At 52.1% G+C, this 281488-nt stretch overlaps 9 protein-coding genes and 1 pseudogene across 18 annotated transcripts in view; 3 read left to right on the top strand and 7 right to left on the bottom strand.

Annotated features, from left to right (window-relative positions):
* The window catches only part of SMARCA4 (SWI/SNF related, matrix associated, actin dependent regulator of chromatin, subfamily a, member 4), an 89945-nt gene extending 28036 nt beyond the window's left edge, over positions 1–61909 (bottom strand). For all 3 annotated transcript variants that reach the window (XM_052643971.1, XM_052643972.1, XM_052643973.1), the window contains exons 1-25: positions 61765–61909; positions 45500–45752; positions 43487–43619; positions 42206–42586; positions 41801–41899; positions 40655–40913; positions 38549–38675; positions 37495–37668; positions 36087–36260; positions 34606–34773; positions 34463–34513; positions 28246–28376; positions 27865–27922; positions 21051–21172; positions 19563–19713; positions 18031–18194; positions 13814–13880; positions 12610–12720; positions 10380–10622; positions 8910–9023; positions 8234–8341; positions 6927–7013; positions 5876–5922; positions 4109–4275; positions 1177–1340 (exon numbers count right to left, since the gene is read on the bottom strand). In XM_052643971.1, coding sequence (XP_052499931.1) covers positions 1177–1340; positions 4109–4275; positions 5876–5922; positions 6927–7013; positions 8234–8341; positions 8910–9023; positions 10380–10622; positions 12610–12720; positions 13814–13880; positions 18031–18194; positions 19563–19713; positions 21051–21172; positions 27865–27922; positions 28246–28376; positions 34463–34513; positions 34606–34773; positions 36087–36260; positions 37495–37668; positions 38549–38675; positions 40655–40913; positions 41801–41899; positions 42206–42586; positions 43487–43619; positions 45500–45721 — 3522 coding nt within the window. In that variant the 5' untranslated portion in view covers positions 45722–45752; positions 61765–61909. The remainder of the gene's footprint in view (positions 1–1176; positions 1341–4108; positions 4276–5875; positions 5923–6926; positions 7014–8233; positions 8342–8909; positions 9024–10379; positions 10623–12609; positions 12721–13813; positions 13881–18030; positions 18195–19562; positions 19714–21050; positions 21173–27864; positions 27923–28245; positions 28377–34462; positions 34514–34605; positions 34774–36086; positions 36261–37494; positions 37669–38548; positions 38676–40654; positions 40914–41800; positions 41900–42205; positions 42587–43486; positions 43620–45499; positions 45753–61764) is intronic.
* Positions 61756–78556, top strand: LOC128051402 (myosin-2-like). 2 transcript variants are annotated; one of them, XR_008199712.1, is made up of 3 exons: positions 61756–61891; positions 68445–68570; positions 77164–78556. XR_008199712.1 is itself a non-coding variant. In XM_052643974.1 (3 exons), exons 1-3 carry the CDS (start codon positions 61832–61834, stop codon positions 77531–77533), a joined length of 459 nt encoding a protein of 152 aa, XP_052499934.1. In that variant the 5' UTR covers positions 61762–61831; the 3' UTR covers positions 77534–78556. The 2 variants fall into 2 exon arrangements, 1 of the variants encoding a protein (XP_052499934.1); XM_052643974.1 differs by having other exon boundaries at positions 61762–61891; positions 77261–78556.
* An 18893-nt stretch (positions 78557–97449) lies between these two features.
* LOC128050532 (GTPase HRas-like) lies at positions 97450–99394 on the bottom strand (annotated as a pseudogene).
* Positions 99395–107045: 7651 nt separating this feature from the next.
* On the bottom strand, positions 107046–108700 carry TIMM29 (translocase of inner mitochondrial membrane 29). Its single transcript, XM_052643700.1, has 2 exons — positions 108599–108700; positions 107046–108522 (listed from the first exon to the last, which is right to left on the bottom strand). Exons 1-2 carry the CDS (start codon positions 108690–108692, stop codon positions 107834–107836), a joined length of 783 nt encoding a protein of 260 aa, XP_052499660.1. The 5' UTR covers positions 108693–108700; the 3' UTR covers positions 107046–107833.
* A 157-nt stretch (positions 108701–108857) lies between these two features.
* Positions 108858–114445, top strand: YIPF2 (Yip1 domain family member 2). 2 transcript variants are annotated; one of them, XM_052642609.1, is made up of 10 exons: positions 108858–108930; positions 109085–109143; positions 109780–109934; positions 110050–110130; positions 111045–111132; positions 112563–112679; positions 112763–112929; positions 113009–113191; positions 113278–113408; positions 113524–114445. In XM_052642609.1, exons 2-9 carry the CDS (start codon positions 109113–109115, stop codon positions 113389–113391), a joined length of 936 nt encoding a protein of 311 aa, XP_052498569.1. In that variant the 5' UTR covers positions 108858–108930; positions 109085–109112; the 3' UTR covers positions 113392–113408; positions 113524–114445. The 2 variants fall into 2 exon arrangements, with proteins under 2 accessions (XP_052498569.1, XP_052498571.1); XM_052642611.1 differs by lacking the exon at positions 108858–108930 and having other exon boundaries at positions 108973–109143.
* Positions 113624–155727, bottom strand: CARM1 (coactivator associated arginine methyltransferase 1). 2 transcript variants are annotated; one of them, XM_052642607.1, is made up of 16 exons: positions 155508–155727; positions 130228–130353; positions 128233–128339; positions 127216–127320; positions 124569–124679; positions 123305–123482; positions 121415–121505; positions 121154–121235; positions 116972–117057; positions 116677–116766; positions 116123–116260; positions 115951–116040; positions 115757–115869; positions 115565–115642; positions 115255–115323; positions 113624–115100 (listed from the first exon to the last, which is right to left on the bottom strand). In XM_052642607.1, exons 1-16 carry the CDS (start codon positions 155725–155727, stop codon positions 114958–114960), a joined length of 1827 nt encoding a protein of 608 aa, XP_052498567.1. In that variant the 3' UTR covers positions 113624–114957. The 2 variants fall into 2 exon arrangements, with proteins under 2 accessions (XP_052498567.1, XP_052498568.1); XM_052642608.1 differs by lacking the exon at positions 115255–115323.
* Positions 155728–157202: 1475 nt separating this feature from the next.
* Positions 157203–175757, bottom strand: C7H19orf38 (chromosome 7 C19orf38 homolog). Its single transcript, XM_052643767.1, has 8 exons — positions 175684–175757; positions 167268–167368; positions 165678–165986; positions 163400–163492; positions 162495–162522; positions 161726–161763; positions 160460–160494; positions 157203–157550 (listed from the first exon to the last, which is right to left on the bottom strand). The coding sequence occupies exons 2-8, from the start codon at positions 167296–167298 to the stop codon at positions 157413–157415; spliced, it is 672 nt and encodes a 223-aa protein (XP_052499727.1). The 5' UTR covers positions 167299–167368; positions 175684–175757; the 3' UTR covers positions 157203–157412.
* On the top strand, positions 174777–178042 carry TMED1 (transmembrane p24 trafficking protein 1). Its single transcript, XM_052643766.1, has 4 exons — positions 174777–175025; positions 175696–175793; positions 175929–176112; positions 177103–178042. Exons 1-4 carry the CDS (start codon positions 174843–174845, stop codon positions 177319–177321), a joined length of 684 nt encoding a protein of 227 aa, XP_052499726.1. The 5' UTR covers positions 174777–174842; the 3' UTR covers positions 177322–178042.
* On the bottom strand, positions 177886–266144 carry DNM2 (dynamin 2). 5 transcript variants are annotated; one of them, XM_052643765.1, is made up of 21 exons: positions 265919–266144; positions 234759–234832; positions 222968–223117; positions 220883–221086; positions 218175–218273; positions 214822–214982; positions 211131–211273; positions 208503–208638; positions 207407–207474; positions 206650–206788; positions 204219–204305; positions 201931–202001; positions 200534–200563; positions 199260–199311; positions 194361–194474; positions 189134–189243; positions 186275–186386; positions 185420–185584; positions 181838–182070; positions 180545–180796; positions 177886–178266 (listed from the first exon to the last, which is right to left on the bottom strand). In XM_052643765.1, exons 1-21 carry the CDS (start codon positions 266077–266079, stop codon positions 178227–178229), a joined length of 2601 nt encoding a protein of 866 aa, XP_052499725.1. In that variant the 5' UTR covers positions 266080–266144; the 3' UTR covers positions 177886–178226. The 5 variants fall into 5 exon arrangements, with proteins under 5 accessions (XP_052499725.1, XP_052499722.1, XP_052499721.1 ...); XM_052643762.1 differs by lacking the exons at positions 177886–178266; positions 206650–206788 and adding exons at positions 178958–179853; positions 205367–205505; XM_052643761.1 differs by lacking the exon at positions 177886–178266 and adding an exon at positions 178958–179853 and having other exon boundaries at positions 265919–266143.
* Positions 266145–277043: 10899 nt separating this feature from the next.
* The window catches only part of QTRT1 (queuine tRNA-ribosyltransferase catalytic subunit 1), an 8381-nt gene continuing 3936 nt past the window's right edge, over positions 277044–281488 (bottom strand). The window contains exons 4-10 of the mRNA XM_052643922.1: positions 280243–280321; positions 280027–280142; positions 278085–278223; positions 277762–277837; positions 277528–277637; positions 277342–277429; positions 277044–277238 (exon numbers count right to left, since the gene is read on the bottom strand). Coding sequence (XP_052499882.1) covers positions 277086–277238; positions 277342–277429; positions 277528–277637; positions 277762–277837; positions 278085–278223; positions 280027–280142; positions 280243–280321 — 761 coding nt within the window. The 3' untranslated portion in view covers positions 277044–277085. The remainder of the gene's footprint in view (positions 277239–277341; positions 277430–277527; positions 277638–277761; positions 277838–278084; positions 278224–280026; positions 280143–280242; positions 280322–281488) is intronic.

The raw sequence follows: 281488 nt of genomic DNA, 5'->3' as shown, positions 1-281488 counted from the left end.
ATTCACACCATCAACAGGAGCGAGAGCTGGGCAGCCTGATGGAGGCCAGTTTGGCAGAACCAACAAGAACATGACAGGGACAGGCCAGTGGGCCGAGATACCCCAGCTCTTGGTCAGCCTGGGCCTGGCCGGTGCTCCGAGGGAGGGACAAGAGGGCTCCATGAGAGGATACCGGTCAGGCTGAGAAACAGGAACCTGGACTCCTGCCAACTGGGGTTTGAGCTACAAGGCCTGGGGCCGCCATACACCAGGAAGGCTGGCCGCTGAGGATGCGCTGGGGAGAGGCCTGGTGCACTGGCATGGAAATGTGAACACGCCAGCTGTGGCAGGAAGAGACGCGCGCTGGAGCACGGCAGGCTCCTGCCAAAGCCAGAGCGGCTGTGTGTACAGAGGCAGAGGCTGGCGTGTGCTCAGAGTAGACGCGAGCGGCAGGGAGGGGAAACGCGCTTCCATTTGTTACTCCCAGTAACTGGTAGCGGCAGGGGAGGGGAAACGCACACTTCCATTTGTTACTCCCAGTAACTGGTAGCGGCAGGGAGGGGAAACGCACTTCCATTTGTTACTCCCAGTAACTGGTAGCGGCAGGGAGGGGAAACGCACACTTCCATTTGTTACTCCCAGTAACTGGTACTTGCGTTTGAAAGAACTACCGGCATGGAGCCCCGCGCAGGCGCGCGGACAAGACATCAGGGCAGCAGCGCGTGGAGCACACAAAGGAGCCCCCGTGAAGGGGGCCGGCGTGAGGGCTGGGCCAGGACACAGCCAGAAAGGGCCCCAGGACTAACGGGACCCTTACTACCAGCCCAGAGGACTGGGCCATTTTCCATTTTCTGTGCACATCTACGGGATGCCAGGATTGTTTTTTTCCCCCTTCTTTTGGAAGGTGCCACGTAGCTTGTGACAGCTCAGTCCCCAGACCAGGGACTGAACCCAGGCCGTCAGTAGTGGAAGCGTGGAGTCCTAACCACTGGACAGCCGGGGAATTTTCAGAAAAAAATTTTAAACTAACAGCGGAACATGTATTTTTTCATAATCAGAGCAAAGAATTAGTTTACTTTTGAGAAACTGCCCTCTGCACCTCTCTCCAGGCACTGCCAGGGCTCTCGGAAAAGGTCAGGAGGCCGCTGGACACTCACACCAGGGGCATGGTCACTGCCAGAGGGTGCGCGCTGTTACCTGGTGGGGGTTCCAGTCACTGTCAAATATGATCACAGTGTCAGCCGACTGGAGGTTCAGACCCAGGCCCCCGGCCCGGGTGCTGAGCAGGAAGATGAAGTACTCGGAGCCGGGCTCGTTGAAGGTTTTCAGCAGCATCCCCCGGTCCTCCGCTTTCGTGGTTCCTGCCGGGCGGGTAGACCAGACTTAGCAGGGCAACCGAGGGAGGAGACACAGAGGGACACCTGCATCAGGGAGCGGTGCTCACGCCCACCGCCTTCCAACCAATGGCTGTGGACCGTGACTGACGAGCAACTCAGATCCGGCTGACACTGCTGACCGCCAGTCTGCCCACCCAAGGAGAAAATGAGCCCCGCCGCGTGAACGGGGGTTGCTGCAGGCACTAGACAGGCAGGCGCTGCAGCACAGGGCTGGGACCCAGCAGACAGCCAGGCAACAGGCTGGCCCGAGCGCTGCTGTAACCAGCTGTCCAGGTGACGCTGCAGCGGCGCTGTTCCAGTGCGCCTCTCCGAACCCACGAGGGGCCTCTGGGTAGACACACGGTGCTGCCAGGGTAACGAGCGACTGGTCAGAGGCTGGAGCCTGCCTCCATGACCCTGTGGTGGGTTTTCTCCATTCACAAAGGGAACCGTCTATACAGGCAAGCACATGGGACTGTACAATGGGGATATGTCTCGCTGGGCAGGATGGCTCCCCGCTTCATGAAGCCACAGCAACTCGAATGTGAGGGCCCCGAGCATGATCCTCAGAGGGGCATCTAAGCTCCTCAGGCTCCTATCAACTCAAAGCAGAGGTGCCTCTGGTGAAACCAGGAGTCATTTTCGGTGCTGCTTCGAGCAACTCGCCTACACATCAGGATGAGCAGCACAGAGGCCCAAGGGCCACAGCGCCTGGGCTGTCCTGGCTCCTAGGAGGGGCTGAGGCCTCAGGCATGGCTGGGCAGGGCCGGGTCAGGGGTCTGCTCCGGTACCCCTGGCTGTACCCTCACTCTCAGCACTCTGACAGCAGAAGGTTCCGCTCCCCATGTCACTGAGCTCCCCAACCCTTTGCCACTCCTTCTGGGGGGCGGGGGGCAGAGAGGCCTGTGGGATCTTAGTTCCCTGACCAGGTATTGAACCCATGCCTCCGGCAGCAGGAAGATAAGAGTCCTAACCACTGGACCACCAGGAATTTCTTTCCGTTTCCACCCATGTGGCAGTGACCACATGAAATGCTAGAGACGCAACCATGGTCCAGCAAACGGAAGTCCTCACTTACACAGAGAACTCTTGTCATGGAGAGAAAAAGGGGTTGGGGGGCAAGTGGACAGATACTTGGGTGGGTGGGAACATGCTCTCAGCCTGTCCACTAGGGGGCGGTGTCACCATTGTGAAAGCTCAGACCCTACAGAGGCCAGCACTTGGGGCCACACGGGCCTTGACAGGGATGCAGCTTTCAGCCTCAGGACACGTGAGCACCTGACCAAAGCTGTGTTTGTAAAGGTTACCCTGGATGGAATTCTAAGAACAGCTGAAAGAAGGCAAGACGGAGATGCAGCAAAGGTTCTGGGCGGGAGTGGGAAGGGCCAATTCTGATGGACAGGTCCACCCAGCGATCACAAGTTAATGGTCTGAAAACCCACAGTACCACTAGAGGCACCGAGAAACACACAGCAGGGGCAGAGAGGTTTGGGGTGTCCAGCCATGGATGGATGCAGCTGGTACCGAGCTTAGACAAAGTCTTGCAGAAATGTGGTCTACCCCACGCTTCTTACCTGTGTTTACCCCAGTGGGTCTCAAGTCTCTTTTTCCAAATGTTATTTTTTGATGTGAATTAGTTTTTTAAAAGTCCTTACTGAATCTGTTACAGTGTTGCTTCTGTTTTATGTTTAGTTTTGGGGGTCCCAAAGCACATGGGAATCTTAGCTTCCGACCAGGGATTGAACCTGCACCCCCTGCACCACCTTGCGTTGTAAGGTGAAGTCTTAGCCACTGGACCACCAGGGAAGTTCCCCCAAGTCCATTTTTTCTTGAGAGCCCCATTCACTCCATCTTAGGGAGAGCAAGGGGCTCCCTCTAGGGCCGTCCTGGTCAGCTGACACGTGTCGGATCAGGAGTCCTACACACTGTCAGCGCTGTGCTCAGCCGGACTCCCTTGTGCTGGCAAGGCAGGAACCGGGCTTCTGATGGTCACAGGCCAGTGTGGTTCCCAATGGACAGGCCCCTATCACCCCTGCAACATCTGGATCCCTCCATCCCGCCCTTTCCTGCTTCTCTCAGTGCTTGTGGTTCCGGCATGGATAGGTCCAATTTCAGCTCCAGAGCCACTAGGGCAGTGGAGAGGGGGGCATGTCACTCACAGCAGTCGAATGAAAGCTCACTCCAGACCCCTGGGGGAAAAGACAAGCTGCTTCTCTGCGGGGACACTGTGTCTGCCCAGTGTTGGGGACACCCCAATTTCTGTGGGTGGAAGAAAAGCCTGGAAGGGATGCCTGACAATGATGCCAACGTGGAGGACAAAGGAGCCGAGAGCCCCAGAAAAGCTCCTCTAACACCAACTGGGTACCTGGATCCGGCTGTGCCTGAGGCAAGCTTACCCTTAAAGTTCAGTTATGTGAGCCCATTAAGGCTTTCTTCTCTGCGCCCACAGGATATAAGTTTCTGTCACTTCCCACTAAAATTAGTCTATGGGGTAGGCGTTAGCCACTGGACCCAGTGTTACGGCTCAAGGACTTTAAGCCTTGTGTCCAGGAGACCAGCACAATATCCCCAGGACCCCTCCCAGTGCCACAAGCCTACGTCACTGAGCATGCCACTGTGTCCACTCCCAACATTAGACCTGGAATCTCTGGGCCTTGCCCTGCCTCACGGGGGAGGGCAAACCCACCAGAAGTTTCAGCAGCAGCGAATAACAAGGCCCTTTCAAACACATCTCTCTCCCCAGCCACACTCACCATCGAGCCTGAGGTATTTAAAGCCGCGATATGCAAAATAGTCTTCCATGATGGTCATGAGGGAGGTCATCTGACAGAAGAGCAGCACTTTGTGGTTGGTGGCCCGGAGTTTGGGAAGAATTCTATCGAGCAGCTCGAATTTCCCTGAGGCTCGGTACAGGTCCAGCCTGGGGAGGGTTGGGGCGGGGAAGGACACACAGGACGTGAACCACAGTGCCCTGAAGGCGGGCAGAGGACATGTGTTCCCACCCACTACCTGACCAGTCCTGGGTGGGCTGGCCACCAGGTCCAGGGGCACGTGAATGTCTCCCTTGGCAGACTACCCAGCCCCCAAAGTTTCAGCAGAGCCATTCCAATTCAACTAAAACAAACTCAGGCCACCGTAAGTCAAGTGAGAGTGTTAATCGCTCAGTTATGTCCAACTTTCTGACTCCATGGACTATAACCCACCAGGCTCCTCTGTTCTTGGGATTCTCCAGGCAAGAATACTTGCCATTTCTTTCTCCAGGGGATTTTCCTGACCGGAGATCAAACCCCAGTCTCCTGCATTGCAGGCAGATTCTTTACCATCTGAGCCACCAGCGAAGCCCCCCCGGGTTAAGGGTGACTGTGGAATTACGGAGCAACTAGGATCTTCGTAAGAGTGAGAAGAAGGGCTTAGGGCCACATGGCTTTGGTCATTCATTCTCCGTTTACAGTTATGGAAACTGAGGCTGGGGGCAGTGTGACATGGCTGCTGACCTGCCAGGGCCCAGACTCAAGGCCAGGTCTGTGGGACCCCATTATGTAATTTGATACAAAAAAACGACACAGCAAAAGGACCTTTGCTCTTTCATTCAGGGTTCCTGCTCTAAGAAATAGTTTACTATCCCAGAGAAGTGATGGTGGCTTTTGCGCTGAGAATGTTTTAAGAGTGAAACCTTGAGGCTACATCCGAGCCCGATGCTAAGGCCGAACCATGCTGGGGCTGCACTTTACAAACAATACTGGGGAAAACACCTCCACAGCAAGCTGGGTGGCACATTGTATAAAAAGTGTCTTTCTCCTGGTGGGCAGAGTTTAGGCTCAAGAGTGTTGAGGGAAGCTGTCATGGGTCACAAAGCCCAGAAGTGGAAGAGTGGGACCTGGAAGCCATGTCTGGTCAACTCTCAAATTGCAGATTTTTTTTAAATTTGGCTGCACTGAATCTCAGAGAAGGCAATGGCACCCCACTCCAGTACTCATGCCTGGAAAATCCCATGGACGGAAGAGCCTGGTGGGCTGCACTCCATGGGGTCGCGAAGAGTTGGGCATGACTAAGCGACTTCACTTTCACTTTCATGCACTGGAGAAGGAAATGGCAACCCACTCCAGTGTTCTTGTCTGGAGAATCCCAGGGACGGGGGAGCCTGGTGGGCTGCCGTCTAAGGGGTCACAGAGAGTCGGACACAACTGAAGAGACTTAGCAGCAGCAGCAGCAGCAGCACCGAGTCTTAGCTGCAGCATGCAGGATCTTTAATTGTAGCAGGTGCAATGTAGCTTCCTGAACAGCGATCGAACACAGGCCCTCCGTATGTGGAGCACAGTCTTCACCACTGAACCACCATGTAAGTCCCTCAAAGTGCAGAATTTTTATTCTCTTCTTTGGGCTCATCTATGTTATTTAAGTTTTTTACCAGGAATATACTGCCTTCGAAAGCAGACAACTATGACAACAGAAACAAGTCAGCCGCAGAGAGAAACACAGCGGACCATCCATCCACCCCGTTAAGTGAGGGAGAGTCTCACCCTTGGACGATGCCGCCAGTAAACCCCAAGTGCTCGGAAAAGGACTCCTGTAATGGAACGAGATGCGGGTCAGTGAGGGCAGGAACAGGTTTCCCAGCCCCATGCCTCCGAGCCCACCCACAGCAGCTTAAGACCACACAGAAGTGCTGACGACAGCTTTTCTACCCCACCGACATGCCTTCCCATAGGGTCTTAACCACCGAAGGTGCACACAAGGCACCTGACATCTTCTTTGGAGCACCGAGACGGAATTGTCAGGGGATTTGCGATGACCCTGAAACTTTATGCCAGAATGTGCAGACATATATGTGCTTTTCATTTAAATTTATTTGACTTTTTTGGTCGCAACATGTGGCATGTGGGATCTTAGTTCCCGGACCAGGGATTGAACCTGCACCCCCTGCAGTGAAAGCATGGAGCCTTATCCACTGGACCATCAGGGAGGTCGTTGTGTGTGCTTTTCAGAAGTAAGAATCCAGATTCTCAAGTGTTCTGAGGCCCAGAAAGGTCATGGCTGGAGCTGTCATGAAGAAGGACACTGCTCTCCACACGCTGACCTGGGATGGCCCCACACACCGCCGAGTGCGAAAGGCTAGTAGCCAATCAGCAGGGGCGGTATGACCGCTCCCACCCTGGGTGGGAAGCAATTCCAGAGAACAGCCTGGAAGGCTTCGTGGTCATCCGAGGTGGGACTTTCATTTCTCTCACATACTTCTTTTCTCTTTCCTTTATAAAAAAAATTTATGTGCTCTTTCTGGCTACCACAGGGCATGCAGGATCTTAGTACCCTGACCAAGAATCAACCCCATGCCCCTGGAGTGGAAGCACAGAGTCTTAACCATTGAGCCACCAGGAGAGTCCCTCTCATATTTTCCTACACTGTTTGGATTCTTCACAATAAGGACTTGCAGAGAGAATCTCAGTAAGAAGGCAAATGTACGTGCATCATCTAGTTACAAACTCTTCATCTTTAAAGCTGCAGAGAGAAGCACCCCGGCTCTGCTGGGGAAGCAGGGCCTCGCGTGGGCTGAGGCCCACCCCTGGGCCTCACCTCGATGTGCTGGAACATGTACGGGTGGTTGCAGATCTTCCTCAGCTGCATGATGGTGTTCATCAGGGTCTTGGTACCACCTTTGCCCTGAGGAGGCACAAGTGAAAGGGAGAGTCGCTCTGTGGTGTCCGACTCTTTGTGACCCCAAAAACTATACAGTCCATGGAATTCTCTAGGCCAGAATATTGGAGTGGGTAGCCTTTCCCTTCTCCAGAGGATCTTCCCAACCCAGGGACCAAACCCAGGTCTCCCGCATTGTAGGCGGATTCTGGACCAGCTGAGCCATAAGAAGCTCCCAAATTGGTCTTGTCTAGGGTGGGGTGTGGGTGGGTGTGGAAGGAGGACGTAGGGGGAGGCAGGGCTTGTGGAGCTGGCTCCTCCTGGGGCTCAGAAGCCAGCACGAAGTCAGCGCTTGGGGAAGCAGAGACCCCTGGGCACCCTGGAGGGTGGAGAGTGAGGGGGGGCCAGGCCAGCAAGACGGAAGGGACTGGCAAAGCGCTGAGGCCAGATCACAAACACTCTGTGATTCATAAGGCCAGCTGCGCAGGCACTGGGACAGTCCCTGGGGCCTGCAGCCAGATGGGCCGTGACGGCTGAGGAAGACCTCTGGCTTCGGGATGAAGGAAGGATGCAGGGGCGGGTGCGTGGGCAGAAAAGTAAACCGGGAAATGGGCTGTCACAATAGCCCAGGTGAAGAGCCCAAACCAAACATGTGGGGGAGGAAACGGGGAGGCCAGGAGAGGCTTGAGGCACAGAGATGAGGGACCTGAAAGGATGATTTCAGTCCCGGTGAGAAGAGGGCTGTTAGGGGAGGCCCGGGGCCTCAGAGAGGCCCAGGAGGTAGCAGCCCACCTGGCCCCCACTCCTCTCCATTATAAATGAACATCACCCCAAGTTCACGTAAGGAGGGGGCCAGTGGCTGTGGCTTGTCGGGAAGATGGGACGCGCCTGAATGTTCTAACTGCTATGGTCCATGCTGGATCCTCACTGCTAACAGATGCACCCACAGGAGCCAGCATTTCATGAACAGAGGACCCTAGACTGCTGACTGGGAGGCTCAGGCCCCCCTGAAAAGAGGCCCTCAGCCCCTGCTCCCTTAGCCTTATGGACCGGACCGAACCACTTCAGCTATGATCTAAACCAGGGCCGGTCAACGCCCTCAGGATCACAACCAGACGGGGCCTTGGTCACAAAAATCACCTCCCAGGAGGAGAAAGCCTGCTGGTTCCCACGCACCCAGCTGCTCCCAGGCCGCCCACTTGCCCGCCCGCCATGGACACCCAGGTGGGACAGGGGCCCGGGCCCACCTTCTTGTCCTTCTCGGAGCCGTCGGTCAGCAGCACCCCCTTGGCCTGCATGTGCCGATAGAGCACGCGCTGCAGGGCTGACATGTCGCACTTGATGACGTACTCCACCTGCGGGCACACGCCGCCGTCAGCTGAGCCCAGGCCCCAGGGCCCAGCCTGGGCCCGACTCTGAGCTCCCAGCCTCTCGGGCACCCTGGGCCCTGGCCTCTGATCACGGCACACGAGGGTGATGGTGAAGAGCCCCCACACCCAGGGCATGAGGGAAGCTGTGCTGCAGTATATGCACGGGGCTACAAATGTGGGGGCTTCCTGGGCCAGAGGGGCAACACAGCTTTCTCTCAAAGGCTGCCCCTCAGCCGGCCCAGGAACAAACAGCAAGAGTGACATGAGGGGTGACTGGTGCGGACCCAAAGCCCCCTCAGGGGAGACGGGAGGGGCCACTACAGGCCAGCAGGTGGGACTTAGCTGGCCCGCAGCACACCTGCCTTGCACTTTCAGAGACCCGTGGAGGTGAGCAGCCATCCCCAGGTGAGACTGACTCCTGAATGCTGAGCAAGATAGGGCCAGGCTGGGGGACTCTAGAGAGCTGCCCAACTGGGACCGCCCCCTTGGGGTGACCCCCACACAATGCTGAATGCTGCATTAGAGCTCCCTCCACTCAAAGTAAACACAGCACCTTTTCAGGCAACTGAGCCTCCACCTCCTTCTTGAGCCGCCGGAGCAGGAAGGGCCGCAGCACTTTGTGGAGACGACGGATGATGAGGATGGTTTCCTCCTCGTTCAGGTCCACCTGGCACCCCAACGAGACATGCAAGCCAAGTGTTACCTCCAGGGGAGCAGCGACGCGTGGGCAGGGCCACCTGGTGTCGCCCTGCACTTGGCGCCCCCTTTCGAGGCGGCTCTATGCTTTATGAGACCTCAGCGGGGCACCCTCTTCCTGTGGAAAACTGCAAGGACCTGAGACCTTCCATGGAAGTCCTGGGACACGGAGGCGAAGCCCCCAGGGCACCGAGAAACACGGCAGCACGCTGAGCGGCCTCCCCAAGAGTGACACAAACTCACGTGTCTGGATCCTGAGAACATGTCCAAAGGGAGCCTGGCCAGCACTGTGGGGGTAACATGGACAGAGCGCATGGTGTAAACTGGGGGTGCTCTACTGGGAGCCCCAATACCCTCTCATTTCAGTCTCCATTGGAGATGGATAGAAAGGCTGCTCTCCTGTGGACCTGCTACTCTGATCAAAATCTGAATTAAAACAATTTTTAAGTGAATAAGATGACATTTGAATTTTTTTCTTTAGGACCCTTTAGAAGAGCTTTTACTCAACTTGAAAATAGGTGAAACCATGGCATTTGTTCCCTTGCTCTTTGGGTGGGGATCCTAGAAGTCTGAAAACTGGCGGTTTAATTATGAGACCCTTGAAAGGGCCTCAGTTTCTCCTCTAAGAGGGCTTCTGCCTCAGCCAGTGCCAAGGAGGGGGGATCCCAGGGACGATGCAGAGGTCCCCCCGTAAGAGCATGGTGGTCCCAACTGTCCCAGACCTGAGGAGAATCTCCTAACTAGGGACCAGTGGGCTGGGCGTTGCCTGCCGGGCGAGGGGGCTCTTCGTCCACCCTGCGGTTGAGCCCACCTCCTCAGTACAAGGCTCAGGCCACCAACCTCCTTCAACAGAAAACAGCTGGCCCACAAGCAGACTACCAATTCCACCCACAGCCAGACAGATGTGAGGGATACGAGCCACAGCCCACAGCCTTTTATTTTCTTTAAAAGGGGCAGGATCTGACCACTCTCTTCACTGAAACAACCAGAGGTGCCCATTGCCCTCAGGGTGAGAATTAAACTCCCCTCAAGCCCTCCAGCTGCACCTTCACACCTCAGGCCCTGCTGTGCCATGTCCCTGCTCTGTGCCTGAGGCACAGGGTCAGGGAAGCCCCAAGGATCTCCTGAGATTTCTCTGCCCCTCTCTGGTGGCAGGGTTGCCATGTATGTGGCCAGGCCGTTTGTGGTGCGCACTCCGTCCACAACCACCTGGGGAAGCCAGCTGGGCCAGGACCGTCAGCTCGGACAGTCCTTGGAGCTGCTTGTGGCCGAAGACCACAGCTCCCCGCCCCGCCCCCTTCCACCACGTGGCCAGCAGCTTGCCCACCTTCTCCCCGGTCATGGCGAAGGGCGCGTTGAACCACTGCTCGAAGGTGCTGCAACTCTTGAAGATGGTGGGCAGCAGGAAGTTGAGCAGTGCCCAGAGCTCGGGCAGCTTGTTCTGCAGCGGTGTGCCTGTCAGCAGCAGGCGGCGGGGCGCCACGTAGTGCGTGTTGAGGACCTGCGTCAGCTTGCAGTGGTGGTTCTTCATGCGGTGGCCTTCGTCCACGATCATGTACTTCCAGCGGATCTGAGGGCCGAGAGCGGGTGGTCAGGAGAGGACAGGCGGCGGGGCTGTCCCCTGGGTGAGCAGCTCAGTGCCACCAGGCATGAAGGCTCCGGGCAGCACGGCCCAGCAGGGTGGGGAACGTGAGCACGATAGCATCAGAGGAAGGGCCAGCGCCCCGAGGGGCAGACGCATACTGCAGCTCCGTGGCGTGTGGGAGGGTGGACAGGTGGACAGGGAGACGGCTGGGAGCTGCTGTCAGGTAAACAGAGCTGGTGAACAGAGCTAAGTCCAGAGGAGAACTTTGGTTTTCCAGGAAAATTACATAAGCCAAGTATCTGGCATAGAGAAAAAAAATCCTAAATAATACACAGCCTGATGATCATAGGTCCTTGGGGTAGGATCGAGAGGGGACATGGTTTGGTAACAGGTATGTTTCAATCTGGCTTTCCTGGTGGCTCAGAAGGTAAAGAATCTGCCTGTAATGCAGGAGACACAGGTTCGATCCTGGGTTGGGAAGATCCCCTGGAGAAGGAATTGGCAATCCACTCCAGGGTTCTTGCCTGGGACATCCCATGGACAGAGGAGCCTGGCGGGCTACAGCCCATGGGCATTGGACATGACTGAGCAACTAAATGTTTCCAGTCAGCAGGTCGTGGCTCGGAGGCAGGGAGGCACAGCTGGGGGCAGACTGTGCTGTGGGGGCACCGCCTCTACTGCAGAGCCTAGCAGTGGTCGCTAGCCAATGGACACGGGCTAGACGCCAACTCTAACTGCGAGTTAGGTTGGTTAGGCAGGGGCTGCAGGTATAAACCCGTTTACATGCGACTGTGATGCCCTTCAGAGCCACTCGGGCCTTGGCATCTAGCTCCCGGGGACCAAGCACGGCCCAGCTGAGGCCCTGCACATCAGGTGTCCCAGAGGAAAAAGGCAGGACTGACTAGGGCAGGGGGTAGCAGCCCTTTCCCACAAGTAACCCCCATGGTGCGGGGTTTACACTGATTAAAGCCACTGTCAGACGCACAGGATATTCAGAGCCCTGTTCTCGTGTCTGGGATGGGCCTGGGTCTGTCCTGGGTCAGAAGGGTGACCCACAGCACAAGCCCTAGGATAAGCAGGCTGGATGCCAGCTCCCTGGGTCTCTCAGTTTCCTTACCTGTAGCTCAGAGATGCATATCAAGCACTGAATGTCGTCAGTATGAACATGCCCCACAGGTGGGGGTTAATGTGTAAAACGCTCTAGCCCTGGACTTCCTCCCCTATGCGGTCAGCGAGGCCAGATGCGGCAGCTCAACCCCTCCCCACCCCAGGAAAAGAGCTTTCTGGAGGCAAAGGACTGTGCCTGACTTACAGCTGGGTCATAGTATATTCTTAGTCACTCACTGGTGGCCCAACTAGAGCCACCTTCACAACCGAGTCAGCCAAGAGGCTGACCAGCCGCACAGCACCCACTAAACACACCAGCTCAGTGGCTCAAGGCTGATGGGACACACAGGACCTCAGAGCACGCGGCCCTGAAGGCCGGACCCCACCTGCTTCGCAGGCTGCTTTCCTGTAGGCTGGGGTGGGAAGACACAGCCACCAGGGAGGCAGGTCCGAGGCCTCTAGAGACAGGTGGAGATGGGGGAGGGGCTCAACATGGCCCTGTGAGGGACACGGCAGGCCGGACGGGACGGCTGGGAGGCATCGCAGATGACCAGTCTCTTTGGGCAGGAGCCCCGAGAAGCTGGTCCACGTGCTGTGTAGATGGTGCCAGTCTCTGGACGTGATCCAGGGCAAGCCTGGGAACGCACAGTCAGAGAAGCAAACCCCAAGCCACCTTGACTGAGGCCTTTCATACCCACAGAGCAGCTGTCCTTACACATATGCAGGGGATCACTAACCAATGACTTGTGGGGGGTCTAAGAAGATGAGAAGCGTGACCCATGAATGACCAGCCTGGGCAGGACCACAGGTGCCTGGACAGCACGTGATGGGCTGAGCTGCCTTGTTTTACAGGCGAACACGCTACCTTTGCAAGGATGTGCTTGTCCTTAATGATGTACTCATATGTCGTCAGCAAGACGTTGAACTTGCCGCTGCGGAGCTGGGGGACGAAAGCACGTCTGGCTGCTGGGGAGCCCTGTGAGGGACAGAAGACGCACACGCCTCAGCCCCCAAGTCCTGGGGCCCTGGTAAGGCCGAGAACTGGCAAAGGCTGCTGGCCCTCTCCTGACTCCACCCCAGACCGCTACCCTCCCCAACTTGGCCCTCAAGCAGCTGTCCCTCCCTCGACTCCACCCCCAGACTGCTCCCCCTCCCTGACTCCACCGTCCACGCAGAGGGCCTCACGCAGGGAGCAGAGAGGCATGCAGGCCCTGGGTGGCTTGCAGCCTGCACCTCCACCTGCCCCACTCCTGGTGGGCAACCAGCTCCGCTTCCCGTGCCTGCCTCCTCCTGGGTCCCCACTCAGGCCACTGTGTCTCCCACACAGGTGCAGTCCACGGTGACCATTCCCTAAGGGCAACTCCGGCTTCTCCCTGGTTAGCAAATCTGTCTGGTTCCCTGTTTTAAGCTCACTGCTCCTGACAGACTGAGTTGTACTCATTCCCAGAAGCTCTTTTTCCTTAAAAAAATTTTTTTAAACTAGAGTATAAGTTGCTTCGTTCCCAAAAGCTCTTGGCAGCAGGACAACATTTAGTTTCTCAAATGCACCAATTTCTCCCCGCACATGCTGTCGTCTCTGCCAGGACCCGCTTCTTCCCATCACAGGGCTGAGAGCTCCACAGCAGAGTGGCGAGCCTGGAGCCGGGAGCCCTGCGGCCAAGGGCATGACTGAGCTCTGCCAGCGAGTGGCTGCGTGAGGCACCCCGCGCCCCCGCACAAGGACAGGAGGCACTATCAGCCCCCGTGCATAGGTGAACTGGTCTAGAGATGGTGAGGACAGTGAGCAGCCCATCACACAGCAACAGCTGTGTGACACTCACTGAGTCTGCCTATGTGGACAGGTCCAGAGCTCAGTAGGTGTAACAAACATCAGGCGAGGGCATTCACACCAGCACAGTCCACACTGAGTCCAGAACTTGGCAAAAGCATCCCTCCTCGAAATGAAATGACCCAAGCCCCCACGTGGACGACCTAAGAAGGTACGCACACGTGCGTCCTGTCATTAATGCAGGTCAACATCCCTCTATACCCACCCCCACCCACGCCCACCTCCTCAGGTGGCAACGTACCTTGTAGGACACCTTCACCACGGAGGGGGCCCACTTGTCAAACTCGTAGGCCCAGTTGGAGAGGGTTCTGGGGGAAACACGGAAGGGGCAGTCAGGTACTAGTTCTGGCATCAGCCTCTCGCTGTCCACACTGACGTCCGTGAGGATGCGAAGGCTGATGTGGCCGTGATCCTGGCAGGGTAAACTTCCAATAATTTGCATAATGATTTCCCCTTTAAGGAGGTAGCACTTAACTGCCCACCTATTACGTGTGGGCTAAATTGAGTATCTTTTCCCAGAATACAGTATGGAAAGGGGAAGAAACAGTACTTCACAGTGGAGATGCCTGCCACACACACTACCCCAGCCACGTAATCAAGGTCAACCACCAGCGTGAAGCGTCACGTTGACACCAACTGCCCCCATGATGAGTTCAGAGGCGGGCTTCAATTCTGATCTTTGAACCCGAAATCCATCATCCCATCTAAGGATGAGAAAATCACCAAACAGACCCAGGTTGAAGTACCTCCTATAAAACACCTGACCAATCTCCGCAAAATCATCAAGGTCACTAAAGTTATGCAAAGTCTGAGGAACAGTCACAGACCAGAAGAGGCCTGAGGAGATGTGAAGGGTAAATGCCACATGGGCTCCTGAGACTGAAAACAGAAATCAGGGCGAGACTAGCAAAATCTTCATAAAGTTTACGTAAGGTACCGTGTTCAGTTACACTCTCACTATATATCTAACGGGCCAGTGGGGATTCCTCATTTGTGACAAACGTAACAGGGTCACGTAAGATGTGATCAACCACAGCCACTTCCTCAGTGGTGCACTGATTAAGACTGCGCTTCCAGTGCAGAAGGGCACGGGTTCAATGCCCAGTCAGGGAACTAGATCCCACGGGGAGGCCAAAAACAAACACACAAGCAAAAGAGATGTGATCAGCCACAGGGGGAACCAGAGGAAGGTACCAGGAGCTCTGGGTACCATCTTTCCAACTTTTCTATAAAGCTGACGCTATTCGACAGTAAGCAAACCATCACAAGGCAACAGCGGGGACGTGCTGAAAGGACATAGTAGTCTTCCCTGGAAAATCCCATGGACAGAAGAGCCTGGTAGGCTGCAGTCCATGGGGTCACAAAGAGATGGACATGACTGAGCGACTTTACTTTCACTTTCTTTCTTCAGCAAAATCCTTAATGAGCCTACGCTGCTATGAAGAACTAAACCATTAAACTATTACACGGGGGAGAAGAGACAGCTTTCCCTTGCAGTGGATTCCAAGACTGCGGAAGGAACACTGGAAAGAGAAAACCTTGCCTGGGCACTTTCCAGGCGATCATCATTTCAGGCAAGTTTCTGATAGATGTCGAAATTACAGAGAAGAGTATGATGAGAAATGGGATAGTCACAGAGTTTCTCAGTATCTTCCCATGGGATACTTATAAATCACAAAGGAAAACGCTTACGTTTGCACGGGAAAACCAGCAGGCACCACAAAAGGAGAACAAACCGGGGACTTCCCTGGTGGTCCAGCGGTTATGACGCCATGCTTCCACTGCAGGGGGCAAGGGTTCGAGCCTTGGTCGGGGAACTAAGATCCCTCGTGCTGCACCATCCGGCCAAAAGATAAAAGGACAGACCAAAGTGACGCTCTCCTGTTGTGGAGCCCTGGACTTGTGGCCTCTGATGTGAAGCCTCAGGAAGGGCACAAGAGCGCCTCCTGGAGGTTCTTGCCAGAATTCCAGAAAGAAGGACACATCATATGAGCCCTAAGGAGGGACCGTCTACCAAACACCTGCCCGGGATTCAGGCTCACGAAGGTCAAGAAGAACAAAGCCGAGCTGGGCAGCTGTCACAGAGACATCACAACACACGACAACAAAAGGCAGGGGAGGGACCCTGGACAAGAAAAAGGTCTTCAATGGGGCAACTGACAACATCTGAACCGTGTCTCCGGAGTCACTAACAGTTAGTGATGATTTATCACCGCGCTGTTACTAGCCTGGTGTTAAAACTGTCCTAAGGCGATGTGAGCTCTGGGAGGCCAGGTAGAAGGTGTGCAGGAACTTTTTAAGCTGCTTTTGCAGTTGTTTGTAAGTCTTAAAAAATTTTCAAAATGAAAATTAACAACTGGTATCTCATTGTAGTTTTGACGTGCATTTCTCTAGCTATTAGAGATGCTGAACAGTTTGTCATGTGCTCAGCGCCTTTGCTGTCTACCTGAAACCGTCACAACATTGCTAATCGGCTATACTCCCATACAAAATAAAGTTTAAAGAAACATATGCCAAAAAAGAGATAAACCATGGGACCTCCCTGGCAGTCCAGTGGTTAGGATTCCATGCTCTCATTGCTGAGGGTATTGAGAAGCTCTATGACTATCCACTTTCTCATCTATGATCCCAAAAACAGCAAGGTGCAGCCAAGAAAAAACAAACCCAGTCTGTAGCATAGCACGCTAGACACGGAGCTATTCTGGTGGAGATGAAGTCCCACCTAAACAGAAGGGAGGGGACAGGGCCCTTGGAGAGCTGTGGACAGTACACAGGTGAGGGCCACGGGCACTGACAAGAAGATTTACACCACCATGAGCAAGAGAAAGCAAAGGGGGAAATCAACTTCTCCCAGTAAACTGTGGAGGCTCCTGAGGCCCCTCAGCCATGGGTGCATGGCGTCTGGAGGCCTGGCCGTCTTCCTGGCAGGAAAGTATGTTCCCATGGGCTGGGGGATGAGGACATGGTTTCCCATCACCCGCCTCGACAGCTGACGTGGCCCCTACTGCACACTGGGCCAAAGGCAAGGGCTTCCCTGCACACACTCAGGCCTGGCCACATCAGAGCAGACCATCCCCTGGGCCCGCAGCTGGACTGCCGCCTAACATGTGACTGGAACCAGGTCAAGGACAGCCAGTCCCAGGACTTCTGGAAAAACCCTACAGGCAGAAGAACCATCGTGTGTCATACGCAGAGCTAGGAAGAGGCAGCCCCGGAGTGGCTAAGGAATCTCAGCTCCAGAAGCATATCTGTGGGGAGGAAGAGGCTGGTACCACCAAGAGACTGCAAGTGAGCGCTTCCACAGGATGCCATTCAGGTACCAGACACCACAGCTGAGCATCTGTGGTGCCTGGACTGGGCTGGAATGCAACCGGTAGAGCTCAGAGCCCTAGCAGGATGCGGAAACAGCACCTGAACAAACACCAAAACTCCATGCTTTTAGTGGGGGGTTATCTGACTCCCGTGACAACCTGGAGTGGAACCTGCTGGTTGAAGGACTTGAAGAGGACACCAAGGACAGCCTATGAGAGTTGCCCCAACAGGGATCATATGGGCAGGCACCCCAGAACCTGCCCTTCCTCTACCCTGTGCCTTGAACCCAGAAGCAGGCAGCCGTGCGCTGGGTGTGTCCCCCTAGAATTCACATGCAGACATCTTCATACCCAGAGCCCAACTATGTTTGGAAATAAGATCTTTAAAGAAGTCATCAAGGGACTTCCCTGTGGTCCAGTGGTTAAGAATTCACCTTTTGAGGCAGGGAATGTGGGTTTGATCCCTGGTCCGGGAACTAAGATCCCACATGCTGCAGGGCAACTAAGCCCGTGCTCCACAACTACTGAGCCAGCCGCAACTACAACCCGATGCAGGGCTTCCCTGCTGGGTCAGTGGCAAGGAGTCCGTCGGCCAATGCAGGAGACACAGGTTCAATCCTTGATCCAGGAGAATCCCACACGCCGCGGAACAGCTAGACCTGTGCGCCGCAACTATTAAGCCTGTGCTCTAGCGCCTGGGAGCACTAGAGAGAAGCCCGTGTGCCCCAACTACTGGGGGTGTGAACCACAGCAAAAAGCCCGCACGCTGCAACAAAGATCCTGCATGCCGCAACTAAGACCTCACTCAGCCAAGTAAATAAATATTAGAAAACAAAAAAAAAAGGTAATGAATAAAAATGAGGTCCTTAGGGTGAGCGCTAATCCAAGACTATATGACTTCCTTATAAGAACAGGAAATGAGGGTGCAGACACACAGAGGGAAGGCGAAGTAAAGACAAGGGGAGAAGACCCCGTCTGCAAGGTCAGGAGAGAGGCCTCAGGGGAAACCAGGCCTGCGGACACCCTGGACCCAAACTCGGGCTTCCAGGGAAGTAGGGCCTGTGGTGAGGCCACCCAGGCTGTGGTCCTTTACGAGGGTGGCCCGGACAAACTAATACATGGGTGTCTGAGTTCAGGCGGCACTCACGAGAGGGGCACTATGATGAGGAAGGGCCCGTTGATGCGCTTGTGCTCCATGAGGTACGTGATGAGCGCGATGGTCTGGATGGTCTTGCCCAGGCCCATCTCGTCAGCCAGGATGCCGTTCAGGTTGTTGTTGTACAGGGACACCAGCCACTCCAAGCCTTTGATCTGCAAGGACAAGCGGCCAGAGCTGAGGCCCAGGTGGGGCGTGGGAGGGCTCCCTGCGCTTCGGAGACTCCCGAGCTCCAGCCCAGCCAGGGACCACCCGCCGCCATGCTCACTCGGCATCGTGCTCTGGGCACACTCTCTTGTATCCCACTCGGCCCCATCTCACACTCCTCTCTCTGGAATCACAGGGCTGCTGTGCTCATGAGAGACATGTATGAAACATCCTTTCCAGGCACATGTTTAAACTGTTAAATCTCTGTCACTGCCAGATACCAAGCCACACAGCCCACTGGGACCAGCCTGCCCTCAATGTGTGACTCTGGATTCAGGGGAGCCTTGGGGCATCAGGGTAACGAGTGCACCACACGACTAACTGCCTCGACAGCATCTCAAGATGAAGTGAAAGGTTTCCAAAGCTTGCAAAGCTTTCTGCCACAGGCAGTTAGAAGACTGTCCTCAAGGAAAATCTAGAAAGTTTCCTAACAGATTAAGTAAGTCGTGGCCATGTTCTGATTTCTGTGATTACATAGGCCTCTCTGGAAACTTCTACTGGTCACAGGATTTACCTTTGGAACCTGATGTCAGCAGAGGTGCTGAGAGTGCTTGTAAGGAAAGGTGGGGTTCAGGGGTTACCAGCACACCGAGCAGCAGAGAGCGAACGTGTTCTTTGGTTGGAGGTATGCTAGCTCTCTCCTGGGAGCTGAGATGAGCTGAGGGTAAGGGGCCACAGTCACAGAAAAAGAAATTTCTATGATGAGCAGTTTCCTTTCTTGGCTGCTCCAGGCCAGGCCCTGACACAGAGCTTTAGAGTCATGATCACGTGACCCTCACAGGCCTGCATTTCTGAGAAGGACGGACTACGTCTAGAGCTGCCAGGCTCTCCCCACTCGCTGCCTCACATCGCACAGAGCCCCCATGGCCCCACACCTGGGTCCCATTCTGGCTCAGCCATTCCCAAACCATGTGATTTTTTTTTTCTTTATTACTATTTTGTGTTGGTTTTTGCTGTACAATATGAATCAGTCATAAGTATATACATATTCCCTCCCTCTTGAACCTCTTTCCCACCCCCCCATCCCACCCTCTAGGTTATCACAGAGCACTGAGCTGAGCTCCCTCTGAACCATCTGATTTTGAGAAATTGCTTTATCTATCTGCTCCTCACTTATCCCTCAAACTCCCCATGAAACCTGGAGGATCACAGTGCCTACTGCAAAGCTGTCGGGGGAATTCAGATGCTAAAAGCCTGTCAGTGCCCCTGTTCTGCCAGGCACGCATCAAGCACACAGGAGAAACTGACTGACTGCACCATTTCATTTCAATCCCTTTGTCAGGACTGCCGTGTAGACTCGGCCCCATCCAGCCTACCTGGTACTGCTTGAGCACGCCATTGACCATAAGCGCCGACTGCTTGTCCACCCTCTCGGTAACGGCGTGGGCCACAGCATAATAGGACTGCAGGCCACGAGCGAGGGCCTGAGACACGCCGTACTCGTCGTCCACATCTTGCTTGGCATTCCTGGGAGGAAAATGGAAGGGCCATGTGAAGACAAACACTCTTACTTGGGACAACATGCTTCTGACACAAGCCTCTGCGGAGCAGCTTTTCCAGCCTGAGCCGCAAGGTGAGCCCAAGAGCAGCCACACAGTCTGAGGGCGGGCAAGCCGGCAGACACTAGCCTAGGGGGTCAATACTGGACTTCTGGGTGCCAAGGGGGCGCCTGGGAAGGAGTGTTACTTTATGCTGGAGGCTGGTTGCATGGTCCACCCTCTCTACTGAGAGTTCAAGGGAAAATGTACACTTGACAGCCTTGCAAACCTGAATCATTTATACACTGGCGGTTTTGTGATCCAATCTGGAATTCTTTAAAAAAATGACATTAAATTACTCACATTTTATTAATGTAACAGATACAGGTGACCCAATTTCCATCATACTGCTTTATGCTATGTTTCTGTCCTTATACCACCCTACCCATCTTGCCCAGTTAAGCTGGGTTTTCTTAGCTTAGAGCAGTGGTTTCCAAACTTTTTGGCACCAGGGACTAGTTTCATGGAAGATAGTTTTTCCACAGGCCAGGGAGTGCAGGGTGGGGTGGTTTCACCACGATTCAAGTAGTTTACCTATTATTGAGCACTTTATTGCTAATATAATGCTGCCGCTGATCTGACAGAGGTACCAGTCTGGGTACCTTGGCTTAGAGGGTTTTGCTAATAGATTAAAAAAGATTGTATGTTTGTTCTAGTGGTTCCCCTTCATGCCTGAAGCTTATATAATACATATCACTCTCAATCCGCTAAGAATATCTGCTAACTCTGTACTGTAAGCCACCAGGAAATCGGTATAATAATTTTAACAGCTTTCAAGGGCAAAGGATGAAAAATAACCTAAATGACCACTGCTAGACAAAGGCCACAGTACAAGACCATGGCAGGGACACCACGCAGCCAGATGTGGAAGAGAGTGAGACACTGTGTGTACACAGACATGGGAGCAAGAGGCGGAAGAGTGTCCCAGAAATGAAAAGAAAAAAAAAAAGCACAGGGTATGTGTGGAAGACGCACGCTGAGGAATCAATTTCTCCCAGGGAGGAGAGGGGGAGGGCTGAGCTGGAGCACAGGCGTGGTAACCACCACCATCTCCTACACACAAGACGAACCACGTGAACGGACGGACTGTCTATGCACCCTATGAAAATCAGAGACATCTGAAGTTAAGTCCATCTGACCTATGTGGTCCAGCAATGGCTGCCAGCTGGACAGGCTATTCAAGGAGGAGCTGGGACTCTGATGGCTCCTGCTGGTGCTCCCATGCAGGGAGCTGGCAGAGTGGGAGCGGGCGGAGAGAACCCTTACTCAATGATGTGCCGGGCATCCACCTCGGAGACATCGTCGCTGTCGGGATCCGGAATCTTCTTCTTCTCCTCCACAGGCAGGGTGGGGGGCTGTGTGGGCTGCGGCTGCTCCTCCTCCTCCTCCTGCCAAGAGACAGGCCCGTGTCTCCCCAGGTCACCACAGGGATGGGCCCGGGGCGCCCGAGGGAGGAGCCCAGAAACTAGGGATGGTTTTACAACCCGCACGCCCTCTTTCTGCCCATCCCAAAACATGTCACGCTTTTCACATGCATCTTCTTTTAGCTGCTCAGTACATGATTTTTAGTTTTCGTAGCAGAGTCCAGACACTTCTTTTTAAGGATATCTCAGGGTATTTCTGTACTTCAGTTGCTGCTAGTAGATTCTATTTGCACCCAGCTCTTCTTACATAATGTATGCTACTAAAACAGCTTTTCAACTCTCTTGGATATTCTAGGTATTAAACATTCATAAGCAACCTTCAATATTTGCTGGTCTTGATTTACTTCTGGTTTTACTGACATGGCCCAAATGTCTAAAACATGTCAAACAAGACTCGTGGTAACAGGCACCATAGTTTACTAAGACGTTTTCTATAAATCTGAGTACCGTAAGTCCCCTACATATGAACCTTCAAGTTGAGAACTTTCAAAGACGTGAACGTGCACTCCATCAACGTCAGGTGTGAGTGACAAGCAGCCTGCCCTCCGTCTCATTGCTGATGATCCTCCAGCTCTGCCATCTCCTACCTCCTGTCTCCTCCAGTCAGTACCTCTTCTTACCTGTTCACTAGATGCCCAGCCCTGAGTGGCAGCTATTGGTCTGTACTGTTATACTTTTCAAGGTACCGTACTACAACAGCAAAAATGTTTTCTTCGTAGTTCATGCTTGTTTTATGTATTCTTTGTGTGAAAAGCATTATAAACCTGTTACCGTATGGTACTATACAGGTAAACTGTGTTAGCTGGCTACCTATGCAAAGTGTTGGACTTATGAACGTACTCTCGAAATGGAACTCATTTGTATGTAGGGGACTTACTATCTAAGTATTGTTTCATTAAAAGGCTATTTCAATGTTAACGTAGCAGATAATAAAGGGGATTCTGTATGACATATTGATAAAGTACACACAAATGCATTCCTTAACATTAAACTATCCTTGTATTCCTGTTTAAATCACACAAATGTGTGTGTACAATGGAACTGCTATAAAACTAAGAAAAAAAAAAAAGAAGAAAAATATCTGTTAATTAACCTGTTAAATTATTCCAATCAAACTCCAGTGAAATTTGCCATGGAGAAAGCAAAATAATTTTATAGATTACTGGGAATAATGAACACGTGATGATAGCACAAACACTTTGGCCCCTAAAAATCATAACTGTAAGACTTTCCAAGCTGACATCACCATGTCAGGAATTAAATAGGAATGGGAAGCCTGGCTAATTCCAATTAAAGGGGATCAGCACATTTTACCTTAAAAAGTGACATGACAGCTGGACCAAAGTAGCACCAGGAACCATTCCAGAGAACTGGAGTCTGAGAGGCACTAATGCTTAAAAAAAACTGCTGAGCTTTGAGTAAGTAGAGGGTGGGAGTTTGTAGAGATCTTACTTGTGGGTGTTTTCCCCTCTCCCATCCTGACGTGTAAGCTGTCAGGGTGGGCGGGCCCTGAGGCCTGGCAACCGAGGCTGATGGGGGATTCAGCTGTCTTATAGCAGTAGGCGATGCTCGGGCCGGCAGCAGTCAGTGGAGGTGAGGACCTCAGCCACGGGTAGGGAGAGCAGATTGCTGGCTGAGGGCTCTGCACATGCAGAGCAAATGAAACAGGGCCCAGCCGAAAGTAAAAGCCAGGGTAGGCTTGAAAATGGCCCAGACCCGGAAAACGCTCTTCTGCATTCACAGATCTACTGGCAGGAGACACAGTCTTTACTGGCTCAAGGTGCTGGAGGTGACTGCTAAGTTATGAAGAAATACAACCCATTCCTAGAGGGCCAGGATTAAAAATGAAAATGAGAAGAAAACAAAGCAAAACAATAAACGGAGCAGACACCACAGACAGCACATTCCCTGGGGAAACATTCCACAGATTCAGCCTAGATAATTTACTAAACAAATAAAAACACAAAAACGAACCCACAAGGGTGGAAGTCAGAACCCAGAGTGGCTAATACAACCTTCCACTAAACATTCACCAGGCTTCCCTGGGGGCTCAGCGGCAAAGGACCCGCCTATAATGCAGGAGACCCAGGTTCCATCCCTGGGTTGGGAAGATCCCCTGGAGAAGGAAACAGCAACCCACTCCAGCATTTTTGCCTGGGAAATCCCATGGACAGAGGAGCCTGGCAGGCTACCGTTTATGGGGCGCAAAAGAGTCAGACATGACTTAGCGACTAAGCAACAACAACATTCACTATAAGATAAGCAAAAAAGGAGGAGAGTGTGATGCGAGCATGATTTACTCAGCTTGTTAAGAGACATCCACGAAAAATTTATAGCTAACACTAAACACTGATAGAGTATCTGCCTCAGACTTAACATCAAAAACAAGCCAATGATATCTGCTCTGGATGCGTCTATTCAACATTTTACTGGAGGATCTAGCCAGTGAAACAAGGCAAGAAAAAGAGATTAAAAATTAAGGCACACAGATGGGAAAGGAAGACGTTAAGTCATGGTTATTTATGGATGACACGATCTTGTTTGTGAAAATCCTAAGGAATCAGACAAACAAAAAAGCCTTACTGGAATTATCAATATGAGTTTAGCAAGTTCCCAGACCTAAGATCAACATAAAAAAAATTTTTTCCATGTTATTTCCACAGAAGAGCTACAGAATATTCAAAAATAAAATTACGAAAACAATTCTATTTATAGTAGCATAAAAGGGATAAAATCATTAAGAAAAATTTAACAACAAAAAAACAAAAACTGTACTCTGAACTACGAAACAATACTAGGAGAAATTAAAGATTATCAAAATAAATGGAGAAACAGTTCATGTTCATGGATTGGAAGACTAAGTATTATTAAATGTGATTATCCCAAAACTGATCTAGACTCAACACAACCCCCCCAAAAAATCCCAGCAAGCCTTTCTGTAGTAATTGATGAGCTGATCCGAATGCGTACATGGGGATGTAAAGGCTCCGGAATAGTCAATACAGCAAAAAAGTTGAAGGACTAACACTACCTGATTTTAAAACTTATTATAAGCTGCAATAATCAAGATAGTGTGGCAGTGACACAAAGATAAACATAATCAGATCAACAGAAAAACACTGAGTCAGAAACACACCCTTATTCTAACTAATTTCCCACAAAGCTGCCAAGGCTATTCAAGAGGGAAAAATAGCCTATTCATCAAATGGTGCTGGGTAAGGTGGATATCCATATACAAAGAAACCCTTAGACCTTCAGATCACACAGAAGTCAACTCTACTATGACCCTAAATGTAAGAGCTTAAATATAAAACTTCCAAAAGAAAACATAAGAGAAAAACCTTCATGACTTCAAACAGTTCTCAGTATACCACCAAATGCACAATTCATAAAAGAAAAAAAATCAATAAAAAGATTCCATCAAAATGAAACATTTTCACATTTCAAGACAACACTGAGGGGAAAAAAGGCAAACAGACTGGGAGAAGATATCTGCAAGTTATATATCTGATTAAGGACAGGTATCAGGAACATATAAAGAATTCCTACAACTCGATGATGAAATGACAAACAACCCAGTTAAAAATCGGCAAAAGATTTCAACAGATTTTCACCAAAGAAGATATCTGAATGGTGCATGAACATTTGAAAAGATGTTCAACATCACTACTTACTAGGAAAATGCAAAGTAAAACCAGAGATATCGTTACCTACCCACTAGGATGCCTATAACGTAAAGAACAGATAATACCAAGTATTGATAAGGACATGGAGAAACTGGGGACCTGTGAAAAGGTACAATCACTTCAGGCAATGGTTTGCTAATTGCTTAAAAAGTTAAACATAAACTTACCATATGACCCGGCAATGCCATTCCTAACTATTTACCCGAGAGAAATGAAAATGGAAAACACACAAATGCCCACAATTTGGTGAACTGATAAACAAAACGTGGTATATCCATACAAAGGAACACGACTCAGGAATAAAAAAAGTTTTTTAAGATCTTAACTTTTATTAATGGCTTCTCCACATTATTTCTTCTTAATATTTTTTAAACTGAGGTATAAATTACTTAGTTGAGTTTGTTAAGTTTGGAAATATGGATATAAGGGTTAAATCTACACCCTCAAAGCAGAGAATATCTTCCTTTTTCTTTTCCATTATGCTTTATTACAGGGTATTAAATATAGTTCTCTGTGTGTGGGACCTTGCTGTTTACCCATTCCATAAATAACAGCTTGTATCTGCTGTCCCATCCCCCCAGTCCTTCCTCCTCCCTTGCCCCCCGGCAGCCACAAGTCTGTTTTCTATGTCTGTTTCTATTATCCATAAGTTCATTCACATCACATTTTGGATTTAATGTATCAATGGTGTCATGTAGTATCTGTCATTCTCTGACTCACTCTGCCTAGTATGACAATCTCTAGGTCCATCCATGTTGCTGCGAATGTTATTATTTCCTTCTTCTTTATGACTAACACCTCACTGTGTATATGTATCTTTAACATCTTCTTGAACCATTCACCTCTCAATGGGCATTCAGGCTGTTTCCATATCCTGGCTATTATAAATAATGCTGCTATAAACACAGAGGTGCATGTATCTTTTTGAATTATAGTTTTATCTGAATATATGCCCAGGAGTAGGATTTCTGATCACATGGCAACTCTATTTTTAGTTTTCTGAAGAACCTCCATAATGTTCTCCATAGTGACTGCACCACCTCACATTTCCACCAGTACTGCAGCATTCTACCGATTCTGCAAATATTTTCTTCACACTTTTTCCAGCATTTGTTATTTGTAGACTTTTTAATGATGGCCATTCTGACCAGTGTGAGGCGGTATCTTATTGTAGTTTTGGTTTGCATTTCTCTAATAATTAGCAATGTAGAACAAACTTTTGACATACAGACAACATAGGTGAAACTTAAAAACATGCCACGTAAAAGAAGCCAGACAAAAAATACTACATGTTGTATAATTCCATTTATGTGAAACTCTGGAAAAGGCAAATCTGTAGAGCACAGCAGACCAGTGATTTCCTGGGGCTGGAGGAAGTAGCCAGAACAAACTGTAAATCAGGGAGAGGAAGCTTTTTGGGGTGATGAAAACATATTCAAGTTGATGTAGTGTGATGACTATGCGATTTTGTAACTTGACTAAAATCACTGAAGAGTAATCTTATTATGGGTGCATTTTCCAGTATGCAAATTATATCTCCAAAAAATTGTTTAAAAAATTACAATGAACATTGTTAGTCTAAAAATCATTAGAATTTTAAAAGGAATTTAAAATACTATATCAACTTTGTATCTATGCCTCAATATTTTAAAATAAATCAAACAAAATGAGAAAAGTAAATTCTTAAAAAAAAAGAAACTGGTGGATACAAAAACCCAATGTATTCACTTTTTTGAGTATCACAGGACAGTGGGGAAGGGGTAAACAGTATACCCACTGTCTTAATACTGCTTTGCTGTTGGTTAGTCATTAAGTCATGCCCTACTCTTTGCGACCCACAGACTGCAGTCTGCCAGGCTCCTCTGTCTGTGGGACTTAATACTACTAGAAGTCGGGGGGAAAGGGACTCCATCTGAAGTCCTACACAAAATAAATTCCAGGTGACCTGAAGAGGTAAGAAGGAGGAGTGAAGACAGGACAAATCAAAACAAAGATATAGATAAACACCAAGCTGATTGCAGGCTGAGGTAAATACATAAAGAACACTTAAAGTTTCAGCTAAAATACACAACTGATCTGAAATGGGCAAGTGAAACAACTCATTCAAAGGAGAAATCTAAGTGGTCAATAAAACCTAAAAAAAATGCTTAACCTTAATAAGCAAAGATATGCCTGTTAAAATTCTCTCTAACCTCATGGAGGGGGCAAAAGCTTTTTAAAAGCCTTGTAAGCCACCATCACCCCAGTTGATGGGGGAGTGCAAGGAGTACCCTTCTTGGGGGCAACCGTGCAGAAGGAACCCTCCCTACAGACACTGCATCCCCAGGCTTCCTCCCAGTCACCCGAGGAGGCCGGCCTGGACAGAGGGACAAGACTCTCATCTGAGATCTGACAACCAGGGCAACTCTAAAAACCACCTTACAGGGCATAATTCAACGACGTAGAGAATACGCACAATAAATACAATCATGTATAAGGTTTTCAATGGAGAAGGAAATGGCAACCCACTCCAGTATCCTTGCCTGGAGAATCCTACAGACAGAAGAGCCTTGCAGGCTATAGTCCACGGGGTCTTAAGAGTCGGACACGACTTAGCGAATAAACCATAAGGTTTTCAAAGAACAGATGATAAAGGGCAAACATCGCATGCTCACAACTTCATACCGGCATTTTTTGGAGGGTAGAGTTGCTGGGTGCCTGGCATAGGGCTACTGTGACTGAGGACATATGAGTGAGGACATCTATATTTTACTTAATGAAGTTAGAGTGGAAACAGTTACGTGTGACGAGAGGCTACCACATTGAAACAATGTGGCTCTCAAAACAGAACTTTCAGCCTCGGTGGCCCCCTGCCCATCTCTTACCCCACTCGATGCCTGGCCTGGGTGGAAGAGAAACTTAGCATCCACTGTGGTCGAGGTCACACCACAGAGCCCCGAGGGCCTGGATGGCCAGGAAACGAACTCTTACCTCCTCCTCTTCTTCTGAGCCACTCTCTTCACTATCAGATCTTGGAGCTACTTCATACCTGGGGAGGGAAAAAAAAAAAATGTGTTGTTGTAATATAAATCTCCCCAGGAAAACTTGCCTTGAGGTACAGTGGTTAAGACTCCAAGCTTCCAAAGCAGGGGATATGAGTTCAATCCCCGGTGGGGGAACTAAGATCCCATATGTCATGCAGCACGGATTAAAAAAAAAAACAACTCCCCAGAACCAGCACGATTCACTTTCTTTAGCAAATTGTCCTGTGCCCAATGCAACCAGGGTCACCCCTGGCGGCTAGCTCCCATGGAACGAGGTGGCCTTCAACTTAGGATGCTGGCTGCCACTGGTCTGCAAGACCCCACTCACCCCGGGTTCATCTCCAGCCAGGCCTCCAGCTGCCCAGCCTTGGGTGCATCTGTGCCTGTCAGGATCTTCCCACTCTCCACGTGGATCACTTTCACCGGCAGGTCGCTCATTTGGCTGGTCTCGTCTAGAGGCTGAAAGAGAGTTACACGCAGGACATGAGGTTCTGCAGAGTTCATACTCTGGGCATCCATCCTCACACCAGGGCCATCTGGGAACTGCCCCCCACCCACCCCAACTCCAGCCCAGAAAAATGGCACACAAGCTGGGTTAACTGAATGTTAATAACTCAGTAAAAATACATGTAACCAATTGATAACAGCTGTGTCTGGGAAATAACTGATATAAATGTTTTTGATTTTCAAATAGATATTGGGTTGGCCAAAACATTGGTTCAGGTTTCCCCATAAGATGGGACTGAAAAACCCAAACCAATGTTTTGGCCAACCCCAATACCTATTTATTTGGCCAACTCAATAACATAATCATACAGTCCAAGATTCAAGAAGATGGAGTGCGGACTCTCCACATCCCTACCCTCAAACGAAACAGTTTCTCTCTTCACAGGTGCCCATCACTATCAGTTTCTGGGTGTGTTCTAGATCAATTCCACACAGAAGAAACAAGGTCTTCCTTTTTGACCCAAGTGACTACACTACTCCCATTCTTCTGGCCCTTGATTGCTTCCATTCATACTGGATTTGTAGACTTCATCAAAGGTCTTCATTCTTTTCTGTTAAACAGCTAATCAGAATCTTTGAAAAATCAAACAACTTCCTTGTAGCAACAAATATGTAATTCCTTGATTTCCTGAGATACTGACTTCAAATGAAGTTTTCCTCTTCAACAGATCCTTCACATTTCCTGGCAAGACCTTCAGGATGAGGATGAAGATGGAAACCTTTGTCTGCACCCACTAGGAACCTACTATCTCCCAAACCTCCCTGCAGGCCATGCTCACCACCTACAATGATCCTCAGCAGAGACTACTGTTGCTGTTTAGTCGCTCAGTCGTGTCCAGCTCTTACAACCCCATGGACTGCAAACCCACCTAACTGCCACCCCACAAACAAGCTCCGCATGCTGCCTCAGTCAGCCACTGTCACCCCTGCATCTTTCCTGGGAGCAATCAGGGTGCTGATGGTAGGACCTCTCCACCCCCAGAATCCTGACTCAACTGCCCTGGGGTCCTCACCCCAGGCCTCTCTGATTTTCAGAAGCTCCCCAGGTGACAATGATGTCCAGCCAAGGCTGTGGACCACTGAGCGAGAACAAAGACCAAGGCCACCAGCAGACACCATGGAGCAGTGCTTCCTATCACTGTAACAGGATGAGCAGCTGCAGTGGCAATCCTCCAGAGTTCCCTGGGCCACAGCTTCCTGTCATACGAATGCCCCAAATGGCCTCGGGAAGGCTTTGTGCTGTGGTCAAATGCCAGCCCACCTCTCTTCTTAAAAAATTCAGCATTTCAAATAAAACCCTGTGGAATAAGTATCAATACATTATGTGAGTTAATCACTATAGTCATTCATTTCTGGGAATCAGGCCAAGAGACAAAAGTGTGCCAACTGTTATGGGCCTGTTTGTGTCCCCTCTGGAGCTCAAAAGCTCAAGCCCCAACTCTCCAATGTGACTATATTTAGAGACCGGGCCCTGTGGGAGTGAGGGGGTGGGGTAATCCAGGTTAAGGTCATAAGGTCATAATTAGGTCATAAAGGCGGGGCCCTCATGATGGGATTAGTGACTGTAGAAGAAACCCCAGAGCCTGCTCTCTCTCCAGCCAAAAGGCAGAGGCTACAAACCAGGAGGGGAGTCCTCACCAGGAACTAACCTTGCCGAACCTTGAATTTCCAGCTTCCATAACCGTAAAAACACGTATTTCTGATGTTTAAGCCATACCAGCTAAGACAGTATCAAAAGGTACGTACAAGGAGGCTCATTACCACAATGTGCATGTAAAAAAGAAAGCAAAAAGGGGGAAGAGCTACTAACAAGGGAGGAGATACACAGTGGTCCATCAGAGTTGCTTGGTGCAGGATGTCTGCTATATCTATTGATGGGTAGTAACTTAAACAGCTATCAATCTGAACAGTGAAAGAGATTCTAAGTATGTCAATACAAAAAAGTAAGAGGAGAACTAATGGCTTGATATGGAAAGTGGTCCAAGATACTCTGCCAAGCAGAAGTCTTACTATGTGTCTGTCTGTGAAGTCGCTCAGTCGTGTCCAACTCTTTGCGACCCCATGGACTGTAGCCTACCTCCGTCCGTGGGATTTTCCAGGCAACAGTACTGGAGTGGATTGCCAGAGACTAACCCAAATGGTCCCCAAACAAAACAAAGAGAATGCAAGCATGAAGATTCTGGGAAAGGTGTAGAGAGAGATGTCAACCAGAAACCAACACGCACGCTCACGAGAGAACAAGCACCGCGGGGGCTTCTCCCTCTCAAGTCGTCACTACATTCACATCACATGCGACCATTTTTCCACCAAGGAGAAGTACTGCATTTATGATTCAAAGAAGCAAGCAATAGCAACGTCCCTAACACGGTGACATTAAAAAGAGTCAGGTGGGACTTCCCTGGCCATCCAGTGGTTGAGAATCTACACTTCCAATGCAAAGGGTATGGGTTCAATTCCTGGTTGGGTAACTAAGATCCCACATGCCTCTTGTCCAAAAACCAAAAGATGAAACAGAAGTACTGTAACAAATTCAATAAACACTTCAAAAATGACCCACATTAAAAAGAATAAATAAATCTCACAAGTAAATAACTAAAAAGAGTATGGTGAGAGTAATAAATAAATAAATAGAGTGAGGCTGGAAAAACTAAGATACAGCACCAGGCAGGGAAAAGAAAACCTCCAGGAGGCATGTGTACAGGAGATATCCCAGAGCAAACACACCCATGATTACTCAAGGCTTCCCTCTGGGAAGGGGCCTGGAGGAGGGGTAAAGGGGGAAGGTAAAAGATACACCTTTTATTTGCACATCTCACATCTTTCTTTCACATGAGTGTGTCAGGTGAGAATGGCTGCCTTCAGGAGGCAGAGAGGAATGTTCTGGAAGAGATGGATGTGTGGGGATAGTAGCCTCTCTCTAGGGGCCTCTCTGCATGGTTCTGACTTTGGGACCACGCTAATATTTCACATACTAAATAAATAAGTGAGGAGTAAATAAGTGGCCCAGTAGTAAAGAATCCCCTGACAGTGCAGGAGACATAGAGACATAGGTTCAATCCCTGGGTCGGGAAGATCACCTAGAGAAGAAAATGGCAACCCACTCCAATATTCTTGCCTGGGAAACACCATGGACAGAGGAGCCTGGTGTGCTACATACAGTCCATGGGGTTGCAAAGACTCAGACACAACCGAGGGACTGACCATACATGCACACAAACAAATAAAACCAACAAGGACTGGGGGGACCTCACAACTGGGAGGACCAAGGGGAGGACCAATCTTCTGAAGAAAGGATCTGAGGCATATGCTTAAAAAATAATAATTTATTTACTTGGGCGTGCCAAGTCTTGGCTGTGGCATGTGTGGTCTAGTTACCTGACCAGGGATCAAACTCAGGCCCCCTGCATTGGGAGCACGGAGCCTTAGCCACGGGAAGTCCCTGGAGCATATATTTTAAATTGAAAACAAACAATGACCGCACGTTAGGCACTCTGAACGTACTTCCTGCGCCTTCTAGGACTGTGTGAATAAGGGATTATATTGTGGCAGACAGAGTCAGTTTGGGGCTATCATAACATGGGCATGGAGAAGGAGAGAAAGAAGCCAGGGTATTGGATTAGAATTGGAGGTTATCAATGCAACTGCAACATTTTTAGTTTATATAACTAGTTAATATATGTAACTAGCAAAGTGGATGTGCACGCATACAGACATCTATTTCCTAGATCTGTCCGCTAAGAGGGCCCCGAAACAATGAAACCTCAGTAGCAATGAACACACGTAGATCATGGTTTCCAAATATTCTTTTCTGATGAAAGGAGTCTGGGCTCCTTGGAGACATGGCCGAGTTCAGGAGGGAAAGCAGATGAACTCAGGGCCGTTCTGGTGTGTGAGGAAGTCACGCCCTCAGAGAACAATGGGGCACAGGGACACAGGAGTTAAGGTGAACGGGTTCCCACTGGCCCAAACTGGAACAGTCTTGAGCATCAAAATATATAATGACAGTCCAAGATTAAACCAAGTAAATCCATTAGACTAAATAAGAGCCCATGAGTCAGTACCAGGGGTTGGCAAACTATGCCCCATGAGCCAGATAAAAAAGAACAGAAGGCTACGTGGTCAGCAGAGGATGGATAAAGAAAATGTGGGGCAGGACTTCCCTTGTGGTCTAGTGGCTAAGAATCCACTTGCCAACGCAGGATACACAGGTTCGATCCCCAGTCCAGGAAGATACCACATGTCATGGGGTAACTAAGCCTGTGCACCTCAGCTACTGAGCCCCGGCTCTAGAGCCCGTGCTCTGCAACGAAAGAAGCCACTGCAATGAGACGCCTGTGCATTGCAACTGGAGAATAGGCCCTGCTCGCCACAACTGAAGAAAGCCCCAGTACGTCAATTAAGATCCAGTGCAGCCAAAAATAAAATAAAGCTTTAAAAAACAGACAATAAAACAGACAAAGGTGTGGAGAAACCGGAACCCTTGCAATAACACAATACTGATACAGGAATAAAAAGACATAGTACCTGTATGTAACAGAATACTATGCAGCCATAAAAAGGAATGAAATTGTGCCATTCACACAGACATGGACGGACATAGAGATTGTCATAGAGAGTGAAGTAAGTCAGAAAGGAAAATCCCACACATTAATGCATATATGTGGAATCTAGAAAAAATAGTACTGGTGAATTTATTTGCAAAGTAGAAACAGAGACACAGATGTAAACACAAATGTATAGCTACCAATGAGGGAAGAGAGGGTTCGGGATGGATTAGGAGATTGAGGTTGACACATATACACTGCTATGTATAAAATGGACTTCCTAGGTGGTAAAGAACCTGCCTGCCAATGCAGGAAATTTAAGAGGCGTGGGTTCGATCCCAGGGTCAGGAAGATCCCCTGGAGAAGGAAATGGCAACCACTCCAGTATTCTTGCCTGGAGAATCCCATGGACAGAAGAGTTTGGTGGGCTACCGTCCATGTGGTCACAAAGAGTCAGACATGATTGAAGTGACTTAGCACAGCACACAGGTATAAAATAACTAATAAGAACCTGCTATCTGACACAGGGAGCTCTACTAAATGCTCTGAGCTGACCTAAATGGGATACAGCAGGAACTAACACAACACTGGTAAGCAACACTCCAATTTAAAAAGGGAAAAGGAGGACTTTCCCTTCTTGCAGAAAGCCAGCTAATAAACACAGACGGAATACTGACTGCAGAAATCACCATCTTGCAACCGTTACGGCAAAAACTGATTCAGGCAAACAGTGGACGCTGAAACAGTGGGTGGAGGTTTCAGGCATTACAGTATCTTCACATAGTCTGAGGATCTCCCCAGAAGGTACTTCCAATCACTGCAGTTGGAGACGCCTAGGCTGACACCAAGGGATCAAGGTCAACATCACCAGTGAGGGAAGAAATCTACGCCACACACTCCCCATGTGATGCACGGAGAAAGACCCTGAGTCACGCCAGGGTTTCCTGCTGCTGTGAAGGACACCGGGGGGTCAACTGTGAGTCTGTACAAGGGCTGTGGATCAGATGACAGTACTGCGTCAATGTTCATTTCCTGGTTTTGACTGCTGTACACTTACGGAAAAGAACAGCTTTGTTTTTAGGATGTACACATGAAACATACAGAGCAGCAGACTGCCATCATGTTGGCATCTGACTCTCAAATGGCTTATAAAAAATGAGTATGAACAGTGGGAATGAGGGTGATGAACACACAAAGGCTCTCTGTACTGTTCTTACACCTCTCCTGGGAGTCTAAAATTTTAAAGAAAGAACTGAGAAATAAATAACAACCCGTGAACAGAAAAAGCCCCAGAAGGAAACACACCCACATGTGAACGATGAGCTGTCTGGGGAGTGGGGGCAAGGAAGGGTGGGGGGTGTCAGGGGACCGAGGGGGACTCTTACCAGCACCATATATCTCATAATTTCAGAAGGAAAAACTTTAAGGGTGAAATTGACCTAACCTCTGGGGATGGGCTGGCATGTCCACAAGAAGAAACCCCTGGTTCCTCACCTCGCCATCAGGTCCGATCGCAGGCGTCTGTCCTTCAGCATTTTCTGCCTTCTGGAAGGGAAGAGCGACACAGTCAGCCCCTGACAGAGAAGGCCAAGGTGCATGCCCACACAGAGCCATTCTAGCCCCACTAAGGGGCGCACCTTCTTCTTCTTCTTCTTTTTCTTCTCCTTGGCCACCTGGGCAGCCTTGTGCTGCCGCACCAGCTCCGTGAGGTTAGCTACGTATTCATCTGTCTGCTGCAGGAGGTAGGCCAGGCGCTTGTCCTTCTTCTGGTCAATGAGTTTTCGGTAGCCCTCCTCGTCCTCGGCCTGCGGAAGCGGGTGGTTATGACAGAAGCTTGTGACTCACCTGTCCACCAGCACCCAGGGCAGCCAACAGACTCAGAAGCCTGTGGGGTGTTGCTAACCAGTGGCCAGACCCACGTTTAGGAAGCACTGAGCTCATGGCCTACACTGTGCTCTATTCAACCCTCTCACTGATGTGATCTATGAACTCCCCTGCAGAACGTCCCCAATCCCCAACCCTACCAGGCCCCACAGAGTCCTGCTGGACAGACATGGTCCTGCAGGAGCCATTTAAAAGGCCCATCCTGGGACTTCACTGGTGGTCCAGTGGTTAAGACTCCGCTCTTCTACTGTAGGGAGTGTGAGTTCGATCCTTGGTTGGGGAACTACGATCCCACATGCCATGAAGTGTGGCCAAACTAAGATTGGGGAGAAAAAAGCCCCATCCCCTCTGTTCACAAAGACACCCAAATTCCAACCTTTCTCTCCACCTTTTCCGAACCACTACTCTCCCACGTGGCTTTCTGAGAAGACATCAGACAACACTGCCCTCCTCTAGCTCACAGCCTCCCCTTCAGGGTCAGAATTAAAGCCAAAGCCCTCTATGGCCTGCCAGGCCCCCATGACTGCTGCTGGGACTCCAACCTCACTGCCTTGAACCACGCTGTTCCAGGGGCTACTGACTGAGCCCCACACACGGCTTCCTCCCGCGTCGAGTCTATGCTCTCGGCTCCCCTCTGTGCTGAGAGGCACACCCCCGCCCCAGGAGCTCTGCAGTCGTGGGTCAGGCCCACCCTGCCTGGAACACCCAGTTAATCCCCACTCCCTGGTTCTGCTTCGTTCTCCTCTGTGCACTTCTCACCCCCCAAAACCACCTTGTCTGTCTCTGTGGGCACCTGTCTCTCTAGGGCCAGCATGACCCCACCAGGGAAGGGACCATGTCCTCCTTATTACTGTGGTCCCTGTCCACGCAACAGGACTGTTGATACTGGCCCAATCAGAGAACCCTCCGTGAATAATACGTGGTTACGTGCAAAGGGGGGGCGAGGTTGGGCACATAATAGGTGGCTGTCCCACTAGGGGGCAGTGCCACCTCCAGCCTTCAGAGACCACAGAGCAGCTGGCTAACTGGTTGAGGTCAAGAGGTCACTGACAGTCAGGGTGACCAGGCAAAGACCTGGGGCCAGGTCTTTCAGACTCCCAAATCCTTTCTTCCTCTGTCCCACCTCTAACACTAAGCAGCAAAATGCCCTAGCGTAACCCTGGGTGATTGATCCCCAGGCTCCCAACACCCATCACCCTCCTGAAGGGACCCAGGTCACCACAGCCGACTGTACCATGAGCCTCCGCATTCTCTCCTTCTCGATTCTTTCATTCTCCTTCTTCTGTTCCCGCTCGGTGTTGGCGTGGTACGTGGCCACCGCCTTTGTGAGCTTCTGGATTTTGCCTGTGACCGACCTGTGATATTCCTTGAAATCCTTGGCATGCTGAAGAATGCTGTTGAGGTATTCCTGCAGGGAGCACAGAGAAGAGCCGACTGACTACGGGATGTTGCCCCGAGGGAGACGAAACGCCAAAGCGGGCTTGGTGAAAACCAAGGGGATGCGATCAAACTGGTCCTGCGACACTGCCTGCTGACAAGGTCCACCATTCTCTATGGGGACCGTGTGGTGAGAAGGGCCCCCCTCCAACCCCGCCTCAGCAGCCAGGGCAATTGCCCTGGCTGGGACAACCTGGCAGGGCCTACTGACCACTGCAAAATGCGCCCCCATCCCCTCCCCCATCCAAACCATCACTGCAAGGGATTTAAGAAAAATGGCAGAGACAGGTGCCAAAATTCAAGTCCAAGAATGCCTAGCCCAGCGTCACTTTTAACAGTGGGAAGTGGAGAATACGCTGTGTGTCCCAAGACAGGGAAATGGTTTCATAAACCACTAAATGTTGAGCACTCGGAGATGGAAGACAACGTAGACATTAAAAATCAGGCTTTAGTAATACTTTCAACAGGTCAACATGTCTATATATTTTTAAAAGACAGCTATTTAACTTTTGACTACTGTGTATACATAGGGGGGAAAAAAGTTTTTTGGAGAAAAACTTTAGAAAATACAAATATTTTTATATTAAGTAAAACTAAAAACATAAATATAAATGTAAACAGACCAAATGATCCCAAACCCTGCTTGAATGGAGAATCTAGTCTCCCTCACAGACCCTGTAACAACCTCAGTCAGATACTGCCTCTGCTCAGACACCTCACTCCAAGCACAAGCCCGAGTGGTCCCCTCTGCACAAGGCCCCACACGCCCGTCCCATCACCTCCCTGTCCTCACCGCCTCCCTCCCTCACCCACGCTCCCCCAACTCTGACCACACGGAACACCGGCGTGCCTTCCAACCCCAAAGCCCTGTCATCTGCACATCCGTGTGGCTCCTCCCTCGGGTCTCTGCTCAGACACCACCTTCTCGAGGAGGCCCTCTCTGAAGGACCACCCTGTGTGAACGGCTCCTCCATCTCTGTCTATCCCCACGTCCTGTCTCCTGACACCCTATTAACTCCCCAAACGTCATATGTGCGTTTGAATACAGCCCAACTCCCCGACTGTCTTTACTGGTTTTGTTCACTGAAGTACTCTCGGCGCCTAGAATACTGTTATGATGAACAGAGACACACGCAGACCGCGTGTGCAGACAAAAACCGGGACCCCACAGCGCGGGGCTGACGAGCTGCCCCCCGGGGCTGCACCTGGTGCTTCTGCCGGCGCTTGCGCTCCTGCTCGATCTTCTGCTGCTTCTCCAGCTTCTCGGTGATGCGGGCCTCGCGCAGGGACTGCCGCTTGCTGCGCTTATAGGCCTTGGCGTTGAGGGCCGTCTCCAGGGCTGTGTCCCTCCTCATGCACACCACCACCTCCTGCCGCAGCTTCGGGAAGGAAGGGGAGAAATTGGCGACTGGTGTAACTCGGTGATGCCCACGTGCCTCCACAATGCAAACCAGGCAGTAGGCTGCCACACCCAGGAGGACCCAAGAGTGCAAACACACGCGTGGAGAGGACCTGGGGCAGGGAGCCGGGCGCCGCTAGCAGGCACCCACAGTGCAGGAGACGGCTGCCCCTGGACACCCAGAGAGCGCCTCTCACATCTTCAGGTCTCCAGCTTTGCACTCTCTCAACCACACACAAAAGTTCTTACTGGTCATTCAAAAGCAGAGGACTCTCAGAAATAGACCCATCCAAGCCTCCTGCTGCAAGCTGGCCACGGCCACCTTAAGGAAGGCCCACACTTGCTCATTCCAATGGCAGGACATGGAGAGGGAGGAGGGACAGTGGGTAAGTGAGTGTGAGGGGGAGCACTGTGGCTTAAGGGTCAGGGTATACTTCATAACTGTCCCAGGGACTTCCCCGATGGTCTGCTGGTCGTGTATCTGCCGTGCAATGCAAGATACACAAGCTTGATCCCTGGTCAGGGAACTAAGATTCTACGTGCCTTGTGAAAACTAGGCCTGCAGCCACAACTATCAGGCTCTCAAACCACACCTAGAGACCTCACAAGCCACAACTACTGAGCCGGCACACTCTGGAGCCCATATGCCACAACTACTGAGCTTGTGCCTAACAATGAAGATCCCAAGTGATGCAATGATGATCCTGCATGCCACACTAAGACCCTACGCAGAGAGAGACAGCGAGAAAGAAAGATTAACAACAAAAAAAAAACTGCCCAGTAAGCATCTCTCTGAATCTGAGCATCAGTATTGGCAAGAAGGGTCTCTTCTTAACCCCAGAGCCCACGTCTGTGCCCACCTGCCTCTGGAAGTTCAGCAGTCTGAGGGCCTTGAGCTCGATAGTAGCTTTGGTTCGCAAATCCCCGGCCAGGGACCCGGGAAGGTTTTCAAGTTCCTGAATTCGGTGTGCGATGCGAGCCTGCAGCCTAGGATGTGAAGATGGAAAAAATGACCCATGACGTGAGATCTCACCAGTTTACAGGGAACCCCCCTGGTTCCCTTTCTTTAAAGCCAGATCCTCAGAAGAATCCAGTGGAGTCCACACTAGTTCTGAGACAGGAGAAGGCAGAGAAAGGATGCACACAAGACTGCATACAGGAGGGCAGCCACAGAGGCCCCAGGAGCCGCAGCAAACAGGAACTCTCAAAGTGCACAGCTGGCTTCTGGCATTTCAGCAGTGGGAGCGAATCTCTGGAGTCAGGTGGGCTGGGGCCTCCATCCCGGCCCTGGAAAGCTACTCAGCTATGAAGTGGGGAGACCCCTCAGAGTAACCCTACAGGTTTGGTCTCAGGTTCAAACAGGGAACTTCCCTGCAGGTGCAGTTGTTAAGACTCCGTGCTTCCACTGCAGGAGGCACAGATTCGATCCCTGGTTGGGGAACTGAGTTCTCACATGCTGCATAGCACGGCCAAAAAAAAAAAAGAAAAAAGGCGGGGTAGAGCATAAAGTTCAAACGAAATAATCCCCATTTTTCACACACTTGCTTATCAAGCACCTACTGTATGCCAGGGACCACTTGAGCTGTGGGGCTTCAGCACTAAACAAGACTAACCAGGGCTCCTGGTTGCTCTCACTGAGTTCATAAGTTTATCAGGAGGAAAAGCCATAAAGAAATTAAAAAATTAAGTATCTACGGCTATTCCAGAGAAGTACTTTGAAGAAGGGGCTGGAGATGAGGGGTGTGGGAGTCAGAGTCTCCACCACATGGAGGCCTTGGCAATAAAGTTTAAATAAACACCAAGTAGTCATGCACAGGATGTGCAAAGTCCCTGGGGTAGGAATGAGTCTAACCTGTTAAATACAAAGAGGAACCAGGAGAGTCAAGGAGGTGAGGACAGAGCACTGGGCAGGGACTAAAGAGAAAAGGGCTGCAAAATTGATCATGGAAAGCCAGTTTTAACCCAAGAAATAGATATAATGTAAGTTAAGCGTGGGAAAACAGACTGCACAGGCAAGGCGGAGAGCAAGGAGGCTGGGGAGCAGGTGCAGACCAGCTGGCACGGTGAACAGTGCTGGGGGAAAAGAAGTTGAGAGTTCACCAAGGGGACACTGCAAGCAAGGATCAAGGTCCCATGGTCCATTTGGTGCTGGACGGTAGGTACATGGGAACAGGGACAGAAAGGAGACAGGGGAAATCTGGGCAGGCCATCTTTAAGCCATTCCGATGGAGCAGGAGGGGAGGCACCTGGGCCCAGGGGCTGGAGCTCCAGGGCTCATCACAGCTGGAGAGGCACTCTGAAGACTGTCATTAAGCTGAGTCACTGATGTATCTGGGGATTTGAGGTGAATGAGGCAAGGCCCCCTCCCTGGACAGAGCTGCCGTTACTCAGGGAGGCCAGCCCTGAAGAGGTTATAAACACAATGGAGAAACAGTGGGAGCACGAGGTGTTCAGGCAGTGAATCTCAGGCTCCCCCAGCACTATTGGACAGGGGGACACACATCTGTGTGCCAGGCCCCTCACAGTGTCCAGTGCCCAGCAGGCCTGGGCAGGGCAGGCAACAGTGAGTGATGGTTCAGAAATGTCCACCACAAGGCTCGCCCGGAGACTTTTTGAATGCAGATGAGCCAAAAGTTGGATAGGAAAGGAGAACCAGGCATGTTCATTCCAACATATGTCTATCTGTACAACCTCCGTGGAGGGAGGTATTGCAAAATCTATGAAATTTCCACGTGCACATAAATCCTCTGTACCCAAACTAAGCCGTGTGCACACATTTATTCTGACACACATGGGGTTTCTCTGCAAGGATGCACACACACCAGAGAACTAGAAGGCTGGGGGCCAAGGCAGGAGAGGGACCTCTGGCTACATCCCCCACTGGTCTTTAGAACTGAGCACCACCATCAATGCGTGTCAGAGCTGACAGGGTTGGGGGGCACCCCTGGCTGGCGGCAGGACCTCACCTGTATTCCCGCTCCTGCAGGATCTCCACGGGGTCCAGGCCCCGCGGCTTCTGGATCGGGGTGATGCGGCTCTGCTTCTGGTGGAGCGGCACCATGGGAGCAGGCTGGGCTGGCTGCCCCGGTGACTGCGTCTGGGGCGGCATCACAGGGGAGGCAGCGGGCGGGACAGCAGGGGGTGCAGGCGACGGGCGGCCTGTCGGCTGTGGGGGTATCAGCTTCTGAGGTGTGCTCGTGGGGGCAGCAGCATTCGCCATGGGTCCTGGGGGGAGACAGGAAGCGGGCCACCACGTTGAGTCCCAGGTCAGCCTCGGGAGAAAGTGAAGAGCCTGTGGGGCGCTGACTGCCCCGGGGACAAGCTCGTTCAGAGGCTGACACGGGCTGGGCAGCTTCCCAGGACCCCCACCCCTCACTGCCCCATGGCTCCTCACTTCCTAGAGGTCTGGCTCCCTCTTCTTCCTCGAGGTCTCAGCCTGCACATCCCTTCTCCAAAGCCCCTACTGGTCCAGGTGCCGACCCGGGGTGGGTATGGGGTTAGCCTGCCTTCCACCCACCCCAGCTGCAGCAGAATTCGATTTACAGGACTGGCTCTTTAATGCCCATTACTGATCCTCAGGCCCCAAGACGACAGGAATGAATCTGTTTTATCCACAGCTTTGACCTCACAGATGTGACCCTGAAATAAGTACTAACTACATTTTACACCAAACACAGGGGTGACAAAACCTCGAGTTTCCCTGCCCTCCAGCCTGTCTCCCACAGCACTGGGGGCATTTTCGGGAGGGAAAGGGGTTGGCCGTGACCTCTGGGCTCAGGGCACCACATCCTGAAGGATGGTGTCTGCTCCACAGCCTCTCACTTGAGTCACACAGTGGACTCATGCCTTACTGTCCCTCTCTTCCTGCTACTGGCTCAGAGATCCCAGGGTCATTGTGATCCAAAAGACAAGGGTGGGTAGGTAGAGAGGAATGGGACCAAACCCAAGGCTCTGGGGGCCAAGCAAGGCCAGGTGAGACCCAAAGACGATGGCAGAAGCAGCAGACGTGTCCCTGACCCACTCTCTGACCGGGCTCATCTCAGGGTCTGCACGGTATGAACTCGACGTGGGAGTCAGGGCACAGACACGTCAGTAGGACAGAGGGAGCTCACCTTCAGGCCAGGGCTTGGGAGGCCCTCCGGGGGGCTGGCCGGGCATCCCAGGAGGCACGCCTGAGGGTCCTGGAGGGGGCATATTGGGCCCTCCCATACCTACACGCAAGGAGAAACAGACCAGAGGATAAAACATGTCCTGTATTTATACCTGCACCCGGCCCCGCACCCTGCCCCCACCACGGGCAGCCCTGGCTCCAGGAGACACATCCAACAAGGAGCCCCTTGGTGTGGGCACCGGAGCAGACAAGGGAGCTAGAGAAACACCATTTATCACCAACAGCCCCAGTGCCAGGGAAGCCAACGGACGGCAGAGCCCAGACCTGCCAATGCACATGTCCACATTCCTGTCGGTTGGCTCTGAGACCCCTCCCCATCCCAAGGGTCAGGGGCGGTGGGCCCTACCATGAGGCCTGCTGTAATTTGGAGGTGCTGGTCCAGGGCTGGGCCCGGGCCCTGTTGCAGACACGGAGGGCGGAGGTAGAGCTGGCATCTGTGGCTGCATCCCGGGCATCGGCCGCTTGCCCTGCACGGCCATCTGCAGGTGGTCGGGAAGGGGCTGCCCCCGGGCCAGCATCTTGTAGGCCATGATCTGTGCTCTGAGCTGGTGCAGCTGGTTCTGGTTGAAGGGTGTTGGGCCTCGGTTCTGCTGCCCCAAAGCCTGCGGATCAGCACCATCTAGCGGGGCCCCCCCGGGCCCAGACGACATCTGTGGGCCCGAGGATGGGCCACTGGCTGGAACCGGGCTGGAGGCGTGCTCAGAGCCGCCCAGGGGTGAGGGGTAACCTGTGGGGAGACACGGGTCTGGGTGGTCACTTGCCAGCACATATCCAGTGATTTTTAAGGAAAAGATGGGGCCCAGCTTACACTGGCCCCTACCCTGAGACAAGGACGGCCAAATGACTATACTCATGATTCAAACAAGAGACGCCCAGAGGGCACACACTTACAGCCTGGTTGGCAGCCTGCATAGCGCTTGGTTCGGCCTACTTAGTAACTTGCCAACGATTAAATTAGAGGTGACACAAAAATCCAGGCCTTCTCTGGGCCCGCCCCACTGCCCCTCGCCTTGGGCAGGTCCACTCCCCCTACTTCCCTTACCTGCAGAGCCCCTGAGCTTCCAGCCCCATTGACAGGAAGCCACCCACATTCAGCTAAGATAAAGCCCAGCCCTGCCCCCTCCTGAGATTCTGACTCAGCAGGTCTGAAGCAGGGAGCAGGCGTCTGCTTTCTCTTTCCTTTTTTTTCTAGCTGTGTCACACGACTTGCGGGATCTTAGTTCTCCAGATCAAGAACTAAGGATTGAACCCAGGGCCCCTGCAGTGGAAGTCCTAACCACAGGGAATTCCCAACAGGGAATTCTCAGAGTCTACATTTCCCATCCGCTCCTGGGTGCCACCAGAGCCACTATCCTAAGGACCCTGTCCTGCCCAGCCCTTGTCTAACACCTGGCGTGGAACACGGTTCCATCCTACCAGTATCCACTCTCCTGGGGCTGCTCTGGGACTAAATGGCCTGAACAGGGTGCCAGCTAAGCCCAAGCTCAACAGCCCTCCATGGCAGGGTATACCACAAGGCTCAACTGTCCTGGGTCCTCGGAATCCATCTATGGATGACTCCTTTAGGAAAGTGACCTTGGGACTTCCAGAGGGCAACAAACATGAGGGAAGAGAAGGGAAACCATACCTTGGGAGTGCTGGTCCATGGGGCTTGGCGGGGGCCCCATGCCTGCATGGCCCCCTGACCGCATCCCCATCCCCTTCATCTGGGTGTAGCGGGGGTCATCCGACATGCCCTTCTCATGCATGGACTCCATTGGCTGCGAGAGTGGACGACAAGGCAGGATCAGCAAGGGGGCATGCGAAGAGACAGCACAGAAATGCACCGCACGAGAGAAGTTCAAGATCACTGAAAATGTGCAACCAAAGTCACCAGGCACTTATTGAGCCGCCATGGCCAAGCTTAGGTCCAAGACGTGGTCCTGATGCCTACTCAGGTGTCAAGGCATGTGCGTGAAATAACACCAGTCAGGGGACCCGCAGACTGGTGATCTGGGGGCAAGGGCACAGCTGGACGAGGACACCAGGGAAGGTGGGGACAGTTTCTGATGGCCCAAGTCTCACAAGGGAAGCACACACAGAGCTCCAGGCCAGGAGCGGTTCTAGTAGTCACAAGAAGACCCTGCGACCACAGGGACCCTCTAGCCCAGGAGACTGTAAATCAGAGACAGGCAGTAACTCCTGCCCATGAGGTACGGCAGCAACAGTCAAATGTCCTCACTGATCCCAGATCGGCCTCCTGCCTGCTAGCGGGGAGGGGGCCGCTTGTAACATCGTTCTGCCCCTCCTAGGAGACACCGTCAGATCTTGGTGGGACAGAAACACACAGCCTCCCTCCTGATGTTCAGCACTAAGCACTCCCCCCACGGAATGGCTGGCAAAGTGGACATCTTCCAAGACCCTCCCAGGCTCGGATGCCAATGTCCAGCTCTCTGGTCTAAGAGGTGGCCCAGCAAAGTCAGCCACAGCTCAACATGTACCGTGAAAGGAGGAAGAGGAAAAGGCGTGGGCCAAGAGCAGAGGGGCAGCTTCCCAACCAGAAGCAGTGTGGGGCCCTTGGGATGCTGAGCAGACCCCTGGGTGGGGCCTGCCCTCTGCTCCTTCTCCCCTGGGCTCGGGGAGCTGAGAGACAGGCTCGCCTCCCCCAGGGCAGGAGCTCTCTACAGACAGGGGAAGGGGTGGGGACCACCAGACCTCAATTCTTGGGCCAGCCAGACACATGGCAGGTGTCTGAGAGACGTGTCAGGTGGACAGGAAGAAACAAAACAGACGGGGAAACGGAGGAGAAACAGGCCTAAGTCAGCACTGGGGGCAGCGGTCAGAGAATCATCAACAGCTTTCTAAGAAGAAATGACCAGTCAGATACTGAACCCAAGTTGACAGGAATATATTGGTGATGGGTAGGGTGGAGGGGTGTCACCTCACTGTGCTGGAGGTCAGGGGCGGGTGGCACCTGCCTGAGGTCAGGGAGAACCAAAGGGATGAGATAGCTCTGCTGAGTGACCATCCCGCTGAGACCCTACTTCCTCATCTGCAAAATGGGCACAATACATACCTGCACCTGATGGGCTGGCAGGAAGGGATTAAGTGAACTGGGGTATGAACACATGGACAGCCTGGCAGGGAAGCCAGAGGGGCAGGCAGAGACCCCTCATCCCCAGGCCTTGTATCTTCTACTGTGATGGACACCTGTGATCCCAGATGCTTGAAAAAGGCACCTTTTCCTTTAGATGCTTTTTATCCATAAGAGAGTACTTCCTCCAACCACCTCCCAGGAATACAAAGAAAGAGGAAAGTTATATGTGTGAAAAGCGGCTTTTCTCATCTCACTGGCTACAGCATCCTTGATGCACTCAGGTCAGTGGGCAGGACAATGATGCCCAAGTAGAGGATCAAGCGGGGACAGAGGGCACTGGCTGCTGTGCTCAGTGAGTCACTCAGGTAAGCCAAGCATGTAACCACGGGCTGGAGGCCCTCTTTCAGGATTTGGACACTTCTATTCATTAATAAAACAACAGGCGTGAGAGACCCAGGGTTAGGACGGCTGCCAGCTCGCAGTGGGGCTCAGGACACACTGCGCACCCCCCGCCCCTGCGCATGTGGACCCAGCTGGCGGGGCTGAGGGCCCGGGGCGCCCTACCTTGTGCATCTGGTGCATGTTGTCCTGAGGGTACCCTCCAGGGCCCTGGGTCGGGATGGGGTGTCCTGCCGAGGGAGGCCCTGGGCTGGGTCCCATGATGCTGTGGGCGGAGCCAGGGGAGGGGCCCGGGCTGGGGCCCAACATGGCTCCAGGGGAGGGGCCCGGGCCGGGAGAAGGGCCTGGCCGAGGAGTTCCTCCCAGGGCTGGGTCTGGTGTGGACATCTTCACAGGAGCTGCGGACGGTGGTCTCCTGCTGGGAAAAAAGTCCTGGTCAGTGTGGGGGTCACAGCCCCTGGCTGGGTGGGTCACAGCAGGTCAAGGACAATCACACACGATCAGGTCAGATCCTCTGACAGGCACCCCCAGCCACCCAGGCCTTTCTCCTCCATTCCTCTTAGGGCAGATGATACGTCAGACACCCAAAAAACCCAAGTGCCCTGAGGAAGGGGTGGGACCCAGGAGGTGGGGCACCAGGTGACAGACACTGCCTGGCTGCCCTGGCAGCTTTCTAGTTATAACACAGGGCGCGTCTCAGGGAAGTGCTGACACAGCCTTCACGCCCTCTGAATGCCTGCTCATCTTCCCATTCAAGAAAAAAGAGCGGCGTGACTGAGGCTCAAAGCCTTTGCCGGCAGCAGCATCTGACTGGACCTTCATCAATTCAACTAACAAATATTCATGGCAAGGAATGCTGGTTTCAACTTAATGCAGTGAGACCAAGTTTCCTTTAAAATAAATGAATCTAAGTTTTAAAAGTAGGCGCCTTTAAAGAACCTACATAACTAAGGGCATAGTTACATAACTAACTATATAACTAATGACAAATTACATAACTAATGGCACTCTGGTATCTCCAATACCTCAAGAGTGATATTCAGGACTTCCCTGGTAGTCCAGTGGCTAAGACTCCATGCTTCCAGTGCACAGGGCCTGGGTTCAATCCCTGGTCAGGGAACTAGATCCCACATGCCACAACTAAAACCCAGTGCAGTCAAATAAAAAAAAATTCTTTTTAATTTAAAGTGATACTCAAGGGCTGTAAACTAAAATCTGACACCCAAAATTATGACCAAGAACCTCCACAAGATCCAAATATCAGCCCCAAAATTCCTAATGTGAGCTGAGTCATGATTCCTTTGACTGGCCTGTGGGCTGATTTATAAGGGCTTTCTATCGTAAGGGTTCAATTTTCAATCTGCTGTGCAGTTATATGTCCTTAAGTAAGATACTCTTTAATGTAATAACCCCTTTCCTGATGACAGAGTAAGGCATTCTCACTGCTGAAATCTGGAAAATACAGAAAGAATACAGAAAAATCACCAATCAACCCACCAGACTCAGAGGCTACGTGTCTGCTGGCCCTGCAGACAGCAAGAAACAGTCCTGCCCTCTTACCCTCCCAGGAAGGTGGGCTGAGGGGTATCTGTGGGGAGGGAGGGCTACAGCTCCTCAGAGCCCCCCAGAGCTGTGACAACAGAGCCCTCAAAAGGAGGGCTGACTGGTGCTACCGCCAGGACCCCGCCATACTCCGGGGCTTGTCCTTCGAGACTACTCCACACACAGGCAGACGCTCACTCTACAGGACTACTCAGCACATCCCAGGCATGGTTTCCCTTCAGAGAATCATACTTAGGACCTTTTCATCATTTAGTAGTCTTCAAGCTGCAAATTCTAGCGGTTCAACCAAGTTTCCTGGGCCTGATGCATCCTGTTATTTTAAAGTCCCCCTCTTGCTTTTTATTTTTTTAAATTGCAATATAGTTAATTCAGTGTTCGGAGAAGGCAATGGCACCCCACTCCAGTACTCTTGCCTGGAAAATCCCATAGGTGGAGGAGCCTGGTGGGCTGCAGTCCATGGGGTCGCAAAGAGTCAGGCACGACTGAGCAACTTCACTTTCACTTTTCACTATCATGCACTGGAGAAGCAAATGGCACCCCACTCCAGTATTCTTGCCTGGAGAATCCCAGGGACGGGGGAGCCTGGTGGGCTGCCGTCTATGGGGTCGCGCAGAGTCGGACACGACTGAAGCGACTTAGCAGCAGCAGCAGCACTAATTCAGTGTTGTGTTCCTTTCTGCTGTGCAGAATCACTTTGCTGTACAGCAGAATGAACTGGCAAAGTGAATCAGTGGACATATACATATATCCACATTTTTCTAGATTCTTTTCCCATGAAGGTCAGGTTTCCCTGGTGGCTCAGTGGTAAGGTAAAGAATCCGCCTGACAAAGTAGGAGACTCCGGTTTGATCCCTGGGTCGGGAAGGTTCCCTGGAGAAGGGAAAGGGTACCCACTCCAGTATTCTGGCCTGGAGAATGCCATGGACTGTATAGTCCATGGGGTCGCAAAGAGTCAGACACGACTGAGTGCCTTTCACTTTCACTTAAATTTTACTAGGCTCTCCTGATTTCAAGGATAAATCTTGAAAAAGTACAGGAACATTTTGGGGGATACTTTAAACATGCTTTATTTTACTTTCTAATATTTTGGCCACAACACATGGCACGGCATGTGGGATCTTAGTTCTCTGACCAGGGATCGAACCCGTGCCCCCTCCTTCTGGGAAGTATGGAGTCTTAACCACTAGACCACCAGGGAAGTCCCAGTACGGGAACATTTTTAATTTTCCTGATTTAAAAAAGAAAAGGTCTTCCTGTGACAGGTGGGGTATATCATCCTGGATAATAGATCAAAAGCCCATACTTCTTCACTCCAGTTTCATGACTAAATAACGGGAACAAAGAGGATGAGAAATCTCGGCAGGGCCAAATACTCCCCCCGGCCTGTGAACACACCCAACCAAACGAGCAAACATTTCTCCATTCTGCCTGCATCCCTGGTCTCCTCCAGAGCTCCAGGAGCCTTGGAGATGAACTTTAAATATACCCAACAGGAGTGTGAGAGAATGTGCTCACAATCCCTTCACCACACATCCCAAACCCAATGTGCTCAAGGAAAAATCAAACTTAAAAAAAAAACAAAAACAAAAACAAATTCGAGACCAATTCATCTGGAAGCAAAATCTGATATGCTTTAAAAAGACCTGTACTCAGAAAACTCTAAGACACTAATGAAAGAAAATGAAGAACTTTCCTGGGAGTCCAGGGATTAAGAATCTGCCTCCCAGTGCACAGGACACAGGTTCAATCCCTGCTCCGGGAAGATTTCACATGCTACTGTAAGCCCGTGCGTCACGACTACTGAAGCCCATGCACCCTAAAATCTGCCTGTGCTCCAAAATGAGAAGCTGCTGCAGTGAGAAGCCCGCATACTGAGAACTAGAGCAAGCCCGTGCAGCAGTGAAGACCCAGCACAGCCAAAATAAACAAACAGGAATCTCGCACGCACACACACACACACAAGAACGAGTGAAACTGAAGATGACACAAACAGAAGACACACTGTGTTCGTGGACTGAAAGATAATAACCAAACCTCTCAAGGCAATCTACAGATTCAGTGCAATCGCTATCACAATATCCATGGCATTTTTTTTTTTACAGAACTAGAACAAATAATTCTAAAATCTGTACGGAAATACGAAAGACCCCGAATTACCACAGCAATCCTGAAAGAAGAACAGGGCTAGAGGTACCATGCTCCCTGACTTGAGACTGCTCTACAAAGCCAGAGTAATCAAGAGTATGGCGCTGGCGCAGAAACACAGAGATCGATGGAACAGAATAGAGAGGCCAAAAGCAAACCATGCAACAATGGTCAGTTAATCTACAACAAAGCAGGCAAGAATACATGCAGAAAAAAAAAACACGCACCCAAATGCTCACAGCAGCATTGTTTACAGCAGCCAAGACATGGGAGCAACCTAAGTGTCCACCAGCAGATGGATGGAGGAGTAGTCTAGACAGTGGAATATTACCCCACCTCAGAAAAGAACGGAACTCTGCCATTTGCAACAGGGATGGACCTGGCGGGTACTCTGCTTAGTCAATTAGGAGAAAGACAAATACTCTATGTTATCACCTACATATGGAACCTAAAAATAAACCATATGAATATAACAAAACAGAAAGAGGCTCACAAATACAGAGAACAAACTGGTGGTTACCAGTGGGGAGAGATGAAGGAGGAGGGGCAAGATGCAGGTAGAGGATGAGGAGGTACAAACCAGCACGTATAAAATGAACTACGAGGCTATAGTGTAGAGCACAGAGACTAACAGCCAATATTGTATGATAACTTTAAACGGAGTACAATGTAGAAAAGCGTTTGAATCACAATGTTGTATATCTGAAACTAATGTAATATTGTAAATATCTTGGGCTTCCCTGGTGGCACAGACAGTAAAGAATCCACCTGCAATGAAAGAGACCTGGGTTCAATCCCTGGGTTGGGAAGATCCCCTGCAAAAGGGAATGGCTACCCACTCCACTATTCTTGCCTAGAGAATCTCATGGATAGAGGAGCCTGGCAGGGTACAGTCCATGGGGTCACAAAGAGTTGTACGTGACTGAGCAACTAAGCATGCATGCGTGCACACACACACACACACACACACACACACACACAACTATACCTCAATTAAAAAAAAAAAAGTGGGACTTCCCCGGTGGCCTAGTGGTTAAGAATCCACCTTGCAATGCACAGGACGGAAGTTCGAGCCCTGGTCGGGGAACAAAGATTCCACACGCCAAGGAGCAACCAAGCTCGCACACCACAACTACTGAGCCTGTGTGACACAACTGGAGAGTCTGTGCACCTCAACGAAAGATCCCACACACTGCAACAAAGATCACCCATGCTGTAACTAAGACCCAAAATAAACACTAAGAAAAAAAAGCAACCCATCAGGCACTGCTCGTACCTCCCATGGAAACAGGAGGGCAGACCTATAGCATCGCGTGGGTGTGGAGTACAGGCAAAGGGAAGCAGGGAGCAGCCCTCCAGCCCTCGATGTAGCCTCTCAGGTGGTGGCATCCTTGAAGTGTCGGGATCCTAGGTGTACAGCTACACGAGTCCTAGACCAGATACGGCAGCGCCTGGTTCCAGCCGTGCCCATCACCCTCCCAGCAGAAACTCTGTTCCAATTCTCTCACTGTAGGTTAGTTTCACCTGCTACTGAACTCCATCTGAAAGGAGGGTCACACAGTTTACTTCTGCACAACGTCAGCTCTGAGAGGAGCATCCATGCTGTAGGGACACCCATCAATTCTCCTATTCCCAGACCCCGAGCTCCCAGGTTTTGGCCAGCAGATGTAAAGCCGATGTGAACAATGTCAGTAGGTGGATGTGGGTGCACATTTTCCTTGTGCGTGTGTCCAGGAGGGGAACTGCTGGTCATAAGGGAGGCATAATAACGTTAGCTTGGCAGATACTGCCAGTTTTCCAAATTAGCAAAATAATCACATTCACTGCCCTCCCTGCAGCAGCAGAGTAAGCATTCCAGTTCCTCTAATTCAACACTTGGTGCTGTGGGTCTTTTTAATTTGTAACCGTTCTGGTGAGGGTATAATCGAACCTCATTACAGTTTTAGTTTCTATTCCCTTGTGATTAACGGTGTTGTGCCTTCTCACAGGCTCAATGGCCACTGAAAGATCCACTTTTACACAGGCTCTAAGCTTTCACTACATTTTATTGAGGATAAGTGATTACAATTACTGTCTCTCAGTGATGAAAACAAGTTCTTAATTAACAATTTTAATGATGTCCAATATATCAAGTGAAAGTCACTCAGTCATGTCTGACTCTTTGTAACCCCATGGACTATACAGTCCATGGAATTCTCCAGACCAGAATACTGGAGTGGGTACCCTTTCCCTTCTCCAGGGGTTCTTCCCAACCCAGGGATCAAACGCAGGTCTCCCACATTACAGGTGATTCCTTTACCAGCTGAGTCACTAGGGAAGCCCAAGCTGGAATAAAGATTGCTGGGAGAAATATCAATAACCTCAGATATGCAGATGACACCACCCTTATGGCAGAAAGCAAAAGAACTAAAGAGCCTCTTGATGAAAGTGAAAGAAGAGATTGAAAAAGTTGGCTTAAAACTCAACATTCAAAAAACGAAGATCATGGCATTCAGTCCCATCACTTCATGGCAAATAGATGGAGAAACAATGGAAACAGTGACAGACTTTATTTTCTTGGGCTCCAAAATCACTGCAGATGGTGACTGCAGCCATGAAACTAAAAGACGCTTGCTCCTTGGAAGAAAGGATATGACAAACCTAGACAGCATATTCAAAAGCAGAGACATTACTTTGCAGACAAACATCCATCCAGTCAAAGCTATGGTTCTTCCAGGAGTCATGTATGAATGTTAGAGTTGGACTATAAAGAAGGCTGGGTGCCAAAGAATTGATGCTTTTGAACTGTGGTGTTGGAGAAGACTCTTAAGAGTCCTTGGACTGCAAGATCAAACCAGTCAATCCTGAAGGAAGTCAATCCCGAATATTCACTGGAAGAACTGATGCTAAAGCTGAAACTCCAATACTTTGGCCACTGGAAAAGACCCTGATACTCGGAAAGACTGAAGGCAGGAGAAGCAGACAAGAGAGGATGACATGGTTGGATGGCATCACCAACTCAATGGCCATGAGTCTGAGCAAGCTCCAGTAGTTAAGTGATCGACAGGGAAGCCTGGCATGCTACAGTCCATGGGGCCGCAAAGAGTCAGACATGACTGAGCAACTGAACTGAACTATCAAGTCTGTTATTTTACAATTAATGCTTCTGGGGTTCTGTTTAAGAAATCTATGTCTATCTGTGACAATGAGAAATAATGTATTTGTGGTCTCTACCTTCAGTTCTTGACAGAGTTCTTAAAACCCATGCAATTTCCTAAGTGATAAGGGTGATAAGAGTATCTTACACAGAGCTCCAAAATCCCTTAGAATTCCCTCAGAAACAGGACAGTCTTTGGTTCTAATGAGGCTACTCCTGGTGGACTCCTGAATAACTTTAGGATGGGAGCTGGTGAGAAGAAAGACGTTAATAGTTTAGAAACTTCAGCTCCATCCTCCAGGGAGGGGAGAGGAGCTGGAGACTGAGTTCATAGATCATGCTTATGTGACAAACCACCAAAAACCCTAAACTACAGGGTTCACAGAGCTTCAGGGTTGGTGAACACATTCATGTGCCAAAACGGTGTTGTACCCCAACTGCATGGGGACAGACACTTCTGCACTCAGAACTTTTCTGGACCTCACTTTACCTCTCTCTTCTGCTGGCTCTTCTTCTGTAGCCTTTATAAACCAGTAAACATAAGTAAGATTCCCTGCAGAAGGAAACGGCGACCCACTGCAATATTCTTGCCTGGGAAATCCTGTGGACAGAGGAGCCTGGGGGCTACAGGCCATGGGGTCACAAAGAATTGGACACTACTTAGCGACTAAACAGCAGCAGCAGCAGCAGCGCAAATTACCAAACCTGCCAAGGGCATCATGGGAATCCCTGTTTGTAACCAAGCTGCACAGGAGTGTCGATAACCTGGAAACCCACCCACTACTTGCAGCTGGCATCTGAAGGGGCATCAGTCTCGTGGGACTGAACCCCTAACCGGTGAGGTCTCCACTAACTCTGGGTGGTTAGTGTCAGAATTCAAATGAACTCCTGGGCACCCAAATGGTGTCCTTACAAACCTGGAGAACTGGAGAACTGTTTGGTGTGGAGGGAAAAAAAAACATGTTTGGTGTCAAAAGTACTGTGACAAGAGAAAGCAGGTTTTCCTTAACTGCTTCAAGGTCATGGAAGAAAGAAAGGAATATTTCAAAATTCAGGGGGATTATGTTTTGCTTCTGCGTGACTATTACTGAGGACACATCAGTCACAAAGAACTCACGGGGAGGCTCCTTCCCTTGGCTGACTGCAGAACTTCCCTGGAGGGCCACCTGCCTGCCAGTGGAAGGCAATGGGCTCAATCCCTGGCCAGGGAACCAAGACCCCACCTGCCAGGGGGCTATGAAGCCCAAGTGCTGCAACCACTGAAGCCCATGTGCCTGGAGCCTGTGTTTCGCAACAAGAGAGGCCACTGCAATGGGAAGCCTGGGAAACAGCTTCTGCCTGCAACTGGAGAAAGGGTGCGAGAAGCAATCAAAACCCAGCAAATCAAACCAGGCAATCAAAACCAAAACTGGTAAATAAATGAGCAAGTTAAAAAAAAAAAAAGACTGAGGGACCACTGTACATATGTATATGGAGATGGTCCAAAATGAAGCGGGGGAAGAAGGTACCATCAAAGTTAGGGGTGTAGGTCTGAGCACTGTTTTGCTAAGAGTAACAATTTCCTCCTGTTAATCCAAGCATAGAAGCTAGCCCCAAGAAAACATGTACCAAACTGCCAGTGGCTCGCTATGGAGGCGTGTGATGGGGAGCTTAACATGTTCCACATCACAGACTTCTAGAGTTTTTTCTTTGTGTGTGTTTGTTTTAACCATCTATTACTTCTGTAAACAGCATTTAAACACACACACACACACACACACACACACACACACACACACACACTTTTTAAGGGGAAAAAAAAAAGCCTAGGTCAGACAAAATACCTGGGAAGTCAACACCCAGAAAAGATGACCAGGAAGTGTCTCTGGGGAAATAAACAAGGACAATGAAAGCGTTTGGAGACTGTGTTATTTTCCATCTACTTTCAACTTCACCAAAATTGCTGTGCTGATGTTCAGATGTGGAGCCAGACTGCTTCAGTATCAGAGGTCTCACTTCTTCTTTCATACCGGCCTTAGTGCTTCTCTTCCAAGGACCACGATTTCTCTTAAAAGGATCATGGTGGCTGATCACCGCAGCAGGACAGGCTGCTAACGGGTGATGGGGAGCCTCTGATATCTGCTTACTGAGATGATCAGTTAAGGGTTTTTTTTCCATTTTGCCTAAAAACCAGCTGTATATTTAAGTTTGCTCCCAGGATAGCTGCTGCTTTGTCTCTGGGGCGTGGAGAAATTTGTTTGAAGACACATTTCAGCAGCAGCTCCACAGCAGTCAAGTCATGACTTGGAGCTCAGAAAGAGTTCAAGGCAGCTTGGCCAGGTGGCTTCAGCAAATCCAGCCTCATTCGTCACATTTAAACTACAAAATGAGATTCTCCCTAGATATTCCACAACTAATAAAACCCTCCACGCTTGACCTGAGGCTGTGGGGTGCAGCAGTCCTCAAACCAGCAAGGACGTGTGGGTCGGGGCACCTGTGGTTTCAGGGACCACATCAAAATAGCACATTCCTGAGCCCATAGCTGCCCCGAAGCGGGCTGTTCTGGGGCAAACATTTTCCCTGCAACATACAGCAAAAACTTGCCCTGCATTTAAAAGAGAATAAATTTCAGAAACTAAAACCCATGTCCTGATGATGATAAATTACAATGTCTTCTCAGGTCTGCCTAAGAGGTAGACATGCCAAACTGTTAGCGAGTATTATTTTTAGCATTGGGAATTATACATCATTTGATGCATTGGAACCCTCCCCCTCCCACTCCGCCCTTAAGTATTTCATTCATTTGAAAACCACTGAAGAGCACCTCCCCACTTATAACATGGCAGGAGACACGCAGGCAACCAGGCCCACAGGGAATTCAAGCTCTAATCTGGCAAGGAGATAAAACTGTCTACCCTCCAGAACACAAACACTGCCTATCTACAACCAACTCTTTTTACTATGATCCAGACTCCATGTGCCCTGGAGGAGGAAACAGCAACCCACTCCAGTATTCTAGCCTGGAAAATTCCATGGACAGAGGAGCCTGGCGGGTTCCAGTCCATGGGGTTGCAAAGAGTTAGACACAACTTAGCAACTGAGCACAGCAGACTCCAGGTGACCCAACATAAACACACAGCAAGTAACCATAACAAGTTTTACAGTTCTGTCCTGACCCTTGTTCAGTCACTCAGTCATCTCCGACTCTTTTCGACCCCATGGACTACAGCACGCGAGGCTTCCCTGTCCTTCATTATCTCCCGGAATTTGCTCAGATTCACGTCCACTGAGTTGATGATGCCACCCAACCATCTCATCCTCTATCACCCTCTTCTCCTCCTGCCCCCAATCCCTCCCAGCATCAGTGTCTTTTCCAATGGTCAGCTCTTTGCATCAGGTGGCCGAAGTACTGGAGCTTCAGCTTCAGTCCTGACCCTGCTCTGCCTCTGAAACCTGGGCAGACTCTCCTCCTCTCCTCTGCTAAGGCTGCCCGAGCCCCACTGGATGTACAGCAAGACCACCACGGAGCGTGCTGTGAGGCCTGCTCTGTACTCACACTGAGCATTAGCTGCGACTCCTGGAGATGCTGGAGAGAAATTCCCCTACAACAGGGACGCACAAAGTGCAAGTGTGGCAGTGCTGTGACAGGCCCTCCAGCCACCTCCAAACACCTGGGGAGAACAAACTCGCCCTGAGCTGGGTTCCAGGGACCGGGCATGCAGCAGAGAATGAAGTCTCTGCCTGGTGGAACTGACGACTGAGTGACACAGATGAACAGGACACATTGCTAGTGGCTGGAGGAGCTATGCACAATCAAGTAGGGTTAACAGTCAAGCTGATGGGAGGTGTGCTTCCAATCATGGTGGCCTGGGAGTCTCAGTGACGGGACACATCTGAGCAGAAATCTGGAGTGCGATGGGAGCCGGTGGCCGTGGGCAGGCACAGGATCAGTAAGTACAAAGGCCCTGGGGTGGGACCCTGAAGGAGACAAGCAGGCGAGAAGGGAGAGGCCGCAGATGAAATCAGAGATGGGTGAAGAGCACAGATCACAGGCCTCGAGGGCAGTAGTGAGGAAGCAGAAGTCCACCCAAGGTGCAATGGGAAACCACTGGTATACTCCAGGTAAGGCAGTGACATGGTCTGACGGTGGTTTTAGAAGATTTTTCTGAACCGGCAGATGGAATGGATGTGAGAGTGAGAGAAAAAGAGGAGACAGGGATGACCAAAGTGACCGGAAGGGCCTCAGCTAGCACGTGCCATGCCATTTGAAATACAAGGGGCTTTCCTGGTGGCTCAAGAATCCACCTGCCAATGCAGGAGACATGGGTTCCATCCCTGGTCTGAGAAGATCCCACATGCCACAGAGGAACTAACCCTGTGCGCCACAACCCCTGAGCCAGTGCGCTAGAGCCCATCGTGCTGCAACTACTTAACCCCACACACCTGAAGCCTGTGCTCCGCAACAAGGGACGCCATGGCAAAGAGAAGTCCGTGCACTGCAACTAAAGAGTCGCCCCTGCTTATTGCAACTGGAGAAATAAGATGAGAAGCAATGAAGACTCAGCACAGCCATAAATAAATAAATAGAATTATCAAAAAAAGAAATACAAAAAGTATCCCTTCCCTGGGGGCAACCAGCCCTGGAACCAGGCTTAGCAAAGCCCAGCCAGGCTGCATTCTGGTCTCAACTCACATCCGCTTGGGGTGAAACAGGGGGTTTATGCTCCAAGAGGCTGTTCGCCCAAAGTCACGTGGGAAGAGAGTCCTGCCTGCCTCAAGCCTGTCTGACTCTGATGCCGACTGAGGAACAGAAGACACAGGAGGAGGAGAGTCCAGAGGAGCACAAAGTGCAGCAGAGGGAGCACTCCCGAGGCAAGAGCCTCCAGGGGCTATTCCAAGGAGGCGCCAGGAGTCCTGGCTGCGGTCCAACGCGTGCTCGGAGTTCATCAGGGGCAGAAGCAGCTCCCACGGCGCACGGAGGAGCCCCCTGCGCATCAGTGTAGCCATGGGCACTAGAGACACCCTCCCTCCAACTATCCTGAGGCTTTTGGGGCAAACCCTGCCCCCTCCCGTCTCGCACGGTACCAGGTGAGGCAGCAACTGCCACATAGCCACCTGCTTCCTGAACCAGCGAGGCGCAACTCGCCAGTGAAAGGAGAACTTACCCCACCCCAGGGAGCCATTTTAAAGCCCATCCTCTCTTTTTTTAAATTGCAGTCTAGTTGACTGACCATGTGTTAGCTTCACGTGTACAACCCAGTGATATTTGTACATAACCCTTTTCAGATTCTTTTCCCCTACAGGCTATGCCAAAATATTGAGTACAATCCCCCGGGCTCTGGAGCAGGTCCTCACTGGGAAAGCCTTTCCTCTTTATCACACTCTAGGAGCTGGCAGACTTCACAGTAAGCGAAACTCAAGACTGCTCCCGGGTTACAAGTGTCCACACACAAAAATGAATACACGGCCCTTAGGCAAAGTAACAGAGACCCAAAACCAAGCTCTGGAAACCAGTCTTGGCTTTCAGGAAGGGGCCAGGACAACAAAGCCCATTCCCTGAGGGGAACTGACTACAACCCTTCCCTTCCCTCTGCTGTGGGAAACGGAATCCCCCAAGAAACCCAGCTTTGCCTGGAGGCAGCTCCAGGCCCCTTCCCACTCAGGAAGATGAGCAGAGGCCCACTTTCTCATGCCCATCAAATCCATATCCTGAAAAACTTCCCCAATGGCTCAGCAAGGAAAGAATCTGCCTGCAATTCAGGAGACACAGGAGATGGGGGTTCGATCCCTGGGTTGGAAAGATCCCCTGGAGTAGGAAATGGCAACCTACTCCAGTATTCTTGCCTGGGAAATTCCATGGACAGAGGCGCCTGGCAGGCTATAGTCTATGAGGGTCACAAAGCGTTGGACACAACTGATGACTAAGCACACAAGAGCAAACACGAAGATATCACTGATCACACCCATGAGCTTCCTGCTTCTTAGGGATGACACCTGGAAGATAAGAGCTCACATGATCTCAACTCAGTTCTCACAGATTCACCCTCAGACGTCTCCCCTCACCAATATTCGAGTGCTGTTACTTCCCTTTTAGAGTAGGTTTTGTGCATTCTTTAAAAAAAAAAAACTTCGATTCTCCAGTGTTCAAATCCAGTTACGAGGAGACATGTGAAAGGGAAAACGAACTTTTACGTTTTTCAAAATCCAAGCCACCTAACACACTTCCCTCTTTCCAGTGCCGTACGGTGAAACTGCAAAGCACAGCATTTTTAAATTATTAAGGACAGAATGGAGGCACCAATTCCTTACCTACCACTTTGAAAACATATGGAACTACTGCAATGGGGCAAAAATCTATTCTGTATCTTAACCCGCTAGGATGTTGTTGGGATCCTAATAAATAACAACAGTGACAAACTGTCTACTCTTGTGTGTCAGGCTCTTTCCTAAGCACTTAACATTGGTCATCCATCATTTTGCTGTTGTTTGGTCCTTGCAACAATCGTAGAAGTTGGGTACTATTACTGGACCAGCCCTTTTCGCAAGTAAGGAGATGGGTACGAGTGAATGAGGACAGGGTCCTTGTCTGCCTGTTCCTGGCTGAGCCCCCAGCCCCCGGCAGCACCAGGTTCATAGCAGGTGCATGCCTGTTCCCTATGTGAACGGGGAATGCAGGGGTGGGCCACTTCCCGCACAACTCAAGGGGGCGCCATGGACGTTGTGTTCTGTCTAGGGTCAATCTGAATGCCCTCCGAGCCACGGCAGCCCTGATGAGCCGGCCAAAACCAGTCGCCATGTCTGAGGACTCACCCCATTTCTCGGAGGCACCAAAAGGGAAACTGGCCAACCCAGGAGTCAGACTTGGATGTTCAACCCCAGAGGCCCTGGTGAAACATGCCTGGACCTCAGTTTCTTCACTGGCAGAACGTTCTCAAGGGATATTCACCCATACACAGAGTCCCTCCCACTCTCCCACATCTGATAAACAGTGAGGACGGACAGCTGGTCTACGGTTACCTCCCAATGTTTTGAGGACCTACAAGAGAGGTAAAGGTGTATAAATAAATTATGTGTTTTAAAAAAATAAACACGTGTTTATGTTGGAGTGCTTTTCACTGACAGCAAGTCTGGAACCACTGCACTGCCCTGCACCAAAGCTATGATGAGGTCACCCCAAGATGAACACCCCCCCAAAAAACACCTGCAAAATCAACATCTCCTGAAGGGCTGGCGTGTGTGCTCAATCACATCCGACTCTGTGACCCCATGGACTATAGCCCACCAGGCTCCTCTGTCAATGGGATTCTCCAAGCAAGAATACTGGAGTGGGCTGCCAAGCCCTCCTCCAGGTCCCGAATCCATGTCTCCTAGGTCTCTTGCATTGGCAGGGGGATTCTTTACCACTGCTCCACCTGGGAAGCCCCCTGAAGGGTTGGGCACAAATGATTTCAAGTGGCATGAGGAGGAACACTTATTATTTTCATAATCGTATATGTATTGAGTTTAAAGAAAATTAGGAAAATGTATATAACCAGCACATCAAACCTGGGGTTTCTGGGATACAGAATGACTCATGTTTTCAGTTTTCTGAACAGTTAATTTACAAATACATACGTATAAACAAAACCACCTCTGAAAAATTGAGAGCTCATTACATGCCAGACTCTAGAGAGTGTTAAACCACTTCCCATACTATCTTTTCAACCCTCACAACAATTCTTTGAGCTGGCACCACTGTCTTATCTGTTTCTCAAGTTGGGGGACCTACTGGTAAGTGTCTTGCTTGAGGTCAAACTAGAATTTAGAGCTGACTGTGAATCCAGGAGGTCTAATTTCAGAACTAGCACTCCATAACACCACCTCCTATTAACTACTACTCACTACTACTATTAACTATTCCCTCACTGTTGAGGGAATGAGGTTTGGGGAAAATGGCCTGGAAAGCTTTAGAAAAAAATTCAAAAAGAAAGCAAAACACAGCACCAGCAACTAATATTTATTGTCTGCAACTCGCCCTCAAGTCCTGGGCCAAGCACTTCACACACAGGGCTACTCAATCCTCAAGAGTACCCTCCTCCTTCATCCACAAATGTTCCCTAAGGGCCTACTACACACTGGGCCAGGGTACACTAAAAGAGATTACACAGACACAGCTCTGATGGCCCTTGGAGAAGAGATGTGTAATTACAAACTGGAGTAACTCCTAACACAAGAAAGGATCAAGATGACCATGTGCAAAAGCAGCAGAGGGGAGCAATGACTGGTCCCAAGTGGTCCAACACAACCTGGGGGTCCTCCCTAACCCTGAGGAAAAGCCCCCTCTTCCACGCAGCTACCTGATCTCTGGTTCCCACCACTCGCACCAATCTGCTGTGCTCCTCACACATGACAGGCCTCCAGTTGTTCCCACACTTACCACCTGTTCCCCTACAAGACTGAACAGGCTGCTCTGGGCACCCAACCTCCAACTACCAAACACCCAGCTGGGGCTCAACAAGTATGTGTTGAACAAGAATGGAAGAGATTGGACTGAACAACAACGATAGTGCTTCCCTCTTGACAGGAACCATTTTACAGGCTTTCACCAGCTCCATCTGTGCCATTATTCTCATTTCACATATGAGGACACTGAGAAGTTCCAAAAGATTAAGCTATTTGCCTCCTGTCACACAGCGAAGTGACCAGCAACAGCCAGGAGTCAAACTTGAATCAGGCCTGTCATTTAAAAGTGAAAACTTGTTTCAAATTCTTAGGAAGCGGCTCTCACTGCTTATTCCCTACTTTCCCCAATGATTCACTGGGGGGGGGGGGGGAGAAATATCAAGACTAGTGTCTTCAAGACCTTCACAAAATACCTTCTCCTGAAAGATTCGCGTTTTAAATAAAAACCTTAATCTGGAAAATCGATTGGCAGAAAGGGGTAAGGATGCAAAACTAAAACAATGCTTTTAACGGCGAACAGTTCTCTCCGTCCTTCCCCACTGCTGCCGACCCCCGGCTTCAGGGCAAACGTTCTCAAGTCACTACTTGCAAGGGGTTAGCAGAGTTATTTACCTTTCCTTGAAAATCTAAAACGACGTGACTTTTTAAAAAATAAACATTCAGGTCGGCTAACCCAGGGGGGTTGCTAATGTTCGTGTCCGGGCGACGCTGGACACACCTGGGGTTTTTCCTATTGAGCTCCGACTGCAGGCTCGCCAAAAGGCAACATTCGAGTCGGACCCGTTAGAACGTAACCAGAAAAGCCCGGACGTCTGGCTATTGTTGCAGCCCCGGCGGACACCGGGATGTGGGCCCCCTGGACCGCCGACGGGGCGACGCGCTTTGTCCAGCGACCCCGGCGAGAGCGCGCGCGGGGGGCGCGCGGCCTCCACGCGGCCCGGGCCCCCACCCCGCCGTCCCGCGGATACTGTAGTCGCCGAGGCCTCGCTGCCTGTGGCCTTCCCCGCGCGCGCGGTGCCGGTCAGGCTTCTTGACCCTCGGGCGCCGCCGTACCCCGGCCCCGCTCCGGGCGCCGGCAGCCCCCTCCCCCCTCGGCGCCCCGGCTCCATTCAAACCGTCCTCCCAAGCCCCGCGCCGCGCTCCCCCCGCGACCCGCGTTCCTTACCGGGAGTCGCCGGCGCCGTCGCCTTCCCGGCGCCGCCCCCGCCCCTCCACGCGGGGCCGGGGGCAGAATGGGCTTCTCGCTTCTCCTCACGAAACAAAGAAGCAGCCGCCGCAGCCGCCGAGCGAGGGTAAGCCTCGCGCGCGCGCCCGCCTGCCTCAGCCGCCCCCCCACGCTGCCCGCGCCCCCGCTGCGCGCGCACTCGCCACCTCCCCTCCCCCCACCACGAACTCCCACTCTCGCTTCCGCTGCTGGCCCGTCCTCGTGCGCGTGCCCGCCCGCCCTTCCGCTGCTAGGGCGCGTGCGCGTCTCGCCGGGGTTGTCTGGGAGAGGTGGGTGGGGCCAGAGAAAGCTAGAGCGCCCGACGCGCCTCCCCACTCTGTGTGGGACGGTCATGCGCCTGCGCGCGGTGGTCTCCGTGCCCGCACGCCGCGCGTCTCAAAGCCGCCGAGCATGCGCAGAGCAGGCGGCACTGCGGCGGTGGTGGAGGTGGAGGTGGAGGTGGAGGTGGAGGTGGAGGTGGAGGTGGAGGTGGAGGTGGAGGTGGAGGTGGCCGCGGGAGGTTGGGGGATGGGGTGGGTGGTGGAGAGGTCTGCGGGGAAAGCGTGGCCGAGGGCCCCTGAGACTCAGAAGTGAGGTTTCCAAGGTCGTGCATGAAGGCAGGAGGCAGACAGGCTGGGCCGGGGATGAGCAGAGCCGGCCCCTGGGCCAAGTGCACGTCGATGTTCGGATGATGGCGGTGCCCGTTCGGCAAAGCCTGTTACGCAAAGACCGTGGCTATCTTTTCCGCAAAAACTTACCTAGGGCTATTAGTTTAGCAGATATCTATTGACCTGCCCCACACTGAGGTACTGTAGTACCAAAGAGAAATCTCAGCCTCTGTGGCGCTCATGGTTTAGTGGGAGAGGCAGGCGCGAGGCAAGAAAACTTAAGTAAAATACGCTGTGTTGAAATGGACACGTGAAGGGTCGCGGAAGTTTTAAATGGGGCAGCTAGGGAAAGCCTCACTGCGAAGACATTTGAGTCAAGACATAAAAGCAGTGAGAGAGAGAGAGAGCTTTGTTCCAAGTGTGAAGGCCCAGAGACTGTAGGAGGCTTCCATCTCTTAAATTTTGAGAGTATCTCTTGAGTCTGTATTCGTTGTTTCTAGCCCCACAACTGGACAAACGGTTCCCAGGGCCAAGTCCCGGAGCCTCTGACTCCCTACCCCTGCTTCTCTCAGGCCTTCCCCCTCATTTTTCAGGTCTCAGCTGACTCATCACCTCCCCTGGCCTTGCCTCCTCTTTGATCACCACCTCCTTTTCTTTCCTTTCACATTTCTTGGGTAACCCCTTTAGTATCTGTCTCCCTAACCTCAATTTAAATGGCACAGTGTTGTCAATTTTAGTCCCTAGTGAAGAATACCCAATATCTAGTGTGGGGCCACCCTCTGCAACGCACTAGACACCTTAAAAATATTCTTTTTTAATTGAAAATATATTAGCTTCTATGGAGTGTGTATCACCAGCACTTTGGGCCTTTCTAAGCCCAAGGTGAGGCCCTTAGAGCATAAAGCAGCAACTAATATCTTGGCCTGAAGCCAAAAAGACCTGCATTGAAAACCTGACTCTCCTTAGTACCTGGGGGATGCCAGGCAAGTTTACAGAAGTTTACACTTCTGTTTCTTTACCTGTAAAGTGAAAACAGTGACACCACTCACCTCCACAGGGTTGGTTATGAGGCATCCATGAAAACAGGCCACAGAGAGGCTCTCGGTGACTTAGCTTGTGACGTTGGGTAACGGACAGGAAATGGGCAAGTGAGGTCTGGACTTCAGCCTGTCTCATTCATTCAAGCAATATTTCTAAAGTGCCTTCAACATCTTAAACGCTGAGCAGAAGACTTCCCTGGTGATCAAGTGGTTAAGAATCCGCCTTGCACAAAAGATAATACAACATTGTAAAGCAATTATCCTCCAATTAAAAATAAATTTAAAAAAGAAAAAATCTGCCTTGCAATGCAGGGGACGCAGGCAGGTTTGATCCCTGGTTGGGCAAATAAGATCCCACATGCTGCAGAGCAAACAAGCCCAAGAGCCACAACTAGAGATTCCGTGCCCTGCAACAAAAGATCTTGCATGCTGCAACTAAGACCTGACCCGGCCAAAATACCCAGAAACGCTGAGCTGGTCTTAGTCGTGCAGTGATGCACTGAGCAGGCAGGGTTCTGGCCCTTGGAGCAGACAGTCCATGAGTTCAGCTAACGATCTCCCCCACCAATCACACTAGTAATACTTGACAGGAAAATCTGAGTGCATTGGAAGAACAGCCCCGGGGTTGGTGAGATCATAATATGGGGTCTTCCTGGGAATGAGAAGTCAGGTCAAACTCTCCATATGCCAAGACCCAAAGGAGGAGTGCACTCAGCGGAGGAAACAGGATGTGAAGAGACCCTGAAGAAGGAAAGGAGCGTGGGAACAGAGGACAGCTCTTGTGGCTCTGGGGGGAGGTCTGCAGTAGCCAGGGAGGGCAGGGCTTTGTTGGCAATTCTTAATATTCTTCAAACCTGGCACATTCCTGCCCCAGGGCCTTTGCGCATGTGCGTCTGACCCCTGCATAGCTGTGTCTCCCAGAGAATCTCTGTAATGTTACAGATGCAACCTCCTACATCCCCAGGTGATTTTTCTCCATTGCACTCACCCTGCACGCTGGAACATAAGCTTTGTGTCTGTCTTCAGCACCTAGCACAGCGCCTAGTGACTGGTGCATGGAAAAGAGGCTGAAGGAGCACTCTCCGGTGGCCCACGCTGCCTCTCACACAAAATCAGAGTTTATGGGATGCTTGTTGAGGCCTCAGTATCACACCCGTGGCATCTCAAATGCCACTAGGGAGATGCCTAACGTGAAGTCAGAGCTTTAGGCTCCAGCCCTCATCTCCTGTGTCCAGGTCTCGGTCAGTCTTCCCATATGCTGCCTATTACAATGATAGCTGCCCCTCCCGCCTTCCCCAGTGGGCAGGACAGGGCCAGATAGGGGCATGAGGAAGCTGTGCTGTGCAAGGATGCAGAGAGGAGTGTAGCAGTCCAGATGTTTGCAGCATCACTCCCCACATGGCAACAATACAATTCCCAGTTGGTCTTAGCAGTCTCAGAGTCTGCATTCACATCTACACCCTCTGGTATCTGTGGCTCCATTAGGTAGGAGCTTCCCACGTGGCTCACAGGATGTGTCAGAGTTCTCTAGAGACGCAGAATCAATAGGATGTTGGATATACATATACATTCACACATGCTCAGTCACTCAGTCATGTCTGACTGCGACCCCATGGACTGTAGCTCACCAGGCTCCTCTGTGCATGGGATTCTCCAGGCAAAAATACTGGAGTGGGTTGTCATTTCCTTCTCCAGGGGATCTTCCCGACCCAGGAATCAAACCTGCATCTCCTGCACTGGCAGGTGAGTTCTTTACCACTTGAGCCGCCTGGGAAATCCCAGATATACACACACACACATACATACATCCTATTGATTCTGTTGCACTGGAGAAATGAAGTATATATACGTATGGAGAGAAAGAGAACATGCACACATATATATTAATATATATTTATATAGATAAATGAGAAAGATGTTTATTTTAAGGAACTGGCTCACATGACTGTTGTTGTTGATCAGTCGCTCAGTCATGTCTGACTCCTTGTGACTCCATGGAATGTAGCACAGCAGGCTTCCCTGTCCTTCACTGTCTAACAGAGTTTGCACTGTTAGAGTGCTCTCAATGGACTCATGTCCATTGAGTCGATGATGCCTTCCAACCATCTCAGTCTCTGCCGCCCCCTTCTCATTTGACTTTCAATCTTTCCCAGCATCCAGGGCTTGTAGGATCTGACAAGTCTGAAGTTTGATCTGTAGGGCAGGCCAATGGCTAGGAATTCAGGGACGAGAGGATGCTGCAGGGTTGAGCCTGAGTCCCACAGGGCAGTAGGCTGGAAACTCGGGCAAGGTTTCTGTGCCACAGCCTTGAGACCTTCCTCTCTGGGAATCCTCAGTTTTTGCCTTATATATGATTGGATGAGGCCCATCCACATGATGGAAGGTCCACGGTTTGACTCAACATCGTGGCTCCAATTTAAACATGAATCACATTTTGATAAAAGTCTCCACAGCAACATAGAAACTGGTGTTTAACCAAATGGCTGGGTGCCATGACCCAGCCAAACAGATCCACAAGATGAACCGTTACAGAGAAAATGGACTAATCTCTTTTGACTCAACATCAAGGTCTTGAAATAAAATGCTCACCGCATCCAGTGGGTGAAAATGTGAAATGCGTACTCTTCAGCTGCCGCAGTAAAGTGAGTGCTGCTGCTGTTCATGCTCAGTCGTGTCTGACTCTGCAGCATCATGGGCTGCAGCGCCCCAGGCTCGCCTGTCCTGACTGTCCCCCAGAGTTTGCTAACATTCATGTTGAGTTGGTGATGCTATCTAACTGTCTCATCCTCTGTCGCCCCCTTCTTTTCCTGCCCTCAACCTTTCCCAGCATCGAGGTCTTTTCCAATCAGTCTGTTGTTTGCGTCAGGTGGCCAGAGTATTGAAACTTCAGCTTCAGCATCAGTCCTTCCAGTGACTATCCAGGGTTGACTCCCTTTAGGAAATACTCTTTTGAATATCTCTTCAGATCTTACTTATGCATAAAACTGCTAATTTATTAACCAAACATATGTTTATTCCTCAAACATGGCCTACTGCCCTGAAAAATGGGCATCACAAGAAAACTGTTTCCCCAAATCAAGCAATGAGATGTGCTGTGCAGAAAACAAGAAGCCATCCTTCCACATTACAAACCCAGGGCAATAGATTTCTTTTAGCTGGAAGCCCAAGTTTTAAATCAGCTCAGCAGATGATCAAGAATATCGTGTTACCCTTGCAGCAAACTATGTCACTTTCTGCAACTACAGGTGGAAACTACCCACATTTTTCATAGTTTTATAGGTGTTTTATAGGTATGTCTTATTTGGGGGGCTTCCCTGGTGGCTCAGTGGTAAAGAATCTGCCCCTAATGTAGGAGACGCAGGTTCGATCCCTGGGTCAGTCAGGAAGATCCTTTGGAGAAGGAAATGGCAACCCACTCCAGTATTCATGCCTGGAGAATTCCATGGACAGAAGAGCCTGGTGGGCTACTGTCCATGGGGTCGCAAAGAATCAGAATAACTGAGCAACTTAAGGACTAAATAACAAATGAAGCAAAGCTGCAGATCACTTGCATTTTCTCAGATGTGTTGAAACTTCTATCCAGAGGAGGAAAGGAGAAGCTTAGGATAACATTTACTAGGGAAATAGGCTCCATCCATACATAGTCACAGGTGTAGAAAACACACTTACGATCACCAAGCGGGAAAGGGGAGGGAAAGGATAAATTAGGAGATTGGAATTGACATATCTCCAGTACTATAAGATAGGTAACTAATAAGAGCCTACTCTATAGCACAGGAAATTCTGTAATACTCTATACTCATACTCTATACTCATACTCTATAATGACCTACATAGGAAAAGAATTAAAAAAGAGTGGATCTTTGTATATGTACAGTTGAAAATTCATTATACACCTGAAACTAACACAACATTGTAAATCAACTATAATCCAATAAAAATTAATTTTTAAAAAGATTCTTGTGTAGTGGCTTGGGTAGAAATTGTTATGCAGTGAACTGAGCAAAAGAAATTACTTTGTTGTTGCTTGAAAAATGTAAAGGAAAAAAAAAAAAGACCTCCGTGGCCTGCCATATTTGTTTGGGTTGTTTGGTCTCTCCTGCTCTTGTGTGAGTGTGTGTGTAATTGCACTCTCTGTGGCCTTCCTGGGTATTTACCCTGCAGAGTCAACAGGAGCCGCTGTGAGATCTGGTCAGTGCACTCAGTAATTGCAGCTTCCCCTCCTTCCCAGTGCAATCAGTAAGAGGGGACAGCCTAACTCTAACGGCATCACCCTCCGTCAGCATCTGGAGAAACAATCCACCATATTCTGCAGTCTGCAGAACTCTCTGCCCTCAGCTTTATGCCACGAACTGTGTATCACATCCACTTATTTACCTTCATCTGACTTCTGGTACTTCTGCAAATCTGGGCAAATGAACAGATGAGCAAGTTGAAGAAGATATATCTTGTAATATTTTGGATCCCTTCTCTGTGGTAATCATACCTTAGTTGCTGGAGGAAAATTTGAAGGAGGGGACTTCCCTGGTGGTCCAGTGGTTAGGACTCTGAGCTCCCAATGCAGGAGGCCCAGGTTTGATCCCTGGTCAGAGGACTAGATCCCACATGCTGCAACTAAGGCCTGGTGCAGCTAAATAAATTTTAAAAAACAAAAGGAAGGCAGTCTTGCCTTCTGGGAGCTACAGTCTTGTTGGAGGTGTTTGTGTGTGCATGCATGCTGTCGTATCTGACTCTTTGTGACCCTATGGACTGTAGCTCCCCACGCTCCTCTGTCAGTGGAATCTTTCAGGCAAAAATACTGGACTGGGCTGCCATTTCCTTCTCTAGAACATCTTCCCGACCCAGAGATTGAACCCAAGTCTCTTGCATCTCCTGCATCGGCAGGCAGTTTGTTCACCACTGGGCCAGCTGGGAAGGAGTTCAATGTAAGTGATTTTTGTTTAGGAGACAATTCAGTAAAAGTGATTTAACCCATTGCTTGATTTATTTTCAGGTACTGTGCAACTCCTCTGCCCCCATGGAGGTTTCTATTCTAAAAAAAACAGACAAAGAAACATTAACCTGTGTGATGAATCGCCAAGAGGAGATTAGTTCAAAACACAAGCCTGGAGAATTTTCTGTAAGTTCTGAGACCCTATCTGGTGGAGCTCTAGAAATTTTTTTCGTAGAACATGTCCAGGGGGCTTCCCTGGTGATCCAATGGTTAAGCATCTGCCTGCCAGTGCAGGGCACATAGATTCAGTCCCTGTTCTGGGAAGATCGCACATGCCTCAGGACAACTAAGCCTGTGCGCTCTAGAGCCCATGAGCCCCAACAACAGAAGCCACTGCAATGAGAAGCCTGTGCACCGCAACTAGAGAAAACCCGCACGCAGCAACAAAGCCCTCGCCCAGTCAAAGATAAATAAAAAGTGCCCAAGGAATGAAAATTCCCTAGTGGTCCAGTGGTTAGGATACCACGCTTCCATTGCTGAGGGCACGAGTTCAGTCCCTAGTCAGGGAACTATGATTTTGCAAGTCTTTCAGTGCAGCCAAAAAAAGAAAGTGCCCTAGGTGAGCCTCGCCATCTGTATGGTCTGTGAACAGGTGACGGAGCAATCATTTCAGTGGCAAGTATCCACAGACTCAGATACTTATCCCACCTGCCTACCAATAGGAAAGGCAAGGATGAGTCTGGTGAGTAATTTACAACTAGTGTAGCCATGTGATTAATTCAACGTGACCATATTTTAAAACTGTAGATGTAAACGTGTACTGGAGGACACACTACTAGTGTGTCTATCAGGATCTTAAGGGCCTATGAACAGGCAGGGGGCCCCCACCCACAGAGCATCTGCTCAGCAGACCTGGGGCCAGGACCTGAGAACTGGCATTGCAAGCATGTCCCCTGCTTTGGAAGGTGGATTCTTAACCACTGGACCACCAGGGAAGTCCGCACCTGCTTACTTTAAATAAGCCCTGAATGGCCCTGGCTTTGTGAAGTAGCAGGCCCACAAGGCTCCGCCCTCTCCTGCCCACCCCAGTCCCCACTGCAGATCTTCCTCTACCTGCTTGGGAACGCAGCCCTGCACACCTAATGCAGGTCCCCTTTTGTCCTGTTCTAGTCTCTAAGAGCAGGAGGAGAAGGGGGCGACAGAGGATGAGATGGTTGGATGACATCATCAACTCAATGAACATGAGTTTGAGCAAACTCCAGGAGACAGTGAGCAGGGAAGCCTGGTGTGCTGCAGTCCATGGGGTCACAAAGGGTCAGACACAACTGAGTGACTGAGCAACAACCCCAGCTTGAACACCATCTCTCTGCCTCCCTCCCTGGCATCTTACGGGAGGACTTGGCTTAGATTTAGCTTCATCCCCATCCCAGACTGGTTAGATACCCTTCCTCTGCTGGGAAAAATAGAGACACAGGAGGGAATCCTTTTTCAAAGGTGTTAAAATGATGAGCTTAGCAAGCCAAGCCGCCGTTGAAGGACCAGAAATTAATATGAGCAACAACAGCTAACACTTGCATAGCATTTCCTGGGTGCCAGCTGCTATTCTAAGCTGGGAATCTGTAAATTTAAATGTAGTGGGAATTCAAGTTGGTACCACCACCTTGGAAGACTTTCGCAATTTCCTACAAAACCAAACATATCCTTGGACTTGCCTGGAGCACAAGTGGTTATGAATCCTCCTGCCAATGCAGGGTACACGGGATCGATCCCTGGTCCAGGAAGATTCTACACACTGCAGAGCAACTAAGCCTGAGTGCCACAACTACTGAAGCCCGCAAACCCTAGAGCCTCTGCTCCTCAGTGCCGCCGCAATGAGAGGCCCGCACACCACAATTAGAGAGTAGCCCCCACCTGCTGCAACTAGAAAATGCCCATGCAGCAACAAAGACCCAGCACAGCCAAAAATTAAGTAAATAAAAGGAAAAGCTAAATATACTCTTCATCAGCTCGCAATCCTGCTCCAAGGTATTTACCCAAATGTATTAAAAACTTAGGTCCACACAGAAACCTACACACGAGTGTTTCTAGCTGCTTCATTCATAATTGCCAAAATTTGTAGGCAGCCAAGATGCCCCTCAATAAATGAATGGATAAACAAACCATGATAAATCCAGACAATGGAATGTTAGCACTACAGAGAAATAAGATCAAACCAGGCAGCCTACTTCCCACTTCCCACAACCATACTTCCACTGCAGGGGGCATGGTTTCGATCCCTGGTCTGGAAACTAAGATTCTGCATGCCTTGCAGCATGGCCAAAAAATAGTGGGGGGGGGGGAGATATGGAGGAACCTGAATTGCGTATTTCTGAGTGAAAGAAGCCAGTCTGTAATAGCTATATACTGTGTGATTCTAATTCGATGACAATTCTGGAAGAGGCAAAACCAGAGAATGTCAAAGAAGACCCTTCCCCTGGGGTTGGGGGTGAGAGAGAGGTAGTGAAACCATTCTACATGATACAGTCAGGGATGGGTACATGTCATTTGCCCAAACCCATAATATGTACAACACAGGGTTTTCCCTAATATAAACTGTGGGTGATGGTGGTGTGTCAAGGCAGGTATAGCAGTTGCAGCAAATGTACCACTCGGGTGGGGGCTGTTGACAGTGGGGGAGGCTGTGCATGTGAGGGGGGCAGGGGCTATAAGGAACTTGTACTCTTCTTTCTGCACTTTCTGCTCAGTTTAGCTGTGAACCTAAAACTGCCCTAACAATTAAAGCCTATTTTTAAAAAATGGAATATGCAGCAATACGCGTGAGCCCTACTGTGAACCATGGACTTTAGCCAGTAGTAGTGGACCCATATTGATTCAGTTGTAACCAGCTTCAGTTGTAGCAAGTGTTTCACATTAATGCAAGATGTTAATAATAAGGGAAACTGGAAACTATGGGATAGAGGGTTGATGGGGAGAGCAGATACATGGGAACTGTATACTATTTGCTCAATTTTTTGTCAACCTAAAACTGCTCTAAAAAATAAAGTCTGGGGACTTCCCTGGTGGTCCAGTGGTTGAGAATCCCCCTTGCAGTGCAGGGGATGTGAGTTCGATCCCTGGTGCTTGCGCCCCAGCTACTAGAGTCAAGGCACCACAGTGAAGGATCCCATGTGATGTAGCTAAGACCTGACATAGCCAAATAAATCTTTGAAAACTAAAGTCTGTTCATCTAAAACCTATACATCCATATCCATATATGTACATGACCCTCGCTGCATGTCCTACCATTGCCCCTACGTTACAGTGGGAACTGAGGCAGGGAAAAGGTTAATAATCTACCCAAGGTCAACACTGTCCTTACAGGCTGGCCTGGTCACAGCCAGGTAGATGGACTCTGGTAGCCATGCCCTTAACCACTGCTGCCAGTGATGGGAGCAAAAGCAAATGCAGACTAGCGGTGGGGCAGGAGCCAGCTGCCTGCAGGTGACACACAGAGCCAGAGAGGGAAGGGGCGCCCTAGAGGCCAGCATCACCTGTGCTCAGTGGTCTGTGATGGAGAGAGCTTGGGTTGGTTTATTTAGATGATCTCATCTCACCTCTGTAGTCCAGGTTCCCCAGAGAAACAGAGCCAACAGGCTGTGTACATGGACGGAAAGAGATTTGATGTGAACTGAATTGTGTTCCCCAAAATCCACATGGTGAAGCTGTTACTCCTACTGTGACTATATTTGGAGGAGGGCCTAGAAGGAAGTGATTAAGGTTAAATGAGGTTATGAGAGTGGGGCTCTGATGTGATAGGATTAGTGTGCATGCAAGAGCAGACACCAGACAACAATCTTATTCTTTCTGTCTCAGGTGGCTCAGTGGTAAAGAATCTACCTGCCAGTTCAGAAAATGCAAGAGACAGAGGTTCAATTCCTGGGTCAGGAAGATTCCCCTGGAGAAGGAAATAGCAACCCACTCCAGTATTCTTGCCTGGAGGATTCCATGGACAGAGGAGCCTGGCGGGCTACAGTCCACGGAGTCGCAATGAGTTGGACACAACTTAGCAGCTGAACGTGCACACACAGAAGAAAAGACACCAGGGAACAATCTTATTCTCTGTCTCTCCCCTCTCCCTGCATCTCCATCTCTATGTCTGCCATGTGAGCATACAGCAAGAAGGTGGCCATCTACAAGCCAGGAGGGGAGCCCTCTCTAGAAACGGAACTTGCTGGCACCTTGATCTTGGGATGTCTCAGCATCTAGAACTGTGAACAAAAATGTTTTCTGTTTTTGAGGCCACCTAGTTTATGTTGGTACGGCAGCCTGAGCGGACTAATACAAGACTGGCTCAGGTGATCAAGGAGAAGGAGCATGCACGCTCAGTCATGTCTGACTCTTTTGCAACCCCATGGACTATAACCCACTATTCTCCTCAGTCCATGGGATTTCCCAGGCAAGAGAGATTGGAGCGGGTTGCCATTTCTTCCTCCAGGGGATCTTCCTGACCCAGGATGGAAACCCACCTCTCCTGCAATGACAGGCGGATTCTTAACCACTGAGCCACTGCGAAGCCCAGATGATTAAGGAAACTGGCAAATCCAGCATCTGCAAGATGGGTCGTCAGTCCGGAGACCCAGAAAGAGCTGATGCTGCAGTCCCACCCCCGAGGCCATCTGCCAGCAGAATCCCCTTTTGCTTGGGGGAGTGTCTTTTGTTGTAATCATACCTTCAACTGATTATGCAAGACCCACCTGCATTATGAAGGGCAGTCTGCTTTGCTCAGGGTCTATTGATTTAAATGTGACTCTCATCCAAAAACACCCTCCCACGAACATCCAGGTTACCGTTTGACCACATGACTGGGCACCACAGCCCAATCAAGTTGACACATAACATTAGCCATCAGGCACCAAAACAGAGTAGAAACAGGTGAACACCAGGACATACACATACACTTGCTCCTTGGAAGAAAAGCTATGGCCAACCTAGACAGCGCATTAAAAGGCAGAGACATTATAAAGCTGGCCTAGGTGTGACAGAACCAGGTGGCCCTCTCACCTGGCCCCCCTCCATCTGCCTCCTCTTTGCCTCTCCCACGCCATCTTCTTGCTTTCTTTCACTGACCTCATTCTGCATTGCAAATTATGCCGGGGCGTGGCATCCGCCAGACTGTGGTAGAACAGGTTGTCCGACACTGAACTGGAGAGACAAAGCCCATCTCTGCTCTGCCCAAGCCGGGCCTCCTCCAACATGACCTGTGCATCAGCAGCTGTCAGCAGGGGGCCCCTGGGAAAGGCATGGCGGGGTGGGGCGTCAGCCGAGCTGCTTCTCCTTGGGAAGGGCTTCACTATCTTGGGTTCCTCTGGATTTTCTCCTTGGGACTTCTCACTAGGTCCTTTTTTTTTTTTTTTTCAACTTTCTATTTTGTATTGGAGTATAGCCGATCAACAGTGTTGTGATAGTTTCAGGTTGGGTTTCAGCAGAGGGACTCAGCCATGCATATACACGCATCCATTCTCCCCCAGCCTCCGTTCCCACCCAGGCTACCACAGGACACAGAGCAGAGCCGTGTGCGGTACAGTAGGTTCTTGTTGGTTTTCCGTTTTGAATATAGCACTGTGTACATGCCCATCCCAGACTCCCTAATTATCCCTTCCCCCCATTCTTTGCCCTGCCCCCCACAACTATAAGTTCATTCTCTGAAGTCTGTGAGTCTCTTTCTGTAAATAAGCTCATTTGTGTCACTTCTCTTTCGACTCCATGTATAACGCGTGCCATGGATACTTCTCCTCTGACTTGCTTCACTCAGTAGGACAAACTCTAGGTCCATCTGTACATTGTTTGCCATCCAGTCATCTCACCCTCTGTTGCCTCCTGCTGCTTCTGCCCACAATCTTTCCCAGCATCAGGGTCTTTTCCAATGAGTTGGCTCTTCTCATCAGGTGGCCAAAGTATTGGAGCTTGAGCTCCAGCATCAGTCTTTCCAATGAATATTCAGGACTGATCTCCTTTAAGGCTGACTGGTTTGATCTCCTTGCTATTCAAGGGACTCTCAAGAGTCTTCTCCAGCACCACAACTAGGGCAAGGTAAAAACAACATTTCTTAAATGGCATTGATGAACCTATTTGCAAGGCAGGAATAGAGATGCAGACGTAGAGAACAGACTTGTGGGCACAGCAGGGGAAGGAGAGGCGGGGACGAATTAAGGGAGTAGTATTGAAACACATACATTACCATGTGTGAAACAGATAGCTAGTGAGAAGTTGATTTATGGGCACAGGGAGCTCAACTGGGTGCTCTGTGACAACCTAGAGAAGTGGAGTGGGGTAGGGGGAAGATTCAGGAGGAAGGGGATATATGTGTACTTATGGCTGACTCGTGTTGCTGTATGGCAGAAGCCAACACAACATTGTAAAGCAAAATTATCCTCCACGTTTGTGTTTTTGTTTTTGTTTTTTAAAAAAAGAGCATTTCTTGCAATCAGAGCCCCTGGAATCTACTTAGACTAGAAGGATTAGCCTCAGTTGCTACACTGACCTCAGCTGAAGTCCCGACAGTGGCCCACAAGACCCTGTACCCTCAACTCCACCAGTCCCCACCACTCATGCTCTCCAGGCTCACTGGCCTCCTCACCATCTCTCCAGCCTGCTGGGCACGGTCCTGCCAGAGGGTCTTTGCACCTGCTGTCTGTCTGCCTGGAACAGTCTCTCCAGAAATCATTGTTCTTCCCTCAGTTCCTGTATTGATTTTTTTAATTTTTATTTTTAGCTGCTGTGTGCTGCACGATGGGTCTTAGTTCCCCAGGGACTGAACCTTCACCCCCTGCAGTGGAAGCAGGGCATCTTAACCACTGGACTGCCAGGGAAGTCCCTCCCTCAGTTCCGTTAGACTTTTACTCCAGTCTCAGCATCTCCGATCACCCTTTTGGGCATTTATTTCAGCCCCTCTGTCATCACTTAGCTCTCCCAGCCCCACTTCTCAATAGCACTTACCACTTTCTAACACACTCTCTGATTTCCTTATTTACTGTGTCAGTAGTAAATTTAGGGACTTCCCTAGTGGTGCAGTGACTGAGACTCCACACTCCCGATGCAGGGGGACTGGGTTTGATCCCTTGTCGGGAAACTATATCCCACATGCTGCAACAAAGATCCAGTGCAGCCAAATAGATAAATTTTTTAATAAATAAAAAAAATTTTAATAGTATATTAACTATGCCAACTGTCGTCTCCTCTGTCCTTTGTGCTCCCCCACCCCTCCCACTATCATTTGAGCTCCATGAGAGCAAGGGCCTTCGAACTGTTCACTGACTTGTCCCATGTGTCTGTAATATTAATAGTTGCTGGTTTGTAGTAGGTGCTTAGCAAACCTTAAATAAATTAATTCATCTGAGCTACCAATGGGCTTCCCCGGCGGCTCAGTGGTAAAGAATCTCCCTGCCAATGGAGGACATACATGTTCAATCCCTGGGTCGGGAAGATCCCCTGGAGGAGGAAATGGCAACCAGTCCAGTATCCTTGCCTGGAGAATCCCGTGGACAGAGGAGCCTGGTGGGCTACAGTCCATGGGTTTGGCACGAGCCATGGATAGGACCCTTTGCTTTAGAATTTGAAAGGTGTTTCCTGAATAAGAAGAAAGACCAAAATATGAACGATTTTTAATTATTTTTAAGGTAGTACTTTACATTTTAAAAACAGTAATAGGGATTTCCCTGGCAGTCCAGTGGTTAGAATTTCACACTTTCACTGCCGAGAGCCCAGGTTCAATCCCTGGTCCAGGCACAAGGATCCCACAATTCACACAATGTGGCACAAAAAAAAGTGCAAAATTAAATTGAAACACAACAATAACAGCTTTGTTTGTCCATCCACAGCAGCTCCACCCCTCCAGGTATTCAAACCAAACATCTCAGTGTCTTCCTCACCACCTCACTTTCTCTCACCCTCACATCCTGTTCATCTGGAATTGCTTATTAGTTCTACATTCAAATTGTGTTCCGTGATATTGTGACTAATAGTAAGAGCAATATATTTGGTCTTCATCCCCATTGCTGGCACAGAGCTCCTAAAACCCTCAGCACTTCCTAGACGGTAAAAACAATAAAGATGTCTTGACAGTGGTAACAAGTGCCTTTCTACACACCTGAGTTTATGTTAATGAGAACTTTTGGAAAGTATCCGAGCATGGGAGCTGGTTGTCCGGGGAAGCAAGCCTGTGATGAGAAAGTTGGAACTTTTGGTGCCTAACCCCACCACCAGCCTCCAGGGAAGGGAGAAGCTCTGGAGTTTGAATCCATCACCATCTACCAGTGATTTCTTCCATCCTGCATATGTGATGCTAAGTCACTTCAGTCGTGTCCGACTCTGTGCAACCCCATAGCTGGCAGCCCACCAGGCTCCCCCGTCCCTGGGATTCTCCAGGCAAGAACACTGGAGTGGGTTGCCATTTCCTTCTCCAGTGCGTGAAAGTGAAGTGTCTCAGTCGTGTCTGACTCAGCAACCCCATGGACTCCAGCCTACTAGGCTCCCCCGTCCCTGGGATTTTCCAGGCAAGAGTACTGGAGTGGGGTGCCATTGCCTTCTCTGTCTCCTTGCTTAGTGCTCTACAAGTAAATGCTGTATTCACCTTCTCCACAAGCTGGGGTCAGTAGATTCACTTTGTTGCATGTCAGGCATTGGACCCAGTTCAGTTTGGTAGTAAGTTCAGTATGGCAAGTTCTCAGCTGATCCAAGCACCATCTGCCATGTCTGTCTCTTCTGTAGTCTGGGGATGATTTGTGACTTTCCCTCTCTCCAGGTTTTCTTCAAAGCTGGCCTGCTGGTTCTTCGTGCAGAGACTGCCATCCATCTAAGCTGCTCCACTGCAGAGGTCACTTCTCTTTTAACTCTTCTAGGTTAAAAACCTCACAGAAGAGATGGCCGGCCTGGATGAAGTCATAGCTAAGCTGACCAAGGAGAAGAAGGCCCTCCAGGAGGCCCATCAGCAGACCCTGGATGACCAGCCAAGCTCCACCACAGGTTCCAGGCTGGTTCCAACAATGGCGGCATTTCTTCGGCCTTTCCAGAAGACGTCATGGAATGTGAAGTCAAGTGGACCTGAGGAAGCATCGCTACGAACAAAACTAGAGGAGGTGATGGAATTCCAGTTGAGCTATTTCAAATCCTAAAAGATGGTTGGATGGCGTCACCAACTCAATGGACATGAGTTTGAGTAAACTCCGGGAGTTGGTGATGGACAGACAGGCCTGGCGTGCTGCAGTCCATGGGGTCGCAAAGAGTCAGACACAAATGAGCAACTGTACTGAACTTCATATGTGATGAAACCTCCATAAAAACCCAAAAGGATGCGGTTCCGAGAGCTTCCAGATTGCCACATCCCCAACTCAGAAGCTCCTGTGTTCAGGACCTCGCCTTGTTCATCTGTTCATCCAACTGTTGATTCAGATCCTTTCATAACCTTTGTAGTGAGCCAGTAATCTAGGAAGTAACATATTCCTCTGAGTTCTGTGAGCCGCTCTAGAAAAATAATTGAACTCAAAGGGGTCGTAGGTACCTCTGATTTACAGCCAGTCTGTCAGAAGCACAGAGGACAGCCTGAACTTGCAATTGGTCTCAAAGGGACTGGGAGGCAGTCCATTGGCCAGAGACCTTGACCTGTGGGTCTCATGCTGCCCCCAGGTGGCCAGTGGGGAGCAATGTGGATGTTCTCAAAACACACGGTTGTGCCTTTGACCTGCTCTCAGTCCCGCTCCCCCCAGGGACTAGTACAGAGGCGTAATTCTGTTTCACCCCCGTCAAAGCACTGCCAGGGCTGGGGCAATTTCCTGGTGGCATCTGTCAAAAGCTTTAAAGACATCGAGGGAATTCCCTGGTAGTTCAGTGGCTAAGACTTCTGAGCTCCCAATGGAGGGGGCCCAAGTTCAATCCCTGGCCAGGGAACTACATCTCACATGCCTCAGGAGTTCCCGTGCCACAGCTAAAGATCCTGCATCTCGGGAATTCCCTGGCAGTTCAGTGGTTAAGAATCCACCTTGCAATGCAGGGGACTTGAGTTCAGTCCCAAGACTCTCTGCTTCCACTGCAGAGGGGACAGATTCAATCCCTAGGGAATTATGATCCCACATGCCACGGAGCAACTAAGCCCACGGGCCACGACTGCAGAGTCTGTGCACTAAGACTCTAAGCTAAGACCTGACAGCCAAATAAATGTTAAAAATTAAAAATATATTTTAAAAAAATCCTGCATGCTGCAACAAAGATCCTGTGTGCCACAGCTAAGATCCAGTGTAGTCGAATAAATAAATAAATATTTTTTAAAAGGACATCTCGGGCAAGAGACGGCAGAAAGGGCGAGCAACAGACCGAAGGCAATATGGAATGAAAATGGCCCACTAGGAAAAAAAAAAATCCATCAAACACCAAAGAAGACAGTAATGAAAAAATTAAGATAACAATAAAAAAAATATAGGTCATATAGAAAAACATGGCAAATATTTCTCCAGCATTGACAATGGCAATGACCCTGGAGAGTTAACATCGAGAGGTTTCTGATGTCCTCAGGGATTCATTTATCCTCCAGACACACCCATCCGCAATATTCACAGAGATTATTGCCAACCTAGAAGGCACACTCAGGTTTCAGTGTTCAGAGTTTTTCGGGGGTTTCATTAGGTAGGAATCACTGAATCCTTACATGATCGGATCATTGCCCAAGTGGCTCAGTCTCCTGCCCCCGTCCCCACCTACCCTCCTTGGAAGTCAGGCTAATATCCTGTGACTCCAGGCCCAACTATCTAATTACGTGTTTGGTCTTTCTGGCTTGAACAGCACCCACCCTGAGTCATCGAGTTAGCACAAACAATCCAGGGCTCCACCATGAGTCACTAAGTTAGCATAAACTATCAAGTGTGTTCTGTCTAACATCAAAAATAAACTTGCAATGAATTAAAGACCTGAATATAAGGCCAGATACTATAAAACTCCTAAGAGGAAAACCTAGGCAGAACACTCTGACATAAATCTCAGCAATATTTTTTTGGATCCATCTCCTAGATGAATGGAAATAAAAACAAAAATGAACAAATGGGACCTAGTTAAAAGCTTTTGCACAGCAAAGGAAACCATAAACAAAATGAAAAGACAGTCTACAGCATGGGAGAAAATATTTGCAAATGATGCTACTAGCAAGGGATTAATTTCCAAAATAAACAAATAGTTCATGCAGCTCTACATCAAAAAGGCAACTCAATCAAAATGTGGGCAGACGATCTAAATGGATGTTTCTCCAAAGAAGTCAGACGGATGGCCAACAGGCACATGAAAAGATGTTCAATATCACTAATTATTTAGAGGAATGCAAATCAAAACTATAATGAGATATTACCTCACATGTGTCAGAATGGCCATCGTCAAAAATTCTACAAATAATAAATGCTGGAGTGGATGCAGAGAAAAATGAACCCTCCTGGTGGGAGGAATGGTGGGAATGTAGGTTGGTTACAGCCACTATGGAGAACAGTATGGATGTTCCTTAAAAAAATTAAAAATAGAGTTCCTATGCAATCCTGCAATCCTGGGCATATATCCAGAGCAAACTAATTCAAAAAGATAATTGCACCCCACTGTTCATAGCAGCACTGTTCACAATAGCCAAGACATGGAAGCAACGTAAATGTCCATCAAAAGATGAATAAATAAACGTGGTATATATATACACAAAGGAATACTACTCAGTAACTATAAAAATGAAATAATATCATTTGAAGCAACATAGATGGTCCTGGATATTATCATATTAAGTGAACTAAGACAAAGACAAATATCTGATATCACTTATTGTGGAATCTTAAACAATGATACAGATGAACTTATTTTCATAAAAGAAACAGACTCATGGGTATAGAAAACAAATGTAAAATTGTTAATGTTATTCAGTCGCTAAGTCATGTCTGATTCTTTGCAGCCCCATGGACTCAGCAAGCCAGGCTTCCCTATCCTTCACTATCTCCTGGAGCTTGCTCAAATTCATGTCCACTGAGTCAGTGATGATATCCAACCATCTCATCCTCTGCCAGCCCCCTTCTCATTTTGCCTTTAATCTTACCCAGCATCAGGATCTTTTCCAATGAGTTGACTCTTCCCATCAGGTGGCCAAAGTATTGGAGCTTCAGCTTTAGCATCAATCCTTCCAGTGAATTTTCAGGATTAATTTCCTTTAGGATTGACTGGTTTGATCTCCTTGCAGTCCAAGAGACTCTCAAGAGTCTTCTCCAGCACCATAGTTTGAAAGCATCAATTTTTTGGCACTCAGCTTCTTTATGGTCCAACTCTCACATCCACACATGACTGCTGAAAAAACCATAGCTTTGACCAGACAGATCTTTGTTGGCAAAGTGATGTCTCTGTTTTTCAATATGCTTTCTAGGTTTGTCATAGCTTTCCTTCCAAGAAGCAAGTGTCTTTTAATTTCATGGCTGCAGTCACCGTCCACAGTGATTTGGGAGCCCAGGAAAATAAAATTTGTCACTGCTTCCACTTTTTCCCCTTCTACTTGCCATGAAGTGATGGGACTGGATGCCATAATCTTAGTTTTTTTTTTTTTAATGTTGAATTTCAAGCCAGCTTTTTCACCCTCCTCTTTCACTTTCATCAAGAGGCTTTTTAATTCCTCTTTACTTTCTGCCATTAGAGTGGTATAATTTGTATATCTGAGGTTGTTGATATTTCTCCAGGCAATCTTGGTTCCAACTTGTGATTCATCTAGCCCAACATTTCACATGATATACTCTGCATATAAGTTAAATAAGCAGGGTGACAATATACAGCCTTGTTGTACTCCTTTCCCAATTTTGAACCAGTCCGTTGTTCCATATCTTGTTTTAACCGTTGCTTCTTGACCTGCATACAGATTTCTCAGGAGGCAGGTAAGGTGGTTTGGTATTCCCATGTCTTTAAGAATTTTCCACAGTTCGTTGTGAGCCACACTGACAAAGGCTTTTGAATAGTCAGTAAAGCAAAATTAGATGTTTTTCTGGAATTCCCTTGTTTTCTCTATGATCCAAGGAATGTAGGCAATTTGACCTCTGGTTCTTCTGCTTTTTCTAAACTCAGTTTATACATCTGGAAATTCTCAGTTCAAGTACTACTGAAGCCTAACTTGAAGAATTTTGATCATTACCTTGCTAGCATGTGAAATAAGCACAATTGTAGGGTAGTCTGAACATTCTTTGGCATTGTCCTTCTTTGAGAATGAAATGAAAACTGACCTTTTCCAGTCCTGTGGCCCCTGCTGAGTTTTCCAAATTTCTTGGCATTTTGAGTGCAGCACTTTAACAGCATCATCTTTTAGGATTTTATATAATTGTGAATAAATCTAAATGCATGTTGAGGGAACTTCCCTGGTGATCCAGTGCACTTCCACTGCAGGGGCGCAGGTTTGGTCCCTGGTTGGAGAACTAAGATCTCACGTGCCATGCTGCACAGCCAAATGGTCAAAAGACAATTAAAAAACAATAATAAACTAAAAAGAAGAATTTTTAAAGAAAAGTTTAAAAATAATAAAAAAGAATGACAAGAAAATAATATAAAAATTTAAAGTAAAGATTAAAAAAGGAAAAATAATAAATGTATGTTGAATTTTTTGAAACACTAGTAATAATGCAATGTATTTCTGAAGTTGAAAATTAAAAGTCTAGAACTTTTTTTTTAATTAGTATGGTGGCTGGAGTTGAGCGGATATCTCCCCAGTATAGAAGACCGACCAGGTAGGTCCGTGATATCTGTGTGTCAGGCTGGGGACGTGACATGAGAAAGCTGAATGAACACACCGCTCTGCAACCTCCCCTCTGCAGCACATGCTCTGAAGGCAGGGTGTATAGCAAGGAGCTGGAAACTGGGAAGGTGTCCTTGGCTAGAAAGATGCTACAGGTGACGCCCGAAGAAGGAGCTGGCCTTAACGCAAAGAGTGGGATCTGTGGGGACTGGAGAGACAGAGCCAGTGTGTGAGCACAGCTGGCTTCTGCATAAATAAGATTTTGAGCTTCCAGGGGATCGTGTTTCAGAAGTGGTTTTGCAGCTGCCATCTGGCGTCCCCAACAGCTGAACCTGTGTGCCCAGGTGCACTGGGCCCAGTCCAAGTGTGTGAAAGGCTGCTAGTCTTTTTTTTTTTTTTTCGGCTGCATCATGGAAATCTTAGTTCCCTGAACAGAGGTTGAATCCACACCCACGGTAGTGGAAGCGTAGAGTCTTAACCCCTGGACCACCAGGGGAGTCCATATTTTTGTTTTTTGTGTCTTTTTAAAATATTTGTTCATTTATTTATCTCACTTGACTGCGTTGGGTCTTAGTTGCGTCATGTGGGATCTTTAGTTGTGGCACAGGGACTCCCTAGTTGTGGCGTGTGGGCTCAGGAGTCACAACATCTGGGACCTTAGTTCCAAACCAGGGAGGGAGCCCAGGCCCCCTGTAGTGGACGTGCAGAGCCTTACCCCCTGGACCACTGGGGAAGTCCCAATTTTTTAAAAATATTGTTTGAATTTATCTGTAGATATTATTTGTGGCTGTCCTGGATCTTCGTTCTTCCTTGGCCGTTTTTCTGGTTGCGGAGAGCAGAAGCTTCTCTCCAGCTGCAGGGCTCGGGCCTCTCGTTGCCGTGGCTTTGTTATGGAGCACAGGCCCTAGGGCACATGGGCTCCGGTAGTTGTGGCTTCCAGGCTCTAGACCGCAGGCTCGGTAGTGGTGGTGCATGGGTTTAGTTGCTCAGCAGCATGTGCACACCCACATTCTAAGCAGCGTTACTCACAATGGCGCAGCCAAATAAATAAAAAAATTTTTAAAGAAAATGATCAATTCCATGAGAGCAGGACTGGAACTCTTTGCTGCCTCCCAGTGCCAGAGATTTTATTGGATGCAGAGTAGAGAATATTTTTTTCATAACGATCTTCTTCCAGTATTGAGACACTTGGCATATTGTCAAGGATCAGGCTGTGAATGCCTCTGTTGACAGCTTGGGTCCGCAGCATGAATCGGCTGGCTGCTAACATAGCTGCTGTCCGTAGTGAAGTCTCTTCCTCTGAAGATGATGAACCACTGCAATGGACAGAATGCATCCCCCTAGATTCATATGTTAAGATGCTAACACCCAAGATGCTGGTATTAGGAGGTGGGGCCTTTGGGAAGTGGTTAAGTCAGGAGAGTGGATCCCCCATGAATGGAATTAGTGCCTTTGTAAAAGAGACCCCAAAGAATTGATGCTGTCAAACTGTGGTGCTGGAGAAGACTCTTGAGAGTCCCTTGGACTGCAAGGAGATCAAACCACTCAATCCTAAAGGAAATTGAAAAAAAGAAAAAAATATATATAAAGGAAATGGACCCTGAACCATTAGAAAGATTGATGCTGAAGCTGAAGCTCCGATACTTTGGCCACCTGGTGAGAAGAGCCAACTCACTGGAAAAGACCCTGATGCTGGGAAAGATTGAAGGCAGGAGGAGAAGTGGGTGGCAGAGGATGAGATAGTTGGATGGCATCACTGACTCAATGGACGAGAGTTTGAGCAAACTCCAGGAGATGGTGAAGGACAGGGAAGCCTGGCGTGCTGCAGTCCCTGGGGTTACAAAGAGTCAGACACGACTGAGCAAGACTGGAGCCCTGAACAACACAGGGCCACTGAACAACAGCAGTGGAGCCCTCCCATCTTCTTTCCACCATGTGAGGATTGAATGAGAAGCAGGCCACCCACAACCCAGAAGAGGGCCTTCACGTGAATGATGCTACTATGAACACACGTGTGTGGGAGACCCTGCTGTCAGTTCTTCCGGGTCCATGCCCTGAAGTGGAATTGCGGGATCTTATGGGAGAGCTACTTTTAACTGTTCAAAGGACTGCCATGCCAATTTCCATAGTGGTTGTCATCATAACTGTTTCTACTCTTATCGTCTAATCGAGCAAGTGATAACTAGCTGCCATGTATGCTAACGATATAAAGTTTACTTTGAGAAATATCAGTAGATGAAACAGTGAGCCCACTGAGATATAACTAAAATTTTGCTCAGAAATCTGGGCGTAAAAGCACATAGAGACTAATCCCCAGCTGCTCTGATTTTTCTTCAGGTTGACTTGTGGAATGAATATAAACTTTCTCTTTGAATTATTTATTTAGTTATTTATGGGCTGCCGTGGGTCTTCATTGCTGTGTGCCGGCTTTCTCTAGATGTGGTGAGCAGGGGCTACTGTCTAATTACGGGGTGCAAGCTTCTAGCTGCAGTGGCTTCTCTTGTTGGAGAGCACAGGCTCTAGGCGAGTGAGCTCCAGCAGTTGCGGCCCATAGTAGGTAGGATCTTCCCAGACCGGGATTCAAACCAGTGTCCCCTGCAGTGTCAGGTGGATTCTTGATCAGGGGACCACTAGGGAAGCCCCCAGTATGAACTTCTGAGGTGAACTTTTTGTTCTTTTTCTTTCTTCTTTTGTGTTTGTGCTTTAAGACAAAGGGCACAAACATCTCTGCTCTATCAGGCTGTGGATCTGTAACAAACCTTCCACAGAGGGTGAACTGGGAGATTTTCCTGATAGCCTCTCTGGCGATTTTGGAGATTGCATCTTCACAGTGGTCTCAGGAGATATTCACGGACCATAGAAATGCAGACTAGCACAGAATTTGTAGCAGTCACGTGTCCTTAGAGCTGCTGGCATATTAATTTCTTCACACTCTTTTTGCCAGGTTAATAGCTAGAATGATTGCTGCTCAGAGGACCAGGCCCAGCTATCTCCATGGTAACATTATACCTTCCAATGTCACTTGCATTGCTCCAAGAACACGGTTCATAGGATAAGTCCCAGTCATCTCTATGGTAACGTTGTACCCTACCAGCATCACCTTCCTCTCCCCAGGAACGTGGTTGCACAGGAACCAAGGCAGGCCTGCGAGGGAAAAAGGTACCTGCACAGTTTTAATCTCCATTTAAACAATCTCCGTCTCTGTAGATCAAGTTTACTATGTTTTAAGAGCAGAAAGTTTCTTAATAGGTCTTAACTGTTTTGCAAGCTGGCATTTCAAAGCAGAGCTTCGCAGAAGAATGGCCTGAAATCCTACAGGTGAAAGTATCTTCCAGCGACCACATGCTGGAGTAGAACAGCCTCCAAGCTCTGGTCTCAAGAGTAGAGACAATCAGGAATCTTGCTTTTTGAAAAAGATGTAGCATTTTGATGGCAGAAAACCTAAATATAATCTATGGCCATTGGGACCTAGGGCTCCCCTGGTGGCTCAGTGATAAAGAGTATGCCTGCCAATGCAGGAGATGCAGGTTCGATCCCTGGGTCGGGAAGATCCCCTAGAGAAAATGGCAACCTACTCCCATACTCTTGCCTGGGAAATCCCATGGACAGAAGAGCCTCGCGGATGCAGTCGCAAGGAGTCGGACACGAATGACGGCTGCCCTGGGTCTTAGTTGAAGTATGAGGGCTTCTAACTGTGATAGCTTCTCTTGTTGTAGAGTACAGGGTCTAAGTGCATGGGCTTCGCTACTTGCAGCTTGCGAGCTCAGTAGTACTGGCACGGACTTAGTTGCTTCATGTCATGTAGGATCTTCCTGGACCAGGGATGGAACTCATGTCCTCTACATTGCAAGGTGATTCTTAACCACTGGACCACCAGGGAAGCCTTGAGGCTAATGTATTGTAACATATATTGGTTGATGTTTTTGGATGCATAACATCTGAAGATGCAATTCTGTGACACCAACAACTGGAAAACAGTGGGATGGAGCCGTGAAGAGGTGGTTTTGTGTGTTATTGACATTAAGCTGGCATGAATCCAAATTTGAGTATTATAACTTTAGGATGTTGAATGCAATCCCCATGGTAACCCCAAACAAAATGGCTGTAGAATATACACAAAAGGAAATAGAAGCATTTAAATGTTTCACTAAAAAAAACATGAAAACGTAATGCAGGAAATGAAAGACAAAAGAGCTGTAAGTTATATAGAAAACAATTATCAGTGTGACAGAAGTAAGTCCTTCTTTATCAGTAGTTGTTAAGAATAAAGGAATTTCTAGGACTTCCCTGGTGGTCCAGAGGCTAAGACTCCTCACTCCCAATGCAGGGGGCCCCAGGTTGATCCCTGGTTGGGGAACTAAATCAGCAACTAAGAGTTCGAATGTCACAGCTAAAAAGATTCCACATGCCCCAGCTAAGATCAAAGACCCAGCATGGCACAACTGAGACCCGCAACAGCCAAATATATGAATAATAAAAAAAAATTTTAATGAATGATGAAACTTCTGACATTTGCTATGACATGAACAAACCTAGAGGACGTAATACTCGGTGAAATAAGCCAGACGTGAAAGGACAAATACTGTAGGATTTCTCTTATGGGAGGTCCCTAGATTCATAGAGACAGACAGCAGGTGGGTGGGGGCCAGTGACTGGGGGAGGAGGATGGGGAGTGAATGTTTAAAGGGGACAGAGCTTCACTTTGGGAAGGCGAAAAGAGTTCTGGGGATGGATGGTGGGGAGGGTTGCACAATGTGAATGTACTTAATGTCACTGAACTATACACTTAAAAATGGTTAACACAGTAGATTTTATGTTATGTATATTTTGCTGCAAGGTCAAACCAGTCAATCCTAAAGGAAATCAACCCTGAATATCCGTTGAAATGACTGATGCTGAAGCTGAAGCTCCAATATTTTGTCCACCTGATGCGGACAGCCGATTGATTAGAAAAGACCCTGATACTGGGAAAGATTGAGGGCTAAAGGAGAAGGCTGTGGCAGAGGATGAGATGGTTAGATTCCATCACCGACTCAATGGGCATGAGTTTGAGCAAGCTCTGGGAGACAGCAGAGGACAGGGGAGCCTGGCGTGCTGCAGTCCATGGAGTCGCAAAGAGTCAGACCCAGTTTAGTAACTGAACAACAACAAAAGTTTTACCATAATAAAATTTTTAAATAAAAGAAGAAATGAGCTATTTATCTTTAATGAAGACAGAGTTTCAGTTTCACAAGATAAGAGTTCTGGAGATGGATAGTTGACTATGGCCACACACAATGTGGCTGTGTTTACACTATGACCACCACTGAACTGGACGCTTAAAAATGATTACAGTGGTAAACGTTATGGATGCGTGAGTGTGTGCTCAGTTGCTTCAGTCGTGTCTGCCTCTTTGCGACGCTGTGGACTACAGCCCGCCAGACTCCTCTGTCCATGGGATTCTCCAGGCAAGGATTCTGGAGTGGGTTGCCACACCCTTCTCCAGGGGATCTTCTTGACCCAGGGATCAAACCCATGTCTCCTGTGTCTCCTGCGCTTGCAGATGGATTCTTTACTCACTGAGCCACCTGGGAAGCCCAAATGTTATGTATATTTCACCACAATTAACAAAAGAGCATATTGAAAAATGAAAAGAAGAAAAAGAGCTATCAAACCGTGAAAAGACATGAAGGTACCTTAACTGTACATTTGCTTCATAAAAGAAGCCAGTCAGAAAACACTGTATACCATATGACTCCAACCACAGGACATTCTGATACCAGGCTCCTCTGTCCATGGGATTTCCCAGGGAAGAATACTGAGTTGCCATTTCCTTCTCCAACAGAGACGGTAAAATCTCAGTAGTTGCCAGGAGGTTGGACAGAGGGAGAAACAGGTGGAGCCCAGGGGATTTTTAGGGCAATGAAACTCTTCTGTACAATACTGGGTGGATGTCATCATTATTTTCCAAAAATCATAGAACTGCACAACACCAAGCGTGAGACCCACTCTGAATTATGGGCTTTAACTAATAATGCATCAATCTCGTTGTTCAATAGCTCAGCTGTGGTCTGACTCTGTGACCCCATGGACTACAGCACACCAGGCTTCCCTGTTCTCTACTATCTCCCGGAGTTTGCTCAAACTCACGTCCAGTGAAGATCAGTCTTACTTCATTCTTTAACACAGCTGCACCACACTCCTACAAGATGTTAATAATTGAGGAAACTGGAGGAGAGGAGTAGGGGAATTGGGCAGGTATATGGAAACTCTGTATTCATTTCTCAGTATGTCTGTAAACCTAGAACTATAAAACAAAGGGTTATTAATTTTTAGAAAATGCATAGGCCACCCCAGCTACCAACGACTAAGTCCAGCTTGGTACCAGGGCCCAAGACCACGTAACCTGGTGGTCTTAGCCCACCCACACTATGTCCTCTGCCTGGGACGCCCCTACCTACCCCTGAGGTCTCCTCCATCCTAGGCTGGACTCCCCAGCAATCTTCTTGACCTCTGGCCCCTGGAGGCGGGTGCGTATTTAAGTAAGATTTTTGTTTGTATGTTTTGTACCCTTTTTTCTTTCCTTAAGCCACACTGCATACCCTGTGGGATCTGTCCAGGAGTTGAACCTGGGTCCCTGGCAGTGGAAGCCTGGAGTCCTAACAAGTGGACCTCCAGGAAATGCTTTGGTTTTTTTTAATTTTTATTTTATTTTATTGATGTATTTCTTTTTGCCTACACTGTGTCTTCATTGCTGCAGTGAGCAGGGGCTACTCTCCAGCTGGGTGAATGGGCTTCTCACTGTGGTGGCTTCTTTGTTTCTGAGCACAGGCTCGAGGGTGCGTGGGCTTCAGCGTGCAGGCTCAGCAGCCGTGGCTCATGGGCCCTGGAGGGTGGGCTCGATAGCTGTGGCACATGGGCTTAGTTGCACCGACATGAGGACCCGGGATCAAACCCATGTCCACTGCATTTGCAGGCAGATTGCTATCTACTACGCCACCAAGGAAGTCCCCCAGGTTTATTTTATATATATGTATTACAGTTGTATAATATTATATGTTACAGGTGTACAATATAGTGATTCATGATTTTTAAATGTTATACTTCATTATTGTTATAAATTATTGGCTTTATTTCCCATGCGTGTGAGTTCAGTCACTCAGTCATGTCCAACACTTTGCGACTCGTAGACTGCAGCCCGCCACGCTCCTTTGTCCACGGAATTTTCCAGGCAAGAATACTGGAGTGGGTTCCCATTTCCTACTCGAAGGGATCTTCCTGACCCAGGGAGTGAACCCATGTCCCCTGCATCTCAGGCATTGGCAGCTGGATTCTTAGCTTTCACTTTCATGTATTGGAGAAGGAAGTGGCAACCCACTCCAGCGTTCTTTTCTGGAGAATCCCAGGGAAGGGGGAGCCTGGTGGGCTGCCATCTATGGCGTCGCACAGAGTCGGACACGACTGAAGTGACTTAGCAGCAGCTTCAGCAGCAGAATTTCAGTACAGTTTTCAATCTTTTCTTGTTGGATTCATTATGCCGTCCTCCAGGCGGCGGTGGCTCTTGACCTGGTGAACGTTGAGCGCGGGGCTGTTGGGCAGGATCTCGCTGCAGCTGCGCACATGCACAGGATGTTGGTCCTCACGGCCCAGGACAGCTTGCTCACTGGTGGCTGGATGAACTCCAGGGCCGGCGACACTGACCCCGTGGGCTGCTGCCTCGCCACCGTGGGTCTGGGCTGGCTGCCCCTCAGCTGCCTAGGGGGACCCCAAGGACCCGAGGCAGCGGCGGCACCCTTTGCGGCTGCCTGGACAGCCGGGGCACCTGAGGCGAGAGCCGCGGGATCCACCTCCACTGCCTCAGAGGCCGCCACGACTCGCACCGCAGCCGGACCTGTTTTTAAATTTTGAGCTTTTGAAGCTTATATGCTTTTGCTGGTTAGGACCTGCACTTGCTGGTGCCGAGTGACACCTGTCCCTGGTCACCTTCCCCTGCCTGGTGACGAGACGCTCCTCTTCCACGCCTGGCCTTCAGGTGTATGGGCTCAGTGCTGCCCCTGACTTCTGACCTGTCCCCATTGTGGAGTGAAAAGGCAGCGACCCCTCAGTTCTGCCTGCGGCTCACACCCACTGTTTCATGTCTGTAGGTGTTCATTCGGAGGCCCCTGTGTCTCTGACCTGCTCTGACCCTCTCCTGCCCTGTTCCATCTCTTCTGCCCTGTCCCTGGGTGCATTTCCATCAAGGGGACATGGCTCAAGCAGCAAGAGGTCCGATGGGTGAAAGCATTGCCTCATCTCTTGTAGATTCTTTGGGGACAGAGGCCCCCGGGTGGGTGACTCCATCCTTCCTGGAAGAGGTGATGCTGAGCCCCCAGTACTGAACAACAGCCAGGACTTGCAGTCCCCTCCTGGCTCCAAGGAGGGAGTGGGCTGCAGCCAGAGGTGCCGTGTCCCTGTGAGGAGTCTCAGCTTCCACGCCTGGCCCAGAGGAGAGCACGAAGGAGGGGAGAGAGGATGCAGGAGGAGGTAGAAGAGATGGATGGAAGATGGAAGCACAGGGCAAGAGTACAGGAGGATGGATCTAGAGGGAGGAGGCGGGAACGGGACAGAGGGCGTGAGACAGGAAGAGGAGGAAGTGCAGGAAACAGGAGTGGGAGGAGGAAGGGTGGCTGAGGTGGATGGGGAGGTGAAGGTCTGGGGGTGCGGGACTTGTGGAGAATGGAGGAGGAGGAAGGGTGAAGCGAGGGGCTGGCCGAGGACTGGATAGCAGCTGATGGAGGGGTAGGGAGGATGGAGAAGTGATGGAAGCTGAGGGGAAGAGGTGGGGGGATGCAGGGGTGGAGTGTGGATGGAGGAGGATGAGGGGAGAAGGGCAGAGCTTTGGCATCTCCAGAGCCTGGTGGTCCCAAGCCTGTGTTCGTGTCCTGGATCCCAGAGGCATCCTGTCTGTCCTGCCCCAGACCAGGCAAGCTGGCCACGTGAGTTCGTTTGGCCTGTGGGCTGGGGGGGTGGGGACACAGGGCCTCACGCTGTGCAGTGCAGGGCCCCTCGTGCTCTCCAGGTGTCACCAGCCCTACGCTCTCCAGCCACGTTCTTGATGGTTTTCTGTGCGAGTCCAGGAACCGAGGCCCTTCCCTCTTGGCCTTGTTCAGACCTGTGGACTGAAGGGTGGTCTCAGCAGCACAGAGAAGCTGCCTGAGGTTGTCATTCTTTTCCCAAACTAACACCCTTCTGATCGGCTGGTGTGTTGCCTGAGCCGATTCACCAGCCAGAATCAGTGAGTTAGGTCCATTATGAGAACGTGTGTCTCTTCCTAACGCCCTTGGTCCCCAGTCCTTGCTCTGCCTCCCGAGAGGGGCCATCCTGGGGTGGGGGGGGCAGTGAGGGGGCGTGGTCCCAGGAAGAGCCCCGTGGGCAGGAGCTCAGGGCTGCTGCCCTCGAACATGAGAGCCCCTGGTTGTGTTTTAATCTAAGTGAAATCTCTCACTGCTCCTTTCAGGGCTCCTGGGGCGAATCCAGCTCAAAGAGCTTTCTCTGAAATTCACACAGCATCCACTTTAGCTCAAGTAGACTATTCAGAGGTCTTTATTTTACAGACTCCTGCTACCATCACCACTGCACCCACCTGTCACCACCTCGTAAAAGCCTCTTATCCAGCAGCAGATACCCACCCCTCGCCCATCCCCCAGCCCAGGGGACCCCCAATCCAGTTTCTGTCTCTATGGACCTGGTGATGCTGGACACTTCAGATCAATGGAATCATACAATATACGGTCTCTTGTGCCCAATTTCGTTCACCCATCCGCAGTGTAGGGACACCATTTCCTGCCTGCAGTACAGGAGAGTTGCAATCTCTCCACATCCTGTTATTGGGAATAAAGTTTCCATGGGTGAGAAGTGGTGTGCCCTGTGGTCTTGATTTGCATCTCCCTGATGGCTGATGAGGTTGGGAAGCTCCCCCTGAGCCTGTTGGCCTTGTTTTCTAAAGCTGGGTGGACTTTGGAGAAAGGTCTACCCCATCCTGAAATCTCGAAGTGGAAGTATTAGGTGTGGATGCAAGCCATGATTGCCAAAGGGGATCCCACGCACTAAGGGGGCACTAATGTCTGGTTTCTCCCTCTATGACCAGGAAGCTGCCAACAGGGAGCCAACTTCCACTTGCTGGGTCCCTGAAGCTCTTTAGGGCACTGGAATGCATGGATTTTGTCTTGCAGCATCCAACATGGAGAAGCTGGAGACCCTACTAGCCTTGGAACGAGAAGAAATTATAACAAAATATGAGCAGGTGAGACCCCAACAGGGATCATAGACAAGAGCAGGTGCACCCAAGCAGGGATCTGAGCCAAGGACAGGCAGCTGAGACCCGGCAGGGATCCTAGCCAGGTAGAACTGGTATCATCACCCATCAGAAAAGGTACATTTCCCAAGTGGGAATCACTGCAGCCCAGGTGAGCATCCTAGCCCACAGAATCAGGTATGTCCCAGGAGGAATCAGCGCCAAGGATAAGCAAGGGAGGCCAGGCCGAGATCATCCCCAGGTAGACCATGGAACGCCACGTAAGGATGGTTACCAGTAGGAACAGGTACAGCCCAGGCGGGGAGCACAGTCAGCACACAGCAGGTGAGGCCCAGGTGGGCCATGCCAGCCCACATGGCCAGCAGGAGCAGGGATGCACTCACATTCCAGGTAGGAGTCACAGCGAAAGCTGAGCAGAGCAAGCCTGAGTGGACATCCTCCTCCCCAGGATGAGCGGGTATGGCTCAGGTGGGGGTCACCACAAATGGGACCAGGTGGCCCAGGCATGATCCTAGCCAGGTACGAGGTGAGGCCCAGGCAGATCCCACTGAGTCAGGCAGGCCTGGTGCTGTGCCCCTGGGATGCAGGGTGGGGAGTGGTCCTGCCCTGCCTTTCCTGGCATCTTTCAGCCCCCTCTGGCTTTTGGGCCATACAAGGAGGATGCGGGAACCAGGGAAGGATACGGATCTCTCACTGTACAGTGTCGCCAACAGGCTAGGTTCCTTGCTGTGAGTCACTGGGATGCCCCTCTTTCCCATCCTGGGGGTGGGTTTCCATAAGAAGAAACATCCCAGAGGTGTCAAGAACAGGAGTGACTGCTGGTGGCCATGGCAGGCCATGGGCTGATGAATCCAAGAGCAGAGGTGGGCTCCGGGGGGTCCTCCACGCACATCTGGCTCTTGCAGGAGGTGGGCTACTTCCAGGGCATGAGTGAGGTCGTGGCCGTCCTACTGATGTTCCTGAACGAGGACGACACCTTCTGGAGGTTGTTCCAGCTGATGACTGATGAGAAGCACATCATGCGCAGTAGGTGCCTGCTGAGGACAGCTGGGCAAGCCTGAGGATCCAGGGTCTCTTTGCAGGGGGGCTGGTGGGGACCCTGGCCCAGGACAGCTCCCCATCAGCAAAGGGCACTGGTTCCCCACGCTGCCCTTTGGGTTCTGGAACCTCAGCCCTCAGTCCCAGCCTCATGCAGACCACTCTCCCTTCCTTCCCTGCTGGTCCTTCTGCCTCAAGCCTGCCATCCACCAGGCACCCCGCAAGCCCATGGCCACATGAAGCCCAGGCAGCAACACCACCTCCTCTGCCCCCAGCCTGGTTGCAGAGGCCAGGAGATGGCCAGGCACACACCCCCATCTCCCCTGGGGGCCACACTCGCTGCCCCTCCATACCAGGCCTGCCATCCCCCACTGTGCCTGCTGTGGGGACAGCATGCCGGGGCCAGATGCCTCCCCACCCCTCTGCCCAGGGCACCAGCTGAGCTGGGCATCCAGGAGCAGGGCCTCTGCCCTGGCCTCACAGGCTGTCCTCCCTGGGAAGAGCATGTCCAGCCAGGGCTCAAGAGGGCCCCACAGGCAGGGGTCACCACTGGGGCTCCTGTGGTACTCCACTCCCCTCTGGGCAAGGCTCTGACTTGTGGGGGTCTGGGGGCTCCTCAGGCTTCATCCCTGGATTCCTGACATTGCTAAGATTCCAGGCCCATCACAGGCACATTCTCGGCAGAGCCCTCCCCAAGTTGAAGGGACATGTGGTGAGTACAGCTGTTGCCCCGCCCAGAGGTGCTGTCCCATGGCCACTGCAGGGACTTGGCTTCCTGCAGGCTTCACTCACCTTCTCCTGGGGGCGGCCAGGGGTGAGCTCGGGCTGAGCAGGCCCATGGACCTGCTCAGCATGTCCACCACCCCTGAGGGTGGCTGTACAGGGCCCTCAAGTAGGGAGGTTTCCGGCAGAGCAGGCAGGCCCTGAGCACCCCCTGCCCTGCTTTAGAGCAGATGTCTGTGGGGATTTACACATCCACGTGGTTCATGCAGTGCTTCATCAACCAGGTAAGGCTGCCCAGGGACGCTGAGTTCCAAGGCCTCCCTGTCCCCCACTCCTGATGCCCAGGGAGGGACAAACCCCACCCTCAGATATGCCAAGACCCTCTTGAGGAGCCCTGAAGGGCAGCCCAGAGCCCTCCTGGTGGGCCCAGGGCACCTTGAAGTCCCAGGGACCCGCCATTTCTGCCTGGCTCCCTTCGGGAAGGGTGGGTCAACCTGGGGTGCAGCCGAGCCACCATCGTGATCTGCTGAGGTGTCCCCACCAAGAGGGTTAGCTGGTGTGCTGTCAGGCCCTAAGGACCCTGAGAGACCTGGTGGGAGCACCTTTGTCCAGCCAGATGAGCAGCTCTGGGACCTTGTCTGATGAACGGTGGGACTGCAGGGACCAGAGGCAGATGGGGCTTCTAACCCTGTGCTGGGACTCCCTTGCCCTGCTCAAATGGCTCCTCCCATGCCCACGGTCCCCAAGAGCCCCCTTTCCGCTGACCCTGAGGCTCTGGGATGCCTCCGTCCTGGAGGGTGGGCACACGCTCACAGCCATGGTCTCCACCGTCCTCAAGGTGCACAGGAGGAAGCGGGCCTTAGCGTGGAGCACAGGCCATGGAGGAGGGAGTGCCAGCCGCATGAAGGCGGTCTGGGTGCCCTGTGGTGAGCGCCCCTGGCTGGGGCACTCCCTGGGGCTCTGTCAGGACAGATGGACCCCCAGGGGTGGCGCACATCGGAACACAGCCACCCCTCCCCCATGGGAGGACCCCCAGGGTGAGGGGTTGAGCCTTCCCTGTGGGTCCCCCAATGGCCTGATGGCACCACCACCCCTAGAGCGCCTCCTGATGCTGTCCCTGGAAGGCTGCAGGAGTTCCTGCAGGACGTGCTGTCCCAGGCCGGGGCCCTGGAGGACGGCGCAGTGTGCATGCAGCTGCAGACCTCCATGGCTGAGCTACCTAGGATGAAGTATGAGCTGCCCCTGCCCAAGTGGGCTCAGCCCTGGTCTCCCCATGAGTCACCCTCTCAGGCAGTAAGGGGTGGGCGAGTCCCGGGCTTTCCCCTTACCCCCGGCCATTTACTCTTCTGGGTGGCCACCACAGAGCCCAGAGATTGGCGGCCTAGAGGGCTGTTCTCACAGCTGGGCCACCTCTGCCATGCCTGGCCCCACGGGCCCACCTTGTGCAGACCACAGCGATACAATTCCCTCCCAAACTTCCCAGTAATCTGTGAGGCCCCAGGCAGGTGGCCCCCAGACCTCGGCTTTGAGCCGGAATGCTGAGTCCCTTCCTCTGCAGTCCCTGCCTGGGCCACCCCCAGGGCCACACGACAGGCCTGATTCCGTGACCCCGCTGAGGCCCCGGCAACCAGCTCCACCCAGCCTGCTGAAGACGGCGCCACTGGGCCCAGGACACCCCTCCTGCCCTGAGGCAGCTGAAGCCAGCATCCCTCCCATGAGTGACCAGCACAGCCATGATGGAGCCAGGACAGCACCCCAAGAGCTGCGTCAAGACCCCACACAACCGCATGACCCCCTGAGCTCTGTGTCCATAGGGAGCCTGGACATTCAGGGGCCTCCAGAGGATGAGGTGACTGTGAGCACAGGGACCCCGAGGCTCCCAGGGACCCCGAGGTCCCCAGAAGCCAGCAGCATGCCCTGCTTTTTCACACTGAGCTTCTTGGAGGATGGACCCTACCCCTACCCCCATATAACACAAGTCCCTGACTCCAAAGGGCCTGAATTTGGGTTCCAGGAGGGCAGAGGCTGTGTGAGCACCCCCCAGCCTGGACTGTGACTAAAGGGGCTGCCCCAGCCAGTCAGGAACGCTGGCTCAAGGCAAGGCGAGCCCTCTCGGAGCTGTGTGTGGTCTCCTACAGCCTGAGCATGCCCCACAAGGTCCCTTCGGTGACCTGAGGAGCCTCTGGGAGCAACAGGCCACCTCCACCCTCACACGCATAAGGAGGTGGGGCTAGAGCAGAGGGTGCTGCTGTTTGGGCCGATACAACACACTGTGTCCAAGTCAGTGACTGCCTTTTGGGGCCCCTAAATCTCAGCAAATACAGCCCCACCTGGGGTCCAACTGGGTTCCCTGCCCCCCCAGCCATTCGCTATGAAGGTCTCCCTCCAGGGGACAGGCAGACTTTGGTTTCAGTTTCCCCCCTTGCTGGTTAAAGGTTAATACATTTTCGTGCATTAAGTACTAGACTGGCTGGTTCTTGTAGCACCTAGACGTCTCCGAAGGATGCTCTCAGGGCCCCCAGAGGCAAAGGGGGCACCAGCTGGACAAAACTGAGGTTCCCAGCTGCCTTGTGGGAGGCTACAGGCACTGCAGACTCTGAGCTTCAGCCAAACCCCAGGATCAAGACCATCGGATGATTGACTGTGACTCAGCCTGTGCCCGGTGGGCCAGGGCTGGGCTCCAGGAGAGCAACAGCTGGCGGGCAGGGAGCATCAGTTCAGTCACTCTGTCCACCAACCTGGGCTGGCCAGGCTCCAGTGGCATTTCCTTTCTTCCCTGCCTCCTCCTCCCCACACCCACCTCACACACCCCCTCCCACATCACACTGGACATCTCCGTGCCCCCTCCACACCTGTCAGGAGCAGCACCTGAGCTCAGGCAGCCTAGGGCCCCCTCCTCGGGCGGCGTGCTGCCGGATCTTGCGCACCAGTGGAAGGAAGAGGGCACCGGCTCAAGGGGAACACTGCCTCCGCCTTGAGCAGAATCCCAGATCCTTCCCCATTCACCCCACAAATGGGAAGCTGGGTCCTGCTTGTATCAGGCTCCAGGGGCACCCTACTGGAATACATGTCCTCAGCAGCCCTCCCACTGCCCACTGTGGGGTCAGAGCTGACGGGGACCTTGGGGCGCTCTGGGGGCACATGGGCCAGGGCCAAAGGGTCACCGCTCCTGCTTGGCTCAGGGCAGCTCTCTCTGGGGACCTCCACCTCCCCCGGGAGCTGTGCCGGCCCAGACCCGGGTCCTGGACTCCCTCGCTGCCCCTGCCTCCTGGGGAGACTCACAGCTTGAGGGGCTGCTGGTTCACGGGAATCGCAGTGGGTTCCAGGGGTTCCCTTAGCTGGAGCCAGAGGTCGAGCAGCTGCCCTGGATGGAGGGAGAAGGGGCCCTGAGTGTGTTCCCAGGTAGTGGGGGTGGCACAGGGCCCTGGCTGGATGGGGGGCAGGGAGGGGGGCTTCCACCTGGTGCATCTGGGCCAACACATCACTGCAGGGGACACTGCAGTTTGGGGTGAGGTTCTGGCCTGCTGAGGCTCCACGGTACCATGACCAGGTCACACTTGTTACCACCAGCACCACAGGTATGCCATCTGAGTCCTTCACCCACTTGATCTGCTCCCTACAAGGGGGAAGGCGTGATCCAGTGGGCAGGCTGTGGGCTGGGCTGCACGTGGGGCCACAGAGAGAGGACAGGAAGCCCCTGAAGGCCAGTGGTCAGCTCGCCAGGGCTGGTGGATGCCCTTGAAGGACTCGGTATCGCTGATGCAAGCACCCAGGGGAAAGCCCTCCCTGGTGCTCATGTACTGGTCTCCATGACGCTGACTCTCCTGGCCTGCTGTGTCCAGTAGGCAGGTCTCCCCATCAGTGACCACTTGCTTCCAGTAGGAGCTTAGAGGCAGCCAGCCTTCGTAGGAGGGGACCTTCCCTCGCTCCTCTTGTGCCCCCAGGACCTAGACAAGGGGACCCCTCCTGCAAAGCGAGTGGAGGACAAGCCCCTGTCAGGAGCCAGGCTGTGGACGAAAGTCGGCTCACCTGCATGGTGGCGTTGTCGTCCACAGGGTGGTTCTCGATGAGCTGGATGGTCAGGGCGCTCTTCCTCATACCATGGTGCCCACCACCACGAGCTTATCCCCTGTCACCACTCCTCAAGGGGCCCCAACACCAGGCACTGCAGGGGCTTCCTGTCCCACTGACCGAGGAAACCCTACTCGCACGCCCACTGAGCTCCTGGGGCCAGGCTGCTCGGCCCAGGCCTGTCTTCTGAACCAGGCATAGCAGCAAGAATGGCGGCCCAGGGGCTTCCCTGGTGGTCTAGTGGTTAAGAATCTGCCTTGCAATGCAGGGGACAAGGGTTTGCTCTGGAGAAACTAAGCCCCACGCCACAACTACTGAGCCGATAAGCCTCGAGGGAAGATCCAACATAATGCGATGAAGACGCAACATGCCGCAGCTGAGACTCAACGCAGCCAAAGAAATAAATATGCTGAGGCAGTCTGAGCATGGATTGGAAAAGTTTCCAGGTACAGAGCATTTCATAAGGGAGGGTGTTGATTAAGAACCAAGAGCAGAGCTGAAGAGGGCGCAGCAGGCCAAACTCCTGACAGCAGGGAGAGTCAAGAGTTTTCATGCGTTAACAGCCAATTTTTATAGCCTCAGGACAAAATTGCTATGGAAGGTTGGCATTAGGTGATTGGTTGGGGCACTGTAGGGTGTTTGCTAGAGTGGGCCTTTTTGTCTAACTGGGAGTCGGGAAGCTTGTTCGTGATGATCGGGGGGCTTTTGGCAAGGGTTACAAAGGGGCTCAGTTAGTTTCGGAGGTGACCTTGGTTCTGGGCTCTGCTTCTGTGGCCTAGGGGCAGAACTCAACAAAATATTTTTTAACAAAATGAGGGGAAAAAATGAATGGTGACCCAGCCGCTCACCTGCAGCACCTCCAGCCCAGAGGTGTGAGGGGACTCCTACCTCCAGCTACACTTAATGAGAGGAGCCAGCCCCTCAAAGGCAGGGCTGACAGTTGAGAATATTCCCCCAAGCATGCACCTGAATTAGAAGCTGCTGGGGAGGCAAAGAACTGAAACTGGAGGCACTGTGGGCCCAAGGTTATCAGCACCCTCTGGAGAACAGGCCTTGCCACAGTGGCAGGCACAGCAGTGTGTCTGGACAGGATTGACAGCTGACAACCGGCTCCAGGCCCCCCCCCCCGCCCCCGCTCCCACCCCTGGGCATGTTGGTGCATTTGGAAAGTGTTCACTGAGCACCTACTGGTGCCAGGGGTTGTTCCAGGCACAGGGTGACAGTCAGACAGAAAGAACCCCTGCCTTGGCAGACTTGGGCTAGCTCCAAGGAAAACAAATCCACGTAAAAGAAAATAAAGGGAAACCTGTGAGGCCCCCTTGCCAGAAGAACTTTGGAGAATGTGAGGCAGGTGAGGAGGCAGACAGGTGGGGGCCAGGGCTCCAGGAAGCAGAAACTTATCACAGGAAAAGACCCAAAGGAGGTGTGGGAGCCAGGGCAGAGAAGAGAAAGAAAAGGCCCCTATCTGGGGTGTCCCCAGTTTTTGGTGCTTAAAGAAGGGATGCCCTTGTGGGGACAGTGGGCAGTGACACTCTGAACCCCAGGTTCTCCTGGTGTGGGTGACGGCCACCAGATGTCCAAGCTTTTTGGAGGGATCCTTGGGGATCTGGTGTGTGGGAGATCCTGCCTATCACCATGATCACGCGAGGGCCTGCACTTGGGGGCACCTAGCGCACTTGTGCAACCCGAGAAGATAGCACCTGGGACCTGGAGCCTTGAGGAGGTGGCCCACGCGAGGCACGCGGATCCGCCGCCTACGGCTCACCAGCGCCACCTTGTGCTCGCGTAGTAGAGGAGCTAAGATTCCACATGCCTCTCCAGGGGAAAAAAGCGAAACATAAAACAGAAGCAAATGTACCAAATTCAATAAAGACTTTTACAAGGGCCCACACCCAGAGAAATTTTAAGAGACTTCCCCTGTGGCCTGTGGCCTTCGCAAGTGGCACAGTGGTAAAGAATCCCCCTGCCAATGCAGGAGATGTAAGAGACACAGGTTCAATCCCTGAGTTGGGAAGATCTGGAGGAGGAAATGGCAACCCACTCCAGTATTCTTGCCTGGAAAATTCCATGGACAGAGGAGCCTGGTGGCCTACAGACCATGCGGTCGCAAACAGTCAGACACGATTGAGCACACACACACCTAGTGGTCCACAGGCTGGAACTCCGAGCTCCCAGTGCGGAGTTTCTGGGTTCTATCCCTGGTCAGGGAACTAGATCCCACATGCCACAGTTAAAAGTTCAAAGGCCGAAACCAAGACCCTGTGCAGCTAAATAAAATTTTTAAATACTTTTTAAAAATTAATAAATAAATCTTAAGAAAAGAGAGGACTGGAAAATGTTCCTATATCAGCCGTGTTTCTTTGGATCCTAGAGACAAGCACACACAGGCTCCAGGCTCTGTACATGCCAAGTCACTTCAGTCGTGTCCAGCTCTTTGTGATCCTGAAGACTGTAGCCGGCCAGGCTCCTCTGTCCATGAGATTCTCCAGGCAAAAATACTAGTGGGTTGCCATGCCCTCCTCCAGGGGATCTTTCCATCCCAGAGATGGACCTGGGTCTCCTGCATTGCAGGAAGATTCTTTACCTTCTGAGCCACCGGGGAAGCCCAGGCTCTGTGGGCCTCCACTAACCGAGCACCTCCCCGGGCAGCCCTGTGTGTGGGGCTGCAGGTGAGGCAGGGAGCTGTGGTCTCTTCCTGGCCTGGGCAGACAGAGGGTGGGTTCCGAGCCTCCCTCCTCCACACTGAGCCCAACTGTGCGCAGTAATGGCCTACTAGGTACCAAGTGCTTTCTGATGTTGCTAACAACCTCGAGTAGGTTGTGCTCCTGTTTACAGAGAAAGAATCTGAGGGGTGGAGAAGGCACTTCACCTATCTCAGGTCAGTCCCAGATTCCCTGAGTGTAAAAGCTGAAATTCAAATACTTCTTTATTATTAGTCACCATGCTGTACATTACATTCCCATGACAGCTTTTTTAAAAATTGTTTTTATTATTTTTAGCTGCGCTGAGTCCTTGCTGCTGCAAGGGCTTTTATTTGTAGCAAGCAGGGCTTACTCTTAATTGCAGAGCACAGGCTTCTCATTGGGTCGGCTTCTCTTGTGAACTGGTCCTAGGGTGGGCTTCAGTAGGGGCTGCATGTGGGGTCAATAGTTGTGGTGTATGAGCTTAACTGCCCTGGGTCATGTGGAATCTTCCCAATATGTGATTAGTCACACAGTCATGTCTGACTCTTTGTGGCCCTTTCGACAATTCCCGCCAGACTCCTCCATCCTTGGAATTTTTCAGGCAAGAATACTGGAGTGGGTGGCCATTTCCTCCTCCATGGATCTTCCAGACCGAGGGATGGAATCCAGATCTCCTGTTTCCTGCATTGCAGGCGGATTCTGAACCACTGGACCACCAGGGAAGCCCCCATGACTGCTTTTATAACATGAAGATTGTACAGTTTAGCCCACTTCACTCATGTTTGTGCAACCCCCCAACCCCTTCCCCCTGGCAACCACTAACCTGTTCTCTGTACCAACACGCTAGATACTTTTTCCTTTATTTTCAAAGATTCCACATTTAAGTGAGATCGTATATTTGCCTCTTTCCTGACATTTCACTTAGCATAATACCTTCGAGCTCCGTCCATGTTGTTGCAGATGACAAGATTTCCTGTTTTAATGGCTAATATTCCTATCTATCTATATATATAATGTAATATATGGCATATCATCTTTATCTATTCTTCTACGGATGAGCACTATGAGCTTCCATACCTTGACTATTTTAAATAATGTTACCTTGAACATAAGGGCACATACATCTTTTCAATTGTTTTCCTTTTCTTTCTGTAAATACCTAGAAGTGGAATTTCTGGATCATATAGTAGTTCTATTTCTAATTTCTTAAAGAAACTTCATACTGTTTTCCTTAGTGACCACACCGATTTACACTCCCACCAACAGTGCCTTCAGATCCCTTTTCTCCACATTCTGGACAACACGTGCTATTTCTTTTTGACCATAGCCATTCTATAGGCGTGAGGTGTCATCTCCTTGAGGTTTAAAATACCATGTCCCTGATTAGCATACACCTTTTCATGTACCTATTGTTCTGTATGTGCTTATTGTTTCATGTACCATGTACTGTATGTCTAAGGAAAAACTTTCAGATTTTTCCGCCCATTTTTTAACGAGATTCGTTTTTGCTATTAAGTTATATGAGTTCTTTGCGTAGTTTAGATATTAAAGTGAAAGTGTTAGTCGTTCAGTCGTGTCCAACTCTGTGACCCCACGGACTGTAGCCCACCGGGTTCTTCCGTCCATGGGATTTTCCAGGCAAGAATACTGGAGTAGGGTGCCACTTCCTTCTCCAGGGGATCTTCCTGACCCAGAGATGGAACCTGGGTCCCTTAGCTTTGCAGGTGGAGCCTTTACTGTCTGAGCCACCATTAATTCCTCAGCAGATACATGATTTGCAAATATTTTCTCTCATTTCATAGATTGTCTTTTCATTTTGTTGATGTTTTCCTTTTCTGAGCACAAGTTTTTAGTTTGATATAGTCTCACTTGTTATTTCTTGTTGCCTTTGTTTGGTGCCAATTCAAAAATATTATCCCCAAGACTGATGTTAAAGAGCTGGCTATTGCCCATGTTCTCTTCTAGTTGTATGGTTTCAGGACTTATGTTTCAGTCTTTAATCCATTTTGAGTTAATTTTTGTGGATGGTGTAAGATAGTGTCCAGTCTTCCCAACACCATTTATTGAAGAGACTGTCCTTTCCCTATTGTATATTCTTGGCTCCTTTGTGGTAAATTAATTGACCATTTGTAAATAAACCTGTGGGTTTATTTCTGGGCTCTGTATTCTGTTCCATTGATCTGTTTCTGTACTGTTTTTGATTACAATAGCTTTGTAGTATGCAGTATTAAATCCAGGTTAAATCATGCAGTATGATAAATTCAGCTTTGTTCTTTCTCAAAATTACTTTGGCTATTTGGGATCTTATGTGGTTCTATGTAAGTTTCAGGACTGTTTGTTCTAGTTCTGTGAAAAATGTCATTCAAATTTTGGTAGGGATTACAGTTTTAACAATATTAATTCTTCTGTTGCTGAACCAAATGTAGAGTCACTCGCCCACACAAAGTAATGCCAACCTACTGATGCATCTTTGTGGTGAAGGAAAGTGCAGTGATTACTGCAGGGTCCCAAGCAAGGAGTTCAGGAAGCCAAATGTTTATCTTATTATTTACTTATTTGTTTGGTCATACTGCTGTGCCCCTTGCAGGATCTTAGTTCCCTGACTAGGGATTGAACCCAGGCCTAACGGAAGCTCAGAGTCCTAACCACCAGATCACCAGGGGATTACCCCAGGCAGCTAATGTTTAGAAGGCCTAAACACCAAGAAGGCTTTCAGGGAAAGATTTTTAAAGGTTAGGTGTATTGAACATTCTTCTGACTGATTAATTGGGAGTTGACATCATCAACCTTCTTACTAACTTCTTTCCCCTAGTGCACGTTTCAGCATCTGCAAAACAGCTCAAAGGACAGGCCTCAGAATATTATCTATAGCCCTTGAGGAGGAACTAAAGGTCCTCGACTTTAATGGTGAAACTATTATTTTGAATTGCTTGGCTCTTTCCCTGTGTTTCTGTATGTTTGCACTTCTCTAATAGAATTTATTCTTTGAAACTTGGGGAAAGCCAAGGAGGCTAAAGTTTTTCTACAGACAAGGCAGGCAAAGGATATGGTGGGATCTGTCCTAGGAAGGCCCTGTAGGGTCCTGCTCAGTTATACTTCCAATCCATGAGCATGGACTATCTTTGCATTTATTTGTATCTTCAATTTCTTTCCTCCAGGACTTCCCTGGTGGCCTAGGGGTTAAGAATCCATCTTCAAGTAAAGAACAGACTTTTGGACTCAGTGGAAGGAGAGGGAGATAATTTGAGAGAGCAGCACTGAAACATACACATCACCATGTGTAAAGCAGATAGCCAGCGCAAGCTTGATATATGACGCAGGGCACCCAAAGCCAGTGCTCTGTGACAGCCTGGAGGGATGGGGTGGGGAGGGAGGCAGAGGGGGCATTCAGGATGCAGGTGACGCATGCGTATCTGTGGCCAATTCATATTCAGTTCAGTCGCTCAGTCGTGTCTGACTCTTTACGACCCCATGGACTGCAGCATGCCAGGTCTCCCTGTCCATCACCAACTCCAGGAGCTTACTCAAAACTCATGTCCATCGAGTCAGTGATGCCATCCATCTCATCCTCTGTTGTCTTCTTCTCCTCCCGCCTTCAACCTTTCCCAGCATCAGGGGCTTTGCCAATGAATCTGTTCTTCACATCAGGTAGCCAAAGTATTGGAGTTTCAGCTTCAGCATCAGTCCTTCCAATAAATATTCAGGACTGATTTCCTTTAGGATGGACTGGTTTGATCTCCTGGCAATCCAAGGGACTCTTAAAGTCTTCTCCAACACCACAGTTCAAAAGCATCAAGGCGTTCAGCTTTCTTTATAGTCCAACTCTCACATCTATACACGACCACTGGAAAAACCATAGCTTTGACTAGACTGACCTTTGTCGGCAAAGTAATGTCTGCTTTTATTTCTATTATTTTGACTGTGCTGAGTCTTCACTGCTGTGTGCAAACTCTCTGCAGTTATGGCATTCAGGCTTCTCATTGCTGAGCACAGACTCCAGCGCACGTGGGCTCAGTAGCATGCCCCATAGCATGTGGGATCTTAGTTTACCCCACCAGGGATTGGACCTGTGTCCCCAGCTTCGGAAGGTGGATTCTTAACCACTGCACCACCAGGCAAGTACCCTCTCTGCTTTTTAATATGCTGTCTAGGTTTGTCATAGCTTTTCTTCCAAGGAGCAAGTGTCTTTTAATTTCATGGCTGCAGTCACCATCAGCAGTGATTTTGGAGCCCCCCAAAATAGTCTCGGTTTCCACTGTTTCCCCATCTATTTGCCATGCAGTGATGGGACCGGATGCCATGATCTTAGTTTTCTGAATGTTGAGTTTTAAGCCAACTTTTTCACTCTCCTCTTTCACCTTCATCTAGAGGCTTAGTTGCAGGGAATGCAGATTGGATCCCTCATCAGGGAACAAAGATTCCACATGCCTGGGGCAACTAAGCCCTCAACCTGCAATTTTTGAGCCCCTGCACTCTAGAGCCCACAACTATAGAAGCCCAAGGGCCACAGTGAAGACCCAGCGCAGCCAAAAAAAAAATTTCTTTCTTCAATGTCTTATATAGGTCTTTCACCTCCTTGGTTGAACGCATTCCTGTCATTCTTTTTGTTGCAATCGTAAACTGTTTTAATTTCTCCAAGACACATCTTTCTATATCCTGCAACTTTAATGAATTTATTCAGTTTATTTGGCAACTTTTCTATATACACCATCATGTCACCTGTAAATACTTACTTTTCTTTCCAACTTAGTTAACTTTTACTTCTTGCCTAATTGCTTTGGCCCGTCAACCACACAGCTGGTTAGGTGTAAAAGCTGAGATTCAAACCTATTTTTTTTGGCTGCACTGTGTGGCTTTTAAGATTTTAGTTCCCTGGGCAGAGACTGAACCTATGCCCTCTGCAGTGAAAGCTCTAAGTCCTAACCATTGGATCAACAGGAATTGCCTCAAAACCCACTTCCTCCTCAGATTCTACAGCCCTTATGCAAAGAGAGACACTCTGTCTACCTTGCTATTTAGGCCCTGGGCAGGGTTGAGATCTGAAGGTCTCTTACACTGGACTGAGCAAAGGATGGGGAGCCAAGTCCCTGGTCTGCTTCCCCTTCCCTGGTAGGATCACATCAACTCCGACCTATAACGGGCATGTCTAGTATAAACATTTGCTGGGGTCCACACTGGGCTGAGCACTAAGGGATACTGGAAGCTCAACAGTGAACAGTTAATGAAGCTTAAGCTGGACCGTCCTCTGGAGGTTTGTGTATACTCTAAGGTGCTGAGCATGAGCATTCAGGCCCCTGTCAAACCTAACCACTCCAGTCCACACGCCTCATAGCAAACTCAGGACACCAGAGCTACTGGAGCAGGGAGCAAACATGGTAGGGCTCCCTGACTTTGAGTGTCATTTAATAACCAACTCAATGATGATGTGCAATCCTCTTAATACTTTTAAAAAACTTTTATAATTTTGGCCATGCCTTGAGGTACATGGATGGGATCTTAGTTCCCTGACCAGGGTTGGAACCTGTGCCCCTGCAGTGGAAACTTGGAGTCTTGACCACTGGACCACCAGGAAAGTCTGTCTCTTTTTTCTAAATACTTCATTATTGTGGTAAAGAGCAAGTCTCATTTCGATACCAGTGCATCTCAAACCTTTCCCTGCTGTTGGTTAATTTCTCTGAACAAAGACAACAGGATTCAGGTCCAGAGCCTTCAGCAGGTAATGGTATAGGATTACAAATTATAATATCATTCCTCTTTTGTTTTCATTGCTTTTTGTTTATATTCACTTATTTCTGTATTTAGGTTTTATTTATGGCTAGTGGTAACAGTATTCAGTAGTTTCTGGTAGCACGTTATTAGGGTCAAAGATAATACCACGAGTTTGAGGATTAAGTCACAGGGTTAGGAGTTAGTTTCAATCATGAAGTCTGCCACAGCTCTGGAAAAATAACAAAATTTTTCCTTTGTAAAATGGACATGCTGGCTTAAAGATGCTCCTCTGCCCCCAAATAAGGACATAAACATTACCATGTGTCCAATGCACCCTATAGTATGAAAGAAAGGTCCAAGTACCAAAACTTAACAGCAAAACAGATTAACACAATGTAACAACAAAAATGGTTGTTTCATCTCCCGATTTATTAACTAGTCATAGACCCCATCAGTGACAGAGGCAGTCTCACGCTTGTAACATTAGTTTCAAAAGTATGATTTTAACCCAGCTATAGACATTAACATACTCCTTTCCAAATGATTCTGTATTTTCAAGGTTACTGAAAGGAAATGGCAACCCACTCCAGTATTCTTGCCTGAGAAATCCCACAGACAGAGGCGGCTTGTGGGCTCCAATCCTTGGAGTTGCAAGAGAGTCTCACTCCAGTTAGCAATGGAACAATAAGGACAGTATGAAATGTTATCAGTTGCGGGAAGCCGAGTGAACCTTTACACAGAATGTCTCGATTATTGTTCCTAATTCCTCTGAGACTACAATTACTTAAAACTGAATTAAAAAATACATGTCCCTCATGGAAATAAAGAATAAACCTTTTAGGTCAAATTTTAAAACGAAAATCTGCAAGTTACCCTAGTCAGGAGAACCGTGAAGCCCAGTGAAAAAGCCTTATTTCCGCCTAAAGTTTCTTACCAACTGTGGCAGTAATAAAGACAACATGGCACGTCTCTCTGCTCTCCCCAACTCCTAGACCAGGGAGGCTCTCAATGAGCCGTCTGCTCACAGCGAACAGGTGAGAGGGAGGCCCCCGATTTTGTGAAAACCCAGGGAGAGAACGCTGCAAATAATTTACTTCCACCACTCTGCGTCTGAGGCTCACACGCACCAACTGCACATTCCCGGGCCAGCATTCTGCGGGGGCCGGGAGCCCGGTCGGGACCCGGGGGGGTCTGAGGTTCATCTCGCGACCTCCGAAGACAGCAGAGAGTCAGCCTGGCTCAGGGCGAGCTGGTCCTTCTTCTCCTTCTGCAAAACCTGATCCTCCCACAGCGCCTGGTCCACCTGGTCGTCGGTGAGCACCACGGGCTTGAATTTCTCGTCGAAGAGCCGCTCATTGGCCTCCGAGTGCAGCTGGTGGGGCCCGACGATGCGCAGGTGAGCCGGCAGGTGCAGGAACTCGTCGTCGTTGATGTCGCAGTCGCGCATCCGGGCCCCCAGCACCCACCAGCGGCCCACGAAGCCCACATCCAGAATCCGGTCGGGGAAGTCGGTCCAGCGGGGCTGCAGGTAGCGACAGCGAGCCTGGTAGAGGCTGGCCTGGGCGTCGAAGGGCGCCTCGTACACCAGCGAGCAAAGGCCCAGGCTCACGTGGCGCAGACAGCCGCGACCCCGCAGCCAGAGCAGCCGCTGCACGAACGCCTCCGAGTCGCGGTTGCGAGTGGCGGGCGCCAGCAGCAGGAGGGTCCCCGATGCGTCGAGCAGCGCCTCCTCGAAGGCTGCCTCGCTCGGTGCCAGGGAGCAACAGGCCGCCGCGCCACCCAGCAGCCCCAAGTACACGGCCGCCCTGCCGGGCCGAGCCCGCGCCGCCGCCGCCGCGTCCTTGCAGGCCTCGGCGTAATCTTGGAGCAGCGAGCGGGCCCACGCGCCTGAGGGGAGAAAAGAGGAATGAGAGCCGCCTGGCCGCTGGCGCCACCCACCCCGCCGCCTCCCGCCGCTACTCACCCAACCGCGCCCACACGCCGGGCTTTGCGGCTGCAGCGTCACCCGCCTCTCTACGGCTTCGGGACCAAAATCTCTTCAGAGCAGCAGCCGCCATTGTCTTCCGGCTGGGCGTCCGCGCTCCGAAGAGAAACACCAAGCATACAAAACAGAAGGCCCGGAGAATCTCTTCTGCGCAAGCGTCAACATCACCGGAAATCGTTTCCCATCGGAAAAGGATAGCAGACGGACCGACGCCGGATGTTGCTGTCAGATCTGAGTGGGGTCATCTGCGGCCGGTAGGCGGGTCGCGCAGGCGCAGAGAGCCCGAGCCCCGCCGGTTGAGACCGCCTCAGGTAAGGGGGGCGTGGGTACACCTGTGGGGCAGGAGAGGCGAGTTCACGTTCCGGTGGGTGCGGTAGCCGCCAGGCCGGGCTTGAGGCTGAGGCTGGCGTCCAGGAGGGGCGCCGACTGGTGTCGAGAGAGAGTCTGATTGGCCTCTATCCTCAGAGGGATGCGGTGACGACCCTGAGAGACCATGGCAGCGCCCGACGAGCTCGCCTTCCACGGTGAGTGCAGCCGCGACCCGGCCCGAACCCTGTTCCTTCCACTGGCCGAAACCTCCCATCGAGTTTCCAGCTCAGATCTAACCCGAACCCCAGTCAGCTGTGAACAACCACCTAGACATGAAACCCATTCCTAACTCGAACCCCTTGCGTGCTGTCTCTCAGTCGTGTCCGACTCTTTGCGACCCCGTGGACTGTAGCCGGCCAGGCTCCTCTGTCCATGGGATTCTCCCGGCAAGAATACTGGAGTGGGTTGACACTTCCTCCTCCAGGGGACCTTCCCGACCCAAGTATCAAACCCGGGTCTCCTGCATCTCCTTCCTGCATTGGCACCGCTCCCACCTTAAACTCAGACCACAAATCTGAGGCTCTGCCCCAGCCCTCATTGTGGTCCTGTGTTAGGAAGGAGGGGACATGCCTCCTTCCCGCTCACCATAGTTGAGGAAACTCTGGGCTGGGGGTAACACCGAGGTGGGGATGGTTACTCTTGGCTCCCAGATGTCCTTCAGTCACTAAGTCATGCCCGACTCTTTGCAACCCCATGGACGGCAGCATGCCAGTCTCCCCAGACGAGCTGTGGGCGAAACAAAATTGCCTCGACTCCCAAATACACCTGTGCCCCATATTCCTTCTCGACAGAGTTCGAGGAAGCTACTAATCTGCTGGCCCAGACCCCGAATGAGACCACCACCAGAAGTGATCAGCTGAGCCCTAAGGGGCACGTGGCTGTGGCAATGGACTCAGGCGCCAGTTACGGAGCTGAGGATGAGGTAGAAGAGAGCGACAAGACCGTGGTGAGTCCCAGCAGTCCCTGTGCCCTGCCTCTGTCTTGTCCCTCCTACCCTCTCTCTGGCGCACCCCTCCACCCCCGCCCCCACACCCCCAGCACTGAAAGTCTGCACTGTGCAGCTCCTACAGGAGGAGAAGCAGCAGCCTGGTTTCTGGACCTTTGGCTACTATCAGAGCTTCTTCGACGTGGACACCTCACAGGTCAGACCGGGGAAGCTGGTGGGATGGGGTCCAGCCACTATTCACTGAGAATTACTAGGCACCAGGCCTTGGGCCATTGCTGGCAATAGGCACATGGGAGAACAGCTCCCACCCAGGCTGGTAGACATGACTGTGTGCACTACATGGATGTGGAGTGAGTGGGACTCTTGGGAACACGGGGAGAACATGTGACATGGTGCACAGGGAAAGGCCCCCTGGAGAAGGCGACAGATTTGTTGGGACTTAGACAAGCAGGTAGACTTAGAGTGGAGGGAAGCATAAGTATGTTCCAGGCACGGGAAACAGCATAGGCAGGGGATCAGAGGTGAGAGAAGCCAACCGCTACTGCGAGGCTGCCTCTCACTCAGTCTGGAGAGTGAGGTGGGGCCAGGCAGAGAGGCCAGGTCACCAAGGGTCTCATGAACTGTACTAAGGAGTTTGGGTTTTATCCTAAAGGTGCTAGGGAGTCACGGAAGGGTTCAGAGCAGGAAAGGACTGAGTAACATGGAATTGGAGGCCAGGGTGGGAGATGGTAATAGCCAGGGTTGTGGAGTAGGGAAGACGTTGGCAGAGATGGGGGAAGGACATTACCCAGGATTTGTTGACAGTTCTTACTGGGGGCAGGAGGCGGTGGGGAGCAGGGGAGTCCAGGGCAGCCAAGCAGAGAGGAGGGGGAAGCTAACAAAAAGATGGCAGGCCCTGAAGCGTCCTTCAGAGTGGGGGGACAGTGGGATATTGAGTAGGGGCTGCCCAGGGCAAGGGGCTCCAGGCCACAGGAGAGAAATGAGAGCATGGAGAGAGGAGATGGGAGGTCAGCAGGGAAGGAACCCCTAAGGAGGGTAACCCTCTTTCCTTTGTGGGTAGTGAGGAGCCCCAGATGGGCTTCTGTCCTAGGTCCTGGCCTTGCCCCCCAGGTCCTGGACCGGATCAAAGGGTCGTTGCTGCCCCGACCTGGCCACAACTTTGTACGGCACCACCTACGGAATCGGCCAGACCTGTACGGTGAGTGAGGTTGTGCCTTCAGTTCATTCAATTATTGATGCAACACATGTTGACAGAGGGCCAGGCCCTGGTATACAGCTGAGCACAAAGCAGAGTCACTCAGGTAGAACTGAAACATACTCTGTTCATGTAGACAGGGTCAAGCAAGGCTGCAGAGGGCTGCGGGCTGGGAAGAGAAGCAGAGTGTTTAGAGGGTGGGGGCTGCTGTGTTGTGTGGGTTGCTCAGGGAAGGCCCTTCGGAGGAGGGTGAGGGAATGAGCCTTGTTGGTGTCGGGGTTAAGGGTGGAGAGACCCAGGGAAGAGTATCACGAAAGAGGTGTGTGGCAGATACAGGCTCGCACTGCAGCCTGGAACAAGCTGCCAGCAGGCCCCTGAGGTGACCGGTGAGGTCACATGGGCCTCCTATGCTTTGGTGAGAAGAGATCTTAGCCAAGCGCCCTTGGGTGCTGCAGGCCCTGTGCAGGGCAAGGGCAGAAGCTGGAGGACCAGGGAGGAGTCGCGTGTGGGATCGTGGGCCTGGCCTGGGGGTGTGGAGAGTGGGGGTTAGATCCTGGCAAACGTGCAAGATGGAGCCAACAGGGTGTGCTGACACACAACATGGGGTGGGAGGAGAGGTGGCAAGGACGCTGCCCAGCTTTTGCCTGGACTATGAGAAAGCAGGACCTTCCTTGGTGGCTCAGATGGTAAAGAATCTGCCTGCAATGCAGGAAACCAGGGTTTGATCCCTGGATTGGGAAGATCCCCTGGAGAAGGGAATGGCAACCCACTCCAGTATTCTCACTGGAGAATTCCATGGACAGAGAAGCATGGCAGCTACAATCCGTGGGGTCACAGAGTTGGACACGACTGGGTGACTAACAATTTCCCCAGAAAGAGGGAATTCCATTTATCAATGGGAAAAGGCAAGAAGATTCTGAGGGAAAGAGTGGGAGTGCCAGGCGGAATGGAACATTGAATAGGAGCCCCAGGTTCAGGGCAGAGGCCCAGACTTGGGACACTGGGGGTTGTGGGCACAGAGGTGGCAGAAGGCCCTGAGGTTTGACGAGCTCACCAAAGGGGTGAATGAACACAGAGGAGGTTTGAGAACTGGCCCGGGTGGGCCCCTTATTGTTAAAGAGCTCAGGGAGTCAAAGAGGCTGAGGAGTTGCCAGTGAGATGAGACAAAAGCAAGAGGGTAAAATCCTGGGAACCACATGGAGAGTGTTTCCAGATGGAGGGGGATCAGCTAGGTCAAAGGTCACTGAAAGGCCGAGAGAGATGAGGGATGAAGGCTGGATTCAGCTGCTAGTCTGTCACCCGTATGACACCGTATCAAGGGAGCGGTGGGGGTGGAGGCAGCCCAGAGCTTGGAAAGAGGCTGGGACCGGATGGGGCAGGTCACTAGTCCTGGGAGCTCCCACCCTGGGGCCCTGACCGTGCTCCACCCACAGGCCCCTTCTGGATCTGTGCCACACTCGCCTTCGTCTTGGCCATCACTGGCAACCTGACCCTGGTGCTGGCCCAGAGGAGGGACCCATCCATCCACTACAGCCCCCAGTTCCACAAAGGCAAGTGAAGCGGGCAAGGCCTGGGAGCTGGCAGGGCTCGGGGTGCTCTGGGGCCCTGGAGTGATAACCCGATTGACCCGCAGTGACCGTGGCCAGTGTCACCATCTACTGCTACACGTGGCTGGTGCCGCTGGCGCTGTGGGGCTTCCTGCGGTGGCGCAAGGGTGTCCGGGAGCGCATGGGGCTTTACACCTTTCTGGAGACCGTGTGCGTCTACGGCTACTCCCTCTTTGTCTTCATCCCCACTGTGGTGAGTGGGGCCCAGGGGATAGGTGGGTCCTGGGCGCCACAGGGATGACCTGCTAGCCAGCTGCCTGTATCTCCCCCAGGTCCTGTGGCTCATCCCTGTCCCGTGGCTGCAGTGGCTCTTCGGGGCCCTGGCCCTAGCCCTGTCGGCCACCGGCTTGGTGTTTACCCTCTGGCCCGTTGTCCGTGAGGACACCCGGTTGGCAGCTGGGGTGCTGCTGTCTGTGGTGGTGCTACTCCACGCCCTCCTGGCCATGGGCTGCAAGGTACTGGGCTGGGGTGGTCACAGGCTGGGCTTGGGGTGGGGACTCGGCTTGCCGGCTCCCATGCTGACCCAGGGCTCTCGGATCAGTTTTATTTCTTCCAGCCGCTGCCTCCAGAGCCCATGGCATCTCCCCACCAAGCCACCTCTCAGCCTGCAGCCACAGGGTTGCCACCCACCCTGCCAAGGCCCGTGGCAGCCTAGGAAGGCTGACCCTGCAGGTGAGGAACTGTCCCCAGCTGTGGCTGGGGCAGGTCTCCAGCTCCAACTGCCCCCCCCTCTGCCCCCGCCCGAGGTTAGAAGCCTCGGGGCCACTTCTGACTTTCTCTCTTTCAGACCCAAGAGATGGTGACTGGAGGCTCCCCTGAAACCTCAAGATCATTTCGCTACTTTCCAGACTTTTCTTACAAAGCAACACTTTTATTTTCTATGCAAAGGTGATTCAGAGAATTTATATAAAGGCGGGAGAGGGGCAGAGCAGGGAGCTTCCAGGGCGGCCATTGCCCCCCCGGGGCCACCCCAGCCTGGGCTGCACCTGCTCTTCCTGGGGTGCCCAGAGAGCGGGCCTTGAGCTGAGCCTGAGCTCCACCACATCCAAGTCTGGGGTTGTTAGAAACGGGGGAGCAGAATTAGAAGAAAACTGCCTGTGCTGAAACATATATTTCTATGGGTTTTTTTATTTTCATTTTTTTCCTTTTCTTTTTTTTTTGGAGAGGTCCCTGCAAGGCCCCTTCCCAGGCTGGGGTGGGACCAGAATGCCATCAGAGTAGGAGGGACGGGAGGAGCATCTACAAATACTGAAGGGGGTTCACAGGCCTAACATTAGCTACAAGGAGAAAGGACGCCTTCCACGACAGACCCTTGAGGTTTCTGCGTCTGCCCCAAGCGGCTGACACTGACCCTTCCCTCCAGGCCCAGGGCCCCCAGGCCACCCTTTCTAGCTCTGGGTGCAGGTGGGGGTGGGGCCTGCAGGGGCTCAGGGACAGGACAGCAGCAAGAGGCAGGGGCTGAGGACGGAGGGCCTTCCCGATAGCCGGGTGGGTTGTACATTCAAGTGTGAGGTGAACCCTTTGGTGGGAGGGGGCCGAGGGGCTCCCTGGGCTCCAGAGGCCCGGCCCCACCCCATCCTGAAGACTCGGTAGGACCACCCCTAACCACTGAGCCTCTGAGCTGGGGAGAGGGGCTGCTGGCTCGGCCCGGCCGGCCTGATTTCTCAGAGGGTCTGTGGATTGACACTGGTTCTTTTCATAAAAAAATAAAATTAAAAAAAGCAGCATGTCACGCCTGTGGTGACCAAGGCCTGGTAGTTGAAGGGGAGGCCCCTCCAGGAAGGGGCCAGGACTACCTTCCCTGCCAGAGACAGGCAGGGGACCGGCCCCGAGGGACCAGGCAGGGCAGCCACTGACCCCTCCCTCGCCACCAGGCCTGCAGCTATCAGACCCGGACACGCCTGTTAAAGATGATGTCAAACCCAGGTCAGGGTGGAGAGAGCCGGGTCGGGGGACGGTGGGCACAGAGCTCCCACGACATGATCGTGTGTAAAATATGGCAGCGACACGCGCTTGGGGCCAAGATGTGGGTGGGCAGTGGGGTGGGGGCGGCGGCGGCGGCAACGTCGTGTAAAAAAAGTGTTCAAGTTCCCGTAGCAAAGAGGCTGTGGCCGGGCGTGTGGGCCTCTCCAGGTCAGGGGTCACAGCCGCCCGGGGTTGGGGGGGGCAGGGTCTTCATTTGGTTTCCTGGTGCTGTCAGTCCGTTCCGCGCCGCAGGGGCCTAGCTCCCATAGTGCATGGTGTTGGTCGGGATGGACATGGGTGAGGCCATGGAGATGGCGGGGCCGCCCATGGTGAACTGGCTGTTGACCGCATAGTGGGCGCTGGAGCTGCCACTGCTGCTGCCCTGGGCGCCGGAGGACCCTGTGGGGCAGGGGGTGGGCACTCAGGGGCCGCCTCTGTCCCCTTGCCCGCCCAGACCCATGGCAGAGTCAGAGAGAAAGCACAGGTGAGAGGGCAGGCGGGCGCCCGGGCACACGCACACCCGCGGGGCCCTGCGACCCCCGCCCACCATTACCTTGGACAATCCCCGTGCTCATTATGGAGCCCATCCGGGAGTGGGTGTGATTGACAATCCCCGTGTTGGCTGCACAGCAGGAGGGAGGAAGGAAGGAAAGGAGATGGCGTCACCGCCCCCAGCCTGCCCGGCCCATGTGCCCGGCGTGGTGGGCGCTCACACTCGGGTGAGGGTGGGTGCGGCGCCCGCAGAGCAAGGTAGAGAGGCAGTTGGGGGGGCGGAGCTCAGCTCCCGGGGAAGAAGCAAAGGTGGTAAGGCAGAAGGCCCAAGCTCACGGTGGTCCTGGGCGCACCCACCCCCGTGGGCTCACCTAGAGGAATCAGGTTGTTGTGGCCCACACTGGAGCCTCCGGCAATAACACTGCTCAGGTCGTAGGCGGTCGGCATTCCTGCACCGGGGAAGGAGAGGTCAGGGCAGGAGGGCTCGACGGGCCAGCACCGGCGGGGGGACCAGGGAAGGACCCTGCCCCCACCCCCACCCCACGCACAAGTGGGCTGCTCACCGGCCACAGCCATCCCACTGCTGAGGTTGTAGGTGCTGCCGGCATTCCACATGTTCTCCGAGGGCGAAGTGTAGTGGGAGCCAGGCGGCGGGGAGGGTGTCGTGCCTGTGTATCTGTGGCAGAGACGGCCCATGGGCAGGGCGAGGGGCAGCGGGCGAGGAGGGCGCCCCCCGCAGGCCCAGGGCCCGTCCTACCTGAAGAATGGGTTTTTCAGGTCCAGGAGGTTGCTGGACTTGGAGCCTGTCTGGTCCACCTGGGCCACAATACTGATGTCGTAGCTCTGTCTGTGGGGCAGGAGGGCGGCCGTGAGCTGGCTGCCTGGAGGGAGCAAGCCCCTGCCGCCCCCGCCCCCACGGCTGCTCGCACCTTTTGTTGGCAATAAGCAGACATGTCCCTGAGAGCGTGTCCCCAGCCTTGGCGAACAGTGGCGACTGGAACAGGCACCGGACTTGGTACCAGTGGGTCAGGGGCTCCGTCGGGGCCGTGGACAGCCACACGGTCATTCTGCCAAGCAGGGACAGGCATGCCCTTGACTGGCTAGACCCCCACCTTGTGCATTTTGAGCTCTCCTCAGGCACTACCCCCCACCCCCGGCCCCCGCCACCCAGGGGTCCCCTGGAGCGGAGACAAGGCTGGCTGTCCAGGAAGTTCTACCTACGCCCACTCGCCCGGACATAAACGCCAAGAGACACAATCAGGTCCCGCGAAGAATAGTCACTTTGAACAGGGTAGACGACCCTACCCCCAATAGTCTATTGCTCGAAGGCCAGCTCCCACTGCCTTCTGCAAGGAGCAGTAGCACCCAGCGGAGTTGAGTCAGGCCCTCCCAGCCCCCAGTGCATCATCTGAGCCAGCCAGACCTGGAGTTACCACCTGGGGCTGAAGTGGGGGGGCCACCTGCTCTGCTTGGTTGCACTCACATAGAGCCGATGAAAGCGACATCAAACCAGAAAGCCAGACCGTGAACCAGCCCGGAATGCAGCATGTGGAACTTGAATGGGATTTCTATCCTGTAAGGCAAAGGGCAGTGATTGCTGGGGAAGCTGAACCAGGGCTTCTGGGAGAGGAGAGGGATGTGTGGGTGTTGGGTGTGGGGCCCCGGCCCGCCCTGCCTGGGAGGCAAGGTTCTGTCCAAGGGAGCTGGCAGTGGCCCTGACCTCCAGAAGAAGTTGAGCTCAGGAGGTCGGGGTGCCAGGGGTGGAGGGCTGCTGGTACCTGTGCAAATCTCCTTCTTTGGCTTCTAAGAAGTTCACCGTGTACTTGACGGACTTGGCCATCAGGATCCGGATGTCAAATGTGTCCTGGGAGAGAGCAGAGAGTGACCTGGCTTCAGGCACAGGGGCTGTGAGGAGAAGGGGAAGCCCGCCCCTCTTCCAGAGTCTGGCTGCAGCCTCTAGGCCATTTGGCTCAAACCAGTTTGCAGTTTACCCTTCTCAGCCATGCTTGGGGGAGGAGGAACTGGTCTAACACAATGGAGGGCAATTAGGTGACAGCTCTCAAAATGACAACTATTCATCTGCATGAAAGACTCGGCAGTTCCACTTCAGGGATTGTAACCTACAAACCTATGTGCACATGTACAAAACTTCCACCCATAATTACAGACTGCCAAGAGCAGAAACACCCTGGAAGTTACACTAGTGATGGCCCAACAGTGAAAGATCATGCGTGTGAAAAAGGACAAGAAGGCTCTTTGGAATAGATGGGGAAAGATCTCCAAGATAAACTGTTACGCAAGTTCACAAAAATCAAGTGAGAGAACTATGCTTGACATCACTCACAGCTATGACAGAGATTTCATGTCAGACTGCCAAGAACTATATGAACTGAATAAAAAAGAAAACCAACAACAACAACAACAGTTGTCTGAAATCACTGGAAAGCAACCACAGCAGCCATAGCTTTGGGGCCAAGACCTTAGCGGAGAGGTGCTTTTCGACATGTGCCTTTCCCCTTGGGGTGGGGCCCTTCAGAGGCCTCCCTGTGTGGGGAAAGCCAGGTGGGAACTCGGGATTACTGAGGCAGCTAGGACTCAAGGGGCCAAGCTGCTAAATAAAAAGGAAATGTGGAGATTCGAGGTGGACACTGCACATGTGATTTTAGTTCTTGGCATTTGCCAGTTTTTGAGCTACATGTGGGATGGAGGTAGGGAACCAAGCAGAAAGATGCTTCTATGAGATTAAAAAGCTAAAGCAAAGGGACTTCTCCGCCGGTCCAGTGGTTTAGACTCCACATTTCCACTGCAGGGCTCACAGGTTCAATCCCTGGTCAGGGAACCAAGATCCCTCAGGCCATGCAACTCAGCCAAATAATTACATTAAATAAGCAGACTTCTTTAAAAAAAATACTGACTAAAGATGGCTGACTGAACAAATGCATTTACTGCCCCATTAAAAGAGAAATAAGATTTTTTAAATGAAGCTATCTTTTTTTAAATACGATTTTTAATTTTTAATTTAAATATGGTTCAGCACCATATTGGAACTGGGAGGCTAGCACAGGGGCCCTGTGAACCACCAGACTCACTAAGACCATGAAGACTACCCTGAAGCAGCAGTTCTCAAAACATGGTCCCTTTCCAGAGCTCCCTCAAGGTCAAAACTATGTTCACGATAACACTAAGGTGTTTTCTGTCCTTGTCAGTCATTCACTCACCTATGATACCACAACAGATTGAATGCAGAGGCAGAATCCAATAACAGCAACAAAATAAGCAGAATCTGACTGTCTTCTGCTAAGCCAGACACCAAAGAGACTGGCAAATTCCAAATGACACTGATTCTTGCTGGAAAGTTTTAGAAAATAGTTTTCAAAAAATGCTGTTTATATTAACATATAATGGGTTTTACTGTCATCCTTTAATGTACATTCTTAAATTTCTTGAGTTTAGTTTTTAACACCAATAGATATTGGCAGTATATCAGTCAATAAACACATATTTAGGACCTTCCTAGTGGTCCAGCGGCTAAGAATCCACCTGCCAACGCAGGGACACGGTTTGGTCCCTGGTCTGGGAAGACGCCACATGCTGCAGGGCAACTAAAGCCTGCGCGTACTACTGAAGCCCGAGGGCCCTAGAGCCAGCGCTCCGCAACAGGAGAAGCCGCTGCAACGAGGAGGCCCTGCACAGCAACCACAGGGTAGCCCCTGCTCTCCACAGCTAGAGTCCACAGCAACGAAGACCCAGCGCAGCCAAAAGTAATAAAAACAGATTGTTTTTAATTGTTTAAATACATATATATATATATATATGTAACACACATTTACAAAAGTTCTTTGGGATCCTACATTTTTATGAATGTAAAAGGGTCCTGAGTTGAAAATGTTTGAGAACTGCTGCCTTACAGGGAAGCCAGGCAATATGGCAACAAAGTAGAATTGAAGAGCAGCCTCCAAATATCTTAAATGCTTCACTGGACCAAAGTGCTACCTCCTTATGGCTACTTGCCTGAAGAAAAACAAATCCTTGGAAAGAAAACTATCCTCCAGAGCCTCTATAATTTTTCGTTCTGACACTTAGGACCAGGTACACCAAGAGACAGAACAAAGAACGAAACCAAGAGAAGAAGGAGCAGAAATACATTTACCACTTATCCTCCAGATTCTACAAATCAGACTTATATTTAACATGTTCAAGGAAAAAGAGGGAACAAATTTCACAGAGAACTGAAATTTTACAAAATCGGGGAGGGAGTGTTGGATGGGCAATCAAAAGGAACTACCAACTTCTAGTTGTAAGATAAAATAAGTACCAGTAATGTAATGTACAACGTGATAAATACAATTAACTCTGCAATACATATGAAAGTTGTTATGAGATTAAATCCTGAGAGCTCCTATCACAAGAAAATGTTTGTTTTTTTTTCCCAAAGAAAAACCAAGAACTGATTCCGATTAGACATAGTGTTGAGAAGATTGAAACTGGGAGATGGATAAGGAGACTGTAAAAATTATAGAATTAATTGGGAGAAAAAGATGGAAAAATACAGAAAAGAGTAAAGAGTATAAGAATCTTTTGAGATGTGGTGAAAAGATCTCATATACACATAATCAGAGAACCAAGAGAAGAAACATGGGGCAGCGGTCATGTTTAAAGTGATGCTGTCCTAGAGTCTTGCAAAACTAGTGAAAGACAATTGGGGGTGGGTGGGGGGATAATATATAACTTATTAAGACAAAAGAAAGTAAGAAAAGAGTTAAAAAGAAAAAAGGGTCAGGATAAAAAAAATAGGATGATGACAGATTTATAGCCATGAAGACCAGTAATTACATTAAATATAAATAATCTAAACATTCTAATTAAAAGACAAAACCCATCAATCTGGTTAAAGAATAAAACTCAAATACATGCTATTTACATGAGATAAACCTTAATAAGGTTATAAAAGGGTTGAAAGTATAAGGATGGAAAAATATGTATCGTATAAAGATTAACCAAAGAAAGCCTGAGTAGCGAAACTATTATCAGAAAAAAAACAGACTTTAAGGCAACAGTACTACTAGACATTTTTAAAATAAAGATACTTCTTATAGTTACAAAAGGATCAATCCAACAGGAACATATAAACATAATCCTAAATCTGTATGCACCTAATAGTAATACAAAAAAAGAAAGTCAGGCAAAAACTATCAGAACTACATGGAAAATAAATCTACAATCAGTGACTGGAAAGGCACATCAAAAAATCAGCAGAGACAAAGAAGACTTGACCAACATGATTAACAAATGTGACTGAACTGCTATTAATGTAACAATGTACTCAACAAGTGATTTTCTCAAGGAAGTACACAGAGAACATAAACCAACAGAGAATGCACACTGGGCATAAAGCAACTCTGAACAAATTTCAAAGGAGGGAAATCATACAGTGTATGTTCTCTGAACACAGAAAAACTTAGAACAACACGTTGATTACGCTACACTTTGAGAGGAAAAAAGATTGAAAAACTGTATATATTTGTATATGCACGTTTAGGTATCAGAGTTCTAAAAGACAGACAACAAGACTGTTTGCCTATAAGAAAGAGAACTGTGTGTTAGGGTACAGAAGTGGGAGGCTTTCCACTTTTGTACTTTTTTGATTTTTGAACCATGGGTCTATACATGACCCATGTTCAAAAATCTTATTAAAGTCAATCGAACAGAATCAGTTCATCAAGGATCAATGCATCTGATAACAAGTACTACATGCTGTGAGCTAAGTACTCTACATGCCTTGCTACTTTATTCCCAACATCCCCGTGAGAGCTCTCTGCAGGGGCAGAAACTCAGCTTCAGTGGTTTCCCTTGCGCTGCACAGCTTGCACAGGCCTGACAAGAAAGCTTCCCTCCTGCCACCCCAGATGAGGGCCACGCCCAGCGCTAACTCCAGGAGTGCCCTGGGTGCCTGCACTCACCACCACAGGCTGCCGGAAATACTCGTCCACTGCAGCACCTCGGAGGGCTGACAGGTCCACTCCGTGGAAGGATGGCTGGTACCTGCAGAAAGCGCCCGCCCCCCATGGCAAGGTCACCAGCAGCAGGAGACAGGCGGGCCAGACTGCCTTCTCTCCCAGCTGGCCCTCATCCAGCCCATCTTTTAGGTCCCATGAAGGATAAGGAATGAGAGCGAGGCGGGGCTGTCCCCGAGGAGGCAGGACCCTGAGGGGCACACTCACCAGAAGTTGGCCTTGGTGAACTGCTCCATGTAGAGCTGCTCGTCCGTGAAGGGTGCCAGGTGGACATCACCAATGGTGGGGAACATGTTTCCTGGGAGTAGGGGCAAGGAGGGGTGCTGGCATCAGGGTGGGACATCCAGCAGGGCCTGGCAGAGCCTCAGAGGGCCCCAGAACCCCAACTCTGGGCCTTCCCCGCTCCTCACTCACTCACTCACTCGCTCATTCAGCCTGCTCTGCCAGCGGCCACAGAGTACTTGACCTCCACCTCCTCACTGAACCTGGACAGCTGGCCAGGGGAGGAAGGCCGAGCCTTCCGAGGGCTGGGAGACAGGACGCTCCGGGGTTCTGCTCCATCAGCTGGACGGTGTCTCTGGGACCGGTGTGCAGAGGGGAAAACAAAGCCAAGTGCTCTGGACAGGGCGAGGGTGAGCCCCAGGCCACGCCATCACGGCCTCAGCAGAATCCCCTTGCACAGGCCTCTGCCAGGCAGGGTGGGCCACGTGCATGGCCTAAAACTGGGGGGCAGGGTAGGGCCTCCATCCGTTGACTCGAAGCACAGACGGGAGAGTCAGAGCCAGCGGGAGGAGAGTCAGGGCTCAGGCGCTCTTGCCTACTTCCAGGGGCCTCCGTCACCTGGCCTCCAGATGTGGGACTCCCTCCCTCCTTTTGTCCGAGGAGGCACCAGGAATCTGCCTGCCTTCAGTTGCAGCCGTGGGGTGGGGAAGGCGAGGTGCTCTCTGGCCCAGAGGCCACAAGCCAGGCTGCCTACCCCTGGAGCATCATGGGCAAGTGCCCCACTTGCCTGAAGGTAGCTGAAGCGCAATTATGGGGGTTGGGGGGGAGTTCCCTTTAATGCCCTCAAAGAGCTCCCTGAGATGGAACCAAGCCGCACTAATGCAGGCTGAGGGGAGGGAGCTGGGCAGGCTGCCTGACCAGTGGGGTGGGGGTGTAGCTGCTCACAGAACCCCAGGAGGAGGAGACCATGCTCTGCTGGGGCCACCACTGCACATCAACCCAACTCCACTCCCCCCAAACCCTCCTACCCCGGCCAGCGTGGCCCGCCACCAGGGCCAAGCATGAGAAAAGCAGGTGGAGGACAAGCCTCTGGGAAGCCTCCTGGAGAGCAGGACAGAGCTGTGGGGAACAGCGGCCACCTCCCCCTCCCCACAGCCCGGCTCCTGCCCCTACAGGGCCCGCAGGTGCACCGGCCTCCACGCTCTGCCCTGGCCACGGTCATCCTGCACTGCAAGCACACACACACAACCCCTCTCCTGTACAAAAACACGCAGATGGAGACACGTGCCAGAAGCGAGCAGAGAATGGACACAGCAGCAGATGTGCGTGGCCAAGTGTAGACCCGACCCCAGTGACACAGGGGTCAACAGGAACCCAGAGACCCCAGAGCACAGACGGGCTGGTACAGTGACACAGAGGTCACACAGCTGCGCCCCAGTGCCAAGAACCCCCAACCCACTCACACACACACACCAGCCCCCACAGTCCCCACTGCCTCCTGGCCCTGAGGAGCGAAGGGCTCTGTGAGGCCGAGAGCAAGTCTATAAGGCCAGGGACAAAGATGCCAGGGTGGCTCCTCAGGGAAGGTGCCAGCAGAAACCCACTCTGGCTCCGACCACAGCCCAGCTGGACACTGTCCCCCGAGGGCACGAGACGCCGAGGCAGCCCAACAAGTGGCCTCACTTGGGGCCCAGTCAGCTGGGTGGGGTCAGGGTAGGGAGTGGGCGTGAAGGCCCTGATGCCCTTGGCACCCAGGCTGTCAGCGCAGGCCCGCAGGGCGCTGCAGCACACCTGCGCTGAACGAGTGACAGCCTGGCGCCCCCTGTAGGGGCCCTGGGGCCCCCGACCCGAGCAACGGCCCATGCCAGCACTCACCGCCAGGCCGCAGGTACTTCTTGGCGTGGAGGTAGCTCTCAAGCATGCGCTCGTTGAAGAGCATGTAGCCCATGGGCTCCGAAATGATAATGTCCACTTGCTCGGGCAGCGAGACCTCCTCCACCTTCCCAGGGATGACCACGATGCGGTCGGTGAGGTTGTTACTTTTCACCAAGACCTGAGGGTGGACAGGCCACAGGGGTCACGGGGGTCCTCTTGGGGAGGGCCTCAGTCCACACTCGGCCACCAGATTCCCCGCCACCTCTATGGTCAGCATGCTGACTGCAGCTGTGAGCAGCCGTGGCCCATCAGGAGGTCACTGCGGCCCCACCCCTCTCGGGCCGGCCCTCTTGCAGCTTCCCAGTCCCTACTGTCACCTCGGGTACAAGGACAAGCAGGCCTGGCTAGGGCCACCAAATGTCAGCTTGGACATACCTTCCGACCCAGCGATCTCAGTGCTGGGAAGTATGCACTACAGACGTAACCTCACCACAAGAGGGGACACGGGTACAAAGCCTCGGTGGGGGGGGCACTAGTTTGTACTGTAGACTGAGAATCAGCCTCAGTGTCAACTACAGCCTACACACAGCAGTCCAGGCAAAGGGATGCTTGGCAACCACTAGAGAGAGTGATGAAGCTCTTCACACGACAGATACAACCCAGATGCACCCTAAGGAGAGCAAAGCCAGAAGCCCGATGGTGGCGTGGATGTTCGTGTGGGAGGGGCGGGTGGAGAGCCTCCGGGGGCTCGCAGGGCTTCTGTGTTCCCATCTCTCCCTCTGCCAGGAGGTCTAGATGGTTGGGAGCTGGAGGTGGGGGAGGGAGCCATCCCCACTATTTGTCTTTGTAGTTTTTAGGTGTTAAACTCTGAATGAAGGCTTTGGTGCCAAGCAACATAAACCAGTAAAATGAACTCCTGCTGCCCATCTTTCAGGGGGGCTCAGAGAGATGGGCGGCTTGCCAGGGGCCAGGATCCCACCCTGGTCTGTGTGACTGCACAGTCCTGCCCCGAAGACCTGAACTACCCCTGAACCTGGTGGGCAACCACTCATCACGGAAGAGAGAGTCTCTGAGGCCCAGAGAGCCCTGCCCCTGAAACCACTCAGTTTGGGGGACAAGAGACCCAAGTAGAGACCGACATCCCCAGGCTTCCCTGGATGCAGGGGTCAGGCCTCCCGGGTTCCCAACCCGGCTGGCTTCCCCAGGCTGAACAGGCCCAGAATGGGGGGAACGAGGACAGGCTGGGGTCCCAGTGGGCACTGACCTCAGCGTGCTGGGCCATGGTGCTGGCCTCCACTGCGTAGATCTTTCTCGCTCCAGCCTGGGCAGCAAAAAACGACAGGATCCCAGAGCCGCAGCCAACGTCAAGAACGATCTGGGGGAGGAGGGGGAGGTGAGGACAAGCTAGCAGTGCAGGGATGTGACAGTAAGGATGGGGGTGTCAGGGGCGCTCGCTCCCTGCAGGCCCACCCACCCACCCGCTGAGCCCGCCCCCGCCCCGCAGCCTGCTGTGCCTCCACATGGCCAGCTGCCCCGAGCCTGCTCCCAGGGGGAGCCTGCGGTCTAGATCCAGAGGTGGCAGGAGGGGAGCTTCTGCTTCTGAGCACAGCAGGGATGTCAGAACCAGTGCCCCCTCTGAGATCCAATTCAAGAAGACACGGCCTGGGCCATCTATGGGGCGCGTGGGGGTGAGGGCTCACTAGGTCAGGACTCCGCTGAGCCCTGCAGGCAGCACGGCCGCTTGGACACAGGGCCGACGGGCCTGGCCCACGCAGCGGGCAGGAAGTGGCAGCTCCCGACCCCAGGCCCTACAGGGTATCCCCACAACCTGGGAGGAAACTTGGGAACGGTTCCCATGTGGATGCCCTCTCCAGGGCTGCTGGGCCCCACAGCACAGGCTCTCGGAGTCCAGGCCACAGCATGGTGGGCCACCCCACATTCTGGATTCGTCTGACTGCCACCATGTTAGCAGAAAGCTGGGATAAACGGGTCTGCTGGTGAAGCGCATGAGCTAAAGGAGACCTGCTCTGGGCGTGGGGGTGGGCATAGGTTGAGTGACTGACGGAGACGTGGGTGCTGTCAGGAGGAGGGGGGGGGGTGGACCGTGAGCGCCTCTCAGAGCTCTAGACGAACAATGCAACGGACCTGCGTGCTGGAGGAGCTGGAAGGGGCCTCACTGGAGGAACTTGCGCTTCCCGGGCCACGAGCGCTGCCCCAGTGTGGCCCATGCCAGTCGCCAGGGCACACAGATGGCCGCCATGTCGAGGACGCCTCCTCCCCAGGATGCGGGGGCTCAGGCCCTGGGCCAGGGGTGGGCAGGAGGTGGGGATGCTCAGTGACGGGAGGGGATTCTCAGCAATGGTGGGGGGCGGGCATGACCTAGGCGCTGGACAAGGTGGATCCAGGTGAATCATGTGGAGAGAACCCCCTGGATGTGTGGAGAAAACCACAAACTTCCATGTGGCAAGGGAAAATAAACTTCAGAGGACTTTCCTGGTGGTCCAGTGGCTAAGAGTCTGTGTTCTTGATGCAGGGAGCCTGGTTCAATCCCTACTCAGGGAACTGGATCCCACATATTGCAACTAAGACATGGCACAGCCAAAAATAAATTAAATAAAAAAGAGGAAACAAACTCTAAGCCACAGGAAGAGAAAGGAATCAACTTTCCCCTCTGAATATAATCTGGTCTCTTTTTAATCATGCACATATAGTTGACTCTTGAACAACACGGGAATCTGGGACGCCAACACTCCTTCCCAGTAGAAAATCTGAGTATAACCATATAGTGGGCCCTCCGTGTCTACGGCTCCACATCTCTGGATTCAGCCAACTGTGCATCGTGTAGCACGGTTGTTCATATCCATCAAAAACAGTCTGTGGGTAAGTGGACCAGTGCAGGTCAAGCCCGTGCTGTTCCAGGGTCAGCAGTACCAGTGAGTAACAGTAAACAGATTTTAAAAGGAACTAGGGAAGTGACTAGATTCCATTTCATCCATGTAACTTAACAGCACGTGCCAAGACACATTAGGTGGGGGAAAAGTATTTTGTAGGAAGTGAATGTGGCATACAATCATATTTTGTGTGCGGTTTAGTTGCTAAGTCGTGTCTGACTCTTTCGACCCCATGGACTGTAGCCGGCCAGGCTCCTCTATCCATTCTCCAGGATTCTCCAGGCCAAGAATGCTGGAGTGGGTTGCCATTTCCTTCTCCGTATTATATATATATATATATTTTAAAAGATCATAACCCAGGACAGGAGATGGGAGGGAGGTTCAAAAGGCAGGGGTTATATGTATACCTATGCCTGATTCATGTTAAGGTTTGACAGAAAACAAGAAAATTTTGGAAAGCAATTATCCTTCAATAGAAAACATAAACTAAAAAGAAAAAAAAAAAGAAAAAACTCAAAAAAAAAAAAGATTATAACCTGAGGGACCTCCCTGGTGGTCCACTGGCTCCGACTCCGTGCCCCCAGTGCAGGGTGCCCGGGTTCGATCCCTAGTCAGGGAACTAGATCCCACATGTGACAACCTAAAAAAAAAATAGTTCCCACACACTAAAACAAAAAGCCTGTGTGTCTCAAGGAAGACCTGGCCCAGTCAAATAAAGAACAAGATTATAACCCTAAAATATACATATATGCTGACACAGATATACGCAAGGGGAAAACATCTGGAAGAGGGCTTTATTGTTGGCAGTGGCTGTTTTAGAGGGAAATGACAGAGGCCTTTCGTGCCCATCTGATACACACCAGGCTTCTACGAAAAGTAGATTTTGCTTCTACAGTCCGAGGAAAGAAAAGACAAAATCAATGAGCAAAGAGAAAAGAGGAGAGGCCACTGAGGCAGCGAGGCACGTGCGCAGCCTGAGGGCGGGGCGGGGGCGGGGGCAGGCATGGCCTGCCGGCTCACCTTGTCCTTGAAGTCTGCGTGGTTCTGCAGGATGGCGCGCTGGTAGGTCCCCGTCCGCACGTAGTCCTGCATCATGTTCTGCTGCTGGGACAGGTAGCCATAAAACTGGAACAGAGACAGGCCAATGGCACAGGGCACGCAGCCGGCAGACGGCCGAGGCCCCGGCTGACCCTGCGACAGAGGAAGGTCGGCTTCGGGCCGAGATCAACCGGGGAGGCCGCGTCCCTCTCCGCAGCCAGCTGCTCCAGGGGAGCGGGAAGCTGGAGGCGGCTCCCGTTGCGGGGGGGGGGGCACCACCACCGTCACTGCGGCCAAAGGATGCAGCTGGATGGTGCCTGGGCCCCGGAAGCCACCCAGAACTCAGACACGCCACAGGCGGGGTTCTGCGATCGAGGGCCACCTGCCCCATCTCAGGGGACCCAAAGAAGCGGAGGAGCAGATCAAACAGGACCCTAGGGCTCAGAGCGCCAGGCAGGTGAGGTGCTGCGGGGTCTCTCTGTAAGACAACCAGGCGGTCGGGAGGCAGCGTGGCACCTGGGCCGGGGCAGCAGGCAGACCTGGCTTCCCATCTTGGCTCTGTTGCATAATAGCTGTGTGACTTGGAGCAAGTCACTTAACCTCTCTGAGCCTCAGTTTTCTCATCTGTAAAATGGGGACAACAATAGTACTTACCTCCTAGAGCTACCGGGAGGGTTTCAAGTGCTTCCGTACGCATCAAAGCGCTGGAGCCAGTGCCTGGCATGCCCTCCGTGCTCAGGACATGGTAACTGTGCTATCGTTACTCAGAAGGCCTGTGAACCTGAGCTCCATCTGCACTCAAATCCTTCCAACAACCCTTCTAGGCAGGCACTGGCATCTCTGTCTCACAGATGAGGAAACCGAGGCCCAAGCAAGCACAGGACACTCATCTAGGGTTACTCATTGAGCAAGTGGCAGAGCCAGGACAGGAACCCAGATGCCACGCAGCCTCCGGGGACCACCAGGGGCGGCAGGCTGGCCCAAGCGCCATGTACCCACCTGGAAATACTGCACAGCAGAAGACTCCTCTGTGCGCTCGCTGAATACCGACCGCTCCAGGGTGTGGCCTCGGCAGGTCTTCAGGATGTTATAGAAGGAGCAGAAATCTGGAAGGGGGAAGCCAGGTCATGGCCGCCCACTCAGAGGCAGGGGTGAGCACCTGACTTTTCTCCTTTGAGCATGAGTGATCTGAAAATCCCCACCCCCCGAAATGTTGAAATTTAAGGAAATGAAAAAGGACAGCCACATGGGCCACGTGGTGGCTGCCATGGGAGAAGGCAGGTGTCAAGGGGGACTGTGCTGCTTGAAGCTGGTGAGAGTGGGCCCAGGCGCAGATTTGCCAAAGGGCAGCTTGGCCAAAGCTTTTGAAGAGTAACCCGGGCATCAGATCTCTAGGATTTATCCCAGTAAGGAAGCACAGGTCCACCCACAGCACCTGGCAGTGTCTGCGGGTGGCAAATGGACACAGGGACACCACCCCAGTGTCCAGTCAGAGGGGACTGGAGGGACCCCAGGGGACACTGAGCAGTGTGTCAGAGGATCAGTCACCAGCAGTCGGCAGAACCAGATATTATGCAGAACCAGATATTATGCGAATAAACTGTGTTTATCAACATAAAATACCGACCACAAAATTTTATCAAGAAAAAGAAACAAAATCAAATCATGAAGACAGGTGGTACTGTGGGGGCTGGGGGAGAAGGAAGCGGGAGTGAGTGTTTACTGGAGATGAAATTTTGGTTTAGGACGAAGAAAGAGTCCTGGCAATGGATGGGGGGAAGGTCGCACCACAGTGTGAACGTGCTGTAACAGCTCTGGAGTCCAGACACTTGAACGTGGTTGCTGGTAAATTTTTTGTGTATTTTAACAAAGTGAACTAGAAGATGATATCTTTAAAATACACAGTGTGGGGGATACAGAAAGTTCCGGAGCTGGACAGTGGTGACAGAAGGCACTCTGCTGCTGAAATGTATGCTCAGAAAGGGTTAACATGGTAAAATGGTTATGTATCCTTGACCACGATTTAGGAAACTGATGGGATGTAAGGACAAAAAATTAGAATGCAACTATCTACAGAAGAGGAAAAAGACAAGGGGGATTTATACCAAGAACATCTACTGATAACCCTGGCGGTGTTTCTGTAACTTATTTTTTAAACAGTGAACTGGGATTGGTTTCGTATAAAGAAGGAACTGGGGTGGAGCCTAACAATGCTTCCGGTGGGAGGCGGGCAGTCACCTGGCTGCCTTCCCCCGACCTGGCCAGCTCCCAGCTCTGAAGCCGGGCTACACGAAGCTAGGCGGTCCTGAGGGTCTGGGCTGGGGACGTCTCCCCACTCCATCAGAGGCACTAAGACAGGTAAGTGGGTTCTGGGATCACAGTGGGTGGCTGTGGGCAGAAGGCTTCCCCACCCTGGGCTCTCCCACCCCAGCCCCTGTGCTGAACATCAGGCTCACTGACTACAGCTCTGCAAGGGCCAAGCCCAGCCACTGGGCCTTCCAGGGGCCTCCAGCCTGGGGCCACCTCTCAGCACCATTCGCCTGGGGCTCCTCAAGTCCAGCAGCAACCTTGCGTGTCCCCCAGTGGGTCTGCCTGGACCCCTCCAGCAGCTCCTCTGCACTTGGACCTCCGGACCTCACCCCACCCTATCCACTGCTGCGGCTGGGCCCCCGACCCCCACCTGAGGGCCTCCAAGAGGCCTGGGGGGTGGCTGGGAGGTCAGGATGGGCCTCCCAGAGGAGCAGACATAGGAGCCGAGCCCAGAAGGACCCAAAGGACCTGGCGAGGTCTGGGGCAGTGTCCAGGCAGCAAGAACATACTCTTACTGTGGACATATTTCTGTTGGGGAATACTTCTGATGTGGATGGGTCATTCGCTGGGTCAGATGAACCGGTTCTGATTCACCCCAGCTCCAGGTGCCCCCCAGCCACGCTGGGAGCCTAGGCCCCCCAGCTCTGGGCACCCCGTGAGCCGCGGGGCAGAAGGGACACGTACCGCTGGGTGTGGCGAACTGGAGGAGGACACTGTTGCAGCCCAGGGTGATGATGAAGGACTGCTTGCCCACCCGGCTGCACTCCGTCTCCCGGGACACCGAGCACTTGAACACACACACGTCTTCATCTGCGAGGGGAGGGAGGCGGGCGTGAGCTGGCAGGTCCCAGGGCCACCCTTCCCACGTCCTCACGGTCCCCCAACCTCTCCCCCGTGTGCCCTGCCTGCCCAGCCCACACTGAGGATCAGGCAGCAGCAGTGGCCTATGAGCGTCCCTGGTGGGGACCTAGGATGCACTCTGTCCAGAGGAAGAGGATAGTGGTTCATAGGGCGACCAGGGTTGAGGTGAGGGGAGGAGGTGCGTCGGAACCAAGGGGGCCCAGCGGGGCACACACCTCTGCTGGGATGTTCCCTCCCGGGGCACCTCCTGGCGCCAGACCCCATATCACCCCGAGGTGGGAAGACACAGGGGAGCAAAGGGCAATCTGGCAGGGTCAGAGGGTCCTGGGAACGCAGCAGTTGCCCCGAGTTCAGATGAGGGGGCTGGGCCTTCTTTTGCTAGCCCCTCTGCGTCTGTGGGGGCATCTTTAGAGCCGAGCAGGGATGGGAGTCAAGAATCTCCATGGAGCCTCTGCTTCCTCCAGCTAAGCCCTTCTCCTCCTTGAATTTTTTTTTTTTTTAGCACTGTGGGATCTTAGCTCTCCAACCAGGGATTGAACCTAGGGACGCAGCAGTGAAAGTGCCAAGTCCTAACCACTGGACCCCCCATCAGGGAAGTCCCTTTCTTGCACATACGGGGCGTGTGGCCACGGGAGCCGGACAGCCTGCATTCACGCCCCACCTACACCACTGAGGTGTCCTCAGTTTTCTCATCTGTCAAGCAGAACTAATGGTGGGCAGGGGTCAGACCCAACACACAGACAGGAAGCCCTGCACCCCTGCACCCGCCACTATCGCTGTTACTGGCCATTCACTCAAAAAGCGTGGGGCGCCCCATCTCAGCCAAACAGTGAGGCACTGCATCACCAGGAGACAAAGTGACCCGATGCTGTGGCCCGGATATGGGGCAGCGGGACAGAACCCTGGGCCCATCACCAGGGGACAACAGACAGTGCCAGCCCACAGGGCAGTCTGCAAGACAACCTCCTGGGTCGCCTCAAAACAGCCAAAGATGAAAAGAAAGACAAAAACTGCTGGGAGCTGGAGTGAGGGCTTCCCTGGTGGCTCACTGGTGAAGAATCCACCTGCCAGTGCAGGAGCCACAGGAGACGTGGGTTTGATCCCTGGGTCGGGAAGATCCCCTTGGAGAAGGGAACGACTCCCCACTCCGGTACTCCTGCTGGGACAGCCCCATGGACAGAGGAGCTTGGCGGGCTTACAGCGTGTGGGGTCGGACACAACTGAGCACAAGTCTATCCTGGAGTGAAGGGGACTAAAGAGGTGTGGCCAGCAGGCGCGGGCGTGGCCCTGAAATGCAGCCCCATGAACGCCTTTCGACAGTGACTGAGCTCTCCTGGGGAAACGTGTGGGCTACGGGTGCCTTTTTATTGGTGGGGGCGGTGTGGGGGAGGCTGCACCACTCAGCATGTGGGATCCTAGCTCCCCAACTGGGGATCAAAGCCGCACCCCCCACACTGGATGCCCAGAATCCCAATCACTGGACCAGCAGGGGCATCCCCAGGTGCTGGAACTTTAAAAAGATCTAGATGCGACAAGGGCATTATTCTGTAAAGGAATGCCCCTTTTATTGAAAGATACATATGGAAATACAGTGAAGTTTCTTGTGATGTCTACAGCTTGCTTTCAAGTGGCTCATCAAATCCACAGCGACAACAACAAAATATATTTATAGAGAGAAGCATGAATACAACTATGGCAAAGTGTTCCCAGTCACCCCCATGACATCTAAAACAAGCTGGAGATAGAGTGGCAAGACCCACAGGCTCAGATTCCAAAACACATTACAAAGGTACAATAATCAAAATAGAACAGCGCTGGCAAGTGGAGAGGCAGGGACTGCTATGTCAGCACAATGAGACTCCAGAATAAACCCTCTGCTTATAGTCATTTGATTTTCATCAAAGGTCCTGAGAACATTCAGGGGATAGAATATAGTCTCTTCAACAAATGGTGCTGGGACAACTGGGTCTCCCTGTACAAGAGAATGAAGCTGGACCCCTACCTCACGCCATATATTTAAAAAACCACCCAACTCAGAAGAATCGGTGACCTAAATGGACGCAAGAGTAGAAACTGTGCAACTCCCCAGGAGAAGACAGGGGTCAAGCTCTGAGACCTGGGATTTTGCAATGGATTCCTCAAGATGACGCCAAAAGCAAAGAGTTTCAAAAGGAAAACTACATACATGGGACTTCATCAAAATTATAAACTTCTGGAAGAATTCCCTGGCAGTGCAGAGGTTAAGACCCTATGCTTTCACTGCCATGAGTCCAGGTCAGGGAACTAAGATCCCACAAGCCATGTGCTGTGGCCCAAAAAAGAATTAATAACACACACACACATATAAGCTTTTCGCATCAAAGGACAGTATCAAAAAAGTGAAAAAACAGCCTACAGAATGGGAGAAGATATTTACAAATCATATATAAGAATCTATTGTCCAGAATATATAAAGAACTCAACAACTAAAAGATAACCCAATTCAAAAAACAGACAGAAGACTTGAAGAAATGCTTCCTCCAAGATACACAAATGACCAAAATGTGAAAGGATGCACAGCATTATCCATTAGGCACCTGCAACTCAAACCATAGTCAGAGGCTGCTGCTCACCCAGCAGGATGGCTACAACTTTAAACAAAACATGGGAAGTAACACATGCTGGTGAGAAATTGAAACTCTCAGACCCTGCTGGGTGGGAACTCAGAATGGGACAGCCACACAGAATTACCATTTGACTCAGCAATCCCACTCCTAGGTATATACCCCAAAGAACTGAAAGCTGCTGATATTCAAACGAATACTTGTATGCAAATATTCAAAGTGTCACTATTCAAAACAGCTCAGATGTCCATCCACTGATGACTGGATAAAGAAAATGCGGTCCATCCGCAGAACAGAATATTACTCAGCCATAGAAAGAAATGAAGTCCTGACACCTGCTACCCCGAGGATGAGCTTCAGAAACATGATGCCGAGTGAGAGGCCAGACACAAAAGGTCACAGGTGTACGATCCCATTTATCTGGAACACCCAGAATCAGTAAATGCAGAGACCGAAAGCAAACTGGTGGCCACCAGGGGCTGAGGGTGGGAGAATGGGGAAAACTGCCTAATGGAAACAAGGTTTTCTTTTTGGACTGATGAAAATATTTTGGAAATAGAGATGGTGGTTACCGGATACTGTGACTACACTAAAAGCCACTGAATTGTTTGTTGTTACGTGAATTTTATCTCAATAGAAAAAACAAAATGTTCCCCATGCATGAGTCTGGATATGAAGGCCCAACGGGTGTTTGTTAGGCCCCCTGCTCACCCCTGGTTTGCTCTGAGCCCTAAGCCTGGTCCACAGCCTGGAGGAGGCTCCTGAGGCCACAACCTGGGTTTCCACCAGACCACCTCACACCTCAGGAGCCAGGGGCCACCTCCTGGGGGTGAGAAAGGGGAGCAGGGCATGGGTAGCCTCCTGACAGCAGGAAGGAGGGAAGAGAGGACTAGGGGGGGCAGCCCCAGGGTCACGGCCAGGCCGCACCCACAGGGGGCCCAAGACAAGGTGCTCCGGAGTCCAACTGTGAATGGGTCTCAGGAACGGACCTAAAACCTTGACGCAGTACCCATGCCCACTCCTGGGTCAGAAAATAAAGCCAATCTTTCAGCTACTCCCACATGGCGGCAAACAGACGAGGGAAGGCCTGTCTCCCTTTTTGCCAGACCAGAACAGCCTGGCAACCCAAGCAGCTGCCCGGCGGCCTGGCGCCAGGCAGGCGACCACAAGGACCTATGGCCAAGGGAAGCTTGGCTTCATCCAGAGGCCCGGGACAGGGAAGCCAGGGCGAAGGACAGCTTGAGTGGTCTCATCATGGGTGGGCCCCCCAAAGCCCACGGGACCAGCATTTTGTATACATCATAGCTATATAACCAGAGGTCAGTCCCTGGTACGCAGGGGATGGTCGGAAAATATCTGAAAAACCAAAAGAAAAAAACAAGCTGAATCAAATTCCTCTCTTTTTTAAAAGCCTCAGGAGAAGTCAGAGCTCTTGGACTGGCAGTCAAGGATCTCCCCTCCCAGCCCCTTCCCAAGGCCACACTAGCGCCCCAGTTTCCACAGTGGGCAGGGCTCCGACCTTTGCACTTACTTCTTCTCTCCCCACCTCCCTGGGAGGGGCCCTCAGGACAATGGACAGAGCTGGCCACGCTGGGCCGATGGCTCCCCTCTCCACGCACCTCCCTGAGGCTGGGGCTCAGGCACAGCCTGCCTCCTGGCTCCCCAGGGGCAGGGGTTCCCAGGAGAGGGCTTCTTCCCCCAGGAAAGGGGCCTGGAGCCCACAGGGCCTGGACCCAGCTGCGGGTGAGCCGTGGAAGCGGCAGAACTGGTCTCTGGGCTCTGCTTCCAGAAACCAACCTAGAACACACCACCTTCATCACCTTGGAGGGCATGGAGCAGAGAGGAGGGCTGGCAGGCTGCCCTGTCAATCTACCTGCGGGGAGGACTACAAAGGGGGCTTCGGGCTGGGAGGGTGTGCAGGGTACCCTCCCAGCCAAGTTGAGCAGGGCCTGTGTCCCTCCTCCCTGCAGTGATGGGACCGCTGGGCTGAGAAATGAAGGCTCCAAGGAAGCTCACCAAGATGGGCTCTCAACAGGGAAACGAACTCAGATCAAGGAGTATTAAGTCAGGCCACAGCCACCGCAAGCATGCCTGCCCTGCTCCTAGGCCTGGCCTGACACCCTGGGCTGGCCTCCCACCCACCACACTGTGAAGTCTGTTCCGTTGAGGCTCTGGGGCCAGGGGTCGAGGGGCCAGAATCACCAGGGACAACTCTACAGGGAATGCAGTGCTCTGGGGGTGTGGTGGGGGACCTGGAAAAACACCCTACCAGTCTTGCTCTCCGGGCGGCAAGGCCCCCGAGTATCCAAGTCACAGAGGCCGAGTTTCCGCAAGCTGCTAGGGCCAGCACCCACCCACACCCTGCTGAGGTGAGATGGGGCTAACATATCAGACAACTTCCCAGGTGCCAGGCTCTGCTCCTGCACTTTTCATGGACTCCACAAAACCCCCACATCTCCTGTTACCGCCCCAAAGGCTCAGAGGAGAAAAGGGGCTCATTCAGACAGGTTAGGTTTCTTGCTCAAGGTCACACAGCGAGTGGCCCAGCCTACTGGCTCCAGGGTCTGTGCTCCTAAGTGGTGTGCGCAGCACCTCTCTGAGCTTCCTTGAGCCAGCACTAGGGAGTTGTGGCCACAACTTTATCTGTAAAGGACCCAACATTTTTCCGGCCATTTAATCTCTGCTACTGTAACTCAGGGGCTTCCCTGATGGCTCAGTAGGTAAAGAATATGCCCGTAATGCAGGAGATGCAGGAGACACAGGTTGAATTCCTGGGTCAGGAAGATCCCCCGGAGGGGAAATGGCAACCCACTTGTGTTCTTGCCTGAAAAAACCCACAGAGGAGCCTGGCAAGTTGCAGTCCAAAGTGCCACAGTCGGACCTGACTGAGCAACAGAGCACACACACGCACGAACAGTGACTCAACTCCACCGCAGACACCGTGTAAAGGAGCAAAGGGGCGTGGCTACGTGCCAATACGACTGTATTACAAAGCTGACAGTGGAGCTCAAGGAGACACGCCCCCATCCCTCAGAGGGTGAGGAGCACGGCGGCCAGCGAGGATCCCCAGGTGAGGGGGACTGAGGCCAGGGACGCAGGGGTATTGTGGGAGGCTAGAGACGGCACCTGGCTCAGCCAGGGAGAGAGACTGGAATAAATTCTTCAGCGAGAGGAAACAGCACGTGGGAAAACAGAGGAAAGGGAGCTATGATATGCTGATTAACAATAAACATGTATTTAGTTGTCTTTCCTGCCACTGAGCTCCTAAAACTTGCAATTTCTCAAGTGATTAAGGGCAATAAACGTGCGCGTTCCTGGTGGCTCAGTGGTGACGAACCTGCCTGCCAATGCAGGAGACACAGGTTCAATTCCTGGGCCAGGAAAACTCCACTTGCCGCAGAGCAGCGAAACCCGTGCGCCACAACTACCGAGCCTGTTCCCCAGAGCCCGGGAGCCACGGCTACGGAAGCCCATGCGCCCTAGGGCCTGCGTTCTGCAACAAGAGACGCCACTGCGATGCAACTAGAGAAAGCCCCCACAGCAACAAAGACCCAGCGCAGCCACAAACAAATAGACAAAAATTATTTTTTACAAAAAGTTTAAATAAATAAAAGAGCAATAAAGGTGTCTTCTGTGATTCATGTGACGCCCCCTTCAAGCACCCTGGGGTATATGACTTTAGAAAGCCATGTCGGGACCAGCTTAGCAATTAGACAGTTGGAACTTTCAGTCCGCCTTCCTCAGCCTCCAAAGGCCAATGGTTAAATCAGTCGTGCCTATACAATGAAGCCTCCATAAAACCCCAAAAGGACAAGGTACAGGAGAGCTTCTGGGCTGGCAAGCATGTGGCATGCCAGGAGGCTGGCGCCCACCCCCAGAGGGCGCGGCAGGCCTGCCCCCTGCCCCTGCCCCTGCCCCCCGCCTCACCCTGCTTGGCTCTTCCATCTGGCGGGCCTGAGCTGTATCCTTTCATGTCAACCAGTCGTCTAGTAAGCGCAGTCTCTTCCTGACTTGCTGCAGCAAGTTAATCGAACTTGAGGACAAGATCCTAGAAACCTCCAATTCACAGAGCAAGTTGATTGCTGAGGTTGCGCCTGGTGTCTCCAGTGGGTTGTGCACAGTCCGGTGGCACTGAGCCCTCAGCCTGTGTGATCTGACCACTTCCAGGGAGACAGGGTCAGAATGGAGCTGAACTGCAGGAGGCCCAGCTGGTGTCGGAGAACTGCTTGGCGGTGATCGCAAGTGCTGAGTGAGCACTGAGTGCAGGGACACACACGAGCATGGCATTCTCCCTCGCAGGGGCCCAGCAGGGAGAATGGGAGGCGACTGGGAATCCTGGCTACAGCCCAGGGAGCTTGCAGGGGTTCCCAGGCAAGACGAGGGATTTACAGGGAGGCTATGGAGGAGCTGCGAGAGGCCCCGGTGAACCCTGGTGAACCCACAGCCCTGGGCACCACCCAAAGGGACCCTGTGCCAGGGGAGGCCAGGGCTGGCTGCCGGCCAGGCAGAAGATGAGACTGGGAAGCAAGCAGCTCTTGGGGCCAAGCTGCCTGCTCCCCGCCCAGCATAGCACCACCCTGAGGCCCCTTCTTGTTGGCTCCTTGGACAGCACCACGGAACCTGGAGCAGCCGAACAGGGCGCGGACACTGAGGCACAAGGGCTTCCTTGCCCCAGGCCTGAAGGAAACACCCTACTCCCCACCCTCACTCCTGGGCCTAATCTGGGGCCTGGCACTCAGACAGGCCTCAAAGAAGCTGGTGGCCTCAAGGACACTGACCAGATGACCCAGGGACGTGCTGAGCCTCCAGGCATGTCCCAGTCACAGTGTCCAATGCAGCCGGCTTGCTGTGGTCTCTCTCTTGCCCACACTCCTCCGTAGTTCCCCAGAACCTTCTGGAACAAAGTCAAACTCCTTATGGGGCTTGCCAGGCCCTGCTAACATGGACAGCTTGGCACACCCCTCCATCTCCCCACAGGGCCATGCTGATCTTACCACCTCCCAGACCACGGGCAGAAGGCCTTCTCCCCAGCCTTCATGGCCCCTTGACTCTTCCCAGGCACCCTGCCTCTCTTTCCCTGAATCCCTGTCACCTCTTCCAGGGGACCAGGAAGGTTCTCCAGCACTTCCTGGACAAGCTGAACCCAGGGTTCTGCATGTGGCTGGCCAAGCACCCCGCCCAGCATCTGAGGAGGCTGACCTGCACGGCCGCCCCCGGGCCTGGGGTCAAGGAGGCCCGGCCACTTTCCTACGTGCAGGAGGCAGCCAGAATGGGGGGTCCGGCTGCCCAGGGCGCTGGGCACTGGGCAGCCCTCTGGTAACCCCTGTCCTTGTCCTTCTTCCCCTCTGCTCTGGAACAAGCAGGGGGGCCTTGAGCCCTTCATGCTGGACAGACTTGTGTCAGAGGGGCCCAGCAGAATGGGAATAAATGCCGGGAGCCAAGCTCTCTCCTCCCACAGAACCGTCTGTCCTGGTGTGAGAATGAGGGGCGCTCTCTGCCTCCTGGGGAACAGAAAAGCGAGACAGAAAAGCAGCTGCCAGCTGGTGGAAGGGAGCAACCCACACACAAAAGGGCCACATTTCAAGTCCCTGCCTCTCTAGCGGGAAAACTATTACAGCCACAAGCAAGGAATAATTAAAGCTATTTATCTTGGCAGACTTGGGAGAGGGGGGAGATGCCTGTCCGAATGTGAGGTCTTTTATGAAATCGCCTCCTACTGCCAAATAAAACACAGGCTTTCACCTTCCAGAGGAAAAACACTGCACAGGAGAGAGGCAAGTCGGGTGAAGAGGAGGACAAGGCAAGCAATCAGTGCTCTCCGAGGCCCACCCAGCGGCCTCCCACTCTGCTCAGGGCCATCGGCTGGCTCACTGGGCAGCTTAGCCTGTAGCCTGCTCAGTGCCAACTGTGGGCACGAGGGCACGGCAGTGAACAACCCAGCCAGGCCCTGCCTTCCTGCGCTCGTGGGCACCACAGGGCGGCAGGCAGCACCAGGGAGAAGGCAGGGTAAGAGGGGCTAGAGGGAACTCGGAGGGCTGATACCCACGATGCCCCATGCAGTACAGATCATGGGCTGGCTCGGGGCAACGGCAACATCCAAGCCAAGCCAAGCCAGACCACATGGGGATGCAGGGCTCGTCCTCCAAGAGCCTCCCATCTCCCACAGGCACCAGGCCCCTCTGCCCCACCTCCCCAGTGGGGCCAAGGCCAAGAGGACAGTGGTTTAAATGGGGGCATCGAGGGACTTCCCTGGTGGTCCAATGGCTAAGACAGCAGCTCCCAGTGCAGGGGACCAGGGTTCAATCCCTGGTCAGGGCACTAGATCCCTGAAACTAAGAGTGCACATCCCACAGTGAAGACAGAAGATTCCACATGCCGCAACTAAGACCCCAGGGAGCCAAATAAATAAATGGACATTCAAGAAGATCTAAGTTCAGGGCCTAACAGGCCACCCTCTAGACATGACCTCGGGCTTCATTTCCTCATCTGTCCATTGGGGATCACGGCACAGCCCATGGGGAAGGCCTGGCAGACAGCCCCACCACCTGCCTTCACCCTCAACCTCAGGAGCCCCATCTGTGCAACGGGGGTGCAATGGGGATAAAGCCAAGATAAAACCCTTCCTAGGACTTCCCTGATGGTACAGTGGATGGGAACTGGCCTGCCAATGCGGGAGACACAGGTTCGATCCCTGGTCCGGGAAGATCCAACATGCGGCAGAGCAGCTAAGCTCACGCACCACAACTACCAAGTCCACGCTCAGGAGCCCATGAGCTGCAAATACTAAAGCCTGGGTGCCCAGAGCCCGTGCGCCACAACAAGAGAAGCCACCACGCGGAGAAACCTCACTCACCACAACTAGAGAAAACCCACACACAGCAAGGAGGACCTAGAGCAACCAAAAACAAACAAATTAATTTTAAAAAAACCTTCTCTGCTGTGAGGATTCCCCGAGATAACAGGGCAGGGCAGTGTGAGTGCACTAAGCACCTCGCGATCAGGAGCCACCAGGGTTCTGGGAACCCGAGCCCGGCCTGGCCTCCCTCTCTGGCTGTAACCTAAGCTGGCTGCTCCAGTGCTGTCCTCGGAGACGCGCGGAGCAGCTGCTGCCGCACTGCCCAGCCCCAGGGTATTTGAGGAGCGTGAGGTCACCATGGGCTCCTGGGCCTGACCTTGGCCTGGGTGAATCCCAGCCCCTCCCCGCAGGGACCCAGAGCCCCCAGCGCCCCAGGGCAGCCCTGTCTGAGCGTCTCTTCCCAGCACAGAGGACCAAAGACTTATAACCTACAAGCTCCCTTGCAGGACCTTACCCTACAGCTCCACTTCTAAATGTCTGTGAAGAAGCACTTCAATACAGGACTGTTCAAAACAGCAGAAAACCGACGCACCTACAGAACGAGTGAAGCAAAGGAGGGCCTAGAAAAGACACGGATTTCAATCCGTAGATGGTGCCATGTTAAGATGACGAAGCCACACTGTTAGGGATACGCGGTGTAAAATACACGCGCCATGGGTGTAAAAACGAGCAGGGCGAGCTGGCACAGGGAAGGCCTGTCTAGAAAGAAACACCATGAAATGACTTCAGGGGCTGCCTCTGGAAGGGAGGTGTACTTTTCAACAGGCACCCCCCTCTCATGGTTTAAACGTGGACAACCTTGAGCCGGTGTGTTCCTGGGGAGATGTGTGCCTGAAAGCCCGTGTGTGCCTGAAAGCCCGCGGGGGTAGGTCAGGACAGGAGATGAGCAGCGGCCAGGATGGGGAGGGAGGAAGACACGGGCTTTTCATATTACACTCTCCTGAGCAGTTTGAATTTCCACCATGTTCCGGAAAGATAAGCACACAAAGGGAATAGTGACAGTGGGGGAGGGGAGGGGAAACGGGCCTTGAGACACACAGACACACACACAGCCCCGTCGCAGCCTCAGGTCCTGTGACCCCAGTGTCCCACTAGGGCTAAACGGTAGAGGAGGCTTCTCAGCTGGTGACTGCCTCTCCTAGCCTGGGCCAGCTCGCGGCTCTCCCCGCCCCTGAGTGGGTGTGACGGAGGAGGGGCAGAGGGCTGGGCCAGGCCAGGGTGCTGGAGGCCTCCTGAGACCTGGAAGCCCAGGGCAAGTCCCTCTCCAGCTGCTGAGAAGGCCACATAGCGGTGCAAATCCCAGAACTCCAGACCCACGTTCGAACCACCTGGACCCCACCCTCCAGCCCTCCGAGCTTTCAGGTCTTGAAAAATAAAGCATTGATCAGCACTGTCACAAGAACTAACAGCCTGCGCGCAGCCCAGGACCAGCACACACAGCAGGTGTTCTGAGCACACAACATCCATCTGGGGGCCCCACATCCCCAAGGCCCTCTGACCAGAGGCAAAGATGGGAGAGAAGGACTCTCAGAGAGAATCTTGGACACAGGGCCACTCTGGGCCCAGAGGCCACTAAATCAACCCTACTGGGTACCCAGACCAGGCTCTGTGCAGGCCACTCCGACCTGAAGCAGCCATCGGCTGAGGCTGAGAGGTGCCGGCTTCACGCTGTGCTTGGGAAGGTCTTGACTTTAGGTGTGGGACCTTCAGCCACATCAAAGGGGCCCCGAAGGCTGACCACCAGTTGGCTGACCACGAGGTTATCTCGCTGGGAGGAGACAAGATAGGGGCCCCGGGCTCTACAGGCAACACTTGTTTCTCTCTCCAGGTGGGGGTGGGCAGTTCCTGGTGTCTGCTATATTAGCCTTCATCCCTGTGACAGTATTTCACAATAACAATAGCCAGCCACCACTGCTGGCCCACCCCTTGCCACTCACCTTCCCCTCGCCACCATGGGGCTGACAACATGCTGAAGAAGAGGCACCACACTAGAGTCCCCCAAACCTCCTAAGTCAGCGCTGGCTTCTGGGCTTCAGCAGGGACCCCGTTCAAAGGGTGGTTCATGGGAGCTGGGGGTGGGGTGGCGGATGGTATTTGCCTTTAAGGACTGGAGGCTTGTGGTCCTGTAGGTCTGGTCTGGAGGGACCCCAAAAACGACTCTAACTGCGGGGTGTGTGGAAGGGCAACTCCAAGAGAAGCACCAGACAAAGAAAGGGCTTGGCTTTTCTGAAAAGACTACTCTGGGCTCTGACTGGGTGGGAGCCATTACATGCAAATATCTCCCCATCCATGCTAATCAGCCGGCAGCCCGGGGCTTTGTGAGCTACAAAAGGAACAGCAGCTGTGCACAGTTCCTTGGCCCCTGAAAGCAGGGGGGCTTAGAGAAGAATCAGGGGTGGGGGAGGCAACAGACCCACTAGCCCCCGCCCCTCACTCCAGGGGCTGTGCTGTCGCCTCTAGCGCCGAGCCTTTCTTCTTTGGCCGGGACTTTGAAGCCGTTGCTGTACATGGTGCCAGGAAGACACCTAATATAAGTCAGGGCCTCAGCTAATGCTCCCAACCACCACCTTCCTCACTGAGCTCAACTTCGAGGGGAAACTGAGGCCCAGAGAACTGACATGCTTGAAGCGGCCCAGCCTGGGGACCTGGCTGCTCATGAAAGACAGCTGAACCCCATCCCAGTCTCTGGGGGGCGAGTCGGGCCTAGGAGGCTGTGGGGACCATGCTCAGGGTCCAGGGAAGCACGTGGGCCCTGGGCCTCACAGAGCCAGGCCCGGCTGGTTGACCACGGCTGGCAGGCACCATCCTCCAGAGTCCCCACTACAGGCTCGCAACAGAGCCAGACTCCAAGGGCTGAGAGGGGTCATGAAGGTGTCCACCACCTGTGACCGCAGGAACTGGGCAGGCAGTGCCTCATGAGGACTGAGGCACATAGGGGAAGCCTGTCAAGGGCAGCAGGGGGACCCACCCTCAGAGCGGCTGGGACACCCCACACGCTGGTTCCCACAGCTGCCAGCGACCATGTGCTCAGCACAGGAAGCCAAGCCAGTCCGTGTCTGGGGAATGCTAACATGTTCCTCCTCCAGCCAGCTGAGGGACCTCAGCCCTCAGCCCAAGGTGACTCCAGGGAGGCCAAACCGGAAGAGGCTGGAGGACAGGGCAGCGAGCCTTGGTGGAGGAGTGATGCAGGAAAGCAGCTCGGGGGCTGAGGCCCACTCGCAGTCCTGGTGGAGGGCTCATCGGCAAAGAAAACACTTCGACCACTGGCCCAGAGGTGACACAGGATGTCCTGGGGCCACGTGGCTGCCAGAAGGGCCTCCGCCAGGCCCCCGGCACTCCAGGAGCCCCTCTGGCCCTGCCTCTGGGCTCGGAGAACCGGATGTGTGAGTCCAGAGGGAGGGCCCCTTCCTGCCAGCCCGCCAGCAGCTGCCTCGCCAGATGTGACTCCAGATGTGCCCAGGCCGGTGGGGACAGAGCCTGCCCGACCCGCGATGGAGTCGGCAACGAGACAGGAATGAGGAAAGACTGGCTTTGGGCTTCAGAAGAATCCACCACCACTTCCCTGACACACACCCCAAGGGCCAGGTCTGCCTCTCCTCTAGGGCACGGACTTTCACCAGCGCCCCCGGGGAGACATGAGGGCCAAAGCCGGGTTGGCACCCAACACCCAGCCACCACCAAGTGCCTCAGTTTCCCCTCTTAGGAAGTAGGTGGCTCCCCATGGGACTGTTCTGACGGCCAGGCGAGTCAATGAACGTAAAAAGCCTGGCACACCACCCACCAGCTGCTCAGCCCACAACAGCCGTGGTAGGGCCTCAAAGTGGCGATAAGCAGGGCACTGGGGTGGGAGTGGAGGGGCATCGAGGCCAGGCAACCAGCCAGCATCTCCAACCCAAGACTCACGCAACACTATGGATGCCAACCTCCAGTCATACATTTGGTGAGGACCAGACAGGCTGAGCGGAAGGGGCCTCTGGGACACATGACAGAAGGCTGGAAGCCCCAGCCTGCCTTCGCCCTCCCCTCCAGCTCAGGGAAGAATGTGGCTAGCTCTCTGGAATGCCCCTTTGGGATCTGCAAGAGGCCCCCCAATCTGCCTTTGATCATTTATTCACGTGCCCCCTGTGGGGGGGATGATTGGAGCATTCCTTTTTCATTAGAGCTCAGATCTGCTGGGGTCCCTGTGGCTGGACTCTGACCAGCTCCACTCTCACCAGCTCCTGTGTTGTCAGGCAGGTTTCTATACACAAAACCGTTACGTGAGTATCACATGCAGCCAAGACGAACGCCAGCCACGGGAACACAATTAGCGGGGGAGCAAATCCGCCCAACAGTCTTAAAGAAAACAGCTCAGACCCGCTCTCACCAAAGCTGTGGGTGATGAATCAACCGAAAGAGACAGACAAAAAGAGGGAGTGAAAGAGTTTCTCCCCTTATTCTGTGAGGAGAGGGGGAGGGGAGGAGACAGAGTACCCCCAGACACACACACCCGTCTGGACCAGTTTTCAAGAATACCCTGCCAACCAAACCAAACCCACCCAGAGGCTGTAGGCCAAGTTCTAGGTCTGACTTTGGGTGGCAGTTACTGGGGTGCACACCACATCAAGTGCACCTTAGGCCCGGGCATCTGTGCGTGTTGATTAAACAATTAAAACCAGTGATCTAAAGCACAACCCCCACAGGAGACGCCTGAGGGCCACAGGGCCTCCATATCTAACTCCTGCAGGCCTGGGTGAAGCCTGGCCTCAATTTCCTTCATTAACTGGCTTTCAGAGAACAAAAGAGGTGGGTGTGGGGGAAGTCAGGGACTCAGGGATCTTAAACCAAAAGGTGCCAGGGCTTCTCGGAGCAGACATAAAGGGTGCCAGCAGCCCCGCCCTGCTGTGTTCCTGGGACCCTGAATCCTGACGCTTTCCCAGCAAGTCCCGGAAGTGAGCAGACAGGAGGGTGAACACACGCAGCGAGCCATGTGGGACCAGGAAGGGCTGGGGCAGGATCTCCAAGGCCTTCCCAGCGGCCCCATACCCATCTGGGGGTTTCATGGTCATCTCCACCTGGGACACGTCTCTTCCAGACCACACGGCAGGTTCAGGAGACAGTGACCTCTTACATCATGCTATTCACCTGTGGTATATGTGGGGCGAATCTGTGTGTGCGCATGCTCAGCCACGTCTGACTCTTGGCGACCCCATGGACTGTAGCCCACCAGCCCCCAAAACCACTCTGCACTCTAGGAGGGAACAACTGAGGAGGGTCACTTGCCTGGGGTTATGAGGTCAAGTCAGATGAGACTCTGCGGCCTGTGCTAAAATCATGACCTCCAGATGCCTCTGACCAGTGAGGGCTGCTGCAGACCAGGAGGGGGAAGGGTGAGCATTCCAGCCCAGGAATGCAAAGCAGGCCTGTCCCTTGGCCTGGCCGACCAGGAGAGCAGGACTGGCCCGGAGATACAGACCCCAGCTGCCCCAGAGCCGGCCACACCGCAGTCGAGTCCGTGGCTCCTGCGCCCAGATCCCCTCCCTCCCACCTCACTCTGTCAGGCTGGCGGCCTCCTGCCCCCTTCTCTTCAGGTTGGTTCCGGCACGCTCCAGGCCCTCCCCAAGCAGGGAGGAACGGTTCCTCATCCGCCTTCTCTCTGCTCCCCAAGACCACAATTGAGTTGGGGGCAGGGGTGGTGTCTGATGTGTACAGGGCCTGCAGTCCGGGAACAGGTGACCACCCACCACCAGCCAAACCCCTCAGTGAAACCCCCCTCACCGACAAGGAAGCTGAGATCCGGGAGGCTGAGTCACTCACCCAGGATCGCTCTGCTAGGAAAGGATGGGGGAAGGAACTAAGGGATGAGGGAGGGCTTGAACCCAGACACCACCTCGAGTGTCACTTCCCTTCCCAACACTCTGGGGATAAAGGACAAGCCCCTTGCTGGGACCCACCCCTCCCCATACTCACCCTGCTCCAGCCACACTGGCCATGGGCTGCTCTTGGCCATGCAGGCCCACAGGCTCACTCCCCAGGTCTGCCTGCCTGAGTAGCAGACACTACTTCAAGCACCTTACTTCTATTCGCTCACAACTCTCCAAGGCAGATGCTACCAAGATCCCCATTTCACAGCTGAGGAAACTGAGGCACAGAGTCTGGGTCATGCCGATGCACTTCCCTTGGCAGCTTTAATGCCCCATTCTGAGTGGTGACCATCCCTGACCAACCCGTACCTCCCACTCACCCCTACTTCCCCAGCATTCTCAAGCCTCAGCCGGGTTTACCTTCAAGGCACTGGCCACTGTGGGAGATTGCTGAGACAGTGCTTGTCACACATACTCCCCCCCAACAAGACCCCCAAGTGTGGACCCACATGCTTAATCCCAGCTCCTCAAACAGTACCTGGCACGCAATGGATGCTCAGTAAACTTTTGCTGTTTAAAGTTAAGAACTTCCCTAGTGGTCCAATGGTTAAGAATCTGCTTGCCAATGCAGGGCACACGAGTTCTACCCCTGGTCTGGGAACTAAGATCCCAAATGCCACAGGGCAACTGATCCTGCACCACTGCTACTGAGCCTGAGTGCCCGAGAGTCCACGCATGCTCCGCAACAAGAGAAGCCACAACGAGAAGCCTGAGCGCTGCAACCAGGGAGCAGTCCCCCACCTTACTGCAGCCAGAGGTGTGTGCCTGGCAACGAAGACCCAGTGCAGCCAGTAACTCATTCATTAACTAGTTTTTGTTACACGATAGACAGCTAACACACTGCAATTGTTATCAGAAGTTTGGTGGGAGAAATAACATTTAAAATTAGTAAATAAAGTTAGACAAATGGTAATGACTACAATAAAGAGACAGCAAGGTCACTCTGAATGCATCCTTCTGATTCAAAGTATGAAAATTCAAGTCTCCCTATTTTCACAGAACTGTTGGTGGGCCCTGCCATCCCGGGTAAGGTCTCTGCCCCACTCTCCCCACCAGCCTCCACTACCAGGCCCTCCCCAGACTTGGAGAGGGTCCATCTGCCTGGGCCCCTCCCCAACTCCAGCACCCAAAGTGGGCAGCCCTTCCTGCTCAGAAATCCAGTAGTCTCCCCTTGGCACTCCTGCCATTCAGAGTCATTCTCCTGGAGAGGACACAGACACACGTGGCCTCCACTGACTGCTTCACTCCGCAATCTGCTGCTGGCCTCAGTGGCCATCAGCCTTTCTCGGGTCACAGATCCCTCTGAGGGGGATCAAAAGCAAGGGAGCCTCTCCCTCAGAAGAAGCACAGAGAACCAAGAGCCGCACCATGGCCCCAGGTCACCGGAAGCACACGGAGCTAATAAGCGCTTTACGAGTATTCCCTCCAGAGAGGTGCTGTCACCCCTTTCCTAAAATCAAGGAGGCTCCTCCGAGGTCCTAGCCACCGACTCTTGTCCGTCTACCCTTATGCAAACCTCATGCAACTTCATGGGGTTGTAAGATCATGGGACACCCACTGACCCACCAGGACCATCCTAGGATTTCAGGTTAAGAGCCTCCACTCTGAGCTGCCTGAAGCCCGTGCCAGCCTCCACTCTCCACAGAAGCAGCCAAGTCCAGCCCAAGTCTAGCCCTCCCGCTCCCCGATCTGGGATGGGTATTTCTCCTGACATCCTAGCAAACTCACCACCTCCTCAGGTGGTGCCTGCCTCGCCAGGCTTCCCGACAAACAAGCCTCGTCTGCCGCCCAGTTATCTTGCCTCCCTCCTTCTGCTAGATCTAACCAGTTCAGAATGCACCGCAGAATCCGAAGTTCACAACACACTCCTTGTGTCAAAAGGCCCTGCCCACCCACCTCATCCAGATCCCCACACCTAATGCCTGCGCTTGCTCGCCAGGTGCTGCTCATGGTGTGGACCACTTTCCACCCGTGAGCTCATGTATGGGCCCAATCACCCCAACGGATGTGCCGTGCCAGGCTCTTAGACCCTGCCTGAAACACATGGGGCCCAGTGAGTATCAGATTACAAACTGCTCACATCTGAAAAAAGGGAACAAGGCACAGACAGCATGAGTTATCCCTGGCAGAGCACAGGCAACATGTGTAACCAAGCACTGTTTTTTGCAGCCGAACGTGGGAATGCGCAGTGCTCAGTGGTGCTTGACTCTGCGACCCCGTGGACTGCAACCCGCCAGGCTCCTCTGTCCATGGGATTCTCCAGGCAAGAGTACTGGAGTGGGTTGCCATTTCCTTCTCCAGGGGATCTTCCCTCCCTGATGACTGAACCTGCGTCTCCTGCTTGGCAGACGGATTCTTTACTACTGTGGCCCGGGAAGCTCTAAGTGGGAACAGTCATTCTCAACTGGATACCAGAGAGTAAAAAAAGCCCCATGTGTCAACTCAGGGCTGGGGTTTTGCCCGAGTTTGGGTCAGGTTAGCTCTTGCTGCCAAATGAGCAGGAAGTCAGGTTTTCAGACCTTTTATATTTCCAAATTGCCAATGAGGGCCTGTGGGCCTGCACAGGTGCAGGTAGAGGTGAGGGAGGGGAGGGGCTTTGGAGGTGGTCAGTGGGCAGGGCCTGGGACTAGAGGCCAGGTCAGCTTGAACCAGGGTAACAGCTGTCTAGAGGGAGGGGTGGGGGGCTGAAGAAGGGCGAGAGCTAAGGCTAACGGACATTTTCCCACATCTGATGGACACCCCCAAAAAACAATACACTACAAGTGGGAAGGCAAATGGCTACCGGTACGGGGCCTGTGATGGGGTGGCCACCAGCAGGGAAGGGGTTCTGGCCATGTGGGGCACAGGCCCCTTCTGAAGGCGGCACTGCCATCCAACTCAGCCTCGGGATATGAGGGCCCAGGGTTGCAGCCCTACTGATTTTTCAGAAGTACAAGCCAGATTTTGATGGGAAATCACCCCATTTTTAAAAATATCAGGAATCTCCTTTTATTTTAACCACAGAGTGGAGCAAACCCTTTGGCTAGGTAACTCATGACCCCTGGCCGAGGGTCATGGCCTTGACTATGTGCCCTTTGCCCTAGGGGCGGAATTCAGCTTTTGTACCATAACAGGACTCTGGGCCTCTAATGTGCTTCAGGGTCAGACTAAGCTGAAACTATTTGATTACATTTCTGTTGCATTCCCTGCAAGCTTCCGCGGCTTCTCTCCTTGCTACCTGCTGCCAGAAGAGTTCAGAAATACCACCCTTATCATGTTAGGCCCCCATGAAAAACGGCAGGGCACTCCTGACCACATGTAGGAAAAGGCCCTGTCATTTGGGAGACGTGACCTGCGCCCAACCTTGTTACCCATCTTTAGTCCCTCCATTCTGCTCACACCAGGCTGCTTGCTGTTCCCACCTCGTTGAGCATCTTTCCTTAAACCAGGAGTATTCTGCCCAATGATGGTGGCTACATCCACATCCTACCTACTATGGCCAAGGTGACTATCTCCCAGTATCTGTTCTCCCTTTCTCCCACTGAAAGAGAAACCCTGAAATGAGCTGAGGACAGGGTCCCTCTAACTAAAGACTACATTTCCCAGGCCCCCTTGCAGCTAGCAGAAGCCATGTGACTGCATTCTAGCCAATGGGATGCAAGCAGAAGCAACCAGGGCCAGCTTCTGGGAACCTTCCCTAACAGACGCCTGGCAATGTTCTTGGACCCCTTTGCCCCTTCCCTGATCCTGCTGTCTGGAAACCAGGCGTAATAGCTGGACTCCTGCTGCCATACTGATCCATGATGACAAGACTCGACCCTGGGAATGTGGGAACAGGGTTAGCTAGAAGGACCTGGGTCTGAGGACTTCCTCAAGCAGAGCTTCCACACCAGCCCTGGTCTCCAGCTTCCAAGGCTTCAGGACCAGAGCACGAGAAATGAATTGCTTGGTTAAGCCACCTCTACTCTGGGTCTCTGTTAATGCATGGATAAACGGAATCCTGACCACCCAGCTCCACTGAACCGCTCTGCAGGGAGCAAAGCATCCAACAGCCAGCTCTGCTGTCTGCCAGCCATGATAACCCTTTCACCCCTGCTTTCCCAACAACAGAATGGGAGGCGCGTACCTGACCTCCCAGAGCTATTCTAAGGCCCAGTGGTAACACAGAGAAGGGTCATACCTGTCAGACTAACCGGCCCACACGGACCCACATGGTCCAGAAAGCGTACTCTATATGGCTTGATCAATCAGGACACTTCACAATCAAAACAAACAGACCTACACAGAGAAGGGCTTTTTGGCTTCTCTTAAGCTGCTCAAGATCCACCAACCCTGGTTGGGGCTCAGTTCCCAAGTTACCCCTCCTCCTGCCGGCTTCATTCACTTATCCCTGGGGTCTGCAAGCTTTTCCTGTGAAGGACTGGTAGGTAAATATCTTAGGTTTTTGAAGGACTCTATGGTCTTCGTTAAATATTTTTCCTTGGGTTTTCTCCTTCTAATCAACCTTCAAAAATGTACAAACCTCCCTTAGCTCTGACTGCTTAAAAGTTGGCCACTGGCCCACAGGCCCTGCCTTATACTACCATCCTTTCCCCAGTGCCTCCAAAGTCAAAGCACAGGGGTCTATCCATCCCTGGCACACAGAAAGTCCTCAATAAGTGACGGCAGTCAGTAGTAACTGGCAGGCACCACTTAAAATGCAAATGCCTTCTGATGTGACTACCTTTGTCCCCCAGGCTGGACACTGCATGTCCTAAAGGCTGCGCACAGGACCAACTTTTCCACAATCTCAGCACCCTAACTGCCTCCAGCTGTCGGGGGTGGGGGCTACCAGGAGTGTGCCTGAGAGAAGTCACAGGGTTCCTGATTCTGGAACCTGCAGCTTGTTTTCACAGAGGGGTTTTCTCTGGGGTTTCCAGCCCCTGGCAGGTCCCCCCACAAACTGAAACCAAGCCCGTCAGAGCCAGCCCTGATGTATGTCCCTTCCTAGCCAGTGGGGCTGGGAGAGCCAGAGAACCGAGAGAAAAGCAGCCCTGTCATCTCCAGGAAGGCGGCCACAGGGCTGAGGAACTGAGTCTGCTCTGCTCACGGTCCCAGCCACCCCACGACGGGCTTCTCAAGGAGCTGCCTCTCGGCAAGTTGGGCGTCGGCAGAGTGCAGGGGGGCAGCCTGCATCCAGGAACTCCAGGGCCTGTGCCAAAGCTTCCTCAAGGCCCAGGAAGACGCACCTCTGCCCAGGGAAAGAGGTCCGGTTATGGGAGCTGCCACTTAGCCAATGCCATGGACGTGAGCCAGGGTGACATCAAGTGGCAAGAAGGGGTGGGGAGGGAATTCCCTGGAGGTCCAGCGGTTAGAGGACTCTGCGCTTTCACTGCTGGGGGCAGGGGTTCGATTCCTGGTTGTGGAACCAAGATGTCACAAAGCCAAAAAAAGAGGGTGGGATGGAGAAGGGTCCCCATTCACCGCAGGGTGACTGAGCCAGAGCCTTCCACAACTGTCCTCTTTCCCACACGGAGGATGCGAACATCAAGGAATATGGCTACATGTCCTCCTGTATGTCCTGGTTGCTGTTGCAGTTCAGTCGCTAAGTCGTGTCTAACTCTTTGCAACCCCAGGGACTGTAGCCCTCCAGGCTCCTCTGTCCATGGGATTTCCTAGGCAAGAACACTGGAGTCGGTTGCCATTTCCTCCTCCAGGGGATCTTCCTGACCCAGGGATTGAACCTGTGCATCTCCTGCATTGGCAGGTGAATTCTTTACCACTGAGGCATCAGGGGAGCCCATCTCCCAGCCTTGCCACCTGACGCAGAGGTGGCAGCCCTGGGGGGTCCTTCTCCCATCTGCTGGGGGCGAGGGGCAGCTGGGCAGCCCCACAGCGTACAGGACTTTCTACTAGAAAAGCCAGCTCTTCACCATTCCACACCAATAGCATCACCGGCGATAACATCTGTAGACCAACCTACCCTTTATGGCCGGACTCCCTGCTCCACTTCCCCCATATTCCCAGGGCCCCGGTGGCACTATTCTCTCTGCAGTGGAGGAAACTGAGGTCGTGCGCAGGTACCTGTCGCTATCAGTAAGGAAACAGGTATCGCGACAGGTGAAATGGCGAGTTCAAGGCTGAGTAGCCAGTGATTCACACCAGTCAGATTCCGTGCTCAAGACTCTCACCTCCCAGATGTGAGCATGGGGAGATTCACGTGGATGCCTTGGCCCGCCCCCCACCCTCATGCCCCACCCTGACCCCCCACACACAGTCAAATGTCAGGTATCTGGGGATCACCAGTGGCTCACAGGACCCCACCTCTTGAGCAGAACAGGGCTCCTGAAGCCTTCTCACCTGGCCAAAGCACGCAGGTCCCAGAAGGGTCCAGGTTGGGAAATGCTGAGTCCAGGGACGGAAGTTCATTCCAAGAGGAGGCCTGAGGCTCCCAACAATGCAGTTTGCCCCCAAGTCCCCCCAGAGGCCAGACCACCTTTGCCCTTTCCCAGGGGACCGTGGCCAGCCGTCCACGCCCAGCAGGCCCAGCCTGCTCACCCATCCGAGACTGCACTCCCCTGGCAGACTTCAGAGCAACTGGGAAGCAGCACTGCCTCGCCCTGAGGCTGCCAACTCTGAGGCTCTCGTCAGCCCGTCAGCCCGTCACGGGAGCAGAGGCTGCCTCCAAGGAAGAAGGGTTCATTCCCTGAGCAAACACGCTGTGCCACCAGGTCCTGTCATCACCTCCACCCTGCCACCCAGGAGACCGAGGCACAGAAGCCCCCAACTACCTGCCGGGCACCAGCCCAGCCCACACAGTGGATGACCTCAAACATATGCCCAAGCCCTAACCCCAGAATCTGTGCGTATGACTTCACGTGGAAAAGGGATCCTTACAGACATAATTAAGGATCTAAGATCATCCTGGCCTTCCCAGGTAGCTCAGGGGTAAAGTCCCCACCTGCCAGTGCAGGAGACGCGGGTCCGATCCCTGGGTTGGAAGATCCCATGGAGGAGGAAATGGCAACCCACCCCAGTATTCCTGCCTGGAGAAGCCCACAGACAGAGGAGCCTAGCAGGCTACAGTCCATGGGGTTGCAAGAGTCAGACATGACTTAGCGCCCACGACTGACTGAATGAAGACCATCCTGGATTTAGATTCCAGAGTCATGTGTGCGTGTTCAGTCGCTCAGTCCTGTCTGACTCTTTGCCACCCCATGGACTATAGCCCACCAGGCTCCTCAGTTTATGGGATTTTTCAGGCAAGAATACTCGAGTGGGTTGCCATTTCCTTCTCCAGGGGATCTTCCCGATGCACAGACTGAAGAGGCATCTCCTGTGTCTCCTGCGTTGGCAGACGAGTTCTTTATCACGGAGACACCTGGGAAGCCCCTAAACCCAGCGACAGGCAACCTTAGAGGAAAAGACACAGAGACACAGGGGAGCAGCCATGTGGAGATGGAGGCAGAGACTGGATTTCTGTGGCCTCCAGCCAAGCAATGCCTGGAGCCACTGGACACTGGAAGAGGAAAGAAAGGATTCTCCTCTAGAGCCTCCGGAGTGCGTGTGACCCAGCCAGCACCTTGCCTTTGGACTTCTGCCCATGAGCTATGAGCGAATACATTCCTATTGGTTTAAGCCACTCCGTTTGTTAAGCAGCCCTGGGAAACCAATACAACCAGACTCAGCCAAGACCAGAGACTATGCTCTCAACTCCATGCCAGAATGACTTGGGCATAAAGGGGACAGGAATTATCTCAGATCCCTGAGACTTTGTCATTCCAGACTGAAACTCTTGGTGTGAGAAAAGCGGACTTTCTCCTCTTGACGATCACTTCAGTTATGAATGACCACCCCAAACAGAAGTGTTCCTTTATTATAACTAGTAACAGTTCCAAGCGTATCCACAAAACAAAAACACGAAAGTAAAACCCTCCTGGAGGGGCTTTCCTGGTGGCTCAGTGGTTAAGAATCTGCCTGCCAATGCAGGGGACGTGGGTTTGATCCCTGGTTGGGGAAGATCCCACATACCTCGAAGCTAAGCCCCTGCATCACAACTACTGAGGCTGTGCTCTAACAGCCTGAGAGCCACAACTATTGAGCCCACGTGCTGCAACTCCTGAAGCTCAGGTGCTCTAGAGCCCATGCTCTGCAACAAGGCAAGCACCGCAACTAGAGAATGGCCCCCGCTCAGCACTACTAGAGAAAAAGCCCACGCAGCAACGAAGACCTAGCACAGCCAAAAATAAATTAAAAACCACATTTAAAAATTTAGATATAAAACCTCTCCTGGAGAAAGATGTGAAGAGAGTATATGAGAATGTTCTGTACAATCTTCCTAGTAATTCTATAAATCTAAGCCTGTCCTAAAATCAAAAGAAGTTTATTTACCAAAGAAAAACCAACTCCCCTGGAACTCCTTTGAGCATCAGCCCCAGGACCCTAGTTTGAGAAACGATGCCTTACTTGGTGCTGTGCTCACTCATGTATGTAGAATGAATGGCAGTGCTTATGATCTGGGGGGCCCTTCCGAGCTTACGTGTCTGTCCTGAGCACCGATACCCACCTGGCGTACTCTTCTCTCCCCTCATCTGGTCCAAGAAGACCCAGCTCTGCCGGAGCAAAAAGAGGTGTAATGCTGGGTGTGAGGAATTCTGTGTGGGAACCAACTGCTCCACACACTTCCCTTCGGAAAACCCCATGCCCAAAGTGGCAAAACACTCACACAAACCACCACCAGGAAAAGCCTTCTCAGTGACACCAGAAGAACATCAGAGCAAGAAACCGGGAGAGACAAAGCTGAGTGTAACAGAATAACGAAATGTGAATGAGAAGAGAACAGATAAGAACAAGAGAGAACAGATAGGAGTAACAAGAGAAAGAAAAAGGATGAACTACAAAGACGCAGGGTCTTGGCAAACACATTTGAGATCTTTCTCCCCACCACACCGAAATGTCAGTTTTGAAACTAGCTTCTGAAAATGTAACCAGTTTCTCACATCCCCAAAAAGGAAGGTCGGGGGACCGTGGCGAGGGAGGAGGCAGTGTTACATCTTACTTCGGAGCCTGGCATCAAGAAAGGGCCCCAGCAGTCCACGTTTCCACGAGGCGCACACCCAGCGGCTCGCACCACCCTCGCAGGGACCCCCCTCCCCAGATCTAGAAGTTTCCCACTCGGGGGTCGGGAATGCCAGGCCCTCCAGATGAGTGAAACAGGGTCCTCTAGGCCGCCCCAGACTGGGCACCACTTTCCAACCGTCCTTAGCAGTCCAGAGGGTCCCCTGGATGGCCCGAGGCTGTCCACACCCCTCCCTCCTCCCCGCCACGGCGGCCACACCCGCCCCCAGACTCCCATCTTTCCCACGCCCAGGCCCCCTCCCCTCCCACCCAGCCCCCACACCCCCGGCTTCTTCAGAATTCTTACCTTCCACTCTCGGGCCCCCACTTCCTGCCCACCCTCTCCCAATCTCAGGGCCCTCACTACCCCCCCACTTCCCGCTTCCCTCCGCACTCCGGGCACCTCACCTCTGGCCACCACGCACGCCCTCTTTTCTCGTTCTGCCCCCTTGACACCGTTCCTCCACGCCCCTCACTCGGGGGCCCCCCACACCCAGCTCCCTCGGTTCGGCCCCACAGACCCCACATCAGGCCCCCACGGACCAGGGCCCCTCACCCTGGGAACCCCAGGCATCACCGCGTCCCTCCCGGCCAGGGTTTCCCCCTCGGCGGCCGGCCTCGTGCGCAGCCCCCGCGCGCAGCCCGGCCCCGGGGCCCCGCACTCACGGCTGTAGAGGGCGATGCCCGCCGCGTCCGGGCCGGCGCGCACCTCGAGGCGCAGCGCCTGCTGCTCCGCGTGCCGCTGGATCTCGCCGTTCGCGTCGCCGATGGTGAGGAGGCGGGCGCCGGGGAACACGGACACGGCCCCGCAGGGCCCCGTGACACCCGTGCTGGCCGCCCCCGCGCCGCCCACGCCCGGCCCCGCCGCCGCCGCCGTTGCTGCCATCTTAGATCCGGCTCCAGGCCCCGCCACCGCCGCCGCCGCCGCGCCCGGGCCCAGGCCGCCGCCGCTGCCGCCGCCGCCGAGCAGGCCGAGGCCGAGGCCGAGCCGGGCAGCGCCGCCTGCCGGCCACGCGCCGCCTCGCCGCCACCGTCGCTGCGGCCCGGCCACCGTGGCGCAGCGCCCCCTGCAGGCGGCGCTGGGCGCTGGGCGGGAGCACGCTAGGGGGCGGGGCCGAACACCCTCACCCCGTCCCGCCCCGCGCGAATGGGCGCTGCTTTGTGAGGTGACTCCGCGGCCCAGGAACTGCAGGGTGGGAGCGTACGTCAAGGGTGATGCTCGGCCGCGCGGACACGCCCCTAGATCTAGGGCCCCGCCCCCAGCTCGGCGTGGCCCGAACGGCCGCGCTTTGTAAGACCATGCAGCGGCGGAGTCCCAGGAAGGGCGGGGCCCGGAGCTCGCGCCAGGGGGCGGTGCTCGTCCCTGCGGACACGCCCTCGGGCCCCGCCCCACGCCGGCGGCCGCGCTGTGAGATGGCTTTCTTGCCCGGGAAACGGCGGGGGCGGGTCTGGCGCTTGAGGCTTGGCTCCGCCCCCGGTCCCGCCCGGCTTTGTGAGGCGGCACGTAGAGGGGCGGGGTCCAACTTCGGAGAGGCCCCGCCCCTATGCCGGTCCAGCTCCTCCCACGCCGGGCTTTGCTTTGTGAGGCTCTGCTTTCTTGAGAAGGGCTGGAGTGGCGGGGACAGAACGTAGGACCACGCCCCAGCCTGTGGCCCCAACCCCCAGCACGCCCGCTTGAAGAGCAGTTTGAGCCAGGACTTGGCCCCTGAACCCCATCTTTAGCCCCTCTCAGGCACTCAACGGCTCCTTTTCTTTTCCCCTTCCCCCAGAGCCCTCCTCCTCCATTCTTGGCCCTTAACTGTCTTCTACCCACAAAAAAACTGTTGGACCCCCCCTTATCCCCTGACCCCCTCATTCACTCTTCCTTCCCCCAGTGATGACTGGCCAGTGAATCCACTACTCCAGGGCCCCATTCTCTTTCAGGGTTTCCAAAGGAGCTTGAGGCCCCTTGCCTCACATAGATCTCTTCTCCCGACACCCCCATGGCCCTCCCCAGACACCACCTTGACTGCGTGCACTTGAGGGGTACTTCTCCCCATTCCCTAGGAATCAGTGATTAGACATCAGACATCCTCTATGGACTACACTCCATAGAGACCTTGGGAACAGCTCAAAACATTATAATTAATAACTTAGGCATGCCAGCAGGGCACACAGAATATACCCCACCCAGGGTACCCTATGCTCCAAAAATCCAGTCAGGTTGGCCAAATCAGGTGTGATGGGAAGGAGGAAACTGGAGGAGTGTGCGAGGTCAGATTCATAACAGCCCAGCTAACAGCCAGAAGGGCTCCTTCTCCCCTGGTAGGTTGAGAAACTGGAAATCCTGAGATGCTTCCTGCTTTCCGTCCAGCCTCCAGGTCAATGCTTTCACCCCTCTCTCCCACTCCTGCTTCTCGGTGAGGAAGGCCCCAAGGCCAGGGATCCCCTTTGTCCCTTCTGTTCAGTTCCCTGAGAAAGCAGCAGCCAGAAGTCCTCAAAGTAGCTGGAGCAACCTGAGGCCCTGCACAGCCTGGCCAGCTCCAGGCGGAGGGCTGAACAGAGGGCATGCAGACAGAGAGAGGGGCTCCTCTAACAGGCCCGGAATGTGCTGAATTCAGGGGGCTCAGGTGAGGATGACGTGGAGGTGGGCCTCTTCCGGGGTCCAGGTGTCTCAGTGGAGCCTGAAGGAGCATCCAGGTTGGCTGCATCTTCTTCTGAAGTCATTTTCTTTGTCCGTAGAGGGAAAAATAGAGAATGAAGTGATTTGGGGTTTCTGGATCTTGGGTTGCCCATTTTTCTGAGGCTGAGACTCCCACAATCCATCAGGTCTCACCTCACTGACCCCCCCCCCCCACACACACACCTGCACACAAACACAGTTGCAGACCCCTGATCCTGCCATCTGTCCTGTCTTGCTGTCTACTGAAAAGGGAACCAGACAGCCTGGGTTCAAATCCCAGCTACACCTCTTCCTAGTGGTGTGATCAACCGCTTTATGTCTCAGTTCTCCCTTTTGTACAATGGGGGAGAGTGGCAGTGCCCTTCATCCTGGGGTGGCTATGACTCATAAAGAGGAACACTGTATGGCATCATTTCTCTATAAAAATCCAGAATAGGCAAATCCACCAAAGTGACAGAAAGCAGAATGGTGAGTGCCAGGGTCTGAGGTGGGGGAGTTGTTTAATAGGCAAAGAATTTTGTTGGGTTTTGTTTTATTTTGGCTATACCTCGCAGCTTGTGGGATCTTAGTTCCCCATCCAGGGATTAAACCTGGGCCCCCTGCAGTAGAATGATGAGGCTTAACCACTAGACCGCCAAGGAATTCCTTGGCAGGGTTTGTTTTCCAAGATACAGTTCTGAGGATGATGATGGTAACAGTCGTACAACAATAGGAATATACTTAATGCCACAGAACTGTACACTTAAAAATAACTAAAATGGTAAATTTCATTTATATTTTACAATGACAAAAAAGAAACTAGAAAAGATTACTAGAACTTACTGTTAAAGAAAAGAACCATCAGTGCATAACAGTATGGTTAGCATGCTGTCATTTGTGTTAAACAGAGTGAGGATACAGACTTGCTATTTTTGCCTTTGCTTCCTTGTATGTGCAAGAAGTTCCTAATGGTCATTTACCTGCATGTGTGCAGAGTGGAGACCAGTGGGTGCAGAGGGATTAAGAAATAGAAGAGAACTTTATGAATATAGATTATAGATAATTTTTACATTTGGATGTATTTCATAGTCTATACACGTTTATATTTAAAGTCTCCAGGACTAGGATACTGAGAAATAAGTTATTTTTTCCTTTTTTTTTTTCCTGTCTTCCCATCGTTTCGTTTTAAATGCCTTTTAAAAGTGGGGGGAGGGAAGCAGAAACCACCAGGCTAGTGCCTTGAGCAGTGTGGCTTCTCAGGGAGGGTTTTAGAATGTGCCCTACTCTCCAGGTTTTTCTTAACAGCTTGTTCCCTGAGCTGAGACCTCAGAGGGCTGGACAGGTCGGTGCCAAGCGCCTTCCTCCCACCATCTGTATACCAGTGACTGAGGCCGGTCTCCATCTGCTCTGGAGCGTCACTGGGTGAGGTGGCCCCTCTCTTGTCTCTCAAGGACTCCGCCACGGCTCCTTCTCCCTCCGCCCACTCATCTACTCCGAAATCGGTGCCGTGTTTCCCATCCTCTGAATCTGACCTGCATCTGTTCACGCCTTCCACCTCCGCTGCCAGCACGCTGGACCAAACTACCCACTACGTCTGGCGCCTGAACCATCTGAGCTGTCTGCGCCTGGTCCCCGGGTTCTTGTCATCCCACGGCCCCCACAGATTGTGCTCGCTGCAGCCACCAGAGGGCGCCCGTGGTCATGTAGAGTAGGTCACATCTCTCTGCTCCAAACCTTCCAGGGCTCTGACTTCACTTGGGATAAAAGTCAAAGTTCTGCGCAGGAACCCCCTCCATTCGTCTCTCCTCTGCACCCCAGTTCTACTGGGCCTTGTGGAGAACGTGCCCTGAGCCTGGATCAATCCTCCACAGCTATCTCCTGCTTGTCACTTATCTCCTAGACCTCCCAGATCTCCCATCTGAATGTGTTAGCTTCCTGGGCACCCCCTACCCGATGTGCTATCGTCCGTCTCCCCCTGTGGAATTAAGAAGCTCAGGGGATGAAGGGTCTCACCTTGTTCTTGTCCAGATACCCAGGAAGGCTATGTCAAACCCACCCAATCCTCCCCCAACCCCTACTTCCTACAGTGGCGCCCCAAGCCAACTGACTCCACCTCCAGCTCCCTCACTACAGTCCCAAAGCATCCATTTATACAGATAGGACTCCTGAGGCCTCCTCAAGTGGGACCACCTGCACCCCAGACCTGTGCCATCTCTGCATGGAGAGAAGCTAGCTGGGCATTGTTTTGTTTCTGTGTTTGGCCACAGCGCAGCTTGCAGGATCTTGTTTCCTAACCAAGGATAGAACCCGTGGCCCCTGCAGTGGGAATGCAGAGTCCTGACCACTGGACCGCCAGGGTATTCCCCTAGCTGGACACTGTCTGCATCCATAGTGTCCACAGGTCAGATATCTCTAACTTACTGAAGAATAATTACCCCAAGGCCACCACAAAATGCAGCTGTGCAGAGGAGATCCACAGACCGGGTTTCAAATCCTAGCCAGGATGCTATGTGATCTGGGAGAGCAATGCCTTGCTAAATAGGAGGTGCAGAGCAGGGGTGGGTGTGAAGGTTGAGACCCTCCTCCCCCAAAAGGGAATACATGTCTGGACAACTTAGCTGAAATTCCTGAAACTGAACATGGAAGTAGTCTTTTCTTTATACCAGACTGTCATAAGGCTCCGTGACTCCAAAGAAGCCCCCAGGTCATCTTTTGTCACCACTGTGAGTGCAGAGGCAGTGCTGACAACCTGCCCACTGCCCCACAAAGCCCTGGACAGCGTGGCTCCCTCCAATCCCCTGGAATTTTCCAGAACCAACTCTCAGCTCAGAAACAAGCCCCGCTCAGTGATTCTGGGCTTTTCCCCGGCCCTAGAAGCCCAGAGACAACAGGTCAGCCCAGCCCCCCTGGTAGCCCCCATCTTCCGGTGGTCAGAACAGGAAGCAGAAAACTGGATCCGAGAAACGGGATGACTTACCATGATGGTAAACAAGGAGTTGTCGAAGGACATGTCTAGAACAGAAAGAGAAGACGACCAGGGTGGGGGCCAGTTCGGATTTCTCGCTCCCCCGCCCCACTTCCCAGGCCCTCCCCACAAGCCCACAGGCCCTAAATCCACCCTGAGGAAGGGCATGGAGTCCATCACCCAGCAATCTCTTTGTCCGCCCGCCAGCCCGTTCTGCAGGGTGAACAGCTGTAAACTGAACTCGTCCTCTGCTGCTCAGAACTCTCCCTAGGTGGCCTCTGGCTGCCCTCCGGAAAATGAGTGCCTCGTCTCAACTCCTGCTCTCCAGAATACTTCTCATCTCCCCCTATCCTGGGCTCTCCCACTAACTGCCCCCTTCACCCAGCTACTCCCTGTTTGCCCCTGTAGTTCTCTGATTTAAACACCACTTCCTCCGGAGACCACCCTCCCAGCCCAGACAGTGTCCAGCGTGTCATGGACTGTTTCCCCACTGGAGTATGGGCTTGTGGACAGAAATCACCTCTGTCTTGGTTATCTCGGGAGCCCTCAGGCTTTAGCACATAGTAGACGCTCAATGAATACGGGAAACAATGGAAGAGGTGCGGAGAGTGGAGTTTTCTCTGCGTAGGGCCCCTTCCTGGGCATCACACCTCACAGGCAGGCTCTCTCTCTGGCCCCCTGGTGGAAGCCGGCAGAACAGCACATTCTGGACCACAAGTGGGGCTCCATTAAGGACTGTGCTAGGCATTGGGAAAGTTGGGTGCCCCCGTGGTGGACAAGACAGTTTCAACTCCCCACCCTCTTGGAGCTGATGGTCCAGTACTGGAGGTGAGTATCATACACCCAAGCATGCAATGATTACTTAGTTGTGTGTCTACTGAGGACTAAGAAGAATGACAGGGTGCTAGGGGAATGTAAGTAGAAAGAATAGATCCTGCCTAGGGAGTCAGGGAAGGCTTCCTAGAGGAGGCGACCTTTAGATGGAGACCACACAGGGAGGAAAAATATTCTAGGCAGAGGGCGGGATGAATGAATGGCTTGAGGATAGGGCAGGGAAAGGTAAGAGGTAAAAGCTGTTTGCACCAAAAAGAAAGAGAGAGGTGAAAACTGGGAGGAAAATGAGGGGGGAGGAGGAAGGGAAAGAGGAGGAGCATGTGTTCTGGATTCTAAGGGAAGTGAACAGCTGTAGATGGGGTTCAGCAGCAAGTAGTGAGACCCGATGGCATTTTGAGGCAGTGACTCTGCCCAGGCAAGGGACAGGAACAGGGAGGCACAGACCTGTGGTGGCGATGTTAACCCAGCAGGATTCTCGCTCTCTGCAGAGGGATTCGGGAGAAAGTGATGACTTGTCTTAGGCAGGAGGCTCCTTCCGGGTAGCCCTGGCCCCAAACTTGATCCTTCCTCCCCAGCCACCTCCTCCCCCCACCCCCCATCGAAATCCCTCAGATAGAAATCTCTTGCAGGAGCCCCACAGCCAGGTGAAGTCAGGATTTGATCACTGGGGCTACTCTGCCACCAGGCAACAAGGTGTTCGCCCCTCTCTCCGAGAGGAGAAACCGAGGCTGGGGCCAGTGGATATATTCTGATGCCCAAGAACCAGGGCCACTGTCTACAGGCTACGCATTGGGGGCTGCACAATGCCAGGGGACACCCACCCTCCTCCCCCTCACTATGGATTTCTAGAATGATTACTCAACAAATTTTGGCAACTGGAGATAAAGGAATGTGAGGAAGGCTCAGTCTCCTCATCTGTTAAAAGGGGTCATCCATAGAGCCTACTTCCAGGGCTGATGCGAGGATAATGTGAACTCAAGGTCCAGAGTGGTGGAGCACAGCCCGGAGCATACCTTAAGCGCTTCCTAAAGAGAACCTATTTTTATTAAGCCGCCCATCCACCAGAGGGCGCTGTTCGAGATGGAGCCCTGGACGTATCCTTCCGCCCCTAGAATCTGGCCAGCTCTTCAATGCCCATCAGAAACTCCTGCCTTGGGGCTGAAATTTTTCCCCCAAAAAACTACCCTCTAAGGGTCTCCAGGGATGTTCTCACCGTTTCTTGTTCAAGTTTTTTACTTTAACTGGGAACAAACAAACAAACAAAAAGCATTAGTTAGATTTTGGTCCTGGTTCAAAAAGCTAAGAAACCAATAAAGCGTCTTGTACATTTGCTACCCAGCCTTGCCTTCTCCCCTGTCAAATTCCCTCTCAACAGGGGAGCTACTGAAGACACTTTTCCCTCCCAATTACATGAGTAATGTATGTTGGTAAAAACTTCAAGCAAGGTACAAAAATGTAAAAAATAAATAAATAAAATTCGTTTTAAATGTTGATTTCAGTGGGTGCCAGAGGCTGGGGGAGAGGGGACGGGGGTCAGTATTTAATGGGGACAGAGTTACAGTTTAGGAAGATGAAGAGATGGATGGTGCTGATGGTTGTAGAGCAGTAGAGGTTAAAATTTTAAAACTAAAACTTTTTTTTTTAAAAAAAGGAATTCCCCAGTGGTTCACTTTCATTGCCAGGTGCTCAGGTTTGACCCCTGGTTGGGGAGAAGGAAATGGCAACCCACTCCAGTATTCTTGCCTGGAGAATCCCATGGATGGAGGAGCTTGGTGGGCTACAGTCCATGAGTCGCAAAGAGTTGGACACGACTGAGCAACTTCACTTGGGGAACTAAGATCCCACGAGCCCCACGGCATGGCCAAAAATATTTAAAAATAAAAAATAAAAAAGGGTTAAATGGCAAATTTTACATCATGCATATTTTACCATATATATGTATGAATTTCCCCTGCCCACCACCGTCATTGAAATTCTGAAAGGTTCTTCACTGCTAAGTTTTTGGAGTAAGAACTCCCAACTGAGTGCCTCTGTGCTCCTAAAAATGCGTGTGAGTTGGAGTGCATTTTAGTGCATTTGCAAGTTCTGGTGAGCCACGCTTCCTCTGCCTGCTGTTACCTTTCCTGATGATCAGGGCAATGGTCACCAGTCCAAAGAGGAGGAGAGCGACTCCAGCCAGGCTCAAGGAGAGTGCCAGGATCCAGGTGGGCACTAGAGGAAGATGGGGAAAAAAGAGATTGGGTAGGCCATAGAATTGTAGGGGTGCAGGGAGAAAGTGGGACTCCTGGCATACATCCAGGCTACCTTTAGAGAGCCAGTCCTCCCCCTATACCACAGAAACATTTGGTTTAGGTATAGCTAGACCTTGGGGAACTAGCAAATCTGTCTGGCCAGTTGGCACATTCCCTACCCCTGGCTAACCTAATTGGTTCAGGGAGTGGCATATTGCCCAGGTTGATCCAATGAAACTAATTTCTGGACTTTGGCTAGATTACTGGGAAGAGAGGCTTACTCCTCAGGCCAGCATTGCAAAGCTGGTAGGATATACATCTGGGGCTCCAAGGTATATAATTCACAACATGAGAGGGAGAGCCTGCCTAAGAATGAGACACAGAAGAAAGTAGAGCTGAGAAGTGGCACATGATTCCTGACACGGTTGAGCACCTGGATCCAGCCATGCCAGAAATCAGTGCCATGAACAAATTTCAGTTCAGTACACCAACAAATCCCCTTTTGTTGCTGAAGCCAATTTGAGTCCAGTTTTCAGTTACTTGTGGTCTGAAGAGTCTTGCTGGCTGGGTAACGGGGTCAGACGACATCCATCCCCAGCCACACGGTGGACTCTGAGGCCCACACAGAGGTAGCCACAGAAGCATGAAGCCCCGGCTCCAGAGTTTATGTCTTTGCAAGAGATCTGGCTGCCCCTCCCTGGAGAGAGGCAAGGAATCTCTCAGGGGAGCCAGGAGGAGATGCCCGGACCCCAGTGGAGGTCAGGAACTAGCCAGGAGGGGAGGAGAGGCGCTCACTTGGGTATTCTCAGTAGCCCTTGTTCATTCTTTCCTCTGAGGCAGGAGAGCCGTTACTGCCCTACTCTGAGACCACAGGACCAAGGTGAGAGAAGGGGGCCTTTGATAGTGGAACTTGAGGCCGGGGAAGGACACAGAGAGTGTTCTGTCATCACAACCTGTGGGCCTCTGCTGGCTACAACCTTCTCTCTGCAGCAGGAAAGTTCTGGCTATTGGTGACAAAGTCTACCCCGAGGCTCCTTCCTCTCTCCCTCCCTCCCTCCTGCTCCTTGATCCAAAGACCAGGCCCAGCCCCCACTCCTGGAAAGACCAAAGGAAGACATCTTCGCTCCCAGGGCTTCAGTCGCACTCAGACAAGAAGCCCAAGTCCTTGCTGCAGCCACAAGGCCCTGCATGATCCTCCTTGCCTCCCCCTGCCCTCATCTCCCCGCCACTATCCCCTTGCTTGCTATGCTTCAGTCATATGGGGCACCTTCATGTCCCTCAAACACACCAGGCACGCTCCAGCCTCAGGGCCTTTGCACAGCCAGCTTCCTCTGCCTGGAACCCTCCTGCCCCAGACAGCCATGTGGCTGGCTTCTCATCCTTCAGGCTCAAACATCAACTCCTCGGAAAGACCTTCCCTGATCACTCTCCTCCCTATTTAAAATGACACCCTTGGGAATTTCCTGGTGGTCCAGTGGTTAGGACTCTAGCACTTTCACTGCTATGGTCTGGGTTCCCTATCTGGTTGGGAAATTAAGATCCTGCAAGTCACGTGGCACAACCAAAAAAAAAAAGATGCCCTTCACCAGGCTGTATTTCATTCCTGTCACTTCCCTTGTCCCCTACTAGCTGACTGAATATTTACAAAACTTATTTATCATCTGATGTACATTGCCACCCCCTTGTAATGTGCGAGAGGGCAGGGACTTTTGTTTCATTCACTGCTGAGCCTGCAATGCCAAGGACAGTGCCTGGTGCATAGCAGGTACTCATAAATACTGTGGCCAGTAAGGAAACGTGCTCCTAAAGGTGGAGGTTTAACGTCTGGACTTCAGAGGCTGGTGGAACTCCAGCTCTGCTGCCTGCTGGCTGAGTGACCTGGGCCAGCCTCTTCAGCTCTTGTGCCTCAGTTTCCTTATCTGGAAAATGGGAAGAATGACTGTACTCATTGCATATGGTGAAAGTGAAAGTGAAGTCGCTCAGTCATGTCCAACTCTTTGCGACCCTGTGGACTGTGGCCTACGAGGCTCCTCCATCCACGGAGGAAAAGAAACTCCCACCAAGTTGGAAAAGTGATGACTCCCAGGCAGAGAGAACAGTGCCTACAAAGGTTCTGCTGTGAGAAGATGGAGCCTGGGCAGTGAGGGCCGATGGGAGGGACTTACCTGGGAAGGAGACGTGCACAGGCTCGCTGAGGTTTGACAGCTGGGGTTGCCTATTCTCACCAAGCACACTATACTGGCAGCAGAACGGTCCCCCTCGAACCTCCCTGCTGCCACCGCTCAGGTTGAAGATGACCCTGAGCTGGTCCTTGGGGGCTTTCAGGAGCTCCACCACCTCCCCATCTTGGTACAGCGTAAAATTCGCCCCTGTGAAGCCCCTGGGGGCCATGCACGAGATGTGGATGGGGTCTTCTTGACTGCTGGGGTGTGGGGGCACCAGCATGATGGATGGCGCCGGGATCGCCACGGAGCCTGTGAAGCAAGATAGGGGAGGTTAGGTGGGTGGGTGGTTAGAGCAGAGGCCAGCCTGGCTGTGTAGGCTTGGGCAATGGCTCACCCTCTCTGGGCCTTGGTTTTTATGTACAACTGGAGGCTAGTTGTCCTTGTGTGTGCGCCCTGTCACTTCAGTCATGTCTGACTCTTTGTGACCCTATGGACCGTAGCCTGCCAGACTTCTCTCTCCATGGGATTCTCCAGGCAAGAATACTGGGGTGGGTTGCCATGCCCTGCTCAAGGGGATCTTCCTGACCCAGGGATCGAACTTGCGTCTCCTGCATTGGCAAGCAGGTTCTTTACCACTAGCGCCACCTGGGAAGTCCCTAGCTGTCCCTACCCTACCGCTATGTCGAGAGGATCAAGCGCCCAGCACGTGGTGAGAGGTCATGTTGTTGGAGTCATTTTATTATAACAGCCGTAGATGTTACCCAGCATCACAATTACACTCGTATTACTTCTACCAACAGCACTGACCATGCGCCAGGCCCCGTTTAGGTTCTGGGGACAGAGCAGTGGATGAGACAGGCAGACAGAGGAACAGACAAGACATGCCTGCCCTGGGGAGCTGACATTCTCAAGGAGACGAGGGTGATGGGGTAGCCAGAGAGGGCTTCCCTGAAGACGCAGCGTGGAAGATCTGGGAGCGAGCATTCGAGGCAGGGGGACCATCTCAGGCAAAGGCTGGAGGCTGGAAGGGGTGTGGGGTGCTCAAGGAGTCCAGGTGGCAGGAGGTGGGGGTGATCGAGCAGAGAAGGGGCGGGCAGAGTGATTCTGTCTTGTTTCCCAGGCTGTGATGAGGGATACGATTTCAGGGCACGGCTTCCTGCAGGAGGGACCAGTGTCTCCCCAGCGGCCCCAGGTTCCCGCGTGGAGTGTCTGGCTCAGGTGAGGTCGACACAAGCCTTTCCTTATCCAGCTTCCCTTCCACCCTCTCTGACCCACCATAGATCCTCCTGCTGCCCCAGTCCTGGAGGTAGAAACCTGCAGAGGCCAAGCAGGGCTGAGTCATGGGGCGTGGGCACTGCTGTCTCCAGTGGGGTGGCATTCCTAATACCTGTGATGTGGGGGTACTGACACCCCACAAGAGACGTCCATGCTCCGGGGGCTTTTCCAAGGCTCTAGGGCAAATCTGTCAGGGCTCAGCCTCTCCAGCTCCTGCTCTGTGTACACGCAACCCCCGCCACCCCCCAGCAGAGATGAGGTGGTGCATGGAGGGAGCGGAACAGGGTGAGGGGTGGCGCAGGGACATCAGCTCACCGGCTGCAAACAGCAGAACAATCCAGAGCATCTCTCCTCCCGCGTTTGGTCAGGAAATCTGGCGGAGGCTAGGGTGGCCCACGGCTTGCTGCCAGCTCCTCCTGTGAGGCCAGAGCAGGGAAAGGAGAACCAGGGCTGATTTGAGCCGAGTGTTTCCTCACTGGCAGGAAATTGCTCACACACACACTGGGCACTGAAAGGGACTCTCTCCCCTCCCCACCCCTTCCACAGACGCACATCAGAGCCTGGCACCTCACTGCTCCTTGGGGGCCCAGGTTTGGCAGATGGGAGGAAAAGGTGGATGAGATGGTCCTGTGTGTGTGTGTGTGTGTGTGTGTGTGTGCGCTTATTTTTCCCTAACTGGGCATGAGGAAACACAGGGAACATGGGTCGTATAGGAAACCCAGGCCCAAGTCACAAAAAGTGGCCCAACATGTGCCCAAAAGCTGAAACGTGTGGGGTGGAAGTTGGTAGGGCATGATGATTAGGGCTTGGCCTCTGTGACCTCAGGCAAAGGACAGTCCTTCCTGGCCTTCCTGGCAAGTCCTCCGCTTGCTGCCTGCAAGAATGGGGCTAAGAGTAGCGGACACTAGCTCCAAAGAATTTATGAGACAAAGTGTATCAGTTCGTGGGGTGTGAGTATACACAGGGTGAGGCCACACAAGCTCCTGTGTCTCAGGAGCTTCGCCAGTCAGGTGAAAGGAAACATCAGCTCCAGAATGGAAGAAATTACATTGTTTGCAGCGTAAATTGCCTCCTATTGACAGCCAGGAAATTTCCAAAGGTCTGTCTTACCAACCTTGGTCTCTAAACATTTCTGGTCAAGTCTACCAGGCCCACCTGGAGGTTTATACCCAGGAAGGATGCAAGTGTGTAGTTGCCAACATTAAAAAGGATCATTAGAGTGGACTTTTTTCTTTGGATACACAAAGCTGATTTCAACCTCAGGACCTTTGCATGTATGCCATCATCCCTGCATGGAACACAATTCTGTGAACCTGGTCCAATCCCACTTCTCCTTCAGGTCTTAGGGGTTTTTTTTTCGCTGTGCTGGGTCTTTGTTGCTGCACAGGCTTTCTCTAGTTGCAGTGAGTGAGAGCTACTCTCTAGTTATGGTGTGCAAGCTTCTTCCTATGGGGGTTTCTCTTGCTGTGGAGCACGGGCTCTAGGGCGTTCAGGCTTCAGTAGTTGTGGTGCACAGGCCTAGTTGCTCTGCGGCATTTGGGATCTTCCCAGACCAGGGATTGAACCCGTGCTGCTTGTATGGGCAGGCAGTTTCTTAACCACTGGACCACCAGGGAAGTCCATGTCTCAAGTTTAAATGCTAATTTTTTAGGAAATCTTTCCAGATCCCTCTGAACTTAGAAAAATCCCCTTTCTGAATTCCAGGATAGTACCTTGTAATTTTCTTTGATTGCAACTAGCATGCGTGTATTTTCATGTTTGTCCATTTCATCTACAATATCGAACTCATCGCTAAAAACCTGTCTGTATTTCCTTATTTGCTTTTTAATATCTGTAGGGTTTGTAGTGATGTCTCCTCTTTGATCCCTAAGAGTAGTAGTTTGTGCTTTCTTTCTCTCTCTCTCTTTTTTTCTTGATTAGTCTTGCTGGGGGTTATTCAGTTTTTAAGTCTTTTTCCAAGTACCAATCTTTGACATTGTTGTTTTTCTCTATTTCCAGTTTTCTATTTCATTGCTTCGTGGTCTTATCTTTATTTTGTTCTTTCTTTCAGTTACCATATGTTTAACTGGAGCTTCTTTTCCTAACTTCCTTCATTTATTTAGTTTTGGTTGCACTGAGTTTTTGTTGCTGCTTGCCAGCTTCCTCTAGTTGTGGCGATCCGGGGGCTACTCTTGGCTGCAGTGCAAGGGCTTCTCACTGTGGCGGCTTCTCTTGTTCCAGAGCATGGGATCTAGGTGCGTGCGCTTCAGTAGTTGTGGCTCGCAGACTCTAGAGCACTGGCTCAGCAATTGCAGCACATGGGCTTAGCTGTTCCGAGGCATGTGGAATCTTCCCAGATCGGGGATTGAACTGGTGTCCCCTGCATTGACAGGCAGGTTCTCATCCACTGTACCACCAGGGAAGTCCGATACTTTTTTCACTGGCCCAGTATATATCCACATATGATGTGCACTCAAAATGAAAATGCACTTTGCAGTTGCTTGATGTAATATTCTGTAAATATCAATTAGATTAGGTCAGCATGGTTCATGGAACATGCTTGAATTTACTGAACTCATCCAGATATCTTCCTCCAGAGTACAGAGACAGAGCCATCTCTTGCAGTTTCCCAATGCCTACATCAGTGCTTGGCACACAGTGAACAATAAATATTTTGGGCTTGTCTGACTTGAAAGCCAAAACACATTCCCTCAGTCTATTTTTGTGGCTCTTTTCTGGGTGTGTATGAGACAAGAGTTGGGAGAGATATTTGGTTTATTTATGCCACCAGCTGATTACTGAGCGTCACTAGGGCTCAGAACCATGCTGGGTACCAGGGATACCATGATGAATGAAACAGCTCCTGCACTTGGGAGCTCAGAGTTCAGTGAGTCAGACAAGCAGACAGTGACAGTCCGGTTGGTGAAGTGCTATGTTGAAGTTTGTCATTGAGGAAGGTTCTTCACTTAGCTTCAGGAAGTTCAAGGAAGGCTTCTGGGAGGAGGTGACATCTGACTCTGAAAGCCTGAGAAGGAGATGGAAGGAGGGCATTGTAGGTAGAGGGGATGGGGTCTTGGATGTAAGTGAAGACTTCATCCTGAGAGTATCTAATGTGATTCAGGGATCTATAACCTGGAATTTTGAATTCAGATGGTGATTGCAGCCATGAAATTAAAAGACACTTACTCCTTGGAAGGAAAGTTATGACCAACCTAGAGAGCATATTCAAAAGCAGAGACATTACTTTGCCAACTAAGGTCCGTCTAGTCAAGGCTGTTTTTCCTGTGGTCATGTATATGTGAGAGTTGGACTGTGAAGAAAGCTGAGCACCGAGGAATTGATGCGTTTGAACTGTGGTGTTGGAGAAGACTCTTGAGAGTCCCTTGGACTGCAAGGAGATCCAACCAGTCCATTGTAAAGGAGATCAGTCCTGGCTGTTCTTTGGAGGGAATGATGCTGAAGCTGAAACTCCAGTACTTCGGCCACCTCATGCGAAGAGTTGACTCACTGGAAAAGACTCTGATGCTGGGAGGGATTGGGGGCAGGAGGAGAAGGGGACGACAGAGGATGAGATGGCTGGATGGCATCACCGACTCGATGGACGTGAGTCTGAATGAACTCCGGGAGTTGGTGATGGACAGGAAGGCCTGGCGTGCTGCAGTTCATGGGGTCGCAAAGAGTCGGACACGACTGAGCGACTGAACTGAACTGAACATAGATACACATACTTGTATTGGTCAGCTGTCACACAGATCATGCCCTTAAGAGACAGAACTGAGGAGTCATGAGCAGGGTGAAAGGGAAGCAATGAGGGACAGTGACTTCCTACGGGCACTGTTAGCAGCCAAGCCTGAAGTTGCTGGAGTGGGTGGGGGTCCTGGAACTTGGAGAGAGCTAGAGTTACAGGCTTTCGTTGAAAGATGCAGACCAAAAAGGTAGGAGCCAGACCTTCCTTTCCTGCGGCCTTTAGATATCCTACGAGGGCCAGACTCCACTGGAAAGCAGAGGAAAAGGCAGCCACATTGATCTGGTATGGAGATATCAGCCCCCTCGCCCCTCCACCCCCACTGTGAAGCAGTACAGAGTATGGTGGAGAACAGCTCCGGTGGGAAAAACACACTGCCCAGCACACGCTCTTGTAATCTTTCGATTATAATGTCAGGGGAATCCCTGACCTGCAGAAGCCAGTTGGCCAACTCCCCACAGTCGTAAGAACCCCCGGCTAAGATTCTGGGGCAACATGACAAAGGAAAGAGGGGCCTTTATGAGGGGCTGTCTGCCCAAGATTCCCATCTCTTCTCTGGCTACTCCTCCCACCCACCCCACCTTCATCCCCTTTCTGCCCCTTGAACTCTCTGAGTGCCTTTGATGTCAGAGAACTGTTTTTTTCTGCTTTCTTCTTCTCCCTACTACTTCAAATATGAAATTCAATGCCACCTCCTTGGGGAAGCTCTCCCCAACTCCACCTAGGTGAAATAGGTCACCTTACCTACCCACCTAGCATTGACTTCTGAGCACTTCTGAGGACCTGAAATCATTTAGTGGAGCAGCACTGAGATGACAGCTCCCAGGACATTGATAAGTGTCTACCCAGTACATTTTGTTGAATACTGGGGGAGAGGGAGGATTTTGCTCAATCGAGGGAAAACAAGAATCACCCATTCATCCCAGCCAACAGGGAAAAAGGTGGGATTGATAGCTCTATAGGCCTGTATCTCATGCAAAACATCAACAAACTGAGCAAAAATGGTAAGAGTCAATTTTATCTGAATGCAGGAAAACAGCTAAACATTTATGTTAACGAAGGAAATGCAAATCAAGAAGAGGCAAGTTGAACGTGGCAGGAAAGCTTTGTGGTGTTTTCCATACCTTTCCTCATCTCCTTGTCCAGCACAGTGGAGGATCTGAAGATAGCCGCCTGTGCCCCCAGCGTGGAGCCCTGGTTCCCAGTTTCTGCGGGAGCAGAACAGCCCTCATTCTCACAGTATTGTGTGTGTGTGTGTTGTAACATGTCTGGGGGTAACCTGAGGGACTGACGCAGTGTGCTTTAACTCAGAATGTATTCCTAGAAAACACTGTAAGGAAGGAACAACTCACAGCTCTCTGGTGTACAAGATTACAATGGAAGAAGACAACATACATGGCCAAATGCTGGGAGGAAAAGCTGGGGTGAATTTCTTTGGGTAATTAAAGCACTCAAAAGCACCATATATACTGGGGACTTTAGCGAGCAATGTGCATACCCAGGGCAGGACAGATGATCAGGAAAGACTTAAGAAGACCTTACTCTTTCATCTCTGGTCAATTTCTAGGCTTGATGCAAATAGGAAGAGAAGGCTAAGGCAGAGTTATAAATGGATTATCGATGTGCTCCAGCAGAGTTTGGCAAAGAGCAGGAGAGGTTTTTCACTGTTTTTTCTTTCTTCCTTTTTCATTCCATAATATATGAATATTGTAACTCGACAATAACAACATACAAGTTTTAAACAGATAAAAGACATGAACAGATATTTTTCCAAAGAAGATACACAAGTGACCAATAAGCACATGAAAGGATGCTCAGTATCAAAACCACTATGAGCTTTTAGAAGTTCCCTGGTGACCTAGTGGTTAGGATTCTGGGCTTTCCCTGTTGTGGCCAGGGTTCAGTTCCTGGTCAGGGAACTGAGATCCTGCAAGCCATGTGGCATGACAAAACAAAACGAAACAAACAAACCTACCCACTGAGCTTCCAGAGACTGTAAAATTGAGGAGATCCCAGCTAGGAGAAGGACACTAGATCTCACTGTCCTCCCAATCCTGAGACCCTCCCTTGATGCCCCTCAATAAAATGGACTCATCCTCAGAAAGAAAACAAACAAACAAGCTACTATGAGATACTACTTCACATACATGAGAAGGAATATACTAACAGTAAAATGGAATATAACAAATGTTGATGAGGATGTAGGAAAATTGGGATGGGACCCTTGTACATGGTTGGTGGGAGTGTAAAATTGTGCAACTTTACTGTGGGAAAGTTTGGCAGTTTTTCAAACAGTTAAGCATAAAATTACCATATGACCCAGCAGCTTCACTCTCAGGTATATACCCCCAGAGAACTGGAGGCAGATACTCAAACAAATACATAAACAAACAGGTTCCTAGAGGCACTATTCACAATAGCCAAAATTGGAAACAACCCAAGCATCCAATAGATGGAATGGAATACTACTCAGCTGTAAAAAAGAATTAAATAGTGATGTGATGATAAACCTTAAAAACATTATGCTAAGAAAAAGAAGCCAAACACTAATGGTCAAACATCCCATTTACATGAAATATCCAGAATTAGCAAACCCATGGAGGCAGACTGATCACCAGACTGGGGTGAGGAAAGAATGAGGAATAATTGCTGGATGGGTACAGGGATTCCTTCCTGATGAAAATGTTTTGGAAGTGAGTAGAAGTAATGGTTGCACAATATTATGAATATACTAAATGCCACTGAGTTGTTTACTTAAAATGGTTCTTTTTAATGTGTTTCCGCTTGTTAAAAAAGAATCCGTAACAAAAATTTATCACCGATTCTCCACAACTACTTCAAAATGTTCAAGCAGTAACTCTGAATGACAGAAGAACTTGGAACAGTAAGGAACACCCACATACCTTGCGGTGTCCCCCTGCCCTCCTCCCGCAAAAGGAATACCAAGCATGACCATACATAAACTTTGACATTACAGTGTTACTCCCCCAAGCTCTCCAAATGTGTAGTTGACAGCCACCAGCTGTGTTCAAAGCATAATTGCCACCACCTGCCAACCTCTTTCATGCTATCTTGAACAACTCAACACTGCCAATCTGAACATTTTTTCTTATGTTTAGATGGAATCTCCACAGTCCGTTTCTCCAATGACATCTTTCTTATCTGTTTGCTTAGGTTGCCTCCAAATTCTCTAAACCAGAATTAGAGATTGGCGGCATGCCCAGAGCAAGGCGATAAACCTGGAATATAAATTAATATTTACTGAGGGCCTATGGATGCACCAAGCACTAAATAAACATCATCTTATTTAATCTTCACAACAGCCCAGTCAAGGCCTAGCATCATCCTGTGAGGCCCAGCAGTGTGATGCCTCAAGTAAAGCATGGGGCATGGTTTGAACTAGGCAATCTGCTTTTCCCACACTCTCTGCTTTTCTCTGCTGACGCTAAGCACCTGGGCTGTCGAGTTTGCGACCCTTCGCGAGCAGGATGAGGCCAGGCTCCCGAGCAAACAATATGGAAAAAATGCAGAGGGCTCACTATGGGCCAGGCCTCATCTCAGTTCTCATCACCTTCGATTAAGAAACAAGGAGACTGATAAAACGACGGTTCTAAGGCGCCAAGGAAAGGATTAGGCATCGGACCTGGGGCCAAGCTCAAGGACCTAGGACCGGCAAGAATCCACATTAATAGAAAAGTCTCCACCCACCCTAGCTGAGCTTTTTTATACACGAGCCCAACAGGTCGCGTGCAGGAACACGCCCTGCTTCTACTTTCGACACACTACACCCAGACGGATTCGAACAACAGTCGTTGCGCGCGGGGTACTTTGGGAAAACCGCAGGACCTAGCTGCCGCCACCATAGTTGTCTTAACTTTTGCCTGAGGAGAATGTACTATCGTGGTCTTATTTTTGTAATTTTCCCCACAGTGTTTGAGGCTAGAAAGGAGGCTTTACAAAGAAAAATCTGTAGAAGATCGAGTATTTTCAGGCGCATCAGGCATTCATTCGGACAGCTAGGCTCTCAGGGGGTCCTTCACTCCAGGTTCCGCGGGCTTCGGATAACGGACAAAAGCGGCTGCCAATGAACTCAGCCGAATAGCATAGGGGACAGAGCTATTCCTTAAAGGAGCCGCAACCGGTTAGCAGACCAGACAGTGACCCGGATGATGGCGGCCGGCGCGGCCTTAGGCTTGGCCCTGTGGCTACTACTGCCGCCAGTGGGCGTGGGAGGGGCAGGGCCGCCGCCGATCCAGGACGGCGAGTTCACGTTCCTGCTGCCTGCGGGGCGGAAGCAGTGTTTCTATCAGTCCGCGCCGGCCAACGCAAGCCTTGAGACTGAGTACCAGGTACAGGGTCCCGTGTTGGGGAGCGAGCGGAGGCACGGAGACGGGGCGTGGCCAAACCAGAGCACGCTATGCATGCACTGAATAGAGGAGGAGGAGCCCTAGCTCCGGAGCACGAGGGCGGAGCCAGGGAGAGCGAGGCGGAGGGGCGGGGACGGCGCGTGGGAGCGGAAGGGGTGGGAATAGAAGGCTGGGCTAGAGTTGGGCAGCGGGGAGGCGGGGTCATCGGGAGAACGAGGGAGCCCGTCAGAAGGCAGGACCGTCGCGAGTGGGCGTGGTCAAAAGGATTGGGTCGATTGAGGGAGTTGGAAGACCAGGATGCTGTACAAAAAAAGGTGTGGTCAACCTGATAATTTCTCGGAGGTTGGGCTAAGGAAAGAAGGCAGGGCTCCGTCGTCTCATTTGGGGTATGGCCAAGTCGGGACGTCATCTCTATGGGGGGCGTGGCCATACAAAAAGCATCATCTCAGTGGGGGCGGAGCCAAGGCAAGGGGCGGGACAGAGGGACGGGAGTGGGGCAAGACTGGCTTGAAGGTGTAGGTGTCAGAACTCAGGTAGACCTCTGAGTGGTGGTCGGTATGGGTCTATGCGGGTCGGTCCAGCCCTGACGTTCTCTGGCAGGTGCCTTTGGCTTAGCCCTAGCCCTCTATCCTGCTCTTACCTGCCCCCCCAGGTGATCGGAGGTGCTGGGCTGGACGTGGATTTCAGTCTGGAGAGCCCTCAGGGAGTGCTGCTGGTCAGCGAGTCCCGCAAGGCAGACGGTGTGCACACGTGAGTTAAGTCCCGCTGGCTGTCCGGGTTCAGTTACAGCCCTGCCCCTCGCCGGCGGCCTCGGGTTACCACCCTGCCTGCCTCGAAAAGTCCAGCTGGTCGGCCACTCAGGGTCATGTGTGTCTCTATGCCCAGGGTGGAGCCCACGGAGGCCGGGGACTACAAGCTGTGCTTTGACAACTCCTTCAGCACCATCTCGGAGAAGCTTGTGTTCTTTGAACTCATCTTTGACAGCCTACAGGATGAGGAGGAGGTCGAGGGCTGGGCAGAGGCTGTGGAGCCTGAGGAGATTCTGGATGTCAAGATGGAGGACATCAAGGTGTGCCCAGGAGAGCTGGGGCCACTCCTTCCAGACCTCTGGCACTGCTCCCTGCCCTCTCACCTTGGCTGGGGTCTGCCTGGGCCTGACCTCACCTTCCCTACGTATTGGTGCCTGCATGCTAAATTGCTTCAGTCCTATCATATCCAACTCTTTGTGACCCCGTGGACCGTAGCCCACCAGGCTCCTCTGTCCATGGGATTCTCCAGGAAAGAATACTGAATACTGGAGTGGGTTACTGTGCCCTCCTCCAGGGGATCTTCCCGACCCAGGGATCGAACCCACTTCTCTTACGTCTTCTGCACTGGCAGGCAGGTTCTTTACCACTAGCCCCACCTGGGAAGCCCCCTACATACTGGTACCCCCAACCTAATAACAGTAGAACATTTCTAGGTATAAACCTTGTTCTAAGGGCTTAAATAACTCATGAAGTCCCCATAACCACTATATATGTAGGGAAAAATACTGGATTAGATAGCCATTCCCTTCTCCAGGGAATCTTCCACACCAGGGATTGAACCCAGTTCTCCCACATTGCAGGCAGATTCTTTACAGTCTGAGCCACCAGGGAAGCCCCCTATATACAGGGAGTGTGCTCTAATTATCCCCCATTTTACAGTTGGGGAAACTGATGAACAGGATGGCTAAGTAATTCTCCTAAGGCCACACAGCCAGCAACAGAGCCAATATTTAAGCCCAAGCAGTCTGGCTTCACCTACTGCTTTTTATTGATTACTAGTTAGTATGCTCTTTATGCCTAATTGGGCATTCATTCCTTACAACCCTGAGGTTTAATTCGGAGGAGGAAACTGAGGTCCAGAGAGGTTGTTTACTTGCTCATGGTCACACAGCCAGTGAATGGCAGAGGGCTTGAGACTCAGGCAGCCTGGCCACTGAATCTGTGCTCTCAGCTCTCTCCCCCTCTTTCCAACGAACGAACTCTCACTCCCATCCAAGGACAAAGCCTTGCCTTTTCCCTCTCTGCCACAGGAGTCCATCGAGACCATGAGGACCCGGCTGGAGCGCAGCATCCAAGTGCTGACTCTGCTGCGAGCCTTTGAGGCACGTGACCGCAACCTGCAAGAAGGCAACCTGGAGCGGGTCAACTTCTGGTCGGCCGTGAACGTGGCCGTGCTGCTGCTTGTGGCCGTGCTGCAAGTCTGCACGCTCAAGCGCTTCTTTCAGGACAAGCGGCCTGTGCCTACGTAGCCTGTTGCTGTGGAAGAACAGGGGAGAGGAGGGGCAGCAGGGCGCATGCATGTGAGACAGGGGCATCCCTTCCCCAGCTCAGTTTCCTACACAAGGGGAGGCTGTGTAGTTCCAGCCCTGAGGTGGGGCACCCACTGTGTCTCCAACCCTTTCGGGCCTGGGCGGGGAGCACTGGCTGGCTTGCAGGTGTGGGTCCCTCCAGGAGGAATGGCTCAGTGGCTGCACCTGTTTTCCTAGAAATGGTGCATGGGGGGCACTGCAAGGTTCGAAGGCAACCCTGGGGTTTTCTGGCCCTGCCTCTGTCCCCTACTGTAACGTGCCTTAGCCAGTCTTCCAGTCGGCACCAGCCCTGTGCAGTGCTGGACCGGGCCCAGGAAGCAAACTCCCCGTTGTCTTCCCGCTGGCCCTCCAAGTTAGGTCCCAATAGGAGGGGGCTGACTGCTGCGGGATCCTCTGCCTGCCTGCCTTCTCCTTGTGGCTCCACCCAAGGCCTGTGCTGCTACTGGGGGTGGCCTGCTGTGCCAGGGGCCAGGGGGAACAAGACGTGGCTGCAGTGTTCTTGCCAGAACAGTCACTTTTATTGACAGGAAGGGGCCTGGCCCCTCAGCCCAGCGGGGAGTGGGCTGGGTGTGAGGTCTGGTTACAGAACTCGGGGAGCGGAGTCTGCAAGACCACCCGGCCCTCCTGCTCTTCGTGCAGGGGCCCCAGACGGGGCCAAGGGATGGCCCAGCTCAAGCCTGCACAGGAGCCTCCTGGAGCGAAGGGTGGTCTGGGCACCAGAATCAATAAATTATGGTCAGAAAAAAAAATCACAGTGCCTGGTGATTGGGGCTCAGGGACACCAGCCAGGACAGTCCTGCCCCTAAGAGGGCAGCCAGACGGGCGGGAGGGGTCTCCCACGAAGCTCAGAAGAAAGGCCGGGCAGGAGCCGATGGAGGTGGTCGCCTGGGCACAAGAGAAAAAATCAGAAAGCAAAGTTTAACTGTGACCCGGGCTGAGCTGGAAGGGCTGTGCCCCCAAGAGGGTAAAGGGGGAAGCCCTCAGGACTGTGGGGGTGAGGAGGAGCCTGACTGCTGCACAGTGTAAGGTGGGCAGCCAGGATACCCTCTCCCTTCAGTAACTCGCACACCTATCCCAGGTCCCCATCCTGGCCTGTTATCAGTGCTGTGTCATGGGCTCTAGCCAAGCATCTTTGTGTGGGGATAGGGGGTGTGTGTGCAGGCTGTCACCAGTCATGCCTGACTCTTTGCAACCCTATGGACTGTAGCCTGCCAGGCTCCTCTGTCCATGGGATTCGCCAGGCAATACTGGAGTGGGTTGCCATACCCTCCTCCAGAGGAGCTTCCTGACCCAGGGATTGAACCGGTCTCTCTTACGTCTCTGGCGTTAGCAGGCAGGTTCTTTACCACCAGTGCCACCGGGGAAGCATGAGGGGATGGGGGGAGGGGGAATATTTGCTTCTGCTCCTGAGGTGTTTAGGAAAGTAAGAGCTCTCCCCTCTAGTAGAAATGAACCCTCCCACCCGAGAGGAGAGACCCTGTGAGTGAGGTATGGGGGGCCCATGGTGGGAGGGGCAGGGGCAAGGCCACCCACCCCGCCAGCCTGAATGGCAACACAAAAGGCCCACACACGAGCCACCAGAAGCGTCTTCCCTTTATTGTAGTTTATTAATAGGGTACAGAGTGCAGGCACTTACAGTGGTCAAACCGAGCGAGCGAGAAGCTTTGCTCACGGAGAGGCCGCCCGGAGCCTGACCCGTGGGGGAGGCCCGGGTGGGGACCCAGAGGCCCCCCAAGCTTCCCCATCCCATTCAGCCCTGAACCCTGGCTGCCCTGGGGACCTAGGAAGAGAAGGGGGTTGCCCAGGGAGGAGAGAGGTTGGCCGGGGCCGAGTGTTCCGGACCTGGCGAAGGCACCTCCGGCAGCTGAGGCTGAGCCGTGCGGTTAATGCGGCCGAGGAAGGAATATGTACAACTCGGGCAGGCGGGCAGGCAGTGCTGGACCCGCAGGGCCTGGCTTGCCACTGGGAGCCCCAGCTGCTGAGAAGCAGAGTGAGGCCTAGCGGGTATGGACACCTCGGTGCCGTTTCTTAGGCCTGGTCCACTTAGGCTTTCCTGGCCAGAGAACCCCCGGGTGAACCCTGCCCCCCACACCAGCCTGGCTCCCTCGTTCAAGATGGCACTCAGGATGCAGCTGTCTCCTCTGGTACCTGAGACCCCATTTCCCAAAGTGCAACACCCCAGCACCCCTCATTCTGGGGCTCCAGGGGCCCTCCTTTCAGTGCTGTGTCCAGCCAGGGATGGGGGCCAGGGTGAGGGAAGAGCCAGGGGCTGCCCGCAGGGAGCCTGGTCCCGCCTGGGGACGGGAGGGCCAGGGGCGGCAGGTGGGCTTAGACCACCGAAGCTCCTGCACCGAGGGTCCTGCTCGAGGACTCCCAAGAACATGACCCACAACCCCTGCAGCCTAGTCGAGCAGAGATGGCTCGGCTGGGCGGATAATGGTGGGCCGGCTGGGTGCAGCAGGGGGTCTTCTGCTGCAAAGAGAATAAACACAGGAAGGGGAGAGGGCAGTGAGGCTGGAAGCCGGGCAAGGCCGAGGACCCAGGCCCCACCTCCCCCACCCCTTATAAATATTGCCCATGTTCCGAGGTAAAGTTATAGACTTTAAAGAAAAGCATGGTGAATGCTCTTCCAAGCCCATCACAACAGCTGGCTGAGTTCTTAGCTGGGGTGGTGGGAAGCCCTGACCTCGAGTACACGTAGGCCAGCACCCACCTGGGTGCTACACGATGGCTGCTTTGGTGCTGGGAAGGAATGAACCAACTGGGGCATCAGCACCTGTGCCCACTTTGGACCACAGGTTGCTCATGGGAGAAAAGGGGAAGAAAGAGGCCTGGCACCCAGGGAGGAGCAAGGGAGGGCAGGGGATGGGCAGCGCCTCATGTGCGTGAACTCAGAAAGGAACTGGTCAAAACCAGAAGAAGGGGTCCCATGGGAGGGGCCCCAAGCTACAAGGGGGCCCACTTGCTCATGTAGAGGATGGGCGTGGGAGCTTGGGGGTAGCATGGACTCCATTGCTCTGTGAATTAGGCCTCTTGGGGCCTCAGTTTCCCCATGAGCCCCGTAAGGATACTGGTGACTCCTTTGCTCCCTGCAGAGCACAGGCGGGTGTCTCTAGGTGGCGGGTGTCTCTAGGTGGCGGGTGGCAAGGGGGTCTAGCCTTACCTGGGCACTCCAGGGGGAATGCCGGGTGGAATCCGAGCTGGCCGAGATGGGATCTGAGGTGGGGCTGAGAAGGGGTCGTTGTTGGCAAACACACCAGGGTGGGGACCGGGCCGGGATGGGATCGGGGGTGCTGAGAAGGTAGCTGGCCCCACTGGCACAGGAATCAGGGGTGGCCCAGGGGTGGGACCCCTCACTGCTGGGGGCCGGCCTGGGGGGTGCACGCTGGATACAGGCCGGCGCTGCGGAGTGGGGCTGTGGAGAGAGGAGAGGTGTGAGGTGAAGCTGGTGGGCAGGTGCACCGGCCACATGGGTGTGGGCGCAGAAGCCCAAGGTGGGGCCAGGGCACTGGCCAGAGGGTGGCCTCCTCTGTAACACAGGCTGGCACCAGCTACCACCCAGCCAGATGCAGTGAGTAGCTGGTCCTGGGCAGGTCAGCACAGATGCCCTGGGCCCCTCTGTACACCCCCAGGACCTGAGCCAGGGCCCAGCACCTGTCCTCAGTCAACTAGGGTTCCTGCTTCCCTCTGGTCTCACTCCTTCCGGCATCTCCCTCTCACTGGCCCCACTCCAGCCTCCCCACTGACCCAAATCCACCCTTTGAAGCTAAAAATCCTTCCAGAGCCCAGCATGCCTCCAGAGGTTTTAAGGTCCATGGGGCCCTGTCCCACGCGCCCCACAGGCTCCCCTCTGGGTGCTGCATCTCAGGCTGGAGGCTGGGTCAGCTCTCCAAGGAACCTCAAGGCTCCCTGAGGGCTTGGAAAAACCGGCACCTTCTGAGACTTCTCTGGGCCACCCTTTCTCCTCCCACCACCTGCCCTGTTACTGGTCAGGTGTCCCTGCCCAATGCTCTGACGTGCCCATGTCAGGGCCTCACTGCACCTCAGCTCTAGGTGGTCAGGGCAGGGGATGCCGGTTACGCCCTCCACGTGTCCCTCTAGGTCCTCTCCCACCAGCTGTTCTCAGCTTCCTCTGTGCTTTAGGAGGCTTACCTGTATGGCCAGGGTTGCCCAGGCCCCATGCCCTCTCTGGTTTCTGTTTGGCCTTAACCAACAGAAGGCATCAGAAGACAGGCAGGTCATTAACCCTTCTCTCTCCCTGTCCCTTCAGGCCTAGGCAGGGGTGGCAGTCCCATACTACGGCCAGCCCTGGGTGCTGTACCATCTGTGGTCAGGGCCCCTGCACCCTGGCTACCCATGGTTGTGCCCTAATGGACACATGGGGGTGGGGGTGGGTAGAGCTGGAAACCCACAGGCAGTACCCTCTTCAGCCTGTGGGCACTCCAGCCTCACGGACCTGTGGCTGCTGGTGTTCTGGATCCAGGTGTCATCAACGGGTGGGGGCACGGGAGTGGACACAGTGCTGGTGCTGATGTCCCCAATGATGTTGAGTGCCTCCTTGAGCGCGTGGTACATGCGCAGCATGTCGTCCCGCCGCTGGGCCTGGTCAGCTGACTCTTCCATGAGGCTGCTCTGGTCCGCCGACGAGTACAGGTAGGCCAGCAGCTCATGGTGGATGAAGGCCTTCGTCTGGGGGCAAGGGTTGGAGAGGTCAGAGGTTCCCACCACACCAGCCAAGAACTCAGCCAGCTGCTGTGATGGGCTTGGTTCACCATGCTCTTCTTTAAAGTCTTTAACTTTACTAGGGAATGTGGGCAATATTTACAAGGAGGTGAGCTTTCTACAGTGGTCTCCTGGGTCTCTCGGGGTGCTTGCCAGTGTTCTTTCAATCATGAGACTCTTGTGAAACGTATTCCTAGAATCTTATCTTTAGTAGCTATCTTTCCTCCCATTATATCTTGAAACTGACTTTTGTTTAAACACTGCTAGTTTCTGTTCATTAACTTAACACTTTGTTCCTTCCTGAATCCTCCTACAAGATGTAGTAGTTTTTCAGTTACTTTTCTTGGAGTTTCTAGGTACACAAGTTCATGTTTACATCAGGACAATTTTTCCCATTTGTTTTCAACATTCACACCTTTAAATTATTTTTCTTGTCTAAATGCATGGGCTAGTAACTCTACAAGAAGGTTAAATAAAAGTGGAAATGGCCAACTTATTGATTTTGGAGGGGATGCTTTCAGAGCTTCCCCATTAAGGGCAAGAGTGGCTTTGAGACAGAAAAATCGATTCAATGGATATATGAGATCTTGTAACCAAAGTCCCCTTCCACAACTGTCTTGTTAAGAACAGATGTCCATCACTAATTATTAGAGAACTGCAAATCAAAATTACAATGAAGTACACCTCACACCACTCAGAATGGCCACCATCAAGAGATGTACAAATAATAAATGCTGGAGAGGGTTTGTAAAAAACAAATCCTCCTATATTGTTGGTAGAAATATAAATTGGTGCAGCCACTATGGAAAACAGTATGGAGGTTCTTTTAAAAACTAAAAACAGAACTACCATATGGTCCAGCAATCCCACTCCTGGGCATATATCCAGAGAAAACTATAATTCAAAAAGATACATGCACCCTCAATGTCCACTGAAGCACTATGTACAATAGCTAAGACATGGAAGCAACCTAAATGTCCATCAACAGATGAATGAATAATGATGTGGTACACACACACACACAGGAGAATATTACTCAGTGATAAAAAAAGAATGATACAATGCCATCTGCAGCAACATGGATGGACCCAGAGATCATCATATTAAGCTTGGAAGGAAAGTTAGATAGCATATTCAAAAGCAGAGACATTACTTTGCCAACTAAGATCCGTTAGTCAAGGCTATGGTTTTTCCTGTGGTCATGTACGGGTGTGAGAGTTGGACTGTGAAGAAGGCTGAGCGCCGAAGAATTGATGCTTTTGAACTGTGGTGCTGGAGAAGACTCTTGAGAGTCCCTTGGACTGTAAGGAGATCCAACCAGTCCATTCTGAAGGAGATCAGCCCTGGGATTTCTTTGGAAGGAATGATGCTAAAGCTGAAACTGCAGTACTTTGGCCACCTCATGAGAAGAGTTGACTCATTGGAAAAGACTCTGATGCTGGGAGGGATTGGGGGCAGGAGGAGGACGACAGAGGATGAGATGGCTGGATGGCATCACTGACTCGATTGCACGGGAGTCTGAGTGAACTCCGGGAGATGGTGATGGACAGGGAGGCCTGGCGTGCTGCGATTCATGGGGTCGCAAAGAGTCGGACACGACTGAGTGACTGAACTGAACTGAACTGAAGACACTTATATGTGGAATCTAAAATATGATATAAATGGACTCATTTACAAAACAGAAACAGGCTTATGGTTACCAAACAGACATTGGTGGTTGAGGTGGTAGGTAAATTAGGAGTTTGGGATTAGCCAATACAAACCACTACATATAAAATAGATAAACAACAATGCTCTACTGTATATACCATAGGGAACTATATTCAATATCCTATAATAAACTGTAATGGGAAAGAATATGAAAATATATATATATATAGATGGATTTTCTCAAATGAACTTTCCAAGCTCACGCACAGTTGGCAGTGCTGGATAGTTTTGCATTTGCAAACCATGTAAATGCATTAGCTATTCAAGCATTTAAATTTTGAAAAACTAGTAAAGGAAAAAAAGTATCACTTAAAAATACAGTGAAAAGTCTCCTTTGTCCACTTAGGTCTCTTTAGGCCCCCTGAGTTCCCCTTCCAGGGTCACTAGGTTCCTGTACAAACTTCCAGATTCCTAGGCATATTATATAGAGAGAAGATTTCTTGTCTGTTTTTACACAAATAGAGCCTTCTTGATCATTCTGTTATGCTCTATACCTTTTCCACTTTAATAAAGTTAGTACAGACCTGGAGAAAGTTTTCATCCTTTTATTTTTGGGTATTTTTTGCAATAAAATGGACATTTACTTAACAAATTCTAAGAAATGGATAGAGATTTCTATTTCTTGGCCACTATAAAACATGCTGAAGAGAATAACCACACGTGTGCTCAATCTGCATGCTGGCAAATGTCTCTGTGGGGAGACATTCCTACAAGTGGAACTGCTGGATCAAAGCATACATGCATTTAAAATTGCACAGCTGCAGCAGCCTATATATTGCCAATCCCATCCACATGCGAGAATGTACCAGGACACCCATGAGGAGGAGACTGGGAAGAACAGAGTGAAAGGGAAGGGACACGAGATTTTTGCTTTAGGCACTGTCCTACTATGAGCTCTTATAGTCACAAGACAAACTGAACCTGGGCTACACTGACAGCTAAGTGCCTAGTGCTGAGCCCAGGGCCTGAGCCGTCCCAGCAGCCTGCAGCAGGAGACACTGGCGTAGCCATATTTCACTCGAGACGCCAGATGCCCTGAGAGGCTCAGGAGCCCTCGGGTAGCAGGGTGAAGGCAGGCGGGGCACAGGCCATTAGAGGCCACGGCGGGGACAGACTTAGCCGGGGCTTGAATGAATCCTACCTCTCACTCTTCTGAGTGACTTGGAACAGGTTTTTTAACCTCTCTGGGCCTCTGTTTTCCTGTCTCTAAAATGGGGATGACAGCAGTCCCTTCTCCTAGGGTTACTATAAAGCTAAAAAACTTCAGAGAAAGTGCACACGTGTGGTGGTAGCTTCAATGACCCCACTGAGCGGGGTACAGGTGGCCTGTACCTTCCCATTTCCCAAGATAGGCTAGGGGGTCCTGACTGTGATGTTTGAATCAGGTGGTGAGACTTAATTTTTATCTTTTCCTTTATTTTGGTCATGAAGCATGTGAGATCCTGGTCCCCCAAGTGGGAATTGAACCTGTGCCACTGCAGCGGAAGCACAGAGTCCTGATCACTGGACTGCCAGGGAAGTCCCTGAGTTTTTAATTTGGTACAGAGTGTGTTCAGGCCACATCTGGCTGCAGGGTGGGGTGGGCCTCGGAGGGGCGAGCACTCACGTTGTTGATCATGAGGTGCATGATGGTCTTTGGCATGAGGTCACGGATGGACTTGTTGATTATGGCCACGTACGAGTCCACCAGGTTGCGAATGGTCTCTACCTGCCGCTCCAACTGCGGGTCCATGGAGAAGGTGTTCTCCTGGGCTCCATCCTCGTTTTCTGCCTGCAAGCAAGGAGGAAAAGTGGTAAGGTAGTAATCATGGTCTGAGCCGAGCCTGGGGAGCGCTCCCTCCTCTGGGAATTGCTTGCCCTCTCCCACCGCAACTGACTCCCTGGGGCTGGCCCCTGATGGCTGCATTGGCACCGTGCGGCCCTGCCTGCCCCGGCCTGAGCTGCTTGGACCTGGGGTGACTGCGGCCCAAGGTGGGCTGGAGACACTCAGCTGGGGAATGGGACAACACATGAATTTGGGGCCATGTTCACTCTGCCTCAGGACAGGAAGAGGGGAGAGAATAAAGCAGACAGGAATCCGGCCCATGTGTATCCTTGTCCTTGACTTCAGTTGGACAGTCTTCTAGGTGCTGATGACAGGACCACACCCCCCAATCCCGTCTGCTTTGTTTGTTCAAGAGAGCATGGGATGTCTTCCCTGGTGGTCCAGGGGCTAAGACTCTATGCTCCTAATACAGGGGGTTTGGATTCACTCCCTGGTCAGGGAACTAGATTCCATGTGCTTCAGCTGAGACTCGGCACAGCCAAACAAATAAATAAAAATTTAAAAAACAGAGAGCAACCGGGTATGGGCTACATGCCTTCAGAGAGTTCTGGCAAACAGCCTAAAACGACCCAGCCCATGAGACGCTGGCTCCCCTTCTTCTCTTGGGAGGGAGGGGTCAGCTCAGGGTGCTCTTACCTGGTCCTTCTCCGGGTAGACCCCGGCTCGGAGGAATGAGGCCTTCCAGCTGTCCACGTCCTCCTGGGAGTCACAGGCCAGCTCGATCTGCCGCAGGTCCTTGTAGACATTCCTGCGGGGCGAGGGAGGGAGGGAAAGGCCCGTGGCTAACCCTGCCCGGGGCCCAGCGGGTACAAGGAGCTGGCGTGCAGGCTCTGAGGTTGGCCTGACTGACAGGGATTCATCCCTGCCCCGGGCACTCATGACCAGAGGCCCCAGGATGGCAGTGGCCTCTACACCACGTTGGCCTGATGGAGGCTTCATGAGTTCATGCCTGCGACACCCAAAACTGTGATGAGAGCAGGGTGTGTGCTCCATGAGAGCCTGCATCTAGCAGCATCCCTGGTGTTCTGTTTGTGAGCTCAGCTACTCCCCTCCTGATGCTCTCCTGGAGGGGCAGGGACTAGAAGTGGGCAGTGGCCCATGACACTCTCCGCCAGCTGGGGAGCTCCCATCAAAGTGTTTCTAGAGAGGTGACTCCGTGCGTGTGTCAGCTGCTCAGTCGTGTCCATGGAATTCTCTGGGCAAGAATACTGAAGTGGGTTGCCATTCCCTTCTCCAGGGGATCTTCCCAACACAGGGACTGAACCTGGGTCTCCTGCATTGCAGGCGGATTTACCTTCTGAGCCACCAGGGAAACCCTGGTAGAAAGACTATAGCATTGTCCAGAAGAATGTTCTGTGATAGTGGGAACATTTTCTGCCTGTGCTGCCCGACACAGTAGCCGTGAGTCACAGGTAGTTTCTTTCTGAGCACAAGAAATGGGCCAGGGTGACCAAGAAGGTGATCCTAAGACTTTTTTCCACTGATTTATATTTAAATAGTCACATGTAGGGCAGTGGCTACTGCACTGCACACAGAAGGTCCAGCACATGCCCAGATTCTTAGAAGGGAGGTAGAGCTGGCCAGGGGCAGGACTCCCAGTGAAGGCTTGTGACTTGCTGGGCACATGTGGGTCTGTGAGCAGAAGGTGCAGAGCCACAAGGCTGGGAGATGAAGGAAAACAGACGGGCACTAGCCAGCATTTAAGGACAGTGTTCTCTCTATACAGGGGCCAGGATCCATGCTACATGCATGTCACCCTGTCCCGCAAGGCAGGTGTGGCTGAGACAGCCAAACTGTCCCAAAGTCTTCCAGTGAGGTTTGGGTTTGAGATTAGGCACACATGGCCTCACGACAGTCCTCAGGCCAACCAGCAGTCAGTGAGTGGCTGCCCGGAGACTTCCAGGGCATTTCTTTGTTGCTCCTCCTCCTCCTTCCTGCTGCCTGGAACATCATCATGATGGCTGGAGACTGGGCAGCCATGTTGGACAGAGAGGAGGAAAGCTGAGAAATAAGAAGGAGGGCCTGGGTCTGGATGCCTGTGGGCTTGTCCAACCTGCCCTTGTTGGTAAAGTCTGAACTTGATTTATATTAAAAAAACACCAAACTTCTATCTTGTTTCTGCTACTATTATTCTTTGTTTCCTGAACTCACCCCTCAATAATATATTAGGCAATGTCTTCACCCTACTGCATGGAAGATCACAGGATCAGGGAAGTGTGTTGCCTGCCCGGCATCTTGCAGCCAGGAACAGCTTCCCAGCAGACCTGTCCCGCTGCAGAGCCCAGTTTCTCCCAGATACCCTAGGGCTTCTTAGGCGTGGGAGGTGGGGAGTGGGAGGAATGTGCCTATAGCCCTAAAAGGGCTATAAAAGACTTTGGAGGCAGCTGATGGTCAAAGAAGATCTCAGAGCTTTAGGCCAGCCCAGAAAGGAGGATAGAGCTGTTTTTGCACAAGCCAGTGGCTCAGCTGGAACTAGTGGGTGTGAATGGGCAGTGGGGAAGGTAGTCCGAGGCCAGCAGAGACGAAGCCAGTGCCTGCTGGCCAGTCATGAAGGACAACCAGGCTCTGGCTGAACCCCGGCGTGAGGAGGTCCCTGCGTGATGGTGTGAACCTGAGCAGGGGCCCTCCTGGGTCCACACTCAGCCGTTCCTCCTGCTCTCAGACCCCCTGCCAACTGGGTCTTTTCCCAAGCTGAGAGAAGTGCCTTGGCTTTTGCTAAAGACTCCCACCAACATCCCTGGGGATGGCTTTACTGAGAGTCTCCTGGGCTGTTCTCGTCTCTGCTACACTGGCCCTGGGATCTTGCCCCCTCCAGACCTGAAACACCACCACAGAGCAATGAATCCCCAGTTCATATTCCTACCCAGAGGGCAGTCCTGAACATCAGTCTCTTGTACCTTCCCAGCTGCCTCCCTCACACTCCGCGTGGAATCTCACAGGCCCCTCTCCCTCAGTGTCGCCCAAACCCAACCTCTGACTGGCCCCAAGCCTTTTCTGCCTCTGCCTGCGCCATGTCAGCCAACAGCAGCTCCGTCCCCGGGCAGTCCTTTTGTTCTCACACAGCCGCCAGGAGTCTGGTCCCTCTGCTGGAATCCATCCCCTCCTCCCCTGCGTCCTCAGCCCCTCAGGTCCAGCCCCACCACTGCCCACCTGGGCCAGTGCGGGTGTCTCCTCCCTGGCCTCCCACCCTCACCCCCGCCTCCTCAGCCTGTTCCCCTCATGGCCACTAGGGGGCGCCCGTGAGTATCAGCCCCAGGTCCTGTCCCTTGTCTGCTTAGAATCCGCCCTGGCTCTGCTCATTTCTTTCTCACCTCTCCCCAGAAGGGCCTTCCCTGACCGCCCCACAGAAGCACATTTCTGTTTCTTGACTGACTCCCTTTCTGGACCATTGAGACCCTAGGTAGGGACTGTTCACAGTAAGCGTTCTGCGGATGCTGCAGAATGACTGAATGTGGCCACTGGTCTCCCCGGGACCTGGGTTCTGGGTGGGCTCACCTCTGCTCTGTGTTGAAGATGGCGAAGACGTGCTTGTTGGACATGAAGCCCTTCTCCACGTCACGGATTTTGAGGTTGTCCAGAGGCAGCATGTACTTCTTCTCTTTCTCCTGGTGGAGGAAGGGGAGGGGTCAGCTTTGGTGGACTCTACCACAAGGACCATGGCCAACATCCAACACCTCCCATGTGGCTCACTCTCCCCAGATGAACTTACCTGCCCCATCTCCCCCTCGCTCACCTGACCCAGCCACGCTGGCCTCTGACTCTCTCTCAACATCTCAAGTGGGCTCCTACCCCAGGGCCTTTGCACGTGGAATGCTGCCCTCCACCCTCAACGTCCACACGGTTCCCTCTTGACACTTTTGTGCAGAGGGCAAGGCCTGCTCCAACCCCACCCCAAACTCGCCCTCTACTTTTTGCCCTGGTGCTTCTCACATGACACAGCATACCACACATCTTGCTTATCGACCTGGGTCACTGGGACCCCTGAATCCAGGGTGGGGAACTCCTGTCTGGTTCACTGCTGACACACAGGGGATGCTCAAAACCGGCCAGCTCTGACTATACCTGGATCCCAACCACTAAGTGAATGTAACCGTTAAGTCCTCTACAGTTTCACAACAAGCCTGCGAGTGAGTTACCACTATGATCCCATTTTGAAGAGAGACAGACTGAGGCATAGAAGGGCAGGCAGTGGAGGTAGGGGTTGGGCAAAGCTGGAAAGGGAGGTGCCCTCGAGCTGAGGCCTGAGTTCCAAAGCCTGGCTGGCCTTGTTCAGAAAGTGCCCACTGAGTGCCAGGCATGGTGGTCCTGCTGGCTACTGAGCAAACAGCTCAGAAAGGGCGCATCTCCTGGCCAAGGTTCTGGGCCTGGTGAGTCTGAGTTGGGAGTCACACTCTGGAGCCCCAGTGATGTCAGCTAAGCACCTACTGTATGCCCCTGCAAATGCATCATTAGTCTTCGTTCGGGGGTGGAGGTGGTAGCATATTAACTGGGTTTTCTACATCAGAAAACCAAAGCACAGTGTCGGGGTCTCCCCAACTCCCAACAGCTCTCAGGGGCTGAGGAGACATGCTGTGTCCAGCAGCTCTTGGAACCCTCTCACACATCCCTGCCTGGGAAGCAGCATGATCAGAGAGGGCTGCTGGTCACCCAAGGGCACAGAGCAGTGGAGTGGGCCACATGGGACTTCAGAAGCCAGGGTCTCCCCACTGCCCTCCTGGCCTTTGACCTCTTGGATACCTTTGGAGAACAGAGACCAGTTCCCTCACACCACAGCCATCCTACCGCTGACCTCTGGAAGGTATCAGAACAAAGCCCCACAAAGACGGCTGCTTCCGAATTCAAAAGCAGCCTCAGTGGTGATGGGAAAGGGAGCTGGGGGCTCCCCGGTGGGTGGAGGGCCGCCTGGAGTTTCAGGACTACTGAAGGGGCAGGCTTGGTGCAGGGGCTCAGTCCTGACTGGGGTGTTAGGAGATCAGAAGAGCCAGGCCCCGCCCCACTCATTGTCCCTCCTCTGCCTCAGTTTCTTCAGCTGTCAAAGGTGGGTAGGAAGGGCTTCCCTGGCAGTCCAGGGGTTAAGACTCCATGCTTCCTATGCAGGGAACATGGGTTCGATCCCTGGTCAGGTAACTAAAATCCCACATGCCCTGTGGCACGGTAAAAAAATTAGTAACAAATAACAAAAATCAAAAAGGTGGATAGGAGCCTTGGCCTCCTGGTCCAGAGTGAGGACGGACACTGAAAACTCTGAGCACATGCCCACCTTGGAGTCAGCGCTTACAAGGCACCTGGGGTTTTCGTCTGTCTGTCTGTCTGTCACTCTGTGCTCCAGGGTCAGTCAGTCCACAGGGTTCCATGCAAGAAGGAAGCAGGGCATTGCTCCTCCAGGCCAAGCCACGGTGAGAGGCAGGAAGAGAAGCCCGGCAGCCAAGGAGGTGAGCACCCCCCATTCACGCCAAAGCGGGTGTGGGCAGGCCCTCTGACCTCTTGGGGAAGAGTTCTGGGGGCTTCACAAGGGGTTGGGGGTCTGAGTTCCTAACCCAGAAATTTGTGGAAGAAGCTCTGCTTGCCCCCACCCTATCATGTCATCATGAGGCAGGAAGCTTCCAGTCAGCCGGCCAGGCCAAGTCACTGAGTCACACACAGTCCTTTAGAGCCCTGAGCAAGACACAACATCTGGAATTGTTTATAGTGTGATTCCGCCCAGAGCAGGGCGGCCGCCTTGCTGATGCTGCGGGCACGCGCGCGCACACACACACACACAGCACAGCACACACACACAGAGGCGTGTGTGTACCCCGCCCCCGCCCCAGAGACCTTCTCCTGCTGGCAGAGGCCCTGGTCCCAGACCCTCCCTCCCTGTCCCCACCCCCGCCTCCCCCACCCCCACCGCCTCCCTAGGATTTCCTGAAAACCCACAACTTTCTCCAGATGCGCGCTGGCCCCAGCCATGCCACGTCAGAAGAGACGAGCAGACAGTCACGGGCGGGTGGCTTCCTCGGAGGTGCCAGAGGCGCGGTGGCCCTGCCGCTGCCCAGGGGGCCCGCGGGATGGATGGACAGCCGGCCCTGCCAGCCCAGTGTTCAGACTACCTGTTCAGGGGGCTCGGAATGTGTACAGTAGTCTGCACATTGGTTAGGCTGGGCTCGGGCGAGCAGCGCGTCGGGATGGGCCCCCTCCAAACTCGCTGCCACCCCCACAGTGAGGCACACCCGGAGGTGAGTGTCATCGTCCATTGCCCTGTTCCCCACAGGGGTGGAGATCTGGACAGAAGACTCTGGAATAAAGAAGAAGGGCTTGGGCGGGGGTTGGGGGAGAGGTGCCAGGAAAAGGCCAAGGGCACTCCGACACTGGCTGGGGGGCTAGGGGCTCTGGCAAAGTCAGTCCCCTGTGCCTACCCTCCTGGAACTACCATCTCTTGTTTATTCTTTAAATAAAGTAACCCTGGTGTCTTGCCTCTCTCTGAGGCTTCTCTACGAAGGTGGCCTGACTCCGGGAGTGGCCACTCCGGGTTGGGTGGGAGTCTCAGGGTCCTTGCTGGGGGTCCCAACTGCGGGGACGGGGAGAGGCAAGGGACGGACAGAGAAAGGACTTGGCGCGCGCCCCTCCCCACCTCCGCCCGCTTTGTGTCTGGGGCGCACACAGGGCCGCATTCACGGGACTGCTGGTTCTCATTACCGCTGGCGGGCGCACGACCCTCCTCCCAACACAGCCTAGCCTCTGCTCTGGGGCCACCTTGGGAGGGTCTGCGGCTCCCACTTTCAACCGAGATGCAGGAGGAACGAAGGGCCCCTCCTGAAGTTAAAAACTGGGCTCGTGATGGTGCCCTGTGGCAAACTGCCAGGCTGGGGTCTCAGCCCGATGCCCCTCTCCAACCGCCCAAGGTCTGTCACTCCTGCCCTGGGGCTCCCTCGAAGCCCAAAGGAGCAAACCAGCTGACAGCTGATGACAGGGTTTCAGACTCCGGGGGCGGAAAGAGAGGGAAGGAACGTGTACGCGCCGCCCCCCGCCCCCACTTCACCCCGGCCATCTTGAGGAGCAGCTGCGGCCACGCAGGTTCCTTGAGGGCGGCCCGGTCCCGCCCTCCCTCCACAGCGCAACCCTGGAAGGCTCCCCGGACATCACATCTCCCCCACCCCAGAGGTGGAGAAGCAGCCACCCAGACAGGGTCCCCTCAGGGACTCGGGCCTCCCAAGGCTTCGCAACATTCCAGGAGTGAGTCTCGGGCCTCAAGGGGAGTGGGGTGATGACGTTCTTTCCTCAAACACCCGCCTCTTGTCAGAACTGCTTCCGGTCTGGGCAGTGGGGAACCATCCAGGCGTGGGGCTGAGGGGCTGAGGGTCAGGGAGCCTGCACCCTGCACCCACCACTCAGGGACCCTTCCCCACGCTGCGACACAGGGGCAAGTCACTGCTCAGAGCTTCAGTTTCCTTACCTGACAAAAGGAATGTGAGTACTGACTGAGGAGGAAGGGGAGAAGAGAATGCCTTCTCCAAGGGACCATGGCGGGCTCCCCTAGCCAGTGAACCTGGCATGGGGCAAGGGCTTCATAAACAAGAGAGGGCTCCCCCACGGGCCCCGAGAGAGTGCAAGTTCTACCTGCCTCCTCTCTGAGCCTGGGTGGAAATACACACAGCTGGGGTGGGGTCAACCGGCTGCCCAGGCATGGGGTGTCATCTCAGAACCCCCAAGGGAGGAGAGCCAGGTGGGACATCTCCAGGGCTGATCAGAGGTGCCCAGCCTCTCCTCCAAGGGCACCTTGGAGGCTGTGCCATCCCACGTGAACTATACAGCAGCTGTATGACAAGATTCACGGGCATGTGAACAGAGCGATATCAGGGCCGTATGGTGATGGGTGTGGGGCAGCCGTCTGGGACCACAGGGAGGAGCTATGTGTTAAGGTGGGAACAGAGCAGGTGGAGCCTGGGCCCCGGACAGCCTCACAGTACAGGGGTGCAGAGCTCACAGGGATGTGGGGAAGAAACACACCATCTCTATAACTGTCTTCATCTGGGACCTCTGTCACAGATCCCAGACGATGGCCACCTAACATCACCTTGACAGCAAGGAGAGCCTCTGCACCTCTCCAGGGACAGGAGAGAAGCACGGGGGCCCAGGCCACGAAGCCTGTGTCGGCAGGGGCTGCACTCACTCACAGCCCTGGCCATAGGCCCACAGGCAGTGTGTGACCCGCCCCTGGTGCTTATTAATCCTGCTGCTGCTCCCAGAGGCCTCCCTCATCCTTCTGAGAAGGACGAGCCCACGTGGAATAACCTCAAGACAGACATGGGCCCGAGCACCTTACAGATGCAAGGACCATTCTGCCCCACTTCACAGATAGGAAAACTGAGGCCCAGAGGAGCTAAGGGCCTGGTCGTGAATCTGAGTCCCTGGCCTGAGTCTGTGCCCCCTCTGAGAGCCCCCCTTGCCGTGCTGTTGGAGGGTGGGATCAGTTTGGAGACTGTGGCTGGCTCCCCCTTCCCCATGTCCCTTTTTTCCTCAGGGAGCCCAGCCCCCATCAGGCCTGACCCCACAGTGGGTTGTGAGGGGCTGGGATAGGAGGCACAGAGCCTTTTGCACACCCTCCAGACCAGGCTGATACAATCCTAATTACAGGGGCACTCAAGCCACCTTTTCCGAATCCACAGTAACTTGAGAGAGCGCCACCCGGAGGCAGGAGGTGTGAAGAGCACCCATTGACCGCCCCACCCAGCCAGCCACTCACCTCCTCGTCCTTGTACCAGGACAGTGACTCGGCCGTAAGCACGAACCAGTACTCCTTGGAGCCGCCCTTCATCAGGCTGATGTTGTTGATAGTTAGCCAGCCCCTGCGGATCACCTGGGGAGGATGGAGGGCCAGCCAGGCTCAGTAGGGGACCAGGACACCACCCAGCCCAGCCTGCCCCCGCCCCCAGCAAGGCAGAAAAACCAGGCCACCATGGCAGAGAAACCTCCAGCCCAGAGCCAGGCAACACAACTCCACTCGGCTTTGCCCCAAGCGCTACCCACTGGAAACCAAGGCGGGGCCCTTGATGGACAGACGTGGACTGACTCACAGGCCCTGGGCTGCTGGGGAGCTGGGTCCCTGGGGAGCCCCTCTGCCCATGGGGTTACATTAAACTGGCCCAGGTGGCAAGAGGTACGCCCAGCTAGAAGGGGCCTAGGGGAGGGGGATCCCAGGCTTATGGGTGGGCCATGTCACATGCAGGATGAGACGTGACACTGAAGGAATCAGCCTTGCCTTGGTGAGACACGGGTACTAGGGACCCCCTGGGCCCTGCCCCTCACGTCCCCTGGAAGGCAGCCGTTGATGGAGAGCTGTAGGGACTGCTGGGCAATGGAATGGTTCTTTCTCTCCTTTCAGGGGCCAACTGGCAGAGGCTGGTCGCCACTGCCCGGCTCACCCAGGCATTCAGCGGGCACAGGGTCCTGTTCTGACCAGAAGGTCAAGCTAGGCCCTGCTCCAGAGCTCCCCTCCCCCAGGTGCTCTTTCCAGAACACCAGGATGAAGGAATGCCTCCACCCAGAGGGCCTGAGCCCAGGAGACCTGCCAGGCATCATGCCCCACACTCTGCTTCAAGTCATGTGGTTCCACTTTTCTCTGACTGGGACATGCAGGTCCTGGGCTGGAAGAACCCCTGACAGGGCTCCCCTCTGGCTGCAGCTGTCATCTGAGCAGGGGGCAGAACCCAGGCCTGCGTGAGGGACTCACCTGACAGCTAAAGGCAGGCGGCTAGCCTGGTGTGTGTTTGGGGGGCACACTCTCATGTTCTCTGGGCCATGCAGGCACTTGTGGGCTGGAGCCCCCCACCACTCTGGACTGGGGACCCTGCGGCAGTGGGAAGCATGAGCAGGGGTGGGTGGGGATGCCTGAGGCCGAGGCAATGACAGACAGCTAAGCTGCAGGAGGTGGGCTGCGAGTGGCTGGGGCTGGCTAGGAAGAGAGAGCGCTGTGCCCCCAAGGGTGGGGTGAGGCTCCCATGCTTCCCCTGCGGATGGATCTCAAGAGGGCCTTCACCCTGTCTACTCTGCCCTGTCCCTAGGCCCACCACATTGTCACAGGGCCACCTGGAAGTGAGCTCTGAGCCTCAGGGACCATGAAGGCAGAGGCAGCCGCAGAGCACCCAGGAATCCCTGCACCGCAGAGATGTCCCTGCCTAGGCTGTGACCCATGAGAAGCCACCTGGCAGCACTTGCTAAGGCCTAGCGTATAGACTATTCTCTCCCTAGGATGATGAGACAGCACCTGGGAGTCTTGTGGCCGCCAGGGAGCAGGCAGAGACTGTCAGCCCCAACAAGGTCTCGGTTTCCTTCCTGGCAACAAGGTGACCGACTCACCCTGCTTTGCTCAGGAGACCCCTAGGCTGAGCACTGACAGTCCCGGGGACACCCTCAGTCTCAGGCAAAATGGGAGAGCAGGTCTCCAGACCCAGGCCCAAGGCCATCCCACATAGGACCCAGGAAGGAACCCCTGCATCTAACAACCACGCTCAGCTCCGGAGCTGCGTGGGGGTCTGTCCACGACAACCCTCTCTCCCCAGGGGGTGTGTAAGGCCTGTCTTGTCTTAGCCCAGACACAGAGTGGGTGCTTCTAAACTTCACCCATTGACTGATAGGTGGGGGGAAGAAGGGGGCAGAGGCCATGCTTGCTGGGTGTTCCCCAGAGGAGATACTCTCACCTGGCGAGCTCTTGCACTCCCAGGCCCAGCCTTGTCCCCAAGGGGGCAGATGGGCCTCTCCCCCTCCCGCTCTGTGGCCTGGCTTGCCTGCCTCCACCCTTGGTCAGCTGAGGTCAGAGCCAGTGCCGGGGCACGTGGCAAGGGCTGTGGCCGTGTTGGGAATGGCATATCTGAGCCTCAGGGTCTGGAGAAGCACCGCACCCCCAAATCCCTCTGCCCTTGAGCCACCCTGAGAACTGCTTGTGCAGGAGCCCAAGAGGACTCAGAGAAAAAATCCCACCCCCTGGGGAGGAGCAAGCTGCTGGTGGCAGACATAGGTGCTGAGTCTAGAGCAAGAAGGGGCGATTGGGACTCCTATCCAAGTGATTTGTGCTGAAGGGACTGAGCTCAGAAAAAGGAGGGGAGCAGGACTAGGGTCAGCTGGGGAGACAGAGAGGCAGGCAGGCTTCCCATGCTCCAGGGCACAGGCATGCTGGGGGCAGAAGGAAAGGTTGCCGGGGTGGCATGGGCAGCAGGCAAGCAGGGCAGCGGAGGCCACCTCCTCCCGGGTGAGAGGTCTGGGCAGGGATGAGAATCGTAGCTGGGAGATCCAGGTGCCACAGCCATGCACAGGGCAGAGCTGGGCGTCATGGCTGGGGGTGTGGAATCTGGCAGGAAAAGAATGACTAAACCTCTCAGGGTGTGGGTGTGGAGAGAAACATGGCCCTGGTCTGTCTGGAGGAAGGAAATCATTCAAGTTCAAAGGGGACTGGGGGCAGGGGGGTTGTGACACACAGGGAAAGCAGGAACCAAGAGTCCAAGGACGATCCATTCCTCCTGTGGCCATGCCAACCATGCCAAGCTTTGGGGTCTTTCTGGACCTTCCAGACCCTGGTACAGGGTCAGCTCAGCTACTTGAAAGCCCTGGGATCACCAGCGGAGCAGCCATAGGGCCTGGTCAGTGTGGTGGGAGAGTAGCCGGGAAAAGGAAGGCTCAGTGAGGGCCACTGACCCAGGCCATGATCTCCAGGGTGGAGAGCTGCCCAAGGGGCAGGCACCTTGGAAAGAGCTCAGCTCTCAGATGTGAGCAGTGCCTGCTCACTGCTGCTCTGGGCTGGGCCACACACAGACAGGAGGTGATACCTAAAACAGGGATGGCAAATACTATTCACCAATCCATGGGTGGCACTCTGGGCACAGGGGAAAAGAATACTAGGATCAATTAGTGATGTCTACCATCAGCAAACAGATGGGGGCAAGAGGAACAGCCTAATCAGTCATCATATCTGCTATGGAGGTGGGAAGAGATTGGCAGCATCCAGGAGACAGTCCCCCAACCGATTAGCCATATCTGTCATGGGGATGGGAGGGGTGTCATGTGCAAAGCTATCACATGGGGAAAGAAAAAATTCCTTAACTAGTTCATCATATCTGTTACATGCTTTACCAAAAAACAAACAAACAAACAAACAAAAGCCAGGATTGATTAGTGATGTCTGCCAGGGGCACATTAGAGGGGAGAGGCAGGAGGGAAAGAGTGCCGGACCGATTAGTAATGTCTGCCTTGAGTGCAGGCGGGGGACATTTCTGCAGGGTGCTGTCTGCAAACAGAGCAGTGGCAGTGCCAAGAACAAGCTCTCTAGCAGGGCTTGAACAAAATCTTCCCTGGCCAGAGGTGTGATGGGAGGAAGGCCTGGGGTGTTAGCTGAGTATTTGCCATCCCTGACCTACAGGAAATGAGGAAAATGTGTCCAGAATGGGCTGGAGGGGTGGGTGCTGGAGGCAGGCAGTGGGCAGGTTAGTGTCTGTGTGAGTCAGCTCACGCCCAGGGCCACACAAAGTCTGGCATGCAGTGGCCATGGCAGGGAATTTATTTATTTTTTTTTAGGTTAGCTGGATTTTTAGTGGTTGTTTTATTGGGGAGGGGTGTGGAATATTATAGGGTGGCAGCATCTCCACCACCACCAAGTTCTCTAACATTTGCTACCACACTAAGTGAGTACTTACCAAGATCTCCCCCTTTGAAAATGCAAAGTTAGGGTTGTGGGTAAATCAAAGAAGAGCAGGCGGAAGAAAAGAGACATAAGGGACGTGAGGGGATGGAGAAAAAGCAGGAAAAGCACAAAAACGAGGAGAGAGAAGAGCAAGGGGAGAGAAAACAGCAAAAGAAAAAAAATTACATGCTATTAATTATATTCATGGTGTTAATATTTAATTCATTATCATCTCCCAAAACGAAAAAGCAACAACATATGAATTACTTACGGCAAGCGCAAAAAAAATCATGCAGTGGTTACACCCCTTCTTTCCAGGGGGCTCTGTCATCGTGCATGATGAACAGCCGCACCCCCATCCCCACCCCCACCCGGTGTGGAGAAGGCAGGGACACTGGCAGAAATTTTTGCAAAGATGATGTGTTTTCTTAAGCAGGGAAAAAAAAAGGGACGCCACTTAATACTGGCATATATAAACCTATCCTTATTTCACAAGGCCTCTGGTTAGAGTATGACATCGAGGCAGAGAATCCCTCAAATGGTTCAGATACGAGGCTGAAAGCACCTCCAGGTGCTCCAGAACTGCTGATCACAACCAGCCTCCCTGCCCACTCCTGGCCCTCTCCCACAACCTCCGAGTTTCTGGGGCTGGGGCAGGAACCCAATTTTCCTGCAGACACCAGGCGGACTGGGTGGCCTCTCCCCTTAGTGTCAAGTTCTAGCCATGGCCTTGGATGGCAGATAGGGCCTTCTGCATGTGAGCAGTTTGCCCCCAGACCCTGCCAGAGCTGCACTCAAAGATCCATTTCCCAAATTATCAAAACCTAAGTGGACATGAGAGGCTGGGAGTGGGGTGGGGTGGGGGGTTCTGGCGGGACAGGCTCTGAGCCAGGTGCCATCGCTGGGCTTGGTGGTCCTTGAGTGCCCTCCCGCCCTCAAGGGAGGAGCTGCAGGCCACAGTGGGGTAAATACCTGGTTGGGGACAGCTCTCTTCTTATTCAGCTGTGTGCTCCTCTGCTGGGCGCTGAAACCGAAAAAAGAGAGGGTTTATGCGGCAGGACGCCCAGAGCGATGAGGAGCGAGAGGGACAAGGGGCAAAAGGCCCTGTGGCCCCGTTAAGGTTCTCTCCCTAAAGGAAGCTAAGGGATAAGCTCTGGGGAGAGGCAGAAAGAAACCCCCTGTGTACAAAGGGCTGCCCAAGGAAAGAGTACAGGCTTGTGGAATGAACAAGAACATGTAGCAAGTTAAACCATGACTTCTCAGCCCTGATCTTGGCCACTCTTGAGAGTGCCAGCTATTGCTAAAAGTCACTGGGTCCTGGAGCCTCCAAGAGGGGCTATGGGAGGCTGGATTCCCAGGTGGCTGGGAGGTAGCCATGCTGGCTTCAAAATACTTTCAGTGTTTGGGGGTCAAACTTGAGGCTTCTTCCTGCTTTCTCCTCCTATCCCTGACCCAGCACCAGGTCCTGAACAGTTCCAGCACAGGGCCGCCCAGCCTAGGAGATCAGACTGTGGTTCAATATATTTACTACTAATATAATTACTTTTTCTCTGGGCCCTATTTTAAGTGTTTAGAGGACATTGAGAAAGCACCCCAAACTTCTAAGCACAGGAAGGTTAATCAATGGTGTCTGAAGACACAAAACTAAGCCATTCAGTGTCTGCGTGATGCTGAGGTCCCAGATATGCTACTTCCTGAGGGCTTCCTGAGTCTCACCCATGCCTGGCAGCCCCCTTGGCTGCCTTTTTCAATTGCCTTCACCCAATCAGAGATTTGCCACTGCCTCAGTGGGTGTGCATGCACGCATGTGTGCACAGGAGTGTCACAGGGAAAGTCCAAAGTCTTCCCCTTGGCCTGCAGGCCCCTCTGGCAATGAGGCCTTGGCCTCCCCGTGCTTACACTTCTCAGGCAGCCTTCCCTACCTTTCCTGCTCTCTGGGCCCCTCCATCCCCGTCACCTGGCTGTCATGACTTCTTTGGGAAGGTCTCCTCTCCCACAGCCCCTCCACTTGCCCTCCTTTCCACATTTCACCTTCCTATGAGAACTGGCTCAACAGCGTGCTCCCAGCCTGTGGACTCTGAAAGGGCAAGGCCCAAATCCTAGTCCAAAGGCCCCGCACAATGCTCCATGGCTATTCCGGGAGCCCCTGAGACATCCCACCCAGGGCTGCGGCCTGGGCCCCGCCCCCAGCCAGGTCGGCCCCCGTTCACACATCAGGGAAAAGGCACACAGCAGGCAATACCCACCCGGTCACCAGCTGCTCAGTATAGTAACAGCTGGGGGAAGTGGGAAGGCCCAGGAATCCAGAGGAAAGAGTGAAGTGGTCAAAGGAAAAACACGAGAGATTGTGAGAAGGAACTGTGGATGAAGTGTGAGAAGCAGAGACATCAAGGTGAGGAGAACAGCAGCAACCCGAAGAGGGGGACCGGCATTTTCAGCCCAGCCTAAGGGGCAGCCCCCGGCCAGGGCCCCCAGTTCTCCCCCAGCAGGGACAGCGCAGTGGGAGACCCTCAGCTCATCTGGGCTGGGGGACCACCTTCTGATAATGCCCCCAGTTCACTCATCCACTCATTCATTCATTCATTCCACTCACCGACCATATACCCACAAGAGAAGAACTGAGTGCACTGATCAATGCCTACCCAGCAGACACCTGGACAGGAAGACCCTCTTATCCAGCCTGCTAGCCTAAATCTGGGCTCTGCAGGGCCTGACTCCCTAAGAAGCTTCCCTGTATCTCTAAGGCCAGGCCACAAAGCTACCCTCTGGACTCCCATGGGCCATGCCCAGCCCCCACCCTGGCCTGACCACACCATATCTTCACTGCCTGGGTGCACGTCTCTCTCTGCCACAGGACCTTCCATTAAGGGTAGCGACCTGGGTCTATGCTTGCTCCCCGCTGTAGCACAGGACCTAGCAAAGAGAAAGTGCACCAGCAACATTTGCTCAACAAATGCAGGGAGGCTGGCTATCAGCCACCTGTTATTTTACTAGGCTCTGGAAAGAAGACTTTTGTGAGCCATCGGAACAACCTGTGTGACACGCAAGCTTGCTGAGGCAAGGGCCCAGAGGCCACCAGCATTTAGTCTTCCATTCTGCAGACATCAGAGCTCCCTGCTCTGGGCCCTTGTCTGGGTGCCCTGGAAGGTTCTGGTTTTCAACCTACAGCGTGTGAACAGAAGCCATGCAAATCCTGGCGGCATTTCCTAAAGGGCAGCCTCTGGAGCCCTGAGCCCCTAAGATGCTAAGGAAAAGGACCCAGTGAGTATGGGGGAGCCTGGGAAAGCTGCATGCGAGTTGATAAAAGGCTCTGAGAAGTCCTGCAGGAAGGGAAGCACTGAACACTGGTTAGTCTTGCCCTCTTCTGAAGGGTCTGGTCATAGGGCTGTCCTTTCCTCCTGAAACTAACCATGGGGGTGTTCCACCAGAGGTGCACTGGGGACAAGACTGGAGGTTGCTGTTAGCCTAGGAAAGCTTCCAGATGTTCTCGAATGGCCCCTCGCTTCACCCAGGGACCCCGGACAGAGAGACCCTCGGGCTTCGGTCCACTGGGGGAATCCCGTTCAACTGCCTCTCTCAGGGCCTGACTCTGATGGGGGACAGTGGTGCTGCCCCACCAGCTGCTGTCTTGAAAAATACATACTTGGCAAATCCAATGAAGTCCTCGTGGTTGGTGTTGATGTAGGACTGCTCAATGTCAATCAGAAGAAGAATCTGGGGGGAAAGTTGCGGGGGGTTGCTGTGAATAGAGCCAAGCCAGAGAGGATCTGCTGCCAGAGCAATTCCCACACCCACCAGCAGGGGGAGCTGGAACCACACCATTTCCAGGCAGGGCACCCACCCTCTTCCCATAGCCTGGGGACCATTGGCATGGAAAAGGGGGCAGGGATGCTTCCAGACCCCAAGGCCTCACACTCGAGAAAGAATGGGCCAACAGAGCAATGTGGTGGTCATAAGGGCGGCCTCTGAGGCGTGGAGCAAGGCAATAAGGCCTCACGGCAAAGGCTTAAACAAGTCACAATATGCCGTCACACATTGTGCACCCATTGGGAAGATCTCCCGGAGAAGAGAATGGTGACCCACTCCAGGATTCTTGCCTGGAGAATCCCACGGACAGAGGAGCCCGGTGGGCTGCAGCCCATGGGGTCGCAAAGGGTCAGACACGGCTGAGCAACTAATAGTTTCACTTTTTTGGCTTAAGTGCCTCATTAAAACAGCAAAGGAGGGAACTATAGTCAAAATCCTGTGATAAAACTGTCATGGGAAAGAATATGGAAAATGACCTATGTGTATAACTGAATCACTTTGCTGCTTGGTAGAAATCACCATAACATTGTAAATCAACTACACTTCTTTAAAATTAAAAACAAACAGCAGTGGTAATTTGGTCAGGTAAAGACATTAACATGAAACACACACACACCAGCCAGCTAGGATGTCACCTCAGATAAGGCACCAGCCCTCCAACAGTCCCGGCCCTTTCTGTCACTCCACTGTGTTTCTGAACCCTCAGGGATAGAGTGGGCCAGTCGCGTGGATTTGGGGGACAAATGAGCCAGTCTCTTCTCCACCAATGTCAAGGGGAGAGGGACCATTCTCAATAAGGTACTCCCACAGCCAGATACAACAGGTGGGTTTATTTCGGTTTCAGTTTGAAAAACAAACAGCTGCCAAACTCCTGGGATAAACCATTATGGAAAAGAATATATATATGTGTGTGAATAAACATATATACATAAAAGGACGCGTGACAGCGGAAGTGTTAGACGCTCAGTTGTGTCCGACTCTTTGCGACCCCATGGACTGAAGCTCCTGCCAGGCTCCTCTGTCCATGCGATTCTCCAGACAAGAATACTGGAGTGGGTTGCCACTTCCTACTTCAAGGGATCTTCGCAGCCCAGGGATGGAACCCAAGTTTCCTGCACTGTAGACAGGTTCTTAACCATCTGAGCCAAATGATGTATATATATGTATAACTGAGTCACTCTGCTGTACAGCAGATTGACACAATGTTGTAAGTCAATGACAATTTTTAAAAATGTGGCAAATCCTAAAAAAAAAGAGAGAGAGAGAGAGAAAGAAAGAGGTAACAGCAGACTGGGAAGAGGTGGCGGGTGGGGGAAATGACCCAGATCAGACGTTGGGCCACATGGAGGCAGACTGGCAGCCCCAGGCCAAGCAGGTGGCAGGTGAGGCGTGGACTGTGGCTGTGTGGGGTGGCCTACTCTACCTTCACACGTGCCTGCATGGCCTTCTCAAGACAATGTGAAAACAGATAAAGCACCCAAAGGTGTTCCGCTGGGTGAACGCTGACAAGCAGGCTGTGGTCCACCCCTGCCACGAAACACCACTCGGCTGTCCAAGGAGACACTCTGGCAACACTGCAAACATCAGGGCTGAATCTCGAGAGCATGGTGCCAAGTGAGGGGAGACAGAATCAAGAAGCTACGACTGCAGGAGTCTGTTCACATGGCATCCTGGAAAAGGCAAGCAGAGGAGCAGCAGCCGGGTGGTCGCCAGGGCCTGTGGCATGGGGAGGCACCGACCCCGGGGCTCAATGACGGGAATTCAGGGGCGGCGGCAGAACCATTCTGCATGTGGAGGGAAGTGGGGGTGACCTTGCTGTATGTTGCTGTTTAGCTGATCAGCTGTGTCTGTCTGACTCTGTGCGATCCCATGGACTGTAGTCCAGCAGGCTCCTCTGCCCATGGGATTTCTCAGACAAGAATACTCTAGTGGGTTGCCATTTCCTTCTCCAGGGGATCTTCCTGACCCAGGGATCAAACCCATGTCTCCTGGACAGACCCACTGAGAGACCACTGAGTCACCAGGGCAGACCACCTTGCTGTACGTATTTGTCAAAACTCAGGTAACTGCACAACCAAGATCTGCTGCACACAAGTTACAAATATATCAAACAAGAGCCAGTACCTGGTCCTTGGTCCTCCCCTCCCGTTCCCGGATGTAAGTGGTGACGATGCGTTCTGTTTCCTCTCGCAATCGCGGGTAGGAGCTGAGCTGGGGAAAAGCAGAGTGGTGACGTTGGCGGGGTCCTCGCAGGACAGCAGGGAGGGGGCATATAATGTGAGCCAAATGGAGAGCATGGCTGGGGGGCTGACATGGGTCAGACCCACCAAGACCCCACCCTGCTCCTATCTCAGAGCTGCCACAGCTATGAGACAAGAAGGGGCAGTCGGGCAACGGTGGGCCAGAGAGCCTGAGTGGGTGCCCACGCACATGCAGAGACGCTTTTCAGAGAATGCGATTCTGAGGTGGCAAGTGGCAGAGAAAGCGAGTGACAGCCATCCACCTGCCTCGGAGTGCTGGGTGAGAGCGAGGACATAGCGGAATCAAAGCCCCTGGGTCACCAGGGCGAGGGGCAGCATCTGGGCCATCTACCTCAGAGGCACTCCCTTGGCAGAAAACCATGCCCAAGCATCTTGCCTTAGGAAGCCAGTCCTCCGATACCCCCACTGCCCTGGCCTTTGCAGTGGCAACCAAACCAATGCACAGAAGCCCACCTTTCACAGTTTGTGCAAAGTCCATGAGTTGGGGGGAAAAAAAATTTTTTTTTTGGTCACACCACATAGCTTTTGGGATTTTAGTTTCCCAATCAGGAATCAAACACGAGTCCCCTGCAGCAGAATCACAGTCCTAACCACCGCTCCACCAAGGAATTCTGAAAATTTCTTAAATGCTGGTGATAAAAGAATATGCAGATCAGCACACCGGCAAAGTATTTTATTGCCTCAGTGTTGGTTTGAAAACCCCCTTTCTCAAAGCAGTCCAGTGTTGGGCACGGATACTGATCCCTGCTGCGGGTGAGTAAGCGCATCTGGCAACATCGAAGGCCTTCCAGCCCCGCAGAGGCCCAAATTGCAAAGGTGGACCCTGCGTGTGCTTGGACCACCCCCGTGGGTCAGCCGAGGCAAAGCTGAGATGTCGCCAAGCGGCCGCTGGGCCTTGGAAGAGGGTTCCTGCCAAGGCAGAGTTTCCTAGCTGCTTGGGTGAATGCTCAATGATGGGAAGGAGAAGATGGGAACAGATGCGTAGGTGAGAAAAACGAAACCTTCTGTTACCTTCTCGGCACACTTTTTAATGACCGTGGCCAGTTCTGAGACCACGAGGTCAACACACTTCAAACTCGGCTCTTTGAGTTTTACAATCTGTTTTTTCACAATGGCTTCAAAGGCCATGTCGGGGGTGAAGAGCCCCGTCCTGGGTCATGCGGAGGGCGGGACGAGGTAGAAAGACACCCGGGGGCAGTGCAGGCCATACACGCAGGACGGGAGACAGAGAGAGAAGAAACAAGAGTCAGCTGGTTAGTGACATGCACGGAGGAGCCTGTGCCCGCATTTGCCCCAGAAGCTGCTTCGGATCAGGAGGCGTCCTGGGTCCTTGGGGTGGGCAGGGTTTGATTATATAAAAGTGCTACGGGTCAGAGCCAACATCCGAACAGCTAAGAGGGTGCGGAGGCCTTGAATTTTTGTATGTGTGAACATCTCCAAACCACTGGGGTTTCTTTCCCCTCCCTGTTTCAATCGAAGAAGCTTAGGAAGCAAATGTGGGCTTTTCCAGACTGAGAACAGAAGGATCAAGCAGAAACTCCTGCCATGGAAGGCCGACCCAGAGCTCCTCGGCCGTGGTGGACGTGCAAGCACAAGCCACCCACCAGGAAGCGCTTCAGCTGTTTGGCCAAAGCATGTGGCCTGGGGAACCAGGCCGGTGGGGGCGCCGACGTATCCTGTTCAAGTGGGGGCAGCGGCCCGTGAAGACCAGCACACAAGTGCAGGTGACTTAGGGGATCTGAGGACTGGAGGCCAAGGGGAACAGCCCCGCTCCTGGGGAGAGGTGGGCAAGCTGGTAGAAGCCATCAGGGACCAAGCCCAAGCCTGGGCACTCGTTATGTGGGTGGTGTTCGGGCCTTTCTCGGCTGGCTCCAGGAAAGCCTGAGGGCACCAGGCACTTGTCAAGAAGGAGTGAGGGGCAGGGAAGTTCTGGAGCCTGGCCTCCAGCAGGTGATTCAAGGTCCCTCTCTGCTCCCCAGAAGACAGCAAAGCGACAGCCCAACAGAACCCCCATCAGACACATGCTAAGCTTGGTATCAGGGTCCCAGGGAGCCCTGCCCACCAGTCTGTGGAGACTGGAGGCCTGGCCCCCCCGGGCTGCACCCAGGCCAAAACACTCCCGCCCCAGCCTCTGGGAAGAGGCCACATTCTTGGAAACTGAGGCAATCTGGTAAGGGGGTGGGGGGTGGGGGAGACCAGCGGGGTGAAGGCTGAGCAGCACTGGGAGCCTGATACCAAGCACCCATAGCCCCGTTTCCACAAGGCCAGGAGTCACCCTGCCAAGGGTCCAATACCTTACTGGTACACTGCCTAACTGTACTGATTAGCTCCTGGATAACCAGGTCGACACATTTCAGACAGGGCTCTTTCAGCTTGACGACCTGCTTTTTCACAATGGCCTCGAATGCCAAGTCCGGGGTGAAGAGCCCGGTCCTAAAAGCATCCAAACCCGGGGGCAGGGGAGATAAGTCGGAGAGAAACAAAGCATGGTCAGCAATGTCACAGGCACGGGCCAGGCTCCCGGGACAGCCAAGGTCATCGCAGGTCAGGGGGTCGGATGCCTGCGTCCGCTACCTGGAACCCCCCACCCAGAGCGATCTGAGGACCCTATGGACATGCAGGACTGGACCGAGGGACCTGTGACTTTTGCTGCAAAGTGGTGGGGACCCAGGAGGATCACAGGGCCCCGTGACAGGGACAAAGAAAGGCCGGGCTCCTGTGACCCAGTGCCACAGCTCTGACTCCGTCCACACCGGCCCCCGCCCCCAGGCAAATGTGCACTGAGCTTTCTGCCTTGGCTGGTGACTGGGCCCTTGAACCAATGCTGAACACTGGGCAGCAGACAGCCCCGGGGCCTTCAAAAGATAAACAGAACTTAGCACATCCACCTTGAGTACCCTTGGAGACCCAGAGGGAGAGACTTACAGCTACTGTACCTGCCCCGCTTCAGTCCTCATATATGGGGTACCCAGAGGTTCAGGGGGACTGACTGGCTCTAGGGTGGCACCATGGAGATGGAGGGAACATGGCGCCTCTCCCCGTGGAACTTGCCTGACTCCGTGGATATTTTTAATGGCGTAGCTGATCTCCCGTCGTAAGTCTTTCTCATCGAACTCCATCTGAGAAAAGACAAACCAAACACATGCAAGGAGGTTCCTGGGGGACCCCCCAGTTCAGGTCTGTATCTGGGGAATGTCACCTCCTGTGTACCATCTGTAGTCACATGGTAGATATTTGATTGGTCAAAAATGTTTAAAAACGTTAAAACACAGTTTCAGCAACGATGCTCTGAAACTAACGCTCTGTTGGAAGAAAACTTGACGTATATACACACTCTTCTGGGCTATGTGGCTGGACAAATTAAAAACGTTTAAAAACATACTTCTACTACCACCAAGTAGTTTTAAGTGCTCTGGGAATTTATCTTGAACAATGAATCAAGAATTAGCTACGTTCCCAAAACAATCTGTAAGTGCTAAGAAAACGTGCAATGCCCCCCAGTGGGAGGCTAGTTAAAAAAGAAGATAGTGTTTTGCCATTGACGGTGCATGAAATGTATACACTAATTTGGAATGATGGCAATTATGTGAAAAAAGCATATAAAGAAGCATAATTTGTTCTTTTCTCCTTTCAGCTTTTGTTCTTCTGAAAAGAATGTGACTGGTTTTTACAAAGATGGTATGTGCTCACTGTAAAACCTGTACAACTTCCAGCAATAAAAACAAAAAGAAAAATCTCTTAATTCCAGCACCGAGAGCTGACATTTTGTGAATATCCTTGCATATCTGTCTCTGCAAAGACACCCATCTCAGTGGGTGTGTATGATTTCATATGAAGGACGTTATTTATAACAACTGTTAAGTTCTGGTGCCCAGGCTGGCTCCATAGTCTTTTTCCCTTTCAACGGGGACATTTACCAGGTGAATTTACCTGTATGTTCTATGTATTTTGCAAAGAGCATGTATTCAGAGGAAAATGTTGGAGCTTTTCATACGACTCTGCTGGAAATCACTAAGCTCACAGAAGGAGGCCCGTGGGGTCTACAGGTGGGAGCTCAAGACCCTGTGGCCTGGGAAGAAGCCAGGTTCAAGGTCAACTGAGCAAGTGGGTCAAGGTTGAGCAGAGGGCCCGGCCTGCGCAGCGCTACCTTCACCAGCTCGAAGGGAAATCGCTCGTGGAAGATGCGATTGATCCGGGCGCCCCCGGAGAGCTCCAGTGTGTCCACCTGGTCTCCAGAGCCCTCAATCCTCTTCTCAAAGTCCACCCCAAACTGCTGGACCATCCTGTGCGGAAAGAGAAAAGCTGAACGTCAAAGCAGAGGCACTGACACGGCTCTGGGACTATGTCCCAAGTCAAGCCATGGCTTACTTTCCTCCTTTTATTCTTTTGGGAACAAAATGTATGTGTGGGTCAAAAAAACAGACAAAGTCCAGGCTCTGTCGAGGGCAAGCACTGGCTACATGCCAGGCCCCCTCCATAGGCCTACTATGATCATTCATTCATTGAACTGGGGACGCGAGGGGCAGTTATCACTCCCTTTTGCAAAAGAGTGAGGTGTGGGGGAGGAGGGCATCACAGCTCAGCAACCTCTGCCCTGAGGTTTGGCCTAATCCAGTAGAACTGTGATATATAAACGGAGCACCTCCACACCGTTTGGGTGGCTTCCTCTAGTTCCTACCACCTCCCAGTCTGGAGTCGCAGACTCCACCACTGATGGGCTATGAGGCCTTGGACAGGTGGGTTTGCCCTCTAAGCCTCAGTATCTCCATCTCCAAAGTGGGCTGATTCTAACAGTATCTCCATGTAGGGTCACTGTAAGGATATTTAAGGAGTTTCAAGATTTCATCAACTCAGAAAAGGCATCAATCTCAAAATGCACTATTAGCCTAGACACCCCACAAAAAAAGAAACATGCTGCCAATGAATAGTAATCCACCTGAAATTTGCTTTCAGAGAAGTGAAGACTTTTTAGTGCACACGTAATTCATGAAATGTGGTAAAACCACGCTTGGCCCCTTAGAATGCAGCCCAGCCCTTAAAAAGTGTCTCTAGAGTATTGTTGATTAGGGCTGTGATGAAGTGAGTGGTAAAGAACTAAGATATTTATTAGTGTTATGGTTGTCTTTAGCATTTCTAACTGTTTTCCCCCAGTCCTCTGCACTGTCCTAGGAATACGTTAAGGCTGTATATTGTCACCCTGCTTATTTAACTTATGTGCAGAATACATCATGGGAAATGATGGGCTGGATGAAATACAAGCTGGAATCAAGATTGCCAGGAGAAATATCAATAACCTCAGATATGCAGATGGCACCACCCTTATGGCAGAATGTGAAGAACTAAAGAGCATCTTGATGAAAGTGAAAGTGGACAGTGAAAAAGTTGGCTTAAAGCTCAACATCCAGAAAACGAAGATCATGTCATCCCATCCCATCACTTCATGGCAAATAGATGGGGAAACAGTGAAAACAGTGGGTGACTTTATTTTGGGGGGCTCCAAAATCACTGCAGATGGTGACTGCAGCCATGAAATTAAAAGATGCTTACTCTTTGGAAGAAAAGTTATGAGCAGCCTAGACAGCATATTAAAAAGCAGAGACATTACTTTGCCAACAGAGGTCCATCTAGTCAAGGCTATGGTTTTTCCAGTGGTCATGTATGGATGTGAGAGTTGGACTATAAAGAAAGCTGAGTGCCGAAGAATTGATGCTCTTGGAACTGTGATGATGGAGAAGTCTCTTGAGAGTGCCTTGGACTGCAAGGAGAGCCAACCAGTCCATCCTAAAGGAGATCAGTCCTGAGTGTTCATTGGAAGGCCTGATGTTGAAGCTGAAACTCCAATACTTTGGCCACCTGATGCGAAGAGCTGACTCATTTGAAAAGACCCTGACGCTGGGAAAGATTGAAGGCGGGAGAAGAAGGGGATGACAGAGGAGGAGATGGTTGGATGGCATCACCAACTCAACGGACATGAGTTTGAGTAAACTACGGGAGTTGGTGATGGACAGAGAGGCCTGGCGTGCTGCAGTCCATGGGGTTGCAAAGAGTCAGACACAACTGAACAACTGAACTGAACTGAACTGAAGCTGGAGTAGCTGGCACAAGGCACAGCGCCCTCCCCCATGTCTGTTCGTCCTGAAGCCTCCAGGGGGCGCCCGTGAACACCTGAGTCAGGCCAGGTCCTACCAGGGCTCAGAACACTCCATGGCTCCCACCTTACTCAGAGCAAAAACTAAGACCCGTGGTCTACGAGGCCCTGCAGGCCCTACCCTGTCCCCTCCTGGGCCTCATTCCTTCCTACTCTCCCCTCACTCACTCCGCTCCACCCACGTGGGCCTTCTCCAAGACGCTAGATGCAATCCTGCCTCAGGCAGGGCCTTTGCACTGGCCAGGCCCCCACCCCCAGGACTGCACAGACGCTTCCTCACCTCTTCAATCTCTGCCTGACTCTTCACTGACCACTTGATTTTAAACAGCACCCCAAGCCTACCCTGGCACTCTCCAGCCCCTTCCCCACCTTGACATTTTGCCATTTCACAGATTATTCACATGTTCTTATTTACTTATCTTGTCTCATCCCTCTCCTCTCCCCTTTCTGAGCACATGGGGTGTCTGCCCCACACACTGGAGCAACCCTGGTGCACAGGACAGGGCCCAGCACACAGGAGGCTCCGGTGAAGGGTTTGCTGAACAGATGGATGGGTGGGGAGCCTGTGGCTGGGAGCAGGCCCTCGAGCCTCCTGGGGGGGTGCCAGGCTGAGGGAGGGGCACGTACTGCAGCAGAGCTTTGGTCTTGCGTGTGGGGTCATCAGGCCGGAAGTTCTTGTACTCCTCCACCTCCTTCTCCAGGGACAGCAGCTGGCTCTGCAGCTTGCTGCGCAGGGCCGGCAGTGATTCCCGGATGTGGTTGGTCAGTTGCTGTGGGAGAGAGGTCAGAGGTCAGCATAGGCAGGATGCTGAGAAGGGGCAGATCTGCTCCATCCCCAGCCTCAAGGGACCAGTGGAAACCCCGAGCAGCAGGGAAAGGTGACACAGCCTGGTCCACAGCAGCGCAAGGCTGCAGACAGCCCACGGGGACCTGGGAGAAGGCGGATCAACTGGGCCGCGTACACCATGGATCAAGAGAGCAGGACCCAAGTGCTGGCCATGAACAGCCAGTGTCGCTCACTGGAGAACAAAACAAAGTCTAGGAGGGACTTCCCTGGTGGTGGTCCGGTGGTTAAAAATCTACCTTCCACTGCAGGGGTCAGGGGTTTGATCCCTGGTCAGGGAACTAAGATTCCACAGGTCGTGGGGCAACAAAGCCTGGGTGCCACAATGAAGACCTGATGCAGCCAAATAATAAATGAATAAAGTTGTAAAGGCTACAAAGCCACTGCAGGACCCAGGCACGGGAGGACTGACAGACAGGCCATGGTGTATGGACAGACCATAGGAATGGGCCTCACAAACCATGACAGAAACAGTTCACCGGAAAAGGCACAGGACACATGTAGGATGTGATCCCTTCTGAGAAGATGGGGAGAATTGAGACCACATCTTCATCTGCACAGAGTGCAGGATGGTTCATGAGGGTCAGGAGGACCCTTCCCGCAGACCACCCCCTACTGTTTGGTTTTAACCATGGGGACTCGTTCGTTATTCACAAACTTTAAAAGGAGGCAGCGGCGCAGAGAAGATTAGGTAGTGAGCCTTGAGATGAGCTGTTCACGAAAACCCTAGATAGAGACTTCTCTGACGGTCCAGTGGCTAGAACTCCTCGCTTCCACTGCAATGGGCATGGGGTCCATCCCTGATCAGGGAACCAAAATCCGGCATGCCACATGGCATGGCCAAAACAGAAACAAGTCAGATACAGAGCAGTGGGTAAATATGTTAACTGTTCGGGTGGCAACAAGGAAGATGGAAAGCATAGAACAGGAAAAGAGAGGAGGCGGGGCACGCGGGATGAGCAGGCAGGAGGGAGGCCGGCAGTCCAGGCGCATCGGCCCCTCCAGGGTTTATAGTCTTGAGAAAGAAGCCCAGGAAGTGGCGACACGGGCCGCCTGGGGGTGGTAGTCGGGCGGCCTGTCGCAGCATGGGAGGAAATGGAACATTCACTGTATCCGGACTGTCGTTTTAAAAATACTCTTTCAAAAGAGAAAGAGAGAAGGAATGAAAAAAATAAAATCAACTCAAACCACCCAAATGGAAATGCACCGCTGTGTGGTGCATTCTGTCCTACAAGACAAAGAAATGACAAACTATCTATCGAGGGAGGAAAAAGGTGTGAAGGAGACTCACGCACCGTGGCATGAATCTGACGGTCACCCCGAAACCCTCTGTGACCGGGGGGCCCTTCCTGGGGAGCTGCAGGTCCCTGAGGGCGGCAGTCCACTCTGGTCCCTGTCGCCTTTCTGGGGCATGACCCTGTTTAGCTCATGGGGCGATAGAGGGGCAGGGGGACCCCGTTCTGGGAAGCACCAGGATGTGGGCCCAGGCTCCCAGGAGGCCAGCTGGGCTCTCAGAGGAAGCCCCAGGCACCTGCGGGCAGTTTTACTTCCCTTCCCCTCCCCCTGCCCCTCTGCCCAAGCAGACCCCCGCTTCCTTTCCTGCAGGGCCCCTCCCACCGGACACTCACTTCCCTGTTCGTTCTCCTGAGAGGTATGCTCTGCCTTTCCACCCTCTGCCAGCCCATATCGCTTCCTAACACTTGAAGTGTTCCTAGCCTTTATCTGGGGATTTGTCCTGAGTCAGTGCCCCCAATCAAAAATATGCCTTCCCCTGGCACTTTCCTGGTGGTCCAGAGGTTAAGATTCTGTGCTTCCACTGCAAGGGCACAGGTTCGATCCTTGGTCAGGTAACTAAGATCCCACAGGCCATGTGGCATGGCCAAAAAATTAAAAAAAGAAATATGCCTTTTCCCCAGGATAGGGCCTAGCTCCCCAACTGGCACTGTGTCCCACTGCAGGCAGGAAGAACTTTTAAATTGTAACCCTGCGGCCCAAGGTGCTACCGTATAGCACCGAGGAGGGATAACTCATAACCCCAAGGCCACAGAGGACCACAGTGCCTGCTACACCGCAGCTACAAAACCCCACCTTGCGGATTTTACTCTCGGAGAACCTGGCACACATGCAAAACAATGCTATTAAACAGCAGCCCAACACCTTCTCACCTTTTGGCTAAGATCAAGTGTAAACATTAGCCCTTTATTGACTGGAAGCCTCAGAAACCAGCCACGTGGCTCTCCAAAAAGAGCCTGGAGAGTTGGACTGTGAAAAAAGCTGAGCGCCGAAGAATTGATGCTTTTGAACTGTGGTGTTGGAGAAGACTCTTGAGAGTTCCTTGGACTCAAGGAGATCCAACCAGTCTATTCTAAAGGAGATCAGTCCTGGGTGTTCTTTGGAAGGATTGATGCTAAAGCTGAAACTCCAGTATTTTGGCCACCTCATGCAGAGAGTTGACTCATTGGAAAAGACTCTGATGCTGGGAGGGATTGGGGGCAGGAGGAGAAGGGGACGACAGAGGATGAGATGGCTGGATGGCATCACCGACTCAATGGACGTGAGTCTGAGTGAACTCCGGGAGTTGGTGATGGATAGGGAGGCCTGGCATACCGCGATTCATGGGGTCGCAAAGAGTCGGACACGACTGAGCGACTGAACTGAACTGAAACAGATGAGGGCCCATGTGTCCAGGGGCTTCTACAGGGCCATGAGAAAGAGTGAAGAAGGCGTCTATAGGGACAGAGCTCCAGGAGATACTGTAGAGTTTAAAAAAAGAAAAGGAAATGCGGGGCATCCATGACTATGGATAAAGGGGGAAATGTGCTTCTCAGAAGTCCTTTCTGCATTCATGGACAGAGAGAAACTCAGGCAGTGTTTACAGCGATGGGTGAGAGGCAGGAGGCACATGCTGCTTCACTGTATCCTTTTGAATTCACCTGCCAATGCAGGAGACAGAGGTTCAATCCCCGGTCTGGGAAGATACCACATGTCGCAGAGCAACTGAGCCTGTGAGCCACAACTACGGGCTCAATGCCCTAGAACCCGTGGTCCGCAACAAGAGAACCCACTGCAATGAGAAGCCCGTGCACTACAACCAGACAGCAGACCTCTGCTCAGCACCGTAAGACAAAGTCCACATAGCAACAGGGACCCAGTGCGGCCAAAAATAAATCAATAAGCTACTTAAGAAAAAAAAAGAATATATGTATGTATAACTGAGTTGCTTTGCTGTACAGAAGAAATCAACACATTGTAAATCAACTATACTTCAATAAAAAACTTAAAAAATAATGGTAACAATAGTAGTGATGGTAGTAATAATACCAGCACTGACTCTTCTCCAGGCACTGATGCAAACGTTCACTGAACTCAGCTTTGCTAAAATGAGTGCCGCTCTAGCCTAGCGGCAGCTCCACTGTAGAATGCAGCTGCTTTGCAGTGCACAGCCTGAGCAACTGCACAAAATCCTCACCGTACCTGATTCAGAGTCTTCTGCAGGTGCGGGGTGCCCATGCGGTCAGCTATGTGCCGGTAGGCTGGGTGGGAAAGGAAAAACTTCCTCTCAGCCGCCAGTGCTGTGCGGATGTCCTTCTTGCCCTCAATATCCTTCTGGCTGCGGTTGACCACTCCAATGTAGCCTGTGGAGAGAGAGGGTCAGGTCACAGCAGTGCCAGGCAAGCCTAGGAACCCAGACGCCCACTACAGGCCAGCCATGGGGCTGGGCAATATGCAGGTGTAGACATGGATCCTGCCCTCCAAGGCACTCCCAGATGAGGTGACAAGCCTCATGAGTTACTCAGAGGCAACAGTGAGAATCCAAACACAGAGCAACAAAAGTGTTCAGAGGAAGGAGAGATTTCATTCAGCCTGGTGAGAGGGACTGGAGAAAGAACAGCTCGGGAGGAGATGAAATCCACAATCTGAGCTTTAAAGACAGAAAACAGTATGTGAAAAAGAAGGCCAATGGGAAAAGCTAATCGTGCCAGATATTAATACCTGTTCTAAAGCTATTATATCTGGGGACCTTCCTGACAGTCCAGTGATTAAGACCCTGAGTTTCCGATGTAGAGGGCACAGGTTCGACCCCTGGTCAGGGAACTAAGATCCACAAGGAGATCAAACAGTCCATCCTAAAGGAAATCAACTCTGAATATCCATTTGAAGGACTAATGCTGAAGCTCAAGCTCAAGATCCAATACTCTGGCCACCTGATGTGAGGAGCCGACTCACTGGAAAAGACCCTGATGCTGGGAAAGACTGAGGGCAGGAGAATGGGGTGACAGAGGATGAGATGGCTGGATGGCATCACCGACTCGATGGATGTGATCTGAGCAAGCTCTGGGAAACAGTGGAGAACAGGGGAGCCTGGTATGCTACGGTCCATGGGGTCACAAAGTGTCGGACACAACTTACTGACTGAACAACAACAATGGTTGGCAAAGAAACGACGTCTGGTGGCCACCAAAATGAACTCGCTAGGGATTCATAGATTTCCACATAACACTGGAAGTACTTGAATGGGTATTTTTTCAAAATTACTGTATTTGTCTTAAAACTGTCTGAACAGAACATAAGCAAGTTAATTGTAAGTGTAAGAGAAGTGGGGCTTATACGGGAGGGGGTTGGGAGCCAGCTTCCGAAACGACAGTTTAAGATACCATTCGGCAATTTTTTTTAAACACAAAAAACCATTAGCATAAGAAAACTACTTTGAAAAGAGGATCTACAATATTTGGACATAAAGGAGTTGGAAGAGGACGATGGAAGGGGGATTCAAGCAGCCAGGAACCCCAAGTGTGGACCCAAGGTACCCCATTGCACAGGTGCACGAACGGGTGTCATGGGAAGCAGGAAACTTAGCCTGGTGGCCAACACGTGGGAGGCGCTCAGTCAGCAGATGTGTGTATTGTTGTCCATATAATGAAAATTGGAAAGGTGAACTGGGCCTAGGTGGTGAAAGGTCAGAAGTGATAAATACACATTATCTGTACCCCCTTCTCTTAGTGAGGACTGATGTTTCTTTGGAGAGGAGGGGCACAGCTATCCTCCAAGCTATCCTTGGCCAACTATCCTGCCAAGTCTTGTGCAGACCTGACGGTTTCTCGTCCTCTCTGGAGCTATCATCAAGTCCACCTTAGAGATGAGGGAAGCAAGGTAGGCCAAGGAGGGGCCCCTTGCCCACATGGTCACATGGAGGATCAGTAGCAGCAAGGTGCGAACCCAGATTACTGTGAAGGGCAAAGAGCAAGGGGCAGAGATGGTGTCTGGCTTGTTTTGTGGTTCCTTTTGTTAACTTAAAAAAGAAGGATCCAGGAACTTCCCTGGTGGTCTAGTGGTTAAGAATCCACCTTGCAAAGCAGGGGACACAGGTTTGATCCCCGGTCGGGGAGGATTCTACATGCCTCGGGGCCACTAGGCCATGACTACCGAAGCCTGCGCGCCTACAGCCTGTGCTCGGTAACAAGAGAAGCCACTGAGAAGCAATGAGAAGGCCGAGCATCCCAGCTGGAGAGTAGGCCCGCTCGCCTCAACTAGAGAAAAGCTTGTGCAGCAAGGAAGACCCAGCATAGCCCAAAATAAGTAAAACAGAATAAATAAATAAAATTAAAAAAAAAATCTGAAACTCCACTAAACACGAGACTGATCAGCCTCTGTCTAGATCTAATTACTGGTTTGCAAGGAACTGTAATTGGCCAGATCCCGAGTGAGGTGCACAGATCAAGTGGCTGGAGGGGGAGTCGTTGGAACAGAAATGTAGGTGTTTATGTGTCAAATGACAGGGTGCCTGGATTTGCTTCATAATCCCCCAGGAAGGGAAGAACAACAGGAGAGGATATTTGGGATAGTGACGATTAGCTTTGTGTGATGAGCAATGAGGCTGGTCTAGGGGAACGTCTCACATTTTTCTCTCCACGTGAGAAAATGCTTGACAACAAGTACTGAACATTAAAAGGTACAGGGACTTCCCCACCGTCCAGTGGTTAAGATTCTGCCTTCCAACACAGGGGGTGTAGGTTTGATCCCTGGTCAGGGAGCTAGAATTCCACATGCCTCCCGACCAAAATTCCAGAACAGGAAAAAAAAGAAGAGGAAGAAGAAATATTGTAACAAATTCAGTAAAGCCTTAAAAAATGGTCCCTGTCCAGAAAAAAAGTCTAAAAAAAGAAAAATTACAAATCCTCGGGAACTCTTAGGAAGGAGAGCCAGAATAGTAACTATGGGGAGAAGCTGAGTGATGGGTGATTTCAGTTTTCTTCTCCTGGACACTTCTTTTTGTTCCCCAAATGAGTAGTTGTTCACCATATAAACGAAAAAAGAATGTACACACATCAGAAGAAAAAGCTAGGGCTTCCCTGGCGGTGCAGTGGTTAAGAATCCGCCTGCCAATGCAGGTGACTCAGGCTCGACCCCCTGGTCCAGGAAGACCCCAAAGGCCATGGAGCAGCTAAGCCCACATCACACAACTACTGAAGCCTGTGCACCCCTGCGCCTGTGCACTGCAATGAAGAGTACCCCCACTTGTCACTACAATTAGAGAAAGCCCACATGCAGCAGTGAAGACCCAGCACGGCCAAAAAATAATACCTTTAAAAAAAAAAAGAAAAATATATGTGTGTTCACTTGGGCAGAGAAAAAGAAGGGTCTACAATGGGACTGAGAAGCAGTTTCCTCTGGGCAGTGGGAAAGTGGGATGGTGTATGCATTTGTGAGCATTTGCTGAGGTTTCAGGAAAGATAACAACCAAAACAAGTCGTTTTCCCAAAGCAGAGGCGCCCCAGCTCTCCTGTGGCTCAAGCCCACGCATCCTGGTCAACCCCCTGCCCCCGCACCTCTCCTCAAGGGGAGTAGCTTGTTCTCCAGGACGTCCCTGGCATCTGTGCCTTCGTCCATCAGGTCGAGTTTGGTGATGACGCCAATGGTCCGCAGGCCTGAAAGAGCACAGAGGTCAGAGGGCACCATGAGGAAGGAGCTCAGGCGACCTGGGCCACCCGGAGTCCAGCTGGGTCCCTACCTCCAGACCGTGTGACCTGCCTAGACCCTAGTTCCCCTCATGTCAAATGAAGGCAGTAACACACCAATCTCAGGGGCGTGTCGAGACAATAAACCTGGCACAGGGCGCGTGTTCAATCAACCAACGCTGGCCATCATCGGTCATGGGTACGACCAGTCTTGCTGCTGCAGAATCTGGGGCAACCTTACCAAATGTGAACCCCTTACCAAATATAGAACTCCATGCTATACTTTCTGAGTGGCATGCAGAGTTCCAACGTAACACGCCAACCTGAGACAACTGTTTCCAGGGTTACCTTTCATCTGAATGGCCAGAATGACACTGTGGACACCATCCTATGGCATTCCTCCTCATCCCAAACTGTCCCAAACTGCCCTGAATCGAGGGAACCCTACCAATCAACTGTCCCCCACTGGTGCCTGAGGGCCCCCTCTGTGTTGGCCGTGTGTGTGTGTGTGTGAAAGAGAGAGACGTGCAGGGGACAGAGGGAAACCCAGGGAGATCTCCGGCGGGGGGTGCTAAAGTAGGCATTAAGCAGGTGCCCTGGTGTGCTCACCTGCCCACATTCTGCTATGAGATCATGAGCTGGCATCACCTTTTCGGAGGTCAAAGGAACCACCACTGCAAACACCCACAAAGCTGGTGCGGGGTTGGAAGGGGAGACGCAGCCCGAGGTAGAGGGATGTGACTGGGGGAGGGGAGGTCAAAGATCAGAAACCCAAATGTTCCAGAACAAAAGAAAGGAAGCAGCAGGCTGCGCGACGGACGGCGACCGCCCTGTGTCCCTGTGGCAGCAGGCAACACAGTCACACCACGGGGAACAGGAAGGCCATCCCTTCTTTTCTTCATCCCATTTTTTAACACGTGAGTTTATAGGGCTTCCCCAGTGACTCAGACAGTGAAGAACCCGCCTGCAATGCAGGAGACCCAGCTTCGATTCCTGGGTAGGGAAGATCCCCTGGAGAAGGGCATGGCAACCCACTCCAGTATTCTTGCCTGGAGAATCCCATGGACAGAGGACCCTGGCGGGCTACAGTCCATGGGACGGCAAAGAATTGGACACGACTGAGTGACTAACAACACTTTGACGTGGAAGAACAAACTCTGAAAGAATGTTTGCCAAGCGGAGCCACCAGCATCTGCAGGCGGAGAGGAGCTGTCACAGTTCAGGGTCTGATGTTTCACAATGGTGACATTTAGGGGTAACCATCACGAATACTTTCAAAGTGAGACAGCTACTTTTTTTCCGGAAGAAGGTCAGCAACAAGTTCACAAATGATGCTTAACCATTTTCACCCCTACTTCCTCGCTGCCTGATCAGCCTCTGTCCTGATCAGGACATAGTCACATTCATGACCTGGTATTGGACTCGGCGGACAGGAACGCCTGGGGGGCTATGGGCAGGGGGTGCCCTCTCAGGAAAGTGAGCCTTGATGACCTTGGGGGCAGAGCTGGCAGAGCCCTGAGCTTCGAGGAGCTCGGAGCCACCTTCAACTGACTGCACTGGGGACCGTGAGGCCACAGAGCCTATCTCCCCCAGCTCCTCACTGGTGGAGGTCCCTAACTGCATCCAGAATGCTGCGGGATTCAAGCAGTCGGCAGACAATTTGGAAAATGTACTTGTGTGTGTGTCAGACTCTGCTAACCCCCCACCACTGTCAGAATACACCCAACTCCCCACCGCAGCCCAAAGAACCAAAGCCCAAAGACTAGCCCAGCCGCTCCCAGCAGCCTCCCCACCTTGTCCGTTGGCTCACTCTGCTCCGGCCACACCGGCCTTCCCACTGTGTCCTGGGCACCCCGGCCTCTCTGAATGGGCTCCGTTTGCTCCCCATGCTTGCCGCTGCCTGAAGTCATCCCACATGGGTATTTCCTTGTTGGAGTCTATCGCTCCCACTGGTGGCAGGGCTCCCTGTCAACTGTCCCCTGCAGGGTCCCCAAGGCCGGAACAGATCCCGGCACACAGCCAGGGCTTAACTGACATTTACTGAACGAATGCCTGGAGCCAGAGATGACCCAGAGTTGCCCAAGTCTCCACCACTCCCTACTGCCCCATTGGCTTCACTAACTCGTCCTCCTTTCACCTGTCCTGCCAGCCCCCGAGCACTGATACGGAGACCCTCGGTCCTCTCGGCAGCTCTCTAACTCAGGACTGCAGTGCTTCTTTCAACAGGAGGGACCAAGCCTCAGGGGGGAAGAATAACTTCTCGAAGTGGGATCGGGAGTCCCATCTGTGCCCCAAGAGGCCTGCATTCTTCCCACACCCAACTCCCCACACTAGCTCTCTGCGCAGGCAAAGCAAGGACCAACTTGCCAAGGGGGAATGCTCCCCGCCACACACTGGCCTCCCAGTGGACACCCTTCCTGAACAGCTGGCCCTCATGGGAAATGCGGTGTCCCAGGCCTTTTCTAGAGGAAACTGTGAGTCAAAGAGATCACCAGTGATGCAGTTGAGAATGTGGGGCAAGTCGAGACGTTGAGAAGTGTGGGAAAGGGGGACCTGCTGCCATGGGGCTTGGCAGGTACCTTGAGGATCGACCTCCTTGGCCAGCTTGAGGGCATCCGAGTTGGCCAGGTCCATGTTGGCAGGGGTGACGGCAAGGATGAGGCTGCTTTCCCGGCTGATGAACTGCAAGATCATGTCCTTGATCTGGTACTCGATATCCTGGGGCTGGTCCCCCACGGGCACCTTGGTGATGCCTGGGAGGTCGATGAGGGTCAGGTTCAACACTACAGGGGAAATCAGAGAGAGAGGCTGTCAAGAGCCAGGAGTGGGGGAGGCACACACAGCCCTGGAGAGACCTGGCCTGCTTCCCTCGGTGCTGGGCGTCAGGCCTCAGGATTATTCCTGTGTTTCAACTGGATCCCACCTTTTGACATGCCTAGGGTCCCATCCTATGGACACGCTCTCTGTACTCTATTTCAGTGAGACAGTTTTGTTTTGTTTTTAAATATTTATTTGACTGTGTTGGGTCTCAGTTGCAGCATGTAGGATCTGGTTCCCTGACCAGGGATCGAACCTGGGACCGCTGCACTGGGAGCTCGGAGTCTTAGCCACTGGACCATTAGGGAAGTCCCAGTTTGTTTTTATTTTAATGAAGTCACTATGCTGCTGCTGCGTCACTTCAGTCGTGTCCGACTCTGTGAGACCCCATAGACGGCAGCCCACCAGGCTCCCCCGTCCCTGGGATTCTCCAGGCAAGAACACTGGAGTGGGCTGCCATTTCCTTCTCCAATGCATGAAAGTGAAAAGTGAAAGGAAGTCACTATATTTTTTTTTTATTGAAGTATTGCTAAAGTACAATACTGTATGAGTTTCAGGCATATAATACAGTGATTCACAATCTTTAAAGGTTATGCTCCATTTATAATTATTCTCAGTGATAAAATTTTAAATCTGGATACTTGCATGTGTAGATTGGAATTGCTCTCAAAGGTTAAATAACTTTGCACATGCATCATGAGCACATCGATTCAGTCAATATCAAGGAATTATTAAAAGCAAAAAAGAAGATTCTCTGGTAAGAAACACACTCTGAGGGACTATCCTGGTGGCTGAGACTCTGCTTCCAATGCAGGGGGTATGGGTTCGATCCCTGGTAGGTGATCAAGATGCCGCATGCCCACACGCTATGTGGTAAGGCCAAAAAACCAAAAACGCATGCTGAGATGCACTCATACAAGAAGAGAGACATCCGTGACTTTCCTATCAGCTATGATTTGAGTAAAAGTAGCAAAACACACATATGTGATATACCCACATATTCATAACTACCTACATATGCACTATATATCATTTGAAGAACATGAAATGCATCTGTAATTTTGAAAGTAGGGTAGATTTTTGCTGGATATACCTTTTTTTAACTTTTGAATACGCATCCTGTACAGGGATCATTTATTTAAAAATAAATATATTAAAAGACATCACAGGGACTTCCCTGGGAGTCCAGTGGGTAAGACTCCACCCCTCCAATGCAGGGGGCACGGGTTCAATCCCTGGCTGGGGTACTAAGGTCCCACATGCTGTGGGGTGTGCCCAAAAATTTTAAAATAAGATAAATAAAAGTTCATATACAAAAAAATAAATAAATCACAAAGAACCCATACTGAGGTGTTAAGAGTCGGCTGGAATATTCATCAAATGCCATTTAAGTCAGCAGGCCATGCTGCTGAGTCAAAGGCTGTGTGTGGCTACAGGCTGCCTGTTCTGTTTACATGATGCAGTTTTAAAATCTGGACCTTATGCAGAAAAATCTGGCTTTCTGCCTCCTCTTGAGGAACCAGAAAACCTGGCAGCCTTGGGCTGGCATCACTGGGTGGACTAGATTTACCGGGGAGCCAAGCTGTGGTTACTCCCTTAAAAGGAATATACGTGCTGCAATTAATTCGCCCCAGGCCCCACCACTCCCGACAGTCTCCCTGGCGTGCTGTTTTTCTTGGAGCCGAGGTAGACTTCTCCGTACCACATTCCTATCAGATGTGGATCAAGAGGGTGTATGAGGAAAACCAGGAAGGAGCATGTTCTTCACGACAGTGAGGCCGCCCCGACCCGTGACTGGCCCATTGTCAGCTTTCCCCTGGCCCAAGTGAGGGGTCTTTGCTTCCTACCGTGTGGCGAGTAGATCCGCAGGTTAATGGGCACTGGGGAGATGCCTTTGTTGGTCCCCGTGACCCTGTCAGTCTCCACTTCGATCTCCTGTCGGACTTCCTCAAAGTCTGTAAACTTTCTCGACTTGCAGTGCAAAAACTCAGCATATTCTGAAAAGGGAAGAAAGATACTCCAAGTGAGAAAGAAGCAGTCGTGCTGTGGGTGGTTGGAGGGAATCAGACGGCCTCCTGGGAAAAGAGCTTTGTCAAGTAGAGAAAGTGAAGACTCAGTCACAGGCCCTCCAGGAAACTGGGGAGCAACGGATTCATTCTCTTGACAGGTATTAGAGGGGGGCCCTCCTACAGATCACACTCCCTTCCAGACCTCGGGTACTCCACAAGGTACAAAAGTGGCAAAAAAGCTGACTGTGGAATGCACATTCTCATGAAGCATTTTGCAGAACTACATGGTTTAAGTCATGACATATTACAAGTGAAACAAAAATAAAAAGCCCCACAAAAACCAGCATCCAACAGCTGGTTGTGACCAGCCATTATTGTTTATCAACCTGCATCCCTTGGAACGCAGGGATGGATGACTGATGAAGCTTTTGCTTCGGTGTTATACATGAGATAGTCCTGGGTGATGACACAGAACCTCCCTCGTGTGGGTCAAAGTGGTTAAAGCTGCTGCCCTGGTGGGATGCTAAGCCGTCAGTGCCCTTCAGGATAGCGAGATCCCCGGCGTGTGTCCCTGGGACTCACCATTCTCCTTCCCCAAGGCACCCCCACCACAGCTGGCCTCACCAAAGCCCTTCTCTCTGTCCTGCCCTCTTTCCTGGCTGTTCATGGGGTCCTTACACACGACCCTCTCAGAAGAAACGCTTTCTGGACTCTTCAGGCCTTCTAAGCCCTAGGTGACTGAAAGCCATTATTGACACTGAGATGAAGGGAAATGAAGAAGTAACTAGAGGAGTTTCCTTGGTGGTCCAGTGGTTAAGAACCTGCCTTCCAGAGCAGAGAACTTGGGTACAATCCCTGGTTGGGGAACCAAGATCCCACATGCCTCGGGACAACTGAGCCCACATGCCCCAAATGAAGATCCCACGTGCTGTAGCTAAGACCTGATGTAGCCAAATAAATAAATACAATCAATATATATATATATATATTTTTAAAAACTGACTAATGATAGTGCTGGTACTGTCATCAAGGTAGAGAAATCCAAAGCAGAGATGTGAGTAAAGCAGGAAGAAAAAAACCTTTTATCACAGGACACATGTGCTGCGTTGATGGGTGTTCACTGTACAATTCCTGACTTTTCCATGGGTCTGAATTTCATAGTAAATGTTGGAGCGGGGGAGCTTTCTAGGCCCAGAGATCATGGCTCCTGCGAGTGATGCTACAAAGAAGGAAGTAAGTTTGGCTGGTAAACAGCCTAAAGAGCTAGTTCATGACAGAGATGCAAGGATGTGCACTGCTTCTCAGCGTAAAAAACTGGAAATAGCCTCCATGTCCACCAGGAGGAGACCTGGCTACACAAATCTCAGCACAGACATAGCTACAGCTGCATCAGAACAAAGGGTGGAGAAATAGCCCTGCAACAGAGAAAGGCCAGGCAGGTCGAGAATCTCTGCCCAGAGGCCTAACAGAGCAGAGAGTCAGGAGCACAAGGAGGTCTGTCATTCCATCTGTCACCTAACGAACGCTTGCTTACTCTGGCCAGGCCCCGTCTGTGGTCCCATTTGCTCTTCACAAATCAGCAGCTTAGCAGGTAGGTATCTCCATGATGCCCATATCACAGATGGGAAAACTGAGGCCAGAGGGGGGTGAAGCAAGCTGGCTAAGTTCACCAGTGGAGCTGGGATTTGGAGCATGGATAATCTGTCTTCAGGCAGTGGCTCTCAAGTCACGTGGGCATCATGAGGCCACAGGCAGACTCTTCACCTGTCTAACCTCCGTTGCAGGGGTCGGGAGACTCTGTGGGCTCAGATCAATATGGACACTGGTCACCGGGGAGCAGGCACTGAGGACAGTGGTTGGAGGGTGCGGCAGCAACCACCCCACCCCCATCAGCTGACCCAGTTTCCAAGGACAGCCCTCCACGGGAACAGGAGGAAATACTCGGCTACTCTCGGCTGCTCTTCCTGCAGCCACCTCCAAAAATGGAACGGTCCTCCAACCCCCACAGCAAACCTCAGTTCTCTTCCGGCTCAAGGCCGAGGGCTCAGCATTCACAAGATACCCCTCCCTCTTTCAGGAGTGCAGGGGGATGGAGGATGGGAACAGGGTTGGAGACTAGGACATAGGCGCTGTCCCTTGAAAAACCTCTGCCCTGCCAAGCCTGCTGCAGCTCACTTCCTCCTCCTCTACGGCCTGCCTGCCTGCTGCCTCTTCCAGGGAGCCTTTCCTGACTCCAAGCCACCGGGCACGCCATCCTGAATTTTGGACCTCCTCTCCTATCAGAGCCAGGTCGCCCTGGGTTCTGTTTAGGGGACCCAGTAGGTGCTGGCAGCCTTCCCTTCTGCCAGCCCCTTTGTGCAAGTCAAAGACGAGCAGGAGATGTACTGGGAAACCATGACATCTTCCCCACAAGGTCAGTGGACAGCAGAAATCATACCCTCTGTGCCCAAGCGGAAGGTCCAGGAGTCAGCCAGGCCCATCCCTCACCACCTGCCTTCTCTCCCTGGGTTTCTCGTCACTTGAGGACCATGTGCCAGACTCCAGCATCAGACCAAGGTAAGAAAGCTCCTACAATCAGGCTTCCCCACCCAGCCCGAGCACTGACCCTCTTAAAGCCAGACCCTGGCCACCTCTCCTTGCAATCTTCCTGAGCTCCCACCTCACCCCAGTAAGACCCAGTCTTCACCAACACCACAGAGCCCTACTAAGGTTCCTCCCCCAACTTCTAATCTCAACTCATGCCCCTCCAGCCACATGGGCTTGTTTGGTTTCTCACTCCAAGCCCTTGAATTCCTGCCTCTGGGCCTTTGCACTGGCTCTTCGCTCTGCCTGCGGACACCCGTATGGGTCCCTTCCTCTCAAGTGTTCATCTTCTCCCACTCCCAGGTAAGATGACAAACCTCCTCAGTTTCTTTCCCCTTTCCCTTCCTGAGGATCCTCCAAGTACCCACCACCTTCTAATATGGTGGACCTCGCCAGCCTGTGCATTTCCTCTGATCCCCAGGAGAAGGTCAACCTACAGGGCAGGGATCGGAATCTGTGTTGCTCTGTGTCCCAGGGCACAGGGCTCTGAGCACGCAGGAGGCGCTCTGCAACTACATGCACAACCAAAATGGCTGCTGGAAGGGCAACACAGCCCCTGCCTCAGCTTCCGGGAGGTGGCCCAGCGCCCCCACGGCCACCAAGTGGGACACCCAGGAGGCTGGACAGGAACAGGTTCTGGTGGGGTCACCTGCCGTCTTCCCAATGCACTTCTTATCAACACAGGCCCAACCCAGAGCCAGGAGCCTGGTCTGATGGGGGAGACAGGCTTGGCACAAGCAAGTCACAGCAGGTGCTTGGGGAGCTCAGCCAAGAGTCCCAACATACCAGGAGGGGCCTCCTAGAGGGGGTGGGCAGAGATGGTGTCCACCTCATCTCTGAAATGAAGACCTTCCCCCATGCCCTGAGGAGGCTCTGGACCCAGTGGGGTCTAGGGGGAATGGGGAGAAAGCATGGGGGTGTCCACACTGGCCAGGCTACCCCTCTGTGCCTCAGTTTTCCCATGAGGATAGTTAAGATATGATGCAGGTAGGGATGTCCCTGGCAGCCCAGTAGTTAAGACACTGCACTTCCAATGCAGGGGACATGGGTTCAGTCCCTGTCCAGGGAACTAAGGTCCTACATGCAGAGTGACGCGGCCAAAACAATTTTTTAAAAAAGAACAAATTGGCAGAGTGCTCAGCCTGCGGCTCCACAGCTCTGTAAATGCTTGAATGCTGGAGAAAATTTGTGCCTGCCTTGATCCCCGATCCTTCCTACAGAGGTGATCCTTCTGTCCCCACAGCGGCTGCAGCCTTTTCAAACCTTCCCTTCCTCATGCTCAGTTAAGACCGCCAGTCCCTTGGGTCCCTGGCCTCTGCCATAACATTTTGACAGCCCCAACGGCCACCCATCCACTGCAGCCCTGCAGCGCTTCCCTGGCAGGAGGGCCAGGCATGTGGGATCAGGTGCCGGGCCTGGAATACAGCAGGAAAAGCCCTCGTCCAGCCATCAAGCTGCGAACTCTGAGGGGCCAGCCTCCTGCATCCTGTGGGGTCTGTGGATGCACTTGCAGTTTTTCTCCGAGGAGAAGGTCCAGCCCTCTGCCCAGGACTTGTTCGCTGTCTCCTTCAGGTCAAGCTGCTTGGGGAGACCCACCTGAACCACCTGGGCTCCAGCAGCGCCAGCACCCAGCCCTTCAAGGTGATCCTCATCACCACCTGCTCTGTGTCCCCTCCTAAAGCCAGAGCTGCGGGAGGGGACTGAGCTGCAAGAGGGGACTGTGAGAGACTCAGTTCCAGTCTCTGCTCTCCCTGGCACCCAGTGCATAGTAACGGCTTAAAACTTAATTACTGAGCGGCCTGCTGCAAAGCATTAAGTGCCAGAGCCTAAGACAGCATTCCCTTCTCCGTGACTCCCACGTGGGTCCCCACTGTGTTCAATAGCCAATCCCCCACCTCGGGTATCCCCCAGGCACACCCCTCGAGATGGTGCCCTCGAGGGACTGGCATTGCTTAAGAATCATAAAGTGGGGACTTCCCTGGTGGTCCAGTAGTTAAGACTCTGAGCTTCCACTGCAGGGGGCTTGGGTTTGATCCCTGGTCTGGGAACTAAGATCCCACAAGCCAAGTGGTATGGGAAGGTCAAAGGTATAGAGAGAAGATGAAAAAGACAGGAGAGATGTGTGATAAAGAAAAAAGCATTCAGTATATGTCTTTAAGACTATGGGATGCTAAAAATTGATAAAATATTTCAAAAATAAATTTAACACCACAATTTCCCCACAGTGAAACAGGACAGGGACTTCCCTGGTGGTCCAGTGGTTAAGACTCGAAGCTTCCCCTGCAGGGGACGTGGGTTTGATCCCTGGTCTGGGAACTAAGATCTCACAAATCGAGTGCTATGGCCAAAAAAAAAAAAAAAAAAGATCAAAGATATAAAAGAAAAACGAAAGGAGAAAAATTTAGGAGAGATGTATAATAAGAAAAAAGAATTTACTGTATATCTTTAAGAATGTGGTATGCTAAAACTTCATAAAATATTTAAAAAATAAACAAAACAGCCAAAGCCCCTCAGGCCTGGACAGGGTAAACCAGGCATCATCACATTACTTGGGGAGGTGACAGGAAGATGAGAGCCAGGTGGAGAGCATCTCACTTTCCCCAGTGTCACAGGACAAGGACTTCCCTGGTAGTCCAGGAGTTAGGAATCTGGGTTTCCAATGCAGGGGGCAAGGGTTCAATCCCTGGTCAGGGAACTAAGATCCTACAAGCCACATGGTACAGTCAATAAATAAAAATTTGAAAAATGAGGTTGTAATCTTTAGTCCCATCCTTTGACCTCTAGGAAGAGGATGGGGGCTGGAGGTTGAAGCACTAATGGGGTCGATTTCATCAACCATTCCGATGTCTTCCATAAAACCCCAAAAGGATGGCATTCAGAGAGCTTCCAAGTTGAGGAGCAGGCGCAGGGAGAGAGAGTATGAGCTCAGACAGGGTGAGGAATCTCTGCCCCTTCCCCACACCTTGCCTCAGGCAGCAATTCCCTCTGTCCCTTCTGGGAGTAAAATGTTTTGAGTTCTACAGGAAACTGATCAAACCCAAGGAGGGGCACGCTGGAACCTCTGGTCTATAGTCAGTGGGTCAGAAACACAGGTAACAGCCTGGACTTGGGGCTCGCACTGGAAGCGGGGGCGAGGGGACAGTCTGGGGGGACTGAGCCCCTAACCTGTGGGATGTGATGCTGCTTCCAGGGAGGGAGTGTCAGAGCTGAGTTAAATCGTGGATTTCCCTGAAGGTCCAGTGGGTAAGATTTCACCTTTCAATGCAAGGGGGCCGGGGGTGGGGTGCAGTGCGGGGCGGGTTCAATCCTTAGTCAGGGAGCTAAGATCGTACATGCCACCCCATCGAAAAAACAAAACAAAACATAAAACAGAAGCAATGTTGTAACAAACTCAATAAAGACTTAGAAAAGAAAAAAAGAACTGAGTTAAACTGGAGGACACCTGGTAAGAGTCTACTAAGAACTGGAGAACTACTTGTTGATGTGGGGGGGGCGGGGGGAAACCAAATACACCTGGAGAAGCCCTTGGAGCTTCCTAGGTGGAGCTAGTGGTAAAGAACCCGCCTGCCAATGCAGGAGACATAGGAGACGCGAGTTCGATCCCTGGGTCAGGAAGATCCTCTGGAGAAGGACATGGCAACCCACTCCAGTATTTGTGCCTGGAGAATTCCATGGACAGAGGAGCCTGGCATGCTTCAGTCTATGGGGTCACAAAGAGTCGGACACTGAAGCAACTTAGCAGCAGCAGCAGGTGACAGCCCCAGGCTACCATCCTGACCCTCGTCAGCTCCCAGCTTGTCTTCCACCTGAAGACACAAGGTCACGCCCTGACTGCTGCAGGGTCTACAGGCTTTATAGAAAGGTCCCTGCTGCGGCCAGAGTAGGTGAGGAAAGGGGCGCACACAGTTATGGATGCTCTCCCACCAGAGAAAGAGCACAGCAGCAGCCCTTAGGGCACGGTTAGGCACCAGCCCTGGGCTGATGGGGCACCTCCTGGGTGCCAGACCCCACGCTGGGTCGGGGGAAGGGTGATGGACAAAGCAGGTTGGCATCCCTGCCCTGGCAGAACTGATGCTGAGGCGGAGAGACAGACCGTCAAGAAAATACGAGGACTTCCCTGGTGGTCCAGGGGTTAAGAGTCTGCTTGCCAATGCAGGGAACACAGGTTCGATCCCTGGTCCAGGAGGATTTCACATGCCACGGGACAACTAAGCCTGGGTGGCGCAGCTACTGAAGCCCGCGCACTGTAGAGCCCGTGCGCAGCAACAAGAGAAAGCCTGCACACAGCACAGCCAAAAATTAACAATAAAACAAATAAATACACAAATCTTTTAAAACAACAACAACAGAAGAAACCGGGCGAACAGGATGCTGCCTCACAACATACGCTGCACAATAACTAAGGCAGCAGTCACTGGGGTGGGGCCTGGGGGTGAGGCTCACCCCGAGGAGGAGTGGGGGGAGGCAGGGTGTTCCAGGCAGGGCTTGCAATGAGGGGGAAGGTCCAGAGGCGGAAACAATTGAGCTGCTCTGGAGGAAGAGGAGCAAGATTGTGGCACCAGGAGGAAGTGAGGTTTCAGAGGTCAGCCTGGTCCCAAGGGGGCCACGAAGCCTCAAGAAGGAGGCCAAGAGCCAAGCCCTGACATCTCTCTGGCTCCGGTGAGTGGCGGCCAAGGTCAGAGCTGGGACAGAAGGCTCTGGAGGCCCTGATTGGGCACATTCCACACAAGAACAGTCCCCAGTGCTCAGGGTTTGTGAGGTCCAGGGGCAGTTCACAAGGAGGAGCAGGGTTCACCCACGACCCACTGAACTTCCTGGTGGCTACGGTCTAAGGTAATTTTTAAACTAAGCCCATTAAAATAATGGCTCACTGAGACCGGTGTGGACCAGGAGAAGTAGGGCACCTCTGTGCACTGCAAGAGAATTAGTTTTTTGTTTTCTTATCCTTGGCCAGGCCATGTGGCATGTGGAATCTCAGTTTCCGGACTAGGGACCAAACTCGTGCAGTGGAAGCAAGGAGTCTTCACTTGATCTTAGCCAAAAAGCCCAGAAGCAATGGAAACATGGAATCTTAACCACTGGACCACCAGGGGGGTCCCAGGAGTCAAAGGATTAGAACCTTATAGTACCAGGAACTTCAGACCCCAGAAGAGGCAATGGCCACACCAGTCTCATGGGGTGCCAGGGCCCTGAGGCAGTCACCACTATCACCCCCATTTTACAAATAGGAAGGCTGAGGCACAGAGAGGGAAGCCACTTGCCTGAAGGGCCCAGACAAGAAGGGGTGGCAGCCTGGCTCTGGAGTCCTGTCTCTGAGAACCAGCTGAACAAAACTTTCATCTCAGGGAGCCACGCAGCCCTGTGTGGCCCCCAGGAATCTCTAAAAGCTACAACCATGTCCCTCACTGCACTCAGCCTCCTCCCTAGTGGTAGGGTGTCTCCCCCAGTCCAGGGACCTAGGCTCCCCACCTCGAGGTCACTCTAGACTCTGCCGTTGCCCCCACAGCAACACCCTGGCCCAGGCCTCAACACCTCTCCCTGACAGTAGGCTTGCCGCCCCCCTCGGCCTCCCCACCTGCCCTCCTGCCTCTGCCTGGCCCTCCTCCACAAGTCAGGCAGTGGGCTGAGCCAGTCTCTCCACACCCTGAACACCACTCAGGTTCCCAGTGTCTGGATCTCTCATCACACCTGCCTCCCGGCCCCTCACAGCTTCACAACACAGCTGCTGCCCTGCCTGGAAGGTTCTCCCCAAGCCCTGGCTCAAAGCAGATCCAGCACCTGATATTGTTGCTGTTGCTTAGACACTCAGTTGTGTCCGACTCTTTGTGGCCCCACGGACTACAGCCCACCAGGCTCCTCTGTCCACAGGATTTCTCAGGCAAGAATACTGGAATGGGTTGCCATCTCCTTCTCTAGGGGATCTTCCCAACCCAGGGATGGAACTCGTTGTCTCCTGTGTTGACAAATGGATTCTTTACCACTGAGCCACCAAGGAAGCCCAACGCCTGATACACCCTCCCACAGTCCCCTGCGCTCTCCCCTCTCCGCCTGGCCACAGAAACCCCATGTCTGTCGTACCCAACAGGCTGAGCTCAGGGTCAGCCAGGCCCCTCAGAGCGCTCACGCTGCCTCCCTGGCATCTGGCCAAGGCCTAGCTCACATCTGCATGGAGAGACTTTCAATGCCACGGTCAGATGGGGGTGGGGGTGGAGTATGCAAGCTGGGACACAGAAAGGAGCATGCCCAGGTGGGACACCCCGGATCTCTCTCCCCGAGCCCAACAGGATCTACAGGTGGCTCAGCGTCTTCATCTCCATGGCTCCCACCCATCCCTTCCTGGGACCCCTGCCCCAGAGCTGGTGGTCCCCATGGTCTCTTCTCTACCTGTGGCCTCAGGATCTGGTCAAACCAGCCCTAAGAATGAGCTCGCGACTGGGCTTTCAAGCCTCCCTGTGTGTCCTCAGGCAAGGGGCCTCAGTCCCTTCCTCTGTGCAGTGAGGCGACAGGAACGGTGATTTCAGCATGACCCCGGGTCAGGCTGTGGGCAGATGTGTGCTCTCCCGGGACTGTGGCTTGTCACATGCATCTCTTTCCTCCCCGCCTCTAGAAGGAATTTTCAGTTCCTCCAGCCGGCCACAGTGGGCATCGCTGCCTCAGGGTCTGCACAAGCAACCCCTCTCTGCTGTGAAGTCGAGTTCCCATTCCCCAACACACCCCCAAGCACCTGTCAGCCTGAGCTCACACACCACCTCCTGTCAGAGAAGTCCAGCTAGACTCCCTTCACCACCAACACACACACTTCCATCCGGGGAGGGCCATGCCTATGTGTCTCCCTCTTGGTCCCCACCCAAGGGTCCCCCCGCACTGACTGCCAGCACTAACAGGAGCATCAAGAGGGAAGGTGACAGGACTTTCCTGGTGGCTCAGTGGTGAAGAACTCGCCTGCCAATGCAGGGGACACGGGTTCGATCCCTGGTGCGGGAAGATCTCACATGCTGCAGGGCAGCTAAGCCCGTGTACCACAACTATCGAGCCTGTGCTCCAGAAACTCCAAGTCACAACTGCTGAAGCCTGAGTGAGGCAACTACTGAAGCCCGCACACCCTAGAGCTCGTGCTACACAACAAAGGCCACAACGAGAAGCCAGGGCACCACAACCAGAGAGCAGCCCCTGCTTGCTGCAACTAGAGAAACGCCCTCGCAGCAGTGAAGACTCAGCACAGCCAAAACTTAATAATTTAATTACATTAAAAAACAGAGGAAAGGCGACAGGTGGTGGCAGCAGCCCTGGTCCTACTCACCACTGCGCCCCAGCCTGGGACCAGCTTGCGGCACGCAGCCCAGTGCTCCCTGGACCGCTGCTGGGTGACAGTCACTGGGGAGGTGGTGGGAGAGCCCTCCTGCCATGACAAAGCCTGTGACCTTCCAGTGCAGAAGCCAGCCAACTTGTTCTCCCAGCAAGCTATGCTGAAGCCACTGGGCTGGCACCACATGGCAAGGGCCTGCAGTGTGCCTGGCACTGTTCTACGGGCTATACGTGTATTGGATAGCACGGTCTTCACAGCAACTGACAAAGGCAGTACTATTATTATCTTCACTGTCCAGACAGGAAGCACAGCTGTGAGCAACACTCCCTCCCCAGGGGCCAGCCAGCCAGTAAGCTATAGCGCCAGGGTTTGAACCTGGGCAGTTATTAGCTCTCAGCCCCCAAAAACCAGGGCAGAGGTTTTCCCAGAGTAGACAGAGGCCAAAAGCATCAGCATGACCTGGAAACTCATTGAAAATGCAGGTTCCCACCACCCTTGTCCACCAACCCAGTGAATGTGCAACAGAAACCCAATGTGCCAAGCCCTACGTGACTCGGATCCCACTGACATCTCACAATCCAGCCACTGGCCTTCCTGGCACAGCTGACTGGACACTTGAACCCAGAGGAGGCAGCCGATTGGCTTGCCACTGGACCAATCTGTTGCCATCTCTCACTAGTGTCACAGCCTCCTGCAGGTGGATTGGATGAATGAAGACGAGAGGGCGGGACTAAGGTCAGCTGAGTTGTGGAGCCTGAGGTCTGAACCTGCCTGGGTGCCCATCCCAGGTCTGGCGCCCACCAGAAAGGCAGGTGGTTAAACCTCAGTTTCCCCATCTGGAAAATGGGGATATATCAGCTGCCTCCCCAGAGTGGGGGTGTTTAACACAGCCTGTGGTGACGTTGGCACCCCAAGTACTGAACCAGCTGTGGCTGACATTCCAGGTCAGCAGGGAAGACTCCGGGGGGCTCTGGAGAGAAGAGAGGTCCCACCTCCGATGGCCCTTTTCACCCCTTCCAGCCTCTGACCTGAGATGCTTTTACAAGGAAGTTAGGTGAGTTTCATGCTAGGAGACATGCCCATGTCATATCAGACTTGTGTAGGAAGAACAGAGGTGGGGGATAGAAAAAAAGTCTACGTGGGCCATTCTATATGCAACAGTTAGGCCAGGTCTCTCCCTAAAGTCAGTGCTGTAATTCAAAAACAAGTAGTGGGAAAACAAGATTAAAAAGAAGAAGTGGTGAGAATGCAGCTCTCATGAAGAGCAGACAGGACAATGAAAGGCAGCGTGGCACTGATCCCAGGAGCTGCAGAAGCAGCCAGGGAAGATCTCCGGAGCACAGCTGACAACCTGAGTATGGACTGGGGTAAGGGAACATGTAGAAATGACGACTTTTCTTGGGTGTGGTTCTGTCAGTGCAAGAGGGTGTCCTTATTGCAAAGCGAGCGCACCAAAGCCTTTCAGGCTGACGTGTCACACTGTCTGCTTCTGATTTTGAAAGTGTCCAGCAAGAACGTATCATCTAGAGCAAAAAATGTGGTCCCTGGCAGCCTAGTCACAGTTGATGCTTGGGGTGGGTGGAGGTGTTCCATGAACCGTGCTTCAGCTTCCCTGCACACTGGGAAAAAGGGAATGCAGACCCAAACGGCCTCCCAGGACACCTCGGAAGCCCCCTGGCTCCCACAAGGCACAGCCACCACGCTTGTTTCCTGTTTGGGCTGCCAGCTGCCCCACCGTACCTGTTTTTGAGAAGATGAGCTGCAGGATGAGAGGCCGCCGAGTGACGATTCCTGAACCTCGGGGAAGGAAGTCCCTGTGGGAGGGGAAATGGACAGAAATTACTCACGAGGCCGGCTGGCAGGGGGCAGGAAGTATGACCACACATGGTGGAGCAATGCCCTCTTGCAATCTGCGTGACTTCAGCAAAGACATCAACCCCAGCAGGGCACCAGGGAATGCTCCGGCCTTGGAGGGTCCTGAGGCCATGGAGGGACAGGGAGGGACTGGACCGAAGGCTGGTGACAAAGGGAACCCTTTCCCTTCGCCTGGCTATGTGCCAGCCCCAGCACATTCAGAGGCCCCTTGTCCTGACAAATGTTTGGACCATCTCCCCCAGACTCAAAAGAGATCGGTACTTTTTTTGGCAGTTTTTTTTCCTTTTTTTATTTATAATTGAAGGATAATTACAATATTGTGTTGGTTTCTGCCATATATCAACATTTCTGACCTACATGTTTTAAAGTAATATCATGTCATACATACGATATAAAGACTAAAATAAAAGGAAAGTTATTTAACGACAAAATACAACGTGTTTCGGGACTTCCCCGGTGATCTAGGGGTTAAGATCTTGCCTTCCAACACAGGAGGTGCGAGTGTGATCCTGTTCGGCCAGCTAAGGTCCCCACCTGCCTCACAGCCAAAAAACCAAAACATAAAACAGAATATTGCCTTTGCTGTACACCTGAAACACAACATTGTAAATCAACTATACTCCAACAAAAAAAGTTTTAAACACCAGAATGTTTTCAACAAATTAAAAAAAAAGACTTAAAAAAAATTACAATGTGTTTCATGTCCCCAAAAGACGAATTGAAAGAGATGGGAAGTGGATCATTGGTTGTCATGGGGATGAGAAACAGGGTGGTGAGCTTTCTGGGGGATGGAAATGTTCTAAAACTGGACTGTGGTACTGTTTACTAATACTTACTATAAGTTTCTTAAAAAATCACTGCCTTTAACACGGGTGAATCTCCTATCATGTAAATGATCCCTCAATAAAGTAATTTATTTTTTAAAAAAATACGCTATGGATTTTACTATGGAAACATTCAGGCAATACCTGCACTAACTTACACCTGGTTTCACACAGGGTGGGAAGATTGGAGACCATCCTGAACCATTGAGAAAGGCAACTGAGACTTCCCTGGTGGCCCAGTGGCTAAGACTCAGTGCTCCCAGTGCAAGGGGCCTGGGTTTGATCCCTGGTCAGGGAACTAGATCCCACATGCTGCAAGCGAAAGAGTGCACACCACAACTAAAGAGCCTGCGTGCTACAACCAAGACCCGGCATGGCCAAGTAAATACATATATGTATTTTTTAAATAAAGGCAATGGAAAGAGCAGGAGATCCAAGTGGGCAAAGGAGTAGAAGCACCATTCTCAGAGGTCACTAAGGGCATGCAAAGGATTCTGTTTCGTGTAAAATGGAGAAAGGCTCTAGGCTCAGGGAATTTTAAACAAGTTTGCACCCAGGGAAACATTTGGATTCTAAAGGAGATCAGTCCTGGGTGTTCTTTAGAAGGAATGATGCTGAAGCTGAAACTCCAGTACTTTGGCCACCTCATGCGAAGAGTTGACTCATTGGAAAACACCCTGATGCTGGGAGGGATTGGGGACAGAAGGAGAAGGGGACGACAGAGGATGAGATGGCTGGATGGCATCACCGACTCGATGGACATGAGTTTGCGTGAACTCCGGGAGTTGGTGATGCACAGAGAGGCCTGGCGTGCTGCGACTCATGGGGTCGCAGAGTCGGACACAACTGAGTGACTGAACTGAACTGATACATTTGGATTATCTGAAATTTGTACAGAACTCTAGGTAAACATCCTTGGTGCCAACCCGGCTCCCCAGTTCTACGACAGATGGTGTCTCAGAAGCACCCCAGCACCTCTGTCCGGACAGAGCCCCAGAGGAGGGCGTTGGTTCTCAACAGGCTCAGAACCTGTTCACCCAGTGGGTGGAGGAAGGGAGGAAGCGTACCCTTGTCACACACCATGCACTGTGAGGTTTGAGCCCCATCGGACGGTGGGTAGGGTCACCACACTCAGGCAGGGCCTCCTCTGGCTGGACACAGGGATCTGGCAGTGACCGACCACATGGTGCGGAGGCCTTGGAGATGAGGGACCCTGCATAGGCAGCTTGGCTCTGGAGGTCCTATGGGGGTACTACTGGCAAGCAGCAGAGTACGGTGCTGGAGTAGGATGAATGGACAGGCCCAGAGAGGGGTGCCTGAGGTGACGCTGGAGGCCACAAGAGAGGCCATCATTCTTAGAGCAAAGCTACCTGATGGAGTTTGGGGACAGTCAGGGTTTGGTTTGGTTTGGTTTGGTTTGGCCACGGCACACAGCATGCAGGATCTTAGTTCCCCAGCCAGGAACGGACCCCTGCAGCCCCTGCAGTGGGAGCTCAGATGCTTAACCACTGGACTGCCAGGGAACTCCCTACCTCGTTTGCTTTTAAAGGTATGTGACTTTAAAAGACCCCTCTGGCCACTTATATAAAGAATTGCTGCTTTTGAACCGTGGTGCTTGAGAAGACTCTTGAGGGTCCCTTGGACTGCAAGGGGGGGGCAAACCAGTCAACCCTGAATATTCATTAGAAGGACTGATGCTGAAACTGAAGCTCCAGTACTTTGGCCACCTGATGCGAAAAGCTGACTCACTGGAAAAGACCCTGATGCTGCTGCTGCTGCTAAGTCACTTCAGTCATGTTCGACTCTGTGCGACCCCATAGACAGCTGCCCACCAGACTCCCCCGTCCCTGGGATTCTCCAGGCAAGAACACTGGAGCGGGTTGCCATTTTCTTCTCTAATGCATGAAAGTAAAAAGTGAAAGTGAGATTGCTCAGTTGAGCCCGACTCTTAGCGACCCCATGGACTGCAGCACACCAGGCTCCTCTGTCAATGGGATTTTCCAGGCAAGAGTGCTGGAGTGGGGTGCCATTGCCTTCTCCTGATGCTGGGAAAGATTAAAGGCAAAAGTAGAAGGGGGCAGCAGAAGGTGAAATGGTTGGATGGCATCACCGATTCAATGGACGTGAATCTGAGCAAACCCCAGGAGATAGCGGAAGACAGAGGAGCCTGGTGTGCTGCAGTCCATGAGGTCACAAAGAATCAGATGTGACTTGGTGACTGAACAACTGACTGCTTCAAGGGGGAGGGTGGGAGTGGAGAGGCAGGCAGGAGGTGACTGCCTTGGTTAAGGTGAGTGATGATAAGGACTGGTTTGGGAGACAGCAGGGACCCAGAAGGCATCAACAGACACTGGACAGAATCCAGAGGAGCTGAGGAGCCAGCTAGCCATGACCAGGGGGACAGGATGGATGGAGAAGAACCGTGGAGGAGAGGAGAACATCCCAAGGGCACACACGAGTCCCTAGAGGATGAAGCCCGCAGCCCCTGGGAGCACATTCAAAGCCCTCCACACCTTACACACTAGCCATGGAGCCACGCTCCAGAGGACAAAGAATCTGTGGGCCACCCCGGCCCTGCTCGGGGCACGTCATGCCCGCTTCACACAGTGTAACCGTCTGAATGCGACTCCCAGCCTCCCATTTGGCAGATAAGGAGAATGAGGATCAGTGAGGATTTTGCAACCTGGCCAAGGTCACCAGCTTGTTCACTCAAGGATTACTCACACCAGTGGAGCAGTGGAGGTGCTGGGGACAAAGAAGACACACCATGGGGGTAAGAGGGCAGCGAGCAAACGAGACAGGAGCAGTGTGGGAATGGAGTCCCCAGGGTCCCGCAGGCGGGCTCCCTCACGCTGCTGTGTGTGGCTGAGCCGGCTCCTGTTCCTAGCTGACTGGTGTGCCACTGCACGGATGGACTGGTCTGCTCACCCACCAACTGACTGACGCAGATTTGTTGTTGTTGTTATAGTCACTCAGTTGTGTCCAACTCTTTGCGACCCTGTGGACTGTAGCCTGTCAGGCTTCTCTGTCCATGCGATTCTCCATACAAGAACACTGGACTGGAATGCCATTTCCTTCTCTGGGGCATCTTCCCCATCCAGGGATCGGACCCATGTCTCCTGCTTGGCAGGCGGGTTCTTTACCACTGAGCCACCCGGGAAGCCCCTGCAGGAGCGGACCACAGTCTGATCATCCACTCACGAGCTGATGTGGCTTTTGCGGGTCTTCTTCCAGCTCGGGGCCACTACAAATAGAGCCACTCTGAATGTTCTCACCTGTGCCTTTTGTTGATGAATGCCTCATTTCTCTTGCTGAGTCACAGGGCAGACGTGACCTTGAACAGGCAAAACAAGTCTCCGCTGATAGAAATCAGAGCAGTTGGTTCCCCCTCTCCCCTGGTAGGGGGGGTGGGGTGGGGAACTGACTAGAAGGGGCAGGAGGAGACTTTCGGAGATGATGATAACACCCTCTATCTTGATCTGACCCATGCATGCGTTCATTTCAAAAAGGAAAACAATGAAGGAGTACATCTGCAATTAGGATAATGCCACATCTGAGTTCAGTCCCAGGAAGGCCATGAGTACAAGCAGGTCCAGGAAGATGCGCTCACGAAGATTCAGACACTCAAGCACACAGAAAACACTCCATTAAAATCTGCCCACAGACACATTATCTTTTTCGTTTCCCAGAGGGGACTAGCTCAGATCTAAAGAATTTTAAAGGGCTTCCCTGATGGCTCAGTGGTAAAGAATCTGCCTGCAAGGCAGGACACATGGGTTCAATCCCTGAGTCGGGAAGATCCCCTGGAGGAGGAAATGGCAACCCACTCCAGTATTCTTGCCTGGGAAATCCCATGGACAGAGGAAATCCCATGGTCCATGGGGCCTCATAGTTGGACTCAACTTAGTGAGTAAACAACAGCCAGAAAGCACTTTAAAGCCCATGGAGGAGGCTAATTAAATGATGGCCCATTCATGCCACTCTGCAGTCACACACATCCACAAATACATACTCCAAGAACAACAGCAAAAAAGAGCTTTTTATCTCCTGACACGGAACTTCCTTCTGGGTGTATCAAGTAAGGAAAACAAAAGGTGCGGAAGAGAGTCTGTGTTTTCTAAGTAAATAAAAAGCCTCAAACCAGAGCCCAGGTTGGCCAAGGGCCGATTGGGAGGGAGAGTCACGGCAGGTTCTGAAACATCTTTGAATTCTACCTCGTCCACATGGACTACTGACTCCAAAAAATACTTTAAGAGTAGCTCACGTTTGTCGAGGGCTCCCTGTATGCCAGGCAAGAAGCTGAGGGCTTTTCGGGCTATTTAACCACGACAATACCCGACGAGGTGGGTCTGTGAGCTCATTTTATGGAAGTCACTAGGCCCAGAGGCTGGGCACTGAGGTCACTCGGCACCCAGGAGTGTGGACTGAAGCCCGTGGGGTCTGAGCCTCTGACCGCCGGACCCCCATCCTCTGGGCCTGCACGTCTGCTGTGGAAGCTGCAGGCATCTCCCCGGCCATGACTAGGCTTTCGATCCTGCTGTTGGCACATGCTGTCCTGTGACCGTTCTGGGTGCGTCCAGGGGCCCGGGCACCGTGAGCACAATGATGACACCACAGACGATGGACAATGAGAGCCTCAGAGGAACATGAGGGCCAGTGTGATGGGTGCTCCGGGCCCTCGCCGGGGAAAGGTGGCTTTCTGGGGCTGGGACTTGGTGGCAAGTGGGAGGGACGAGTAGAGGCCAGAGGAGGCAGAGCCTGAGAGGGAGAAGGCTAAGGGACGAGGCTGGGTGGGCACGGGGGCCTCACACACCAGGCTGGGAGTTCCAGGAGCCCTGGGATCCATCTGATTGTGTATCTAGAAGCCTCGGACTGCACCAGGCACCCTCGGTCTCAACAGTCCCTGAAAAGCAGTTCCCAGAGAGGATGGATACATGTGCATGTATGGCTGAATCCCCTTGCTGTTCACTTGACACCATCACAACACATTCACTGGTCAGGTCTACCCCAATTCAAAATAAAAACTTCAAAAAAGGGACTTCCTCGTGGTCCAATGGCTAAGACTTTGCGCTCACACTGCAGGGGGGCTGGGTCTGATCCCTTGTCAGGGAACTAGATCCCACATGCCATGCAACTGAAGAGCTGCAACTAAGACCTGGCACAGCCAAAAAAAAAAGCACCCCCCTCCAAAATCTCATTGAGGGGCTCAATGAGAGGCCTAAGGTCCTGCTGTGCCCTAAGGCCCGCCCACAGGGTTTCCTGGCACCCAGCAGCAGCGGCATTCCTGGGGCCCTCCTGGTCGGGGGAGTGGAAGGAAGCCACACACACCCCCACCCTCTGGGCCCCTCTGCCTCAACACTGACTGTCCATTTCTCAAGAGGGACTTTCAAGTCTCAGTCTTCGGCTTCCTCCTCCCAGACCCCACCCACATTCCACTGGGCACACCAAGTCCCTCCCCTAATTCAAAGTATGAGTTCATGCCCCTCCTCTCTCTTCCCTGTTGCTGCAAGGGCCACAGTGCCCCAGGCTGCCCTTCGTACTGTGTGACCTTGGGCGGGCTTCCCAGGCTCTCTGATTTGGGTTTCCTAGTTAGTAATGGGGAAAGAACCTCCTGCCAATCCAGGAGACGTAAGAGATGCAGCTTCCTTCACTGGGTCAGGAAGATTCCCTGGAGAAGGAAATGACAACCTGCTCCAGTATTCTTCCCTGGAAAACCCCATGGACAGAGGAGCCTCATGGGCTACAGTCCATGGGGTCGCAAAAGAGTTGGACACGACTCGGCGGCTGGGCATGCATGCGCAATGGGAAAATCCCACTCATCCCAGAGGGCAGCTGGGTACCAGACACGCAGGCTCCTCCTCCGCCCATGACTCGCTCCCTGCAGCTCTGGCGCAAACGATACCTCCCTGGGGAGATTTCTCCCATTCTCGTTCACAGGTCCAAGCGCCCCCAACCCCCCAACCGTCTTCCAAAGCACAAACACTTCACATGCCACTTATCTGCTTCCTGTCTGCCTCCCCATGTCAGCTCCCCAGAACAGGATCTGGAGTTTATTCTAGTACACAGAAGGTGCTCAATAAGTGTTGTTTAGTCGCTCAGCCATGTCCTACTCTTTGGCGACACCATGGACAGTAGCCCACCAGGCTCCTCTGTCCATGGGATCCTCCAGGTAAGAATACTGGAGTGGGTTGCCATTTCCTTCTCCAGGGGAATCCTCCTGCTTTAGGGATCAAACCTGCATCTCCTACAGTGCAGGTAGATTCTTTACCACTGAGCCACCAGGGAAGCCCTCCAACAAATGTTAACTCTGATAGTTTCAGCACCATCTCTGTCCTCTAATCCACTGGGCCCAGCCCTGGCCCCAGGCGTCTGACCGTGGTTATCCTCCTCAAACAGAGGCCTGGGCCTCCAAGCCTTCCTCCTGCAGAGGTCACATGACTGATCACAGGTTTGACAGGGTCCCTCACCTGCCCATCCCCCCCAGGACCGCCCCCTTTCAGCTGAGCCCCTCTCCCCTCAGCCATTAGATTCTCCCCTGTGCTTCTGGCCTCCAAGCCTTTGTTCCCTCTGCCAGGAAACCTTTCCACTCAGGCTCTGCAGGTGCAGCGGATTGCACTTCTCTCTCCCAAATGCACACCCTCCGCTTCCCACTCCCACCAACAGGGCCTCCAGCAAAGGGCCAGGACTGTGTTGGGACAACACTTCACCTAGACTGGTCACCACTGGGTCCACAGCACCTAGAACAGTGCCTGTCACACAGCTGTTGTCGTTTAGTCACTCAGGGGAGTCTGACTCTTCCAGATGCCACGGACTGTAGCCCCGCCGGGCTCTTCAGTCCCTGGGATTCTCCAGGCAAGAATACTGGAGTGGGTTGCCATTTCCTTCTCCTAGGGATCTTCCCGATGCAGCAATCAGACCAGCATCTCCTGTTTGACAGGTGGATTCTCTACCACGGAGCCACTTGGGAAGCCCTGTCATAAAGCAGGTGCTCATGCGATGCTGAATGGACTCTGGAGCCAGACAACCTGGGTTCAACGCCCAGATCTGCTCCCACCCTGGGCAAGACTCTGTCCTCCCTGGGCACTGGTCCTGCTGTCCATGGGATGGAAGGACACCACCCATCGCCAGGGTACATGACCTGGGGCGAGTCACGACACCTTCTTGGAGCCTCGGTCTCTGGGACAGGCCGCCTCTCCCTAGAAGGTGCCGCGGGCTCTTGGAAAGGCAGTGGGGGCTGAGAGGGAAAGGCACAGCAGCAGGAGGAGCCGTGGGCCACTCAGAAGCCCGGCTGTGTGTTCACTTCTGAAGGGAACGCAAGGCCTCTCCTGCAGCCCTTTGACTTCCACCCCTCTCCCCACCCCCAGAAGGGTGAAGACACGGAACAATGGAAACCAAGAGGACCCCCAGAGAGGGCAAACACAGAAGCTAGCAGTGGATGAACCAGCCCGAATCCAGAGCCTGTGAGGGCCCAGGCAAGGGCCCAGACTGGGATCCATCCCTCCCTCATAATCAAATCCTCCCCAGGCTGGATTTCCCTGCTGGTTCAGGTGTTAAGACTCCACGCTTCCACTGCAGGGGACGTGGGTCTGATCCCTGGTCTGAGAAGTTCTGCATGCTGCAAGGTATAGCCAAAAAAAAAATTTTTTAAAAATCCTCATGGGGTCACCCTAAGCCTCAGTGTGGCTGGGAGACATCAGCCCAATGCCAGACACAGGAAGAGCTCCTGGCTTGGAGCCCCACGTGCCAGAGTAATACCAACTCCCTCTCTCAGGCTCTCATACAGGGAACCCTGGGCTGCCCACCCAGCCCAGCTCTAATCCATTCTGAGCAACATCTCAGTAAACCCTCTGGGATTCCCTGGTGCCTCATACAGAAAAGAATTTGCCTGCAATGGGTTTGATTCCTGGGTCAGGAAGATTCCCTGGAGGAGGAAATGGCAACCCACTCCCTTATTCTTACCTGGGAAATCCCATGGACAGAAGATCCTGGAGGGCTACAGTCCATAGGGTGCAAAGAGTCAGACACAACCGAGAGACTAAACAACAACAAACCTGAACGATGTCAGGGCCGATACTCCCATTTCACAGGTAGGTAGACTAAGCCTCTGTTTCAGGACCTACCCAGGTAACTCAGAAAGGAAGCAGCAGAATCAGGAGGGGAACCTGGGTGGGACACCAATGAGGCAGAGCCCCTAGTAACCCCCCCTCACCCACCCAGGGGGCCTCTTTGAGGTATTACTAGAACAGAAACAGAGGTCATCACAACTCCAAGGCTATATAGTCTCCAAGGGTATAGCATCCAGTCTGTGCACACCCCAGCGGTCCCAGCCCTGCTCCCTGACTCGCCCATGTCCCCTCCCGATGCCAGCCAACAGTAACCATCGGTCACCCGCCTGCCCTCAGTGTCCCAAGGCAGGTGCCACTGTGTGTTCTGGTCAACCCAAGGGGCAGGCAGTGTGGTTACACCCCTGACTCAGACCACAGGACCCCTCCTGCCTCTCATCTCCCACCCCGCCCGGAGGCAAGTTCTGTTGGCTCCACCTCCGAATGGAGCCTGAATGGGCCCCTTTCCCTCCATATCCGAGGCCTTCTGCCTGGCCCACCAGTGGCTGCCTCTCCCCTGCCCACCCTCAACCCTACACTCTGTTCTTCCCAGAGCAGCCATGGGCCACCTGTGGACACCAAGTTAGGCATGACCCCCCCTCTGTTCGGAGCCCTCCCAGGACTCCTACCTCACTCAGGTTATAAGTCCAGGTCCTGGGGACTTCCCTAATGGTCCAGTGGTTAAGACTCCGTGCTTCCACTGCAAGGAACATGGGTTTGATCCCTGGTTGGGGAATGAAGACCCCGCAGGCCACAGACCATGGCCAAGGGGGGCAAAAGTGTCCAAGTCCTTCTTACAGCCCATGGGACTTTCCTGGCATCATCTTCCCAGTCACCCTGCTGCCCTCACCTCCTCCTATCATCCCCGCGCTCACTTGGTTCCTGCCACTTGGCCTCCTCCATGTTCACCAAGCCCACCAGGCACAGTGCACCTCAGGGCCTTTGCACTGGCCGCTCCATGGACCTGGAATCCTCTCCCTGCAGCCTTCACAAGGTCAGCTGGCAACTCCAGGCCTCTCTCCTCCCTGCTCCACCACCAATACGAAGCAGCTCCCCCTGCATCACCCACCATCCTGCTCAATTCTTATTTCTACTCATAACTGCCTCCTTCCAGCTTGCTGATTTGCCCACATGGTTGTGGTCTGTCCCTTCCCACCCACTGCCCTTCAGAAGCTGCCCTGCAGCTTCGTGGGGCAAAGGTCCTCCATCTGGCACATTCCCTAGTCTCTCCCCAGCTCCGAGGCACAGAGCCCATCATGAGGCAGGGGACCAGTGTTTACAGCATGAAGGTCCAAACCTGCCATCGTACAGGTAAGGAGGCTGAGTTCAGATGGCAATGGGACAATGGGACAGGTTGTGGACACCCTCACTGGCTTTCACAATCTCACTCCCAGGTGCCACCCTTCACAATATTCCCAGCAGGCTCCTCCCTGTTCAGGAATCCTGCAGGTTCTAGGGGCAGCCCCGCCCCTGGCACTCAGCCATGTGGTCACCTGCTCTGTGCCCACATGGCCAGGCCAGGGGCAAAGGCAGGAAGCAGCCCACGGGGCCGAGCGGCCCAGGCACTGGGCCTCTCAGCCCCCGGTTAGCATCCAGATGAGGCCACTTCCACTCCAGACAACCTGTGCAGGTCAGGTCATACCTGTGTACCTCAGTTTCTTCATCTGTCAAGTGAGGTAAGGTAGATTGAAAGGTCTACAAGAGTTCTCACTAGGAAATCAATCCTGAATATTCATTGGAAGGACTGATGCTGAAGCCGAAGATCCAATACTTGGCCACCTGATTTGAAGAGCCTACTCATTGGAAAAGACCCTGATGCTGGGAAAGACTGAAGGCAGGAGGAGAAGCGGGCGCCAGAAGACAAGATAGCTGGGTGGCATCACCAACTCAATGGACATGAGTTTGAGCAAACTCTGGGAGATAGGGAAGGACAGGGAGGCCTGGCACGCTGCAGTCCACAGGATCTCAAAGAGTCAGGCACAACTTAGCGACCGAACAACATCAACAACAAAGAAAAACTCAACACAGTATGAGTCAGATCACATCCCACCTTTGCTCAAAGCACACCCCCCGGCCCCACAGTAGCCTCCAAGCCCTGAGCAATCATCCCATCCTTCTCTGCCCTCACCCCCACCTTGACCTCGCTCACTCCTTCTGGCCACACTGGTGGTAAAGCAGAGCAAGCAGGCCAAAGCAATGCCTGCCTCAGGACCTCTGCACACGCTCATTCTCCGCCGGGAATGACTTCCAACTCCCCCTCCACAGTGTGTCCACAATCCTGGCTTCCTCTGGTCACTCAGGACTCAACTCAGATGTCACCTCCCTGAGAGGCCTGACTGTCCTCTTCTGACAGCCCCTGTCCTGGCCCTCGGGTTTTCCTGAGCGGGTGTGCAAGAACGGCTACTCCCTGCGGCAGTGCTTTCTGGAGTGAGCCCATCAACCACCTCGAGGCCCATCAGCAGGGAATTGGCTAAATCAGCCTTGGAACCGTCCCAGGGAGCAATCCAGGCCACATCACTAAAAGCAAAGTGCGATGGGCAGACAGTTTGTGCGCTCCAATTTTTTTCTTTCTGCCTGTGTACAGACACTAAGCATGACGGAGACACCCTGAGGTCTTAATGGAGGTCGCCGACAGAGTGAGAATGGAAGACCATCAATGTTATAATCTCCGATGCCGTTTGGATTTTGGTGTTTTGTCACTTTTTCTTTTTGGCTGTGCTATGAGGCATACAGGATCTTAGTTCCCTAACCGAGGCTCGAACCTGTGCCACCTGCATTGGGAGCATGGAGTCTTAACCACTGAATCACCAGGAAACCCCATTTTATAATTTTCTGAACTGTGCTAATGCTGGAGAAGACTCTTGAGAGTCCCTTGAACTGCAAGGAGATCCAACCAGTCCACCCTAAAGGAAATCAGTCCTGAATATTCATTGGAAGCACTGATGCTGAAGCTCCAATACTTCAGCCATCTGATGCGAAGAGCCGACTCACTGGAAAAGATCCTGATGCTGGGAAATATTGAAGGCAGGAGAAGGGGCCAACAGAAGATGAAACGGTTGGATGGCATCTCCAACGGGAGGGGGAGTTGGAAGATGGTGAATGACAGGGGAGCCTGGCGTGCTGCAGTCCATGGGGTTGCAAAGAGTCACAACTTAGTGACTGAACAACGAACAACATTATAACAAGCAAATATGAATTTGTAAGTTTTTTTTGGCCACACCACGAGGCTTGCGGAATCTTAGTACCCCAACCGTGCACTGAACCTGGGCCACAGCAGTAAACGCGCCAAGTCCTAACCTGGATGGCCATTCTAATTTGTAACTTTTCAGTTGTAGTGAGGCTCCAAAGCCAATGGTCACCCAAGCCGCATTTTTAAAGGTGATGAGGAAACCACGAGTAACTGGAAAACCGAGCTCTCAACTCCACCTCGTAGGGGGCCCTCTGACACCTCCTGGCCACTCTACACTGCAGCAGTGGGGCCTGACCTGTATGACCTTGCCAGCAAGGTCACTCACTTCCTAGGCTTTGTGTCATCTGCAAAATGGGATGTGGCAGGGGTGGGAGGAGACAGCGCAGGTGCGATGGAGGTACTGGGTGCTCCTGCGAAACTGTAGCCCCTGGGGCGGGGGTCAGCCACGTGGGATTTCTAGCTCTGCAGATGGCTACCACCCAGAGGGGCAGAGTGCTGGTAAATACATGGAAAGGAAGGCAGGGCAGCGCCCCACCCCATTCCCGGCATTCCAGAACCATCCTCCTCGAAGGCTTCCTTCAAGCAAGAAGGTGGGGCTTCCCCGGTGGCTCAGTGGTGGAGAATCCGCCTCCCAGTGCAGGGGACGGGGGTTTGATCCCGGGTCCGAGAAGATCGCACATGCTGCAGAGGAACCGAGCCCATGTGCCACAACTGCTGAGCCCTAGGGCCTGGGCTCTGCAGCAGCAGAAGCCGTGAGAAGCTTCTCATCGCAATGAGAAGCCTACACACAACTAGAAAGCAACCCCCTGTTGACTACAACTAGAGAAGAGCCCGTGCAGTGACTAAGACCCAGCACAGACAAATAAATAAATAAAATTATTCAACAACAAAATAAAAGAGCAAGAGGGTAGACGACTGGCCTCTGGGGATGAGCATGCTGCTCCCTCACCTCCCAGCGTGATGGGGTGTCACACTGAGGAACCGGCCAAGGCAGAGCAGGAGCACAGTATCACACAAAACAGGGAGGCCTTCCCGCCCTTCCCCAGGTGGTCTCTTTCCCACTCCCTAGAGCCCGCTTCTCAGCAAATCCTGACTTCGACATACACAGATGCGCCCCTTCTCTCTGCTCAGTCCCAACATCCTTAGACTAAGTCCCCAAGGTCACAGTCACATCCCTGCGCCCGTCTCCCGGGCCATCCCTGATGTTCTCAGGCAGCAGGCAAAGAGGGTTTTTCAAACCACAGGCCAGATCATGCTGCACACGCTTAAAACTCACCTAGAGGGACTTCCCCGGTGGTTCAGCGGCTAAGACTCCACCCACCCAACACAGGGGAGCCCGGGTCCGATCCATGGTCAGGGAACCAGATCCTACATGCCACAATTAAAGATCCCTCGTGCTGCAACTTAATCAGCACAGCCAGATTAAAACAAACAGAAAAACCACCTGTAGGTTCCTGCACACCTGGAAAAGAATCAATGTCCTCCTCCTCACAGCCCACAAGGCCCTGCCTGCACCAGTATTCTTGCCTGGAGAATCCCATGGACAGAGCAGCCTGGCAGACTACAGTCTATGGGGTCGCAAAAGAGTTGGACACGATTTAGCAACTAAACAATAAAATAAGCATAAAGAACAGTGCCTGGCCCATCAGGTCGTTGGCAGGCAGGACTAGAAAGACGAGTCACATGAAGCCCAGTGCCTGGCACACGTGGGGCCCTGTTCCACAGGATCGTTCACAAAGGGATGGGGATGGAGGGGGATGTCACCCCCTAGCACTCCCAGAAGGTCTCTGGCAAGAAGATTCTAAGCCTGCCCTCTTTTCAGGACAGCAGCCCCCTTCCAGGGATCAGCCCTTAGCCTAGCAGACGCACAAATCTGTCGACCTCCAAGGCGGAGAAAACAAGAAACGACCTAAAAGCGTGTGCAGAAAACACACTCATGATTACCAAACAGGATAGAGGGGTGGGAGGGGGAAGATAAATTAGGAGGTTGGGATTAACATATCCATACTACTATATATAAAATAAATAACAGACCTACTGTATAGAACACAGAACTATTTTCAACATCTTATAATAACCTTTCACGGAAAAGAATCTACAAAAGAACACTACATTCTTTTTGTATATTCTGTGTATATAACTGAATCACTATGCTGTACACCTGAAATTAACACATTGTAAATCAACTATATTGCAATTAAGGCAGGAAAAAAAACCTCATGCAAGAGAGTGACTGGATTTAGTGAGACCGAGGAATACTACACAGCTGTAAAGACAGCACAGAGTAAGGGAAAAACAGCCAAGTCAATGACAACAGCTGGAGACGTCAACTCCCCACCTTCAGTAATGGACTCCCCTGGTAGTCCAGGGATTCCCTGGTGGCTCAGATGGTAAAGAATGTGCCTGCAAAGTGGCAGACCCGGGTTCAATCCCTGGGTCAGGAAGATCCCCCTGGAGAAGGGAATGGCTACCCACTCCAGTATTCTTGCGTGGAGAATCCCATGAACAGAGGTTACAGCCCATGGGGTCGCAATGAGTAGGATATGACTAAACGACCACCACTTTCACTTTTGCTGGTGGTCCAGTGGTTAGGACTCTGGGCTTTCACTGAGCAGGGCACGGGTTCGATCCCCAGCCGGGAAACTAAGATGCTATGAGGCAAGGCCAAAACAAAAAAACAAAAACAGAAAAAAATCACTGGACAAAGGATGGCTGAGGAAATAAGAAAATGTAAGCTCCACCACCATAAACCAACAACCGCCACCATAAACCAACAAGACCTCAAGGCATGTATAGAGCACTCCACCCACAAGAGCACAATCCACCTTCTTATCAAGGGCACCTGGAATAGGTTTTCCAGGATAGGCCACATTTGAGGTCATAAAACGATACTGAGTAACTGTGAAAGGCCTGAATGAAATCATACAAAGTATGTTTTGTGACCATACTGGCAGCAAGTCTGAAAAAAGTAACAGCAGGAAAGTCTGGGAAATTCACAAATACATGGAAACTAAACCATATATTCCTAAATAGCCAGTGAGTCAAAGAAGAAACCACAAAGGGAATTAGAAAATACTTTGCGATGAATGAAAATGAAAGCACAACATCAGAAATCCTGTAGAGCACAGCTGAAGCAGTACACAGAGGGAATGTATAGATAGAGGCAGACGGGGACGACCGAGGATGGGATGGCTGGATGGCATCACCGACTCGATGGACGTGAGTCTGACTGAACTCCGGGAGTTGGTGATGCACAGGGAGGCCTGGCGTGCTGCGATTCATGGGGTCGCAGAGTCGGACATGACTGAGCGACTGAACTGACGTTAAAGGAGAAGACTGCAATTTTGTACATGTCAATTATACCTCAACAAAGCTTTAGCAACTTTTTCCTAACTAAAAACCATTTTAAAATTTGTTTTTAGAAAGAAGAAAGATCCCTGGAGGGCCAGTGGTTGACTCCATGCTTCCACAGCAAGGAGCATGGTTTCAATCCTGGTTTGCGGAACTAAGATCCACGTGCCCCACATTGCAACCCCCCCAAAAAATGAAGAAAGAAATCTGAATAGACCCATAACAAGTAAAGCAAAAACCTACCCACAAAGAAAGGCCTGACTCAAACAGCTTTACTGGTCAACTCTCACAAACATGTAAAGAATTAATACCAATCTTTCACAAACTTTTCCCCCGAATAGAAACACCTCCTAGCTCATTCTATGAGGGTAGCATTACCCTGATATCAAAGCTAGACAAAAATATCACAAGAAAACCACAAATCAGTATCTCTTATGAATAAAGACATTCAAGAAAATCCACAACAAAACACTAGCAAACTAAATCCAGTAACATAAAAAAATACGCCATAGGGACTTCCCTGGTGGTCCAGTGGCTAAGATACCGACCTTCTAAAGCAGGGGGCCTGGGTTTGATCCCTAGTCAGAGAACTAGATCCCATATGCCATAACTAAGACCTGATGCAGCCAAATAAATAAACATTAAAAAAAAAATATGCCATAGTCAAGTGAGATTTATTCCAGGAATGCAGTGTTAGTACAAACGGAAAAATGAATCAATGTAATACACCATATTGGGCTTCCCTGATGGCTCAGTGGTAAAGAATCCACCTGCCAATGTAGGAAACATGGGTTCAATGCCTAGTCCAGGAAGATTCCACATGCCTCGGAGCAACTAAACGCACATGCCACAACTACTGGGGCTGTGCTCTAGAGCCAGGGAGCTGGAACTACTGAAACCTGAGCCCAGGAGCCCGGGTTTCAAAAGAGAAGGCGCCGCAGTGAGAAGCCCAAGCACGCGTCCAGAGGGTAGCTCTCCCCATGGCCCACTCGCTGCAACCACAGAAAAGCCTGCACAGCAGCGAAAACCCAGTTCAGCCAAAAGTAAGCAGAGGAACATTATCATTTTTTCAAATTTCACCACATTAACAGAATAAACGACAAAACTATACAATTATCTCAACAGATGCAGAAAAAGCATTTGGCAAAATTCAACACCCTTTCGTGAAAAAGACACTCAACAAACTAGGAATAGAAGGGAACGTCCTCATCTTAATGGGTTTCCCTGGTGGCTCAGCTGGTAAAGAATCTGCCTGTAATGCGGGAGACCTGGGTTCGATCCCTCGGTTGGGAAGATCCCCTGGAGAAGGGAAAGGCTACCCACTCCAGCATTCCGGCCTGGAGAATTCCATGGACTGTATAGTCCATGGGGTTGCAAAGAGTCGGACATGACTGAGCGACTTTCCTCTTCTTCTCATCTTAATAAAGGACAGATATATCTACACAAAACCCACAGCTAATGTCATACTTAACAGTGAAAGACTGAAAGCTTTCCCACAAAGATCAGGAGCAAAACAAAGATGCCCACTCTCACTTCTGCTCAACATCGTATGGGGGCTGTCCAGCCAGAGCAGCCAGGCTGAAAAAGAGGGCTTTCAAAAGAAGAAGGAAAACCATTCACAGATGACATGATCATGCCTACAGAATATGTAGAGGAATCTTAAAACTTAAAAAAAAAAAGATAAATGAGTTCAGCAAGGTTGCAGGATGCAACATCAATATACAAAAATCAGTCATATTATTACACACCAGCAGTGAACAATCTGAAAATGAAATGAAGGGGGAAATTCCATTTAACAGCCTGAAAAAAATTAAGTACTTAGGGATAAATTTAACAAAAGAAGCATGAAACTTCTACACTGAAAACTAAAATATACTGTTGACAGAAATTAAAGTCCTAAATAAATGGAGACACAGCCTGTGTTCACAGACTGGAAGACTTTTTTTTTGTTTTTAATTGGAGTATAGTTGATTTACAATGTTGTGTTAGTTTCAAATGTGTAGCAAAATGCATCAGTTATACATATATTCATTCTTTTTTAGATCCTTTTCCCATATAGGTTACTACAGAATACTGAGTAGGCGTCCCTGTGCTAAACAGTAGGTCCTTATTAGTTATCTGTCTTATCTGCCTGCAATACAGGAGACCCTGGTTCAATCCCTGGGTCAGGAAGATCCCCTGGAGAAGGAAATGGCTATCCACTCCAGTATTCTTGCCAGAATTCCATGGACAGAGAAGCCTGGTGGGCTGCAGTCCATGGGGTCACAAACAGTGGGACACTACTGAGCGACTAACCCTTTCTCCTTTCACTTTAAATATAGTAGTGTGTATATGCTAATCCCAGTTTCCTAATTTATCCCTCCCCAGTGGAAGACTTAATATTGTTAAGATGGCAATACTCCCCGGATTGACCTGGAGATTCAATAAAATCCTCAAAACGTCAACAGCATTTTTTGCAATAATGAGTAAGCTGAGCTTAAAATTCACATGGAAATGCAAGGGACACAGACTAGCCAAAACAAGCTTGAAAAAAGAACAAAGCTGTAAGACTCACACTTGTCCATTTCACAACTTATTACAAAGGTCCAGAAATGAAGACTGTGTAGTCCTGGCAGTAGGGGAGACAGAGATAGCAACAGAATAGATTTGAGAGTCCAGAAATATACTCTGGACTCTGCATTTACGGTCAACTGAGCTTTCTCTTTTTTTTGGCTGTGCACTGTGCAGCTTAGGGGATCTAAGTTCCCCGACCAGGGATTGAACCCAGGGCCACAGCGGAGAAAGCCCCAGGGCCTACCCACTAGACCACCAGGGAACTCCTAATGGCCAAATGATTTTGAACCCAAGGCGCCAGAAATATTCAATGAGTAAAGAATGTTCTTTTCAACAACTGGTGCTAGGACAACTATTAATAGCTACAAGCAAAAGAATATCCGACTTCTACCCTACACCATATACAAAAGTTAACTCAAAATGGATCAGAAATCTAGATGGAAGCACTACAACTACAAAATATTTAAAAGAAAATATGGACTAAATCTTCATGGATTAGTCAATGGCTTCTTGGGTATGATACCAAAAGCATAAGTGACAAAAGAAAAAAAAAAAAGATAGGGGACTTCCTTGGTCGTTCAGTGGTTAAGAGGCCACCATCCAATGCAGGGGACGGAGGTTCCATCCCTGGTCGGGGAATTAAGATCCCACTCTAGAGCCCAACAGCCGCAACTACTGAGCCCACGGGATGCGATTAAGATCCAACCCAGTCAAATAAATCCATAAAAGGAAAAAGGACAGGATTTCATCAAAATTTAAAACTTTTCTGCTTCAAAGGGCACAAGACAGTGAAAAACCAACCCGCATAATGGGAGAAAATATCTGCAAATCATTTATGTCAGAAGGTCTCATTTTGACACCAGATGTAAAGAATTTTTACACATCAATAATAAAAAGACAAATAACTTAAAAGTATGACAAAGGATGTGAATAGAGATATCTGCAAAGAAGATTTACAAATGGCCAATAAGCACATGAGAAACTCACCAGGGAAATGAGAAAAAAAACCACCTATGAGCAAAAAACCACTTCACACCCACTAGGAAGCCGATAATACCAAGCGCTGACGAGGCTGTGGAGAAATCTGAACCTCCTACAGTGCTGGTAAGTATGCAGAATGATGCAGGCACTGTGGAAAACTGTTTAGGGGTTTCTCAAGATTACCGTATGACTCAGCACTTCCACTCCTAGGTACAAACCAAGAAGAAAGGAACGCATATGTGCCCCCCAAAATCTGTACGAAAATGTTTAGTAGAACACAATTCCTATTAGCCAAAAGGTAGAAACGACCCAAATGTCCATCAACTCAGAACTGGAAAACACAAAGTGGTGTAAGCATAGAGTGGAATATTAAGCAGCCATTAAAAAGGAATGGAGTTCTGACAGACGCTACAATAAGGAAGAACCCTGAACATATTAATGCAAAGTGAAAGAAGCCAGCCACAAACAGCTACAGAGTGCATGACTCATTGACAGAAATGTCCAAAGCAGGCAAATTCACAGAAAGTAGAGGAGCAGTTGCCAAGAATTGGGAGTGGAGAACGACCGTTCAATGAGCACACAGTTTTTCTGCTGTTTTTTTTTTTTTGGCGGGGGGGAGGTAAGAAAATGTTCTGAAGTTAGATAATACTGATCACTGCACAACTTTGAATCAGCTGGAAGGTGCACTATTTTTTTTTTTTTTAACGATTCTTAAAGTCTTTTATTGAATGTTACAAGAGTGTTTATGTTCTGGTTTTCTGACTATGAGGCATGTGGGATTAAGCTCCCTGACCAGGGACTGAACTTGTGTCCCCTGCATCAGAAGGCGGATTCTTAACCACTGGACCACAAGGGAAGTTCCAAGGTTAACTTCTTAGTTGTGAGAAATGTTATCACACCAAGGTAAGAGGTTTAACATTAGGGAAAGATGGGTGAAGAGTATATGGAAGCTCTCTGTACTAGCCTCACAATTTCTGTACATTTAAAGCTTACTTATTTTCTGTAAATCTAAAATTATTCCAAAATGAAAAATTCCTTTAAAAACAAAACCAAGGCAAAAACCTCTTGAGACACTGAGTAGCAAAGAGCTTGGGATGAGGGGATACATTCTGGTGAGATTTTGGACTATCAAAGACAGACTTGGGAATCCCCTGCTGGTCCAGTGGTTAGAGCTTAGCGCTTTCTGTGCGGGGGCCTGGGTTCAATCCCTGGTCAGAAGCTAAGATCCTGCAAGCCCCAGGACCAGGCACCAAAAAAAAAAAAAGAAAGAAAGAAAACCAAGATAGACTTAATTGTGGCATTTAAGGGGGTGGGGTGGGGTGGGGGTGGAATCAGGGACACTCACACATAAAAATAATGAAAAAGTATCTGGCAAGAGCCACAAACTGATGAAGGTGGTTCCAAGCAAAGGGCAATCAATAGGAGCCCCTGCCTTATTCTTCCTATAGGAGAGAATCATATTTCACAAGTAAAACAGTCCAAGAACCCTGGTAATTAAAAATCAGGCCAGGACATCCTTTTGCCCGAGGGAATTCCAGGTGGGGCCTCCCCACCTCAGAAAGTGGCCCGCTCTGAGCTCCCTGGTGACCTGTGACAGACGGTGCCACCAGAGCAGAAGCTGCCGGGCCCATTTCCGTATAAAGGGCTTCCGCTGAGACGAGGGGAAATAAGTGTTGCAAGACAGGAGACGTGTCAGCCCAAACCACTGGCAGCCTCCCCTGAGCTCAGTCTGTGGCTCACAGCCCCCGATCTTGATTCATAGATCCCTGCTGGGTCTCCACTGCCCCACCATCCAAAAAAGAACCATCTGAGGGTATCATCCTCCAAGCCACTGGCTGCAGGGCCTACCGGGGGCTTTCTAGCCAAGGGTGGACTGTGACCCTCCAGAAGGGTCCTGGCCATCAGCACGGAAGACAGAGGCCCTATGGCTAGGACAGAAGAGGCTTGTCCCACACCCAGCGTGGGGCTTCCTCCAGGGCTGGCCAGCCGTGCCAGGCCGTATCATCCAGCAGGCGGGTGTGACCCCAGCTGGGACTGTTCTTGCCTGCTCTGCAGACTTGCCTGCCGGCCTGCGAGTCCCTACAGACTCTTATCGCTGGGAAAATGTGTCATGGGGCAGAGTCTTCAGGGCGCCTCCACCTCTTCCATGGGTGTGAGGGTGTCACTGGCCGCTGGATAGGTCTGATGCCCACTTGTCCACAACCTCTGGGTCTGTGGTCTGGGCAGGTTCAAGTTTAGCCAGAGAAGGTCTCCAGTGACAAACAGCAACGGTTCTCCCCTGTGCTCCAGCACGTGACTGGAATCCCCCTGGGAGTTTTCAGGGGGTGTCGGGAGGGGTCTGGCACTGGGCATCTGGCACAGACACTCATGGGGCTGCCAGACTCCAGCGGCTTCTTTTCCTTGGTTCTTGATCCAAGCAGGCACTTGGATCAAGAATGGGAAGGGGGGTGGGGGTGGGGAAAGTGTTAGGCACTCAGTTGTGTACAACTCTTTTGGGACCCCATGAACTGTAGCCCACAGGCTACTCTGTCCTTGGAATTCTCCAGGCCAATATACTGGAGTGAGTAGCCATTCCCTTCTCCAGGGGATTTTCCAGACCCGGGAATTGAACTTGGGTCTCCTGCACTGCTAGCAGATTCTCTACCATCTGAGCCAAGGGAAACCTCCTTCAAACCTTGGGGTCCTGCTGTGAGAAGATGCCAGCGCCTGGACTAAGGGGGACCCGCTCCCGCCAGGGCCGCCAGGCACCCAAGCAGGAAGCAAGAGTCGGAGGGGGTGGCTCACTGGAAACTGCTGAGTCTTAGTTCCCACCTCCCTGGCTCAGAGACGGGGGGCAGCTTGGCCCCATTTCATGGCTAGGAAGTCAGTCCAGAGAGATAGCCATGCCTGGCTGGCCCTGCCACCTTAGCCCTGTTATTACTCTGCAAACCAGAGCCCTCCTTGTAAGGGGATACACGTGCTTCTGTCCCCCCGAGCACCCCAAACCCCTCTTCTGTTCTAGGTCCCACACGTCACAGGCAGGCTGTGAGCCCCCACAGGTAAGTCCCAGGGCTGTCCTCGGGCTCCTTCTCAGTGAACATCTGTGCAGAGAAGCTAATCCAATTCTGGTTTGGAGGGACATTCATGCAACAAATATTTGTGCTCCAACTCTATGCCAGTCAGAGATCCCTGCCCCAGGGGACCTGCTGTCTGCAATGTGAGGAGACAAAACCACGAAACCACTGCAGGCCCCAGTAAGAGCTCTGAAGGAACCGTGTCGAGGCAGGCAGTCGAGCGACTGGGGTAGGTCAGGGCCAGCCTCTCAGGGAGGTGAGGTCTGAGCAAGGATCCACCCAAGAAAAGAGGAGCAGGACGTGGAGAACTCTGGACCAAGAGGAGACGTAGAGGAAAGAAGGGAAAGGCCCTGGGTAGGCCTAACCCTGGGGGTGGGGGGGCGGTTGAGGGGCAAACAAGAGGCCATGTGGCTGCTAGGGTGAGCTTGGGGGAGAGTGGGAGAAGCGGGGGTGAAGAGGTGTTGGGGGCAAGTGGAGGACCTGGACTTTTACCCCAAGTGAGATGGGAGCCACAGAGGGCAGAAGAGGGACATGCCCAGACTCGGGTGTTCACAGGTGCCATCTGGATGCTGTGGCAGAGGGTCAGGTGCCAGGGGACCAGGGCAGCGATCTGGGCTGTGGAAGGGTTGGGAGGGGTGAAGAGGGCTGAGGGCACACTGCTGCGGGGGCTCAGGCAGGACTCTCTGGTCAATCCCAAGTCCTCTCATCCAACCCAGGGGAGCAGCTGGGGGGAGGCATCCTGGCCTCCACACCCAGGCCTGGCCATCAGTCTCCCCACACGCTCCTCTCCCATGTCCTACACAGGTGCCCCTGTCCACATGCAAATTCTGGGAGTGGGTGAACAGAAGCAGCCTGAGCATCAATCACCAACTATGGAGTATTACGCAGCCGTGAACAAGACAGGAGAGTGCCCTGTGGAAAACAAGCCCTGAGCTTTGAGCCAGGGCCCAAGCCAGGCAGGATGGGCACAAAGGTCTCTATTTACCTGTCTAGGCAGAGAGACCTACTGCCTCCTCTAAGAAGTACTCCCTGACCACCGTTCCAACGCCAAGGCTCCCTAAGGGGCCTCTGCCTCCACTCCTCACCGAGAAGTGCCTCCCTGCAGAAGGACCCCTGGGGCCTCACTTACTGTGACATCCCCATTCAAACCCAGACTCTGCCGCTCACCATGGGGGCACCACTCTCCACTGAGAACAGATATGTGTAGAGTGAACAAGTGGGGAAGGACAGGGTTCTTCTGTCCTTCCTTGGCCTGCCCCATTTCCAGGCCTTCAACTGCCTCATCTGTAAAATGGGGCCAAGCTGAGGTGCCGTAGCAACAGAACACAGTGCCTGGCCCACGCCGAGTGCGCCAAGGGCAGAGAAAGTCCATTCAGTGCAAGAGGAAGAACAGAGCCGTGCTCCCATCTCCCCCAAGGGAGGCAACTCGGGCAGCTGAGCCCAGGCACTGGACATCCCGGCAGGCACTGCAGGGACCCCACGAGGGCTCGGATTATTCCTCGAAACTTGGCCTTGTACTAGACACTTCTGAGGCCACTGTGAAGTACAAATGCTGTGCAGAAGGAATGGAAACTGGACCTTGTACAGACCGAACCGAGGGGAAAAGGGGGGTTGGAGGGTCCAACAAAGCCAGGGGTGAGGACACTACTCTAGATACGGGCAAGCAGGCCTTGGGGGAAGGGGACTCACATGAAGCTCGAGCCTCTGGGCTCTGGCCACTGGGGCAAACCTCGGTGACTCAGTTTCCCCACCAGGAAACAGAGATCAAGCCTTGGCCTCGAAGCGGGTGAGGTGACTGTGCCCAGGTCCCCGCCTGGATTGTGACAAACAGCACTCATGACAGCGCTGTCCTCTCTCATCGGCACGGCTGCAGTGACTCCCGCTGGCCCCCCGCCTTCATCCTCTCCCTTCTAGGGAGGTCAGGAAGCTCTAAGCAGAGTTACAAACATTCCAACAGGGAAGGACCGCTACGATGCACTGAGCGATGGGAAACAAGCTACTGAAAGATATAAACAGGGTAGTCCCAGTTCTGGAAAGAAGACGTGCCTGAAAAAGGAGCAACCCCAAACAGCGCTGCGGATTTTGTCTAAGTACCAGCACGTCCACTGGTATGTAAACAAGAGAGGAGTCTGGCAGGATGTACCCCAAGCTGACAATGGCGTTCCCCTGTGGAGCTGGAAGGGAGGGACGGAGTGGGCAGTGTATTCTTCCTCCTGTGTCAGGGTTTCCCTTTTTCTGAGAATGTGGTCTTCAGTGTTCTATTCTTACAATTAAAATTCAGGAAAAGCAGACATCTGACAGGCAGTTTCCTGACCCTCATGTGCCCAGTTGGAGAAGGAAACGGCAACCCACTCCAGTGTTCTTGCCTGGAGGATCCCAGGGACGGGGGAGCCTGGTGGGCTGCCGTCTCTGGGGTCGCAGAGTCGGACACGACTGAAGCGACTTAGCAGCAGCAGCAGCATGTGCCCAGTGGTCTTGCCTTCAACTCAGTCCCCTTTCCACATCTGAGGGAGGCACCTGCGGAGCCCTCTGCCTGGGACACCTTCCCAGGGGTCTTCAGGGGCTGGCTCCACGGCAGGGCCCATCCCAGCCTCCTCATCTGACGCAGCCCCTGCTCAGCCACTCTCTCACTCTCTATCATTTTCCTTGTTACTTCTTTATCTTTAGAATGTGGCTGCTAATTTAACCATTCTGCTGGGCTCTGTCCATCTCGGTCCCCATTGGGTCCCCAGCACCCCGCGAGCTGTCAGACACATGGCTGATAGCCTCCAAAGATCCCCAAAACCAGAAGTCATTCCATTCGACAACCCAGCCCGACCCTGACCAAGCATCGTAGCGTCCACTAATGACTGGATTGTCAAAAGCCATGACCACACCTTGCCAACCCTACTGGGCAGTGGGCTCCGAAGGAGGCAAGCCTGCCTCAGGCCCCACTCCTGCCTCCTCCCTGTGTGACTTCAAACTGATTCCCTTCTCAGGCCTCAGTTTCCCCACCTGTAAAGCAGGGATGCGAAGAGTATCTGCCCCTCAGGACTCTGAGACCATGCAGTCAGACTGTAGACCTAAGTCCCTGGGCCCGGCACCCAGTGATTCTTCACCAACACCAGCCTTTCCCAGGTCACGAACACCCAGCAGCAGGTGAAACCGGAAGGGCCTCCTCGCTCCCTGTTCAAGGTGAGGATGACTGCAAAGGGAGAAATCGCCAGCATCTCGCAGGCACCTCGCTGCCAGTACTAACAGAAACAACAGACACACCGGGAAGGAGGAGTCTTTTCTCCCCAGTGTCATTTTGCTTTGGAGGCAGGGCGATTTTTTTTCTTTATTCAGATCGTTGCTAATGGCCTATAAATATCTCATTATTGGCTTGCGTTTTTCCGAAGCTTTCACACAATAAGGGCTTAATTACAGCATGCGGTTAGCAACCCCAGTAAATTAAGGGTTAGCTGATGTCCCCATTTTTTTCCTGCTGTGGAGGGGCCTGTAATTTCAGGCATTTTCATTCAAATCGGGCAAAAGCTTGGCAGATGGGTCTCTGAGCCAAATGCACACACCAAAGAGACCCCGGGCTCTGTGCTGCACCCAGCCCCTTCCACTCGCCCTACCTTTCAAAACTCCGAATCTAGAACCGTCCGAGAGGCCACCTTCTGTCCTCACTCACCATCAACCAGACTCATCACCAGGGAATTTCAACCCATGTACCTAGCGAGGGCCATTATCCCAGACAAATAACTCTGAAGAGCATTTGAGCAGCCCACAGCTGAGTTCTGGAGAAATCTGTCTTCCCGGTGATAAACATAACCCCCAAAGAGCAAAAAAGAACCAACAATCACGTGGGGAGACAACCCACAGGTAGGGTTCGGAGCTGTACAATTTCCCAGGCTTTTTACTATGAAAATACCACTGTCTGGAGTAAGACGGGGTGCACGTCCACTTGGTCTGGGCCTTAATAGGTCCCACGCACTTGTTGTTGTTGCTGTTGTTGTGTAAGTTGTGACCAACTCTTTGCAACCCCACGGACTGTAGCCTGCCAGGCTTCCCTGTCCTTCACTATCTCCTAGAGTTTCCTCTAATTCACGTCCATTGAGTCGGTGATGCCATCCAACCATCTCATCCTCTGCCGCCCCCTTCTCCCCTCACTCTTTCCTTCTGGGTCATTAAATCCTCTTCTAGATCGCTCTGAGTAGCTGTTTTGCAGTGGGTTGTGTCTGGACACATTGACTAGGAGTCAATTGGCTACTGCTGGGCCTTTCTGCTCCCGACTTCCCACCATCATACACGGAACGAACGTTAAGAAACTCTCACGGCCAAGTACTTGCTCACAGTCACCATTCCCACTTAGAAATGGCAGGAACAGGCTCGCACTAGCATTTCAGGACCTGGTTTGCCAGCTGGTTCTAACTCATCCCCACAGCTCAAACTACATTGATAGAGGTTTAATAAGTGGCTGTGCTAAAAAGACGCATTACTTGTATTAAAAACATAACCATGAATTCCTTTTCTTTCAGAAAAGAGAAATTAACAACTGATCTTTGAGAGTCCCGACCCAGGACTGTACAAAATGGCACCAGTCTATTATTTTCCCAAGGATTAGCTCGTTTGAAATCTCAAGCCTGTTCCCAGGAGAGAGGGACCACACGATCCCCATTTTCCAGACAAGGAAACTGAGGCCAAGAAGTGAGGTTTTTCAGCTGATGGACGGCCACCTTCCCACGGGTGCCTTGGGACTCTCCCTGATCCAGCTGGCCTGGTTACTACAGACCACACAGGCAAAAGCACTTTGGTTTTGCCCAAAAGGAAGGGCCTTGGAAACAGCAGCTGTCATTTTCAAGCATCTCTGAACCCCCAAGATCTGTTAAGGGACAAACCAGTCCAAAGGGCAAACCATGCACACAGCCTTCAGTCTGGCTGGAGAGTGAACCAACATTCATCTGACATGCATTCACCTGCCACCCACTGTGTGTACCAAGGGTGGCCTCTTGGTACAGTTATGTCTCCCTGCAGGGATCCATCACCCAAGATCGAATGGAAATGCAGCTGGAAACGGTTGCACCTGTGGGCAGCTACTCCTTGTTACAAGAAAAATGGCACCAGGCCCACATGTGCTTATAGGCACTACATTATCAAGGCAACATTGGAAATCAAAGGTGAGGGCCCACAGCTTGCCCAGGACCAGGTATCCGAACAGTATGGCTGGCAGCACTCCCTCTCCCCAGAGCAATCCCTGGCCCCCAGGGCTCCACGTGGCGTGCACCCCACCCCACCCCAGTATCCCACTAAGCTCATCTCCTCTCCTCTCCCACTGTGCTCAGCACTCTCCCACCTCAGGGCCTTTGCAGCAGTCATTCCCACAGCCTGGATGCTCTTCCTGCAGATTACACTGGTGAGTCCTCCCTTACCTCCTTACGTCTCTGCTCAAATGTCACCTTCCCACGTGGGCCTTCCCTGACCCTCCATTTAAAACTGTAAATTCAGACTTTCCTGGCAGTCCAGTGGTTAAGAATCTGTCTGCCAATGCAGGGGACACAGGTTCGATCCCTGGTCTGGAAGGATTCTACACAGTTGCCTACAGGGGACAGCAGAGCCCACACCACAACTACTGAGCCTGTGCTCAACAATAAGAGAAGCCACCACAAAAAGAAGTCCGTGCACCACAATGAAGAGCAGCCCCGGCTCGCCACAACTAGAGAAAGTCCACACACAGCAATGAAGACCCAGGGCAACCAAAAATAAATAAATAAAAATTTTAATTAATTAAAAAAAATTTTGTTAAGAGATTTTAAATCCTCACTCCGCCCTCAATGCCTTAAGAGGTGAAGCATACCCAGCCTGGTGGCCTGCATGGGGCCCATGAGTAGACACTGTGAATAGCCCCATTCCCCAGCTGGGGAGACTGAGGCTCAGAAGCAAAGACTCACAGGATCAAGACTCTGAGCTGGAGGACTTGACCTCTGCCTCCCTCTCTTGCTTGTCTCCCAAGCTGAGCTAACAGGTCTATTCTCACTCAGACCACGATCTTAAAAAATCCACTGGGAGGAGGCAAGCAAAAGGAGCAGCCACGCTCTAGGCACACAGAGCCTGAAGATGTGCTCTCCTGTCTGTCCCTTGAAACCAGCCAGGAGATGCTCTGCACGGGTCTAATGCACACAGGAGGAAAGGGGCCCCTGGCTGCAGCACAGTTCAGCCACAGTCACAGAAAGCAGCAGCCAGGGGGACTGAAGCGAGGCCTGCTTGCCATCCGCCTGTGTCAGGGCTTTTAGCTGAGGAGCCTTACCAACGCTCCATCAGTAAAAAAAAGTTGGCTTCGTTTGAGAACCCCCTATCCAAAGAGAGGCCTTTTCACAGCTTTGGTTCTCAAGCCCTGAGTCAATGCCCATAATGACGGATGCCACTCTGCAGGCTCAGGAGGAGGTTGCCACAGGACCCAGCTTGGTAGCAGCTGGCAGTCACCAGGTTCCAGGGTGGCTGGGAGGGAACAGTGAGGGACAGAGGGATCGATGAGAGGTGGGCATGGGAGAGAGACCCTGGGTTTCCCCAACCCAGAGACCTTGATCCTTCACTGAACAACCTCTTGTAAGAATGCTCAGCTCTTTGGGCCTCAGTTTTCTGCTCTAGAAAATGGGATCATAGCAGTGCCAGCCTCATGAGGCTTCAGTAAAGTCCAATGTGTAACTTCAGAGCACTTTAATTCTGACTAGCTTTGGTTATTGATATGAAAGGAACCGGGGCTTCCCTGGTGGCTCAGCCAGTGAAGAACCCACCTGCAAAGCAGGAGACCTAGGGTTGATCCCTGGGTAGGGAAGATCCCCTGGAGAAAGAAATAGCAACCCACTCCAGTATTCTGGCCTGGGAAATCCCACTGACAGAGAAGCCTGAGGGCTACAGTCCAGACTCACAAAGAGTTGACACGACTGAGCAACTAAGCATACACACACCCACGACGGAACCAGCCTAGTGAGCAACAGCACCCTCCAAGGAGACCCACTAGGTGCCAGGCACTATGCTAAGTAAGCACTTTTAACACACCGTGTCACTGCATCCTTGCAAGTCCTGTTAAGGGTCCATTAGCCCTTTTTCTGGTGGGAAAACTGAGGCTCAGAGAGGTCAAACAACCTGTGCAAGGTCACGAGGCAGATGAAACAGACAGAGCTTTGCAGACACCCACCGGAAGCCTGGGTAGGCAGGAGGATGGCCAAGCAGGGGACCCAGGCTGGGCTGATCCCAAGTCCACACCTTTCCGCCACAGTAGAAAGAGGGCATTTCGCCAGGGACACAGCAGCAAAGGAGGAAATTCATGCCGCTGGGAGCAAAACCCTAGGTCACTGTGAAGGCGGGGCGGGGCTGGGCACCCAGCTGGGCTCCACTGAGCGCCAGCCTGGTGGCCTTGGGCAAACAGCAAGTCTTTTCTGAGCTGAACCAAGAGAGAAGTCAGCTTGGGGGCTGCTGGATGAACCTCTTTAACACTGATAACAACAACAATATGAACATGATGATGACTATGACGTTACCAGGGCTTCCCTGCTGGCTGAGCGGTAAAGAATCTGCCAGCAATGCAGGAGACACATGTTCAATCCCTGGGTCAGGACGATCCCCTGGAGGAAGAAATGCTAACCCATTCCAGTATTCTTGCTTGGGAAATACCATGGACCAGAAGGCCTGGTGGGCTACAGTCCATGGGGTGACAAAGAGTCAGACACAGGACTTCACGAGTAAACTACCAACCGCCATGACGTTATCATCTGGCAGCCGCAGTCGCAAATGGAGTCCTTCCCAGAATGGAGAAGTGGCCCCCCATCTGGGAGGCAGAAGGAAAAGAGGTGGGGGGAGGAGAGGGGAGAGGTAACCACCCTCAGTGGCCACAGGGCCCATTCTCCTCCATTAGCTTTGTGAATCCTGGAAACAGCCCAGAGTGGAATTTGTCCACTGGACAGATGGGCAAACTGAAACTTCTCAGGGCTTCCCAGGGAAGGCTATATCCAAGCTTTTGCCACTGCAGCCTGATCGGGCCAGAAGTTCCTCTCAGGATCCAAGGAGGATCGCCACCATGCAGGCTTTGGCTTGGGGGCTGGTCCCCATGTTCCAGGGCCCTGCAGGCAACCTGACATGGGCCAGGAAAGACTCCTGGAGAAAGTCTGCCCCCCAGGGTCCTACTTCCAATTCAGAGGAGAGGAGTTCAAGTCTCACCCTTCAGCCCCCTTCTCTTCTGCAAGCTCCTCTCATCCCCTGCCCAGAAGTGGGGTCAGGGAGACAAGAAGGACTGGCACCATGACACAAAGACCAAAGGATCCACTTGGAAGCGAAGAGCCAGCGTTCGCCAGGCACCAAGTTGAAGAGGCAGCCCAGAAGAGCCAGACCACAGGGTCTCCCAGGGTCCAGCCAGCCAGTCAGACAGCACAGGCCAGCTGGGTAACCCAACAGAGGAAGAGCTAAGTCTGTGAGGGGCACGGATGGGCAATCAGACAGGACAGGGCCTTCTGGCTAGCTAGCCAGGCAGCAGGGGGCTGCCCTGCGGTCCTGGACAGATGGACAGCCAAATGGTGGTGGCGGGGAAGCCTATCCAGGACAGAGAGACAGCAAGCCAGACGACAGGAACTGCTCCAAATCAATGAGCAGCCGGCCAGACCACGGGGATCGGCCCAGTAAATATCCAGGAGACAGGTTCAGGACAGACAGACAACCAGATGGTAGAATTCACCCACTAGAGCTGGGGGCCAGAGAGTCAGAGGTCTTGCACTGCACTTCCTGGCCCACGCCCCCCAGCGCGTGGGACACCCCTTAGGTCTGGGCCGGCTCCCCAGCCCCTACAGGGAGCCCTCCACTCAGGGCGTCCCACAGGGCCCGCCCCCCTGTCCCCGTCCCGGTCGCGGGCACGCAAGCGCCGCAGTTACGCCGGCGGCGCAGGGCGCGCCATTCCCAGTCCGCCCTCCGCGCCGTAGGCCGCCGCCCGCCCGCCGTCGCCACCGAGCTCGCTCACCGGCCCACGAAGTTCTCGAGCACAGAGCTCTTGCCGGCGCTCTGGCCGCCCACCACGGCTATCTGCGGCAGGTCCAGGTGGCAGCTCTGGCCGATGGAACTGAAGGCATCCTGCAGCTTGTTGACCAGCGGGATCAGCTCTTCCATCCCGCGGTTGCCCATGGCGCCGGTGGCCCCGGCCCGAGCGACCCGCGCTCCTCGCCCGCCCCTGTCCCTCAACGACGCGGCCCCGCGGCGTCCGCGGCCGTTGCTCCCCGCCCGCCCGGGCCTCGGCGCGACGCCCGCTCCCGGCTCGGCCTCACGGTCGCCGCCTCATCCGGTTCTCAAGCGACACCCGACCCGACCGACCTCCCGCCGGAGCCCTGGGGCTGCGCCAAAAATCCTCGCACTAACTCCGATTGGCCGGCTGGGCTGTCACTTCTGCACACAAACCAATGAAAGTGAGGCACGGCCCGATGGCCGAATGAGCCCGCCCCCTGGGGCCTATTCTCTGATTCATTGGGCGCAAGAACTGTCGCTATTGTGCAAGAGCCAATAGCAGCGGCAAGCGAGTTGTCTCGGCCGGGAGGCGGTGTTTCGGGAAAAGGCATGTTGGCCCCGCCTACTAGGGGGTGTTCCCGGATAGAAGGAACATCCGCCAGTCTTATTGGCAAGCAGACCCACCAATCAACAAGGCTGGCCAATGATACTAGGGATCGGTTCTTCGCTTGACTCTATTTAGTTCCCTAAAATTTTCCCATTGGTTTATATAAATATCACTCCCTTCTATCACCCAACAAGTCAAAGAGGGTGGGATTTAACTTCCAAATCTTGACTCTGATTGAAAGCTGTATCTGTCCATCAAAAAACCTCCCCCGCCCCGTTCTAGTTTGTGAATGTTGTATGTCAAGTAGGGTCTTCTGGAGCAGAGGATAGGTTCACAGTACGCGGCAACGCGCGCCGCCTAGTGGTAGGACTCAGTGCTGATAGTCACTTGTGTTTCTGGGCTCTAAAGAAAACTACAAGTCTCAAAATGCATCTTAGCCGCGAGCTTGCAAATCAGCTCCCTGCGCGGGGTCCCAACATATTTTGAAGGTCCAAATATACTTTGATATGCAGATGACACCACACTTATGGCAGAAAGTGAAGAGGAAATAAAAAGCCTCTTGATGAAAGTGAAAGTGGAGAGTGAAAAAGTTGGCTTAAAGCTCAACATTCAGAAAACTAAGCCAGAGAGAAGTAGCTCAGTAAGGAGTTAGGAGCAAAGGAGGTGGGGAAGTAGTCTGACTGGGCCAGGCAGTAACAGGGGAATGGAGAAACAAGGGGTGAAAGAATGGCAGAGTGGAATTGCCTTCCTCATGACCCAAAACTGCAGGTCTCAGAGACAAGCAAAAAGACTGACAGTGTTTGGCATTGCAGCCTTGACTACGGTGGCAGAAACTTGAAATACCCTAACTGCTCATCCATGGAGCTCATTAAGTAAATACTGTTTATAATCCATAAACAAAATTGAGTAAATTTTCATGTACTAAAATGTAAACAATTTGAGATACAGTATACTAAGAGAAAGGTTGGGGGGAAGCAAGGTACATGGAGAAGGAAATGGCAACCCACTCCAGTACTCTTGCCTGGAGAATCCCTTGGACAGAGGAGCCTGGTGGGCTACAGTCCATGGGGTCGCAGAGTCGGACATGACTGAGCGACTGACACACAAAATTGAGGAGATATTTAATGGCGCAGGGTACACTTTGTCTACTGTCCCATCTCCTGCAGGAAGCTGGCCTTGGGCAAATAAAAGATTAAGTTGTTTACTGGCAAAAAAAGAAAAAGAGCAAGGTACAGAACAGCATGTAAAAGATGCTGACATTCATGAAAAAGAATGTACACATGGAAAATTTATGGATACACAAATTGAGAAATTTATATTTGACTGTACATCCTTCTACATGCGTTATGTTTCAAATTAAAAACACCGCAGCTCAGAGCACCAGCTCTGTAACTGGCCGTATCTGGATTAGATTCTGGGCCTGTTTCTTTGTTGGGTGATAATGACCAAGTGACTTCATTTCTCAGTTTCCTTATCTGTAAAATGAGAAACCATAAGGTTGCAAAAGTTAAATACATTTGACAACTGTTTAGAACAGTGTCAGGCATGGTGTAAGCACCTTCTTTGTTGGTTAGCCAGCTAAGTCCTGTCCAACTCTTTCGAGATCCCATGGATTGTAACCTGCCAGCCTCCTCTGTCCGTGGGATTTCCCAGGCAAGAATACTGTGGTGGTGGTGTAGTCGCTAAGTCGTGTTTGACTCTTGCGATCCCATGGACTGTAGCCTGCTAGGCTCCTCTGTCCGTGGCATTCTCCAGGCAAGAATACTGTAGTGGGTTTTCATTTCCCTCTCCTGGAGATCTTCCTCAGGGATCTTCCTGACCCAGGGACCAAATCCATGTCTCCTGCATTGGCAGGCCGATTATTTACCACTGAGCCACCTGGGAAGCCCTGTAAGCACCTTCTGGATCACATGTATCATCATCACTGTGTTTACTGACAATGAAATTAAGCCACAAGTTTGAAGAGTCAAGGATAAGAGCCAGACCTCTGGAGCCAAGCTGCTACTTCCTTAATGGTGACCTTGGGCAAGCGATTTCCCTCTCTCTGGACTTGTTTCCTCATCTACAAAAGGGGGAAGACAAGAGTCCTCACTCCACCTACCCCCCAGGATGGCTTGGGGGTCTGAGTCACAGGAAAAGGATGCAACTCTCACTCTAGGTATTACCTACAAGCTGGGTTCCCAGACACCAGTGCTGCTTTGGTTACTTATTATTGTCACTGGGGGTGGGAGTGGGGACCATGTACCTGTCAACTACAAACTGGTCTTTGCCAAGGGCATTGATCATCTGCCTCTGCAGAGATTAAATCTTTGCTGCTGCAGCTGTTGACCTTCAACCTTCCCTGAAAGGAACCCAGGGTGCAGAATGAGGCCCTTCGTGCACCAGGGAAACTGGTGGAACAGGTCTTTAGGTTGTTATTGTTCAGTGGCTAAGTTATGTATGACCCTTTGTGACCTCATGGACTGCTTGCACACCAGGCTTCCCTGTCCTTCACCATCTCCCGGAGTTTCCTCAAACGCATGTCCATTGAGTCGGTGATGCCATCCTAACATCTCACCCTCTGTCACCCCATTCTCCTCCTGCCCTCAGTCTTTCTAAGCATCAGGGTCGTTTCCACTGAGTTGGCTCTTCATATCACATAGCCAAATTATTGAAGTTTCAGTTCTGCATCAGTCCTTCCAATGAATATTCAGGACTGATTTCCTTTAGGATTGACTGGTTTGATCTCCTTGCAGTCCAAGGGACTCTCAAGAGTCTTCTCCTGAACCACAATTCAAAAGCATCAATTCGTCAGCACTCAGCTTTCTGTATGGTCCAACTTGAAAGTAAGTACTTACAAATTAAATCTATAGAAAATTGAACAAGATAAATTTTAGGATCCATGATCTGGGAAATAATCCAGTACTGAGTTGATATTTCCTACTGAAGATGGCTTAAGTTTGTTGCTTTGATTAATGTAGACATGTCTACAGTTATCAGTGTTCAGTATAATATTCCTGTTGTACCTAGGTTTCAGTTCAGTTCCGTTCAGTTCAGTCGCTCAATCGTGTCCGACTCTTTGCGACCTCATGAATCACAGCACGCCAGGCCTCCCTGTCCATCACCAACTCTCGGAGTTCACTCAGACTCACATCCATCGAGTCGGTGATGCCATCCAGCCATCTCATCCTGGGTCGTCCCCTTCTCCTCCTGCCCCCAATCCCTCCTAGCATCAGAATCTTTTCCAATGAGTCAACTCTTCGCATGAGGTGGCCGAAGTATTGGAGTTTCAGCTTCAGCATCATTCCTTCCAATGAACACCCAGGAATGATCTCCTTCAGGATGGACTGGTTGGATCTCCTTGCAGTCCAAGGGACTCTCAAGAGTCTTCTCCAACACCACAGTTCAAAAGCATCCATTCTTCAGCACTCAGCTTTCTTCACAGTCCAACTCTCACATCCATACATGACCACAGGAAAAACCATAGCCTTGACTAGACAGACCTTTGTTGGCAAAGTAATATCTCTGCTTTTCAATATGCTATCTAGGTTGGTCATAACGTTTCTTCCAAGGAGTAAGCGTCTTTTAATTTCATGGCTGCAATCACCATCTGCAGTGATCTTGGAGCCCCCAAAAATAAAGTCTGACACTGTTTCCACTTTTTCCCCATCTATTTCCCATGAAATGATGGGACCAGGTGCCATGACCTTAGTTTTCTGAATGTTGAGCTTTAAGCCAACTTTTTCACTCTCTTCTTTCACTTTCATCAAGAGGCTTTTTAGTTCTTCTTCACTTTCTGCCATAAGGGTGGTGTCATCTGCATATCTGAGTTTATTGATATTTCTTCCGGCAATCTGGATTCCAGCTTGTGCTTCTTCCAGCCCAGCGTTTCTCAAGATGTACTCTGCATATAAGTTAAATAAGCAGGGTGACAATACACAGCCTTGATGTACTCCTTTTCCTATTTGGAACCAGTCTGTTGTTCCGTCCAGTTCTAACTGTTGCTTCCTGACCTGCATATAGGTTTCTCAAGAGGCAGGTCAGGTGGTCTGGTATTCCCATCTCTTTCAGAATTTTCCATGGTTTATTGTGATCCACACACACAAAGGCTTTTGCATAGTCAATAAAGCAGAAATAGATATTTTTCTGGAACTCTCTTGCTTTTTCCATGATCCAGCGGATGTTGGCAATTTGATCTCTGGTTCCTCTGCCTTTTCTAAAACCAGCTTGAACATCTGGAAGTTCATGGTTCACATAGCGCTGAAGCCTGGCTTGGAGAATTTTGAGCATTACTTTACTAGCATGTGAGCTGAGTGCAATTGTGTGGTAGTTTGAGCATTCTTTGGCATTGCCTTTCTTTGGGATTGGAATGAAAACTGACCTTTTCCAGTCCTGTGGCCACTGCTGAGTTTTCCAAATTTGCTGGCATATTGAGTGCAACACTTTCACAGCATCATCTTTCAGGATTTGAAATGGCTCAATTGGAATTCCATCACCTCCACTAGCTTTGTTTCTAGTGATGCTTTCTAAGGCCCACTTGACTTCACATTCCAGGACGTCTGGCTCTAGGTGAGTGATCACACCATCGTGATTCTCTGGGTCATGAAGCTCTTTTTTGTACAGTTCTTCTGTGTATTCTTGCCACCTCTTCTTCATATCTTCTGCTTCTGTTAGGGCCATACCATTTCTGTCCTTTATTGAGCCCATCTTTGCATGAAATGTTCCCTTGGTATCTCTACTTTTCTTGAAGCGATCTCTAGTCTTTCCCATTCTGTTGTTTTCCTCTATTTCTTTGCATTGATCGCTGAAGAAGGCTTTCTTATCTCTTCTTGCTATTCTTTGGAACTCTGCATTCAGATGCTTATATCTTTCCTTTCCTCCTTTGCTTTTCACTTCTTTTCCTTTCCCAGCTATTTGTAAGACCTCCTCAGACAGCCATTTTGCTTTTTTGCATTTCTTTTCCATGGGGATGGTCTTGATCCCTGTCTCCTGTACAATGTCACGAACCTCATTCCATAGTTCATCAGGCACTCTGTCTATCAGATCTAGACCCTTAAATCTATTTCTTACTACCACTGTATAATCATAAGGGATTTGATTTAGGTCATACCTGAATGGTCTAGTGGTTTTCCCCACTTTCTTCAATTTAAGTCTGAATTTGGCAATAAGGAGTTCATGATCTGAGCCACAGTCAGCTCCCGGTCTTGTTTTTCCTGACTGTATAGGGCTTCTCCATCTTTGGCTGCAAAGAATATAATCAATCTGATTTCAGTGTTGACCATCTGGTGATGTCCATGTGTAGAGTCTTCTCTTGTGTTGCTGGAAGAGAGTGTTTATGACCAGTGCGTTCTTTTGGCAAAACTCTATTAGCCTTTGCCCTGCTTCACTCCATATTCCAAGGCCAAACTTGCCTGTTACTCCAGGTGTTTCTTGACTTCCTACTTTTGCATTCCAGTCCCCTATAATGAAAAGGACATCTTTTGGGGATGTTAGTTCTAAAAGGCCTTCTAGGTCTTCATAGAACCGTTCAACTCCAGCTTCTTCAGCATTACTGGTTGGGGCATAGACTCGGATTACCGTGATATTGAATGGTTTGCCTTGGAAATGAACAGAGATCATTCTGTCGTTTTTGAGGTTGCATTCAAGTACTGCATTTTGGACTCTTTTGTTGACCATGATGGCTACTCCATTTCTTCTAAGGGATTCCTGCCCGCAATAGTAGATATAATGGTCATCTGAGTTAAATTCACCCATTCCAGTCCATTTTAGTTTGCTGATTCCTAGAATGTCGACATTCACTCTTGCCATCTCCTGTTTGATCACTTCCAATCTGCCTTGATTCATGGACCTCACATTCCAGGTTCCTATGCAATATTGCTCTTACAGCATCGGACCTTGCTTCCATCACCAGTCACATCCACAGCTGGGTATTGTTTTTGCTTTGGCTCCATCCCTTCTTTCTGGAGTTATTTCTCCATTGATCTCCAGTAGCATATTGGGCACCTACCGACCAGGGGAGTTCCCCTTTCAGTATCCTATCATCTTGCCTAGGTTTACTGGAGGTCAAATAATACCTTATTCTACCTGTTACAAATTTGTCCACAAGAAAAGTAACTCAATGTGGAAAAAAAACTTTAAGGAAACTAAGATATTTGTTTTCAGTAAAAGAAGGTGTGAGGAATAAAAAATGGTGAAAAGAGTTATGCATGATCAGGATTTCCTAAGACTGGATTGAATTTAGTTGGGTAAATGACTCTTGTTGGGAGTATGCTAAAGACTTGGATTTAACTTTTTCTTTCTGTTCAGAGAAAAGTTTTCTTGGAGTGACGTTTTTGATCACAGATTTTATGAATTTCTTTGCCTTCAAGTGATTTTTATTTGCTTTCAAGATCTCTGGTTACTTTGGTTAAGGAATAAGTCTTGTCTCACGGTGACATTTAACCAAGTGTTTTAAAGCTTTTTGACTAGCTTCCCAAGTATCAAATTTTAATTAAAATTATTTTGATTTCTAGCTGGCATGTTTCAGAGGGCCCCCTGAAACATTCCGAAGGAAGATATTAAACTAACTAGGCTCACTTGGTATGTTGAAGTGCATGGGAAGTGATCAATTGAGTAATCAAGCTCCTCAGGTTATATAGTATGGTAAATGCTACATTTTCTATACTAAGCTAACCTACGAATTATATGGAGCACGTAAAATTCTGATATGTCCTGGTAAAATGTTATCAGTCATAATTCTAGTTACTATCTTGCAGTGTTGTCGCAGCCATAACCAAGTTTCTTTGTCAACTGCATTGTAATTAGATTTTAAGCATGCCTTATTAAGTCTTTCACCATTATAGACCGTTATGGTTTTATTCTTTTTTTTCAAAAATGCATCCTCTTTTAAGATTTACAGAAAGGACTTTTGGATAAATATAAGTTTCTGACTTTCAAACCATAATGCTGAACTGGGTAAGAAATGAAAGGATTCTAATGGGAAATCTGATGGCTTCACAAAGATTAACAAAAGGACTGAATAAACTCATGAATATGCTTGTAACTTTTATGGTTTCTATCTGAACAATTACTGGTCTGAATCTGTGTTTTCCAGGTGTAAGGAAAATCTCCCCCTCAAACTAATTATGACTTATAGTAATTTGGTAAAATTATACTTTTGTAAGGAAAAAAGAAACATTTACCTTTCTATCTGACCCCTCCAGAGATTCAAAACTCTTAGGTTTCCAGTTAGCTATATCAGGTAAGTTAGAATGGCTACATCACTAACAGGTATAGAAATCTCAAGGAATTTTGGAGACTTTGAGAAGGGAGGAAATCACTTAAACCTGTTAGGTGAAATCTGTGATAAGCCTTTGGCATGACTTTCCTAGCCCTGAGAGGTTTTTTTTAAAGTTCAGTCCAAGACTCATTTGATAAATTTCAGCAAGGAAAAAAAAAAGTCTATCATTAATTATGTTTATATAAATCATCAGGCAAAGTTTATTGAAATCAGAGTTGTTTCACAAACAAACTAGTCTTAATTTGGTTATATTTGGCAAAAATGAGGGTATTTTTAGGGAGAAAAAGATGGTTCAATGAATGTTAAATCCTAGTTTTGTTACTGGAGGTCTGTATCTACTAAGACTCATCTCCTGGATAGTTGTTTGCAGTTATGCTATATTAACGTAAAATAACTGAATTGTTAAAGGACACTGTAAGTTTGTTTCTGAAGCTGATTTCAGTAATCTTTGGATGAAGATCAGATGCCTCATGACCTGCAACCAAGACTGGAAAGAGACATCATTTACGGGACTGTCTCCAACCTGGGTGGGAGGACCTTTTACCAGAGGATAAAAAGGTCCTTTGGTCCACTCCACCAGGATGAGAAGACAACATCAGAAGCAGACAGCTTGCCCAAGATGCTAGACCTGATTTGTATGATCATTTATAGTGTTTTCTTGACTTCTTGGACTTTTGCATATAAATCAAATGTTTTCTTTCATGGAAAGGATCCTGTGCTAGTTTTAAAAATCAATCCAATTGTTGGGCTTGTGGCCAATTACCTGTGTCTAGTATTTCTTGATTACCTTTGTGGATTTCTCCCCTCCAAGCCTCTGAGTAGACAGACCTTAGGAAATTTATTTTAGGAGAGCTCAGTCCTGTTCTTTCTACTCATGATATTACTACTAGATGGGATCCTCTCACCTGGCCAATTAATACTTGCTCTGACCCTGGCCATAGATCTAAATTTTCTTTTAGGCACACTCAAACCGTATCAGAATGAAAACCTGAGTCTCAATCAAAAACTGTAACATCTCATCTACTACAGGAAAACTCCCATAATGGGATGGATCTATATCATTAACAGCAGGCTAGGGTCATTTAAGTATTAAGGACCCACCCTCTTTATCTTCAGTTCAGTTCAGTCCAGTTCAGTCGCTCAGTCGTGTCCAACTCTTTGCGACCCCATGAATCGCAGCACGCCAGGCCTCCCTGTCCATCACCAACTTCCGGAGTTCACTCAGACTCACGTCCATCGAGTCAGTGATGCCATCCAGCCATCTCATCCTCTGTCGTCCCCTCCTCCTCCTGCCCCCAATCCCTCCCAGCATCAGAGTCTTTTCCAATGAGTCAATTCTTCGCATGAGGTGGCCAAAGTACTGGAGTTTCAGCTTTAGCATCATTCCTTCCAAAGAAATCCCAGGGCTGATCTCCTTCAAAATGGACTGGTTGGATCTCCTTGCAGTCCAAGGGACTCTCAAGTCTTCTCCAACACCACAGTTCAAAAGCATCAATTCTTCGGCGCTCAGCGTTCTTCACAGTCCAACTCTCACATCCATACATGACCACAGGAAAAACCATAGCCTTGACTAGACAGACCTTAGTCGGCAAAGTAATGTCTCTGCTTTTGAATATGCTATCTAGGTTGGTCATAACTTTTCTTCCAAGGCTAGGAACAATTAAATTATATCCTTAAATTTAGGCTAATCAGCCTAGCAACACTAGGAAATTGGGCCGAGAATCTTAAGGATGGTGCAAATATGTCATTTACCTAAAAATAATAAAGATGGGTACAGAACAGACTAAGTAAAATGACCTAAGAATATACTGTGTGCTTAGGTGCTAAGTTGTGTCTGACTCTGCGATCCCATGGACTATAAACCACCAGGCTCTTCCGTCCATGGGATTTTTCAGGCAAAAGTACTGGAAAGGCTTGCCATTTCCTTTTCCAGGGGATCTTCCCGACCCAAGGATCGAACCTGGGTCTCCCGTGTCTCTTGCACTGCAGGTGTATTCTTTACCTGCTGAGCCACTGGGAAAGCCCAAGAATATACTGGGTTGCACCTAACGGAAGTTCAGGGTGTGCAGGAAGTCAGGCCCTTAATTCTTTTATGACTTTGATAATACTGCTAGCTGTGCTTAGTAGCTCAGTCATGACTCTTTGGGACCCCATGGACTACAGCCTGCCAGGCTCCTCTGTCCATGGAATTCTCCAGGCAAGGATACTGGAGTGGGTTGCCATGCCCTCCACAAGGGAATCTTCCCAATCCAGGGATCAAACCCAGGTCTCCCACATTGCAGGCAGATTCTTTACCGACTGAGCCAGCAGGGAAGCCCAGTGCTGCTAGCTCTGTTATTTGTATCTGCCAGTTTTACAGAATTGTTTTTTCTTACAATTATCAAATATGTAACTGAGCCGCCAATGAAAATAATGACGACTAGATGACTCGCAGCAGTTGATGAGACATACAGTTCTGAATACCTTCAACTATTAGAAGAGCGTAACTCTAGTTATGGGAAGATGCAGCAAGAAGGAATATTTTCCTGGACCATAACTAGAAGACAGGTGTATAGAGATCTTTGACTATTAGGACCTAGTCCAGTAATAGCACGCTGAGTGGCTTATCAATAAAATCTTCTCCAGAGAGCATTCCTAGTAGCATGGGACAAAATGGTCATGAAATGCCTCCCCAAGTATGGTTGAATCTATTACCATGATGGGGCCCTGTAACTGTCGCTTGCCAAGGACATTCGCCATCTGCCTCTGTGGAGACTGGATCCTGTGCCGGTGCAGCTGTTGACCTTTGACCTGCCCTGAAGGGAGTTCAGGGTGGAGAACGAGGCTCTCTGTGCTCCAGGGAAACATGGAACAGGTCTTTGGCTAGTCAGATATTTTCAAGAACCGATTTCATGATCTCAATCCTTGCATCTCTTCAGATCTGGAAAAGCACTAAATCCCTTCAAGGTGACACCAGCTCCTCATTGCTTGCAGAAAACCTTTCGTAAAATCAGTGCCTGAATGCCTTGAACTCCTCCTTCACCAAAATCATATATACTGACCTCCCCCTACACTGCCTCTTCGGAGCAGTCTCTCAGCGCTATCTGAGGTTCTGTCTCCTGGGCTGCAGTCCTCATTTTGATCCAAAGAAAAGTTAATGCGAAACTCTCACCTTGTGCAACTTTTTTTAGTTGACACGCCCCAGTGACACTCAGACCAGAAAGGGGACCTAGACAGGCCACTTCCCCAAGAAGACACAGACACACTCTATGTTATAATTTAAAAAAAACAAAGTCCTTCAATATATTCCACCCCCTCCTTTTCCCTCCCTCCCCCCAAGCAGGGTCAACCCAGTGTGATCCCCACAGAGGCCAGGGCTTCAGTGGCCCAGGTGGGACAGAGGGTGGGGTCCCCATACATGGTGCTCATGAAGTCCCTCACGAAGGCAGGAAAGCGTTTCTCCACAATGCTGGCTCGCACGGCGCTCATCAGCCGCAGCTGCAGGGTGGGAGCAAGGCGGGAGGCAGGTCAGCCGTCAGCCACCAGCCACCAGGAGACGGCCCCACCCCGCAGGCCTTGCTCCCCCCAGCCACAGGCCCACCTGATAGGCGATGTTGTGAATGGTGAGGTGGTGCAGGGCCGCGGTGTTGTCACTATGGAGCAGGGTGTGCAGGAAGGCCCGGCTGTGCCTGGGGACAGGAGGTGGGGAGCGGGGGGCCTGGTGGGGCCAGGTCCTACCCACCCCCGCCCTGCCCCCACTCCTGCCCCAGGCTCCCTCCCCTCCTACTTCTGGCAGGTGGGACAGTCACACTCTGGGTCTATAGGGCGGAAGTCCTTCTCGTATTGCTTCTTCTTCAGTTGCAGGTTCCCTGTGGGCACTAGGGCAGAGCCGAAGCGCTGGGGGTAGCCGGGGAAGGAGAGAGGGAGGGGGTATCAAGCCGGTTTTCCGCTGCCTAGCCTCCCCTCTACCTCAGCCCCATCCCTGGAATCCCTCCCCAGTTCCTCCTCTGCCCCAGCTCACCGCTGTCCGTGTAGGGAAGACACAGTCAAACATATCGCATCCGAGAGCCACGCAGACCACCAGATCGGTGGCATAGCTGGGGGAGCGGGGGGCACACAGATGGTGGGGGAGGGTAGCAGAGAACCTCAAGCCCTGATCACATACCCAGGGACCCCCTCCTCCCAACATGGGCACCCTCACCCCCAACAGAGGGCTAAGTCCCATCCTAGGCAGGGCTGTGTCTTTCCCCAGTCCCCGACACCCCGGGGGCAGGGGTTCCAAGGAATCCACTCCCAAGAGGCAGGGATGGGGGGTGGGCGGCATCTCCCCTCTCCTCCACGTACCCGACCCCCATCAGGTAGCGGGGCTTGTCCTTAGGCAGCCGCGACGTGCTCAGCGCCACCATTCTCCAGAACTCGCCCTTGCTCTCGCCCCCGCTCAGGCCCCCGATGGCGAAGCCTGGCACATCTCGCTTGGTCATCTCTGGGTGTGGAGGGGCAAGGGCAGGGGTGATCAGGCAAAAAGAAATAGGCCTCAGCCTCCTCCTCTTCACCCCAGGAGGGAGTGGGTGTGTGTGTATGTGTCTGTGTATCCTGGGGCTGCTGGTGATGTCAGCTACTGTCTATAGAATGCCTGTGACATCTCTCCTTCAGTCCTTAGGAGAGGCCCAGGGCCCACGCTGCCTCAGCCAAAACCCAAGATGAAGCCAGATATGTTTCAGAATTTTCCAGATTTTACAACTGTGCACATCCTCCATGAGGAATAATTGCCTGTCATCGAATGCTGTAACATTTTGACAGCAAAATGTGTACAGACTCCTAACAACTGGGGTCAAGAGGTCTGGTCTTGCCGCCAAATGAATTGCAAATCCCTGCAGGTTTTAGATATGACAGCTGGGCAAACTGGGACTTCCCTGGAGGTCCAGTGGTTAAGACTCTGTGCTTCCTATGCAGGGAGCACAGGTCTGATCCCTGGTTGTGGAAGTAAGATCCCACATACCACATGGCGAGGCCACAACATTAAATTAAAAAGAGTACATAATGATGCCAGGTGCAGGTGGGACACCCTGAACAAATTTTCCCCTTTATTCCTCACTTTGACCCCTTGCCATTGGGGTTCCCAAGCTGAGAGGTCAAGCCACTAGCCCAAGGGTGCATAGCCATGAGGCAACAGATCAAGTGGTTGGATCCAGTTCCGTGGACTCCAGAATGCAGGGTCCTGCCTATGACACCTCACTGCCTCTGAGCCCCCATCTCTGCTCCGCCTTGTCTCCATGGCCACAGCCATGGTTCAGGCCCTCTGTCACCCACCCTGCCCCCTTGGCAACTACTCCAGCTTCCTCTCTGGACCTTACGCTTCCCATCCCACTGGGGTTTTTCTCCTACTCGACAGCCCTCCACGGCTCCCCAACACCTCAGTGTGGTGTCCCAGGCCCTCCACTGTCAGCACAATGCCTCTGGCCCTATCCTTTGCTCCTGACCTACTCTCCAGGGATAGAGCAGCACAATGTAGGAGTTAACGCTGTAGGCTGCAGAGTCCCAAGTCTGGGTACAAACCTCAGCTCTGAAACGTCCAAGCTGTGTGACTGAGAGTACAGGAACTTAACAGCTCGGTGCCTCAGTTTCCCCTTCTGTAATCTTGGGAATCTGCAAGTTCCCACATTACAGGATCTTTATGAAAACTCCATTGGACAATCCATAAGAGCATTTGGCAGGATGCCTGGTGAACACCTGGAAACTGATGTGTTTTGTGTGCTAAGTCGCTTCAGTCGTGTCTGAACCCACGTGACCCTATGGACTGCAGCCCACCAGGCTTCTCTGTCCATGGGATTCTCCAGGAAAGAATACTGGAGTGGGTTGCCATGGACTCCTCCAGGGGATCCTCCCAACCCAGGAATTGAATCTGTGTCTCTTATGTCTCCTGCATTGGCAGGCGAGTTCTTTACCACTAGCACCACCTGGGAGATTGATAGCTATTATTATCTCCTAATGCTGTCTATTCCATGATGCTCAGGGCCTTTGCTTCAGCCATTCCTTACACCTAGAATGCTCTTCCGCCTAGTAACAACCACTCTCAGGAATTCCCTGGCAGTCCAGTGGTTAGGACTCCAAGCTCTCACTGCCAAGGGCCAGGGTTCGATCCCTGGTCAGGGAACTAAGATCCCACAAGCCACGGGGTGCAATCAAAATCAAAACGAAAACAAAAACAACACTCTCTAAGCATGCCAGGCCCATGTGGGGCTCTCTGTGATAGAAAAGCCCTGGTCCTGTTGGCACACGGCTTTACCTTCAAGGCAAGTGGCTCGGAGATCCGCGTCCAGCCCCCCCTGGATGATGGCAAAGAGGTTCTGCTTGTCCGGCCGTCTATGGGCTGCTATGCACCGATCCAACCAGCGGATTGATCTGCAAGAGGACCCTGGTCATGAGCCCTAGGGACCTGGTGAGGGGCAGGGAGACTAGGCTGCAAGACCAGAAGGCCCTCCCCCTACACACACACGCACACCTGTACATGGCCTCTTCCACACGGGGCCCCGTCACAGTACTGCTGACCACATCATCCAGCTGCATAATGATGTCCGAGCCTGGAAAGACAGGACCACAGTCACTGGGAAAGCCCCCATGCTGAGGACGAGCAGAACCCCACAAGTCCCTCTCCAGGTCTTGCTGACTCCCACTTAACCACCCCAACCTGTTTATACAGCAACCAAAGGAAGTATTTCAAAATGCACATCTGGGGCGGGGGGTGGGGGGGTGCTTCCCTGAAGGCTCAGTGGTGAAGAATCTGCCTGCCAAGCCAATGCAGGAGACATGGGTTCAATCCCTGGTCTGGGAAGACCACACATGCCTCGGAGCAACTAAGCCCGTGCGTCACAACTACTGAGCCCTTGCCCTGGAGCCTAAGAACCCTAGAGCCCGTGCTCCGCAACAAGAGAGGCCATCACAGTGAAAAGCCTGCTCACCCATGAAAAACCTGCACAGCGATGAAGACCCAGTGCAGCCAAATATAAAATAGATAAAAATGTTAAAAAAACACAAACGCACACCTGGGAACTTCCCTGGTGGTCCAGTGGTTAAGAATCGGCCTTGCAAAGCAGGGAATGAGGATTTGAGCCCTGGTCAGGGAACTAAGATCCCATATGCCTTGGGACAACTAAGCCCGTGCTCCACACCTAGAGACTTAGTCAACCACAACGAAAGGTCCCACGTGATGCAACAAAGATTGTGCCTGCTGAAACTAAGACTCGATGCAGCCAAATGAATAAAATTTTAAAAACAAAATCCACATCTGATTTTGCCACCTGCCAGCTAAAACCCTGCCTTGGATATAGAATAAAATCCCACCTGGGGAATTCCCTGGTGGTCCAGGGGTTAGATCTCAGTGCTTTCACTGCCATGTGGCCTCAGGTTTGATTCCTGGTCGGGGAATTTAGATCTCACAAGCCCCACAGTGTGGCAGAAAAAAAAAAACATTCCCACCTCTGCAAATGTATCCTTTAAGAACAAAACAAGAAGCTTCCAGGGTGGCTCAGTGGTAAAGACTCCGCCTGCCAATGCAGGAGACAGAAGTTCGATTCCTGGTCCGGGAAGATTCTACATGCTGGAGAGCACCTAAGCCCATGCACCACAACTACTGAGCCTGTGCTTCTGGCTTTCAGAGCCAGAAAGCCGCAACTGCTGAGCCCATGTGCCACGGCTACTGAAGCCTGCACTCTGGAGGCCACTGTCTGCAACAAAAGAAGCCACTGAAA

This window comes from Budorcas taxicolor, chromosome 7, assembly GCF_023091745.1.
Source record: "Budorcas taxicolor isolate Tak-1 chromosome 7, Takin1.1, whole genome shotgun sequence".
NCBI classification, from domain to species: Eukaryota; Metazoa; Chordata; class Mammalia; order Artiodactyla; family Bovidae; genus Budorcas; species Budorcas taxicolor.
This window is presented reverse-complemented; position numbering and strand designations above follow the sequence as displayed.

Bases quoted from the DNA above. Each gene is read 5' to 3' on its own strand.
- LOC128051402 (XM_052643974.1), top strand. From the start codon at position 61,832: ATGGGCTTCTCGCTTCTCCTCACGAAACAAAGAAGCAGCCGCCGCAGC. The intron at 61,892-68,444 runs GTAAGCCTCGCG...ATTTATTTTCAG, and splicing joins GCCGCAGCCGCCGAGCGAGG to GTACTGTGCAACTCCTCTGC. The intron at 68,571-77,260 runs GTAAGTTCTGAG...TAACTCTTCTAG, and splicing joins ACAAGCCTGGAGAATTTTCT to GTTAAAAACCTCACAGAAGA.
- TIMM29 (XM_052643700.1), bottom strand. From the start codon at position 108,692: ATGGCGGCTGCTGCTCTGAAGAGATTTTGGTCCCGAAGCCGTAGAGAG. The intron at 108,523-108,598 runs GTGAGTAGCGGC...TTCTCCCCTCAG, and splicing joins CGGCGTGTGGGCGCGGTTGG to GCGCGTGGGCCCGCTCGCTG.
- YIPF2 (XM_052642609.1), top strand. From the start codon at position 109,113: ATGGCAGCGCCCGACGAGCTCGCCTTCCACG. The intron at 109,935-110,049 runs GTGAGTCCCAGC...TGCACTGTGCAG, and splicing joins AAGAGAGCGACAAGACCGTG to CTCCTACAGGAGGAGAAGCA. The intron at 113,192-113,277 runs GTACTGGGCTGG...CTCTCGGATCAG, and splicing joins TCCTGGCCATGGGCTGCAAG to TTTTATTTCTTCCAGCCGCT.
- CARM1 (XM_052642607.1), bottom strand. From the start codon at position 155,727: ATGGCAGCAACGGCGGCGGCGGCGGGGCCGGGCGTGGGCGGCGCGGGG. The intron at 123,483-124,568 runs GTCAGTGCCCAC...GTCCACCCTCAG, and splicing joins CCATGGCCCAGCACGCTGAG to GTCTTGGTGAAAAGTAACAA. The intron at 116,767-116,971 runs GTACCAGCAGCC...TTTGCCTTACAG, and splicing joins AAAGAAGGAGATTTGCACAG to GATAGAAATCCCATTCAAGT.
- C7H19orf38 (XM_052643767.1), bottom strand. From the start codon at position 167,298: ATGCTCTGGATTGTTCTGCTGTTTGCAGCCG. The intron at 165,987-167,267 runs GTGAGCTGATGT...CTTGCTTCACAG, and splicing joins TGTTCTGCTGTTTGCAGCCG to GCTCCGTGGCGATCCCGGCG. The intron at 160,495-161,725 runs GTCTGTGCCTCC...TTTCTGTTCTAG, and splicing joins GGTTAACATCGCCACCACAG to ACATGTCCTTCGACAACTCC.
- TMED1 (XM_052643766.1), top strand. From the start codon at position 174,843: ATGATGGCGGCCGGCGCGGCCTTAGGCTTGGCCCTGTGGCTACTACTG. The intron at 175,794-175,928 runs GTGAGTTAAGTC...CTCTATGCCCAG, and splicing joins AAGGCAGACGGTGTGCACAC to GGTGGAGCCCACGGAGGCCG. The intron at 176,113-177,102 runs GTGTGCCCAGGA...TCTCTGCCACAG, and splicing joins TCAAGATGGAGGACATCAAG to GAGTCCATCGAGACCATGAG.
- DNM2 (XM_052643762.1), bottom strand. From the start codon at position 266,079: ATGGGCAACCGCGGGATGGAAGAGCTGATCCCGCTGGTCAACAAGCTG. The intron at 234,833-265,918 runs GTGAGCGAGCTC...CCCCTCCCACAG, and splicing joins CTCGAGAACTTCGTGGGCCG to GGACTTCCTTCCCCGAGGTT. The intron at 214,983-218,174 runs GTGCGGGGGCAG...CTCTCTCCACAG, and splicing joins GCTACTCCCCTTGAGGAGAG to GCTACATTGGAGTGGTCAAC.